Raw genomic sequence first — 288,358 nt, forward strand, 5'->3', positions numbered from 1 at the left:
GAATATGACCTAATAAAGTATTAAAGAAAATTAGCTCTTGTGTGGTTCTCTTTTAAAAATGAGCTGGAATGCTCAGTACGTAATTGAAAAATAGGGCTTAGTATGATTTCTGTGCGTTGGGGTGAATTTCAGCCTCAATGCTTAAATATGCAAATTTAAAATAATTTGTACTTCAATCACTACATCAGCATTAGGAGTTTCTATAGACTTTATTGTCATTTTCCTTTCAGTTCCAGAGTATAAAAGCATGCAAAAAATAGCCTCTCTCTTAATAGTACATATTTACACCGTAATGGCCACGTGCCATCACAATACAAAGCGCATATACATCATGCTTCAGTTATAGTAGAATACAGAGATTGCCATACCTCACACCAAATGACGCAACAGATGTGAATACCAATACAGAACGGGCATATAAATCAGGTACAGAGCAGCAAAATTACGGCACATGGTATTAGCATTGTTATCCTGAAAATTATAATTTATTTAGCTTTTATCATTCTTTTTGAAAACTGTAGTGTTGGAAACACTATTGAACGAAGGCGCATTACTCAGCTTGAGGAAACGCAAAGCTTAAGTGACTTTGATTCAGTGAATGAAGGTTATTCCTGCATAAAAAGCTAGGGATAAATTGCTACTTCCTCTCTTTCCCTCACTCCAGTACATCCAGAGTTCTGAACGAAGCAGATCTTTTGTGTTTTTGTACAGTGCTCTGGCCGAGGAAAGAAAATGCTTTCACTTTTTGTTCAATTCTGTAAACGTTTTTAGGTGAAAAGGAGAATCTCCAGTAACTCATAATGCACTATACAAAAATTCACTAGATGCCTCCCAGCCCCAAGATATGCTGTAAAAAATCTGAAATATTGTAAGAGCTGCTAATCTTTTTCCATTAAAACACAATAAAAGTGCACACAAGCTCTAGCAACTCCACTTTCCTAGTTTTCATTTAGATTAGTATCTAGATGCCCTCTATATGGGGATACTATTCTCTCTTTCCTTCTGTCTCCTCGTCTCAAATCACAAACATTTTGCATTAGCATCAAGGATCAGGAACTGCTAAATTACACCTGATCAGCATGCAGCAAGGATCTAGGGGTTTGATCATACACAGCGCAGGGCCGGTGCTACCATTAAGGCAAACTAGGTGGTTGCCTAGGGTGCCAAGATTTGGGGCGCCAAAAAGCAGTGCCCCCAGTTTTTTTTTTTTTTACACAGCAGTTCCTCCCCAAGCGCACGGTCGCTGCTCCACTTCTCCCACCTCCCAGGCTTGCAGCAATCAGCTGTTTGGCGCTGCAAGCCTGGGAGGAGAAGGAGAATTAGAGCACTGGCGGCATGCTTGGGGACGACACGGAGCAGAGGTGAGCTGGGGTGGGGAGGTGCCACACAGCTCCCCAAGGGCAGGGAGCTGCCACAGGGCTGGGGGGGGAGGGGCGCAAGGTGGAAGTTTCGCCTAGGGCACGAAACTTCCTTGCACCGGCCCTGACACAGTGTAGAGGACTCTGGCCCGGATCCTGGGAATAACTTAAGCTCATGCTTAACTTTAAGTATGTGAGTAGCCCAACTGGTGTCAATATACAAAGTGCTCAGTACCTTGCAGGATGGAACCTTAGTTGAATTGGAGAAGTAACATTCTTTGCTGTATAAGTCTTGAAAAGCTCTTGCTAGCCATGACACTGAAGTTTAATTTGCAATCATGCAACAAATGATCTGTTACATACACAACTTGCTGCTCTACACAGGAGATGTGTTATACTGAGAAGACCTTTTCTTTTTTGCACATTTTCCACACAGCTGTTTGACTTGCTGATGATGGGAGAAAGAAGGTATGTTGGGGTGTGTGTGGTTTTATTTGGGGGGGGGGGAAGGGTAATGGTGGCTTTTATGAGAGATGGGTATTTGTGAACAATGTGAATACAACTTTGTTTGATCCTCCTGGACTAATCATGAGAAGAGACGACACATATATTCCTAGACTTTAAAGGATCTCATGTTGCAATTTATCACAAAACACAAGAAAACAAATTTCAAGTCATACTTTAGGTAGTCATTTGAAGCCCCTGTGAGGTTTGCTTTTTTAAGGACTACTGAATGTCTAATCTTAACTGTGAGCTGGCTGGACAAGTAATGAATAGTAAAATCTGTTATGGGGACTTGCTTTCTTTCTTTCAGTTGCACTACAGTTCATTTTGTCTCTAAGAAAGAACTATACCATGCCCTCTCTCCTCATTTTAAGACTGTTATATGGTGCATTCCCTGATCTATAGGAAGTTTGCTTCCCACCTACAGTACCAATCTGCCTAAGTAAGGAATGCTGTTGTAACAGCATCCTCTTTGTTTTGCAGAGATTTAAAGGTGGAGTGCACCTTTAAAAAGCATTTGTCAGAAAATTTTCTACTCAATTCCCAATACAATTTAGATCTCATTTTATTTATGCTGTAAGGCTCTAGGACTAAGATACATACAGGATTATTTATCCTTGCATTGTTAAATTCTTTTGTAGCACTGGATCCTGCAATGTGCTGAGTTATGTGAATTCCCTCTGAAATCAAACGGTATTGAGGGCACACCATACCTCCCAGGAGATCCATGTGGAACAGAAATATCTCTTACATCCAAATGATATTAAAACTCATAGTAGACCATGTATAGACTCCTTTATAAACTAATATATAAATTTAAATGGTCTCTTCCATAAATTATAGTGCACATTCACATATGCATGTAACGCCTATACAAAAGTGACACACTTCACTTATACAAAAAACACATATTTAGTTTCCATGAGCACTCAGCACCTTACAAGATTGTGCTCATAAACAGGCCAAGTTATCATCTGAATTTGATTTATTTGTCAAAAGAGTTTAACTTAGAATTGGAATCATGCAGTGAAACTGCATAGTAAGTTAGAAACTCTTCAAAAGAAAGACATCTATGTTGATTTCATGTAACTCTCATATTTTCATATAAAATCAATTTGTGTCACTTGAACTTACACACTACCTCCAGCTGCTATAGCAGCATTACAAAGACCAAAATCTGGGCTTTAAAGGGTACATTCTCTACAGCCCTCATGCTTACTTTGTTGAATGTAATCTATTTCACACGACAGCACATCTCTGAACTTAACTTAGCCTCTGTTCAGTTGGTGCAGCTAAAGGCCTAGAAACTCTTACTATAAGGGGATTCCCCCCCATCCCCAATTTCTTGAATTTACACTTGACTCACAGTCCATGCTTTCCTGAAATAAATATTACAATTAAGATTGCACCTGCCCATCAGAGGTAGATTTATTTATAATTTTACTGCTTTGACATCAAGATCCCTGGAACAGTGACATTCCTTTATTGAAATCCATTGCAACCAACATGGCACAGGTTTATCATACACAGTAACTAAAGAAAAATCCTCGCATTCTCTCTTTGTCCTTGTTTCTGGAAATGTAAGCAGTTCAAGAGGTCTCATCTCATGGCTAGCATGTTCAGTTATGCTGTCTCCAAAGAGGAGTTGACATAAGAGCTTATGCTTTGCTATAAACACCTGCTTGGAAGACAGATATAACAGCTACAACAAACAGAACAAAATGAGTTATTTTCAAAGCTCTCTTTTCAAGATTATCAGAGCTACTTGTTAGTCACTTAGGACCCTGATCTCACTCCCACTAAGCCAGTGGCAAAACTTCCATTGTCTTCAATTTGAGCAGTATAAGACTTGAATCAGAATGTTTCAAATTGTACCCAATTTGCCAATAAAATCAATCAAGCTATCATCTGATCTCCTCTTAAAACAACAAAAATGACCTCTAAGTTGCCTAACATCTTTGAAACTCAATGACTGCCCTGACATGCAACCCACTGGCAATTTTAAGTAAAGTAAAAAAACAACAGACGAGAGTCTTGTCAGAAGCTACTCAAACAAGACACAAAACTGTTGTCACCAAAGGAGTGAAAGCCAAAGAAAATCTGTCAACATGTTATTAATGTTAGCCACTTTTCAAATTATGCTTTATATGTTATATATTATGATAAATAATATTATACATGGTAAATAAACAGGTGGGTCTTACAGAGATCTTTGTGGCATCTGATTCATTATCGTTTTAACCTACAAAAGAGAGGATTTTTGTTTATTTCATATATCTCAAGGCACTGAAAAGAACCATAGAAAAATCTAAAGTCATGATTAATGCTGCATGTGCACTAAATTCTCCTGTAGACAACAATTATAGGAGCTGATATGACTCAAACTGGAAAGGCTATACTGTAAACATCTGTTTCTTTACTTTGCACTGTCAAAGTCTCCAGCAGTCTGAAAGACAACTGGCAAAATCTAACATGGCTGATTACTTGGTGTTTTTATAGACCTTTGCTGCTCAAAGGTGGAATCATGCAGATATGACACAATTACTAGCAAACACACATTATTCTTTATCACAGACAAATGGCCAGGAAACCACGGCACAACAGCAGCTAGAGTACACGTGCACACTGGGGTGAGATGGTGTTATAAATATTAAGAGTCACTGCACATGCTTCACTCAGACTCTACAATGTAATGATAAGCATCTGAAAACAATGGGAATTTGGGTTATTTTTTTAAGTGTCATGTTCATATTGAAATACTCCCACCCAAAATGATAAAGATCTCTAATATGGTTGCCCTTGCTAACTGACTTGACAAACTTTACCAAGTGTTATCTCTCAAGCTAAGAACTTAGATCTATTAATAATTTTTTTTTAAATGTAGAAATTTCTTTGAAGACTTCTTGAATTAGACATAACTTAATTACAACTTGGACTAAATTAAAAGAAGTGACAAGTGCTTTACAAAAAAAACTGTTAGAGGTGTTTTCTCACAGATGTGGACTTGAGTACACACATTTTGATGAATTCAAGCACCCTCTTCTGCAGGTAGGGTGACCAGAGAGCAAGTGTAAAAAATCGGGACAGGGTGGGAGGTAATAGGAGCCTATATAAGAAAAAGACCCCAAAATTAGTACTGTCCCTATAAAAGCAGGACATCTGGTCACCCTATCTGCAGGATACTCTTACAGCAGAAACAGTGCTGTCTAGTATATAAATGGTGGAGAATTTTGAATACAAAATGTAGGGACTGCACAAAGACATCAGCGACTGACTATTCCAGCCCTCCCCTTGCTCTGCAGATCATCCCAATGCCCGATATTTATGTAAAGAGAATGATTTTCATCCATTCTGGATAGGGCTGGATTGTCAAAGATGAAAGGCTAATTTAAAAAAAAAAATTTAATCTGCTCCTGTCCCATAGCAGAAAGGCACTATTGCTCCAAGCTACACTAACACTGCTGCAAACATGTGGTGCGTTTCACTCTTACAGGATGACACAAGTGGAATGTCGTTTCACAGCATTCCCTCTAGACATGCAGAGAAATTATTAGACTTTTTGATGCTAGCATAATTTCCCCTTTTTGAACTGTGTGCAGATTTTAAGATTGCTTTGTGTGATGGAATTAGGATGATTTCTTGTCATCTAAAGGAAAAGAAATCTTGGGCTGAAAGCCAGAGATGACAAAGTCTCTGAAGCAGAATTCATTTTTGTCTGGATTGGAAGAAACAGGTCTATTATGGTTTTTTTTATATCTTTTTTAAAGGAACATTGAACATTTTCTAAAAACAATTTTGGGGAGAATTTAAGAGATTAAAAGACTATAAAAGCAGCACAGTGTCCTATAGCTAAAGCAATAGTACATAAAGCCTATTCTTCTCAAAAATATTAAGATTTTGATTTGTTTTATTAATTGAGGCTGGGATTTTCAAAGCAGTCCTAAAGGAGTCAGGCTCCCAAATCCCACTGGAAATTGAGTGCATAACTCCCCTGGAGTCCTTTGAAAAATCTTCTCCATAAATTTCAAAATGGAGAGTTATTGAACTATAAATCCATTAGTTTAAGAAATAACCTAAATTCTCCTCCCCCAAATCAGCTAACACCACCATGAAGCTGAACTGGAAGATTTCCTTAGTGTAGATAGATGTCAGGTGCTATATTCAAAGTTTAACTTCCTTATCAAGTTTATTGACATAAACTAAGTATAAAATTGAATTCAGAGTGTCCACTAAGGTTTTTGGCATCCGTATAATTACATGGTTTAAAGTCACACTTCAGTTAAAACCTGTGCAACTTTGACTATAGACAAGGCTAGAGCCCAAATAAACTCAAGAGAATACCTCTGCTGAGAAATAATGCTCCATAATACTGTAATTGGTAAGTTCTTCTTTGCAGACTTCTTGTCTGAGCTGAAGAAAAGAGTAAATGAGTTTTCCATCAGCACCATTCCTTTTACAAAAAAAGAAATGTAACAATAACTCCAAGACTAGGCTGATTTAAGACACCTGCTTTTATGGTGACTACTCTGTAGCATAAATATAATAAATTACAATATTTTGTTATCCGTAGATAGAAGGTGCTATTGAAGCACGATGCAAACTTTGATTAAAATTCACACACCCCTGTGAAGTGGGGAGTATTATTATCCCCCTTTTCCAGATGGATAAACTGAGGCACGGAGAAGTTAAGTGACTTGCCCAACTTTACACTCTGAGTCATTGTCAGAATTCAGATGAGAACTCCCATTTCCTCACTCCTAGTCCTGTGCTCTACAACTAGACCATAGACATAAAGGCTACTGGTCTGCCTCTCTCTTGCTACACTTAATCTGCATTTCTCAAAACAACACTTCTGTGCGATAAAAAATAACTATAAACCTGACACTGACAGAACGATGCTAGCAGAGATGCCTGTTAACATATGGAATCATAAGAGAGAGAGGGATGTGGTGAAGAAAGTGGATGACATTCTATGGCCTTTGTTCTTTAGGAGGTCAGACTAGGCGATCAAAATTGCCCCTTCGGGCCTTAAAAATTAATGATTCTTTGAAAAATGAGACGTGGAGGAGAATAGAGGGAATATAAGCTATAAGATATAAACAAGGGGTTTGTAACATTTTATCTCATTCACACCCTAAAAAAGGCCAAAAAACCTACCTTCTCATCCTGACCAGCCTTAATTTACCACTTTTCTCTCTGAAACAATGTATACTCTAGCTGCCTTCCTCACAGAAAAACTGCAGAACTTGCACTTAAATGCATAATAACGGAAAATACTTCTGCCTTTTGACTTTCTTTGCCCTTTTCATTGACATAGATAAACAGTGACAAGTAACAGTCAGGATGGATTTCTCAAGAACAAATTGTGTCAAACCAACTTGAGAGCTTTCTTTGACAGGGTAACAAGCCTTCTGGATGATGAGGAAGCGGTAGATGTGGTATATCTTGACTTTAGTAAAGCTTTTGATACTGTCTCGCATAATCTTCTCATAAACAAACTAGGGAAATGCAACCTAGATGGAGCTACTATAAGGTGAGTACAAAACTGGTTGGAAAACCATTCCCACAGAGTAGTTATCAGTGGTCCACAGTCATGCTGGAAGGGCATAACAAGTGCGGTCCACAGGGATCAGTTCTGGGTCTGGTGCTGTTCAATATCTTCATCAATGATTTAGATAATGCTATAGAGAGTACACTTATAAAGTTTGCATATGATAGCAATCTGGAAGGGGTTGCACGTGCTTTGGAGGATAGGATTAAAATTCAAAAGGATCTGGAAAAAATGGAGAATGCTCTGAAGTAAACAGGATAAAATTCAATAAGGACAAATGCAAAGTACTGCACTTAGGCAGGAACAAACAGTTGCACACATACAAAATGGGAAATGGCTGTCTAGGAAGGAGTACTGCGGAAAGGGATGTGGGGGTCATAGTGGACCATACGCTAAATAGGAGTCAACAGTGTAACACTGTCGCAAAAAAAAGTGAACATAATTGCGGGATGTATTAGGAAGAGTCTTGTAAGCAAGACATGAGAAGTAATTCTTCCACTCTACTCTGTGCTGATTAGATCACAACAGGAGTATTGTGTCCAGTTCTGGGTGCCAAAGGTCCAAAGATCTGGACAAACTGGACAAAGGCCAGAGAAGAGCAACAAAATGATTAAAGGTCTAAAAAACATGACCTATGAGGGAAGATATAAAAAAATTGGGTTTGTTTAGTCTGGAGAAGAGAAGACTGAGAAGGGGACATGATAACAGTTTTCAAGTACATACAAGGTTGTTACAAGGAGAAGGGAGAAAAATTGTTGTTCTTAATCTCTGAGGATAGGACAAGAAGCAATGAGCTTAAATTGCAGTAAGGGAGATTTAGGTTGGACATTAGGAAAAACTTCCTGTCAGGGTGGTTAAGCACTGGAATAAATTGCCTAGGGAGGTTATGGAATCTCCATCATGGGAGATTTTTAAGAGCAGGTTAGATAAACACCTGTGAGGGATGGTCTAGATAATACTTGGTCCTGCCTTGAGTGCAGGGCATTGGACTAGATGACCTCTTGAGGTCCCTTCCAGGCCTATGATTCTATAGAGGTGTGCACACACCTTTGTACTTGCCTGACTAAACACAGCAACCCTAATGTAAATCTGAAGTAACTCCACTGAAGTGAATGAATTACTCCAAATTTATAGCTGTGCAACATGACATTCTCATCTCAGAACTCAACCTAGCAGCTATTCTCTCTCTCCTGTGGAACTGCAGCAGAACATAACCTAGGACATGACATAACTATCTTTGTAGTGGTTTCAGCTTCCATTGCTGCTGACTTGGGATTCCAAACAAATCTCTGACCTCCTAATTTGACAACACTGAAGATTCATGCACATTATTAAAACCATATTGGGGGTGTTACAACAGCATGTCACAGCAAAGAATCAAGTGCATAAAACTTAAAGTATTGAAATGCTACACGAGTTTAATTTAACTCAACTTTTGTCCTGTAGCTTTTCTGGGTCTCTTGCTTAACCTCTAAGAATCATATACTAACATACTCTCTTATAGGAAAATGTCCTATTTCAGGGCATTCACCAGTAAACAACAGTTAGGTAAAAAACTCAAGCTATAATCAAACACACGTACTCTCTCTCTCTTATGGGGTGGACTGGGAGGTGAGTGGGAAAGGAGAATCAGATTGCCTTAAGTGACAAATCAAATCCATTGTCTCATGCTTTCAGATCTTAAATACAAATTCCTGTCCACACATTAGCACACAAATGGAATCAAATCCCAGCCCTCTGGGAACAGTACACTCTATAAGCAAGTACACTTAAGGTGACCAGATGTCCCGATTTTATAGAGACAGTCCCAATATTTGGGGCTTTTTTTTTTTATATGGGCTCCTATTACCCCTCACCCTCTGTCCTGATTTTTCACATTGCTATGTGGTCACACTAAGCACATTCCATAAGCAAATGCTCTTGGTGCACTAAACCATCATATTCAGATGAATATCAGGACCTTTAACTATTCTGGGACACTCAAAAGCTCAATGCAGATGGATGGCAATACCGTATATTTCCAATATTGTACTAAAATGACTCTAATGTGTCCCTATATGTTAAAAGGAGCTATATAATGCAAAAATAAGAAAAAATGAAAAGCACAAAGAATTACACAGTGGAAGATCTCATCCTACTGTAACAGAAGTCAACAGGAATTATGCCATTGACTTCAGCAGAAGTAAGACTGTGCCCCAGCAAATTTAAGTACTTGAGTAATAACTAAAAGTTAACTTAAGACAGGAGACCTGGCTACTGCATATCTTTTTTCTTAGTACTTTGAATGCAGAATGCAAAAAGCTGGAGAACATCTTGATGGCAAGTGCCCTATTAGACAAAGTTTGGTTCTTTGAATTATAAATAAAAATACAGTAATTGGTCAAGATGCCAGACTATAATGACCACACAACATAGGCTGAAGCACAAATGGAGAATGAGGCACATTTCAAATACAGAGAAACATCTTACATGTTGAATGAAGCCAATGAGTAATACAACGTAGCATTCCATGAGTAAACCATTTCCAAAGAACTTGCACTATTAGTTGTTGCTGTTTCCTCTTTTCAATTTCAGTTTTTCAGGTTACAAACTTTGGTTCACGAGAGCAGAATGTGTGTGACACAACACAATGGTTACAATAGCAGTAAATAACCAATCCGGGACATGCACGTGGCTTCATGAAGTAGCCTCATCTTCACAGACGTCAGGGAGATCAGGGTCCTTTATTCCTTCTCTGCTCCCTTGCTTTCTACATGAATAAATGAAGGGAAGTAAAGAATTAGAAATAGGCATTTAGAAAAATAGAGCAGGTGTAGTTTTCTCCAATAGGCAAGCCAAACCAATTTCATCATCAATAACTATATGAAGGATGACATTCAAACAAAACTGTATTTCCTTAAAAAGTATACCATGTAAACAGTTAAACTGGGATAAAGAAAAATGCATCAACACCAGTGCACTGATCACTCAAGTATTATAAAACTTTGTATCATGAGGCTACGGCTCCTTAGTTTGTCAAAATACATTCTCAACTAACTCCCTTTTATTGCACTAGTACAAGAGATTTAATTCTCAGAAACAGACATACAGAAAGGCAGCAATGTTTATAAGTTTATTTGGTTTATATTTTTAAAATCTACTTGTTTAACTGATTTTATGGTTTGACATCTGCAACCCTTTTTCCAAAGCTCAACTGCAAACGGCAGCTGATTAAAATGCCAATTATATAATTTTTTCCCCAAAATTTCCCACTTTTTTCAGCTTTTCCAAGAAAAACCCAAACTATAAAATTAGTTTTTAAAATGTTTTTAAGAAAAAAAATAGGTTTTCAATAAAAAAATTGATTTTGAAATCCCAAACCTGAAAATATTTACTGAAAACTACACTAAGAACTGAACATTTTTACAAAAACTCAAAATTGTTCCTGATAATTCAAAAGTTTTAGCAAAAAGTTTTCAATTTCTGATAATTCATTGAAAAAGTCTAAGCAAAACTTGCTCAGTATTAGCCACTAAACCAAAATGAAGGTAACTTACTTATATTTGTCTTACTTCACAAAGTCTTCAGCCTTTTCAGAATGCTCCTAAATTTCAACTTCCTCTCTTGCAGATTCAAGAGACTGTTGGTTGTCTCAGTTGCAAAGCCAACTTGAGTGTTGCCCCTATTTGAGTCCCATCCACACACAAAAACCCTTTACTCAAGTGTGGTGGTGCTTTTAAGGCCTTGTCTACACTAAAAAAGGTTTGCTGGTATAAGTACACTGGTATAGCTATACTAACACATTGGCCTTGGCTACACTGGCGCTTTACAGCGCTGCAATTTTCTCGCTCAGGGGTGTGAAAAACACCCCGCTGAGCGCAGCAAGTTACAGCGCTGTAAAGCGCCAGTGTAAACAGTGCCCCAGTGCTGGGAGCACAGCTCCCAGCGCTGCGAGCTAATCCCCACGGGGAGGTGGAGTACGTGCAGCGCTGGGAGAGTGCGGCAGCGCTTTGGGGTTTCGATTGTAGCCAAGCCCACTGTTCTATTGGAGATGCACCTTATACTGGAAGAACAGTTGGCAAGCCTGCCAAGTGGCAAAGACTCCAGCTCAAGTTAGTGCAACTTGTTAAGTGCTAACACAATCACTTTGCTGCTAATACAATCACACTGTGTGACTCGAGTGCTATTTCACAATATGTCTGCTCTCACTCGAGCTAGGCTAACTTGAGAGGAAGTAACCAGAGTGTAGGTAACTTGAGTTTACTCTGCAGCGAAGACAGCCTAGGAGAGGTAGGAAGGCTAGTCAACTCTTAAAACTGGTTAGGTGAAATTTTTTGGACATCACATCTTACCATTTAGTTTGAAGCCATATCACAGCTCACACATAAGCATTCCTTTATTTTAAAGAGTGAAACAGAAAAAAGAATGGTTGCCATTAAGCATAATTCCATTCCTAAGTGCACCATCACAGCCCAGGTGATAAACCTGATCTTGAATATAGACAATTGACCATTTCCCAATGCACTTTCAGGCCTGACACCAACATGCTGAGTAACAGATCCATCTTCAGTGGCTGATCCGAGTTAATTCAGGGGCTGTCATCACCCTCTTTAAATGATTTATTACCGTGAACAGGAAAGGAGGTTTCATTATCAGATATAATGCAAGCAGGTCTGTGCAGTGGGATAACGGCAAGCATAACTCAGCAGCAGATGGTGTCTCACTGGTTATTTAGAGCCTGCTGTCATTTTGTACTGTTTGCTACTGTCTGCAATGTGATGAATCAGATTAAATGTTTCCCTGTAATGCTCAGTAGCTGATACACCTTGTTTTAGTATTAAAGGCAATGTGATCCAGAGGATGTGGAATGGGTGCAATACAGCATAAATTGACAAAACATTCAATACAATACTGAATATCAACTAAATTCATTTTTCTACAGACAGCTGGGGTGATCTTGCAGTAAGTAGTCTGCGGTCTGTGCTGCCACCACAGGAGACATGAGTACATGCTGAGAGGACTGAGGCTAAATGCTAGTCTCCATTAAATAGCTTTTCTTAAGGTGTTATTTTGTATTTGTGTTACTTTTGTTAATAGCAGGCTAATGAATCTTGCTCTGTGTGGTTATCCAACATGCTGCACTGTTGAGAGCATTGTTAACAGTGGTGATAACACATGGCACTCATCTAGCAATTTTTGTACATTAATGATGCAAGCTTCACAACATAACAGATAGTAAAATTAGGATAGAGAGGCAAAGAGACTACAATCAGTATCTGAATCATGGCTCCTAGTCCCATGTTCAGTCATAGCTCGCTCACTCTCTGTCCTGTTAACTGATAAGAATTCTTTCCTAATGCCATCTATGCCTTCACTATGGGCCAATATCCGTCCTCATTTATGCACTTGGAACTCCCACTGACTTCTGTGGGAATGAAGGCAGAATGTTAATGAGAATGAAGCAGTCAAGAGTTATGCCTGGGTATCTGAGTAGAGAATTTGGTCTTAAGTATTTAAAGAAAAATTGCTTCAGAACAATGGCAGCATCTCTCTTGTGAAGAGTTTGTTGCACCTCTGATTCCTGATGAATAGACCTCAATCACAGGTTTCATTTGCACCAGGCTGTGTTATTCATTCCAAAACCCAAGCATTGTCTACACTGGCAGTTTGTCTTAGTTCCAGCAATCTCTGGCCAGCCACTGAAGTTTCTATATCAGAGCAAAATAACTGTTGACAAAATAACCCTCAATTTGCACAGATTGAGATTACTTGAAGCCAGTGTACGCTTCAATGGAGCCAACTGGCCACAGATGGCTGGAATCAGGGTGAATTTCAATGTAGACAAGCCTCAGTCATGCCCTTACTGGGAGACCATGCATATGCTGCTGTTAGGACTAAACAGGAGGCTGTGGCTGAAACCAAGAATCATGGGGTAAGTGATGAACTTTTGTATTTTATTACATCTCTCTAGCCTTACTGGATGCTGATACAGGGGATTTCTCCTGAGCTTGATTTTCTGAGCATAGTCTTTTAAGTCATCATAAGTGCAAAACTTCCTTTGACTTCAGTGAACCTGTCTATGAATTCCTGAACTGTACTTCCAAGTGGAAAAGACTATTACACTAAAACTTTCTCTTTTTTCACAATTGAAAACAGTCCTATGTATCACAATCCAAATGTCAATAAAAGTGCTACATCAGCCTTTATTCTGCTCAGTTCCTTCCCAGTACTTTGAGAATTTTTTCAAAATCCTTCATTCTTACAGCAGGAGGTGTCCCTAGTTTGATTCATCTATTTATTTTAAAGTGATAAATGTGGTCCTAAGCAAACAATTGTCTCCATAATAATGGAGCTGCTCAAATGGAATATCAAGAGACATGATTAATTTCCAAGCATTCATCTGAAACCATCTCTGTCAAACTCCAGGCAGAATAACTATGCTTTGAGCTGGCTGTGCACAGTGGGATTTTGTATTGAGATGTCTTTTTTTTTAATCACCTCCAATAGTTTCCATTAACTACATTTTTGTTGTTGTTGTTGTTTTAAATTGGACAGCATACTTTGTGGACAGATCTGTGGAATCTGTTGCAAAATATGCATGCTGTCTGCTTAAGTCCTGATGGATATGAGGAATGCTGAAATGTAGACTAAGAGGTTTTGTCCATATCAGTCATAGAATATCAGGGTTGGAAGGGACCTCAGGAAGTATCTAGTCCAACCGCCTGCTCAAAGCAGGACCAATCCCCAACTCATCACAGCAGAGTCCAACTCATCCCCCCCAATGATCACAGCAGAGTCCCAGAAACTTGAAGAGTAGAGGTAATGGTAGAATTACCTGCTGCATATTTGGTTGTAGACACATTTATTAATCTTTCATAAGTTCTAAATACTAGAGATGGGCCTGAGCTACAAGTTCAGATCCAGATTCCCAAATTTTGTGGGTACTGGACCTAGGGTTTTGGACTGAGCCCCATCTCTGCTAAAACTCACCAAGGCTCCCTCTCCCATCCTTCCCAAAAGAAAAAAAAGAAGAGTGAGGAAACATGACCAAGAAAAACCCCAAGTAACTTGGAGAATGAATGTTAGCATCACACACACATAACTACTGTAACAAACCACATAACTACTGTAACAAAACTGCTCCTATATGAAGGATGGAATTTTATGTTCTCAATAACACAGAAAGCATGACAACTGAGGAGAGGACTTATAATTCTACTACACCCAGGGGAAACACAAACACACAGTTACCTTAAAGATGGATGCAAATATACAGATGAGCTTAAGAGGAACCTGTCCCTAAGGGCAAACAATGAGATAAAGGAAAAAAATGGTAAAGAAGATGCTGGCAAAAGGCAAATGAGCACGTGTTTCTGAATATTAAGGGAATGAAATTAAATAGAGGATGGGGTATTAGTCAGCAATGTTTACTCAGGCTAAAGACCAAATAAAAAACATGACAGTTAATGCTGTCATCCATAGTGCTGTGCATACTGGAGTAATCACCTGTGCTAACAGTAACTGATCCTGCAGCATGCCAATTGCTTCCAGCAAGGTGTTCAGTGCCATCAACACCTACTCAGTGAGAGTTGAGGGTGTTCAGCAGCATATGAGTCTGTGTCCTTAGCATGTAGAGGTGTTATGAACATGTAGTGTTATTAATTGCCAAAGGACATAAGTTGAGCGGGAGTTAGGCACATAAACCATTGAGCAGATGATGGGTGCTTCTGCATGTGATGCTCCTAGATTAACAAGATGTTGTGAAATTCTGTGCCCAAGTTATTCTATAAACCATTAGTTAGACTATAATACTGCTTACCCTTGCCACAATATGAGCCATTGCTTTCAATAAAAGCACACATCCTTCCTTTGCAATGAAAAATATATTAGTGTGAAATTTACTTGGACAGGATTTGCCACTGACAACATGTACACATTTGGGCTCAGGCTGGTGCCTGGGCTCCAAGACCTTCCCCATCATTCTCAGAGCCCAGACTCCAGCCTGAGCCCAAACATCTACACTGCTGTTTTTAGCCCCAAGTCAATTGACCCAGATCCTGAGACTTACTGCAGGGGTGTTTTTTTGCTGTGTAGATGTACCCCTTAAACACATATTTTGTGAAATTAAGGGTTAAGGTAAACTTGTCATCCTTTCTGCAGCCCGTCTCCTGCCAATACCATCAACAATGAAGCCTTTAACCTGGCTACAAGTGTCAACAGGATATGTTTTAAAAGTGAATGTAATTTTGGGAACAGGTGCTGGACTGATAGCCCTGGGGGCTGGCATCCTCTCTCAGCACAATAGGCACAGCACTGGCAAGGAAAGTCTTGCACGTGCTGCCCCACCAATGTGCCTCAATTGAGTTTTGAGGAGAGTCATAGGCAGCGGGTATTGTAGGCAAGGGAGGTTTTGCCTCCCCAAACAGCCTACTGTGGCCCCACCCACAGGCCAACATGCCTCCTGCAGCAACTCGGGGCCGCTGGTGCTGGGCTGTGCTGCACTGCCTGCCCAGTGCTGGCCACCCAAGCACCGGGACTGGGGGCTGCCCGGAGCCCTGGGGCTGTGGGTGCAGTGACTGCGCCACACGGAGCGCTACGGCTGGGGGGCACAGCAATCGTGCTGCCTGGAGCCCTGGGACTGGGGGCACGGAGACCGTCCTGCCTGGCCACCCACAGCACTGGGACTGGGTGTGCTGTGGCCGCGCCACCCACGGGCTGGGGGTGCTCAGGCTGCAGTGCACCGGGGTTGGGGCCTCACCCGTCCCCCCATCTGTCCGGCGCTGGGGGGCTACGGTGGGGGTAGTTTGGGCATGCAGGATCTAAAAAACTAAAGGGTCAGATTCAGTGCAGATCTCCTGAGAGACGCTGCACAGACAGAACAGCCCAGAGGGGAGTTACAAATGGCTTTACACTACCTTTGAGCTGCTCAGATTCCAGGAAGCTGCTGCTGTAACCAAAATGACCCTCCCTCTCCCCCCAGCATAAGTCAGAACAGCCTTCAGGGCTACTCTATCTTATGGCAGCCTTTTCTCTGCTGCCTATGTACTGGAGCAGCATGTAGGGAGGGACCAAAGTGAGAGCCAGGAGATCAGCCTCACAGTTTTTTGTGACCTGTAGCAGCAGTTAAACACAGAAGCTATATAAATAGTGTTGCTAAAAACAGCCGTCTTCATTTTAGCTCCATTCACTTGTAATATATTGCCAAATACCTAAGCCTAGGTGCCTTTTAAACATTTCTAGACATCTAAGTAAAGAAATAAATAACAAACAGGAAAGGATTTTTCAAAATTTTACAAGTGGAGAATTTAAGCCCTTCCCATGAATTTAAAAACTATTTTTAAACAGGGCCATTTAAGGACCAAAATCTTTAACAGCTATGAAAGGCCTCCTGCTATTGCAAAGAACTTTGATCTGCATCTTCTTCCCTAAGCATTTCCCAGAATAGAGCTTGGCATATTGTGAGCAGGTAGTAGAAGGACTGTGAAGAAATTAATTAAGTCAGGCAGCTTCCAACCTAAGAAACCCAATAAGTAGGCTGTTAAATTGGCATCTTTCTCTCTTTTTCTAAAGGGCAGATCCCTTTTCAGAAATGTTAATTAGGCACCAGATATTGAAAAGCTAACTCAGCTGTCAAAAGGCTTATTGCAGGAAGATTCTTGACATTGGCGCAGATGCAAGTTGACTTCAGCAGCACCCAGTGCATATGGCTTAGAAAACCCCCAACTATTTTACAAGCAGCCTAATTACACAAATTGAACGTGAAATTGAGAAAGTTTTCTAATTGCTTTTCTTTTTTCCTATATAGGAAGATGAAAGTAATTTTCCTTCCTATAATTGGAACTAAATGCAACATTACAATCACTGATTTACCACATTTCAAAGACAGTACAGTCAGGTATGTGGAAAAACAGTGTTGTTGGGATTTTTAAAAAATTTGTTTGCTTCATTAACATGAGACATACCTTTAATATAATAAAGGTGACACAGGTTACACCTCAGTTTCCAGTGTCTTTTCAGCACACAGAGGCTCACTATTAGATCGTGCAAAGTGCTCTCAATTCCCATTGAGGAACATGAGCCAAATCCTGAAGTCTGCAATGTCGCTTTCATGGGAGTTTTGTTTGAGTGAGGACAGCAGAATTGAGTCCAGTGGGTACTGGTGTGCTCAGCAATACCTGGAGCTCCTAGGAACTGATGTGGGTAATTCAGCAGGAGGTATTGTTCCCTCTCAGTCACCACTGGACACACCCATAGTTGTAGGGGGAACTTTGACCCTGAGGATACTGCCTGCTCTATGAGATGTAAAGCCAAAATTCTGAACACCTGCATCTTTTACAATCCTATCACACTTTTCACAAGACTAGAAGATCAAGGGTGGGTCCTGTCAAAAGGATTTGTACTTTCAGCAAAGTTACTAACTGTGTTTCTGCAAACTAATTGGATTTGAACAGTTAAAATTCTTAAAATGAGAGCTATCCCCATATAACTAAGATGAATTTTACATAGGACTGAGTACAAATTACTTTAGATACATTAGAGGAAAGTGTCATGTTTTGTTTTTCTTATAAACCAAATGCTCAGATAGATATTGGCTCAGATGAGACATACAGAGCAGCTCACAGGCCATCTAGATAACAGAGCTGCATCATTGCCGATACTGTATGTACTGAAGACAGGTGGCAGATAGTGGCGGGCATATAACACATCAGCCACCCTATAGTATAACCTTCCCTCAGTCTAGTCCTTACTGTTCTGTATTATGTGTACTTGCTTTAAAGACTAAATGGACCAAATATTGAGCTGGTGTCAATGGCATAGGTGCATTAAAATTAATGGAACTACTCTGATTTATACCAGCTGAGAATCTATTCCACCATTCTGAAGTCACATACTGTCCCTGAACGTGAACTTCCGAAGCAGCATACACAATATTGCCTTTGGACTAATCCTGCAAGATGCTGAGCACTCTGGCCTTGCCCCAGCAAAGGATTAGAGCATACTGAGTATGACTATGACCTCAAATCAAATATATGACTTCAATGGGACTACTCATGTGCTTAAAGTTGTGCTTTGTGGGATCAGGGCCAGACTTTGCAATATCAAGCCCTTGTACTGTAACAATATCATTTAACATTGTTAGCTCCTAGAAGTTTGTTATCCTTTACACTTGTTCTAGATTTATTTCAATTAACTTGACATCCTTCATAACATGTACTTTGGAGATGATTTTATACAGAACAATCCATTGTAAATGGATGGCATGAAGCCTGGGTTTAATATCTAGCACAATTTCTCTTTGCAAATGTACTCAGTGTAATCAGGACATAATTCACCTAGTACAATGAACACTCCCACTTCATAGAAATAAAATAGCTTTGCCTCTTGTTTTCTGTATTTTCTTAAATGCAATGAAGCAAAACACAGGGAAAGATAAGAAGCTTACATCTCTTTCATTCAAGTGCACTAATCTAACTTTTACAATGTATAAAAAGAAAAATCCATATTATTGTAAATTATCTGTTTACAATGTTAAATACATCCTTGTATGTAAGAAATACTGTCTGAAGTATCAATGTCTCTTGATTTAATTAGAAACATTCCTAGTTGGTCCATAAGGTCCATTTTTGCAAGTCTTAGTTTAGGGTAATCAAACATTACTGGAAGGTGCCAGATATGCTGATTGCATGATAGCACATAAGCTGATTGGGTACAATTAAGTAAGAGGACAGCACAGTTGAGCATTTGCACACACAAAGGTTATAATAGATAGGATAAAGCTTTTTTTTAAAGAAGAGATATAAACTTCCCTGCTTTGGAGCAACCACAAATTGGCTTTGATTCAATCAGTGAACTGGCTCATTATTGTAAATCAAGTGCCTTGAGCAAGCCAACACAATAGTGGATAAATGAGAACTAGCTGACATAATTTATTTAAAAAAGCCTTTGACACAGTGCCACACAAGAGGCTATTAAGGAAACTAAGTCCAGACATGGTGGTTGAAAATGATTAGAAGCGTGGAAAAGCTTCCATACAAGAAGAGACTGAAAAGACTAGAATTGTTCAATTTAGAGAGGAGATAAATAAAAGGGACACAATAGAGGTATACAACCTGTCACTGAAGCTTAATAAGATTAAAAAAAATCAGACAGATTGGATAAAGATTTTTTTAGAAGGGATATAAACTCTCATGCTTCAGGGCATAAGAGGTCAGGAAGAAACATCTCCTACTGGTAGTTTATTCTATCATTGCCTACTGACGGGTTTCTTATGCTACCTTCCTCTTAAACATTTGGCACTGATTACTGTCAGACATAGACTAAATGGACCACTGGTCTAATCTAGTATGGCTGTTTCTATGTATCTTAGTAATATCTATGAGAACAAGAGAAAATCCTAATATACCAGTTAGGATAAGATTTGAAGAAAAAAAAGAAGCACCCATTGCTTCCCCCGAGTTAAATACTCTGGAGGGTGACAGCTATTTGGTATTTTTCTTTAGACTCAGTAATGTCTCAACATCATAGAGTGAAAAGGAACTATGTGTGGACATGGGTGACAGTAGCAGTGTCATAGCGTAACAGGAATGGAAGGTGATGGTCTGAGAGTTATATAAAGTGAAGATTAGCTCTTCCCGCTAAGCTGATGAAGTATCCACATTTGAAATGCTCTTCTGACATGTCCTTGAGACTGTATTTCATGCTCACAATCACATCGTATAGAGCAGTCTCTTGGATGACATCTCACTTGCCAGCCTAGATTGAAACTGTCAGTTTGTAGACTGAAAATCAATGAGCTTCAGGAAACCGGCAGCAAAAATCAGAGAGCATGGTACATCTCTGCACTCACTACAGGCCAAATCTCAATGGGATTTGAGCATGCTCAGAACCCTAAAAGGAAACACTCAGCACCTCGCAGAATTGGGTCCCTGGGAAAAAGATATGATGAACTTGTTCTAGGTAAGGTCATAAAGCTAGAAGTGTTTCTGTTGTTATCCAGGTTCAATTCAACATGACTGCAGTAACTCGTTCCTTTCTGGATTAGGAGTGCTGTTCATTATCCACAGTTGGTTAATCATGAAGTAGATTTACCGCAGGCTTTTGGTTCTGAAAAAAGTTAAGGCAATAAAATATAAAGAGCAAAAGTGCTTCTTTATGGTAATCAAGGTCCTTTAACTCTCCTACCTCTGAAAGAGTCTCCCATAGTAGATGGGAGAAGGGAGGCAGATACAAAGGAGAAAAGTATCTAACTGGATGTAGTCATTGTCTCTCTCTGTTGTAAGGATCTGGGCAGATAGCTAGAGCTATAGGACATTCAGCTAGATGGCACCAGACATCTAACTAGTACAGTGTATGGCAGGCCCTGTGTTACCATCTGTTGTGCAAAATCTAATTAAGGAAGCGTATGGGAGTTGGAACTTGGCCTGTGTGTCTCATACAGGGAACTGTGAGTTAAAATTAGGCTAAGGCCCTGGCTAATATCCCTGACCCAAGTAGCAAACAAAAATCCTTAGAGTTAAATGCCTTTTCCTCAAGATCAGTTCTTCCCAGCTTTATGGGAAGTTCTAATGAGGATTAGTCTTTAATCGCACAACATTGTCTGAACACTCTGAGGGTATGTCTTCACTACCAATGTTAAAAGTGTTGATATGTAGTTGCGACACCAGTGCTGGGAGACAGCTCTCCCAGCACTGTAAAAAAACCCACCCCCCCTGAGGGGAGTAACGGGTGCACTGTCTGCACTGCCACTTTACAGCGCTGAAACTTGCATCTCTCAGGGAGGTTGTTTTTTTACACCCCTGAGTGAGAAAGTTTCAGGGCTGTAAAGTGGCAGTGTAGACAAGGCCTAACTGATCTAGGCTCCACTACGTGCTGGGAATTTGCACATTACCTGGATCCTGCTCCAACTGAAGTCAGTGGCAAAATTACTTCTGACTTCATTAGTACAGGATTGGGCTCTAAAGTCCCCTCATCTTTAATGAGAGCAACTCGCTGAAATCCCTACACACTGGTGAGAGAAAAGACTACTTTTGCATTTCCAAAGATGTAGTTAAGTAGTTTCGTTAATATATATAAAAAGTTATCAGCATCTCTGGGAATCTGCTAAGAGTGGTGTTTGTTTAGCAGAGAAGATGTTGAGTTTTGGGCATGATGTATATATGCAGCGGCGGCTCCAGGCACCAGAGCTCCAAGCGTGTGCCTTCGGCAGCTTGCCTGCAGGAGGTCCGCCGGTCCTGCAGATTCGGCGGCAATTCGGTGGCAGGTACGCCAAAGCCGTGGGACTGGTGGACCTCTCGCAGGCCAGCTGCTGAATTTGCCGAACTGGGGACCTCCTGCAGGCAAGCTGCCAAAGGCAGCCTGCCTGCCATGCTTGGGGAGGCAAAAAAAGCTAGAGACGCCCCTGTATATATGCTATGTACTGTAACTTGGTTTATTACGTATGATGCATTTTGTTGGTTCCCACAATACTAATAACGTAATGTCAAAGGTGTCCCTCACTGGCTTCTAGTCCACGATGTGCATGTTTGTCAGTTTGCACAGACTACATGGGTCACTAATTTCCAGAGCAGAGCTGAAATACATCAGCAAGCTTCTAGCTGCACAGGTTTTTTATTTTTTAATGTCTAGATGACTCAACTGGCCTCTTTCTCCAAACCTCCTACTTCTGTTGTTTATGGACAGCAGAGCAGAGGTTACTTATGTATGAATTAAATAACCTAGCTGCATTTCATAAAAGGATACTTTACAAGCTTGATGTTTGAATACTGTTTAAACTACACACAGTATATAATAAACAAACTGGCTAAAAAGATAGATTCTGAGCTGCTCTAAATGGGTGCAACTTCTCTGAAGTCCACGGAGCTGCATTCATTTACATCAGCTCAGGATGTGGCCCTAAATATGGAAGTAGCTGCATCCTTACAAATAAATGTTTACTTTGTTCTAATGTGGATGTTTCACTATACTTCAACCCCAAATGATACTTGAGGTCTTTATTAAGTAACTCCACTGACTGATTTCCACATGAATTTTGCCTTTAACTTCTAAGGAAATTATTTGAAAACAGTTTCCATTATTCCTCCCACACTACTTTGTTCACTGAAGCGGACATATACAGCTCAGGCTGAGCACTAGAAGGGGAGATATACATACATTAATAGGTTTCCTGGAGCAGACATGGACCTCTCTTCCCTTCTGGCCTGAACCTCAAATGGGTTTCCAAATGAGCGTTTCCTTAGCATGGCCTTCACTAAAATCTTTGAAAAAGGAAAAACAGATCAGAGAAGATAGGTGGCACAGAGTTTTCATCATCTTTATAATGCAGCTCTAAGCACTAGATCAGAGGAATGTAATGATTACTTCGTTAATAATTTAATAAAATTGTAATACCATTTCACAGTTAAAAACTGAACTAGAGGGATATGTATAATAGCCCTTAGGTTTCTGTTTGGTACAAATGCTGACCCACTGCCTACTGAAGTTGCAAAGGATTGCTGGAAATAGTTACATGAACACTGTCAACACCTATTGACTAGAGGGAAGGGAACAGGCTGGTTGCCTGAGCACAGGACTGGGAGCCAAGAGCTCTTCAGACGTAGTTCCAGCTCTGACAATGACTCCCTCTCTGACTTGGGAAGCCACTTTAAACCTCTATGGCCAGACCTTCACCTGGCATAAATGAATTAGCTTCATTTACTTCAATGTAACTATGTTGATTTACACCAGCTGAGGATCTGGCCACTTTATATACCTTTTCCCATCTGTAAAATGGAAATAAAAATGTTCTCTTATCTACCTCATATGGAAGTTATGAGAGTCATTAGAAGTTAGAATGTGGTTTTATCACTAGTCCCAAATAAGGAGAGGTAAATAGCCACACCACCTCAGTGGCAGGGTGAAAGTACTGTCACAATCATCCCTCCCTAGAGGGATTAGCCACTAAATTTAGATTCAGATTCAAGTTCAGATTTTGTACGCCCCCAATCTTTAACTCCATTCAGGTATATGGTATTTAAGTTTGGGGCCATCTCTGTTACTAACAGACCTTATTATTTCTATTTCTAGGTATCAGGATTCCCTGAAGAATATCAGATACCATCACTATAAGCACAGTATAAGACCTTAGATATTGTGGAGATGCAGGAGGATAAACAGAGTATCTAAGTTTCCAGGGCTGTCAAATAGGCTGGCATTTTGACTTTCACTATTTAACAAATATTTTAGGAAAAGAGAAACCCTCTGCCTTTGGGGAAAAATCCACGAGCCACCTTAGAACAAGTTTTACAGTTCAATCTTATCTAAGAAACACAGGGTCGCTGGCTCACAGTGATGAGGTAGGCTCACAAATTCTGCAATATTTCAGTGATTGCATTCTAAAATCAGTAGAGAAACATGGGGCCACATTCTCAGCGGATGTAAATTGATGTAGCTCCATTGAAGCCAACCAATGGAGCTACACTGATTTACACCAGCTGCAGCTCTGGTCTATGGATTTTTTCCCAAATTATGGGATAGTATTAGTATTTTCCTTCCACATGTGTGGAAGTTCTTAAGCCATCAGGCTTTAGACCTCGCTTGCCTCCCTTTGCTTTTTAAACTAGTGAGGATACGTTAACAGTATTTTGTTTCAATAATTGAAAAGCAGGCATTTAGTTTTATGCCAGGAAAACTTTTCTGGACCATGGCCTATATTTGTCTGGAATACTGCACTTCATATGTCAGTTCCAGGACATCTGGTAACCACACGCACACTTAAGCATAACCTCAATCTGCAGTCAGTAACGTGTCCCCTTTTCATTACAACTTCATCTTTTCCTTTCAAAAACGGGAAATGAGTCTTGCAACTCCTGACACTGGAGCCCAGTGTTTAAATGCCTAAAGCAGAAAGGTTGAGTTCTTAACTACCAACTGTATTTATTTATTTTAAAACTGGAGGTCAATATTTTGTAGTGTGTTTATTATCCCATCACACAGAAGATTTTGTAGGAAAAAGTTTCATACATTTATTTCTAGAGGGAAAATGCCATATGATTAAATTGCCTTCAAAATGGGAAGAGAATAGGATATCCAGTTCTTAGGGCTCTCTCTCTAGAGGTGCCTAGTGCCTACTGAGTTGCTACAGGCACCTACAGCCTGGTACTAAGCCCACTGAAGTCAATGAAAAGACTCCCATTGATGTCATGGGCTTTTGATCACGCCTTTACTGCTGATTCAAAGAGAATATGCTCAACAACTACCAGAGTGTGTCCTATGCTGGATTTTCTGGGCTATTTGCAGGGCTCTGCTCTTACCTTGTCTGTATACGCGGGCAGCTGCACAGCAAACAATGCAAACAGCCCTTTACTCTCCCTCACTGCTCTTCCTTTTTCCAGTAGGAGTGGTGGTATTGGAGCTGGAGTTACTTATGTGTCTGGTAATAAGTCTTCCCAAATTTGAATTTCTTTTGTCATTCACTTCCTCTGGTGCTGGCCACCTGGGGAGCTTGGCCCTGCACTTATTATCTGAGTAGCCCCTTTTATGTCAATGGTCATAAGGATAATGGCTGCAGGATCAGATCCCCCGTGTGTTGCAGTACCAGTAAGCCTTTTGACCTAAACGCACAGCTCAAAGGCATGAACAATGCCTACTGACTTGAATGGCTAAATCACGCACATCATACACTGGAAATTTGTCTGCCCCTCACGTTGAGACTGCTTCACAGGCTGATGTCTCCCGGAACATAAAACCTTAGAAAGCTCCTGTTTACACTTACTACAGCTGGCAAGCTTGGGATTGTCTTGACGGAATTCTTCACCTCCTCCTCAGTCACCTCCACCACAGTGCAATGCTCTTCCTCCAGAGGCAGTGGATCCTCCCCAAACTTTGTTAGCCAGGGATGCAACTACATAGAAAAGGGACAAAAAGAAAGCTGTGAACAAGCCACTGCAGAGAATCCTAAATGTGTTTGTCCCTTGTACTTCACATAGTATGGATGTTAGTTAATATGGGGAAATAATGAATATAGGGCTGAATATCATTCCAAGCTGTGAGTCGGTATGGCTCCATTTTCCACATAGGTTGGAATGTGCTGAATCAAAAGGCTGAGAGCAAACTCAGAGTCTGCTGCACTCCAATGACTGTGCATAGTGTCTCTACAGAGACCATAAGACCATAACAGACCATCAGCACCAACCGTCATTGGCTGACATTTTCAAACGGGCTAAAAGAGTTAGGTACTCAATTTCCATTGAATTCAGTCAAAACCTATGAAAATCCCAGTCATCAACAGCAGCTCTTTCTCACATACATAGACACTTTAACAACACAGGCCCAGAAAAAGTGCAATAATCTGTTTGCAAACTTGGGTGCCTAAATTTAGGCACCTAAACAAGTGGCTTGATTTTCAGAAGTGCTGAGCACTCAGCAACTAGTGACTTCAGATGCTGCTGCAAATGCTTAATATCTCTGGAAATCAGGCCACTGAGGTAAACATATAATATGGTACCCAAGTCTGAGCATTTTGGCCTATCACTAATGTGATGTTTCAGGGTCACGGAGAGGCCCCTATACACGATGTGGTTAAATGGCTGTGCAATTACCCTCACTACTTACCTTTTTTGCCTACGTGCCACACAGACTGATGTTCATACTACATCAGTAAAAAAACATGGTCACCCTCCTACCACCTTTCAGCTGTTCAGCTTGTTTGCCAAACATATGGGGATCATCAGGGGAGGTGGATTACATTGCAAACAAGGGCATTGTTGGATAAGGATGCAGGCAGTGGAAGGAGGCACAGACAACTGCGAGGGAGCAGGAAGAAGCTTGTCGGAGGATGTGTCTTCTTTCCCATATAATTAAATGCCACAGGAGTGGCTCCTATGTGGTTTAGGAGCCTCAGATGTACCTGCATCTTCCAGCAGGCCTCCCACTTTCCCTCCCAACAGAACACTTCACCTTCTTGCGCTGCTCCCTGCTCCTCTAGTTTAGTAACCACATGGCTTATTAGATTATCTTGTAATTAATTAGCACTGTTCCACAATGCCATGTAAATCAGTTCAGGGCATGAGAGGCCTGTACATAATTTTTGTCTAATGTGCTGCATAATGCAAGGAATTTCAAGTATAAACAAACAGTACTAGAGTGGGGCTCTTTGATATCAATGTATTTGTCCAAGAGCTGGCCCTATGGATGTTAATCAGAACAGCAGCCAGTATCCTTTTAAAAAATACCTGCCTACCTCCTGGGGACTAGTCCACAGCATTCAGTAAGACTGATGTTCACTGCTTACAAACTTTAAAGGGAGTTTAGTGCAGGTGTCCAGAGCACTTTTCAAGAGCTCAGCAAAGAGCTTCTTTATGGCACTTAATTAAATTGTGTATTCCAAAAATGATTATTCATGCTTGTAACAGCCCGCTTCAGAGGCAAAACACCACAGTCAACCCTAAATGAAATCATTTTTATTAAAAGTATGGAATACCTGAGTCATGTGAGCATTTCAACTAGGAGACAAGTGTATTCCGTGCACCAACATGGTTCAGAAACAGCAATTTCCTTACGTATCCCCCATACAATTTCCTTGATTTTTTTTTTGGTGTTAACAGCAATTCCAAACTGAGTTTGCAAAACAATTAGACCTAAATAACTGTGAATAACAAGAGTGATACATCAGAGATGCAAATTAGGAGAGGGTAGATACAGTCAATCCACCCCCACTCCTGCTTTATTCAACTTCAGTTTCTCTGGGCTAGTCTACACTGGCAATGCTAAAATGCTGCCGTGGCAGCGCTTTAACATGGCTGTGTGGTCACAGTGCAGCGCTGGAAGAGTAAAAAAACCACCTCCACAAGGGGTGCGGCTCCCAGCGCTGGGGCACTGTCTATACTGGTGCTTTATGGTGCTGAAACTTGCTGCGCTCAGGATTTTTCTTTTTCACACACCGGAGCGAGAAAGTTGCAGTGCTGTAAAGTGCCAGTGTAGACAAGCCCTCTGACTCTTTTCAAATAGGTGAGACTTCTCGGTGACTAATGATAGCAGAACATGGTATCAGTCGTAAAACAAAATATACGAAGCAGCATGGAGTAGGGGGTGTTCAGTGCTCTAGATTCATGAGCTTTGCAGAACAATGACCAAGGTAATGTTGACAGAAATGGATGCTACACGCCTAGATCCCATTCCTGCATTTGTAACAACAGCCAGCATGCTATGAACAACAGGTATATACATGTATAGTATTCAGCTTCACAGTCACTGCAACACACATCTATGTCTGCTAGCGGAAACAGGTTTGATCACTGGAGTTGGCAATCTCAGTAAAAAAGCAAGTTTTCAATCTACACAAATGTTTGTGGGAAATGCTATCAGTGTTTTATCCAGATTTTGAACAATTTTAATTAAAAATCCCTTTTTATTAATATTATAAGAAATAAACAGCATCAGAGAGTGATTTTAAGTCATATAAATATGGAGCGAAGTGAATATACTCACCCTTTGAGCTATGCTGATTGATATAGCCCCAAAACAGAAATACTGGTAAGTTTTATCACATTACAAGTAATATAAGAAATATGAAACCAACTGAAACTATATGAAACAATTCTAAATAAATATAACTTTCATGACAAATTTACCTTAATCTCAGGAACTGTTATCCTCGTTTCTGGATTTTTATCCAGCATTCTTACAATCACTTCTTTGAGCTCTTCACTTATCTGTGGCCTGATTAAAGAAAATACCAGTATATGGTTAATAAGGTAACTACAAATGACAAGGTTATGTGTAAAGCTTCTCATAGTAATATTCTGTTAATTTGCTCAGTTTACAAGTACAGAATTCCACCACCAGCATCCCCCAACTGCCCGCAAATTCAGCCTGGGAAGTGAAAATCAGTTCTTCTTAGGCCTTATGATCACTAATAAGGATAATGTACACCAGATTCTGCCTACAGGCAAAGGGGTTGTACAACCGCAAATAAGGGCATATTTGAAGACTGGGGGTTTTACAGGTATTCTGAGGGCAGAATCTGAGAAAATGAGGTATAACTGACAGGCACAATTTACACGGGGTTGTACAGGTTATACTAAATACATCATTTAGCTTGCAGAAACATTATTATTAACAATGTGTTGGAAAGAAATGGCGCTGTTTGATATTCAAATCCCAGTTGAGTTTGCAGGTTGTATTAATTGAAATGTTCCCACAAATGCTGATGAAAACTGATTTCAAATTTAACATTGTCTGAAGCTTTTGCAACAAAATACTACAGAACTGTGCCAGAAAAGGGTCAAAGAAGGGAAACAGTTTCAATTTCCAAGATAAAGGGTCTTATAAAAAGTAAACAATCAACACAAATGGTAGCAAAAACATTTAATTTTTTTAAATAGTTTTTCCAGGGTTTAGTAGTTTAGACCCCAATCCTGTAAATTTCTATTCACACAAACAGTAGTTGCTCATGCAAGTTGTTCTCTTGAATGGATTACTCTAAAAAGCAAAGGTTTGCATGATCAGTAATATCATCAACACAGGTAAGGACTTTTAAAAACAAAAATAATTTTTATTATGACAGTGCTCTGAAATAAAATTACATTAGTGTGTGTTAGCACCATGATAGTCAGTTGATGGTCTCTGTCAGCATTTCTGTCATGAACAATTTTCAGTGGTGCATATATTTGTTCAAAGCTGGAACTTGGCAATATACAATTTCACGCCAGGAAAACACTTCCGTTCCATGAGAATGCATTTCATTGCTCAGGAATGTGACAGATTAAAAATGCTGCTGAGAACCAGGCACAATGCCTCCCTCTCTCTTCTCTTCAAAAGCAAAAGGAAATAAACCAACTATATACAAATAAATTACATTCAAATCATATTAAGGAACATACTAGTGTGATGGATTTGGACCTGTTCTGTAACAATTTATGAACACTTCGTTGACCTGGTTATTGGGACGTTTAGTGTATGAATATGTTGGTTTAACTTTAAAAGGGGACTGTCGGGAAAAACACAAGCGGGAAGGGACACAATGGCTTAAGATAAGCCACTTCTCAGAAAACACTTAACAACTCTTAAGAGACAATGCCAGAACTATTGGCCCTAAGGACTCTGGCTTGATCTCCTACTGAGCCTACAGGACTGGTCTGAACCAGAGGAGTAAATGCCTGGGAATTCACTGAGATTGGGGAGCAGCTGTTTTGGGGAACCAGATTCAGACACAGTAACATACTGGCCTGCCTAGGTTACCATCAGTGGATGGGAACCCTTTAGGTCAGAAAGACATGTTTTAAAAGACTTTTGCTTTAAATGCTTTGTTCCACTTTTAAAATAAACAAACACTTTTGTTTCAAGAAAGCTGTCCTATCCCTGTTCACCACTGATCATAGACTGAGAGGAACTGCAGATACCCTAGTTCAGCTACAGATTCTGTAGCTCAGGGCCTCGTGTTAGAACAGGAAAAACTGTAGCATTTCACTCCAGGAGAGATAAAGGTCTGAGCCCTGAAAGAGGACAGAAGTACAGCTAACCGTGTAACTGTGACAGCTACCAACAGCGAGAACAAAAGAGCCCGATTCTCACTTACACTGAGGCTCTTTAATACTGCTTTGGCTGTGTAAAGGGGTCATAAAGTAGTATTCTTTAAACACCACAGTGGTGCCAAGGGGTTTAAGTGTCAATGAGGATCAGGGCCAGATAATGGGAGGGACAGGAACAACCAGTTGAATACTGCCATTTTCTAGACTGCCACTCACATGAAATTTTAGGCAGAGGACAGGAAAAGGGAAAACCATGATGCTCTTATAACAAGATCTGGGCTATAAAAGATTCTAATACTGGCGCAGAAAGCAGTAATCATTAGGTCATAAATAAGCAGTCAGGGTTGCTAACACAGTAGGTAGCTGAGATAAAGGTAAGATGGTGCTTTCTAAAAGGCCTACTATCTGTCAGCGCAAAAGCAGTATTAATGTGATTTAAAAAAAAAAAGGACATCAGGTCTAGTCTGATATTTTTCTAGGAGCCAGGAAGACTTCTAGGCAGACACAGAAATAATAAAAAATCATAAGGAAGAACAAATGCATGGCTGTCTTTGTTGCAGACAAGCTCTGTGGGACATTCATGCAGTTCTGGGTAAATTACTGTTGAAACTAATTGAATTACCCAGTCAATAACAGAGAGAGGAAGGAAGGAAAAATGGCCATGCAATGGCTATTCACTATGTCAATGCTAAACAAAATGCCCACCACTTACACAAGCATGTCCATGCATCATGTCAGAGGAGATGTCAGTTCCAAGGGACAGTATGTGCACCAAAAAGGGGAAAATCTCTTCCATGTGTTTGGAACATGTGTACGAATGTGTTTGCTTGTCTCCCCTTAGAGACTCATGGAGTCTCGCTATTTCTCCCCTTCACTCTTCCATTCTAAAAAGAACTCATGTCGTACTTGACAATTTTTTCATTGGAAGATTTAACTATACTTTGGAGTTCATTAACACTGTTTCCCAATCAGCCAGAGGTATTGCTAAAGCATGGCACAGGGCTTCCTCATAATTCAAACATGCAGCAGTACTGCTAACCACAACCATTGAGACAAGCCCTCAAATAAATATGAACTGGCTTAAAAACCATGAGATGTTAAATATCAACTTTGGGGTCTTTTAAATTGCCTTCTGGTCTTGGAGCAATTAGGGTTCATGTTTTCCAGCTTTTTTCCCCCAACTAAGGGAGCTGGAAATGTCTATTTTTCTAAATGAAGATTGAAATTCTCGCATATTCCCAGAAGCTTGGAAGAACACCTAGTATAGTGAGACTCAGGACAAAATAGTGAGAATTGTTAACATTGCACTGTAAGTCAGAAAAAGAATGAGTCAACTTTAGATCCTTATTAGAATCACACACATAGTAGTTCTTATAATCTTAATAGATGTCTGGACACAAAGCCTTTACCAGTTTCCTGTTAGTCCTGAATAATTTTTACTTAGTGCTAATTGTAACTTAATCCAAGATGAAATTATGCCTAAATCTGTTTTCTTAAATATCTAGCACAATGCACAGGAGTTTAGATGCATGATTCTCATTTATACGAACAGAACTGCATATATACAGAAAATATTTACCCCACTGTCTCTGGCCTAAGGGAAGCTGAAATATCGGAGCACCGAAAGTTACATTTCTTAATTTAATCGTTCGTAGAGATTGAGTTTTCATGGACGCTCTATAAACAGAAAATTGTGTTTTTTGCAGCTATGGTAAAATAAATTGACCCCAAAATGCCCCTATATACAGCTAGGTGCTTATTCTGTGGGAGGTAGGGTGACCAGACAGAAAATGTGAAAAAGCAGGACAAATGGGGGGGAGGGGGGGTAATAAGAGCCTATATAAGAAAAAGACCCCAACATTGGGACTGTCCTTATAAAATCGGGACATCTGGTCACCCTAGTGGGAGGTCTGAGGTGGAATCAGTCCAGTGAGTTCTTGCTTAAAAAATGATAACAGAGAGATGCATATTATCAAATAAATGGATTTAGTTTAGACAGCAATCAACACACAGTAACTATGGGCTTGGCTACACTGGCGCTTTACAGCGCTGCAACTTTCTTGCTCAGAGGTGTGAAAAAAACACCCCCCTCAACGCTGCAAGATACAGCGCTGTAAAGCGCCAGCGTAAACAGTGCCGCAGTGCTGGGAGCCGTGCTCCCAGCGCTGTGAGCTAATCCCCAGGAGGGACTGGAGTACGTGCAGCGCTGGGAGAGCTTTCTCCCAGCGCTGGTGCTGCGACCACACTCACACTTCAAAGTGCTGCCGCGGAAACGCTTTGAAGTTCTGAGTGTAGCCATACCCAAACTCTCAACATCTTCATGTGCAGCAAGATTTTTTTTTAGACTGGGAGAATAGGTCAACGAGAAGTCAAAATAAATCAGGGAGCAAGAGTTATTCCTGAAGAAGATGGCTGAATGAAGAAAAGGTTTCTTAGCACAACCCAGTTAGCCCATTAAATGTTAATAACTTACTGTGGAGACAGATGGGAACAGTCACTCGTAAACTGACTGCTAACCCAAATATATGATGGCTGAGAGATGATGGGCAAATTGCCCAGGACCCGAGAGAGCAGAGACACGACTGCCTACATAAACAATTCTTTGCTGCAGCTCTGTTAAAACAAACATCCATCCAAAATCATGCAGCAATGGCAACACAGAATGAATTACCTTAGTGAGTTCTGTCCATATTTGCAATGCCTTGAGCCTGATTATCTGTAATGTGCTGACTGCCCTCAACTCTAAGGGCCAGATTTTCAGAAAGGCTCAGCACCTGCAATTGGAGCAAGATTTTCGAAAAAGAGTTCAGCTCCCTATTAGGCACTTAGACAAGTGAGCAGATTCTCAAAGGAGCTCACTTTGGGGTCTGATAAGTTTTGATACTCTGGACCTTATCTGAGTGCCTAAATGGGAGCCACTCTCTTCATCTGGCCCCTTCTTCATTTAAGTGGGAATTGAGGGTGTACAGCTCCTCACAGGAGAAGGTCCTTAGCATCTTAAAAATGATTCACACCACTGGATAATGAATATCTGGCTACAATTCGGGCTGTGTGACCCTGGTACTTTACCAGGAGCATGTTTCATTAGAGTTTTAATTTCCTCATGCACACTTCTAAATACTGAAGTAATTTTCTCTCTAGATTTTGACTAAAACGAAGGATTAATTAATGCAAGTAGGTCAGAAATTCTCTGTCTGGGTATTGGGCTGAGCTGGAAAAAATCCAGCTATGGGTACTCCATCCAAAAGCAAATGGAGAAATAAATGAATCATCATCCAAAAGCCAGAGGGATGGCCTGAAGTTGTGAAAGCGCAGAGAAGTGGCAGGTGTGATTACAGATAGTTCCTGGTGCCAGGGGTGGGGGTTAAAGTTGTTTTTCACATGGTGCATTGCACTTTTGATCTCTCCTCCTGCACAGACTTGGAGACTGATTTTTTATTGCCTTGAATGTGGTATAGTCATTTACAGCCTGTGTAAGGTGAGTGTGAAATACAACCAATATCAAAATGGAAACATTTTACACCACTTTGCACAGGTGTATGTGACTATGGAAGATGAAAGGCAGTGAATAATCAAGCCTGTGGGAGACAGCAGTACTGGTTAAACAGGTAACAGACAGAGTATTAGACCCCTGTTCATGTTTGAACTAAGGCAGAACACTATTCAAGTTCAGTGCTGCAATAAGGAACACCCACATGGTTAGGAATCATGTGTTTAACATGTTGCATGTGTGGGATCAACCTTGCTACATCCTAGTTACCAATTTAGTAAAAAATCCATTATAGTGTAGGGGAATATTCTGAAAGAGAGCTTTCTATACATATAGTCCTTCAGCAGCTTTGTTTCATCCTTTGCAAGGCCAACCATTATCCTCCAACACAATTCTCATTCCCAATTAATATTCTGCACAGGAAGAATCAAAGGACCTACTGTTACATTATTATCCAGTAGTGCAGTTCTACTGTGTCCCACATCAAACTAAGCCAGGGTCATGAAAGTATATCACTCAGGCCACGTCTACACTACGGGATAATATCGAATTAGCTAAAATCGGTTTTATAAAACTGATATTATAAATTCGATTTCATGCGGCCACACTAGGCACAGTAATGCGGCGTTGTGCGTCCATGGTCTGAGGCTAACGTCGATTTCTGAAGCGTTGCATTGTGGGTAGCTCTTCCATAGCTATCCCATAGTCCCGCAGCTCCCACCTCGAATCTGGTTAATACATTTGGGGTGGTCGGTATTCGTCATCATTCTTCTCCGAAAACATCACTGACAACCTCCGCGCCATTTCCCCGGACTTGCCACGGCAGACCGCCATAGCACGGCAACCATGGAGCCGTTCATTTTTTTGTTCCGCACGTAGTTACGGAGCGTGGAGAGAGAGCGAACTCCAGCCCTACACAGCAAGCATCACGTGCCTTGCAATGAACCGAGAGGTTCCGTCGTATCGTTACTACTGCCGAGAAAAACTGGCAAAGAGGACGTTCCTCCCCCTCTGTACGTCCGCTGCTAATAAGTGCCCCCATAGGCTGAAATCCGCCGAGGGCGCGAACCAAAAGCAAAATTGGGATGGCTCTACTGGGACTTGACAACCTCCTTAGGTTCCTAAAAAGAATCAGTCTGCTAGAATAAGGGGGCAGTTATAGAGGACCAGTGTATAAGCAACAGCTGCTCGTGTCATATCAACGGTCCCCTCAACAACCCCACCCGTGCTTCCTCTCCTCAACTTCGGGATACCGGCAGGGTCCCCCCCCATTGTCATTGAGTTAGAAAGAATGCAGGAATCAGAAACAAGACTGTAGTGAGAAAAATGAGGGCGGCAGCCGCCGGGCTATGGACAGTCCAGGCCGACACGAATCTTTTCTTACAAAACAGAAAGGGAGGACTGAGAAGCCAGCTCCCATTGCTAGATGAAGACGTACCAGCCGTTCTGTACCATACACTGGGAGTAACGGATCATCCCCATTACCGGCCCCAGCCAGCTCACCTGAGGCCACCAGGAGCATCACGGGGGCCCCTATGGGGCCGGAAAAACCGAAAGAATCATCATATTAAACCGTCACCACCGGGGAGGGAGAGGAACGAACTGCTCTTACTGCTGCAGCACGCGTCGACCAGCAGCATTCAGTAACAAGAGTGACATGGAAAGACGTCAAGAAATGATGCTTCCCTTTCTTCACAGTGTCGTGGAAACTGAAGAGCTATTCCTAACCACCCAACACTGGGAAAAACTCAGACATGGGAGCTCAGCAAGAATGCAAATATTTCAAGACTGCGGTGGACTGTGAAAGGGAGCCTCATACCCCCCATCATGACGTCATTTGAGTCTGATTCCGTTACGCTGGCACGCGCCGGGTACCTGAGATTTTTTAAACGCTTGGGCATCCGGTTCTTAAACGAAGCTCTGATAAACAATTGTCTCCCCATACAGCGATCAGATCTATACTCATACGGTCCCTACGGAGCTCTTTTGGAGAGATGCATCGCAACTGTTGACAAGCCCAACGGGCAACAGGAAATTAATCCAAATCTCGGGCTTCCTTACCCGCCCCTGCATCCGAGTTCAGATTGCGTATACGCTCAGTGGCACGGATACGCCGAGAGCCATAACTCGATTTCGGCACATCTAACGAACCGATATGTAAACGAATTTAGGCGCACCCTCCGTCAGGGTGAGTGCAAAACAGATTAAAGACTTAGATCATATAAAGGGCATTGCAGTGTGGACGGGTACAGCGTTAAATCGATTTAACGCTCTTTAAATCGATTTAAACACGTAATGTAGACCAGGCCTCAGACTTCTACTACCTCTGTTATCACAGGACTTTAGTAGAGGGCACTACTATTATGATTCTTAAGGGAGAGAGAGGGGGGAAAGTAACTTTTTTTTTGGTAGGGGGATTTGGTTCAGGGTCAGATATTGGAAAACTTACACTGGTGAGTGGTTACTAACACAAGTAATTCCACTGACTCAAATCACAATACTTGTGTGAAGAACTACCAGTGAGCACAAGAGGTTCACAATCTGGTTCATAAGTAACTTGATACAATTTGCAGTAATAAAGGTATTTCCTCAGTAAATATAGAGAAGCAGAAGACAATAGAGCCAATAGTGAAGTCATCATATTTACTTTTTGTTCTATATTTGTACAGCACCTAGCACAATGGGGTTCTGGTCCAAAACTAGGCACTACAGTATTACAAATAATAAAAATAATATTTATCTCAGATAAAACTGGCAATCATTTCAATTCCAACACTGCAGTACATGCAAAGGGAGAAGAAAAGGAAGAAATTATACTTTTTGTCCTTCGGCAGTAGCTCAGATAGGGTGCTGCTTCAACTAAGGGAGAATCAGAAGTTTTGATATTTTATTTTATTCTAGAAAGTTGAGATTTGATGATTCATTTGGATCGTCTCATGTCTGTCTCTGGAAACATCACTAGCACCAGGGCTGGCTCCAGGCACCAGCTTATCAAGCAGGTGCTTGGGGCAGCAACTCAGGAGAGGGGCGGCACTTTCATGTATTCGGCGGCAATCCGGCGGAGGGTCCCTCACTCCTGCTTGGAGCGAAGGACCTCCTGCTGAATTGTCTCAGATCGCGATCGCGGCTTTTTTATTTTATTTTTTTCCCCCCTGCTTGGGGCGGCAAAACCCCTGGAGCTGGCCCTGACTGGCACACATGCCCTAGTACAATAATATTGCTTTGGCTGATTTTATTACATCGTAATGGGGTAACTGACACAAGCCAGGAGTCTAATAAATCTGCAGACAGACTTTTCAGCTAGCTAGTTCAAGCTGACAGGAATAGAACAAATGATTTCTGTGGGTCAAGAGAACAGAGCCTTCACATGTATCCCCTGGGACTCATCCTTGTGAGCCTTCATGCTGCCTCTGCCCTTCCCCTAGAAACAAAATACCCAAACATCCTGCACTCATTGATACCAACATGACTCTCACAGGAGCTCTCCTGATAGCCCCCTCATATATTATTAACTATTTATTTTTTGAACTGACTCATTTGTACAGCAAGTTTTTGGATGGGCATCCATGAGGGGAGAAACCCAATCCCATAGTTACAAACGGCATGAAACGACTCTCATTATTACTACAGGACACAGGCAACAGGACAGCTGCAGATGTCACTATTTCACTGTACTATTGGGCATAACAGAACATTTGTGGCCCACCTACTATTGCAGGGTAAAATTCCCATTTTGGAAAACATTCCTCTAGACTGATGCTATTATCCTGCTGGATTTGCCTTCCCTGGGTTTCTCTGTTCTTCCAGCCTCTTGAACTATTGACTTCTTTAATATAGTCTTAAGTCAATTTATTTTCCCTTACTACTATTTAGTTGCATTAAGCGTTAGGTTCATTGGTCATAGAGTCTTAGATCTTAAGCTGTGATAAAAAAGGGACTATGAAAACCATTAGGGATGCCAGGTCTTGTGATACTTTCTGGGCACTGCCAAAGAGGCAGACTGCAGTTTCTAATCTCTGGTGGGTCTCTACTTATCCTGCCTTTTTAGCAGGCCGGGTTAGTAGAATATCTTAACCCTGCAGCGCTCCACTAGAATACAAGGATTGAGATGAAGAATTCTGCTATAATGGCAGGTTTCACAGATAGATTGCAGCCATATATGCTTCCTGCAGCTTCCTTCCGATTATCCCTCCATTTCTTCTAGAGTTTCCTTCTCTATACACAATCCTTATGGAAATCATGGCACCATGTACTGGTAGCCTCCATCACTGTATTACAGCTATTCACTAAAACCACTCACTTCATGCTAACGCTATTAGCTTATCATAAGTGATGAGGATACTGAACTGCTGGATTTGGACTTGAATAAATATCTTTCTTCAGCAAAATTTGTGAACATTGCACGTAGTACCACACTCTGGTTAGCGGAGGCACCTGAGCTGAAGCCCCTTGGCTATAACCGAGAGGGCAGATTCCAGAGCATTCTCCATTCACTCCAAACCTTTGGAATACGCTTCCTCCTAAGATTCATAACAGCTCGAGCTTTTCTGCATTCAGGACATGCTGCACAGCCCACCTTTCTTCTCTTGTCTATGACATGGGTGTTGGACAGGGCTGGTGCTCTGGGGAATTGTATTGGGGTTGGTTTGATTCTGTTATTAATATACATGTTGTCATTGGGTTATCTGAGTTGATCTTGGGTAATGGATGTGTGTGTTTTATAGTGCATTTTTTAAGATTAAGGGTGCTACGAGCATTGGAGGGGTATTCTTTTTTTAGACTTTGTAAAAACCCAAATAAATAAATAACTAAATAATTGTACACTATGCTGATACCTCGGGCACCACCAGCCCTTAGTCAAGTATCTTGTTTTGGTCAAGCATTGGAAAACCTTGTTTAGTCATTTAGGGCCAAAATTCTATTTTCACGTATGTTGCACCCAGGTTCAGCTGACTTCAGTGAAAATTGCACGTGTTCATTTATGGCCAGAATTTGGCCCATGGAATTTCTCACTTTTACAAACAATAGAGTGTAGACCAAGCAAAAGAAAAAAAGAACATAGACAACACAACTTGAACAACATCCCCAAAGCCTCCAGAGGGAGGCTAGCTCAGTTGGAAAGGAAAGATAGTTCAGTGGTTAGACAACTAGATTTCAGAGACCCAGGATTCAAGTTCACAAACTTCCTGTGTGACCTTGGACAAGTCATCTAGTCTCAGGCCTCAGTTTCCCCATCTATAAAACAGGGACTACAGCACTTCCCTGCCTCACAAGGGTGTGGAGATAAATACATTAAAGATTTATACAAATACATATTTATATTAAATACACGATACTACAATAATGGGGGCCATAGGATACACAGATAGGAAACCTCAAAACAAACAAATACACACATAAAACTCCACACAGAGTCAGCACAATGGCCACCTTTTATCATGTATGTTGCACAGTTAATAACATTGCAGATTGCACTTTATTGTACAATAGTGCAGTAAAGTTTACTCACTCTTCTGGGAACTCCACAGCCTTGTTCTTGATCTTGTTATGGAGAGACAGAATGTATTCATCTATAAAAGGGCACTACAAAACAAAGCAATGGTTTTCCAGCTGTTAGGCATCTCAAGTGTTTAGCACGTGCCATTCAGATATACTTTTGTTACATGCTTCTTCTGAATTTGACCCAGAAGATACATGCAGGGTAGGTTAGTAAAATATTCCCACTTCTCACAAGCAGAGTTATGGCTTACCTAAAAAGCTAAAGGCAGAGATTTTAAAAAAGCAGGGTTGCCCAGTGAATGCAGCACTGGAGTGAGACTCAAGAGATATGGGGTCTATTTGGGATTCTGCCACTGGCCTGCTGGGTGACCATGGGCAAGTCACTTTGTCTCTCAGTTTACCCATCTGTAAAAGGGAGTAACAATACTGGCCTTCTTTGTAAAGCACTTGAAGATCTGATGAAAAACTCTGTGTAAGTGCTAGGTATTATTGTTTACCATACAAAAGGTAATTAAGAAATTCATCTCCAAAATGAAAAGTGGAGATTCAGCTGTCTGAGAACAAAGATGAAGCAAGAAAATTACCCAAGGCCAGGAGATGGAATCTAATTCCACCCTGCACACATGCAACTTACACGAACGCTGCAGGTTACCACATAGCCCCTATTCCAGTCTATGGAATATGTCTGCTGCTGCTTTAGACTCCTAGACAATAGTTACTGGACTTGTATAAGCACAGATCCAAAGGTTCCATTCCTACCCCTCTCCCCTCAATGCTCTCCTATACACCAGTCTATCTGGAGCCGGTGGGAAACCCTCATTCACAGCACACACATGGGTGTAGTCCCCACGTGGTGTTGCTTTGTCAGCCAGTGCCATGCAGGGCTACCATGGGGATTTTTGGTCAGGAGGACCTTGTATGGCGCCTCCACAAGTAGGCGAATTCCACTCAACAGAATATATGGGTGTATTTTTATATGATACATGGAAAATAGCTTCCTTCTTTAGTTGCCTGCTGTGATGTCAGTTCATAGTTCTGGGGCCTTCTATGACAGCTAGTCAGATCACAGACTCCCCCTGACTGTACTGTCTGCTTGCAATGTCATTGACTTTTGCAGGTAAAACAGAATCTTGAGCTTCAAGTCTTCACAGGTAAGTGAAGCAGGACCCAGCTTTCAAATATATTAATTTTTAAGGATGACATTTACTTGGGAGACTCTGTTCACAATCTAGGATCTTAAACAGATTTAAAAATACTTCATAGAACAGCTTTACAGATCTTGGGCACTAACAACCTACATGATGCCTAAGATAGTCTTCTTCAATCACTTTTTAAATTTTCTATGCTAAATTCAGATACATGAGCTCAATGCACATTTGTTTCGAATGTAACTTTTTCCAGTTGATTGATACATGCCTAAATTCTGGCTCTTCCTATCTGAGCAACTTGGGCAGGAGCGGAGCTGTTGTGACAACTGGCCTTTACCTGAGACACTCTGCTTGCAGCATACCTCAAGGGCAGTGTGTGAGGCAGCACATTCAGCAGTGCTTCTTACAGCTGGTCCCAGGACAGTAGAGTGAGCACCTGCTTCTGGTGGGATAGGGGATGGTTTTCTGGCCTTGTCCCCTGAACTGCCCAGCCAAGGCGAGTTATAAAGTGAAGGGAAATGAGTGCACAGTATTTACTACAAGGCCAGCTGTAGGGGGGTTTCTTGGAACAGAACAGTTCATTGGTTTTATTTACCTTACCTCTTCCAGTCTTCTCCATGCCATAACACATGGGGAAATGATATCACCAGGGGATAAAATCCTGAGAGATTCCAATGTCTTCAGGATTTGGTGCAAATAATTTATTTTAGAAATAGCCCAGTGCGCAGTTATCATAACTAATAAAATATCCTGAATTAGTTAAACCATATCACGACCGTAACAAAATTACTTGTTCCTTTACATTTTACCCCTGTCAATTATAGTCACATCAGCTAAAAAGCCTTGGAACTGTGCTGTGTGATTTGTGGGGCCCTGCATGGCCTTGGGAGGATCCTACAAAACCATAATTTTTTTTTTGCTCATGCAGCAAGTTACCATAACCTGCACAGGTCTGCCGTGTTTATCAGCTGACGGACAGCACACTATCTGGATCATTTAAAGCACTTTAGAGCAGCTTTTGTATCAAACTCATGCTTCTCTCCACATGTTCCGCCTGATTTGTTTCTAAACCCAGGAAATATCTGGGGAAAAAAGAATGTCACTATTATTACCACTAGTGCCAATCTGGGCACTGATTTAAACTATGAGGCAGACCTGTGAATCTTTATGCATGGATGCCACCCTTATTCACCCACTGACTTCATTAGGACTATTTGGGAGAATTAGAGCTTGCAGATTCAAGCTCTCTGTTTATTATTTTTCCATCTATTTGTGGGAGAATCAGACTAATGCTAACCAAGCCACAGCTCCTATATAAAATTCAGTTGTTCTACAGTCACCTTACCTTCCCATATACAAAGCAATACAAAGTAATTCCCATGGCCCATACATCAAGTGCCTGAAAGAAAGCAATTGCACTTAGTAAATTAGATCCAACATCTAGAAACATTTTAGATCAGACAGTGATTTTCTCAAACATAAAAATAAACTCTTTTTCATTAGAAACCTAATTTTATAGCTACTGACCAATGTAATTAGATAGATACATTGCTATATGCACATAAAGAAGTCTGCAAACCACCTAGCACAGTTTGACCGATATTGGCCAGATTCTGCCAGCCTTAATCACATCCAGTAGTTCCTCACTGTACAAACAATCCCATTCATTTCAGTCAGACTACTTGTGGAGGAAGACACAACTTAACATGAGGAAGACTGGTAGAAATCTGACCTAGACAAATAATAATGGATCAAAAGCTGAAGCCTCATTCAGGCAAAACTCCCATTGGGGTCTACGGGAGTTTTGTCTTGAGTAAAACAGAGTTAGGACCTCAGGATTTTACTCAATAATAAAAGAAAAATTCTTCTTTATTTTACCTGGCCTGCAAACAGAGACACACCAATGAGGATGGTTTGGATACCACCCTTCTTTTCATGTTCCCCAGGTCCTAAAACTCAGACTAATTAGTGGTAATAGAAGACTTACCTTTCCACTGAAGCTTTTGCCAGAATCTGAAATTGCCTCTGGAGCCATGAAGGCTGGTGTTCCAGCAGTACTGGAAAGCTGGGCATCATTCCCTTCAAACTGATTACTGACTCCAAAATCAGCTATTTTGACATGCCCATCGTCTCCCAAGAGCAGGTTGGAAGGCTTGATGTCCCGGTGAATGATTTTCTGATAGTGCACTGTAAACAGATGGGAACATGCTCTTCAAAAGCTACCCAGCATATCCGGAAGAAGCCACAATATATAACAGCACTCTTCCTTCTCCAACAAAATGCTAGCTAATGCCCAGGCCTATACATCAGATTTTAGAAATATAATGGCTTCATCATACTTTCTAAAATAGTTGTTGACCCACTATTGTTTTGTAGTGAGCTTCGTTCAATCCTCATGGAGAGTTAGAAAATATTTCCTCCTTGCTGAGCTTAGTATTTTTGAAGCTCACTCTTAAATTTGAATGGCCATAAAATCAACATGGGTGGTTGTATTTAAAATGACAGCAACCTTAATTTATATGGTGTAAATTAGTCAGCCAAAGCATTTTTATGTATACATGTCACCACTTATACCAGCACACCCGTGGGACCAGTGATTGTCAGAGGACTACCGTTCTGTGCATAAAAGGAGGATTTTAGTCCCCACTGTGCTACGGTGAGTGGAAATGGAGGACAGTCACATTTCAAAAGAGACTGACTGGCAAGGGACCAGGGCTCAGGAATACAAGCCATGGCTGGGTTCCTGCTAGATGAGCAATAGAACCTCATCAAGTAACATTGGCCAGTCTAGGATTAATTGACCTGCTTTCTACAACTTTGCCTGCCTGTTGTGTCACTGAGGAGTAGAGGGCGCTGGGGTTCATGGGGGCTTCTGACGCAAGCTGGGCAGGGCTGGTGCAACCATTTAGGTGACCTAGGCGGTCACCTAGAGTGCTGGCATTTGGGGGGGGGCGCCATTTTCTTCAGCAGTGACCATGGCGGCTGGATCATCAGCCGCCCCGGTCGCCGCCGGCATTTAGGCAGAGGGAGCTGGGGCAGGGGAGCACGGGGAGGGCTGTCTGCAGCAAGTAAGGGCGGGGGGCAGCACGCAGGGGAACTCCCTGCCCCGCCTCCTCCCCGAGCACGCCGTGGCCGCGTCTCTTCTCCTGCCTCCCAGGCTTGCGGTGCCAATCAACTTAGGTACCACAAGCCTGGGAAGGCAGGAGAAGTGAAGCTACCACAGCATGCTTGACGTGCTTGTGCACAGAGCAGGGGTGAGCTGGGGCAGGGGGAGGGGTGCCTCAGAGCGGAGCATGGGGAGCTGCCACAAGGGGGGCAACTCAGGGTCGGGGTGTGTGGGGGGGGGAAGCGCGCAAGGTGGAAGTTTCGCCTAGGATGCAAAACATCCTTGCACCCTGATGCTGGGGGATCCTGGGGATAAGTGAGAGTGGTGAAACTCCTAAGTGGCTGGAGCAGCTGCCTGCAGAAACAGAGCCCAGGGCCCATATCAGGCCCTTCACCTTCTGCCACTGCTCCAGTCTCACTGCTGCCACTTCCTGGTGGCACATGGCTGCCTGCTCAGCAGATGCCACTGCAGCCTCCAGTGTCCAAAAGGTGCAATTGCTGGCAAATGCCCACAGCCTTCCAGCAGCTTGGCCAGACGCACAGCATCTCAATCAAGATGCAGCATTCTGTGGGAGGACTGTCAAATGCGTGTCACAGGGCTGTCAATCTGGCACTTTTCGCCAACACTGAACAAATATTAAGGGGAAAATCAAACTGATAAAGGCAATTAACAAAAGAGAGTGGGCATAACCCTAGAGATCTTAATACCCAGGAAGAGGGAGTTTTGCTGTTGAAGAAGGAAATACTGTAATTACAGTCAAGTCTTGCAGATGGTGCAAAGCTTTACTCCATCTACTAGCTCCAAATGAATCCACAGGACTGATCATGCGAGTAAAGGTTTGTGGGATGCAGCCCATGGGTTCCATTTTTTAGATGTTTATCTCAAAATTGCAATTCTACTTGGCTAATCTACATAACATTAGACTCACACACAGAAAGAAACATGCCCACATGAGAAGACTGGAAGATTGAGAGGGCTAAGATAGCATCCTTGTGCCAAGGGGAACTGACACATCAAAAAAAAAAAAATCAGTGAACATTTTCAGTTTGAAAGAGGCTGTTTTAAACTTGAGTGATAATCAGATCGTCGATGCCAGAACTCTAGAGAATACCACCATGCTCTAGTTGTGCCATAAACAGGAACCTTTGAAAGGACACAGAATGTTTTATTCTAAAAAAAGAGAATAAAAGGAAAGAAAAAAAACATTCCAACCTTGAAAATAATAACCACTCTCATGTTCAGAAATGTGGCCTTACAAGCGATTGTCCAGGAACCCTTTCATAGCAAAATCATGTTTCAAACCAACTTCCATTCTGAAATGTTACAACAGGAAAGATCGTAATTATGATTAGGTTGAATGAATGAACTGCTTCCTGGGCAAGTGAGAATGGACTCTAAGTCTTAACTGGTTTATAGCATTGCCAAATATCAGATCCAGTTGAATTATATAAGATTGAAAAGCTCGTCATTGCAGATCATGAGGTCAAGAGATAGCCTTACAACAAATTCACTACTTGGTTTGCAGTTTATCCTGGCGGCAATACTGTGGTGGTAAGACAAGGAATTTTTATGTCCTGGCGCGAAGGGGAAGAAGGAAGTTATAAAAAGAAAACCAGATTTATGGTACAGCAATATCGTGACAGCAGGATTCAGTTTAAACAAGAACTTTCAGAAAAGGTTATCTGAAATGTCACTGTCATCTAATGCAAAAAGTGTTATATAAGAACTTGAATAGGATACAACAATCTAACTGGTTTCTTTGTATGATACTATATGTTTACCCAGAATCACTATGCCTCTGAGTAGTGAACAGATTCTTTTAGCAAATGTTCTTCTTTAAGAGCTAATCTAGATGCATAATGGACCAATTCCCAGACAAATGCTCACAGGATAGTGCTAAGAAAAGTCAGTGGTCACTCTATTCCAGATTTGCTGTTGCCGTGCAATCATATCGTGATGTGAATCGGTTAACTCTGTGAGAGGCTGACTAGACAATCTGGGTAAACACTAAACACCTTATGACAACAGTCATTATTATCAGACATCTGCTGCAGAGCAAACCTATTGATGAGCTGACATTTCATCACGGTAATGTAAGAAAGAAAATGAGACTGCAGTTTCCCTTCAGGAAATGATTAGCTGCCTTTCATGCAGGTGTGAACTGTAAGATTCTTAAAGAATAAGCCAGAGACTGGGGGGCTCAGATTCCCAACACATTTTTGCAAGAAAATACAGGCCATGAAATATATGTCATTAATTCAGCTGTGGCTTAAAGTCTACTGAAATTGATGGAGTTTTACACAAGGGGAGAATTTAGTCCAGGATTTTTATTATTTCATCCATAAAACAAAGTAAAACATGATTCCAAGTCAAATAAATATTTATCTTCCAAAATATATTACTTGCCTTTGTGAAATCTAATAAAAAGACAGTAAACACAAGCTCTTTGGTGTAGAAACTGTTGTTGATATGTTTGTACAGCACTCGGAACAATTAGGCCCTGATCTGGGTAGGCTCTGGATGCAATCACAATATAAAATGTTAAATAATATGTACTACAAATAAACTCATAATAAATTGTAACCGGGATCAAGTTCATTACACTACAGGATTCATAAGTGTACATGGTTCAAAGTCATGATGTTCAAAGATTGCAAATGAGTATTATTTGTTTATTTGTATTTTAGTAATAGTTAGAGGACAACCACCAATATCGGGGCCCCATTGTGCTAGGCACTACACAAACATGGTGAGAGATAGTTCTTTCCTTGTAGAGTTTTCAAAAGCACCTAAATGGCATAGGATCCTTAGTCAAAATTTGACTTACAATCTAAATAGAGAAGACACTGAAATCAGGTGGGGAAACAAGCAGAAAGGTGAAGTGACTTGTCCAAGGTCAAATGGCTGGACAACAGCCAATCCAGGTCTCCTGAGCACCAACCCAGTGTCGTCTTCACTGCCTCTCTAATAGTAGTAACCAGAGGCACCGACTTTGGTATTTTCCTGCAGGTGCTGGACCCCTGCTCTGCCCCAGGCCCCGCCCCTACTAAACCCCTTTCCTCAAGCCTCACCCCTACCCCTTCCTGCCCCCACCCCATATGTTCCCACCCTCTCACCTTGCCTCTTCCTGCCCCTGCTCCCCCCCCCAGTGCCTCCTGCATGCCGCTGAACAGCTGACTGCGGTGACTGGGAGGCGCTGGGAGGAGCTGATCGGCAGGGCCGCCAGCGGGTGGGAGGCGCTGGAGGGGCGGGGAAGGATCCATGGGGCTGCTGGTGGGGCTGCCAGTGGGTGCTGAACACCCATTACTTTTTTTCCCCATGGGTGCTCCAATCCTGGAGCACTCGTGGAGTCAGTGCCTATGGTAATAACAGCATTATATCAGTTAACACCTTTACAGCAGAGAGGGATTGCTCAGTGGTTTGAGCATTGGCCTGCTAAACCCAGGATTGTGAGTTCAATCCTTGAGGGGGCCACTTAGGGATCTGGGGCAAAATCAGTGCTTGGTTCTGCTAGGGAAGGCAGGGGGCCGGACTCAGTGACCTTTCAGGGTCCCTTAGAGTTCTAGGAGATAGGTATATCTCCATTATTATTAACTCAAAGATATTTACACTACTACCCCCATCTTCTCCCCTACACAACCTCCTGTTACATATGCGAAAGCCATACTGATGAGAAAAAGAAATGAGAATAGAACCATTTCTAAACACTGCAGGCCAAAGTCCCTGCTGATGTAAATGGGAGGAGCTCTGTTGACTTCAGTTGTGTGTTGCTCATTTACAACAATGGATAACTTGGTACTGAACTGCTAGCCAGAACACCCCCTCTAATTATTTATATTAAGTAATAAAATGACCTAGAAGGGAGCTTAAAATCAAAGAAATCTGTCCTCAGTTCTAGTGTGGGCCATGTAGAGATTTTTCCATCCTGAAGAGTTTGCAACATTATTTCAAACACAGGGAGAGCTCTGCAAACCCATTCCCAGGTGGAGATAGTTATTCAAAGAAATCTCAATGGAGCGAACAGAGCTGTTAGTCCCAGGTCTCACATTACTGTGAAATGCATTTGGTACATATGGGGCTGTATACGGAATGATAAAATATAGTTGCATATGGACTTGACTGTAGTCAGTGAAAACAACTCCCAGTGATTTCTGGTCCTATGAAAAGAACCAAGAACTATTTATCCATACAACATAAACACCAGATTTCAAAAAAAATTCCCAGCCAACCAGCTTTGGAAATAAGAGAATTCCAGCTCTCTCATGAATGAAATAAAAGTAACTTGCTAATTCTAATTAGAAAGGGGACAAAACTTTGGATTCAGGTCCAAAATTCTATAAAGTATAGGGGCATTTAGCCTGGGCCAACTCCAGTTTTAAAAGAGACCATAATAAAACTGTAAAACTGATTGTGATTGCTGACTATATAATGCAAACAAATTGGAGGCAAATAATATGAGACAACAGCCATCTATTGTATCAGCTGCAAGGAAAACATAAGATGCTTGTTCTCTTAAAGTAATGAAGATCATAACAACCACTGGTGACATAGGTGCAAACCATGCTGAAGACCACATGAAAGTATGTTTTTTACAGTGTTACCTAATTTAGTTAATTACGCTGTAACTCCATGCTGTTTTACAGGAAGGTCATCTGAAGAATGACCAAGGGTCCTGTGACTTTTGCCCTTTAAGAGTGACTATTGCATGCACTGGAACCCTTAGGGATTAAACAGACTGCAGAGGGGTAGCTTTTTGTAACAGAAAATGACCCTAGATAACAGTTCTCTTGCATATCATTTTGCTTGCAGCAAAATTTCAGCAAATTGGTATGATTTGCATTTCCAGTACAAAAGACTGCTGCAGTGACAGGGCTGTGGGCTGCTGCAATGACAGGAAACACTGGAGTTGTCACCTCACAGTATGGAGAAATAAAGAGAAAGCTCAAGAGAAAAAGCTAAACATCCTGTCCCAACTGCCCTGAAAACAAAGGGCTTATCAGCATGAACAGCAGCATGAACAGCTCCTGATTATCATAGAGTGAGGACAACAGCACAAGCAGCATACATTTGTGCCACTGTTGGCTCCTGAAAACACACAGACAGATCACAACAAGGGAGTTGGTGACATTTATACACAGTAAAATTAAATTGCGTAGTTTACACTCGCACCATATTAACCCTCTATTTCAGTGCTCAGAGTGCTTGGGGTTAGGTTGTCTCCTGGATCCTGTTAACGCAAGTAATAGTGGTTGGAATTAAAGGCAATCAGGTTAAGCCTATTGTTCATTATCACTAGAACCATCAACCACAAGGTGAGGGAAATTAACAATACTACCTTTTCTTGGTTCTAAGTATTAAAAACTACGAACTAAACACACATAACAGGACAGCAGAGCTGTATGAACATAGTGTATAGAAAGACATACAGATCAACACTCATCAAAATAAACTTAACAAAAACAAATACTAGTTCTTATCTAAACCTATTCTAGGAAGTCCTTACCAGCACTCTCCCAGTTCCTCCAGAGACATATGTGGGGCGTCTAGCCAGGGAATCAGTTTGAGCCTCAACATTCACCCCATTTTGCTCATAGGCAGCACTGGTAGGGAGTTATTTCAGTTTGTGACTGCACGCTTTATAAAAGCTGTTCAGGGCATCTCAATCGTGTCCCAAACATGCATTCCCCCACCCACTAAGTTAGGGCACACTTTCAAGCCAGCATCACTGGTATGAATAAATAATGATTTTCTCCCTAACATATCTGACTGTTTGCTGTGCACTAGTATGAACTGAGGCTGGCTTTCCAAGCTGATACGAAGCAGTTACCATTTCAGTCCTATGTTGCGGATTGATATGGTTCACCTGGTCCAGCAGACAGGAATCCAACATTAACAGATGATCTTCAACTACTATAGAGACAAATGCTGTAATGAGACATTTGTTCTCTTCTCTCAGCAACTGAAGACATTGCTTGATTAGCCATAAACCAGATGGTCTTTTCTCTGGACCATACCATGACACTTGGCTTTGAGAAACCTTTCTGATTGATGTTTACCTACAGTAGAATGAGCAGAGCTGTAATCTGATCACACTCCTTCCAAACACCCAAGATCCTGAGTGCAAAAGCCACTCTAGGGAGTCTCAGAAGAGACAGCCAAATAATGCAGTCACTGTTACTCCAGTATAAAGATAATAGGTCTGATCCTAAAGTAGTGCAAATCAATATAGATCTGGCCCAATCAGAACATAGTTTTCTGGAAAAAAAAAATCCCAGAGCCGATGATTTGTCAAAGACTTCAAACAAATGGTTTAAGTTGTTCATTTTGGCTGGAAATTGTTTTGCTCTTTAGTGCTGAGATTGGCTGCTCACTATAACAAGCTCTCTGTGTACAAGTTGCTCTGCTGTCTCAATGCTAACTGACAGACCTGATTTAAAAAATAAATCAGTACTGCTTCATAATGAAAATGAAACATTGTACGATATTACAGTTAAAGCCCCCGGGGGAAAATCTGCTTCTGGAGCTCTCGCTTAAATTCAGTTTTATTAGAGTTATCCTTCATTTCTGTGGGAAAACAGCAGCAATTCAGGCACTATTTGGATCTTAATAATCATTCTTATCCTTCTTATAGCATCTTCCATCTAGGAATCTCTAAACATCTTACAAACATCCAATAATCGAGTTTCACAACAGCCCTTGTGAGAGAGGCAATTATTACTAATGGCGAAGGTGAGGCACAGAATTTTCAAGCATATCTACTAATTTCGAAGGCCCAACCTGATACACAAGGAGCTTGATTATCAGAGATGCTTAGTACCCACAACTCCAGCTGAAATCAGTGCAGCTGAATGCTCAGTAACTCTGAAAATCAGGTTGTAGGTGTCTAAATGTGGGCCCCATAAAATTGAATCACCCAAACTTTTGCAAACTTGGCTTATAATTTTTTTTTAAAAACCAATGCATTTTCACTTAATTGATGCTAGCAGTGAGGAAATATGGTTATGGATGTGTAGTACAAAACCGCTGAAAATCTAAGGCTATCATTTATTAGTATAAGAACATGAGCCCTGCCATATTGGATCAGACCAATGGTTCATCTACTGCAGGATGCTCTGACAGCGGCGAGTAACAGCTGCTTCAAAGGAAGGTGCAAATAACCACACAGCAGGCACTTATGGGATAACCTGCCCATGTGGAAAGTTTTTCCTAACCCATATCAGTCCCAGGTCGGCTTACATCCCTCCAAAACTCTTGATGTATTTGTTTCAACTTTGTCCTCCTCCACCTCCTTCACTGCCCACTTCACCAGCTTCTCAAGAGTGGTGTGTCTATGCTCCTGAACGACAGGCCTGAAGAGACACAGAGGGACTTCAATGCAGAAATGCTGGAAGGGTTTGGTGCTACATTTTGCTGTTCTTGACTCATATCAGCAAGACTCTGATTCTGCAAACATTCTAGACACAGAGTTCCATTGAGAAAGCTCCAGGAGATCAGCAGGACATCTGTGTTCTGAGGCCCTGATGAAGCAAAGCATCCACTGATGAAGCAATGCAATTAAGCATGAGTGATTAAAGTTAAGCAGATACTTAAATTCTTTTCTGAACTGGGGTCAGAGTGCTTGCAGACTCGTGCAAAGTTAGCTGAATCCAAACTACTTCAATGACATCAAAATGAGAAACCCTCAAGAACTACTATCACAAATGTCACCCTTGCTGTCAATCCTCCTCTGACCTCTGTAGGTGCTCCAGCCAGGTCAGCATCCAACAATACTCCATTCACCCAGTGTGACACACTAATGCGACTACTCCCAAGGAAAATACAACTGTAAATTGCATTGTGCTACACCATTATTGTAGAACACTGAAAAATTGGTGTCAGACGTACGGTGCCACAGGGAAGCCTCCCTAGGCTGCACTCTTTCAATTAACGCACTGTGGTATGATGAGTGGGACCGGAGACCATAAGAATGGCCATAGTGGGTCTGACCAATGGTCCATCTATCCCACTATCCTGTCCTCTGGCAGTGGCTAATGCCAGATACTTGAGAGGGAATATATAGAACAGGGCAACTATTGAGTGATCCATCCCTGGTCATCCAGCCCCAGCATCTGGCAGTCACAGGGTTAGGGACACCGAGAACATGGGGTTGCAACCCTGACCATTTTGGCTAATAGCCACTGATGGATCTAATTCTTTTCTGAACCCAGTTATACTTTTAGCCTTCACAACATCCCTGGCAATGAGTTTCACAGGTTGACTGTGTGAAAAAGAGGATCAGGTTTCAGGAGGAACCTAGTCTGGTAATCAGGCTGCTACTGGATAAACACAGTTTTCTCTCTCTGTGCATACTCAATCCAGATCTCTTTCCTACAACTCTGTCTGCTGCATTCCTTATTGCTAATGAAGCATGAAAAGACCACATTTGTTTGTTCTGGTCCTTTTACAGTACCCATCACCATGCCATCCTTCAGGGGTGATAATACAACACATTTCAGAATCACTAAGCTCACCTTTAAATGAGAACCCCTCTTCCCTCATTTCTAGACACATCCACTTTCAGACTCTAAAATAGGCTGTGCTTGTCATTCAAAAGCAGAAATTTAGGAATTGTTCATCTATACCAACCAGCAGAAAAAAGCAGGAGCGGGGAAATGGGAGATAATTCCCCACTGTCTTTTAAAACAGCTTCCTTCTCTGCTCCTCCTGCTGGAAATCCCAGGGCCTGGGCACTTCAAAAAAATTGCCACATATTAGCACATAATGCTATTTACTAAGGCTTAATTATATTTGATTAAAACAGAAGCCTGTTACTGTTCAAGGGCAAAAGCAATCCATATGGTGCTGCTGCAGAGTCTGCTTAGTATTACCCTCACATCAGCCCTGTAGTGGAGAAATGATTTAACACCCTACCAAGGAAGCTGCAGCAGCAGCCGATAAAGCTTAAAACAAAATGCTGTTCTTTGAAGCAAGGCTTCTATGCCAGTTTGCAGTGTTCCACAGACACCAAGAATTATCCAAAGCAAGTGGACATAAAGTGGCTACATTTAAGAGACAGCCTGCTTCCTGTGGCCATTTACACCTTGTATATTTAGCCTAGTGTTCAGTGCAGAGGACTGTAAATCAGGACTTCTGGGTTTCATTCACGAGTCTAACACTGAATTGCTTTATGACCTTGACCAAGCCACATGGGCCAGAATTTTCAGGAGGCATCAGCCCCTGGACCCACAGCCAGATTTTCAACAGAGTTTAGCACAGTGAGTGCATTTTGGCTACTCAGCTCCTTGGAAAATATGGCCACAAAACTTCATAATGGGAGCTTCTGGCAGCTGAGCTCTTTGGAAACTTTGAATTCATAGCATAAGCAACATCAGTTGTCACGGATTAGGCAGAAGTGCCAGAATCTCCTACACTAAAACCAACATTTTACAGGCATTTAGCAAGGTCGGGGAAGAACATTTAATAAGAGGCGGGAGAAACAGGACATAATAGATTTATTACAATACACACAAACACTGGCTATGTTCTTACTGTTTATATTTCAGCAGTGTCTAGAGGCCCAGTTGAAATCAGAGCCCCACTGTGCTAGGTGCTGTGTATATACATAGTAAAAGACAGTCCTTGCCTAGATGGGTCTTCAAATTAGACAGACAAGAAGTGGGAGAAAAGAAGGATTATCCTCCTTATTTCACAGATGAGAACTGATTCATAGAGAGATTAAGTGACTTACAAAGGTGTCATAAACAGATAGAAACATTAACCCTTAGCTTTTACCTGTAAAGGGTTTACAAAGGGAACCGAACACCTGACCAGAGGACCAATCAGGAAACCGAATTTTTCAAAGTGAGGGAGGGAACTCTGGTGTTCTTGGCTTTGGTTTCGCTCGTTTTTTTCTCTCGCTAATGAGGAAGAGTTTTTTTTCTACCTCCAGAGCTTCTTTCTATCCCTTCTGTTCCAAGCGTGAGTAACAAAAGGAAAGCAATGGGTTTATTTGTATTTACATGTGTGGAATTTGCTGGAATGTTTTAAAAATGGATATCTTTTGAATCAGACTGTTTATTCTATTTTCTTATAAGCAATAGCCCTGTATTGTCTCTGAATGCAGAGTTTATATTCTTATGTATTTCTTCTTTTTATATAAAGTTTTCTTTTAAGACTTGTTTGAGTTTTCTCTCTGGGTAGGTCAAGGAACAAGGGGAGGGATTCTCTTTTGTGTTAGATCACGGAGGTAAAGCTGCAGCACCAGGAGTTGTGAGGAGGGAAGAGATAGGATCATCTCTGTTCCTTGTATTGGGTTTGTTCTTGTGGAATCACAGGAACATGCTTCCTGGTATTGTGATGTAAAGAGATTGCATCAGCTCTCCCAGGTTAGCCCAGAGAGGAAAGTCTGGGTGAGAGAGGGAGGGGGAAGGGAAGTGGAGTATTTCCCTTGCCGGTAAGACTCAGAGCTTCTGGGTCTTGGGGGTCCCCCCAGGGAAAGGTTTGAGGGAGACCCAGGAGAGTTTATCAGGTACTCAGAATCCTGACTGGTGGCAGCGAGATAAGATCCAAGCTGGTAATTAAGCTTGGAGGTTCATGATAAGCACCCAGATTTTGGACGCTAAGGTCCAGATTTGGGACAGGAGGCTTATTACAAAAGGTCACATAGGGAGTCTATGGTAGAGCTAGGAACTGAACCCAAATCTCCTGAGTTCCATGCCAGTGTCTTAATTACAAGACCATCTTTCCTTCTCCATGCGCATTACGTGCTTACAGCCACATTTGCAAAAGCCCACACAACAGATGTGTCACACAGAATGTGCAGCTGACAAAATTCAAAACAAGACCCTGGGCACACCAGGGCTTTATTTGCCATGTCACCAGTGTTTGAATTTACCCATCTCTTGATAACAGTCCTGAGAACAGTCTTAAAACAAACACACTGCAATTGACTCTTCTGTTGATTTATTTACTTAATTCCCCTTTTAAGATAATGGGAATTAGATTCACGTATTGATGGTACAGAAGAAAGATTACGCCTTATCTTGGAAAAGCCAGCTTTTGATCAGCACAGCAGGCATTGATATTGTTCCGGGTTTAATATATGATGCAGGGCTCCAGAAGCTGGTGGGGGATTTGACTGAGAATTGTTTTGTATGACTATACTGCTGGAAAGGTAACTTCCCAATGGTTTTAGCTGTACTTCATTATCCTTTCCTCTTCCTGACCCACTAGTTCAACTAACAGATGACAGGCGTTCCCTTAAGCGGACAGTAGACCTGCCACATAGTAAGCAAAGCGGGTTTTCCTTAATACAATCAATAGAGAGACTTTACATTTCCTAGTGCAAAAGTGGTAGAAAGAATGGATTTTCTTCATTTCACTCACAGCTGTTCCAGTTTCTTGTGATCTAGGTAAAACTAATATCATGCTTGCAGATGAACTGCAGGATTTGTCCCTTTGCAGTTTATCTTTACTATGGCATAACTCCCACTGCAGCCAATGGGAGTTGAGCCTGTGTAAAGACCCCCGAGTCAGGCCCTTACAAAATGAAGCTAATTGACAATTAAAACTGTAGAGTTTGGGCCCAATCCAGGTATCTGAACCCAACCTAACCTAAAATTTTGAAGGGTTCAGGAGGTGGAGGGGGGTGTGTGTCACATTTGAGATTCTAGTTAAACCCATCTATAGTAAATACATACAGGCCAAAATCTCTAATTCTGTAGTGAGATGAGGAAGATGTTATAGAAATTGTTATGGCATGTCAGTGTTTACACTGGCCCTTTACTTACATACAGTAAGAGGGAATGGTCTCCTTTCAATTTCATGCTAAGAAAAATATTTTAACAATAAATTTTAAACTCTTACAATACTTAATAGTAACAAATTACAAAAACACTTTACATCAATACAATCCTCGTAAAGGATGCCACAAACATCTACTCTATATCCATTTGGTACTTCGAGGAGGCCGAGGGAGGGGGTGGGGGAGTTTAAACTCTCCAATTCCCAAAGCCACAAAATGAACATTTTGTCTACGGTTACAGAGAATTCAGGAATGGAGGGGTTAGTGTCCATGCAAAGCAAAAGGAGCCCCTTCCCCAAAGGTCTGCAACACTCACTCCACCCCCCACCCCGCTTGCTTTCCCCTACCCTCACTCACTTTCAATGAGCTGGGGTAGACGGTTGGGTTTCGGGAGGGGGTGCAGGCTCTGGACTAGGGCCAAGGGGTTTGCAGTGTGAGAGGGGCTCTGGGCTGAGCCTCGGGAAGAGGTTGCGGTGCAGGAAGGTGTGAGGGATGCAAGCACTGGGAGGGAGTTTGGGTGCAGGAGGGGGCTCTGGACTGGCGCAGAGTGTTGGGGTTTGGAGTGCTGGCTCCGGGAGTGGGCTCAGGGCTGGGGTGTGGCCTCCAGTGGCTCCTAGTTGGTGATGCATCGCGGCTCCTGGTAAGGCAGGTTCCCTGCCTACCCTGGCCCCACGCCGCTCCTGGAAGGGGCCAATGCAACCATGGCTGAGGGGCATGCGCCTCCACATGCTGCCTCTCTCTGCAACTACCACCCCCGCAGCTCCCATTGGCAATAGCTTCCTGTTCCCAGCCAATGGGAGCTGCGGGGGTGGTGGCTGCAGGCAGGAGCAGTGTGCAGAAGGAGATCCCTACCCCCTGCCCCCAGTGATGTGCTGGCCACTTCTGGAAGCCCCACTGCACTACTGGAGATGGCAATCGACTAGGGGATCCTCTAGGATTGACCAGTTGATTGTGATCGACCATTTGGTGACCACTGTCTTAAGGTATGATGCTTTCTACTCCATATCCAAGGAGACTGAACAAACAAACTGACATCATTGTGAAAGCATCATTCATTAAAGCAGGCCCTTGGAGAGTGAATCAGCATTCTGACTCACTAAGAATGTAGTTTAAACTATAATGTCTGTCTTGTGAGTGCAGTAACTGAATACCCAGACATGCACAGGCAGACAGGGCTGAATTCTGAAGTCCTAGAGCTTTGCCCGAATAAGGACTTCAGGAACATTCAGGCTTCAAAAGAGTATTGCAGTGACTGTGTGCTTGCCAAACCCCATACTGATAAATGGATTGCTTGGTGCAATTTTATATAACAACCCTTTTCTCTCTCACCCGCACCTCAAACGTGCACATGCGTGCACGCATGCACACACACTTACAGAGCCAATTTGGAAAGAGATGTAGTGTAGCCTCCACCTCCTTTTGTTAAACCAAAATGTCAACTCCCAGCAAGAGAGAGATTTCTCGTTAAGAGATGTCAGCCTGAGAGCTGTGGAAAAAACATCCTTCTTCTTTTACTTACTTTATCTGGTGCTGGTTTTCATGGTTCACCTGCCAAAGCAAATCTGCAGGACATCCAATTCATCATTATTCAGCAAACCAATTTAAAGCTTGGTTATTGACAAGAAAATTAGCATTAAGTCAAACTGGAAGAAACCTTACTAACTGTCAGAGGGGTAGCCGTGTAAGTCTAGATCTGTAAAAGCAGCAGAGAATCCTGTGACTAACAGACGTTTTGGAGCATGAGCTTTCGTGGATGAATACCCACTTACTGTATTCAAGATATCAAAAATAAAATACTCTAAGCAAATAAATGGGGTTTTCTTTTTATTCCAGCATATCTGTAGATTTGTCATGGGTTGTTTTAAACATTTCCACCCTAAACAAGGTTGAAAGGCAGTCTGATTCTGAAATGTTGTGCCACTCCTATTTACAGGGATTCCAGGTTCTAGAACTGTTAGCCAATATTAAAGAAAAACAATGATTTGTTCTCTGTATTGGGTAGGAAGTGTTGTCTAGGGATTAGGACTGGGGAACAGGAGTCAGGACTTGTGTATTCTATTCGTAGCTCTGCTACTGACTCATTACATAAGTCAAGGTAACTTTTGGACAACTCAGTTTCCCAGTCTGTAAAATGGGGATAACGCTTGCTTTCTCTCCAGTGGTATTGCGAACCTTAATTAATGTTTGTTAAGCTCTTTGAGTTGCTCAACTGAAATGCATTATCTAAGTGCACAATACATCATCATGGCCCTGTTTCAGAAGACACTTAAGTGCAGCACATGCTTAATTTTAAGCATGTGAAAATCTCCATCTCTGTTCAGCAAAGCACTTGAGCACGTGCTTAACTCCCATTGGCTTCAATGCTACTTAAGCACATGGCAGAGTGCTTTCACTCCCAGTTCAGGAAACGACTATACAATACTAAGAAAAGCACTTGAGCGTGTGGATATGGCGCTTTCCTGAATAGGGCTGCTTTCTTTGATCAGGGCCTTGTTGAATAAGGATGGGATTACTTATGTGCTTAAAAGTTATGCATGTGTTCAAGTGATTTGCTGAATTGAGATCTATCTGTGTGTGTACACACATACATCGACAACACAAACACACATGCATGTGCGCACCCTACTTAGAGTTTAGGCAGGCGCAACTGGAATTATATTTAAATAAAATGAAATTAATAAACTAAAAAACCCAATGGTTTGGGGACATTTGTCACCCATTGTAATGTCACTTTGGGTCAGCTAACCTTGTGCCATTCACTGTCACACTGGCAAGGAAAGGTAAATGCTGATGGCTTGTAGCATGGATTCAGGAAGGGCACTGTAACAGAATTTCATCTCATTTAGCATCAGATCCTGCCAATACCTCAGTTTTCTAAGGAAATGTCCCAGATTCCTGTGTATATCAGATACTCCAGAATCTAGTTTACTAAAACAACACAGATCAAGAAAACAAAAGCAGACATTTGGCAGCCTCATGCTAGGTCTTCCCCTGCTCAATCGGGGCACCTCACAGTGCTCTGCAGTCCACTATGACTCTCCTAAGGGTTTCTGTTCCTGCCTCTCACAGCACACAGCTCCAGCCAGGCCTTTGCCTCTGACTGGTAGGGAAAACTTCTGCTCCAGTCTTCTCTCTAACTCTATATCTCAGTAAGAATCTCCCTACAGGTGGCTCTCTCTCAACTGAGCAGGCTTCCTTTTATAAGAAGCACCAACCCCTGGCTACCACTGGGTGATGCATGGACACTTGACCCAATCACTGGCAACCGATAATTAGGCACAGGTGGGGCTGAGCCCAACTCTCCTAATGGAGCCAGCCTACTCTGTGACAGGCACCAATAATTAACTTAAGCCAATATTCTACAGTATTACATAGAGGCCTGTATTCAGCCAGCCATTTTCCATCTAAAACAAGATGGCTTATATACAACATGCAGCATATTGTTCTTGATTAATACATTCCAGTTAGTGACAAGAATCCAGTTTTTAACATCTAATTTAATAAAACAACTAGCAATGATGCAGTTACTGCTGTGAACATTGTGAGCTTAGAACAGCTGCATGGTGATTGAGTATAGCAAATTACATAACAATTATGTATGCCTACATTAAAATTACCTTGCAATCTTTGGATTGCTGGCAACACTTTCCCTCAGTATGCACGAATGGTACACTTTTCTCTAATTACATAGTAATTGCTATGCATTTACACAGCAGTTGCAATAGAGCACATTTCTTAACTTTTAGCAGCTAATAAAACAAATGGTTACCCAAAAGCTTAAAACAAAACATACTATTGTTTTTGCTATTATCACCACTAAAACATCTTATTTGTTTTTGTTACCCAGTCTCATCCCACCTCCCCCATCCACTTTTTTTGGATTATCTTTTAGACTTCAAATATTTTGGGGCCTGGGGCTGTCATTTACTACATGCACACCCAGTGCCAAGCAAGACAGGCCCCTGAACTCTGTGGAGGCATCTAGGCACTATCAGAATATAAACATTAACAACAAAAACTACAATTTTTCTAACCTATAAACTCTACTGGCAAAATGGTCTTGGACCCTGCAGCCTTAACTCATAGTACAATCGATTGACTGTAAGTATTTCATTTCCATTCAGTGGCTGGTACTGTCCCTTTAGTTTCAGGTGGAAGACAAAACTAATGTATTGCAGCGTGTGATATCAACATGGCCTTGTGAATGATCTTCCTTCATCTCAGCAAAGCCTGTGTGCTCGTTAGGGACATTCACATTCCAGTTACTCTTTCAGAGATGGCTCTTCTGTAAAATAGCCAAGCAATACCTAAAGCTTTGCTTAGCCTATAGGGAGAGCAGTAGCGCTCCCTGCGTCTTTCTGAGATCCAATTAACTGAAGACAGACAAGGCTCTAAGTACAGATTACAGGATAATACATTTCTTTTAGATTGACAAGGCTATGTCTTTGCTTTTTAAAAACATGGTCAGAGGAAGTGATTTAGAAATTATTCCCTCTGGTTCAGTAAAACAAACAGATTTTTCCTAAGGGTTGAAACAGCGGAAAATGTTGCATTTCAGACGATGGAAGCAAAACAGGTTAGGTTACGTATCTAGAAGTCTCCCTACGGTCTGATCCTTCAATTCTGACTTACTACTCACAGCTTGTGTTGGAAGGTGTGATTCAATATAAGTGAGGGTAATGCAAACTAGCCCAGAGATAGCTTTACTAAAGTTGTCAATGAAGGTACAGCTTTTATTTAGGTCAGTATGATGAGACCTCAAGTGAAATCCTGGATAATCAGGATAATACCTGTAAAATCAGGACAATACCTACCCCAGTGTGAAACACTGACAACCGTGGATGAAAAGTGTTATAGAAAGTGCAAAACTGTATTATTTATTATTGTATCACTTATTAAAGAAGCATGTCACAGCCATTACTATCAGTCTCATGGAAAGAAACTGCTGTTGGTCTATTGCCTTATGGCCTTTACACAGAAGTTAACAAGAGTTTTCACAGAATCACAGAATAGGAAGGGACCTCAGGAGTTCATCTAGTCCAATCCCCTGCTCAAAGCATGACCAATGCCCAACTAAATCAAATTTTGCCTTTAATGTCAATGGAGCCAGGATTTCATTCCTAGTCTCTGAGGCCCAGATTCTCCAAGGTATTTAAGTGCCTAACCCCCACTGAAGTCAATATGAGTTAGGTGCAGTGACAGACCCAGGCCAGTGTGGTACAGGAGTCTGGTAGAGGGCAAATACTGGCTGGAGTAGTATTCTTGTTCCCTGAGTGTACAGAGGCAGGGCTGCACTGAGTGAATCAGGAACCTGCGAGACAATTAAGGCAGACAGGCTGATTAGAACACCTGCAGCCAAATTCAAGGCACCTGGGTTTAAAAAGAGCTCACTCTAGTCAGGGGAGGAGGAGCTAGAGAGAGAGGACGTGTGTGTGAGGAGCTGGGAGTGAGAGGGTGGTGTCCTCGCGTGAAGACTATTCGCAGCTACAAGTTCATTATGCATGGACACCAGGGAGGAGAGTCCTTGGTGAGGATATAGTTATATGGATGTTTAGGTGTTTGGAGGAGGCCATGGGGAAGTAGCCCAGAGAGTTGTAGCTGTCATGCAGCTGTTACAAGAGGCACTATAGACAGCTGCAATCCACAGGGCCCTGGGCTGGAACCCGGAGTAGAGGGTGGGCCCAGGTTCCCCCTAAACCTCCCAACTTCTGATCAGACACAGGAGGAGTTGATCCAGACTGTGGGGAAGATCACTGAGGTGTGCAAATCTGCCAATAAGTGCAGGACCCACCAAGGTAGAGGAGGAACTTTGTCACAGTGCCTAAGTATCTTGGAGGACCTGGGAGCTCTCGAATGCTAGATCTCTGCTCAGTGCAGAAAAGGAAGGAGCATCAAGGAGTCCATAAATGGATCTTTGATCCTGATTCCTGAGGGCCAGTGTGCATTGGACCCAGTAAAAGCTAACCAGTCAAAGGCTGCTCTTATCCTACTAGCATAGGGTCCACCACACAACCACTCCCTTCCTCCCCCAACATTTCCCTACATGTGGTGTGAGGCAGCTGGCACAGGGGCTGTCTTATTATCTTTATGTCAGCAGTGATATGCCAGTTCCCTTATGCCAGGGAAATTCCCTGAATACCATTTAAGGATAAAATCTGGCCCTTTTGTAGCGCTCAAGCCTGGATCTTAGGTGAGAATCTAGCCCAAAATACTTGAGAACTCATCTGCCAGATTAGAGGGAGAAACACAATATTTGATTTATTAAAATAAATTGTGCAATAGCCTATTAAAAATATATAGATACTGAATGAGGCTTCTGTGAAAAACACAAGCCACCAGCTGTGATGGCAGGTGATGAGGTGGCATGGTCTCCCCATGTCACAGCCCTGAGTAATGATGAATCACTGAGATGCATTCCAAAGGGAGCAGACAAGGACAGATGCCCTCCAGCTGCCACTTGCAAGCTCATCCCCCACAGCTCAGCTGGAAGCAGCGCAAATTCACTTCAACTGAAGCTAATTGACTTTCTTTGCCTGTGTCTTTGCAAATGCTGTTTCCTGGCTTCAATGAAGCTTGGTACAGCTGTAAGGATTAAAGTCTACAATTTCTATCCAAGAGAGTTAAAAAAAAAAAATTACTAATTGTTTTCATAGTGCCCCTTTAAAGAACAGCTGCCACTGAATAACTGATACAGCCTATACAAAACCAGGCTGAGACGGGTCATATCCAATCTTGCAAATCCCCCCATATGATCAGAGAGCATCCTTTTACTCCTGACAGTTCACCAGTGACCAAAAGGTGGGCTTCAAACAAGAATGTAGGTCAATGCAATGCTTTGTAAAGGGCAACTGATCTTGGTACTCACAGTACTCTATGCCCAAGACAATGTCCTTAAAGTAGAGCCGAGCCTGCTCTTCAGTGAATGGCTGGTCAGTTGGCACCTCCATGACAGGTCTGAAAGGAAAAAGGCAGTCAGCTAGTAAACAGAGCTCTTGGGTTCTATTTCTGTCAGTGACTCTGCATGATCTTGGGCAAGTCATTTCAGACCAGATTTACAAATGAAGGGGGCCAGATTTTCAAAAGAGCTCAGCTCCCGTTCAGTTATCTACATAAGCGCTCATCATCTGGCATCTCCCATTCTGACATTTAGGGATAGATTTTCAAAAGACCCAGCATGCTCAGCTCATTGGAAAATCTGGCCATTTACTTTGGTGCCTAAATGGGAGCTGAGCTCTTCTGAAAATCTGACCCCCAGGACTTCATTTCAGAGGACTGAGCACTCACAACTCCAGCTCAAGGCAATGGGAACTGGGCATACTCCGCACTTCAAAAAAATCAGGCCCTAATTGTCTGTCTGTTTCATCTTCTGTAAAATCAGGATAATACCTACCCCAATGTGAAACACTGACAACCATGGATGAAAAGTGTTATAAAAAGTGCAAAACTGTCTTATTAAAGAAGCATGTCACAACCATTACTATCAGTCTCACAGAAAGAAACTGCTGTTGGTATATTGCTTTACGGTCTTCACAAGCACCGTACAGTTGGCATATGCCTTGCATATCAAAAGTAGTCTTCCAAAGGGCTGATTCTGATTTGACATTATGCTAGTTAGGATTTGCTCCTGAAGAAAAGGGCAATAAAACCAGTGTTGTCCAGGTTTCAATGAGACCAGACTAAGGGCTAAATATTCCCCTGTAGGATTTGACATTAACATGAAAACATTTCTGATTTATCATTTTAGCAGTTCTAAAAACCCTGTTTTCCTGTTCAAGGTTCAGTACAGCTGGGAAAGTCTCAGGAGTGAGCAGGTGGATTGAAAGCTCCCTTTTCCCCGCCCTAGTGGCCCCCTTTATGTCTTCGTTGTTAATGGACGTGCAGAATCTCTTAAGTGACCCTCCTCTCCCCTGCCCACAGGTAAGGCCCAAGCGTAAATGGCAATAGAGGGCCTAGACCCTACAAGCTGCTTAGCACTTTTGGAGAGATAAGGAGCACATTCAACTCTCAATGATAACAATGGGAGGTGTGGGTGCTTAACATCTTGCAGGATTCTGCAATGTATTTGGCACCGATGCAGCAAAGCACTTTAACTTAAAGCATGTGAGTATTCCCAGTGACTTCAAGAGACTTAAGCATGTGCTTAAATGCTGTGCTGGATCCGAGCTAGAGTTCTCAGTATCTTGCAGGATTGAGCCCTGGTTGAGAATCAACGCACAAAAGAATGACAGCAAAAAAGGTCTCCAGCAACTTATCAGCAGCTATCCTTTCTTTTAACCACTCTGTCCATCCCCCATCCTATAGTGCTCAAGGAAGCTGGCAGCACTGCATCTCTGTCAGAAAACTCCGTGATTTTTAGCCCCACCCTCCCCCACTTCTTTCACTAGATGTGCTTAATGCTCTGTTTCCATTTTTGTCACTGATTTCCAGCTTCCTCCCCCATCACATGGCAACATTTTCATGTCACTGAATCCTGGGAGAAGCAATGGGAGCGACAGGACTGCTAATGAAGTATAATTGCCATCTGCTAGAGGTAGAAGGGTTGCTTCAAGAGTGGCACAGACCCCCTCGTGGCTGCAGCTGCTTGCAATGGCTTTTCTGAGCTGTGCAGAGACTCAAGAGTTTTCTCCCTTCCCCAAATGGACAGCTGTTGTTCTGATCACCAGTAAGACCTTCTTTGCCTCTCATCCTGGCACCATTAACCTGCAAGAGATGGCAGCCCAGAAAAAAGTGGTAAAGGGAAATAAAATGTATGGAATCTCCCTGCAGATTTAGCTCTCCTAATCCTTCTTTTCTGGATTACAAGCCTATTCCAAGTGCAATTAAAATGAATGGAACGGCTCCCAGTGACTTCCTTGGGAGCTGAACCTGGCCCTAAATAAAGTATGGCAAGGGAGTTTGGAAAGAGGAGCTTCTGGATTTGTCTACACTGCAAAATGAAGGTCTGATTGTAGCATGCCTAAGCATATCTGCATTAGCATTAATCTGGTACAGGCTAGCAACCAGAGCACAAGCCCTCCAGGGATGCTGGGTATATGCTCTGGTTGCTGGCCCATGCTGCCACTACTGTGACCCGTGCTAGCTAGATTAAAGATAACATGGCTATGCCTTCCTGTGCCACAATCAGACCTTCGCTTTGTAGTGTGCACATAGCCTCAGTGGTTCAACTCTCCTTTCATGTCTTGTACCATTTCTTCTGTTTAGCTCCAAAACACAAGTAACAGGTCCTGGAGAGGCTTATGGCTCAATCCTGCCTTGAAATAAATGGTAACTGAGGGTGCTCAGTATCTTGTAATATTACACCCTTAGGACCCAAGCCAATGCCTACTGAAATCAATAAGGGTGTTTCTACTGACCCCTAATTAAGTGCCTGATCCAAAGCCAAATGAAGCCAATGGAAAGACTATCACTGTCTTCAGCGGTTGGTAAAGGTGGGATTTTCAGAAGTGCTCACCACTGTCTTGACTCTCATGCCACTGAAGTCAATGGGGTTTTAAAAGTGGCTTCAATCAGAGTAGAGTGAGGCCAGTGCCAAACGCCCTAAACTACCATAACATGCTGCACACCACAGTGGACTCTATTCAGGAAAAGGCTACCCTTCAATTGGCTTAGACAGTGAACAGCTTTTCATCCTCTACTAGATGAGGCCTAAAACCATCACCCACCACTATAATAACGTTAATAGCAACAACCCTGCCACACAGTGCAGTGACACATGAAGATGCTATGACATTTTAAAACCATATCACAACTCTGTATTGTTTGAGGCAGGATTCCAGCCCATGTTTCTACCTGGCAGTGGTACTCTGGAAGGCATTTTCAGCCATTACCTCTACTCATTTGGAGCAGAAAATTCTAATGATGATCTCATTTTACTCTGTGATGATCATCGTTTGCTGCAACAACAACTATCGTGTCACACTGAAAATTGTGCATCCAATGCACATCCGCCTGCATCTGTGCTACAGAATGCAGAGGTTCTCACTTGCATTGGCTACTGTCAGAAGACAGGATACTGAGCTAGACGGACTACTGGTCTGACTCAGCATGGACCTTCGTATGCTGGCAGTGTGACATTGCAGTCTATATAATTTTATAAAAATATGCTAATGAGTGAATATAATGTAACTGGAATATGCTTCATGCAAAAGGTCTCTTGTAAGGTATCATTACAAAGCTTATAATCTGAGTGTGATCATCCTATTTGTATAAATGTATCACTCTTGTATCTGAAACTAGAATTATGAAATATAACTGTGGGCCATTAATGGTGGTTTGGATCTTGATGACTCCCATTAACCAAGACAATTGTATGCAGATGGCTGTGTTTACCTGTAAGTCTTCCTGTATGTGTGTATGCTGGCAAGTGGGCAATCAAGTCTTGAAGTGACATGTGATCATGTCACCTGAACTGGAAGCCATCTTTAACCTGGTGTCTTTCCATTGAGAAGGAGGGAGTGGGAACTCAGAGAGGGACAAAGGATCCCCGCCTTATGCAAGAGATATAGAAAGGGGTGGAACAGAACAAAGGAAGCAGAGGAGCCATCATAAAGAATCCCATAGCTACCACCTGAGTTGAAACAAGAACTGTACCAGGGGAAAGGATTGTGCCCGGATCTGGAAGGTGTCTAGTCTGAGGGAGAAAAAACTTACTGAAGCATCTCTGAAGTTGAGATTATCTGTATTCAGTTTGATTAGACATAGATCTGCGCATTTTATTTTATTTTGCTTGGTGACTGACTTTGTTCCATCTGTTACTACTTGGAACCACTTAAATCCTACTTTCTGTATTTAATAAAATCACTTTTTACTTATTTAAGTCAGTATGTATTAATATCTGGGGGAGCAAACAACTGTGTATCTCTCTATCAGTGTTATAGAGGGCGAACAATTATGAGTTTACCCCTGTATAAGCTTTATACAGGGTAAAACGGATTTATTGGGGTTTAGACCCCATTGAGAGTTGGGCATCTGAGTGTTAAAGACAGGAACACTTCTGTTAGCTGCTTTCAGGTAAACCTGAAGCTTTGGGGCAAGTAATTCAGACACTGGGTCTTTGCTGGAGCAGATGGGAGTGTCTGGCTCAGCAAGACAGGGTGCTGGAGTCCTGAGCTGGCAGGGGAAGCAGGGACGAATTAGTCTTGGCACATCGGGTGGCAGCTCCCAACAGGGTTTCTGTGATCCAACCCGTCACAGGAGGACTCAGAAAAAAGAAAAGGAGAGCCCACATCAGAATCTAAAGAACTGAAATTGAGTGTTAGGACCCAAGAGAAACAAAAGCAAAGCAGCAAGTAAGGAAGGATGGTCTTGTGGCAAAGGCACTAGAGTATGCTACAGATTTGTGTTCAATTGCTCACTGCGATAGAGGCTCTCTGTCTGGCCTTGACTGCTTCATCTCTCTGAGGTAGGGGCATTCAAAAATGGGGTTAGTAATACTTCCCTTCTCCCTTCCTGGACCTGTCTTGCGTATTACGATTGTAAGCTCTTCAGGATCTGCTGTAAACTGTATCTATCCCAAAGATCTAGATATTGTAATGTGTGGAAGTGGAAAAGCTCCTGCATTTACAAAACGTTGTGTCTCAAATAATTCAGGGGAGGGAGAATTCAACAGTGACTAGTGTAAGGTTAGACACTGGTGAATAAACAAGTGAAAGGAAGTCTAAGGAAACTTACCCTATATGTAGGCACGACAGAAGAGGGTATAAGGTGGAAGTTACTTTAACTTACATTTAAAAATGTCTTCTGGCCACTTGACATGTAAGTTAATCAAGTCAGACTCCCTTCACCAGATTCTGAAAGCAGTTATGCCAGCGTAAATCTCAGTGACTACAAAATCTACAGAATATCTGATTTACAGTGGTGTAACTGCAAACAAAGTCTGTCTCCTTTGCACCCACTTAGTGACATACAACTGGCATCGTCTTACACATCGCCTCTGCATTTCACCCAGGGAGTTAGTGAATGAGTCCTCCTCCATTCAGAAGCTGGCTCTCTAGCTGATGAGAACTGCAAACACCTAAACATTCTATTCCCCAAAGTCCCCTGCGGGCTACTCACCCCTGGCGCAGAAGGTCAAACACTGAAAGGAAAAAAAGCAACCATGGGTATGAGGGAAGGAATCCAGTTTAGTGCAGACACACATTTCTAGCATATTTGCCTATAAAATAAACACAGTCCCAGAACCATTGTAATCAATTTATGCCACCCAACAAGGCTACATGGTGATGCAGAATTAAAAGAGCTTGTTGCTTTAGCAGAGACAAATATAACTACCCAGGCCAGCTCCAACTGGGAGACAACAGATGCCAATTTACTAACCCTACTTCCATTCTCCTGGCTTCCAGACCCTCTTGATTTGATTTTCCCTTCTTGCATAACAGCACTGTTTTTGTATGACTGCAATAATATCAATAGCAAAACATAATATGGTATTAATGTGTATCCTCACCAGTAATGTATTAAATTGGCAGGATAGCTATGTAACTATCAACAGATATAATTGCATCCATTTTATGAGTTTGAAACGTGCTCTAGTTTGTAGAACTCCGAGTGTTCTCATTTTTATTATGGGTGAAACTGTGGCTTTGCTGAGTAAGCAGCAGCCCATTGTTGCACTTCTCCAGAACCAGCCTGGGAACCAGCCTGTGACTCAGAGTCCCAATCTGCATCCCAGTTCCCCACCTTGCTATGGCTGAGCAGGAGAGACAGGGAATAACCTGTACCAGCCTTAGAGATTACTTCCCCCTCCCCACGAACAGTGGTGCACTTATGCTGTATGGCATATTGGGGAGGGGGGCGTTGGATTCCGGAGTTTGCTCTCTCCCCATCCCAGACACCTATGTTAGCCCTATTCCTAGTGCAGATTATTTCCTCTACTGGAAGGCACACTGGGGCCTTGTATCTGTCCCCCTGTGCAGAAGAAGGAACAGTAGCAGCCCTGCAGAGGCTGCTCCACCACACAGTGAAGCAGGTAGCTGGCACACAGGCGTAAGGGGTAAAGCAATCCTCACACTTCTGTGGGGGAGGGATAGATGGGCCACAGCCTGGTACCATCTGGTACTTGTTTTTTTCATAAAAAGAAACCTTTGAGGTTCAATAAATAAAATACAAATAAAATTAAAAAACCAGTTAACCTACCTTTCTGTAACTGCTGTTCTTCAAGATGAGTTGCACATATCTATTTCACTATAAGTATGTGTGCACCTCGCGCACAGTGGTCAGAGAACTTTTTCCCCTCACTGGTTCCAGTCAGGGTGGCTTGAGCACTCTCTGGCACCATGCTTAGAGCAGGACTCCTGGGCTCTATCTATGGCTCTGCCACTGCCTCACTGTGAACTTACATCAATCATTTAACTCTCTGCCTCAATTTATGCAGGTGTAAACAGGTGTAACACCAACTCACTGGGGTCTGCTGAGCAAAAACAGGGCTTAGGCTGGGAACTGGATTGTAGCCTAAAGTCCAAAGTGGCTATCACTGCTCCATAGTAGCATAGGGTTTCCCAGCAATGCAATTCCACGATTAGACACCTTTGTGTCAGATGCATAGTCTGAGCTAGGCAGTAGGGTCCTGTACTGTTAGGGGGTGATCTGCCAAAACCAAGGAGACCTTTCCCTCACAAGTAGTTAAACAAGATACTACAACACTAGCAAAATCCCAGTGCAAACTGTAACATGTAAAGCGAGACCATTCTATTTACAGCAAAGACCTATTTGCTACCATACAGCAGTGATGTTAAAACAGATCAAGATGCAACTATAACATGCTGCAATATACTAAGGCCAACTTATCTTTCTTTGCAGGCTTAGGAAGAAGCTGCTTTTGGCAGCATTTCATACTTCTACCATTTCCTCTATTTCAGCTTCTCAGTTTTCTTAGCACCAAGCTCTGCATGGTACACATGGATGCAAGAAATCCTACTTTTAAACTAAACTATAAACAAGCCAATGTGCTTACATCTCAATAGCTCGCTCTGTCCTGCACCTTGTTTTCTTTTGTACCTGATTGTCTACAGTACATTTTAGAAGGAAAGCCTGCCTGGTATTTCTGATCGTCCTGCTGGGAAGTGCTATCAATGGTGACCCCATTCAGCTGAAAGCCTAATGTCAGACAGCCTGTGCTCGAGACATGTTGAGCACTTACCACGTCCTCTGACTTCAACAACGGGAATTACAGATACACAGCCAGATTCTCAGCTTTGCCAAGCTTATTCATTGTAAAGCAGAGAGGCTCAGTTACAGCTCCCTAATTCTCTGCAAGCCCTTGTCCCAGGTTAGAGCAGCCTAATAGCTGCTCTGTGTTCCCTGAGCATTGCAAAGGAAGCAGTGTGTAGATGTAGGTCTAATCCTGAGTGGGGCTGACTTTCATCTTCATACAGCATCACTGAGACGTGTAGACGGAATAGTCAGGCTTGCACTCCCTGCAGAGTGCTGATATGCCTTGGCTTGGTTTTAACTGCACATGAAAGAATTGCTTTTTACAATGTTCTCCAATGTACCTACTAGTACTAATGAAGCAGCCCTTAATGTCCTACTCTAGTACTCCTGGCCCAATCTACAAACCCTTTCATCACACTGCTGAGCTACTGCTCACATAAGCTATTCCAGAGTTTAAAGAGAGGGTGACACTGGAGATAGTTATACAGGTGGTTTTGCCCCTAGTTTGCTCACCCATTCTCTGCTCAGACTCCAGTGGGTCTACTCATGTGAGTAACTGCTCTCCAGTATGAGTAAGGGGTTGACAAGCAGCCCCAGTATTATTACTGCTATCACCATTACTGTAACCCAGCAGCATCTCTTTTTCCTCTGCTGCTTTTTGAATTGCACTTTGCACTGACTTTCATTCAACCAAAAGGAATCTAACACACATGCCCCTCCAGGAGACCGGACCTCCAAAAAGCCACACTAGCTGGGCTCCCTGCTATACTTATGTTTCCATCTCAACCGCCACATCTTTGATGTCTCTCGAAAAACAAAGTGGGCTTTGGCTGAATCTGCTCTTGAAAGGGAAACTGGCCTTTCAAAGGAAAGCAGCTTCATTTGCTAGGCAGATCCTCCTTTCCCAGCAGCTTCAAAAGCCTCCTTTACTATTTCATGAGGCATATCCTTGTAGATACTGTGGCTGACTCTTCACAGGGGTGTTAGGGAAGACAGGACAGAGGAAAATTCCCTCCACCCCTTGTGCGCATGCATGAGGTAGACATGATCTCAGTCTTTGCATACCACAGTAGACTCCCCAGAGACAAGAGGAGCCATGCACTTCTCCCATCCTTTGACTCTGGTTGGATGAATTAAAGCCAGGCTGAGTGTGTGCAGGAAGCACAAAGTATACTCGTTCAGTGTCAGTGAATGCAGCAGCTCTTGCTCTGTGCAGTTCTCTTAAAGTGCAAGGCCATCTGAACCTGGGGGAGGGATAGCTCAGTGGTTTGAGCATTGGCTTGCTAAACCCAGGGTTGTGAGCTCAATCCCTGAGGGAGCTACTTAGGGGTCCGGGGATTGGTCCTGCTGGAGCAGGGGGTTGGACTAGATGACCTCCTGAGGACCCTTCTAACCCTGATATTCTAGGATTCTATGACACTGGTGCAATGCCTTTCTGCATTCTCTGGCCCCTTCGGAGACTTTAATGTACATATCCAGGAGAGATCATAACTATGAGACTTAAACAGACCACAACAGAGAGAGTTGGTACCTATGAAACATTGAACACCTCAGTGAGAACAAACAAGTATGGCTCTATTAACATAGAGGGAGATACATACCCATGTACAGATTGTCCTCTGCAGAATCATCCAGTACCTAAAATGGATATCACAGAGGCAAGGGACGGGAAACAGACAGGGAGACATCTTTAATCCAATAATACTCTAATTACCCATACTCATGTTGTGCTGGAGGGTGTTAAACTCAGAGCACCTGGAATTAAAATTTAATGGAGTAATATGCAATTTATGACTTTAAATATCTATCTCCCCTGCCTTCATCTCACATGTGCGTGCACACTTCTTCCCAGTTTTTAGTAGAGATAGACTCAAGCATCCCTAAACCTGGGAAATTTAACTACAGATCTGCACATAGCAACCTGACTCTTCTCTGATGCTCTGCAGACTAGACTTAAAATAGCAAGACTTGCACCCATGTTAAGCACAACCACTGTACACCCCAAGGGCCCTGCTCATGCATGACATAGTCACATAAGCCTGATTTTCAGACAAATTATATGCCAGAAAGGTTGCTATGCATCTGTCTCCCTGTAACCTACATGCAAAAATCTGGCTGGCCTTACAGTCTACGGATATCACACTAGTATGCTAGGAAGTTTCTCAGTTTGGTCCTGAACTCCTGGACTGTCAGCAGCTGGGAATATCACCCTGTCGCAATCTCCTCTGTCCACCTATGTACATTGTTTGCTAGCTCAGAAAGGAGTTGCATCCAGACCTCTCTAACTGCAGTGTGGGGCCACTGGACAGGCAAGCATAGGTCTCACTGGGGACGTGCTGCAATGTCATGACACCGACAGAGCTAAGCTATGGCCTTGCATAATTGTCATGACACTGGATTCAGGGTTCACCAAACTTTGCAGCTAAAACTTGATTTGAACCCATGTATCTCTGTGGTTGCTTAAGGATCTACTATTTATAAACTTGGACCTTGATCAAGCAAGCCCTCCACATACACAGCCCCACTGTCTGGAGCGTGGGCAGAATCGGGTCCTTAATTTGTAAAGATAGGCTGCGACTTTCAAAGCCATCTAGGGGATTTTACTTCCTGATCCCCATTAACTTAAAAAAGCCAAACTTGAATGTAACCATCCGCACAGTCTGACCTGAATAACAGCGCCCCTTCCCTCCCAACCCACTTTGGCATACACACCTCAATCAGTTTCACAATGTTGATATGGTCCAGTTTCTTTAAGATGGCTATTTCTTGATAAACTCTATCCAGCGGTGCCATTGGTTTCGGCTGCCCAGCAGAAGCTGCTTTGGATCCTCTAGGGGGAGGTCGACCTGTAACAGCAGCAACAAAAAAAACTGTGCTTTACCCCTGCTTGGCAGCACAATACAACACAGTGAATGGCTGTAGAACATGGGGCTTTGAATGGATGCAGGACCTAAAAATATACAACTAGCCAGACACAGATGTAAGAGAGCAGGGGTTGAATGACCTCTGAGAGATGACACACTGACCTACTGAATGTTCTCCACACAATTCAATGCCTTTTATTTTCTTGCATAAAGTCAACTTGAAATTTAGTGCCAGTGAAAATAGTCAGATTGGCTGCTCTGGGGATTGGAAATCAGTCAGCTGCATAACAAGTACAACATGCGTATCAGCACCGCCCCACCAACATTCCTACAGTCGGCTCTGGAAGGACATCCAGCAGGTCCCAAGCTCGGCTGGGTCAACTCACCCCATTATCTTTCTATGGCTGATGAATTGAGCTCTGTGTGCTTCAGTGTGTTCAGACCTCTCAGGTGAAGCCTTAAAACTAAAATTCTTCATGAACATTAAGGAGACCATGGGATGTTTTCATAGAGGGATTTACCCCATGTTACTAGCCACAACTTACCTGCCTCCAACTACTCTGATACATCTGGTTGATGCCTTCCACCCCAGAGATGGCTGCACTGTCTCTAAGGCCACAGTTTCAAGAGTGCTTATAACACCGTGTGAGAATCTGGCCATCGGTGTCGCAATTGGAGCTGCCAGGTGCTGAGATCTAGTGAAAATCTGTCTCCAACTGTGGATACTGAGTACTTGACAATCTGGCCCCAAGGCTAGAATTTTCAGAAGGGCTCAGTATCCAGTCAGGGCCAGGTTTTCAAACGCGCTCAGAATGTCAGGTGCCATGTGCTTTTGAAAATCTGGCCCTAGCTGTTCTGCACACTCTTTGAGAGCCTGTTTGAGCCTTTAGACTCCACCTTTACATTCTGTGGTAGACCACTGTGGGACATCCAAGAAGGAGAGTTAACGTCCCGATGGCTGGGACGCAACTAGGGGCGGCTTCGGATTACATCACAAATTCAAAATGGCTTTTCCTTACAGGTTGAGTATAAAGAACGAGGAGTACTTGTGGCACCTTAGAGACTGAAATTTATTTGGGCATAAGCTTTTGTGGGCTAAAACCCACTTCATCGGATGCATGCAATGGAAAATGCAGTAGAAAGAGTAGTGTGTCTTGTTTTTGTGCACACAAAAGAGTGTGCCTGAAAGCTTATTCAGATAATTTGCTGAAAGATACTGTAGAGGAACAACAAGAAAAAGGGCTTCTATATGCTACACAAGTACAGAGGCCATGTTTTACCATCAGGGAGCAAGACTGTCTGGGGACAGAGGGCATCAAGAAGCAGTGAGGTAGGAAATTGTGTTTTGGATGATAGCTCATGCCTGTCCTTAATCCTTATTACAGATGATCCAGTAGGGCTATCCTCACAAACCACCCAAGCAGCTTTGAAAGGAGGCCAGGTTCTCTATGCCTTACTCTGGCAAAATTTCCAGTGGATAGCAGGTAAGGCCTACAAGGCTTGTCTGTAACCTTTAAAAGCATGATACCTACGCGGAAATCCATACTGTTTCAGTAGCTTCTTTTTGGAGAGGACTTTCATAGCCTGAAGGAAGAAAAAAAAAAAAAAAGTGTTAAACAGAGCAAAGCCATGATACTAGGAGTTACATTCACTGCTCAGTCCTCGCACTGTTTGCTATATCTTTACAATTCAGTTCAGCTACTGGTGTAGGGCTCCAGTTTTCAGATCTTTATCCAAGGCAGAGAGAGATTAATTAGTGACAGACACTTTCAAAATACTTAAGATCTAAGAAAGAATGAATTATTTTCCTTTAGGTATATAAAAAGAAGGCCAATTTTACCCATCTTTTTACACAGCAAAAATAACTCTGATTCATTTATCTTAATCAGATAAGTAAGAAGGGGGCCCAAGTCTCAGTTACTCTGTGACACGGAGACCCCTTTGTAAACAGCATTCTGCTCTTTGCAAACATCTCTCATCTCACACCTGAGAAACTCACTACAACATACATGCCATGTAGGATAGCCATCCCTAAAAAGTAACATCTAAGGTAACTATAGAAAGCTTGTAACTTGTCCCAGTTCATAATCACAGAGAGACATATGTACAGATATTTACAGAATAATGTATTGTGACAAAATTCCTGCACTGCCTTGATGGGTCCTGAGCTTATTGGCAGATTTGCTCACCTCAGTGATCTTCCCCTCTGGTGGAACCCACAGTCTGGGTCAACTCCTCCTATGTTGGATCAGGAGTTGCAACATTTTGGGTGGAAACCCAAGCCCACCCTCTACTCTGGGTTCCAGCCCAGGGCCCTGTGGATTGCAGCTGTCTATAGTGCCTCTTGTAACAGCTGCATGACAGCTACAACTCCCTGGGCTACTTCTCCATGGCCTCCTCCAAACACCTTCTTTATCCTCACTCAGGACCTTCTTCCTGGTGTCTGATGATGCTTGATTGTCTGATAATTCCTCAATCCTCCAGTAGCACATCCTCTCAGCCTCAGCTCCTTGCGCCTCTTGCTCCCAGCTCTTCACATGCACTTCGTCTCCTCCCCACATGACTGGAGTGAGCTCCTTTTTAAACTCAGGTGCCCTGATTAGCCTGCCTTGATCGGCTGCAGGTGTTCTAATCAATGTAGCTATCTCCACTGCCTTCTAGAAAGATCTTAATTGGCCCCAGGTCCCTTGATTAACCTGGAGCAACTGCCATTTGGTTACCATGGGCCGAGGGATTTGTTTAGCCTGGGGCTAACATGCCTGTTCCTCAGTACTTTACTATAGCCATCTAGCCTTGCCCCATCACAGTATTTATATTGAAAATTTGTGTTATGGATTGAGAGTAGAAATTAGTCACCACGGGATTATGTGTCTCATTAGGGCAAAAGGGAGTTGTGACCCTGCCCTGGTTGGCTGGTGATGCCAGCAGGCTCAATTGTTTAGCGTGTCTGATACTACAACTTTCAACAGGAAACCATGAGAGGCAATGACAAACGATCAAAACCACTTAAAGATAGGTGTTCGCCCTATCTGTGAATAGACACCAAAGGCTGTTTTCAGTATAGCACAGAGGAGGAAGAAGCACTCTGTATCCAGAGAAAACCTTTGTGGAGTGAGGATTCTTGAGATCCTGGGTCCAGCCAACTCTTCAACAGACTGAGCTTTTGGGGGGTAGAAATCTAGTAACTCTTGATAAGTAGAGAACCAGGTTTGCATTTTATGTGCTTGTTTTGTGTTGTGACCATTTGTTTCCACTACTCTCTCTCATTTCCAGTTAAATATTTATTCTTTCTCAAATCACCCTTCTTTCGTTTTATTATAAATGCCCATTAAGTTCTGTGTGGCTTACAGAAGTGCTGGCTTAAGGTAAAACTGGTAAACTGGGGTACACGGCTCCTTTGGGGGCAAAAGATCTGGAATTCCTGTGAGTAGCCAATGTCAGGGTCTGGGTATCACTGGGGAACAATTCAGAGGGACTCAGAGGCTGAGTGCATCTGTTATTAAACTGCAAGGCAAAGTTAGAGTAGGCATAGTCCAGAGGAGAGTGCTTGAAGGGCTGGTGGTATCAGGGAGCCGACACCCAGTTCCCACAAGAAAGACTCCCTCTTGCTGGATGAAGGGGGTAACAAGGTGGCTCCCAGTGCTGGGTACCCCAAGAGCTGTCACATTCTGTTCCTGTGCTTTGAGCAGGGTCTGAGGAAAGAAGGTGACTTTAAGCTAGCTTTTTGCTCTCCATATTCAGGGGCCTACCCAGCCACTGGGGCAAGTGAGAGTAGCCTTGGAGTACTCTCACTTACATTTGGCTTCCTACAACTGCCACTGACTTTGGGAAGGCAAATTAACTGGGGTGCACTCTGGCCACACCTGTATATATTTGCCCTCACTCTATGCCAGGAGCTGGGAGCAAGAACAGCAGTGAGCCCTTTGGCTGGGGAAGCCGTTAGCACAGGCAGTATTCACACAAGGCCATTTCTGCCCCCTTTACGCTACCAGAGTTGCATGTAACTGAGAACCAGGCCCAAGAGCTCTAGGTTAGATGTTTCCAGGATGCCTGTCACTGTGGTACCACAGATTGAGGGGCACAGTGATCTGTGGGGTAGCATAGGAACTGCAGGGTACAATGGGTAAGAGAACACAAAGGGAATCATAGATTTAAATAAGCTGGACATTGGGTGACACTCTTCCATCCCTCTACAGTCTCATATTCCAGTATCCTACAGTTGTTTGGAACCAATATGTACTTGATGTGAGCTGGTGGACATAAGAGTAATTTTTCTGCAGACCAAATGGCATTAGGCATGATGGCAAAAGGCAACCTGAACGTAATAAATCAAATCTCTGAGACTCCATACATACTACTGTGTTAAATAACCTTCTAGCAGCCACTCCAATGATCCCTGAATACTTTACAGATAAATATTTCATGAGAAACCAGCTCATACGACAGTTTGCTCAGGGAAATATTCTGCTCTAGTGAGGCTTTTTCAAAACAAGTAGTTTACTTCCATTAATCAAACTTCCGTATCTGTAATACACAGTGGAGTGACCCCAGTGAAATGGGGCTTAATGGAAGGAGACTTTATTATACGTTACCTGATGCTAGTTATCTCTGCTGGTGAGGATACAGCTACCAACCAGAAACCCCATCCATCCTTTCAGTATCTCTTATATAGTTTAAGGGCCAGATTCAAATCTCAGTGGATAGCTGGACTAACTCCAATGAAATATGAATTTATGCTGGTGTAACTGAGAGGAGACTCTGGCATTCAATCTCATTTTATAAACACATTGAAAATAGTAGTACCAGGAGATGGAGACTAGACAGTTCTAGTCCTTCATCTATACATTGCCATGTCTAATCTTGGTTCCAACTGGTTGGCTGAATTATTCTGTGGTCTGTGTGAAATGAGTTTGTGATGTCCACAACCCAAAAACCACCTCCACAATCAGCACCTTGAAAGAAGGCCCAGGACAGGACAGTTCTCAGTGTACTATAAATGCACTCCACTTTTATTTCTCCCCTTGCACCCAAATTACAGTGACAAGTGAACTTCAGAAAACATTAATTTCTACCCACCAAAGAAATTAAAATACACGGTTACTATTTCACTCAGATTCAGCCAATAAAGAGAATGTTCCATTGTCATGATCCCATCCCTAAAATTGGAGTCTTTCCCCCATTTGATGAGTGGAAATGAACTTTAAAATAAAAATTCACCAAGTTTCGCTAGTTCATTGGCAAAAACTGGCAAACATCAACTTTACTAAACTAATGGGGCCTTGTTTTCAGCTAATGCCACTAGGCACTTCCATGATACAAATAATTTATAAGAATCATGATACCTACCCTACTGGGTCTAGAACTTGCAGGGAATGGAATGCCATAGAGGGAATGCCTGTTTTCAGCACTATCTTTCTGTCGAGCTTAGGTATCTATACAGCCCAAGTCACTATAATATCTGAGCACCTCACAGCCCTCACACCATTCCTGTGAGGCAGGGAAACGCTATTATCCATATTTTACAATTGGGAAACTGAGGCACAGAGAGGCTAAGGGACACATTTTTAAAGATATTTAGGCACCTCTTGGGATTCTCAAAAGCATCTAGATGCTTTTGAAGATTCCACTGGGCACCTAAATACCTTTAAAAATCCAGCCCTAAGTGACTTGCCCATGAGCACACAACATCTGTGTAGAGCAAGGAACTGAACCTGGATTTTCCAAGTCCTAAGGTAGTGTCCTAATCACTCTACCGTCCTTCCTCCCTGTCGCAGGATTAAGGATACAGCAACTTTTAGATGCTAGTAAAGCAGTGCTCTCACATTCAACGAGGGAAGCAAGTAGTAGTAACCCAGTCATCTCAACTGTTCATAACTCACCTGAAAGGAACTACATGGCAACTGTATGGATACTGTAATGTAGTTAAGGTTGTGGGACGCCTACGACAGCATTTGGACTTGCTTCCTATACTGCAGCTGCAGTTACACCAGCTCTGTCTACTGGTGACTCCCCAACCCTTGGGAACTCCTCATCTGCAGAACTCTGGTAGTTTTCTAGCCCCTTTTATGCCATCAGAGCAGTGCAAAGAGGTTGGACATAATACATTCCATTGTTTTCTAAATCCATATGTGGGATGGACAAGCAAAGTTTCTTGCGGAACAAGCAGGAGTCATTTAATTACCACAAAGAACAGAGGCATGATTAAACAGTATTATAGTCAAGTTTTCACTACAGTGAAAGTCGGAGAGGCAAATCACCACACTGCATCCTAGCTGTGCATAACAGCAGAGATACAATGGGGATTTAGCAAGTCTCTCTTCCTTCCAGGCTTAAGCAGAGCTGTCACCAAGGCAATGCATTCGTGAAAGAACCAACCCATTTCCGCTCTCAAGCAAAGCTAATTATCCAAACAGAGACGTTCAGACACAGAATTCTCTCAGAACCTTGGTGGTGGATTTTCCCTTAGTACTGACAAGTGCCTCAATAGCTTCTTCAGAAACAAATGGTCCCAGTAGTTTTCTCTATCTATGCCCCTGCGCTTAATTCCTGCCCCTTTCTGATTTCATGAAAACGTGGTTCATGGCGTGTGTTCTTGGGAGGCAGCATGGGGATCATGTTACAATTCTCTGATTAATGGAAACCTCTGTACAATATTTAAGACTACTACTTTCTTCATAGCATTACTGTAGTCTGAGTGTATTGAGGAGCATAATCAAAAGGGCTAAAGTACTTTAGGGGAATAACCCAACAAAAGAGGATCTTGGTATCTTTGAGATGAAAGGTTGAAGATCAGGAGTTCTGTAACGCCTGTTCTGGTGACCTGATCTGATGCTGACTCTATAGCTCAGATCCTGCTTTCAGTAAAGTCAGTAACAAAATTTCCATTATTTCACACGGGGGCAATAAGCAGTGTTGGGCCTTGAAATAAAATTTTTCTAAATTCAATGCATTGCAAAATTCATTGCAATGCATTGAAACAGCTGAGGACTTCAATTACTGTATACCCGAGCTCGCTCTGTGGAGGTTCAGCTGTACAGAAGCTAAATTGGATTGATGTTTGTCCAGCACTTTGGATATGGAAAGTGATATACATTCAAAACACTATTATTATCAATAATCTTATACCAATGTTGGATTAAATGTTCCATTGGGAATGAGGAAAAGTATCACTGTCTATTTCCAATAAGCCCCCCCCCCCATCTATTCTTTACCCTTATCTGCCTTGTTTCAGAATGACATCCCAATGAAAAGGGACTACAAACCTTCTTTTGCTGAATAAGGGAAAGCCATTAGTGCCAGCATATCATGCTATTCAGATGCTGACCATAAATTTGTCATCATTAATCCCAAGCACTGTTTATCATATCATCTAAACAGTTTACATCCGATCACTCCATCCATCTTGGTCACTGAACGAGTTGCATGCGTAGCATGTGACCGAGTGATGGCATCTGTGTCTGAGGAACCTGGATTGCTACCCATCCATCTCTATTTTTTGGTGTGATTTTTAATGGAGGATTTATGGCTGCATCTGGAAAGCTTTCATGAAGAAACACAATCATTATCATCTCCATCAAGAAACTGCAGAGGAAAAAATGGAATGGGATCATTTTTGTCCAGAATTGGAACAGCAATTGTCTTTCTCAATCACTTTGCGCTACAAGCTGTTTTAGAGATTGGGAATGGGAAAAATACATGGCCTGAGGCTTCTCAGACTCAAATTTCATCAGCAAAATTCCTCCAAACTACACTTCCACAGGGACATATGTTGTTTCTGCTTTGTATTTTTTGCCTTTTAAGGTGTTTGGCCTTTTTTTCTAATCACTGTTAATGCATCTACTGCAAACTGTAACACTGAAATATTTACAGCTGTACGGGTTCCAAGGCATAGTTTTGAAACTCTGGTGTAATGGCAGGTTATCAGCAGAGACTGAACTCAAATGTTAGAGGCCTGTGCTTTAGCAGGCTACGCCCAACAAAGTCAATGGGATTCTTTTCATTTTTCTACTTTTCCTTTAATAGAAGGTAAAAATCAGAAAAAAATAAAGTCCTGCTTGCACATGGGATGACCACTGATTTCTTATTAAAAGGGATATGCCTAATTTGAGACCAGATCCAAAATCCACTAACATTATATGAGTCTTTCTACTGACTTTCAAAAGAATTGAGTCAGGTTATTGGTACTTAAAAATTCTGCAGTAATCAACACAGAATCCACATTGGCCCATACTTCAGCAACAATCATGTAAAAGATCATACGCTGCGATTTTGCACTGTGCAGGATTTTGTAACATGACTAAAATACTGCGTCTTAAAAATAAGTTTTGTCCTGTTTATAGGTATATACTTTTTTTTGCACAATCATTCTCTGTTTCCTTTAAGCTAGGTGGCAACATTTCCTTGTACTGAAATAGAATATGTGAGGTTCGGCTACATACCATATACAATTCCAGGCCACTTACATGCTAATTTTCTCCAATTATTTGTTGTCACTTTTCAACATGAAGACAAAAAAAGAAATTGGCAATGTTGGTTTTGGAAAAAAAAGAATAAAAAAGCCCCTCCCCAATTGCCATAATCAGAATTGCTCCTGGTAATTGCTGGTGCTACACATTTGCATTAGATCTCCCCTTCGGCTGCCTGACAACTCTTGTCAAGTGTATTGTTGTAACATGGTTTTACACAGCAGCAATAAGTGGAACAACATGCAATTTATCTTCGTATTAAAAGCTACATGTCAGTCAAACACACAGGGAAATATGAGGTGCAATGCAATCATTAGCTAATTACACAATTCTCTACCATTTCTCTTAAGCTTTCTAAAAAAATCTGCCAAATTCCAGGGTATTTCAATGCCTCGGGAAACTGGAAGCCTCTCCATCAAAAGAAGGCTGAGGGGAGATCTGATCGCTCTCTATAAATACAATGGAGGGATAAACACCAGGAAGGGACAGGAGTTATTTAAGTTAAGTGCCAATGTTGAGACAAGAACAAACAGATATGAATTGGCCATCAACAAGTTTAGTCTTGGAATTAGATGAAGGTTTCTAACCATCAGAGGAGTGCAGTTCTGGAACAGCCTTTCAAGGGGAACAGTGAGGGGCAAAAGAGTTCATGGAGGATAGGTCCATCGATGGCTATTAGCCAGGATGAACAGGGATGGTGTCCCTAGCTTCTGTTTGCCAGAAGCTGGGAATGGGCGACAGGGGATGGATCACTTGGTGATTACTTGTTCTGTTCATTCTCTCTGGGACACCTGGCATTGGCCACTGTAGGAAGACAAGATACTGGGTCAAACCGAAGTTTGACCCAGTATGGCCGTTCTTATGTTTTTATTTAAAAACCTAACTGGCTTCAAGGCTGAGCTTGATAAGTTTTTGGAAGGGATAGTATGATACTGCCTACAATGGTAGATCGCCACTGTGAGACTGCAAGTAGCAAATATGCCCCATGATGGGACACTAGATGGGAAGGGCTCTGAATTACTACAGAGAATTCTTTTCTGGTGTCTGGCTGTTGGGTTTTGCTAAAAAGCTCAGGGTCTAACTAATTGCCATATTTGGGGGCAGGAAGGAATTTCCCCTGGGGTCAGATTGGCAGAGACCCTGAGTTGGTTGTTTTTTTTGCCTTCCTCCCCAGCATGGGTCATTTGTAGGTTTAAATTAATGTAAATGGTGGATTCTCTGTAACCTGAAGTCTTTAAATCATGATTTGGGGATTTCAGTAAGTCAGGCAGAGATTATGGGTCTATTACAGAAGTGGGTGGGAGAAGTTCTGTGGCCTGCAATGTGCAGGTGGTCAGACAGGATGATCATAATGGTCCTTTCTGGTCTTAAATCTATTGGGGATTTGGAGGGTGGATCATTGTGAACCTCTGCTCCTTCCTTGCACAAAGCCTTAGTAAATGGGTTTTGTGTATGAGGGTCTCTACTGAGGTACCAGGGCTGAAATGGAATCTTCCTGGCAGTAGGTGATACACTCTGGCTGCAGTAGGCTCTGAAGGTTTGTCTAGTTTAGAAAAAGAAACTGAGATTAAGCGGCGTTTAGCAAACCTGTGTTCACTAACCCAGACCTTTTCCCTAATGAAGACACAGGTTAGCACATTTTACCCCGAATTAGCTGTTCACCAGCTAAACCAACATAAAAGCTGTTAACCTGCATCTAACACAAGTGCAATGATCACAGAACCATTAGGGTTAGCTACTCCCAACCTACATTTGACCTTTTTTCCTAATCTACACAAATCCTCCCCCCCCCCCCCCCCCTCCCCCGTTCACTGAACCAGCCCTCTGTGTAGCACCGAGCACACTCACTAAATAAAGTCTTGCCCAGGAAATAAAATTAAAATCCCTGCATTAATAAAACTAAAATGTTCAGTGGTTTGCTTCCCTCCATGTTACAGAGGCATCCTCAGGTAGAAGTGGGAGGAGAGGATTCATAGAAATGACTGTATTAGCATGTCACTAGGTGCTGCATTGAGAACAATGTCTTGTGCAATATGCAGTTTCCATCCAAATCAGCATGATAGGGCAGAGTTTGTTAAGAGGCCAGAGCAGAGAGAGGAACTAATGGGAACAGCAAACATTTCAATTAACGGACTTAGTTGATTAGAAAGTGAAAGGCATGGAAACAATTGTGATTCCATCCAGTTGGATAGATTCAGGGTATCTTTTCCAGATTTTGCATCATTTCTTCCTTCTATCATTTCAATATATTTCCTATGCAGTCTCACATTAACTGGAAATATGACCGGCTAGGATAATCTTGGATAATGATGTTAACAGTCATGCTAAAAAAGCTCAGTAGCAAAATTGCAAGTCAGGAAGGAAAAATATCTGAGCAACAGGGTGGCTGTTTGTGAAAGTTTTTCCTTATTACCGTGGGAATGAGGAACCAATTTGGAGAGCTTATTCCTCATCCCTGTACCCTACTTGTGCTGGGGGCTTGAGCGGGCCATAGGCCTTGACCTGTAGATCACTACAGTTGTAGGGACAGTCAGACTTCCAGGTATTTCCTGGCTCTGGCACAGTTTATTCTGTTTTATATAGGTTCTTATGTCGTGCTCATCACTATGATATCTGAACACCTTCCAGAAATGCAGTAAGCAATGTGACTAATTTCAGTTGTAGTCTGCTATTTATGAGCTGTCCAATTTGACCCTTAAGGGGCTAATCCTCATTTCAGGGTGAAATTCACTCTTGTGCAGAAGGCCATCAGAGGCCTATGCACCACTTAAGTACTATGTAAGCTCTCAAAATTGGATTTAAGTGGGACTTAAGTGGTGTGCACAGCCAAAGTACTTGGGGCCCTCCACGGAGAGTGAGTACTGGGGAAGAAACCCTTCTTCCCAGATGATGAGCAGTGGAGCTGCTCTGTGGCTGCTACTCTAGTCTTGAAGCTTTCCTCACTCCATGGGGTGTGTTTTTCCCACACCACACTCAGACAAAGAAACTTCAGACCAGGAGGCCAGATTTATCTGGGGTTGCTCTTTAGTCTGTGCTTCAAATGTTGGCCAAGAAGCTGAGTGTGGATCTTCGATTTCAAAGAGATAGGGAGGTGTTCAGATCCCAATCCTCACTAAAATTAGACTGGAGTTAGAATCATCAGAAGGGACCATAGGGGTCACCTAGTCTAACCCCCCCACCAAGATGCAGGATTTGTTGTGTCTAAACCATCCAAGACAGATGGTTATCCAGTCTCCTTTTGCAAACTTTCAGTGAAGAAGCTTCCACAAACTCCCAAGGCAGTCTGTTCCATTGTACTGCTCTTACAGATAGGAGCAGTACAATCTAAATCTGCTATGCTGTAGTTTGAACCCATTGCCTCTTATTCTGCCCTCTGTGGCAAAAGAGAACAACTTTCCTCCATCTTTTTTGTGGCAAACCTTTCAAGTATCTGAATACCACTAATATATCCCCCCTTAACCTCCTCTTCTCCAACCTAAACATACACAGTTCCTTCAGCCTTTGTTTGTATGGCTTGCATTCCATCCCTTTGATCATCTTTGTCACTTGACTCTGGATCCTTTTGAGTTTCTCTACATACTTTCTATACATTGGTGACCAAAACTGGATACAGTATTCCAGCTGAGGCCTAACCAGCACTGAGTAGAGTGGTACTATCACTTCCCGTGACTTAACATGCTCTGCCTCTGTTAATGGAACCTAAAATTGTATTTGCTTTTTTTGTAACAGCATCGCATTGCTGACTCACGTTGAGGCTGAGCTACACCACAACTCCCAGATCATTCTCAGCAGTGCTGCTGCCAAACCAGTTTTCCCCCATTCTGTATCTATCCATTTGTTTTTTATTCCCTAAGTGTACCACCTTATATTTGTCTTTGTTGAATTTCATTTTATTGTCTATAGCCTCATTCTTCAATTTATCAAGATCCCTCTGAATTTCAGCTCTATCCTCCATAGTACTGGCAACACCCCCTAGCTTTGTGTCATCTGCAAACTTCATCAGTATGCTCTCTATTCCTACATCCAGGTCACTAATAAAGATGTTAAACACCACTGGAGCCAGAACATATTCCTGTGGAATTCCACTTGAGAAGTCCCTCCAATCTGACATCATTCCATTAATAGTTACTCTTTGTTTGTGGTTGTTTAACCAATTATATAGCCACTGAATGGTAGTTCTATCAAGCCTGCATTTCTCCAGCTTACTTATCAGAATGTCATGTGTCGAAGACCAGGTATATTATGTCCACTGCATTCCCCCTATCCACCAAATCAGTTACCCTGTCAAAAGTTTGGGTCCAAAGAGGGCTCATGTTTGGATTTGGACTTCTCATCAGATTTCAGGCCTGCAAAATGGTAGAAATCGCTCAAGATCAGCTGTTCTCACGAGATCTCAGATCCATCCAAATAAAAAAAAAACTGATGGCTTTGCGGTTTTTGATTCAATCGAGAACAAAAACTACAAGGGTAGGTATGGCACTATGGAGTCAAATCCACCCCTCACTAGAAAATTTGGAAGGGGTTCAGATTAGAGATTCCAGGTTTACCCTATCTGTGGGTTTGAAGTGACAGGTATTGGGATTTTTTGATTTAACAGCTATTTAGAAGTAGAAGTCTTAAACCTATGGCCTCAGTTCAGGAAAGGACTTAAGTACGTGCTTATGTGTGTTCTGAACTAAGGAGGCATTTTTGAGCCTCTAGGCCCAAACCCTACAATTAGCTATATGACGGACTGATTGGTTTTTACTTATTTGCAGGACTTGTTACAGAGTGCATCACCATAATATCTTGATTTTTCCATAGTCTTCATTATAATAATACCTACCTGTTATACAGCAATTTTCATCTGTAGATCTCAAAGCACTTTACAACAATGTGAGCATCATAACCCCCAATGGGGAAACTGAGGCTTGACGAGGGGAAGTGACTTGCTCAAGATCACCCAGTAATCCAGTGGTGGAGCTCAGAATAGAATCCAGGTCTCTTGAGTTCCAGTGTTCTATCCCCTAGGAAACACTCCCTACAGCTAAGTATTGACTTGCTTATTGAATAGTATAACATGCAGTGCTGTCACAAAGAAACTACACAGTGCTGTACTGTGTTGTCTTGCTAGGGTTATCCCAACATTCAGTTACGAAATGTGCCTGTTCCTTCCAGGAAAATTTTTTAGAAGCACAGTAGATCTCTCATTTCAGGTGGCCTCTCATATCTAGAAAATGTCAAGATAAGCAGGCAAACTTATTGCTGAGCTATTTCTGAAACATGTGTCCAACATCTCCACTCATTACATAACACTTCACACTAAGTTTTGCTCACATTACTCTGCTCTGTGTCATATACACTGAAAAGTGTAGCCTCATGCCCCATCAGGTTGATTTTCTACTCACAGGCCACGTGGCTCAGAAGGATTTAAGAGAAAAAAAAAAAAGCGCAGGAGAGAGCTAGTTCTCTGGGGTGTTTAAAAAGAACCAGAAACATCAACACCAGCCAGTAATATGGGGAAAGAGGCACTTACGTAATACTTGTCGTCACTTTCATTGTAGGCCAGTTTCACAACACCATAGGAGCCCTATAAATAAACACAAATTACACAGTCAGTTCAGCTGCCTGGCTTTGTTTGCCTCCTGCTCAAGGCTTATCATGTTTGGCCTTGCAGTGAAAAATAAGAAGTACCCTCAACAGCCTCAAGCAAAAGCTCCACGTGATGTCAGATTGCGTTATACAGTGCAGCTCTCTTCCCCCTACGAAATGCAACTCAGATGGACTAGGACACATATAGGGGCAAATGGAGTTTCTCTCCTCTTCACTGTCATGTTCAATGCCAGGGATAATGTCCGTCCTCTCCTGGCAGCTATTGCATTTGGGCAATAATGATGGAGGCACAGAGCATTTCCTGAGGATTAATGACTATCTGGAAGGAACTGCCTCAGGCCATTAACTCCAACCAGTTATTAATCTTCAGCAAATGCCCTGAGCCAAGGTTATATTTTTATTACAAGTTGAACATTGGGGAAAATTTTCTTTTTTAAAGTCTTTTTGTTTCTGTGTTAGTTTTTTATATTCCTTTCATACACCCCCTCACAACGGGAAGCCCCCATCATTTTCATGCAGGACTTTCCATGCACTGGGAGTGTATAGGAAATTAACACTTTGTAGATCATATCTTCAGCTGATATTAATTGGCACAGTGTGTGTGTGTTGCCTGGTCAGTTGCAGTTTATGGAAAGGTCAGTATTAGAGCATGTGGAACATGACAGCTCCAGTGGGAGCTCAAAGTAAAACCACTGAAATTTCGTCTAGTTTTCTGTCAACTCTATACATTTTCAAGGCCAAAATATTAAACTACAACTAGATTCCTCCTCCAATAGTTGCCCACTGAGTACATGTAAAAGAACTACACTAAGGGTGTCAAGTATCAGAGGGATATCTGTGTTAATCTGGATCTCTAAAAAGCAACAAAGAGGCCTGTGGCACCTTATAGACTAACAGAAGTATTGGAGCATAAGCTTGCATCTGATGAAGTGGGTATTCACTCACGAATATGCTCCAATACTTCTGTTAGTCTATAAGATGCCACAGGACTCTCTGTGGCTTTTTACACTAAGGGTGTGATCCAACTCCCACTGAAATCAGTAGGAGCATTTCCATTGACTTAAGAGTTGGAATGAGACGCTAAATCTCATGCAGGGCTGGTGAGCAAAGCTCTGGGCCTGACCCAAAACCCACTGGAGTCAATGGAAGTTTTTCCATTGACTTTACTGGGCTATGGATTAGGCCCATTGTGAATTATTTAACGTGGCAGATTAGAAAGTAAAGGTGAAATTCACTCCTCTGCAGAAGGCCCGCACAAGCTCTGTCTACTAAAGTCCCACTAAAACCACCAAAATAAGGTTTAAATGGGTCTTAAGCAGAGCATAGGGCTTGGTGAGCCCTCTGCACAAGAGTGAGGGCTTGACTGTGATACATTTACTCACCTTGAATAGTAATATACTCTTCACTGACCTCCATGGATCTAATGGAAGAGTAAGGTACTACACAAGGGAAGTAAGCGTATTGCAATGTGGCCCTAATTAAAGAAATACAATTTAAAAAAAAAAAGAAAAGGGCTTTCCTCATTCATTCTGATAAGATGTAATTTAGCGTTAAATGGAGGTGAGGCACCAACAGAATTCCCAGATCCAAACACCCTGGAACCATGGAAAAGTCTGGAGACAGATCTGAATTTGCAGCTGGTTCCTACCTCTATCATGTGCAAAGCCAAAGACTCAGGTCCAAACACCTTCAGAATTGCATCTCTCTGAGCTTCCTGACCTGGACCAATCTCTATTTTAATTTTTTATGGTAAACTTCCACTGATGAATGTGCTGTGGTAAACTGTATATGTGTCATAAAGTCTTGGTGATATGAGAACGGCCTAGAGTGCTCTCTCTGATAAGAAGACAGGAGACCCTTTGGAGAATATCTGTGAATGAGAATTGTCAAGTCTGGAGATGAGCACAATTGAGAATTAGCAAGAGTCTCCAATACTCTCTCCCTGATTCTGCTCTCTCCAGGTACTGTACCCGTACACAATTAATCTAGACAAGTACATTCAAAGCCTCCCAACAGAAACCACCCACTGCCCTTTCTCCCATTTCTGCATGCATATGAAGGACAAAAAGAAGGCAGCAACTGCGACTTTTTGTCACAGAAAACAGGTGCTAAAACTTGGAAAAGAGCCACACATACATTTTGATATACACAGTAATTACCACCACCCCAGGGACTGGCTGCACTGAAGAATCCCAGCATGCTTATGAAACACCTACTCTACTACAACCTGGTGCTTGCTAATCTGGACGCTTTAACTGATCCATACAGTCAGTCTGTAAGTAGGAAGACATCTCTCTGAGGTGGTCAGAGTCTGTGAGCCCTAGAGAAGTTTGAGCTAATAACCTTTTTGGTGAAACTACCTGCGGAAGCAGGCGTAGTCATTTCTAAATGGAATACATAGATAGCAATAGCAAGTACAGCCTCTAGGGAATGATCATTTACTGATCCATCTGCAGACACATGGCATGAGTCCAAATGTGCAGGTGTCTGAACTGTTCACCAATTCAGACCTTTAAATAACTTTCAGTGAATCTCTTCTGGAATCATTCGGAGACTTTTAAATTCAGAATAGAATTAAAGCAGCAATTTCTACATGGAAATAAGATTTAACCAGTCCTGACGGAGAACAAGTGCCTGCCTTTATCTTTCTTTTCTCACTAGTTGGGTTAATTCATTAAAGGACCTTGGTGTTACATTTGGTAAGAAACACCTTGGAAGAGATCCAGCTCAAAATCTTCAGTTGGAAGGAAAATACATGTAGACTTCAGAGAAAGTAGTTCAACACTGATCTTGAACAAAATTTGATAAGACAAATAAGAGGAAAGAAAAGAAAGGCTGAATATAGTCTTGGACTATATTGGTCTTCAGGGCAGGGATCATGTCTTCACGTGGGTGTGCGTTTAGCACAATGGGGCTGCTGGGTGGTACTGTAATAGAAACCTTAATTACGCTAACATACCTTGCCAATTTCACTTTGCAGCTTGTATTGGTTTAATTGCACACAGTCCTGCAGATCAAAAAGAGAAAAAAATAGGGTATTAGTAAAAGGGAATTACTGTGAGCTTCAATCAATACCAAGAGAAGAAAAAGTCCCCAAGACAGAAGCATTAAGGCTTATTTAAGCCATTATATGTTAAGTTATAGTTACTGCATTTTTATGTCAATAGAACAAAGTAATTATGGGCCAGATTCTGAGCTCAGTTAGATTGGCGTAAATCTGGAGTAACTCCACTCACTTCAGTCATGTTATTGGTATAAATCAGAGCAGAATCTGGCCCTTTTATGTTTAAAATTTGGGGGGTTGTATCTAACCACTGCAGTTAACAAGGAATAGAATTCAAACATCCCGAACACACATTTTAAAAGAAACCAGCATTCAGGTAAGCTCATTTAAAAGACTACCAAAAAAAATAATGAACTCTCAAATTGATCTGATGTTTATTAGAATCAATTATCTGTAAACTGCATTAACCTCTATTTGTGAGTTACCATGGAGTGAAATTCCAATAAGTTCAGATCATTGTAATTGTAATTAGGGTGGAATAAAAAAAGCCAGATGTGACAGAAGCCCACCCAACTGAGTTCATTACAACTGTCAAGGCAGGAGTACAACATGCTGCCTTTCTGGGACCTTCAATTCCTCCCACAGATCTGCTTGCCCTGGGGAACTCCATGGTGATCTGCACCGTTTTAGGAGTCATGTGCTCCATCTAGGGAGCTAAAGGTGTTCTTTTAATGCTCCATTAAGGACAGGATGCAATTCATTGCAAACTTAAAACTGCTACTCTGAAAAGTAACTATGGTATATAACTATGGAAGCTGCTTCTCCACCAGATCTGCTCCTGGTTTGCATCACAGTCAGAGCTGTGATTTAAGTGACTACAATATGTTTGTGTCAGAGTGGTCTGAAAAATTAAAAATTAAATATCACAAACAAAAATAAAAAATTCAAAGTGGTTTTCACTTTGCAGTTCAAAACAGATCCACCTACTTTTTGTGGGTTTTTTAAAATGTTTGTTTTCTCTACTGTTTTCACAATATTTGTTTTCATTTTTGTGTTTTTCTTCTTTTTTTCCTCTCTCTCATCCCTCCCATGCCCCAGCCCCAAAGTCTGGGGAAAAAATGTGTTTGAAAAATTTCAGCCAGCTCTAATTTATTTTCTATGCCTATTAATCCTTACTAATAAGGCAAAGAGGCACTGGGCAGGATTCTATTCCATTTTGTACAGCAACAGATTTGTTTGTCACATTCCAATTATTTACAAAGACACTTGATTATATAAGAAGATAATATCAGAACTCATAAAAGTAGCTAGCTCTGTTGCAAGAAGCACACCAGCTATCTGTCTCTCTTTTACTGATGAATGTCAGCTATATTCTTTTGTTCTGAAACATTACAAAAAAGACATGGGGCTGAATTCTGATATCTGTTACATCTGTGTAAATCCAAAGTAATTCCACATTCACACATCCAAGATTTTCTAATACCACTCCTCAACATGGAATCTGAGCACCATGCAAAGCAGTATACTAGATGAGACATGCCTGGTAGTGGGTCTCTCTTGATCCCTCTGAAAGAGCAGGGTTATTTTTACCTATTATTGTGTGGGAAAGCTAAGTGGATGAAGTGAGCTTTACATTTTGTCCTGAAGGTGGTAAGGTTCATAGCTGTTCTATGACTGTTCCACAGTCATGGATTAGCCTCTGTGAAAGCTCTATCACCTGCACATGAGTTTTACTCTTGAAGTGAACAGTTCCCTTGTTCCTGAAGCACCGAGCTTTCGTGTGAGGTTGTGGTCCTGAATTATGATGCAGTCCCTTAGGTATTCTGGACCCATCCCACCAAGGGCTTTGAATGTAAGTGAAATCAGAATCTGTCCCTTTGTTCCTAAATGACAATACTTTAATTGAGGCTCTTCTAGGAGTAGCCTGGTGTATCGTATGAGCAACTAAGGAGAACGCAGTCAGGATCAGCTCAGTCATCTGGGGTAACGGCAGAGCCAAATAACTAGGTGAAGCAGCCAGATAACACAAGGAGTGCATCCAACATACTGCCAACAATTATAACTTTTACATCTGGGCTATAATGCAAAAACCATTGAAATTAATAGAACGACTCCATTTGGATCAGACTCTTTAAGAGTCATGAAACAAGGGCCAATTTTTTCAAGGGTGTGTACCACCTTCAGAGCCCTAAGTACACATGGATCAGAGGCCTTTTTGAAAACTCTGGCATCAAAGGTTCAGTTCTCTGGGGTGAAATTTTACCTAGGCAATTCTATAAGCTAAGAAAAGAGCCAAACATGTTTCTGTCTCTAAACAAAGATATCATCACCAGACTATAAAGGCCCACATGAGCTCTATGGGCCTGATTTTTAAAGGCATTTAGGCACCTAAAGATAAGAACAGTCACCACTGCTATTTTCAAATGCATCTAGGTGCCTAACAGCCATTTAAAGCAAGTGCCTAAATACCTTTCAAAATAGGGTGACCAGACAGAAAATGTGAAAAATTGGGACAAGGGGTAGGGGGTAATAGAAGCCTATATAAGAAAAAGACCCAAAAATCGGGACTGTCCCTATAAAATCAGGACATCTGGTCATCCTATTTCAAAATCTGGCCCAATATCTCCATATGAGCAGGCCACTGATGAGTATTCAAGTTTTGGGCAATAGATACAATGCAATAAGTCAAAACCTTCCACAAGGTGCACCAAGTGCAGAAGACACATACAGTATGTGCATGCACAAAGAGAACTCTAGGAATATCTTGCACATTAAATACATGCTGGATACATAGCAACTATGGGAGAATTTTCAGTGTGTGGAGCACCACCAAATATTGACACAAATCCACTCCTGAGCCTAGCACATTTGGTGGTGGACTTTCATTTTGGAACTATGCTAAACAAAGGAGGCTACATGTGTATGGGGCCATTCTAACTCCTCGTGAAGTCAACAGCAAGATTTACATTGGGCCAGATTTACATAGGCACTTAGGCACACAATGATGCAGACAGGTGATTAGTGGGATTTACAAAAGTGCCTAAATGAGGTAGGTGCCTAATTCCCATTGAAATTCGAAGTTACACAATGTAAATAAAGAGACAATTTGTCCCAGAATTAGGTACTGAGGGCCTGATTTTCAGAGACTGTGAGCTTCCTCTGACTTCACTGGGAATTGCAGTTTCTCAGCACTTCTGAAAGAGAGATCCTGTATCATCAACAGCTTCAACCAAAAAGAAAATAAAAAGATGCGAGGAAGGATAAATTACCGAGTTCAAATATGTTCTTTTAGGTCTAAGAAGTCCTACTGAAATAAGAAAACAAACCTTGCAGTGTGTTTATTAGCCTGACAGCATGCCATAGGTTGCCTATCCCTGCTATAGTGACTGTTCCTTTTAATTTCCATTTAACTAGTCTGCTCATTTTTGTGCAGTTTCCCTTTTTTAAGTTAAATGCTTCCATAGTAAGTTTCTTTGCTATTTCCCCCCCTCTACAAGCATGTTAAATTTAGTTACATTATAGTCCCTATTACTGAGTGGTCTGGCTATATTCACCTCTTGGAGCAGATCCTGTGCTCCACTTAGGACCAAATCAAGAATTGCCTCTCCCTTGTAGGTTCCAAGACTAGAGGCTCCAAGAAGCAGTCATTAATGAGGTCTAGAAATTTTACCTCTACATCCCATCCTGAGGTGGTATGTACCAGAAAATATGGGGATAGTTGAAATCCCCCATTATTGTTGGGCTTTCTGTTTTTGTAGCCTCTCTAATATCCCTGCACATTTCACAATCAGACACCATCCTGGTAAAGTGGTCAGTAATATATTCCTACTGCTGTACTCTTATTATTCAAGCACGGAATTTCTATCTATAGAGATAATATTTACAAAAACAAACAAACAATGAGGAGTCCTTGTGGCATCTTAGAGACTAACAAATTTATTTAGGTATAAGCTTTCGTGGGCTAGAACCCACTTCATCAGATGCATGGAGTGGAAAATACAGGAGCAGGTATAAATACATGAAAATGTGAGTTGCCTTACCAAGTGTGAGGTCAGTCAATAACCAGTAGGAGAACACTTCAATCTACCTGGTCACTCAATAACAGACGTAAAAGTTCCAATTCTCCAACAAAAAAAACTTAAAAAACAGACTCCAACATGAAACTGCAGAACTAGAATTAATTTGCAAACTGGACACCATCAGATTAGGCCTGAATAAAAACTGGGAGTGGTTGGGTCATTACAAAAGCTAAACCTAATTTCCCCAATACTAATTTCCCCCTACTGTTACTCACAACTTCTTGTCAACTGTCTGAAATGGGACATTATCATTACCACTTCAAAAGTTATTTTTCCTCCCTTGGTATCCTGCTATCAATTGAACTGTCTCGTTAGACTGACCTCACACTTGGTAAGGCAACTCACATCTTTTCATATATTTATACCTGCTCCTGTATTTTCCATCTAACCCCTGCTTCCGTACATACATTGATTCTCAAGGTCACGGATGTAACGATGCCCTTGTACACTGTGTATCCTCTCAAACTAAGCACAAGTGCAGTTCATGCAGGCTTCCCTTGATGACTTGTTATGCTCCAGGACTGTGCACAATACAGCAGGTCCGATTCCTCAGCCAACAGTTAATCTGCAGTCCTAATTACTGTATCATAATTCAGTTTCACAGTATAATCACTGCCAGAGATCTCTGTGTTACCTAAATTCTATAACCAGTACATAGAAGGAACTGCCAAACTGGATCACACATGTGGTCTATCTAGTCTAATATTCTGTCTACGATAGCCAGCACCAGATGCTTCAGAGGAAGGTGCAAGAAAGCCCATAATGGAAAATTATGGAACAACCTGTGCATACTGGATGTTTCTTCCCTTCCTCTGGCAGCCAGCAGGAATATCCTTTATTACTATGGAGCAGCCTATAGTACTTTTGCCTGATTAAGGACGGATGGCTACAGCCCAGAGTCCCTTTTCTTTACATACAGAATTAGTGGGGCTTTTCTTCTAGCTCAGAGAGGAGGCTGAGAAAGAAATTACACTCACTGGGCCTAAGTGATTTAGGAGTACAAGGCCCATTGACTTTCAATGCGGTTTGTATTCTTAAATCACATAAATGTAATTTTTCAAAGGGGCACTTAGGTACCTAATTCCACTGGAAATAAATGAGAGTTAGGTGCCATGAAAATCAGTGAGTTAGGTACCTGAATGCTATTTGTCCTTTTGAAAAAAAATCTATCCCATAAGCACTTTTGAAAACTGCGTCCATTCTAAATATTTTACTTGTAACATCTAATTAAAATATGTACTCCTGTCCAAACAAGGCTGCAGGGGTGGGGAAACAGCCTCAGTATTCACAGATGCAAATCAAAAAGTCCTTCCAGACTTTAAGACATTTTTTAGGGTTGTAAAGCAATTAAAATTTTTTATCACAATTAAAAAAATTGATTGCAATTAATCCTACTGTTAAACAATAATACAATACCATTTATATAAATATTTACACTGTAGTGTACACTGCTCGCTTTATATTTATTTTTTATTAATAATATTTGCACTGTAAAAATAAAATAGTATTTTTCAATTCACTTAATACAACTACTGTAGTGCAATCTCTTAAGCATGAAAGTTGAACTTACAAATCTAAAGATATGTCCAAAAACACCTAAACCCCTGCATTCAAAAATAAAACAATGTAAAACTTTAGAGTCTACAAGTCCACTCAGTCTTGTTCAGCCAATCGCTCAGACGAACAAGTTTGTTTACATTTGCAGGAGATAATGCTGCCTGTTTCTCATTCATATCACCTGAGAGTGAGAAAAGGTGTTCTCATGGTAACGTTGTAGCCGGCATCTCAAGATATTTACATGCCAGATGCACTAAAGATTCATATGTCCCTTGATGCTTCAACCACCATTCCAGAGGACATGCGTCCATGCTAATCATGGGTTCTGCTTGATAACAATCCAAAGTACACATCTATCCCAATATAATGCGGTCTGATACAACAAAAATTTGGATATAACGTGGTAAAGCAGCGCTCCAGGGGACAGGGCTGCTTTACCATGTTATATCTGAATTTGTGTTACCGCAAGCAGTTCCTCTGCGCCCACTCATTACTTGCTGCGGAAAGAAGGTAAGCTGGGGCAGGAGAGCTGCAGCAAGTCGGGCAAGGTGCAAAGGAATTGCTCCCTGCCCCAGCTCACCTCTGCTCCGCCTCCTCCTCCTACAAGCACGCTGCTCAGCTCCGCTTCTCCTCCCTCCCAGGCTTGCCATGCCAAACAGCTGATTGGCGCGGCAAGCCTGGGAGGGAGGGAGAAGCGGCAGCAGCACGCTCAGGGAGGTGGCAGAGGCAGAGCGCAGGTGACTGGGGCGGGGAGCGGTTACTTTTTTTGAATTCATCGCATGAGTTAACTGCGATTAATCGACAGCCCTAACATTCTTCCATTTGCCATGTTGCTTCAGCTCTGGGGTATATGAACAAACAAGAACATCCAACCGGAATTTCTTTTTACTGGCTTCCAGGACAGCACTTGAAGCAGCGGGGGGGGAGGAGGCGGGGTAATATGGGACATCAATACAACAAGCTGGATAAAATAATAAATAAAACTCTTTAATAAACTAGTTTATTATTAACTGAATGGCTTTTGTCACTAAGCAGGCTAAGTGTAATTGCAGTCCTTAGCTTGCTTGCAGCAACCAGATTCTTCTCGATACTGACTTACTTGTGAGCCACATACATTATACCTCTCTAGATTCTAACAGAATTTAATACACAGCACTTTAGCTGACTAAACTTTAATAGATCCAATAATTTATTGCTGTTGCACTGCACCCTAGCACTGGATACTGCCTGCCACCTCTTGATTGCTCTCAGAAAGAGCTGGCGTTCGTGGTAGTCTGCCTCCCTTTTCCTTTTCTTTAAATCTTAACAGGAGGTGGAGCTTCTTTCATGAAACTGAAGTAAAAGCCTGAAATTTCACCCCTAGAGAGAAAGTCAGTTCAAGAAATGGGGCAGATACAGGGACAAGGCTTGCATCTTGATTTAAAAAAAAGAACGGAGTGGAGACAGGCTTGCCAATTTTGGTTGGACATATTCCTGGAGGCTTCATCACATGACAGTCTTTAATTAAAGATTAATCTTTAATTCCTGGAGACTCCAGGACAATCCTGGAGGGTTGAAAACCCTAAGTGGAGACTCAAGGTGATTTATTGAGCTGCAGTATCTTGGCAGGAATCCTCCTACTGAGGGGGAAAGCTAGATTACATATGGTAGAGGGAGGGGGGAATGTTTTTCGGCACTGAATGGACATATTTGGGGACATTACTGCTACTGACATTTTCATAATTTCAGGCACCCCTTCTGTGAAATATTATAAGCTCTGACATATCATTTGGCTTGCTCTTCTGGTTTGGCATAGAGTTATCTCCCTGGATAAAAACATTACAGTCTTCTTCAGCAATGGGCCACAGCAGCCTCCAATAATAACGCTGTAGTGGTAGTAATTGCATTGATATCGCATTGGACTGAAACTGATTTCCACAATGTGGATAAATATTATGATCCCCATTTTAGAGACTGGGTAACTATGGAAACAAGAGAAATAAAATGACTTGTCCAAGGACACATATGTCAATGGCAGAAGCAGGAATTTAACTCTGGTCTCCTGCCTCCTAGTTTCCTGTTCTATAAACCACGCTGCCTCCCACACAGTAAAATGGAGAGAAAATAAAAAGGTTTGCTAGAACCAGGTCTGCTAATAGCCCAAATGAGGCAGTGGCATTGATGGGAGAATGGGCACTCCAGTACCTACCAGAATGGCACTAATGTTGCTGAAAGTCATATGTCTATACTGAAATGAGTATCTCATGTGTTAGAAGCATTTGAGGCAGATTTAGTGGTTTGACATGAGGGAAAGGTGGATAAGAACTAACATCTCTGCAGCTCAGGGGGCCTGGGAGGGGCCATCTGACAGCAGAAGGGAAGACAAAAGGAGATATGCATGAGTCCATGCAAGGATAATATTGGATTTCTGGAACAACTTCTAGCTGCTATAATTATAGTTATCACATTCTGCTTACATTAATAAAGTTAATGCTTTTCTAAATAGACATCATTAGTTCTGCTCAACAGCAGCCAAAGTACAGCTAATGTACTGGGTGCTCACAGATGTCATGTACAGCACAGCACCAGGAGTGCAGGTGGCCAGAAGACAAACATGTTTTCTCCAAACTCAATGGCAGTTTCCCACTCCATATGTAACACTTTCCTTTAGCTGAGGCTGAGCCTCACAAATACTTTCGGATCAAGATTTAGACCAGCAAATGGTCTGCTGCAAAAAAGAACAAGCACATGGAAGAAATGCTGATGAGGCGTTACATTTTCAAAAGTGACTAGTGATTTTGGACGGCACAATTTTTATGCACCCAGCTTGCAACTCCTTAAAGGAGCCTGATTTTCAGAAGACTTGAGTGCTCAGAACTTTGGAAAAAACTCAGGCCCTTCAAAGGTGTCTCAGGAAGGGCATCCAGAATCACTAGACACTACTGAAAACTTAAGCCTGGAGTCCTCACAAAATGCCATCTAAAAGCTACAGCTTTGCAGAGGGCAACTAAAAGATATTCAAAGTAAGGCTTAAGAGGTGCATAGGACTCATGCTGACCCTCTGCACCGGGATGGATTCAGCCTCTCTGGTGGCTATGGAGCATCTGAAATGAAGACCAGGAAAACTTCAGTAATTCATGTCCATTTATATTATTCAATACTCATAATCTGGCGAGAGGAAGAGGGTTTAAGATAAAGGGGTCAGCTCTGAGGACCTGTTTCTGATCTCATTTATAAACTTCAGTAGGGCTACTTCTAATTTACACTCATGCAAGTGAGAACAGAATCAGAACTAAACATGCAAATCATGCTTGAAAATGTTTTGGACAATGGCCACTAATAAAAAGCCATAGTATAGCAGCAGTTACACACACTGAGATCTGAGACATTGCTGATTTTCCTAGCATTCAGGATGTCCAAAGAAAACTGATCATCAATCACTGCAGCATCTTTCAATTTCAAATGGTCCCAGTATGCTGCTCATATTAAGATTATAGGACAAAATACCTATTCTGCGTATAAAAGTGAAAATCTCTAAGTCTAAATCTCTAGCATTTACAAAATATTTTTAACCTTCTCTGATTCCAGCTATGAATGCTGAATCGACCATGGCCGATGTAGGTAAAGAAAAAACACTCTGGATCCTATTCTGATTTCAGAGGGATTAGAGAAAGAGAGTACAAACAAAGGAAAGAAAATTGTTATTCAAGGGAGGGTTTAAGGTGGCTGGCCTGGCAAATAACACAATGGGCTAGATCCTCAGCTAGTGCAAATCAGAGTGGCTCCATTCATGTCAAAGAACCTGAAGTCAAATCAACAGGGACCTAAATTTTCAGAAGTGCCCTAATAGTTTTGGGTATCTCAATTTGTGGGTGCCTTAGTCAATGGAGCTATCTGTGTCAATTAACACCAGCTGAGGCCATGTCAGGGTTACAAGTCCTTTATGATCTGTAGTTCAGTAACAAATAGCCTTGCCCTCTGAAAATCAGGGCCCATTAATGTGTCTAAGTAGGGCACACACACAAAAAAGGAGACACCCAATCACTGGTCACTTTAGAAAGTCCAGATACTTTGGCTCCAGAGGTCACAAATCCTTTGTGATCAAAGATGTTAGATGCCTACACACTTGTGTGCATCTTCAAGTGCCTTAATAAATCTGTCCATATGCCCCTAAATCAAATGCCTTTTTAAAACACTTTTTGGTATCCACTGATTGAGATAGATTTCACTAGTGTCTGGGATTCCAAGTTAACTGCAAAATGAATGTAAAAATAAAGGATTTCTCAGACAAATCTGACGAAGTTTTACATATGCAGAATGTTCAGTGAGCCTTATGAAAGGTCCTTCTATGATCAGAGCTTACACGTTCCCCTCCTTTCCCCCTAACATACACATTTTGCTGGCTGTGATTATTTATAGGAGAAAGACTTTATTCCAAGATAAATATTTTAAGCCTACAGTAGGTTGAGCTACTGTCAGAAGCATCGTCTATCTAAATGGCTACGCACTGTGCACTCTCAAACTCAGTACTGAATTAGATGCTTAATTTACTAGGCATGCTGGGGAACTGAATACCACAGCATGCTTGTCTCAGAGAGAGAAATTGCAGGGGGCAGTGAGAGGGCATAGAAACAGAACTTGCTTGGCTCTTCTAGACAAACTCTCTTACCACTGCAGATGTAGGGAATGGAACAGTTTCCTGAGGATCCCTGGGCTCTCACTAATGGAGTTTCACTCCATGTAATAAGGCAGGGTAGCTTTCATCTAAATTCTAATGATGGATGTGGGCGGGACTTCTGCTAATCCTGACCCCAAAGATTTCATTTTTGTGGAAGATAATTTCTCCAGCTGGATTAGATCCTTTTAGAAAGAATTTATATTTAAAGTAGCCTGGACTCAAGGGACTACGCCTATTCTGAGTGTTTGGGGCACTGAGAGCTTCAATTCTTTGACAGAACCACTGTCTGCCTGTAATGCTTTGCCATTATTCTAAAACTTCTTTCTCTCCTTTATTCAAACTTCACCACTTAGGAAGACTCTTGAGGGCTTTCTACCACTTCTGGTTCAGACCTCAACCTGCCCACTCACCCATGAGTGGACTGTGGAGAAGCGAGATTAGTTTGAAAGGCTGTATGACCCTTTGAAGGAATCTTCACACCTGTGGGAAATTTTAGACTGACTTTTTTTTGGAAAGTTTGCAGCAAATGCCCAACTAACAATGAAGCTTAACATTTATGACAGGATATTGCCAACAGCCTTCACTACTGAGAAAGTTAAAGATGACTTGGATTCAGGAATGCCAACTCTGGTCTTTTTAGCTTTTGCGGGAGGGCCTACTGGGTGTCTCAGATGTGGTATATTGTTAGCTCTCACTCCTTAACTGTGTGAGTGGGTTTAACTTCCTTTCTTTTAAAATATTTGTCACTGAAGCTAAATAGGTGTGAAGAAAATCAAAGAGAGATTTAATAGTCTGATTAAAAATCCTTTCCCCCCTCTCACTAGCTCAACTTTCCTGACTGGTTTGATGCCATTATTTAACAGTTTTTGGAAGTTTTTTTTACATTGTAAATTCAGGCCCTAATAAGCCAGAAGTCCAGTTATTACATCCCCATGTAAAAGATGGAGACACTGACAGGTTGTGTGACTTGCCTAAGTTGCACAGTGAGAATGAGAAAAGAACCCAGATTTCATGACTTCCAGTTCTCTGCACTAGCCACAGGAGCTGTCCATAAATTAAGAAGGAGGTGGAATGGTCCTTTAATTTTGCATGTTTGTTTCAGTGTTAAGACGTTACAAAGGGTGGGTGGAAGCTGAAAAATGTGCACCTTACTTCTAGTATAAATTTATCAGTGAGGGTAACTAACTATAGAAACAACTTCCCAAATGTCATGATGGACTCTACATCACAGGCAATTTTAGAATCAAGATTGGATGTTTTTCTAAAAGATATGCTCTAGTTTAATACAGTTGTTGAGACTTGAAGCAGGAATTAATTCGGGGAAGTTCTATGGCCTGTGTGTTATGCAGGAGGTCAGACTAAATGATAACAATGGTCACTTCTGGCCTTAAAAGGTACTAATCTCTGTTCTCAGAGTGATGCTCCAAAATAATAATAATATACAAAAATTCAGAGCTAATAAGTAGGTTAAATATTAGTTAAGCAGGGTAAATACAGAGGTAGCATATTATTGTGTTTGTTACATCAGTGTTTAAGGACCGACCACAAGTGGGCCCCATTGTGCGAGGCCAATCGTCCACCCAGTTCAGTATTCTAGCTCTCCTAGATCTCTGCACTAGATGCTTCAAAACATCTGAACAAATAATTAATGGCCTGATCTTGCAAGGTGATGAGTACCCTCTACTGTTGTTGCAAACTAAATGAAAGAGGATGAGGAATCTGTTAATTCCCAAAGCTGGACTTTGGAAACAGACAGTGGGAAAGCAGATAGCAGATCCTTAAAGGTTTCAGAGCGGCAGCCGTGTTAGTCTGTATCAGCAAAAAGAACAAGGAGTACTTGTGGCACCTTAGAGACTAACAAATTTGAGCAAGGGGTTGGACTAGATGATCTCCTGAGGTCCCTTCCAACCCTGATAATCTATGAATCTATGAAATTTATTTGGCCATAAGCTTTTGGGAGCTAAAACCCACTTCATCAGATGCATGGAGTGGAAAATACAGGAGCAGGTATACATATACAGAGAACATGAAAAGATGGGAGTTGCCATCATGTGCCAGCAATGCCTCTCTGCCATGTACATTGGCCAAACCAGACAGTCTTTACGCAAAAGAATAAATGGACACAAATCAGACGTCAAGAATTAACATTCAAAAATCAGTCGGAGAACACTTCAACTACACTGGACACTCAATTACAGACCTAAAAGTTGCAATTCTGCAGATCCTTAAAGACTCTTCTCAGCCTGAATACAGCAGCAGCAGCAAGAGCACTGAGAAGTAAGAAAGAGCAACCACTTACCTGGTTTCACGCTCTCTGCTTCTGCTAAGCATATGCTGCATGGCCTTCCACTTACACACACTATGCTGCCTGAGCAACACAGAGATAGGGACAACCGAATCAGTGATCCCAGGGGATGGATAGGACGGGCAGGCTCTGGGGATGGCGAATTCAAACAGGGAGAGGAGAGAGAAAGTGTGTAAGTGTGAGAATGTGAGACAGAGCAAGAGAGAAAAGGACAATTTAATCAGTCAGGAGAGTCTGGGGGAAAGAAAGGGTGATCCAATTATCCATACTAGGTAGTTGGGGGAAGAAAGAGTCAGATTAGCAAATGGAGAAAGGGGTCTTTCGCTTTCACAGGCTGGCCTTAATTTTTGTGGAGGGGGGGCAGGGGAGGAGAATGAGTGGGTGTATTATCGAATACAGGACTCCAGCATGGTATTTTAGAGTTCTTACATTTTCTTTTTCATTTGCAATATCTGTGTCGTTTTATGTAAGACAAGTCATATCAGATATGGTGATAAGGTGATTCAAAGTCAGTCTGTAATGAGATTTTTCAGAGAGGCAAGCTCCCATCTCCAATTTTTTGTAAATACAGACACCAGAGTCCCATTCTGACAATAAACCAGATTTCAGTTCTAACAGCGTAGCCAAAGGAGGAATCTGGCAAGTTCAGCATAAAAATCTATTGTGACAGAATGTACTCTTGGGTCCACACCCTACACACTGCTATAATAATATTTCTACGAGTATGCCTTGTGAGGTATCAGCTGAAAACTCATAATTTGCTCGTCAATGTTGTTCTGATAAAATATGTGTGGCAGCATTGTATGTGAAGTTATAAGATTTCCCTGTATAACGCTATTACCACATATTTCATACCATAGCAGAAGTTGGCAAACAGGACTGTTTCAAACAAAGGAATGTGCGCTCTGTTTAATTTGCATTTAAGCAGTAAACAGTCATCAAGCAGGAACGGTAGAAAAAGAAACTCAAACAGGTTAGGGAACATCCTTCTCCACTTTGTCTCCAGAATCTCAGCTGGACATGTTTTCCAAAAAGGGACTGACACTACAAAAAGGAGGGACAAATACCCCAACACACCCATCCTCTCTCTTTCTCTGTGTCCATTAATTCACTGCACCACAACAGACAAAGAAAGCAGCCATTGAACTTGAAAAGGGGCCTGACCTAAGAAGTTTGGTCAGTAAAACTGCTGAGAGCATGTGAAGAGAACAACTTTGCTTTGAATTTAACTTAGTTGGTTAATTTAGGAACCAGCTGCTTTTTATCTCGATTTTTTGTGTAACGATCTCTCACTTTTAGGCTTCATTACTTGTACTCACTTAAAATCTCTCTCTTTGTAGTTAATAAACTTGTTTTATCTAATCCAGTATGTTTAAATTGAAGTGTCTGTGAAACTTCATTTGGGGTAACAAAATGTGTGCATATTATTTCTATTAAACAAATACAAATGATAAAGTCTGTATTGTCCAGGAGAGGGCTAGGCAATATAAGACATACATTCTGGGGGGTGGGAAAGGGGGAATCTAAGACAGAGTGTGTTGAGGTCACCCTGCAGTATAACCAAGATTGGTAAAAGCCAAGGCTGGAGAGCAGCACACACACACTGACACAGCTGGGAGTGACTTTCAGACTGGAGGCAACAGCAGCAAAGCATTGTAAAGGGCAGCCCGGGTTAGAGGGCAGGGGTGACACAGCTAATCATTAGTCTGGATTGTACCCTGGGTATGTTATAGCTATCCCCTCATCATCTTGTATATAATGAAGAGGAAGCTGCAAGCTGTATATACAGACAGCTAATACTGAAGGACACAGTGCAGTCCAGTGGACAGAACACTGGACTCTGTGCCAGGAGACCTTTATTCTAATCCTAGCTCTGCAATGACTTGTTATGGACCTTAGTACTAAAACTCTTTGTGCTTCAGTTGAAGATCACGTTACTCCCCTTTTTAAGGGATTTTGAGACCTATGGATGAAAAGCAAGTAATTTCATTAGTAATATTAATCAATCTTAAAGGAATTACAGAGGAAGTATACTACAGAGTTAGCGCAAGAACTTATGCCACAGGTCCTCCTGGCCACAGTTCAAGAACTAGCCCCGCTCCTGAAAGGAGATTTCCGCTCAGCTTTCTAGGCAAGGAACAGCAACCCCAAAAGGACTAGCAGAATCTCTATAGGTGTATGGCAGGCTCTTTTATAATACATCAGATATCCACAGTAGATAGACCTGTCAGATCATCCCATCCATCTACCTGCAGCACATTCTTTAGTGTTTTTTTGAAATTAATTTAAGCATAGGAACTATGGTGGAAAGCACTGAACTGCTGCAACTCCTGGTATAATGACTGATGAAAGCATAGCCAATACCGGATCAGAAATTCTGATACATCCCAGGGTGTAGCTGGACAATCCATCTTGGTTTCTGATTGATGTAGACTATCCCTGCATATCTGACAAAGTGCAGTTGTTCATGGATTTAATCTTCATTTTTGCAAAAACTATAATTTACCTTGGGTAATGACTGCTAGCTCTGGATGATGGATGCACTGTCTCTAGAAAGACGTTGACTGATGATGCCAAACAGTCAGTGCAAGGAGAAAGGAGCAGTTTTAAAGGCGCTTTAACACATGCAGGTCACCAATGCCTTCAGTACAAATGTGTCCCACAGGACTCACCTGGAAAGGACTTGAAAGATCATCTGCGCTGAAACCTGGTGATTATTCAACTACTGGAAAGGCAAGTCTGTGAGCCTGCCCTATTGGCCTCTCAGCTCACAAAGGAACTGTTTACCAAAGCTTCCTTAGGGATCTGTATAAAAAGCAGCACAGCATGATCATAATTATCACCGCAGTCACACTTCATCTCTGGCAGGATAAAAGCCTCAATGTGGCATCAACCAAGACACTTGGAATGTCCCCTCTCCCCGCCCATAACTCCACTCTGCCAAGTGACTACTCTCTCTTCATTCAAATCCACTTCAATGACTCTCTTCTGCAGTGAAGCACACAAGAAGCAAGTGAATAGATAATAGTGTAAGCTTTAAACAAATTCCTATTTATCCTGGGGGCTTCCTCATACATCTTTGTCAACCATATCTATCTTGTTTTGACTGCAAGTACGCTGGAAGAGGAACTGTCTGTATTGTGTCCTGTACAGACCTGAGCTCACTGTCAATGCTTAACAAATGATAAACAACCTAGTGGTAGTTGTGCAAAAGATACCAGCTCATCACTCCATTTATTCATTCTCACCTCTCCTTGTGATACCAAATATCTCTGAGCTTCACTAGTCAGTGATTAGCCTCTGCTCTACATTCTCTGTAATTGCCCATATTTCCCCTCTGCCTGCCACCTCTTACAGGACAGCGTTATCAGTCCTGTTTTCTGTAATAAAAAGCAACCACCTTCACTGCTTACTTTTCAGTACCACTGTCCAATAGAGTTCTATTTTAGTTAGCCTCCAATTCTCTTTTTGGCCCATCTCCCTAGTTGGAAATAGCATGTATAACAACCCCACAGGATGGCTCATCAGTAGAGATAGGGCCCAAACTCCTCAGCACAGTTCTCCACTGAGTGAGCTAAAGGAGTTATTCCATTAGTCAGCAGCAGCCTCTTATCCTCTATCTTAATCAGTGCATGGGTTGGCCAGAGGGGAAGAATGATAGGACTTATTGGGGACTCAGGATATATGGTTCAATTTCTGGCTGTGGCTCTTCCCGTGTGACCTTTGGAAAGCCACTTCATCTCCCAGTGCCTCCGTTTCCCATCACACCCCTTTGTGTGACATGTCTGTTTAAACTACAAGCTCTCTGGGGCAGAGATGCTGTCCTATCTGTCTAAACAGCACTCCACACAATTGCATCCCACCGTTGGCTGGGACCTCTAGATGCTACTATAATACAACTGAGCAATAATAATAATGTGAGGTGGTATTTTAAAATCCCACATGAGTAAATAAAATGTTTGGTGTAAATATAGTACTGATGGCTTAAAATTCCTAGTGCCAAAATGGAGGCCAAGCTTTCAAAATCTGACCCAGAGCCTACTGTCCTGCATGTTTCCCTCTCATTTCCATCTGTAATGTCTTACAGAGAAACGCCGCACTGAAGCACAACTGTCCTGGACGCTTCCTAGAAGAGTACTAGCAGAAGGCGTCATTGCAGCGGTCGACTCATACAGATGCCATAGAAGATTAGCCTCCATGGGGAAAAGAAGTATTTTCTGGACAGATAACAGCGCTGACCTTAAACATACAGACACACTCTGACGCACTAAGGAAATGTGTATTCCACAAACATAACCACCACCTACAGTTTGCTCCCAGGAAACCAAGTATCTGTGAGCATGTGGACGTGAGCCCTCAAACTGTCTCTGAATTTACCCCTAAATGCCTATCACAATCAAAGCTCAGGGCCAGGGGAAAAATAAACAAACCCATAGCAACTTTTCTCCCCAAGGTAACTCTGCCCCACCCTCACAAAGACTGCAGATTCCTATCCAAGAGCCTATAGCACCTTCTCATCTCAGTTCACACAGATTGGCATGCCCAGCTCCCCAGGTACAACTAAATACCTAGGTACACAGACAAGAACAAACCCTGCTTGTGTGGCACAATCAACTACAGAAAGTTTTGTTCATCCTTGCTTTTTGAAAATGATTGTCTGAAGCAAGTGGGGTTATATTGGATATAAATCAGGGCAGAAGTTGCCTGGAAAGCAAATGATACCATTATTTGAATTATAGTAGTGCCTGGGGGGCCCTGATCACGGCTGGGGCCCGTTATGCTAGGTACTGTACAAATACAGAAAGAAACAGATGAAAACCTCTGGGCGCACATACCCATACCCATACTCTATATTGAACAAATGAAGGATTCTAGAGGAGTGCTGGAGGGGAAAAGCCTGTACTGCAAAATATACAGATAATAAAAACCATAACCAAAGTCTGCAAGATTGGGCCTATAGATATCTAGGCTACCCTGAAAACCTGAACCATAATATTGTTGTCTTTAAAAATATCACAAGGTCCCTCTGACTTAGACTCCCTGCCCATGTATCCCTTCACCTCTTCCTGTTGCAGTGATGCTCCATTAATACGTATGATGCTTTCCATAGAATGCAGCTTTGTTAAGTATTTCAGTCACGGTGTAGCAGGGCTCTTAATAGCTACCTTAAACTGACCATTAAAAATGCAGCACTGCACAATAAAAACTGCTACTGGAGAAGAGAAATGAAGGTCTCTGCATTTGCATTTCAAACCAAGCTTCTTTTCGAAAGCAACATCTATTGACTAAGATATTGATTTTATATATGAGGGTTTTGATTCTTTTGAATTTCCCTGCAGATTGGAACTTGCTGTATATTCCACTGCAGTTACCTTGAAACAAATTTCATTCCCAGCACAATAGAAATCACTGCAGAATTACAGTGCTGACATTCAGAAGTCAAGTAAGTTTTCTGAAATTTGTTCTGAACCTCCATTAAAGCATACTACTGGGGCTAATGAATACTGCAGACACCTATAGTTTGTTATATTCATATATTTATTCTCTTTTATTAGCGCTAGAGTGCAATGAATTCCTATTAGTGCTCACTGACTCACAAAGGTCCACCGCTTCAAAAAATACAACAGAACAATAGTTGAAAAGTAATAATAATTTGTGCTTTTACAGTATCTTTCACCGGAGGATCAAAATGAGATTTATAAAGGAAGTAAGCAGAATTATATCCATTCTTCAGAAGGGGAACATTAAATCATAGGAAGGCTAAGTGACTTTGCCCAAGGTCATTCAGTAACTAAGTAGTAGAGTTTGGATTAGAACCCAGAGTTTTGACTTCCAGGCTCATGCTCTAGCTATTAAAGGATGTAGCCTCCATAATACAGAGCTATCCTCTGCCCTCAGCTATACCTCACTGACTGCAGCAGGGTGGCATCGGTATAAGAGGTTAGGAGTTAGCCCATAAGGATAAGCTGTGGGCAGTACCTTAAAACCTTTAGTTAAGCATCCAATAGTTTAGATGTTCCTTTAGGCAGGCCTCAGCTCTGCCTTCCAACAGACCCTGAATCTCCCTATCTTTACTGAGTGACTCATCTTCCCATCCTCACCTTCACTGTCAAGTCATTCCTGTGGACAGGCCATGCAGCCTCTCTCATCTCTGATGACCATCACTGAAACCCTTCCTCTGGAGCAAACAATTCAGACACCACGAAATGCACCTCGCCCCACTGAACCCCCCAACCTATTAAAATCTCCCACATTAAGGGAGGCAAGTACATGAGAAGACTATGAAACTGGAGAACTGGGACCCACCTGAAAGGCTACTGTGGTTCCTCTATCTAGCTGCTGTCTCCAGAGGGAAAGGAGATTTGGCGGCAATAATGGTGTGGAAACTGCCACGGAACTCTCTCTTCCAGCAATCTCCAGACTGCGCTGAGGGTTCTCAATACAGGTGATGGAAGAGGGAAAAGATTCCCCATCCCAGCTGTTCTATGCCTCCTACTGCAACTTCAGGGCTAGATCAGCAACCCCTCTATGTAGGACAAGGCTATCAGATATTGTGTAGTCACAGACTCCCCACTCCATCACCACTTGCACCTACTCCTATCCACCTTCAACTTCATCCTCCTTCCCCCTGCCACAGCATTACACTGTGATGAGCTGGGGATCCTCACCCCCCATGTACACTCCCCAAATCCTGTTTCCACTCTACTACATGCAGAGGGACAGTTCTGGTCTTTGCAGTCAGGGACCTTCAACTCCCATGCAGGGGAAGGGCAGGAGGTGCCACTAAATGCTTACTATCTAATGATGAAAGATGAAACCTCAGCATTAAACCACTGGTCACTGAACTGAAGTGGCTTGGCAGCTATCTTTCTGTAAAGAGTAGAGAAAGGAGGAAGGAAAGAAAGAGGAAGACGAAGGGGTTCTAGAAACAGGAAGCAAAAGAGGAAGAGAAAGATGGGGAAACAGGCATGCGGCTCAAATTCATGGAGGTGCCAGATTCTTGAGTGCTCAGCATCTACACATAGCGATAGATGTTCAAAAAAGCTCAGCTCCCATTTAGGCACCAAAATAAGCGACCAAATGGGAGCTGCATAGGGCTAGCCAGAAAACAAGGATTCTGTTTTGCAAAAATATTTGAGATTTCAGAATTTGTTTTTGTTCTGCATCAGAACAAAATGAAGCCCTTTCACAAAGGGTATTCACCAGAGATGAGGAAGACCCAGATTCAACCTCATTAAAGCAAGGACTTGAACTTTGGTCTCCCCAGCTCCTGAGCTATTGGCTACTTTAGCCTGGTGTCTCTCTCTCTCTCTCTCTAAATTTTATCCTGGATCTAAGACACTTTCCTGACAAAAGCTTTGTCAAAACCAATATATTTCCCCCAAAGGTTTTGGTTTTGTTGAATCAGCATTTTCCAGTGAAAAAAATCCTCACCAGCTCTAGAGCTGACTCTTTGGAAATCTAGTCTTAAGAAAACTACCAATGGTCTTGTGTATCCTGGAATCTCACACATTAGGGAAGGAAAAGATCAGTACCTCTTTACCTCCTTCCAGTCAGGATTGTTTTCCAGTACTCTGTCCAGAATAGCTTTCGATGGTCTGAGTGAAGTTGTAAGTGCTATTCTGAGAGCGGGTTACACAGCTTACAAAAGGAATACAGGCCTTTCATTATGCAGAGCTTTCAAAGAAAACCCTATCAAAGTTTCAACGTTGTCTGTGAGCACTTCCTGTATTATTCAAGCGCTATACAGCTTGCTTTATCACCGTGGACTGCTGCATGCCTTATTTTATTCAGTGAGCTCTGAGGTGTGAAATAGGACTGTGTAATCTGCACATTCACAATGCTGTTTGGTGGGGCTCTTGGGGAAACACTGTGTGAGGAACTTGTTTCTACCTGAGGAATTATTTCTGAAAGTCAATAAAAATGTAAAAAAATCAGGAGAGGGAGATCACAATATATTTACACTTCACGTGAAATTAAATCATGTCTCCAATAACCACAACCTCATTCACGTGGCATGATGGGAAATGCCTGATCTCCACGTGCATAAACCCATAAAATAATCATGACAAAGCTGCCACAGCAGATAAACTTCTTGAGAGCACATGCGGTAAAAAAATCCAAGGAAATTCATTTGAAACCAGCCTTACTGCTACTCATTAAAAAAAAGAATGGGATACCAGATTTAGCCTGCTGAGCTGCTGCTTTTACTATTCAACTGGAATAGTTATAAGGAAGGCATTAACTTCAATGGGACAACTCATGTGCTGAGCACATGCTTACGTAGCTTACTGAATCATGACCTAGATGATCAGATGGTCCATTTACAATAGAAGTAAAGACTGCTTGAAGGCACAGACATATACAAGTTGCTTACCTATGTTACAACCTATGCTACAAGTTGCTTATAATAGCTTATTATTGTTTTTAGGCATTTCTGCATAAGTTAAATTTACTGCCTCTGAAACTATTGGCTTTGGACGCTAAAGTTTCCTATCAGCAGGCAGAAAAGACAGCATAATACCTTGGCATCATCATTACAGCAGAAAAGAAACCTACCTCAGAATCTGAGACGGCGATCCGGTTGGACTCTATCGTTGGTCTCCTCACTATATGCGGCGAGATATGTGTTAAAGGTCCTGTTGCATAAGGACCATAGCCTGGAGCATTGGTAGAAGCCAGGTAGCTTCCTGTAGGTCTTTCTTGAAGAGACAACTTTCGGCTGGATAGAACAGGCCTAGTGGGACCTTTCTTTGGAACATTCATCTGATGAACATCCTCTGGGTCTTGTGAAGGTAAAGATTCATTTGTTACCATGTCACTATGGTCCCCATTCCTCTGCATGTCCGCTACACTGTCAGAAAAGACTGTGTCATTCTCTTCTATTGCTTCCTGAACATTTTGGTCATCTATATTAGGCCCAACAGCAACATCTATGGCTGCTACTCTCTCTGCCAGGTCAGTTTGAGTGTCTTTGCAGCATGTGTCTGCACCTTCATCAGTGGTGTCGGCTGGAGAATCTCCCATAACTGGGTGTGGTTCTCAAGATCTCAGATGACACTGCAGACAGCTGTGGTCTTAGAGCTCATGGAAAACATGTGACATGAAGGACGTTCTCCACATGGATCTCTAGAAGGAAACACAATGAAAGATTACTGAGTGATGGCATCAGCTAAGCAAGGATGTAGCCAAAACCTCCAGTAGCAGGCATGTGAAAAAGACTCGAAGAAAATGAAGGCAGAATGTCAGCAGGGAGCCATAAGTTAAAGCAAAACCAATCAACAAACTAGTTACAAAACATTTACAAGTGATAAAGGCAGAATTTCATCAGTTAATCTGGAAGTCAGCTAAAAGATACTTCTGTTTTTCATATCTAGATCAACAGATAGTGTTAGTTTCTAATACTGGAAGGAGGAAATTAGTACAGCCTCTTAAAAGAATAATGACGGGGATGAAAAGCCAAATATCTGATCTTGTTTTAAATCACATTTATAGGTATAGCATGTCACAATTTCAGGGCAACTGCACCACTATTTCCTCCTGTGTGGTCTGTGAGAGCACCCCTTTAAAGATTTCTGGCTCCCAGCCTTCGCCTCTCCTAGAGGGAGATCCACATCTCTCTTCTGACAGAGATTTTCAAGGCAGCAGTGCTCTCAGATCTACACTCTGATATCCCCCACAGGCCAGTCTGCCTAAAGGCCAGCATCTGTGCTTTGCTTTCTCTCCATGGACTTTGCCAGCGGTTACAAGTTACCACATAGTTCCTTCTAAGCAAGCACATTTATTATTAAAGTAGCAGCATTTAAAAAAAAGAATATAAAAAAAATAAAAGAACCTACACACATGCTAAATAGCTTATCAGTGATCATCTCCAATTCCAACATATGGCTCAACTTGGTTTTCCATGTGATTACAAGAAAAGCCTCAAGTCAGTTTAAACTCAGGTTATTTATCCAAGCACCCTTTCCTTGTTTGCTGGTCTCTGGAGACTTTAGTCTGAACCAGAATATTAGAGCCTCCCCGAGAGGTGATACCTTCTGGAGATGTTAAAGCTGAATGATTTGCTCTAATTGTCCCCTACTGTTTTCACTTCCTGGAGGACCTGTGTTCATCCTCCCCTGATGGACTGCATGCGACATCTGACCCACAATGATACATAAACCATTCATAAACTTAATACAATATGGTCTCCCAAAGATATTGCAAGAGGTTGCCCTATCTATCACACAGCATGGAACATGGAAAAACACACATTGTGAACCAACCATTCTTACAGAGTACATCAAATCCATAGCCACATAGGACTTCACGACAATCACTACACTGTCCATCTTAGTGCCTGAGAAGTTAGATCTCACAACCTCCTGCTGGGAAAAAGCCTACCCACCTGCACTAAAGGGAACTCTCTGTGACATTCCCATCTGGTGTTATCTGGACCGGTGAACTGCTAGATCACTCCAATCCTTGATTCTGGGAGCCAGCCTGACCCTGCTCTGCTGTGAGAACCCCCCCACTCCTGGGCTGTTCACACACAGCCTCTGTCATGTCAGCTGCTCCCAGCTACTTGCAGCTGAATGACACTAGCCAATATCTGTGGTCCCAGACACAACCCTAGGAACCTCCATCTTCCAGTGTCCATTTATGCCCACTGGACGTTTCAAGATTATATAAATTCATCAATTTAACAAAGGAATTGATATGTACCAGGCTTGTTATCACATGCTTTAAACCAAACACACTGCTTCAGGTAGAATAAACAAACAGATTTATTAACTACAAAGATTGACTTCTAATCACTTAAAATCTAAGCATAACAAGTCAGAGTTGGTCAAATGAAATAAAAGCAAAAAGCATTCTAAGCTGATCTTAACACTTTCAATGCCCTTTCAAACTTAGATGCTTCTCACCACAGGCTGGCTGGTTGCTCTTCAGCCAGGTTCTCCCCTTTGATCAGCACTTCAGTCGCTTGGTGTGGTGTCTGTAGATGTAGGTGGAAGAGAGAGGAAGAGCATGGCAAACCTCTCTCCTTCTTATCATGTCCTTTCTCCCCTCTTGATTTTACCTTCCCTTCAGAGTCAGGTGAGCATTACCTCATCGCAGTCCTAAACTGACCAAAGGAAGGGGAGTGACTCACTCCAGAGTCCAACAGATCCTTTTTTGTTGCCTAGGCCAGCGTCCTTTGTTCCTGTGAGGCTGGGCTGGTTTTGTCCCATGCATGCCCTGATGAGATGTGAACTGCCCCTCTGCTTCTGCAGAGTTTTTGCATGGGCTTGCTTTAAGCCATGAGGACGCATTTTCAACCTCATAACTATATACATGAAATTACAACCTATAACATAACACTACTATAACAACGATTACTATGATATTACCATAACAACAATGCTCAGTACATCACGAACCTTCCGATGACACCCATCATGACAAACTTTGCATTAGATACCGCACAATCATATTATAAGGATGAACATGGGGGTGTAAGGTGTTCCCACGAGGTACAGAACGTCACACTCTCCTTTTGCTGTTAGCAGTACAGGGACAACGATACACAGTTAAACCTTGCTGATTCCAGTCACTAAGAGGCAGTCACACATACATGTCCAATTCATTACAATAGAATCAACATAAAAGTTTTTTAAAATGTACAAAAGGACTAATACATGAGCTGCAGTGTAAATATGTGACAGAGTTGCTCTCTAATACATTCTGAAAGGGTGATGAAAAAGGGTGAAATTAGCTATCTGATGGATACATTAACTTAACCACCAACTATCTAAGACTATAAAAAAAGCTGATTGGTCCAGGAAAGCAAATGATCATATATAATATACAGCTGTCACCTACTAATCATCTCTGACAACACAGTGCTGCAGGACATATACATCTGAATCCCTTAACTGGATTTTTTGTCTAGTTAGTCCTAGCATTTCTCTCTTACCCTGGATTATGTTTAGAGAAGTACAAAAATGCAAGAATAATACTAGCCTGCTTGAGTCTTTTACGCATATGTTGAGTTATTAATTATTGTCATACACTGGTTCTGATGTCACCTACGCCAGTCTGACTCCAGCTCAAATGGAATTACTTGTGATTCACACCAGTTTGTAAATCAAGATCAGAAGCAGTCTACTGCCTTCAGTCCAGGCAGACACAGGACTTTGCTGTAGATCATGGGGATTCTGTGCACAGATCAAAGGAAGGTCCTGGCCCTAAGCATTCAATAAATGCACAATTAAAAATAATGAAGCTGAACCCTGCTGCAAAGAGGCTGTGAAGAGGGTTTAAGAGAAAAACTGCATGAGCAGGTAAGGATATGGGGTCTAGTTTTGCCCTTATTTACATCTACGAAACCTCATGGACTTCAACAAGGTTTTATGGGTGTAAGCAAGGGAAGAATTTGGCCTACAATCTTAACTCCAGATCACATCTGATCACATGCCAACAGGTAAGAATTTTCATGCTTTGTTAGCACACTAAATGTCACAGAATGGAACGAAGCAAAACTGAACAATTTTCCCCTTGCAGTAACACTGTTCTCCCTCCCATGCATAATCATTCCCTGCTCTCTCTGCAGTTTAACTAAGTGACAAAAATGTCACAGTCATTAGAAGCTGCAGTCAAATGGCAGATCAGTTTTAAAATCTTATATTAAAACTATATTGAACTATCTAGCCCCAAAGCATGAATTCCCTTCAGAGAATAGGGATGCTCACAGAGTAAGGAGCGAGAGAGAAATTTCTGATACTCCCACCAAGAACCCATTAATGCTCCATCAACTGTAAGTGTACAATCTGGATGAGCTTTCCAGAGAGGAATGCTGCCTTCACACTAAACATAAATGTTTACATACAGATTTGGCTAATTCCTGTTCACGTAGAGCATAGGGCTGTGGACCCTGCCGCCCTGTGACTGCACCAGTAATTCTGAAGCAGCTCTGTTAGTGCTCTGTGGCCTGGAGATGGGAAGCCTGTGAAGAACTCCTGTCCAAAGCTTGTATGCTTAGGCTTTGCACTGGAGTCAAGAGTTTTGGCCCCTAGAGTGTAGAAACTGGCCTTTATCACAGCATAGGAAGGAGATGGATTCCCATGAATTAGTGAAGTCATTAAGTCAAGGAAGAGACAGATCCATCCCACACACAATTTGTTACCAGGTTGTCTCTGACAGGCTCAGTGTTAAGATGCAGCAGCAACAGATGCAGCTCTGGACAGAGACGCATACCATGCAAACTGATCTACTCACACTGTTTGTGCACGCTCCAGCTTCAGCATTTACTTCAGATCAGAACAAAAGAAGCCTCAAACCATTTAATCTGATGTACAAAAGGGTTATCTGAAAGCATAATTAATCACCATTCCAGAATTCCAACCGATTTCATCCTCCACTGAGGATTAGCTTGACAATTTAAACATGGCTTTGATTTTTTTGTTAAAAAGAAATCAGGTTGTTCCAAAACACAAGCCATTTCCTTCAGAGGCAATAGCCCATGGTCACTTACAATTCACCTTGCTCCCTAAAGAGTATCAGTTAAAAAGAAACAAACCCAGAACAGCAGTAAATGCTCCAAAGCTTTTTGCTGCTGCTGCTTATTGTAGGTTTTGGGGGCATTTGCTTTTGGGGCATTTCTCAGGCTGGCAGTTAAAATACACGGACTGTCTGGCAGAAGTGATAGCTCAGTCTATTGCACAAATTCCCCACCCCCCGCTGCCGTGCAGCTGGGGTGTCTAACCCTTCCCCCACTACCTGGAAAGACCCTAGTGCACTTGGACTGGCTGTATGAAACATATTAAATAGTAATAGCTGGGTTACACTGTGGTTACTCTTTCATACCCTCAGGCCAAGTGCCTCAGTATCTCAGTCTTTCAGAAAGAAACTCCCTGCATGCTCTCTGTATACAAAACAGACACGTCTTATTATTTTAGACTAAGAAAACAACAAAACAAGAAAGAACAAATGGAAAATTTCCATGAAAGAGGGCAGTGTGCGCATCTCCTCTGTAGCAATCTGTGCTGGACTGAATACAAAATGGCTGTCAGTTTCTGCTGGCAACATGCTTCTTAAGAGATTTAAAGATCTAGTACATAGACATTGACTTCTAAGAATTGTAAAATAAAACTAAGTGTTTTTTGGGGGGGAGAGGGGGGTTAAATTTATCCTTCCAGTGTATTAAATGACTTCTTTACAAAAAAATAAAACCCCACAAGTTTGTCACACAGGGGCTAATACAGAGATCATTCGGTGTTCCAGAGCCAATCACTGGGACAATCTAGGAAAGAACCTTGCCAGGAACCCCATATCCCACCTTGCACACTAACATAGTCACTTCTGCAGCAGGTCTCTGCAAGAATTTAGGACTAAGGAGTGTAGGTGTGTTGACCATGAACAGAATTATGGCCAGAGGGCCCCAGGCACAATGTGGAAATGCATGGCCCAAACCACATATATCCAGGGGTTTGTGTGTGCTAGTCCTCCCTGCATCCAACAGGAGCAGAAAACAGTGGGCTTACTGTGCACATGGCTCAGCATTAAGGCACATACATTGCAAATGAGGATTTCTTCCTTCTTTCCCACTGTTTTAGTGTGCAAGCCCTTTTGCTTAAACCTGGCTCACAATCTCAGAGCTGAGCTCCAAGGCATTTTTAGAGATATTGCCACTCTATACAGAATAATGATTAATAAAATGTTACATTCATACAGTCCGTCATGCCAAAAGATCCCAAAGCGCTTTACATATTATACAAACACTACTGTCAGTAGCCTACTGACTTCAATGGGACTCTACTCACAGTACTGGAAGCCCCAGACTGTAAGCACTTGGGGCAGGTACTGTCTATTATGTGTTTATACAGTTCCTAGCACAACCTTGATCTGATCTTGGTTGCAGCCTCTAGGCGCTAGTGTAATGCAAATAGTAATAAGCCATACGAGGCTTTACATACACAGAACACCAAGGTAAACAATCAGATTCTGTAGATATCACTCTATAAGTGGGCAGAATTCAATGGAAAATGAGTTTGTCTCTACATTAGGGTTTGTTTGTTTTGATTTTTGATATGATATTTATATCTCTGCCACAGAATTCTAACAATTCTTAAGAGGTTGGTTCAACAACAACCTTATAGAAAGGTTCTTATTCGCTATTCAATTCTCCAAAAATAGGAAGTATCAAAACAACTGATTTCAGGATAAGCAAACAAAATACCCATCCACTCTCATTTTACACTTTGTAATTATACAAGACCCAGCACCAAAGAGCAAGTATTTCCCTGAAGCACAATCTACAGTGGACAGAGCCCCAAGTCTGGAAAACTTGTCAGGCATAACATTACTGCCTCTTATAAGGAAGATTCTGAATAGCAACCCAGAGCCAGCACCTCAAGTGAAACAAAGCTGAATCACACAGTCACTATCTATAAACCATATCCTGCATCTGTGGGCAGGGTGCTTTAGACATGGTCATCTGTCTGATGCCAACCAAAGTGAAACATCTGTCTTAGATCAAAGGATTATGCTGCAGACATGAACCAAAGATACAAATAAGTTAATATGAGCCGAATTAATTTACTTACTGATATCTTATTTTTTATTTTTCACTTTAAACGGAGCTATTCCCCTGCAGCACGTAGACCATCACTTTCAAGTTGATGTTTTTGTGCAGCTTTGCCATTTATTTTTCAAATGGTTGCACGTTTTCCAGATATGCTCTGCACAGAGCACAGTATGAAATATACATTTATAAATAATGTGTATCTGAAAAAGGTCTCTCTGTACTGTATGTGGAAGCCAGAGGAGGATGAATTTAGTTTTGCTGCTCTATAAAGTACTTGCAAACACTGGTTGAAATGAAAATCACAAAATTTGCTTCAATGTTTGGTTCATTCCCTTGGTTCATTTGGTTCATTTTCTTATTTAGATGATGGATGGATAAATTTGTGATTAGGACACTTGGAACTCCAGAGATCTGGGTTCATTTCCTAGCTCTGCTATAGACTACCCAAGCGACCTTGGGTAAGTCACTTAGTATCTTTTTGTGTCTCTGATCCCCAATGTTTGTCTTTTCTATTTAGGTTGTAAGCTCTCTGGAGGAGAGACTGTCTCTTAGTAAGTAAAAGCAGCAGAGAATCCTGTGGCACCTTATAGACTAACAGACGTTTTGGATCATGAGCTTTCGTGGGTGAACACCCACTTCATCAGATGAAGTGGGTATTCACCCACGAAAGCTCATGAAGAATTTTACAGATTCAGACTAACACGGCTACCCCTCTGATTCTTAGTAAGTATTTATACAGTGCCTAGCATTTTGACACCTGATGTACATTGTCAAACAAATAATGATTAATAACAATAACAAGTGCAAATATTTGCTCTCTCCGAGTTTGGGGGCTGATTTTCATGATGCATTAAGCACTCACTCTCTGGAAATCAGGCCCTATTAAGAGATCTCAAGTTGAGCAATCAAAATCTCTAGCTACTTTTGAAAATAATGGCCTTCAATGCTATCTGGTACATGGCAGTACCTCCTTGCTTCTAAAACCACCTGCTAATATAGGGCAGCAATAAGAGATGCCATTACTGGGCTTCAAAAATATACCCAGGGTATGCTATTCTGAAACATGCCCCATAACATCTATCTAGCCACATACGATTCTTATCACTGTAGTATCTAAGCACAGCAGCCATAGAGTTAAACCGTCTTTTCTGCAAAGAATTCTAAGCTCCAAAGCTATTATTTGTTTCCTCATGTCTAGCTGCTTCCCAAGCAACACAGTGCCTGAACAAAAGGTCGCCTACCATCTCCTTCTTCACCAGAGATATTGCAGGAGGATGCATGAAGGAATCCGTCTTTGTAGAAGTTAATTTGCTTCTGAGCATCTGCAAAAAGAGCCCCACAGCAACTCTTAGCCTCAGGGCAGCCAAAGCTGAATGAATACAAACGACCAGAGGCTATAGCAAGGAATGGCCAAAAGAGAAAGAATGCTGGCAACGCTTGCAGAGATGACCAAGACAGACATACACTATAATCTCTCTGGGTTTTGCTTAATGTTTGGATAATACCGAGTAGAGAGGCCTGGATCCCTGGGTGGAGTCCCGAGGTATTACCACATAACAAATACATAATAATAACGTATTGTTTGGATCATCAGTATATGTCAGCCTCCTCCTCCCTCGGGTTTGTTTAATACTCTGTTTTATAGAACACTCTCTTGTTATTTGAGCAGATAACTTGCCTTCCTGTGCAGTCACATGATCTTGCTATTGTAACACTTGTCTGTCTTCTTCCCTTAATCCCCCCCCCCTTTTTTTTTTTTAACTGTTTATGATCCTCGCTTATCATGCCATGGTTGAATATTAGATTGTAAGAGGAAAAATCTTCATCTATTTCAGAATGCTCTAAATATTAACTAGTGAATGGAGGAGACCAGAAGGATGGTCTGTGGTTATGACCCTGCACTGGAACTCAAAATATGTGGGTTCAGTTCCTCATTCTGCCACAGACTCCTTGTGAGATCTTGGGAAAATCACCTAATCACTCTGTGTGACAACTGTCCATTTGTAAAATGGCAATACTACTACCTCCTTTTTCTGCCTTGACTATTAGACTGTAGGCTCTTTGGGGGCAGAGACCATCTCTTACTATGTGCTTGTATAACATCTAGCACAATGGGGGCAGATCTCAGTTGTGGTCACTAGATGGTACTGTATCACAAGTAAGAATAAATAATATTAAGAATAATATGAATATTAAGAATAATTAATAACAAATTAATAAGCTCTCTTTTGTAGCAAGCCAGGATGCTGAACTTAACACTCAAATGCACCACAGCCAAAACAAAAGAAAATAAACATCTTTTGCTTAGTATATGTCAGGGATAGGCAACCTGCAGTATGCAAGCTGATTTTCAGTGGCACTCACACTGCCCGGGTACTGGCCATTGATTCAGGGGGCTCTGCATTTTAATTGAATTTCAAATGAAGCTTCTTAAACTTTTTAAAAACCTTATTTACTTTACATACAACAATAGTTTAGTTATATATTATAGACTTATAGAAAGAGACCTTCTAAAAACATTAAAATGTATTACTGGCACGCGAAACCTTAAATTAGAGTGAATAAATGAAGACTNAGAAGATTATGGAAAGAGTCTTATTTGTAGCTTGAAAGGAAAGGAGAGAGAAATGCACAGCAATGAAAGTCGTTTCATGTGCATATATTTGCATGAATAAACAGTGCACAAGGAGTCTGCTTCCTGTTTTTAACAAGGGCTTTGTTACAATTCTAGATAGTCCCTGTTGTTTGCATTGTGGCTCAAGTGGGACCTATTGTGGGATCTCATCAAAGGTTTCCTGAAAGTCAGGAAAAGCTGCTAAAGGAGCAATAGTTACTATCAGACTAAACTGTGACCCTGACCAAAGGAAAACAAATGTAACAAACAACATTTGGGTTTTCTTCTGAGACAATAGAAGAAATTAATGACCTGATTATCAGAAGTGCTGAGCACCCTTACATCCCCCTGAAGTCAACAAAAGTGCTCAGCACCTCTGAAAATCAGGCAATAAGTAACTTACCCAAAGTCACTCAGAAGGATTTGGTATGAGATGTGAGTCGTCCTTTGTTCTGAACACTAGGCCATCCATGTCTCTCTCCTAAACACCCTATCCGGTAGAGATGACCAACACAGACATACAGCCGGGACTTTATGTATATGCCAACCTGCTCCATTACAAATACATTTAGCATTTTTGTAATAATCCTTTTTTTTTTTTTTTCTGAGAATGACAAAATTTGCAGCAGGCCATAGGACAAGCTAAAGGGAACTAGCACAATAACCATGTGCGGGTTGTTTTTGTTGTTGTTGGGGGGGGAGGTTTGCTTTAAAATAATAGAAGAGATCAGAGTCAATAAACTATAATGATTAAAGTATTTTTAAGTCTTAATAGTGAAGTATCTTGACCCACCTAATTCAACAGCAAAGTAACAAGTGAAGACACTACACTCTATTCGGGATTCAAAATACTGAGCAAGTTTCCTTTAACTATGGCTTTTCAAACATCTGTGCCAATAGGAAGCTAAACAGCAAACAAAAATAAAAAATACTTGGATTGTTTCCAGGTAAATAAATAAATGGATTAGTGTCAGGCATGATATTTTCTTGTGTTCTCTGTAATGATGTCTTGAAATTGCCCTAAAAAGGGCATGCAAGGACAAATGAACGGAAAAAGGGCAACCACTGGAATTGGAACTTAAGAAGTAGTTTCCAAAAATTGGGCCTGATGATCCCACAGAGTGGAAAAATTGCCTTTGACTTCAACTGGAGCAGGATCAGGCCCATAGGACACTCAACAAATTATCTCTGAAACACTGCAAAAACATCATGGCCTTTCAGTAACAGTGTGGTAATCAGGGTGCACCCTCTCGGAATCAGCACAGGGCAGAAGATTATGGAAAGAGTCTTATTTGTAGCTTGAAAGGAAAGGAGAGAGAAATGCACAGCAATGAAAGTCGTTTCATGTGCATATATTTGCATGAATAAACAGTGCACAAGGAGTCTGCTTCCTGTTTTTAACAAGGGCTTTGTTACAATTCTAGATAGTCCCTGTTGTTTGCATTGTGGCTCAAGTGGGACCTATTGTGGGATCTCATCAAAGGTTTCCTGAAAGTCAGGAAAAGCTGCTAAAGGAGCAATAGTTACTATCAGACTAAACTGTGACCCTGACCAAAGGAAAACAAATGTAACAAACAACATTTGGGTTTTCTTCTGAGACAATAGAAGAAATTAATGACCTGATTATCAGAAGTGCTGAGCACCCTTACATCCCCCTGAAGTCAACAAAAGTGCTCAGCACCTCTGAAAATCAGGCAATAAGTAACTTACCCAAAGTCACTCAGAAGGATTTGGTACGAGATGTGAGTCTTATTGCTGGCTGTATCCCCACTCTCACATACTGGACAATATGTACAGTAGTTTGCATTAATGGCTATGTCATAGGCCAGAGGTCGGCAACCTTTCAGAAGTGCTGTGCCGAGTCTTCATTTATTCACTCTAAATTAAGGTTTCGCGTGCCAGTAATACATTTTAACATTTTTAGAAGGTCTCTTTCTATAAGTCTATAATATATAACTAAACTATTGTTGTATGATATGTAATTAAGTTTTTAAAAAGTTTAAGAAGCTTCATTTGAAATTAAAATAAAATGCAGAGCCCCCTGGACCAGTGGCCAGGAACCGAGCAGTATAAGTGCCACTGAAAATCAGCTCTCATGCTGCCTTTGGCACACATGCCATAGGTTGCCTATCCCTGTTTTAGGCATTAAACCAGATTCATGAAACCACAGGATTATCCACTTAATTACAGATGCACTGTTTTTCTACATACTAATCATAACAGAGCCCCCACGGCCCCCATGTGGGATACTCCCACACAAGGAACAAGAAGTTTCACTAAGTTGCCTGTGTGGAGTTTCTTGCACATTCTTCATGGCAAAATGTGGACAAATTCTCTGTCTCCTCCAGCCCCATCAGGGAAGCACTTTTGGGGCCCAATCTTGACATCACTGGGCCACTCATCAGGCCGTAAAAGAGAGGGACTTCAACATAGCAAGCTGACCTTTCCAGCGAAGCCGTTCTCTGAAGCACTTCTCAAAGCTCAGCCGCTCTTTTAAAATAAGAATTTTAGTAATCTGTTGCCATAGCAATGCTTCCTTACCCTTGATAACAAATACTCCAGCACGTAGCTTCTATAAACTCTGCCTACCACCCCCTTCTCCCAGTCTAGCATTATCCTCTCTCTCTCTCCACTTTTTGTTCTTCTTACTTATCTGTCATTTAAAACAATTAACACAATAAGTTGCTAGGAAGCAGCGCTTTTCAGTCATTTCACACGCAACTGCCTAACTTGCAGCAGTGCCTAGTACCTGCAGCTCTTCGCTGACTTCAACTGCAGTTGCAGGCACTGGTCACCTCTGAAAAGCCAAGTGATTTCAATTCCCAAAACTGCAGTGATGAAGCTGTATATTCCCCTCAGAGTACAGACAGCTTCTCACCTCTCAACTTTCACATCTAGAGTGGATTTTATAAAGTTGTCATTGTTTCTTTCTACTACCCAATCTGTCTGTCTGACTTCCCCTGTTGTCTTTTGTCTTATACTTAAAATGTAAACTCTTTGGGCCAGGGTTTTGTACAGCACCTAGCACAATGGTGTCCTGGTCCATGACTAGGGCTTCTAGGTGCTATGGTAATAATAAACAAATAAAGAAAGAAAGAACTAAAATAAGCAAGAGTGCATTCAGCCACAAGTTATTGGGCTCAGTAGTGTTCATTTACGAGTAGAGAAGAATAATTCCCTCTCAAAGAAATTACTGTGTGACATTCTCTAATCTGTGCTATACAGGAGGTCAGACATGATGTTGATCATAATGGACTTAAAATCTATAACTCTGAATTATTTTCCAGTAGCTGATTAAGATTAATGACACTCTTAAGAAAACTATTTATGGCTTTCCTTTCACCAGTTTGGTTCAACAATATAGCCCTATTTTGTGGCTTCCTGTTTTTGAAGTTATGGGCCATTGCATTTCAGTGGGAATTCTCATTTACATAACCATCATTCTCAAATGACCTAACAGTGTTTTACAGATGTTAACCCTGAAGACCTCTAGGCTGGACAGTGGGCAAGAACAATCATTTTACCGAATGGGAAATAGGGCAGAGAGTCTTACTAAAGTCCTGGTACAGCCAGGTCCAGAACACAAAAATTTCTGACTCTCAGTCAGAACACCCCAGCCTATTGTAGAATTGTTGGTTACAACTGTCTTCACTGGAGGGGAATGGACAAATGGGACACCTGCACTTACATTGTCCCCTGGACCATCCGCCACTCTCAAGACTGCAGGAGGAACTTAGACCAGGCTGTCCAGATGGTGTCTGCTTAATTGGTAAACTAATCTTAACCATGCCTGTAGAGGGCAAAGATGCAATCTTGCATACAAGGTTACATAAGCCAATGCTGCTCTCTGACCCTGCAATCTGAGGCTCATTTTGGCCTGAGGGGGAGACACAGATTATAAATAGTTCAGAACCTCTCTTGAGGAAGAAAGACCTTCGCTACCAGTAGTGCTGGAACTAAGAGTGTTACCACACCCCCTGGCTTGAAGTAGTAATAACAAACACCAAATACGTGGTTTTCATGGTTTCCATCAGCACCCACACTGTAAAAATTCTTTTAGCACCCATCTTTGCTATTGTAGAACAGAGCAAGGCCCTGATAAATTCCAGTCGCTGTGTGAGAACCAGTGTTGACTTGTCTTTGTTCAGCGTAAGTCCTAGAGCGTCAAAAAGAGAGAGAATGAACTGGAAATGTGCAACGACCTGATGATGGGATGTGCCACAACATGTGATGGTGGCAGACCAGGTGCCAGATCTTGCCAGGGCTTAGGCCTCAGCCAAACACTGACAATTTCATTGCTGGAAACCAGTCTGTTTCACCTGTGTGTTAGTACAGCTAAGGTGGCTTTTGAACATATAACAATGTGTTTAGTATGTAGACATTATGAAGTGCTTGTAAGTTGCTGAATGCTTTAGTCTTACTTATAATATTTTCATTACATGCTATAATATTTAAGTTTTTGCATATGACTGTAAAAAATAAAACTGTGAATTCAGTCAGGAGTGATCATCTTCAAGCCACCAAGGTCTATTATAACTAACTGGGCCATTGTGGGACATCACAACACAAAGACTTTGTTAATTATCCCTTCACACCCAGAAAGAGGCTACCTGCAAAAGGGCTCATCCCATCAACCTGAATTCTGGAAGAAGGAAATAAAAACAGCAGACAAGAAAATGTGTCATCTCTCTTCTGGTGTTTGGACTCTCATGGGGCTGGAACTATGAAATAGAAGAGAGATTCCCCAAGGTCAACTTGGGTTAGCCATGAAAGACATTCAGAGCTGCCAGATTAGTACAAATTTGTCACCTTTTAAAACCACAGATTTCAACTCATCTGTGGATATGTGCTTGCCTGCTTTAAACCTTGTAATAACTCTCTAATTTCTTTGTCCTAGTTGATAAATCTTTAGTTAATTTAATGATTGGCTACAAACCTTATCTTTGGTGAGATATTTAAGGTACAGATTGACACGGGGTGAGTCTCTTGGGACTGGGACCGGGACCGGGACCAACCTGAATATTATGTGATCTTTGGTGTCTTGCCACCAATTATCACTAAATCCTGCTTGCCTGGGTAGTAAAAGAGACTGGAATGCCCAAGGGAACTGTCTGTAACTCCACAGTAAGACTGTTATAGTGTTTCAGAAGTTCACATTTGTTACTGAGTTGATGAAGTCTAATTATAGTCTACCAGTTTGGGATCATTGCCCTATTTCTTGGCACTCACAGTCGTGAGCCACTCCAGGCAGTGTGACACCCCACGCTAGCCAGTCATCTAGGTGAAGGACGATGTGTATATTTGTCCTCCTGAAGAATGGCACCTCTACTGCCACACATTTTGGGAGGACATGTGGGTCTGATGCTAGGCCAAAAGGGAAGAACAGTATACTGATATTGCCTGCCCACTGCCATGAATCTGGGAAACTTCCTGTGATTTGGTAGAACTGTGATTTGGAAGTAAGCATTGCAAAGATTGAGGGCAGCAAATCTGTGATCCAGAAAGGGAAGTTTAGATGATATGGAGGCTATGCAGAAGCTAACATACTTGATTAACACGTTGAGACTGCAAAGGTCCAAAATGGACCTTAGACCACACTTAGACTTGAGGAGTAGAAAATATTTCGAATAAAATCCCTTTCTTTGAAACTGAAGGGAGACTTCTTCCACAGGTCCTTCAGCTTTTAACGCAAGCTGAACCTGAATCTTTTGAGCAAGCAGATACTTAGTGATGCATACCTGAAAAGGGATGGGGACGGTGAGTGGGAAGGGGAGATGGAGAGAAACTGGACTGGATATTCCAGTCTCTGGATACTTAGGGCCCACTTGTCCATGGTTATGGACTCCCACACATCCAAAAAGTGCGACAGTCTTTTCCCAAATGGAGAGATGATAGTGAATGGATTGTGAATCACTGGTTTGCTGTCATCACAGGAATAGTCAAAAATTGGATTTCCCTACAGATACCTGAAAATGGGCCTGCTGGTTGGAGACAAAGCTGGAGCTCTGAGGTCTGTGCCTTCTTTTCAGTAATTCCACTTGACTGGGTGGGTAGAAAGGTTGTCTATAGCAATGCTGGGAATGAAGAGTCTTGTGTTCTCTCTTCTTGGTTATAGGGCCATAAAGCTTTAAGAAGTAAAGAAAGGGTCACTCCAAATTTTTTGAACAAATGCCATGTTTCATTAGTCTCATCTGAAAATAGAAAACCACCACCAAAGGGAAGGACCGCTATAGTCTGTTGTATGTTGGGCATGTGATTGGGTCCACTACTCACCGCTAGGATGATGCCTCCTCCTGGTCACTCAGGGATATAGCTCATGAGGTCAATGCCGCTTCCTATGGTTGCACGCCATCTCTACGACTCTCCCTCTGGGTCTTTAGATTCTTTCTCGCTCTTCAGGCTGCTGCGGCCTCTTCGTGACTCATCCCTCCAGCCAGGTAACCAAATGATTTCCCCTTCTGGGGTTGGAAAGTCTTTTCCTACAGACAAGCTCAGGCAGTCTTCCTATTCACTGCCTTGTAGTGCAACTCCCTCAGTAGCTAGCAGGGGAACCCGAGCCTGCTCTCTACTCCAGTTCTGGCTCAGGGATCTTCTAGATGTTCCCTCTTAGACCTTATTGCCTTTCCCTGAGCCCTGTCCTACCTTCCTGGCTTTGCCCCCATCTGTGTTTGCCAGCCCAAATGCATCTCCCCTCTCTCAGGGAGTGATTGCAGACTTTCCCAGCAACTTCCTCAGCTTCTAATTTCCTGTCTTTATAAATCCCAGCCCAAATCTTGGGTTAATTAGCCCTCTTCTCAGTCTGCATTAACCCTTTCAGGACAAGTGTGGTGGAAGATAAGCCTCTTTTACAGCTTGAATGGCTCCTATCAGTCTTATGGGTCCTTTTGCAAGGAACTCCAGGAGAGGAAGACCAACCTTTCCTCATTCCTGGAGGGTAGATGGAGTCCAAAAGTCTGTCTGAAGCCTGCACCATGGTAGATGACTGCATGTAGGCAGAGCAATCCAGGGCCGGTGTCAGTACCGAGGCAGGCCTCACTGCCTGCTCCAGGAGGTGCTGTTTGAGACACAGATATGTGGAGATCAGAATGCGCTTCCTGAAGGACCAGCAGATACTACACATCTCTGGGACACAATAAACAACAAGTGTGCAGTCACTATTAGGAATGGACACCCCACACAAAGGCCGGAGAGTGCTGAATGCCCCCCACTGCTCAGCACTGCCACTAACCACACTAACCCAACAAAAGCAGAAAAGAGAAAACTAAAACAGTAAATAAAACCCAACTATTTACAGGATTATCAGCTAACTGTGGCACAGAAGAGACCATAAGAAAACCACATGGGGAGTTCAGATTCAGGTCATGAGTGGTAAGAAGGAACTGAGTGGGTACAGGGCAGCGCCGCCCTTATACAGCCTCAAGAAGGGCCATAGGAGGCATAGGGGATGTGTGCGCCCCTTCCCACGTGGTACTGCTGTGGAAAGTTTTTCTAGCTCTTGCACACTGGGCACACATACACCTGAGTGGAATACACATTTGCATCCCTTCGAAGAATATATTTCTTTGCTCTATTTTTTCCAGCTTCATTTCTATAAAAACATAGTTGGCAGCAATTTTTGTATAATCATTTTTTATTGTTTCCCGTCTAGTCAGTTATGCTACTCACATGTTTAAAGTTAAGCATGTGTGTTCATCTTCTCAGGATCATGGCCTTAAGGCCAGATTTTCAAAGGTATTTAGATGTTGCAGTGCTCAGTGCTGCAGATTAAGGCACCTAACTTCAGTTTTCTAAAGGGATTTAGGCACTAAAAACCAGTGGAATTTAGGGTCCTAAGTGTTTAAACCCCTTTTGAAAATGAGACTTAGATTCCTACATAAGGCATTACAATGCTGAGCATCATAACGCCTAATACCTTTAAAAACCTGGGCCCTACTCACTTCCCTTGTTGTTCTTATGCATCTTTCACAGAGCAGCAAGGTAAAGAAAAAACATTTTTCAAACAGAAAAACATGATTTTAGAAACCATAAAAATCAGCAGAACTACACCTGCAGAGCAATCCCTGACCTCTGCACTCCATCACTTTTAGCAGGAGCAGTATTACAGTAGCACCTAGTGGCCTCAATCAAAATTGTGCTAGCTGCTGTACAAATACATAGTGAGAGACTGTCCCCGTGCCAAAGAACTAATAGTCTAAATAGATAATAATGGAGAGGGAAGCAGAAGCAGAGAGAGGGGAAGTGACTTCCCCAAGGTCACGTAGTCTTTAGAAGAGAACTCAGGTATTCATATCCTGAGTCCCAGTCAAATGTCTTATCCACAATGCCTATTTAGGAAGCAAGAGCACCCAAGATGTATTAGTGTCTCCTAATGGGTATAAAGTTCAGGCTAATTTCTTTGGACAGACACTGATGTTGCCAGGATAAGTTATTTCATCTCCCATTCTATATAACATCTTATCACATTCTTATCTGCAGGTCTTGATTTAACTGTTATCATCCCTCCCACATTCCCTCTTTCTTAGCCTATTTTAATTTTGTTCTTTTATACAAGATTTTTTAATAGCTCATCCCTGCATATAAGATTCTGGGAGTGTCAAGAAATGGAAGTATTATTTCTAAAAATGAATGAGATGTGAGTCATCTGATGAATAAGCACATTGGAGCTGATAGTCTCATTCAGTCTATGTGCAAGCCCAGATCATTGCATTATCTAAATCACTTGTCCATTTTATATGCTAATGCACCAGCGCTCTGGGGCTGGGAACAGGCTCCCATTTCACAGACCCTAGGGTAATTGCTGCTGATCTCATTAGGCTGAGATAGGCAGCACACTCCTTGAAATCTATATTACAGAAGATGTGGACATTTATATAAATGGCTGTATTTATTAGGTCCAAAAGTCAACTTCAGAGACACATCAGATGTCATCCAATATTTGGTTTAAGAGCCACATCAGCACATGGTCCTGAAAGTCACCTCTATTATCACCAAACCATTTCAGACTCAGAAAACAGAGGCCTTCATCCTGCAAACAAATCTGCCCAGGCAGACCCTCATCCCCTCAGAGCACCCCACTTAAAGTCAGTGGGATATACGCAGTTGTAAGATCGAGGCCAAAGCACTTAGAGGCCACATAAAACATGGGAGTTCAACTTCTAAGCACTAACATTTAAAAATTAAGCTTGGACATGCTGTGCATCACACAGTAAACAAAGAAGGGTACATGGGGTCTGATGGGGAGAATTAGCCTGTATGACATGGTTCACTGTGCAGTGCACAATAAGTAGGTGGGGTGGTTAATTTCTCCAGTTTAGTTTAGTGTTGCAGCAAAAATGCATTTAAAAAAAAGAAAACATTGTGAAATAAAGTTAGAGTCAGATGATTCTGGGGCAACTGTCATAGTAGGTTAATATTAAGGCAGGATTCTTTGGACCAGATTTTCAGAAAAGCTCAGCACCTCAATTTGCTGAGCTCTTCTGAAAATCTGGCCTTTGAAACTGACCAGGCCTTTAAGTTTCTGTCTTGATCCAGAAAAAGAATGGAAATTTCTGATTAGGGAGTAAGCTTCCAATGTGCCAGTGTCAGGCTGGTTACATTAACAGACAATAATAATACTTGACTCTTTTCCTCCAAAGTTCTGAAATCACTTTACAAAAGGCGCAAATGTCTCTATCCGTCCCATTTTAGAGAGGAGGGAAACCGATTCACGGTGAGAGCCAGTGACTTGTCTACCGTCACACAGCGACTCGGTGACTAGAGCATTAGTTAGCACTCTCATGCTCTTGGATCAGGATGTTGCAAGTCTCAGCCCTGCACTGGAACTTGGGCTCAAGCCCATTGCCAACACTGGAGTACTAAGGGGCCGCTTTATTGCGATAGTGCCTTTCTTTGGATAAAATGTCAAACCAAAGGTCTTTTTTTGTCCTTCTCTTCTGGCCATCCACATGGAAGTAAAAGATCCTAAGCACTTTTTACCCCATCAAAAGCCATATCTTCATTACAAAAATTAGCTGTTACTTATATGTGCAGCTGCAAGCAAAGTGAAGGATAAATGAGGTTCGGCACCATTTTCAGTAATCATTGTTAAACGGGCAGGTGTCACAACCCCCACAATGTACCAACAACATGGTCTGAATTTAGGCTCTTCAGCACAGTGCTCTACTACTTGAGCTAAGTTTAGTAGATGGGAGCAGGAATAAACACCTATCATCTGAGGATCAGCCACTGAGGCGGGACATGTAACACACTGTTCAGTGCGTTACACAAGATTTAGCGGACAGGTCAAAGTCACCAGCATATTATTGATATTTTCTTCAACGTTAATCATGTCTGATGTGCTATAAAAGTCCCAGTGAAGAAGGAAAAACAAAACATTTATTGTTATCACAAGGCATTTGGGCTGTAATTAATTTAACACAGCTGCAAACCACTTCCTCCTCTCTCATTCACACTAAAGAGACCTTTTAACATAACCTCAATGAAAGGGCAATTATCATCTCTCTTGATACAGTCATAATGCCATAAGATCTGTCAAGTTCCCCACTGGGATAACCCCTTTACGTTTCTATCTCCTTCCAAGTCATTCTTGCTCAAGTGCCAAGTCAATACTATACGAACACTGGCAGCGTCAAAGTTTCCTTGCCATTGCATAAGGGAGTTAACGACTTCCAGTAGGATTACATAACTAGCAGAATTCCACTGTACTTTGAATTGGTGCTTCTGGCAATAGTGAAATATGAACCCAACAGACAAGAAGCTGCACCTTGAGAAGAGAGGCTCGCGGAAAGGAGCTTAATTCTTTCTGGTTTTGTTAATTCCGCAGTCTTCTAGACTGTTGCTAATGTCAAGGAGAGTCTAAAACCATGAAAGGGCAGAAGAGGAATCACACAAGCAGTTAAGAGAAATATCATAAAGGAGGCAATAGACTTCTGGTTTCAGAATAAATGATCATACCCCAATGCAACCTTCCTTTCCAGGTTGGGAAATCAATGGAAAAATACTTCTAAAAAGAGAGCAAGTATTTTGGGTCTGTAGTTGGAGCCCTCAGCCTGTTCCCACTTGAAATCAATGGCAAAACTCCCAGTGAGGCTATAACACAGGTACATACTTAGCATCCAAAAGAGAAGAGAAAACAACCACATTTAAGAGAGATTCACTGATCACCAGGAAAACTTCAAATCCCTGAACCTGTCATCACCATTAGGGCCAGCTCTGTTCCTGATTTAGAGTCCTCTGGCTTTAAGGGGTATGTCTGGCCCTTTGTCTTGAGGTAATCAGCAGCAATTCAAGGGAGACCTCTGCAGTCACTCACATAAAAAATATCTAATATTGGTAAAGTGAAATCATCCTGTTCTGTTACTGTTGGTCTTAGCACACAGGAGTTGGTTGTATAGCGTGGCCTCTTGCATCTCTGATGACCACAGCATAAAGGAAACATTGGCTTTGTCCATGCTGGCCAAAAACAATAGGTTGGGAGAGAGTGAATTATAACAGAAGCCAAACTATGTCAAACTTTTGTTCAAGTCCAGGTTACTTCTAGTCAGTGAGCCAGATTCTCAGCAGGTGTACACTGACATGGCTCTACTGAAGTCAGCTGAGCAATGCCATAGTAATGCATGAATTTAACAAGATTTGAACTCCATCAATATAGGACACACTATATTTTACCTCAAACGTGTGGATTGTGCTTCATGGTTTTCGGCCACACTTCCATGGTCGGTGTGATGGGATCTTTGCAGGTAAGTGTCACTCTCATGATGGTTTTTCACTCCCTTCTCCCATGCTTCCTTTTAAATAACTTCAGGTCATGGCTCCAGTTTAATTTAAGGCCTGGTCTACACTACAAATTTACATCAACCTAAATCAACTTGTTTCAGCATAGTTTTGCACACATCGATGCCTAAATCTGTCTCCTGCTGACATACACACCCCGCTTCATTGACACAATAATACCACCACCCCAAACAATGCAGAGCTGAAGTTAACCTGCCTCTGTGGACACAGTGCAAGTGTAGACACTGAATTACCTTTGTCAACCCTAACAGTCCTCCAGCAGTTGTCACACAATGCCCCATCTATGTGACAGCAGTTGCTCTAATCAAAAGTTTGAACTCCACTGATCACAAATACTGGAAGCCCCCTCTCCCTTTTCAAACCATAGCATACTTCTGAAATGGTTTATCCTGGCTGCCCACCTTGGCAAGCACAGCTACTAGCCCATCTTTGCAAGCATCCACGCAGAGAGCTACCAAACATGCTCCTGCCTGCTGCAGGTCAGACGAAATGGATTTCCTCGCTCTGTGGGAAGAAGAGGCATACAGACATCTACATGCAGATTGCACTGGGGATGCCAACCTAAGGTACAGTAGGATGAGACTCAATGCCTGGTGAAAGCCAAGAAACTCTGGCAGGAATATCAAAAGATGTGGGTTGACAACAAAGGTCATAATAACTTCAAGACATCAAAAGTAGTGTTACAACACATCTCTGCTATGATGCATACAGAAAAGTGCAATCTAATTATGGCTTGGGAGGCAGAGAGTTGTGATTACTGTTCCTAATTCCTGCAGTTAACACAAAGGAGCCCCAACCCAGCTGGCCTCTAGGAGCTACCAATAAAAATGTTAAATTGAAAAAAAACAAAAAAACTTTGCCCCTAAATGGCCTGATCCTAAGCTCAATGAAGTCAGTGGAAAAATGTCCTTAACTTCAATGGGCTTTGGACCAGACCCATAACATCATCACAAGCAGAGAAGAGCTATTTGCAAAGATAATCATTTGTAAAAGTAGCCATTTAAAAAATATTTCCAATAGCAGAATGCCAAGGCATTTTCACCAGCCAGAAAAATTTAATATTTTTTAACCAGGGAAGTGCTCACTCAGATAGTATGGTAAACTCTAAAATACCCTAAAATAAAGAGAGACGGACAGAGAAGATATATACTGAAGCCAATCTTTGGAGCAATACCACTTTTGCTTAGATGGGAAACTATAAACTCAGAGTAAACTTAACTCTTGTGGGAATGGGCACAACAAACATTTATCAATTGTTAAAACAAACCTAATCAGGTTCTCACCCTGCAAAAGAGCATTAGGTTTCTAATATATACATTGTCCATCAGCAGAGAAATAATTGGCAGGAGTTCCACATTTGCAGTAAGATACTGTTTACAGTCTCAGTGTTTAAAGTGCAAACAAAGAGACAGTGTCACTGTCAAGAAAAGAGTTTGGCAAAAATTTAAGTTTTAGAAAAACAAATCTTTTAGTAGTATTATTTACTGACTATCACTCATAGAAATGTTTGCATGGGGGACACATGGGCTGCATGCATCACTATTCTGAGTATGGGAAGAGAAAAGGCTTCCATCCCTTTGCAGCCTTAACTCCATTCATGTGCAGCCTTGACTCTATCTCCTATAGATAACAGCAGTGCTGGTTCTCCTGTTGCATTATCAACAAATGTTTGGACCCATTGTGCTGGGCAGTATGAGATGGCACCTACTCAAAGAGCTTTCACTTAAATAAACAAATCTAGCAAAGACTGGGAGAAAGGAAGGATTATTATCTCCTTTTTACAGATGAGAGAATTGAGGCACAGAGAAATTAAGTGACTTGATTAAGATCACACAGGAATCCTATGATAGAACTAACAATTGAATCCAGATCTACAGAGTCCCAATTTAGTGCCATAATCACAAGACCATCCTTCCTCTCTTCTGGTACATTATACATTTCTGAGGATTACCAAAGAGATATAGTTTGGTCTCTCCTGTGATCAAGGAGAAGAATATCTGTTTATTACCACCATTTCGGATCTATTTTTCCAAGTTATTAACACAGACATGACAATCCATAAAGTATAAATCTGACCGTCAATGTTTTTCTGCTTCTAGTTCACAATCACCGTTCATGTTTTGCACCATAGTCTGTAAAAGAACAGAGACTGCTTAAATTGCAAGTTTCAACCGGAAAAAAATGAACCATGTTTCAATTTAAGGAAACCAGTACCACTCGGGTCCAGTTTTGGGGACTAGATTCTATTCTTGGTTAAACTCGTGTAAGTCTGAAGTAACTCCAAATAAGTTGATTGTCCAAATTCTCCGTGGACTTAGACCAGTGAAAGTCAGGACAGAATCAGTCTGTTTTCTACTACAGACAAAGGCAGCTCTATGTATTTTGCCACCCCAAGCACAGCAGGCAGGCGGCTTTTGGTGGCATGCCTCCAAGAGGTCCGCTGGTAACGCGGATTCGGCGACGTGCCTGTGGGAGGTCCGGTGGTAACGCGAATTCGGCAGCTTGCCTGAGGGAGGTCTGCCAGTCTGCGCCTTCAGTGTACCCGTCGCCGAATTGCCACCGAAGCCACAGGTCCAGCAGACCTCCCGCAGCCATGCCACCGAAGGCTGCCTGACTGCCGCCCTCACGGTGACCAGCAGGTGGCCCCCCGCGGCTTGCCGCCCTAGGTACGCGCTTGGTGCGCTGGAGCCTGGAGTCACCCCTGACTACAGAACAGAATACAGTAAAGAGTCTGTATAGACACTAAGTTAAAATAAGTGTATAGTAGTTTTCCGTGAAACTGGGTTAATGGCATTCAAAGACAAGCTTTCTTGTAAACCGCTGACAGGTAAATGGATAGCAGGAATGACAATCTGATGAGAAACAACATAATGCACTCCTCACTTTCTGTCAATCATGAGTTCCCAAAAAATCTCTAAATTAGAATTAAATGCTATATTGCCACCTCCGCATTCAGAATAATTTTGTTCAATATGAAGCTTTTTTCCTATGTAATCATCATTTTTTAATTAGCTTATCTCCAGCGTTACCAGGTCTTATTTATTTCAGTTTATTTGGCCAGGGTGAAATTCACCCTCTGCACAGAGAGTTAGCAAAAGGCCTAGGCACCTCTTAAGTGTCAGATTCCCCAACACTTAAAGGGTGAAATCCTGCCCCTACTGAAGATGGGAGGAGTTTTACCATTCAATGGGACTTAAATAGGATTCTTAGGCTAGGTCTACACTCGGGGGTAAGGGGGCGTCGACCTAAGATACGCAACTTCAGCTACGCGAATAGAGAATAGCATAGCTGAAGTTGGTGTATCTTAGGTAGATTTACCTGACCGCTGCCACTCCCCCATTGACTCCGCTTCTGCCTCTCGCCACGGTGGAGTTCCAGAGTTGACTGCAGTGCGATTGGGGATCAATTCGATCGCGTCTACACTAGACGCGATAAATCAATCCCCAATAGATCAATCACTACCCACCGATCCGGCAGGTAGTGTAGACGTACTCTTATAGTTTTCCAGCTGCACTTTAAAAAGAAAAATCATCAAGGATTAGATCTTTAACAGCTGTCTTTTAGTTCCGACTCCATAAACCATTTAAGCACACTGGATATAAAACGTATGTCTGTCAAGTGACCTTTCCTTTGTATTTTACTTGACTGTTTTGTAGATAGATAGAAGAAGGAAAAAAAACTTGTCTGAGATTCGATGGAAACTAGTGAATTGGGGAGGGTGGGTTTGTTTCTTGTATTGTTTCAACACTTAAGGTGGTTGTTCACTTGATACCTTTACTTATATAGAACAGTACCGTACCAAAGTCTTACCCATGGGGCTACTTGTGAGGTAAAGTGCTACTAAGCATGAGTAACGATATCAGAACCTGGCCCTTACTCAGCAGTGCTTCTAGCACAGAGCATGACACCTGTACTGAACATCAGTTCATTTCCAGGAGTAGTTTTAAAGTGCTTAATAGGGTGGGATCTGCCTATTGAGAGACCATGTCGCCCTCTACATTTTATACCCAGGACACGGAGATCAGCTCTGCTGCTTGAGTTAACAGTCCTCTGAGTTAAACATCAAGGAGATGCCAGTGAAAGGGTCACTTTCCCCACTGCTCCAACACTCAGGGACTGTGTTTGTTGATACTGAGGGAGCACAGTGGTACTGGCAACAAGCAGCGTTCAAACAATCAGGACTCAGGTCCCCCAAAATCATGAGATTGGCTTAAAAAGTGTAAGATACAATAAATCTGCAAGAGTTGGCAACACTGACACAGCAAGGTGCTTTTATTTGCTTAGGCTTTTGCTGGGGAGGCAAGAATCAGGGAATTTTGGGTCTTGCTGAGGCTTTAAAAATTGGGATGTGTCTTTTAACTGCTGGTTGATAGTTTGTCAGTTGTTAATATAATATAGCAAGCTCAGCATATGCCCAGAGTGAATTTCGCTCCAGGGCAGAAGACCTGCACGAGACCTATACATCACTTAAATCCTCAAAATAGGGTGTAAGTGGGTCTCAAGCATTGCATAGGCCTTGTGTTGACCCTCTCCACTACAGTGAATCTCCTCCTTAGAGTGACAGAATTAGTGCATATTTACTAATAAATACTGAGCACATTACTGATCTAGATTTTATATCTATATTGGGTCAGGAAATCCACCTCAATATTCCACCTGGTACTTAATCCCTTAACAACTTCTTGACAGATTCTTCTCATTTCCAAATAAAAAGTGAATTAATGTTCTTGCCAGTGCTGTTAATCAAAGCAGCAAAGCCTCTGTTCATCCTGCAAGACCAAAGTGACTGCTCTGAGAGATTAGTTGTTACTGCATTTAGTTCTGTAAAGCGTTTATCTCAGCTGTGTTCACAAAGGCTGCCTATGAAGGCAGAATGCCTCCAACAACACTGATGTGTGACTGTGGCCATCAGGCTCTGAGAGCACCACTGGGGTGGAGATGAAATGATAATTGCACAGGCCAGGTAGATATGCAAGTATACCTCAACCACAGAGCTCTTCTGGGACACAGAGCTAGTCAAAGGACAGCCAGGAGGTAATTTGGCACACACCGCTTCTATTACTGAGTTCCAGCAGATGCAGATACTAAGGACTTCAGAAGGGATCAGCACCTGCAATTGGGGCCAGCTTTTCAAAAGAGCTCAGCATGTTAGGTGCACATTGGATGCCAAGCTCTTTTGAAAAGCTGGCCACAGGTATCATAATTGGAGTGGCTGAAAAATCTGACCCCAAATGTGGGTGCTGAGCACTTGAACAACCTCCCCCCCCATGCACTCTTTAGGGGGGGAAATGGTCCAAATAAAAAGTCACTGCCATCTGTCCACAGGCTTTAATACAAGTTGGACTGGGCCCTAGATAACAAAATTCTTCGTCTGAGTGTTTAACACAGAGATAAGACCACAAGAAGCTATCTATTAATGTAAGAGATGTTATTGGAACTAAAAACCACAAAACAGTCATCAGCAGCTACTACAGTCTTTCTAAGGATGCTATCAGTTGCAAATCAAACATTCTCTTCCCAGAGTTACCATAGCATCATTTTATTATAAGCTAACATTTTTAAACTCCAATTTTTCAACATGGATGTTCTGTTTGTTTTTGTTACTGCTCCGGTGTACTGATTCCCCAGATGAATTTCACTCCCTGGCTGCCTTGTCTTCTTGAGCAGGACTTCACATATTCATTGGTGCAGGCAGAAGAAATTCAAGTTTAGGATTTGCTTGTAAATGTCTCAACTGCAGGAGAAACTAACATTTTCCCTTTTACTCATCAAGAAACTTCGCTTGGGTGGGGTTGGAAATACTTGCAAAGCCTTGAACACATAAGGCTCAGAAATTCCAGACCTGTGGGTTTTTTCCAGGCTTCTAGATTGTACCACTGGCATCTCTCAACAATTGGCTCAGTGTGAATGGAAAAGATCACTGAAGTGTCAGGCCTGCCCAGCTGCCTACAACCACGGAGTGTGCTAGTAAGACAGCAACTCAGCTCGATGTGACAATCTGTGAAGCATCAAAAAGAAAAACAAGAATCTAAAGTGAGCACCTCAATTTCTAAAAGGGAGTGGAATTTGATCAGAAAATCTTCACAGGGATGGGAGACACAAAGCTATAAAGAAGGGTGGGGTGAAACAATGGAAATTAGTCTATCTGGAGATGAAAATAATGTACAAGTGCTCTGCATGCTTTTAAAATTAGTGCAGGACTGGGTATATAAGCCAGCACTTCCCTTCCATTCTTGCAAACAAGTTATAAATAAGAGACATGCTGGGTTAGCTAAACAGCTAGACTCAAGATCGAGCAGCTAGGTGGCACAGTGAGTTCTGTAGATCAGTTTTTCCTTTCTGGAACCTCCAGTTCAAAATCTTCTTACAAGTGTTCGCTAGTTTGGTGAACTTATTCTGATCGCCACTTGTGCATATCACAAAAACCACCAGAGGGACATGACCAGCAGTCTCTGCTCAAGAGGTGCATTGGACTCAAACAGCAAGGGTGTTGCAGACTAAACTGTCTGAGTTGTGTGGTGGAAGTTTGCACACCACCTGTTTGCATTAGTGTGTAGCGCAAGAAAGTGTTGCTGGTCCTTCCTCTTGCATATCCAACATATTCACTGACCAAGTTTAAAAGAAATAAAAGTCCTTCACCGCTGCTGTATTTTATTTTAAATCATGCTCAACTGTGCTCCAGTGATGGGCTAGGTTATGGGAGACCCTGAAAGGAGTCTGCAGCATGAGAAGATTTCTCTGAAAGACATCAGACAATACTATGGCCTAATCCCATTTGCACTGAACTCAATGGGAGTTTTATTTTGACTTAAACTGGAGTAAGATCAGGCCCTAAATCTGATTGGACTGCCTTAGTTACTAGTTCATGCCGAGGAGACCAGCCAAACTATTAAACTGATGTAGATTGGTCTTGCACAGAACTACTGTTAGAGTCATGCTTGGAACTAAGCCATGTACATGTGAACAGCACTAACATTTGTGAGCTAAAACAGAGGGCCATTCTGCATACCAGAATTCAGTGCACATGAAAGAACATCTAGAGGTATTCACTTTGACATTAAGAAGAGACGAGAGCATCAGCTGGTGTAAACTGGTATAGCTCTATTGACATCAGTGGAGTTATGCTGATTTACAACAGCTGACAATTTGGCCCTTAAGATTTATGCCCAAGTTTTCACAGTAAGTGGATGTTGCATTTTTTAATTTTTTTATAAAAGGCATGTTTCTACAGGACAAGAACCAGGCTGTGTTTTTTTAATTGAGTGGCCATTATCATTCTCTCTCCCCATCCCCCAACACACACCCCTTTCCTCTGCCCTGCAATGCACTTAAATAATGGCCAAGATAATGGAGAATTTGGGACAACCACGTACACCTCTTTTGGAGATGGCTACAGACAATTGCTTGTGGCATATAAATCATTTTAATGAAGACCATTGGGCTTGATAGTATTGAAGAATAAGAGCTGATGTGATGCATCCGCTGCTCTCTCAAAGTTTCGGAACAAGTCCCCAGTGATGGAAAGTGACTGGGGGGAGGAAAATTGGCAGCTTTACTTGGACTATGAGACAGCAGGGATATTTCAGGCAGCAAGAGATTTCCATGTGGAAGCCCAGAAAGAATCACTGTCACTCCCCCAACTCATTAACTTTGCACCATTGCAAGCACGCCATGTCACTCACTGGAATTAGGTTTACATTAAACTCACAAAACAGATTGTTTGGCTGTTATATAACTCAAGTAAATGTTAAAATACTAGAATGCATCAGTCAAGACGCTGGAGGAGCCTGCTTTCCAGATAAAGCTTGGCAACGTAAAAGCCAGGGGGACACGGTAATGTATTGTGGACTATCTGCTGTATTTCACAGAGAGGAAGGATGCCTCTGAGATTAAGGCACAGAACTGGGACTCAAGAGATCTGGGTTCAATTGCAGGCTCTGCCAGAGACTCCCTGTGTGACCTTGGGCATGTCACTTAATTTTTTTGGTCTCAGATTCTAATCTGCAAAATAAGAAAAAAATAATACTTCCTTTGTCTGTCTTTTCTATGCACAATGTACTCTTCAAGGTAAGGACTGTGTCTTTACACTGACTAGTATTATGGGGCTATAATTTCAGTTAGGGACAACTGTAATAATAAATGAGGAGGAGTTTAGATGTAAATTATTCATACGATTCTTAAAAATTAAATGGAAAAACAAATAGACAAGAAGGTGCTGCTCCCACTATGGCCTTTGAGAATGAAATTCTCTCATAGCCACAGAATAACCTTCTAGCTATTATTGGTGTTCATTGTGGGGAAGAAGGGGGAAAGAGGGAGATGGCTGGAAGAAAATGAAGTAGTAAACAAGACGCCAGACAGCAATGTGACCTCAGCTAGACAGCTCATACTAATTAATGCTCACTAGCCAGTCAGAATCCAACAAACTAAGCCAAATGGTGTAAAAAATAGAAATGAAGGGACAAAACTTCAGATAGCATCAATTAGCATAGATTTATCATGGAGTACAATCACTTTTCACTCTGCCTCCATCTTGGTTATACCCCGTCAGCAAATACCTCTCCCTCAGCACTTCCAAGCTTTCCAACACAGTGGCACAGGCTTGCAGAAGAAACTGACAGGATTGTGTGCTTTCATGAGCACCATCACCTATCTCAAGTGGTCAATAACAACATGCAGAAATATTGTGAGTGAGGGGAACTGTGATGGTAACAACTGACTTCACCTGCACTTCCTGGGCCAACAAGAGGACTCTGAAAACAACCAAGATTCGAAAGTGTCTTTGCTTGTGAAAGAGGACTGAAGTCACTCTGCTTATTTTGCTGAATCTGTCTAATGATTGATTGCCTGCTATTCTAGTGTCCAGCCATCCAAGCAGCTGCTGATTAATCTTGTAATTAATTGATTAATCAGCAGCTTGCAATAGGATCTCATTCCCATTACAAGAATTTTCTTAGCCAAGATTAGATCCACAATTACACAGAGTGTAATGTTTTGCACCTTGTTTAGACACACAGTAAAAAACACTCTGCTATTAGCCCATCTGCTGTATTCCTCTAACTTCATAAGTGCCATTAATACTAATATATATGGCCCAACTCACTCCTCTCTTGATTAACTATGGGGAGGTTACAAGACTGAGGGAGTTGCATGATAACAATGAAATTAAGGAAACATTAGAGAATAGTCATATAAAGCACATTTTAAAATTTGCAAACACGAGTATTCGTACTGGAAATCTGTCTCTAAGGCTATGTCTGCACTAGAGACTTTACAGCAGCACAGCTGCGTTGATGCATCTGCGCTGCTGTAAGATCTCTAGTGTAACTGCTCTATGCCAATGGGCGAGAGCTCTCTCGTCAACATAATTAAACCACCTCCAACGAGCAGCGGTAGCTACGTCGGCAGGAGAAGCTCTCCCACTGACATAGCGCTGTGAACACTACCACTTATACCAGTGAAATTTATGTAGCTTGAGGGGGTGTTTTTTCACACTTCTGAGTGCCATAAGTTTTGCCAACATAAGTGGTAGTTAGACATGACCTAAGACTTTAATAAAGCAACAGGCCAAAAAATTATCCAAATAAGTTATTTGGCAAATCATTTCTAAATCAGAAAAAATCCCTACCCACTCACAGACAACTCTATCAGCTTTAGGGAATATTCAGTAAAATTTATTACAAATTATTTGCCCTGTTATAGCCACAGATAACCAAGCTACTGTATCCCAAATGCTTTTCATTTATTATACCACACATGTAAAAGGAAGGGGACAAAAACTGTAGAATCTAGGGTCCCAGTACAGCTAAAGAAATAAACAGAGTAAGGTTAACTTAAACGCTGCAATACAGCACTATCTTCAATGGGGTCTACTTACTTATGTGGTTCAAGTTAAACATGAGATTCCATGGACTGAAATAAACTGGAGGATATCATAACTAATTCAAATACAAAACTAAAGAAGGGATTCTTCTAGACTGTAAGAAGTAGACGTACAAAGAACAAAGAACAGAGTATTGAGGAAAACGTACTGGAAGCACTCTTTTGCTACAAGGTATTAATTAATTATTATAATTATATACTTGGTGCTCTTTAAATATAAAAATATTTTGTTCAGCCCTGTAAAGCAGGGCTGAGCAGAAATCCCATGAGCTGGCAAACCTCAAATAAATGTTGGAAGACTACATACAAACCTGGAGCCCTAACATTTCAACTGAGTCGTTGGATATTTCCTGCTCTGTAGGGCAATGTCATTCATTAACACCAAGTTCCTGTAATGAAGGTAAGCAGTGTAAATAGCAACACTCAGAGGCTATACTATAAACTCACAGTAGTAAATGTAAATACGTGGTGGTATAAATAGTCCTCATGTAAAGTAAAATTCTACAGTATTCTAAAGCAACAATCCTAATTCCTTCAATATAGCTACTATAAACTGTAGTGTTTTGGACCACTATTTCAAGATATTGTAGTAAGCTATAAAACAGGGGTCAGGAACCTTTCAGAAGTGGTGTGCCAAGTCTTCATTTATTCATTCTAATTTAAGATTTGGTGTGCCAGTAAAACATTTTAACATTTTTAGAAGGTCTCTTTCTATAAGTCTATAATATATAACTAAACTATTGTTGTATATAAATTAAATAAGGTTTTTAAAATGTTTAAGAAGCTTCATTTAAAATTAAATTAAAATGCAGAGCCAGGACCTGGGCAGTGTGAGTGACACTGAAAATCAGCTTGCGTGCCGCAGGTTGCCTACCCCTGTTATAAAATAAGGATGTTTTCCCCAATGCTGTGATATTCCCCAGTCCATGCAGCAAATGTTTGTATCTAATGTACTGGTCAATACTTGGGATTCAGCCATGGTGGCCAATTACTAGTGTAACTGCACCAGTCCAAACCCCAAGTGTAGACAAGGAAAGCTCCAATTTGCACCAATGGAGTTTATTGAAACTTTTGTAAACTCAGCGGGTGTAAAGGATAGATTTTGTAATCTGCACTTCAGGTTTGCACCTGTTCAGCTCCATTGGTTGCTGGCTACCAATGGCTGAGTCAGGGCTAATCCCAAATACTAGGGTGACCAGATGTCCCGTTTTTATAGGGACAGTCCTGATATTTGGCCTTTGTCTTATATAGGCCCCCCTATTTCCCCCACCCCATCCCGATTTTCATACTTGCTATCTGGCCACCCTACCAAGTACAAACAACGGCCTGAGAAGCACTGAATTTGTTGTGATCAAATTTATGTTTTGTTAATTATTCAGTGTGCTTGGAGAATGAGATAGGTGCAATGAAAGGGAGAATTAATTTAAAAAATGGCAAATGCAGCTTGGCCTCACTTGGCACATAGAGATGAAGGCAAACACAGAGCCTTTCATCAATGAAAATGAGATTTACTTTCACTTTCCCACTCCTACCTCAGGCCTAGATAAATTCCCTATCTTTCAGCTTTGTTGATCTGCGCTTTTGGCTGGAGATTAAATACAGGTACTTGCTGTATTTACTTTGCTTCTCCCCTCACACACACTGGCCACTTTAATGATCTGAAGCCCGTAGATGGGTTTAATCATTCTGCCCTGTGTCAATGCTTTTCCCCTGGGATCCATCCAGTGACATTCTCAGATTGTACCTAATAAAGGGGTTTCTCATGGTCCCCTTCTGCAGGCCCCTCTTTGTGGGGACAAGAGCAAAACAATAAAAAACTGGGTGTCTCCACCACACAAGTCTTTTGATTTTGGCAAAGGTGAGATTATCTATATCCTATTTTAATGACTGCCAACAGGAAAGAGATTTGAGGCTGGCCCTGCAGCAAGGCCTGCAGGAAGGCCGAAGAGCTACATGTTATCTACCGGGTATAGCTGGCTTGGGAAAATCCCCGATGGAATGGGGAAATCCTCAGGATGCACCCAATTCAAATTGGACACGGAATGACAGACAACAAAAAGGAAAAGCACCTTCATGTAAGAAGTTCAATATGATAGCAGCAATAACTAGTTTCAGTGCGAAATCTGGCTTTCCAAGCTTTCAAGTGGCATAAACCATTAATTTGTAACATTAGGAATTGGTAAAGTATCAGCTACTATAAACCATTCCTGAACTGATCTGGAAAACAAGCAAAATGGTAATTAGAAAGGGTTTTACAACAGGATTCTTAGCAACCTGCAAAGATAGAACCATCTTGACAAGCAATACAAGTGCTCTAGAACCCTCAATTGCCCATACCTCCCAGGAGTACGTAGATCAAAATCACATCTCACAAAAAAAAGCTCGAGTAGAAACATATTGTATAGATGTGGTTCATAACACTAGGAGATAAGCTAATTTAATAAGGCGTGATTCAAGGGATATGGCATTGGACTATGGAGAGTATTCCTTATTACCGATTTACTCAGATGAGTCACTGCCTCAGTTTTCCCATCTATAAAATAGAAATTATATGTAATCCATAGATCCTAGTACGTTTCACAAAAGTGGCTAAGAGCACTGTATGTGTGCTAAATTTTACTATCAGCAACAATTTTTGTCCTTGAGAAATTCAACACAATACAAAGGAGTCCACTGGTCACAGCTTCCCTCACATTCCTTCGGCCATTCAGACATCACTAACCAAACAAGCTTTCCTTGTATTGTGTCAGATATCCTGGTAACTTCAGACATGGATCCAACATTTGTGCCAAAACACTCAGAAATCATTAAAATAGTAATAATCTGGATTTAAGGAAAATAATATTTGAGACTCTCTGAATGTACAATGTAGAAAAATGCTTTAGTTCACTCCTTAAGTTTAAAAACTAACTCTCTTGTCTTTTTCAGTAATTAAATGCATTCATTGTATTCAGATCTCATTTTTGTTAATAATCTTTTACCCATCCGTTTGATTAAGAAAACCACAGTGACCCACTTCATTATATTAAGTAAATGCATTCATCCATTAGTTTAAATTCTAAAATACTTCAAAATTATTCATCCCAGTTACTAAATCTGTTCCAGTGTTTTGATTTTTTCTGTAATTTCCCTTTTTATTATCCATTAGTCAAAACTTGCAGTAATTACCTGGTCTTTACACATTCAAAATTTGCAATGACCTCTGCGGATAATGTACACCACAACTGGGTTCTTTCCCCTGTTCTGACACTCACTAGCTGTATGGCAATGGCCAAATCATATTAACCTCTTAACATGTCCATTTTCTCCACCTGTAAAATGAAGATGACATTACTTGCCTGCTTTGAGATCTATTGATGATGATAAGATGTTATATAAATGCTGCACGCTACTTTCAAATTATCTGGCTCTGGGTGCATGATGCACATGGGTAACCCAAAGTGGAATACAAAAGGGACCATCATTCCAATAAGAAGCTGCAAGTTATTTATTACTCAATGGGAGTTCTGCATGGTTGAAAATTGCAAGATTTTATCTCATTTTTTCCCCTTGAGAGAGCAAGGGGAGAGAGAGACTCAATCTTTTCACTTCCTCCTATATTAACAACGCTTTGAAGGGGGAGAATAGTCTTGTGGTTAAGGCACTGGACTGAAACTTAGGAGATCTAGGGTAAATTCCCAACTCTGCCACAGCCTTCGTGTATGACTTTGGGCAAGTTACTTAATCTCTTTGTGCCTCTGTACTCCATCTATAAAACGGGGATAACACGCTCTCTCACACTCTTCACCTGTACTGTCTTGACATTGTAAGTTCTTTGGGGCATGGATTCTCTTTTACCTGACGAGTGTACAGCACCCAGCACAATGGGGCCAAAGCTCAACTGAAGCCTCCAGATATTACTAGAATATATACGATAACAATGATGGAAACCCATCTGACCTCTGTGCCTTCATCGCCACTAGCCACACACATAAAAGTCTCAATCATCTTTTTAGGGTTAAGATTTCCTGTGGAAGATACAGTCATGCAATCTGTTGTGTATTCTGGCACTGATCCTGCAAGATGCCAAGTTCCTTCTAAGAGTGGCTAGGCTTTCTCAACTGCAGTATTGAGAACACTCAGCACTTCTTAGGATCAGCCCCAGTGTTTGTTATTTTCCACTGCACCCTCACCCTTCTCCTCAGTATGGACAAAGCCTCCCACAGGAACATCACTGCAACAAGAGCTGTCTCTCTCCAACTGCTGGCACATTTCAGTGGCAGAGATTCCTTGGGACCAAGCTTCTTTGGCAGCATTTGGTGAATGAGAGAGAGAAAAACAAGGGGAAAGGAAGAAAAGAATGGAAGGAAAGAACAAAAGCAAAGATGAGAGTACAAGGGAAGAGAGCATTAAAAATTTCATAGCAATGAATAACATCAAATGAGAGTTTATTTTTTAAAAAGATAGGAGAGCTCTAAATTAGGGGGCTCTAATCCAATCTTCTAGGTCTGGATCACACCAGCTTCAGCCTGGTGGTTATATATCACTGGGAGAAAATGTGATTGAACACAGCCATGTATTTCTGAGATGCTGATTACTTATTCCATCTATGATAACATTATGGGATTCTGTTGCTGCACTAAATTATGAAAGCCATTTATAGCATGATCACAACTTGGAGCTGGAAGCAGGATTGTAATCCCTCCTTGCCAGGGCCGGCGCTTCCATTGAGGCGAACTAGGCAATCGACTAGGGCGCCAGGATTTTCGAGGGGCGGCATTTTGCCGGTGGGGGCAGGGGGGACGGCAGGCGGCTCCGGTGGACCTGCCGCAGTCGTGCCTGCGGAGGGTCCATTGGTCTGCGGCTCTCGTGGAGCTGCCGCAGGCATGCCTGCGGACGGTCCGCTGGTCCCGCATGGTTCTGGTGGACCTCCTGCAGGCACGGCTGCGGCAGCTCCACCGGAGCCACGGACCAACGGACCCTCTGCAGAAATGGCTGCAGCAGCAGCACCGGACCCGCGCGAGCAGCGCGGTAAAATGGCCGTGTGCCTAGGGAGCGAAAAACTTTAGTGCCGGTCCTGCTCCTTGCCTATGAATTGTTAAAGCTGATATATAGGGCTCCTGTGTCCTCTGATACACTGCAAATGTGGTAGCACAATTTGCACTGGATGTCTAAAAATTATGTATTTTTCTCAGACATTTGAAAATGGGGAAGAGAGGGGTTATTTGACAGCCTGAATGGTGAAGTTTGCTGGTAGTGGGCTATACTTAGCACTCTTGATTTTCAGTTTTTATTTTATTTAATTTTTCCCAGGAATTTATCAGTGTTTATTCCACAACAACAAAAACAGGTGAATATCAGTGCAAAAAACTATTAATAATTTTTCTGGGTAAACATTAGGGTTTATTTTGGTGGACAGAAAGACAGAGGGAAAACGTATTCAGTAGATTAATGCTTTGAATTCCATTCATTAATTTTGTTTGCTGCAGGACTAAAACCAAACTGAAAACAGAATGGCGCCTCTGAGTTTAAGAAAACAATACATCGCTAATCCCCAAATAAAACTTTTCATTTGAAAAAAACAGTTGACTATTGTAAACGTAGAACTATTAGCCTATAAATATTTACCTTTAATAATTGGGCCACACCATTTGCAGCGCACACACTCAATTTCATCCTCTTCTGCTTTTGTTTTTTTAAAACTTTGAAATGCTTCCTTGTGTTCTGTAACATATTCTGATACAGGATTTTCATTTTTTCCCCCATTTTAGTGTGTCAAATCTTTAAACAGTTATCTGCTAACAGCTTGAAACGTGTACGTGGCGGGCATGAGATTCATTAGTATGTTCAGATGCGCACGCTGAAGCGTGTATACACTCCTGTTTGTTTATTATGTGTATCTTCTAGACTAATACATAGCCTTCCTTCAACAGGCAGCTTTGTATATACACACAGACTAATGTATACCTCATGCAATGTACTGTATTTTCCTAATAAAACAAGTAATTTTTTATATTAAAATGATACAAAAGTAGGGTGAAAATCAGAAAAAAAATGAATAATACTTTTTGTAAAACCCAGGATTTTTTTTGGTAAAAATCGGTTTAAACTGAAAATGAAGGGGCTTAGCTATACTGAATTGCACTGCTACTGTTTAGTTAAGTTTGGTGTTAGTTCTGCTGTATTTTTAAAGTTATGTCAAGGGCTTCTACAGGTTATGAAGAGGTGCTGTTTTAGTGGGCGTGCCAATCAAAACAACAAATACATACATAAATAAAGAACATGATTTTAAAACCCATGTCCATTCATACCCTACAAATTGGTCCAATAAATTATCTCATGTTAATCAGAAACGGACACGATGAGTAGTAAAGGTTTGTATTAGGCTTTGAAGATGAAAATTGCTCTATGAAGTGCTGTTCAATCATCCTTTTCTCTCCTATTACTCCTTTTATCCAGGAACTCAAAGCCCTTTACAAGCATTATGTTGTCCCTGGGAAGCAGCTATCATTATTCTGATTTCACAGATGAGGAAACTGAGGCACAGAGAGATTCCTGGCCTGAGTTTCAGAGGTGCTGATGAACCCCAGCTCACACTGAGGTTAATGGAAAATGTAGGTGATTTGCACCCTTGAAAATCAGGCCATACGGTCACACAACAACAGGGAATAGAAAGGAAGGAGTTGTGACTACCAGTCCTCAGGTATACTTTTGAGACCCCACAGCTCCACATGCTAACTGAACATGCTAATAGATAGGGATGGGGAGTGAAATTTAAGGTAGAGTGGTAATTTGCACCATATATTTTGTAGACCCAGTCTTTCAGTTTGTAAGCAATAGAGGAATGGAAAACTGGAATTAACACCAGGATGCTTGCATCGAGTCAGTCTATAGATGCCATCTATATCAGAAACCCAAGAGATGAGTCTTCCGAATAAAGGACCCCTCCTGCCTTTTATACCTAAATGTAGAACGTCTGTGATGCAGCTGATCTTTGCACTGAAATCAAGATTAAAACTCTCCATTGGTATCAGTGGGAGCATGAGGTTATGTTCCTTCTCTATAGGAAAAACGCGCATTTCTTCAAACTTCAGAACAGCTAAGTAAATCCAGTCCTTGTTAGAGGCAACAAGGGGGTTTATCGCCTATCACATGTTTCCTAACAAAATCCCAGTAACCTGTGACCTGATCCTGCTGCTACTGAAGTCCATGAGCTTTTTGCCATTGACTTCAACAGGACAAGGATCTGGCCCATATTTACTAGACACTATTTCTCACTTCTCCAACCATTTTACTTTTCTTATTCATGCTCCTCATCCAGCTAGTTTAGCAGATAATTTCAGGCACCCTCAGCAAATATATGTGGGCAATTTACTGCCCACACATCTACTTCCAGGATCTCTCCATGAATCTACTTAGTTCTGATAATCATATATTTCTGGAAATACTGTATCAAAGGGGATAGAAAATGACTATTCATTTTGCCGCTCTATGCGCCAGCAGATGCTGAAAGGAGCAATTAATGTGAAGCTGCAAGAAACATTACCTGTTCACTAAAATAGCAAGACAGGAGGAGAAAAAAGAAATCGCCCTTTTCAATTTGCTCATGCAGCACCAGCTTAGACTATATCATCAGGATTTAGAGAAATCAATCACTCTGTTCTGTTTGTGGCTGTAACTGATGGTTACAGTGGCAACAAATTACTAAGAGAGTAATGCTGCTGTGATTTGACAGGGTCAGACCTGAAGCTCCAACAGAACTTTGTTGATAGTTTCCATTTCATTTGGTGCTTCTCTCCCCTTCTTTTGTTCATATCACAGTCAGGCTTCCTAATTTTCTTGGTGATAGCAGAGTCTGGCCCAGGATTTCAAAGTTTATTATTATTTATATTACAACTACGCCTAAAGGCCCCAAACTAACATTGTGCTAGGGGCTGTACAACCACATAGTAAGAGACTATCTCTGCCCCAAAGAGCCTCTGCACCTGTCCTCTTGCCAAAGGGAGAGAAGGTACAAAAGTGGGCATTCAGCTTGAAAGCAGCAGCACTGTAAATTCCTATGGCCATGTCACAGTTTTACACAGAGACAAGACCACACAGTTGCTGTCATCCTGTTCCGCTTCTCCCAGACTGACTAGAAACATGCTTGGTTTTATTCCAAGAGTATCCTGCACATCCAATGACTGACGTCATGGGTAATTATTAGGAACCAAGCTTGGGACCTCCAGCACTAAAACATGAGCTTCTCTCACCAGAGCTAAAAGAGTAAGGCCCAGATCCACAGAGGAATTCAGTGGAAGTTAGGAGCCTAAATACCTTTGTGGCTCTGGGCCCAACGTCTTTAGAGCTTGATTGCATCTTTGCCATAAACCCCAAATAAGGGGCAGCACATTGTTGCACCGTCCCCAGAGCAGACCAGGAGCAGGACTGCAACTCAGAGTCACATTCTGCTTCCTAGTTTCCCCATTGCTTTGATGTGATATGGGGAAGAGGGTGGAATGCAGTGTGCACCAACCCTGTAATTGGTTCAGATTATTTTCCTTGGTATGCCAGCTCAGCTGCATTAACCAACATCATGGGGAGGGACAGAGCCAAGTCTCCACCCACTCACATGCTTCAAAAAGGGGAGAAGCAGCCTAACAGTAGTTTCTTTCCCCAGTGCTGCTACCCAAAATAACTCTAGCCTGCACAGGGTAATAAGGGGGCTCCTTACATTCCCTTACTGCCCTGCACAACACTGTAGCCAGGCTCACAATCTAGCTCTCTGCTGGTGTCAGCAACAATAATAAATAATAATAATAATAATAATATGTAGCTCTTATATAGCACTTCTCAAAGTGCTTTACAAAGGAGGCTTATCATCTTCTCCATTTTACAGACGGAGAAACAGACGCAGAGAGATAAAGTGTCACCCAGCAATAGAGCCAGGAACAGAACCCTGACTCCCAGCGTGGTGCTTTATCCTCTAAGCTACACTGCCTCTCCTACTGTAGTAGGCTCTACGGACCAGCCACAGGAGGGTGCAGGGGGGATGAACAGCAGGTAAAACAGCCTCGGGGTACAGAGATGAGACTTGCTCTGCTCAGGACTCTTGGACAGTTTTGGAGCACTGTTTTCACGCATAATACAGGGGATGATCTACCGTGCCATTTGCTCACCTAACTCCCAAATTTATATTTATCATTCCCTTTAAGATGACGTTGGCTGATAAATTAACACATTAAAAGGGATTTTTGTTTTTAATTTGCCCTTGTGGAGTTTACTGGTCCCATTAAGAACTATATTTAAATGTTTAATTTCTTGACAAGACTTGTTTCCACTCTCTCTCCACTGGTGCCTACACAGATCTAGCCTGAAATCCAATTAGCTACTACCATCGCTTAAATCAAAGTAATTAAAAAACTCTCATCAAATGCAAAAGAAAAAAATAAAATTAAGGAATTTAATTGTATCATTCTAATTATGCCTAAACACTTAAGACTCCCATATTCCCCCTCAGGAAGGCAGTCTTTAAAGGCTAGAAAAAGTACAGGCTTCCAGCAGAGATGGAAGATTGTAGTTAGAATTAGCAGTTCCACAGGAGAAAAATTCTGTCTGTCCTAATTATCAAAAGATTATTTGGCTTGACATGTTTCAGTGAGCCTGAATACATTATGTTATTGACTGCCACTTGAAGAAATAATGGCCCTATCCAACTCACACTGACTTCAATGGGAACTGGATCAGACTATAAAGTGCCCTGATTTTGGCTGCAACATTCCATGCTTCCCGCTTCCTCAGGTAATTGTAGTTGCTTTGCAGAGACAAGTGGACTGAGTTACAGTCTTCTTTCATATGCATTTCCTTGTTATCATTTATTATTATTAAGATTTATAAGGGGGCTTAAGTGAATTAGACACCCAAATCAGGGATCAGGGCTCTATTGCATTAGGCGCTGCACCCAACAGGATTCTGGCATCCCTTGCAATTGAGACAGTAGTTTGGAGTAAAGGATAGTTTAAAACTGTTTTTACTTCAGTCAGAAAACCTCCCAGAGGCAACACCTTAATTTAAGAGACTACCCTGTGATCAGAACTTTGGTCAAGTGACTGGTTTTTATTGTGTGATCGTTGTTAATCGCTGACTAATTTCATCTAGCCGATTACATGGTCACTCAGTGTGGATTCCACTCTATACACAATGGTGCAAACATCTCATGAGGACAACATTATCACATCAAATACATACCTGACAGAGAAACAAACAAGACAGAGGCTATAGATCTAAGAGGCAAAACACACGGGTCTTTCTATAACCTCTTTCTATGCTACATAATATTAGAAAAGTGAAGCAAGTCTTCCTTCATCAGAATCGTCCAACCTGGGACATGTCTGTCTCAATACTGAACTTCTGACTTTCTATCCTGAACTCTAACCATTACACAACACTGTCTTCCTTATTCACAGTCCCAAGGAAAATGGATTTGATGGGTTTAGAATAGGTAACCTGCCTCCTGTCAAGAATGTAAAGCGAATCCACAAAAGCATAAGAACTACATAATTCATGAAAGTTTGACAAAATTGTAACTTTCCAAACAGAAACTCAGACAGAAGACACAATGCCAGGGAGAAGAATGCCTTCATGATTTGGACAGGGAGTCTCTGGAGATGTGGCACCAATATGAACATTAACTAACTCTGGTTAAATCTCTCCCTACGCTGATTTTATACTTTATGATGGAGCTGTCCACACATGTTCACGGACTTGCAGTAAAGCACTTTTGCAGAGAAACATCTCTGAAGGAAAACCAAATTCCTCTGGAGACAAACACGTTTGTGGAGTAGCTATCTCTTCTCTCACAGGTGATTATGCTGCCGATTTGCAAAAGAGTCTCAGCACAGCTCCCATATTTGCTAGGAGTCATTCTCATGTAGAAATGTCAGTGCATTTCTAGGTTAATAAAAGCTGTGTCTTCGAAAAAGGTCACTGTATCAGCAAAAAGAGGGAGAGGATCTAATAGAAGGGAAATGCTTGGGCCAAGTAAGTATTCATTCTGATTTTATTTTAAGAATACTCAGATTCTTGGAATACACTTGCTTTGCTCATGTATTTACCAACAGCCACCCTTCAATGGAACTAGAGATCCAAAATAATTCAAATTTCCTGGCCATAAAAGAACCTCAGATAATCCTAATGCTCTGCAATTCATAAAAGCTAAGAGAATAGTGTTCTCCCCACACGACAGAAAAGTTTTACAGCCTGATCCTGTGACCACACCACATAGAGAATTACCACCACAAGCAGGAGTTTGGTGCACAGCATGTCAATGGCAGCTGCAGGAACAGACTTTAAAAGCGGGAATGCTATAGCAAAGTCTCTGATATACTCTCTTGTGGCTAATAAATCAGATTTGGCCTTGGAATCCCTGAGTCTATGCAGTTCTTAAAGCTCTGAGGTTCAATTTACTATTATTTATTATTTTGTACTGTGGTAGCACCTGGGCGCCCTAGTCTTGGACCAGGGCTCCCTTGTACTACATGCTGTACAAACACAGAACAAGTTGATGCTCGTGTCCCAAAGAGATTACTATCTAAGCCTAAAAAAAGAAATGGGTGGAGACAGATAGATGGGGGAGCACAAAGAAACAATGAAACAATATCGACAATGCAATCAATAAAACAATACAGATGTCACAGTCTCATGTTACTCAGACTCAATTAGTTTTGTTAAAACATCAAGCAAAACACATTTACTTGTACCATGCATTTGGTAATGGACCAGCTTTATTTTCTTATCATTTGTTGACTTATTCATTTGGTAATTCCCAATGGAAATCCCAGTGATGAGTGGAAATCAGCTACGTCCTACTGTAAAATATAAGCACATATTAAAGTCACACCCTGCCATGTCTTAAGGCTTTAATGAATCCACCCAACATCAGGGAATGAACTCCTACATGACATGAATAAGTCATACCTTTATTCTATCACTTCAAGCCAAATTACAAGCACCGCCTGCATCAATATTTTATGAGACAGAAAGGAGGCAACTTGATTGGACTATGGAAACATGTTGGAGCAGATGCACTCTAATGTTTATGTATAAAAATCAGGTTGAGTTACTACTAGGCATTATATTAACTCAAAGCACTTGAACATCACTACATGATAATGGCTGGTAAAAACCAGATAGCACCTTTAAGTGGTTTTGGCTGACTTGAGGGAGCAAAACACTTTTAAAGGCTGCAGGAAAATAATGATCTACCAAAGCAATAAAATAATCTTGTTTCTGAGCATAGAGCAGTTAGCACAGAGAAGACTAAAAGGATTTGTTAGAAATGCTACTCAAAATCCTGCTCTAATCCTGACATGGAGCAGGGAGGGAACAGTCCCATTCTATATAGCACTTGTGGGGACTCCATCACCTGTAATACTCCATTGGAAATCCATTCATTTCCAAGCTCACAGGGCAAGACTTCAGCTTTGGCCAAACAGCAGCAGTCTTGAGAAATGGGTTTCCCACACAACAATCTCAGATTAGGAAAGACAGCACCTCTTCTGTCTGCCTGTCTGTCCTCCCCTCACTAACACAGTACTTCCATCCCCTGGGCTTCACTCTGTCACAGTCGGACTATATACATGAATAAGGGCTGCAGGACTGGGCACATTAGTCACACAATAAATTGAGTCAATTGGGAATTAATTTTCTCATTTCCAACAGATAAAATAAAATTACATATCTCAGCATGTTGTCGAGCACTATTCAGCCTCTGACCATGAGAACACAGCACTCACTCCTGTTAGTTCCATCCCATTTGGTAAAAGTTCACATTACAAACCACAATCTGGCATAACCCCAGATTGACAGAAAGGCGCCCAGAGGAAGAGAGAACTGGGATGATAAGGGAAGTGATTAGGGGGTGTGGGAGGAGAGGCGTGGAAGCTTTGTGGGAAGAGGCAATGATAAAAATGCATGGTATCTGTTCAAGTCTGAGATCATCATATCAAAAAACTCTCTCTCAGAACTGCTGTTTTGTAATATACCGAATCTTGCAGAATTTAGGGGTGTTGTTTTTAACCTCTACCAATGTAGTTACCTGCAGAAAGCCACAGAATGGGGCTTTAGAAGTTTCAACACTATACAACCATCCATCATCAGCCATAGGTCACTAATAGAGGATCACTAATTGGATTTAAAGTTCTAATATGTTATATATTCTCCTCTTGGCAAATTCATGATTTTGTTTACAATTAGCCAATGCCTATCACAATGGGACCCTAATCTGCACTTACAATATAAATATTAACTTACACACAAATAAACTATGCTAAAAGGGGATTAAGGTTGCAAAGTCAAGCATTCAAAAGTTAGTAAATGCCAGAAATAAGATTGCCTGTGCAACCTTAATTCTGCTCCCTTGTGCATGTACATTAAGATGTAGTTTTTAATTACCTTATCGCATACTATTTTTTCCACAACTCCTGCCTCATTTACTTCACAGAATGGATGGTGCTTACTTAATGAGCAGCTATTCAATATTTTGTTTTCTCCTCACTGTTTAATGTATGGTCCCACATGCCTTGTTTACTGCACACTATTCAAATCCTACTCTATAGAATAATTTCCTCATAGGCTTTTCTATGATGCTCATCAATATAGAACCTGCATGCTTCACAAATATTTATTTATTTTCACAACACCTCTGTAAAATGACAGAGCGCATAATTATCCCCAATTTACAAATGGGGAATTATGGCACAGAGAGATTATGGTCAAAAGTATCTACTAATTCTGGATGCCCAGTTTTAGCACCTGTGACCTAATATTTCAGTGTGCATAACATTATACACCACTTCATACACTCAAGTCACAGCTCCCAAGCCTCCTATTGACCCCAGTTGCACCTGTGAGCACTCATCACTTCTGCAAATCAGATTGCAAGCCCTCAGATCAAGTACCCAAAATATGAGGAACACACAATTACTGATCATCAATGAGAAGTCTGGCATAAGTGACTTGCCCAGCATCACACAGGAACTCTGTGGCAGAGACAGGAATAGAATCAAAAACGAAAATAAGAATGGCCATACTAGGTCATACCAACAGTCCATCTTGCCCAGTATCTTGTCTTCTGACAGTGGCCAATGCCAAATGCTTCAAAGGGATGAACAGGGCAACCATCAAGTGATCCATCCCCTTGTCGTCCATTCCCAGCATTTGGCAGTCAGAGACTTAAATGCAGAATGCTGCCCTAGGGCACTGAACTGCTTTATCCACAAGAACATAAGAATGATCATACTGGGTCAGACCAAAGGTCCATCTAGCCCAGTACCCTGTTTTCTGACAGTGGCCAATGCCAGGTGCCCCAGAGGGAATGAACACAAAAGGTAATCCATTCCCTGTCACTCATTCCCGACTTCTGGCAAACACAGGCTAGAGACATCATCCCTGCCCATCCTGGCTAATAGCCACTGATGGACCTATCCTCCGTGAATGTATCTAGCTGTTTGTTTTTTTTTTAACCCTGTTTTAGTCTTGGCCTTCACAACCTCCTTTGGCAAAGAGTTCCACAGGTTGACTGTGCATTGTGAGAAAATCGTCCTCTCTCTTTTTGCAATCTCCTGCATCATTTACTACACACTTTCCAACTTCTGCAACAAATGAGTCAGGGATCCTACAGACAACAGTTTCCTTCACTACACAATCATGATTCATGTCCAGAGCAGGTCCCTTCTGTGCACTGAATGAATTAGTATATTGAACCTGTATCTTCCCATGCCATCAAACATTGCTTAGGGCATGAACAAGCCTCCACCATCCCTGTCTATCCTAGGCCACTCGTTGCATGTCTTGTATGTTGTTAAGTCCCATGAGCTTTCCCTCTTTTATGTACTTTTAGAGGGATGGATTCTTTCGGTTGGCTTAAGTATTCTCCTGAATTGCGGTCAATATGCTTCAGTGGTAGCAGAAGCAAAATAGTGTTAAGTTGTGGTATTTTTACTACATATAATGTACATCTAGACAAATTTATCTCTATATAAGAGTGATTTAAATATTTAACGTAGCACACTGTGAGGGGGTTAATGCAAACTGTAAATGGACATAGTTACCTCTGATAGCTAAACGCAAACCAGAGTACTACTCAGTGTGATGTGAATACAAAGCTCAGCTCTGACTTCTTTAGTTTCATCCTTAACAGGCCTAGAAAATAATGTTGCTTTCCTAAGTATGATACAGATATATGCCTACATAAGCATGAGTGTCTGCAGTTGTTTATTTACATGCTAATAAGTCTTTGCAAGGTATATTTAACCTGGGCTTGCTCAGCAAATGAACACATGGTACTCATTGACTCAAAAATGACATGGTCAGCTCAAAGCACAGAACCCCACACCACTTTGTTAGGAGGTGGAAAGTATGCGCTTAATCCATTTTACAAGGTGAGCACTGCAGCATGTGAGCACTTCACAATCTAACGTACTTATTTTGACAGAACCTCACAAGTTAGGGCAGTGCTATTATCCCCATTTTGCAGGTTGAGAATCAAGGCAGAGAGAGACTAAGTGACTTAATCAAATCACACAGGACATCTGTGGAAGAGCTAGGAATTGAACCTAGGGCTTCCATGTCCTGGGCTAGTGCCCTAACTACTGGACCACCCTTTCTTTAAATTCTGATTCTCACAAATCTGTAGGCCTGGCTTCTGATCAGCGTGATCTGAATCTGCCTGCCATCTCAGACTTCATCTTAAAAAAAAAAAAAAAAAAAAAAGCAAATCCTGGAACTTTTTCTCTGCAGTTACAGAGAAAATTTATTGTATATATACAGCCTGCAAGGAAACTGATGATCTGAGATGTACAATCAGTGCTTTGGTCTCCAATGGGTCTATAAGAGAGTGCAGTGACATGCAGGCTCTGCTCTTAACACGTACATGAATTATGGTGCTAATAATAAAAAGGGCTTCTACGGGCCCTCGCTTAAGCGTTGGGGGTCCCAGAGAGTAGCCCTCATCTTCTTCCCCTCAGCTTGGGGGATGCACAGGATCCCAGGACTGTGTGTTCCTTATGTGTCTATGAGGACCTGTTCAGCTTATGCCTCCACTCTGTGAAAGTGACTCCCATTCAAGATGAGCAGTGAACGCTACAAGATGAAACTAACAGGACCTGATCCTCCTCTCTCTTATAATGATGTCAATCAGGAGGGACTTTTAAAGCCAGTGAGCTACAAAGGTGTATAAACAAGGGAAGTGTAAGACACAGTGAGCTTGACTGTTACCTCACTTACGCAGATTTTGCATTGGTTTAACTCCACTCACTTCAGTGGGATTATTACCAATTTACACCATTGTCATTGAGAGGAGAATCAGGCCATGGATTTTCCTGCATAGGGAATAATTTGTCCCCAGTAATAAATATAGTAGCTCTGCTGACAGCATAACAAGGGCTCTAACAGAGGAGCCAGAGAAGAGAAAACAATAAGCCAAATCTCAGAAAACAACACGGAATATAAATACTTCTCCAGCAAGCAGTGGAACATCTCTCACACAGCATCGCAGCATTAATTTCTGTTTATGCTCACACCAATATAATTAGCACAGTCACTGCTAACTAGCTAACAACTTTACTATAAACTTACTTGAACAATACATGCTGGAGAATTTATCACTCTCAACACTTCACAGCTTTGTCTGAGCACAGATACAGATTCATATGAAATACTAAAAAGTTACACCAGAGACGAATGAGCTAAACTAATCCAGCACACTTTTTGGCACAAAGAACATCAACTCCAAGAGAAGCATAGATTTAAATTGTGGTTGGCTATAAAATAATCGGATGGACATATTGCTCTATATCAATAGACAGCAACCTGTGACACAGCTGAACAGATTAGTCCTGTCCAGAGAAACTGTGGCCCTCAGCGCGTTTTGGATTAAGACTGAGACTGAGAATTCCCCAGATATGGAAGACCTTGGGTGGGAAACAGTGGTTAAGGGCTCTGTGTGCTAGAACAGTGCTCCATGGCAAAGCAGAATGGGTTTGGGACAACAAGGAGCAGGTCAGTGGATCCTCATTATACGAATCCAATGGCCAAAACTGCATATCTCAGGGAAGCAACCATTACTGTAACCCATGGACTTTCTTTTGTCCTGTTGCTAAACTAGGGCGCAGGCAGGGGGGGAGGGTTGCTCAGGGATGGATTCTGCTTCTCATCCAAAACTTCTCAAAGAATCCCTGCAGTATAGGTCCTGTTACCAAGCTGCTACACAGTGAAAAATGGCAAGTAAATAAACCTTATAAGATTCTAGGCAGAAGAGATTTTATAAACATATGGAAACAACAGAACTTGAAAACATGGTTTTAAAAAGCTGCTGATCTATCTTCCCATATCACATGCTTGACATTTATTATTTCTTCTTCTGTACTTTTTCTGTATTGCTAGTGCCAAAAATAAAACTAAAGAAAAACTGCAATGGAATAGAAAAAATTTCCTATCACATGATCCAGTGAGAAATGTGACAAAGAACCCAAACCTGCAAACATACAAGTATGTTAATAAGTTACACAGACCCAGCTATTCAAAGGTATTTGGCTGCCTAACCCCTATTGAAATCAATGGAAGTTAGGTGCCTAAATACCTTTGAGGATTTGGGCCACAGTATCTGCAGGATCATGCACACAATCACTAATAATTATTTCCTTAAAATTCCCATATCTATATCACACATTTCCTGTCTTGATAAATCCCAGCAAAGTTGAGTCAAGACAAAGAGAACAGGAAATTTCCATAGGAATTTTCTAATAGCCTGAAGCTTTGCAACTGGCAACAAATATAAACACTTATTAACGTAAAACAATGCCAGAAACTAAAATGCAAACTTTCCCTAAAAAGAACTTTGGGAAATCTCCTGTAGTAATATTCCATGTCTGTAGCTCCTGCTCGGAACTTCCAGTCTCAGTGAATGTCAGACTGCATTTCTTGTTGAAACCATCATTAAGGGCTCCATCCTGGAAGGTACTGACTTGGGAGCTGAGGGCACTCCACATCATGCACAATCAGGCCCTAAAACGACAGCCCCTGAGGATTACATAGCAACCTAGTTCACTGGAGATTTTGGAAAAACATATATATGTTGTAATTTCCTTGTTTAAATTTACATACTCTAATTAAGCATTTTTTTCTACAGGGCCCAGTCCTGAAAACACTTTCACACGGGATTAAAACACACACATGGTACATTTCTCCTTTTAAAAAAGTCATCTTTATCCTTCAGGATAACATTATGCTAACATATCAATTAGCATCAGCATATTTTTATTTTCAAAGTACTTAAAAATTTCTTTTTTCAAACAGGGTTTGTTTAATTAAAACAGCATGCTTGTGCACACAGCATCTATTTAGTATAATGCCTTATCAAAACTCAATAGTGATGCTTGTGACGAATATCTTTGGGATGAATGAGCTATGTCAACAATAACTTCCAACCACTTCTACAATATACTTTGTTTTTATGGCCGAACATGTATAATAGTTATGTTTAACTGTCTCTCTTTGCTGAAGGTTAGGTCACTTTCCAAAGGACAGTGTTTAAGATGTTCACGCTCCAGAGCTAAATCAGGCGGATGAATTTGTGTTTCTCTCTCAAAACAGAGTGCCAGAGCAGAAAAGAAAAGGGGAAGGTCAGGAAGGAGGAAAGAAGACATAAGAAATGAAAAGCAATAGAGAAAGAAGAGAGATCAAACAAAGAGAAAAGAAAAACTAAGTATGCTGCCATAAGAGGCAGTGCAGCCCACTGGACAGGGCAGCAGCCTGGGATGACACTAACCTCCCATGCGGTCTTCTCTATTTAGACTACAAGTTCTTTGTGGGCAGGGACCATCTCTATCTATATGCGTAACACCTAGGAGAATGGAGCCCTGATCTCATTTGAGACCCTCAGGAGTGACCACAATATAAAGAATAATGTTGGAAAAAACAGTCCTGCTACACAGTTTTCAATATTTGTTTGAAGTTGTGAATACAAATCCAACTATCCTTTGTTCAGCTGGTATTTATCTTTATTCTTTGGATGTATAGCAATAATTGGTACCCTCCATCCACCTTTACAATCCACAGCAAACACAGTCAACAAATGTAATCAAGTAGACTATCTAATGTATTTATATGGTCTCCATTACCACAATAAGCCAAACAACCCCAAGTCTTGGCTGACAAATGAGAAGAAGCAACTTCCACAGCGAAGGACTTCACCACACAGGCTCTGACAGTAGCCCCTTGATTTGGACTGAGGGGACTCCAGCTCAAGAGCCCCCAAAGATCTTAACTGTGGCAGTATTACATGGGGAGACACAGTGTCTCCAGTGAACAGGCACAAGCCACTTAGAGCGTTAATGGTTACAGCTAACAGCTTTGACTCTGTTTATACGCATCAGTTCCAAAACAAATACATTTCTTGTCACAGAAACCAGAATCTTTCCATAGTGGATTTTTTTTTTAAAGAAACCAAAACCAGTCATTCATTATTACTACAGTCACTGCAGTGCAACCACTTGCCAAAGGGTGGTGACACTACCGGGGGAGAGTCTGCTCCTGCAATTTGTCTCCTGGTCAGGTGGGTGATGGAGGGCTGCCAGCAAGGAAAGGTTTTGTAGCAACAAGGAGGGCAGTGGAGAGGAGGGGTGGATCACAGAAGTGGGGACTGGGCAAAGATTCCATGGCATTTGGAAGGTCACAGCAATGGGGGAAAGTTCCATGGCAGTTGGGATGAGGAGGGGGTCACAGAGGCAGGGGGAGGTTCTGAAGCAATTGGGGGGAGGAAGGTTCTGTGGCAGTTGGCGGGGAGGAGGTCACAGAGGCAGGGATGGGGTGTTCTGTGGCAGTTGGGATGGGGGTTCACAGAAACAGGGGAGAGGTTCTGTGGCAGTTGGCAGGGAGAAGGTCACAGAGGCAGGGACGGGGTGTTTTGTGGCAGTTGGGATGGGGGTTCACAGAGACAGGGGAGAGCTTCTGTGGCAGTTGGCGGGGAGAAGGTCACAGAGGCAGAGATGGGGTGTTCTGTGGCAGTTGGATGGGGGTTCACAGAGACGGGGAGAGGTTCTGTGGCAGTTGTTGGGAGGGTCACAGAGGCAGTGGGGAAGACTCCCTGACAGTTGGGAGAAGGGAGGCCCGAAGGTTCTGTGGAAGTTGGAAGAAATGGGTCACAGATGTATCCGGAGCCCAGGGTGGAGCATGGTATGGAAGTCAGTTAGGAGCTAGGGTTGCCAGCACTGTATTTCAAAAACAACAGACTGTTTTCTTAGCAGCCCTGCCCCATCCCTCTTCCCAATATTAATCATGAAGAAGAACTCACGTTCGTCAGGAGTATTTCTTGCTGCTTTTTGCAGCACTCAGCAACTCCCAATCTTGTACAGAGATGAAAAAATAAGGGATGTCCCTTGTAATACAGGACTGTTGGCCACCCTAGGACTCACAAGGTGTTAGAGCCCATATGAACTAGCAGATGAAATGCCTGCTGCATTTGCCTCAGTTGGCCCTTTGTCAGTGATTGTTTCAACATTAGGCTTGGTGACCACAGCACTCTTCGACCTCCTGAGAGAACACAGTTTCCAAAAGTCTGGGTGGGACCAAGAGTGAAAATGCACGAGCGTACTGGACATCACTCATCAACAGGTAAATAAAATATAAGGAGAACCAGCAGGAACATATCCTCATGTTCCCCATGGTTGTGCCGATTCTGCAGCATATGTACAAATGGTGCTTCCAAACATTTGAAAGGACAAATGTCCATCATCCATGTACATGAGACTGGATTTAGGGCCAAATTCTCATCCTTAATTAAACAGGACTCTTACACTGGGATTTTCAAAGGCGCTTAAGGGAGAACTCAATGAATTTCAGTAGGATTTGGATGCTTAACACCTCTGAGAATCCCAACCCCACTGATTTCCAGTGAAAGTCTCTGTACCCTATTAACAATCCCTTGGGTCACCCCGGGCCGCAATTCTTTACTCTTGACTTTTCTGATGTAAAATCATAAGCTACTGCCTTCCTCTGTCCAGAGTCAAAAAGCGAGTTTGCACTGGTAGGTCAACTTTAAACCATCCCTTCACATTAGATTCTGCCTTTCAAGTTTCAACCTCAAGAATAGTTGTCCTAACTGACTAGGAGCACACTGGCATTTACTTGACTAGAGCTATGGATTTACACAAGGCCAAATCCATGTTTGGTTTTTAATGGAGATCAGTCCCTCACCTTAATTGCAAATCAGTGACTGAAGCCTTTAGGCTTCCCTTACATCCAAAGTAGTTTTCAGGACACTTCCATTTATGCACCATTAAGCATCTCCTATACTGCAGCATTACAGAAAGCAGACTAACAACAACGTGGCTAGCATTTGATGTAGGCATTCCTTGATGAAAGTACAATGCCTGTCTTCTCTGATGTTGCAGTAGAAGAAGGGATCTTTTTAACAGCATCCGTTTTGTGGCTTCTCTAATACTGCTTTCCACATTGGTATATTTCAGGCAATTAAATAAGCTTATGCTTATACACAGTCTTTATAGAGAGTGCTTGGGGGCAGGTTTGTTGGATTGTGTTCTCCATAAGACCCGGTTCCGGGAACAACTTCAAGGATCCCATTTATCTCTTATCCAGTCCCATGAGCAGAAATGTGAAGGAAATTAAAATCATGTTCACAAAGGATTCAGTTATTGCTGTGTCATGGTGATCAAGACAGTTAACTTTTCTGTCTCCATTGCCCCATCTGTAACCTCCTACCCCTTTTCACAGCGGGATTATGAAGATTAGTCAGTCAGTGTTTGTACAGAACTGTGAAGCTATCAGTGTTAAGATTTCTTACTGGGTTATCTCTGACACATCTTACAGTGCAGAAGTACTTGTGTTACTCTCAGTATACGATTCAGTATTTTCTAAGGGACAAACACCCCAGGACTTTGTCAGGACAACTCAGGCATGGCTCATTTATCACCTTGTTGTCCACTTTGTCCCTAAATTCCTCTCACTGTAGCTTGTTCCCAGGTAATCTGTCTGTCTCACATGGTATTACATATTCATAGTCTAACACATACAAAATTGCTCCTATCGGAAACCTGGGTGTAGCTGGGTTTTTTAAATCTTGCTCCTATATATGCCTGCCACTGTAGCTGCAGCCAGCTCTGACAATAACCATTACAGGGCACTGCACAGTCCCCCCATTCTGTTATCATCTAACTATGGCCACTGTAACAAAAAGAACCACAGACTGGTCCTTTGAGCTCCACAAGAGAATTTAATTTGGAGAGCTATGGGGACAGTGAGAACACAATAAAGTTTTATTTCAGACTGACAAAGAAACTAACACTGGAAGGAAAATGCTACTAGTCAGTGGATGCTGCTTCCAGGACCCAACCACTGCACTGTAAATTGATAGAGCTGATGCCTTGCTTTAGCACTCTCCTCCTACCCTCCCACCCCCAAACACACTCAAGACAGATGTCTTGTTTAATACCTCACTGGCTAAAACTCCAAGATTATACTGCCGTCACAGGGGAAACCACATGGGTTCTGCCTATTATTAACCACTTATTCCCATCCAAAGAAAGTTAGTCCTCTAAAGCCGATTAATGCATCATATCTGATGGAGAACATTCAGAGTGAGGTCCTCTACAAAGCAAAGGCAGAGAATCACACATACACATGTAAGTGCTGTATTAGTGAGATCCTGATACACGGACACTGCATTACAATCTCTTAGCAGGAGGGCACCTAAGAGGCGACTGGGAGAGGCAATGTTGTCCTGAGCATAGAGCATGGCACTGGGACTTGGGTGACCTGAGTTCTATTTATAGTTCTACTCCATGACATGCTGTATGACCTTGGGGAAGGCATCTCTCTGTGCTTCTATTTCCCTTCCCATCCTTTGTGTTGATTATTTAGATTGTAAGCTCTTTGGGCAGGGATTTCTCTTGTATGTGCGCAAGACCTATTACAGTGGGCGCCTAGTCTCAGTTGAACCCTAGGAACTACTTTAATACAAATAAATAATAATGTACCTGAGCTCCTAATTGGAACAAAAGAAGCTGTAGCTTAAACCCATGTTTCCTAAGACATATCCATTTGCCACCCATACATTGCACACTTGTGAGCAAAGAAGTCAGCATGCCTTGTGATTAAGTTCACTCATTCCTGTGCACACTCCAACCTCATACACATGCTGCAGTACAACAACCTGCTGCACCGTGCACAAATACTTGTGGGATCACAGCATCAATGTACATTTTTTCATCTTTTTAAGTGACAGACTTAAAGGCTCCTTGCCTGCCTTATGCTACTTCAGAAGCACCATTTGAAAGTGATCCTATGCCAAAAGCCAAACAAGTCAAAACTGCTGTGGTGACTTACAAGGGAAAAATAAACACATTAACAGAAGTTGCATTATATGTTTAGCTTGATATCATGGAAAAGGGAAAGGTAAATGAAATAGTCATGATTACTGTTAAACTAAACCATTCCACTGAGTTATAACCACAATAGAATCATATACTTTGTTTTGATAGCACAGCTGCAGAAACTGCTATCACTGCAACACAAGCAGCTTTCCTTACCAACAATGTACAAGCAATTATGAGGGAAAAAAAGAGAATTATTCAGAAGAAACAGTAAGACAGAGATAACAATAAAAGTGCTATCACTGTACATGCATGACTGCAAGGTGGACACCAGATACTGGTAGGGGAAGAAACTTTCAACTGGCACTACATACAAATCGAGTAATAACACAGTCTAATCTCAAAATCAATACTGGTGATTGCAAAGGCTGATACTGTGCACTGCCACAACAGAAAATCCAAGCTACCAAGACGGATCAAAACTAACTTCCCAGGACTTTGGCACAGCAAGGGGGATAGTCTTCCAGTTAGTAGATATCATTATAGAGCTAGCCACAATAAAAAAAAATTAATGGCCTTCTCTATCAGGATAGGTCAAAATTTTTCAAAACTTAGATGAAAATTTTTTTTGCAAACATTTCTCAAAAAAGTTTGCTTTTTTTTGCTGTTTTTTAACCAACTCATGGTGGAATTTTTTTGAGATTTTCATGATAAATTGTAAAAATGGTTCTTTTTTTTTTAATAGCTCTGTTCTCTAGGACTCCTATCACTGTAGCATCTGAGCAGTACACTGACATGGATTAATTTATCTTCACAACACTCTACGTGCAGTAGGGAAGCATTACTCTCCACATTTTACAGATAGAGAACTAAGCCACAGAGCAACTAAGTGACTTGCCCAAGGTCACACAGGAAAGCCTGTGACAGAGCCAAGAATGTACCCTAGACCGCTGGAATTCTGGTGCACTGTCTGCTGCAGAGCTGAGAATAGAGCCCAGGCCTTCTGTATCTAAAACCTATGATTTAACTGCATACCATCCTTCCTTAAAGTGACTCGGGTATATTTCCCTGCTCTGAAATTAATATATAAGTACTTTCTATATATTAATTTCTCAAGCTATTCAAATCAGTTTGTTTATTTTTAAGACTATGTCTCTGAGTTTCAAACAATACTACAAAGCTATACATTAAAACAAAACATTCCATGGATACACAAACAAACACTTTTCAAAAGCAATGTCCTGCATACTACACAACATCCCAGCCACACACAACATCTCCTTAGCCATCTAATACACCTTTCACTTAAAGATCTGGGTTTTCCCATGCCTCTCTTATCACAGGAAAGTCTACTGTTTCATCATACCTCTTATAACATGCTCACATTAAACCACTGCTACCATGTCAAGATATCAATGTGTTGAAGATGGAAACAACAGTTTCACCATCTCAAAAAAACAAAACAAAACAAAACAAAACAAAAAACCCACTCACTTTCTAATGCTAAAATATTGGTAAATAATTAATCACATTACTATCCAGATTTCTATACTGTCAGCACACACCAGTGTCAAACAGATCTATCTGAACACGGACACAGGACTCCAATACAATTTTTCCATGATTTTCTCTTGTTGCAGTTCTATTTTAGACTCATTAGCAGATTTTAGTTAACCAACTAGTATCTCTCATCACAGCTCACGCTAAACACATATACCTGAGAGACTGAAATGCAAAAGAAACTTCTGCTGTTACCAAGACCTAAGGATCACATTTTCAAAGGAGCTCAGAGTCAGAATCACAAATGCTGAGCACCCATAAGGGAGGCCAGATTTTCAGAAGAACTCAGTAACCATTCTAACACCTATATAAGAGCCAGATTTTCAAAACTGCATAGCACCCAACATGCTGTGCTGAGTTGAGCTGCTGTGAAAATCTGGGCACTTATTCTGGTACCTAAATAGAAGCTGAGCTCTTTTGAAAATCCTTTTTAGTTTAAACTCTGACTTAGCAAAGAAAAATTGAGGTGGAGTTTTAAAAAAAACAACCTCAAAACTCCAGATTTGTGGATGTTTTATAAATAAATATCACAAATTATTTTGCATCTCTGCTACTAAAAAAAGGGGGATTGAAAATAATTTAAAAGAATAGGTCAAATCCTGCTTACCTTGATCATGAGAATCCAGTTCTTACTTGAGTGCGAGAAGCCAGTGGGACTACTCACGTGAATAAAATGAGTGTGATTTGACTTTTAGGTAGGGGAAAAACAAAACAAAACAAAAAACAAAGCACACATTCCCTCCCAGACTGATGACTTCTATAAATTTCAACCTTCAGTGCAGTAGAGTGTTTAGCTTGGAAATTCTCTGACAGTCTATATATTCATAGCAGTGCAACAGCAGCACTACAATCACCACCAACCAGGGTTTACTCAGAACATTCTGTATAACCAGCATAGCAGTGAATGACTAGATCTGACCTTGGCACCTCTTGCGTTATACCCACACATAGATGTGCTTAGACTTGCCTCCTACCCAATCTCCAGAACAACAGTAGCTCCCACCTACCTGCTGATTTATAGCTTGATTGCGGTAACCGGCCTCCCTCACTACAGAACTCAAAAAACAAGCTCTTCAAGGCTTCAGCCGGTTTTCCTGCTATACAGCCAACAAGCTAGATTTTTTTTTAAAATTCAGGTTTTGCATGGTAATTTTTTTCAGTCTAAAGTCAAATTTGAGGTGTACAGAGGACAAAATTTGCAATACTATTATATACTGCACTGCAAATTTATAGCCAGAGCGACAAATTCTGCTCAGAGTTACACTAGTTAGAATCAGGAGTAACTCCACTGAAGTCAATGGACTTAGCATAGGTTTTCATGTGTACACAGCAGAATCTGGCACATCAGTAAAGACCTGGGATCAAGTTCCATTTACACAATCTATAGAGTTGCTCTGGATTTACATTGGTGTAACACAGCAGAATTTGGCCCACATTCCCTGCCCTCAAAGGTCTACAAAAGGCATTTATAGCAAACATTTAAATTTAAAAAAAAAGGCATCAGCTCAGAATTAATCATACATAAGCAGTGTTATAATCAGTGCACGATAATTAGCATCAACTTTAAAATAAAAAAAAAATAATCCAAATCACTTGCCAGTGTTTGCAGCATCTTTCCATTTTTATGCAGTTGTGAATACATACCACGCAGATTTTTATAGATATGCTTATACAACTGGAATATTATCTGGCTACTCCACTAGATCCACTGTCAATATGGTTCTAGAAAGAATACAGCACAAGAAGCAGATTCCCCCCAAGGCATCACCCCTAAAAAGCATCACAGGAGTTCGAAATGGAGTGACCAACTGAGGTTGTTTTATTCCAGTTTTCCTTTTTCAGACTAAAGATATTTTAGCAAAATAGAAAATGGGATAGAAAGAGAATTCTGCATCTGCTTCCAGAGCAAAGCGATCTCATTGTTATTATGATTTGTCCAAATGCTCTGCTGGATGTAATGATCAAATGAGAACAAAAGGTATGTAATGAATATTGCACCAATATAAATATGCATTACACAAACACAGGGATGAATAGTGTGCAGGATGCAGATGATTCAAATCTTCCTCCTTTATTCGCTAACGATTCCCTCCCAATTAAATGATTTAAAGCCAGAAAGTCGCTTCCAAATCCTCCGCTTCTGTTCCATCAGCGCTGAACATTCATCTGCTTCGATGAAAGGGGCACACCGGGGTGCAGCCACAAGCGAAGTCACTGGCAGTTGCTTACCATTGGTCATGGACCCCTCAGGTTTGGGGAGGAGAGCAAGTGGAAACGCACCCAGCAATGTGAAAAGGGCAGATTCAGCAGGGCAGCAGCCCCGTAGGACCCTAGGATCTGCACAAAGACTATGAGGAAGTCCCTTCCACCAGCACAGCCGGAGCGTGGGGATCCCAGACAGCTGCAGCAATGGGGCATTTTAGTCAGTACAAGGAAGCAGGAAGGCTGCCAGGCATTAGATCCTTAACCGACCAGCCAAGTTTCTCCAGCCCAGCCTGGCTGCTGTATGCACTTTCCTCCCCTCCTAGTGCTGATGGGCTGCACCTACCTTCCCAGCAAAGTCCTCTGCAGCTTTGCCCCTGCAGGCATATAAGCACTAGGTGGTTTCAGCCCAGCACTCTCTGTTTCCCCCTCCTATCGAATGCTGCTGCCCCCAGCATGTAACCCTCTGGCACTCGCTCACCTGGCCAGGTTGCTGGAAGGTCTAGAGAGTCAGCGCCTCTAGGTCTCTCCCTGGGCTGCTTGCAACGTGCCTCTGTTTGCAGAGACTATACAAAGTATCAAGTGATCCTCCTATCAGGAATTCTGTACCATGAGCAGCATCCTCGGCTCTCTTCCTATTGGCAATTTCTGATGTCCAGTGCGATTGGTGGACGGTATACCATAACTCTGGTTTCTGATTGGAAGCACAGAGGACTATGTAAATGACTATATGACGTTGGCTTCCCGTTGGTTCATTGCTTCTGAGCTTTCCATAGGCTTTTCTCCCCGAACTTGCTGTAAATTGCAGGTTGATTGGAACGTTTTGATTAAAAAACTTCACAAAGAAATTGCAACGTATTTCTTCCATGTGGAGTTATATCACTGTTGTCCTGAGTGTTGGGAGAATTCTGTGAATGTTTCGCAGATCACCAGCCTTGATGAGGTTTTTGATCTGACTGTGTATCCAGAAAAAAGGTATCTTTACATGCATTTAAAAAGGGGACAGTGTATGGGTAAATACACCTAGTATCTCTACTGGAATCTCCATTGTTTTGTTAAGCAGTGGTAGCAATTTACTTTTTAATGACTAATATTTTTAAAGTCACTAGAAATTAGTCTTAGCCAATGTTTTTCAATGGCAGATTACTACAGCCCTTTGTATCTGATGGAGTGGGTGATCAGCGATTTTTCACCCCACACTTCAAGTGCTGCCAACTCACGCCATTTTATAGTGAAACTTGCAATAGTTGTTGTTTCTTTTAATGCCTTAGCTTCTGGAGGCACGTGATTGTAAGAGTCTCGTAGCTTTCATTTATAAGTGTGGGGGGGGGAGTAGTTTTCTAGCATTCACTGTTGCAGAAAAAAGCTTGAAAATGTAATCCAAGTGCACCCTGGAGGCTCAGAAACCAGAAGGCAAATAAAAAGAACTCAGAATTTATTTGTTTTAAAAATCATGGGATTAAAAAATTTTCTCATTATGGGATGGGGGGTGGGAGAAGGAGCTGAATCATGGCACTTTCTAAAAGGTAATCTTCACAATACCAGATTAGGATAGAGATTGACAGGAAAATGATTTTGGTAGCATAAATTCAGCCTTCTGACTTCAAGTAGAAAACGACGCTGAGCTGGGAAGAAGCAGCTGTTTGTATAAATCTAAATTATTAATTATTATTGAACATTTATACCAGAAGTAACTCCAGTAATTGTGGTAGCCGTTAAACACCAGAACCAGGCTGGGTCCCACTGTGCTAAGTGCGGTACAATAAAAAGAATGTAGAGAAGGAAAAGATGTAGTTGATTATCCAGTCCACCTTTCTGCCAGTGCAAAATCTTTCCCTACTGTATCCGTGGGGTCAAAATACAAAGTGAGGAGCTCTCTGTGATTTTTTGGAGCTGAAGCAGTCTAGAACACTGTTCTCCTCTTGTTATTTCAACTGAAGAGTGTGAAGCCTTAAGATTTCAGCAGTTTTTACCTCTAATCACTAAAGGAGTCATAACAGCAATAACTTAAATACAACTGCGACCGTGCCACACGTCCAAATGTGTGTGTTGTGAATGCAGGCCAAGGGCTCTCAGACGCTGAGTTTTTGAGAGGGACTGTGTTGTATGATTGTCATAGCTTCCTACTCAGATTTGAACCTTAGCGTTCATAAACTGAGAAGCTAGCATGAACCCTCTAAGCTTAATTTCCAGCTTAGATCTGATATCGCTGCCACCAGCCAGGAATTTCCAGGGCGACTCCCTCTCTGGTCTCAAAGCCTTCTCTGGGGGACCCCAAACTCAGAGGCCCTGAGTCTCACACCAAAGGGAAACAAGCCCTGCCCCTTGTCTCCTCTTTATCCATCCCCACCCCTCCCTGGGTTATCCTGGGCGAATACTTGTAACTTAAACTCCTTAGAATGCAAAGCAGAGAGGGTGCAATAGTACCTTCCCCCCTCCTTCTTTCCCTGAGGACTAGCAGATTCAACTTAGTCCAAGCTAACAAAAGAGATTTCCCTCCTTCGTCCTAGCCTTAACCAGAAGAAAACTCAAACAGGTTTAAAAAAGAAAGCTTTATATAATAAGAAAGCAAAGACATGAAAAACATATTCTCTGTATCAGGTTGGACACTGACAGGGTCAATACTTAAAAGAAAAATATGAATAACAGCCTTATTCAATAAAAAGAATATCCAATTTAAAAACATTTCCAGCCAACTACACACATGGTAATACAAAAAATAAAACCTAAACAGCGCTATTTTTTTCTAACCTTTGTACTTAGCAACTGGGAACAACAGAAGAATAGAAGGGCGGAAATAGATCCTCTCATAGATGAGAGAGCAGCAGAAACAGCCCAAGACCAAAGAAACACCCACAAATTCCCTCCCTTAAGCTTTGAAAAATCCAGTTTCCTGATTGGTCCTCTTGTCAGGTGTTTGGTTCCCTTTGTTAACCCTTTACAGGTGAAAGAAACATTAACCCTTAGCTATCTATTTATGACAATGATAGTCTAGGAGACCTCACAAATTAGAGTGAGACCAAAATATTTAGTAAAAACGATGCTTTGCTTTGTCCCCACTAATAATAAATTAAAAATCTGAAGTTTACAGGTCATGAATAAAGAAATATTTCAGTTCCGTATTTGGAGAAAAAACATTATGTCATATCATATAATAAAACTCTTCATTCCACTAGTATCTCAGGAGGATATTAAACAGCACCTATTTACGTGACACACGTTCAAATCAGGTCCATATAAATTGCATCCAAGAGTTTTAAAAGAGCTGGGTGAGGCGTTTACTTGACTGTTAATGTTGCTTTTCAGAAGACTGGAAGAAAACTGATGTTGTGCCAATATTTAAAAAAAGTAACAGGGATGACCCAAGTAATTGTAGGTCTGTCAGTCTGACATTAATCCCAGGCAAAATAACAGGGCGACTGATACGGGATTCAATTAATAGAGTGTTACAGCAGGGTCATATAATTAATGCAAATCAGCATAGAATTATGGAAAATAGATCTGTCAAACTAACATGAATACTTTTTTTTATGAGATTACAAGTTTGGCTGGTAAAGGTAATAATGTTGATGTAATACAATTAGACTTCTATAAGGCATTTGATTTGGTACCACATGACGTTTTGATTAAAAAACTGGAAAGATACATTTAATGGCACTAGGGATGTAAAAGTTTAATCGATTTAACCGATAAGCATCAGTCTTATTGGTTTCAGTTAACGATCAAACTCTGCTGCTGCCCAGCCTCCTGGCTGCCAGCCCCAGCTGGAACTCCAGGCGTGGGGCCAGCAGCGGAGCCCCACGTAAAACATGGGAGTGCTGCAGTGCACACTCCTCCCAGTTACCCGCCTATGTGAACTCCTTAACAGTTAACTGTTTAACCAATAGAATTTTAACAGGTTAAAAGGTTACTATTTTTAAACCCTGTTTACATCCCTAAATGGCACATATTAAGTGGATTAAAAGCTAGCTAACTGATAGGTCTCAGAATGTAATTGTAAATAGGGACTCATCAACAGACAGGACTGTTTCTAGTGGGATCCCTCAAGAGTCAGTTCTTGGCCCTATGCTATTTAACCTTTTTTGTTAATGATCTGGAAGAAAACTTAAAATCATCACTAATAAAGTTTGCAGATGATACAAATTGGGGGAATAATGAAGACAGGTCACTGATACAGAGTGATCTGGATTGCTTGGTAAACGGCTCAAGCAAATAACATGAATTTTAATGTAGCTAAATGTAAATGTATACATCTATAAAAAATGTTGTTCTTACACACTGGGGGACTCTATTCTGGGAAGCAGTGATTTTGAAAAAGATTTGGAGATTGTGATGGATTATCAGATGAATTTGATCCTGCAGTGAGAGACTGTGGCCAAAAGGATGAATGCAATTCTTGGATGCTTAAATAGGACAATCTCGAGTAGGAGTAGAGAGGTTATATCTTACCTCTGTATTTGGCACTGATCCAACCAATGGACAGAATAGCATCCTGTTTTGATGTCCACAATTCAAGAAGGATGTTGATAAATTCAAAAGGTTTCATAGAAGAGCCACGAGAATGATTAAAGGATTAGAAAACATGCCCTATTGTGGTAGACTCCAGGAGCTCACTCTGTTTAGCTTAATGAAGGTTAAGGGATCACTTGATTACAATTTATAAGTACGTACATGGGTAACAAATATTTAATGTATTCTTCAGTCATGCAAAGAAAGGTATAACATTCCAATAGCTGGAAGTTGAAGCTAGATAAATTCAGTTTGGAAATAAGGCATACATTTGAGAGAGAGAGAGAATTAACAATCGGAACAACTTGCCAAGGGTCATGGTGGATTCTCCATTATTGACAATTTTAAAATCAGGATTGGATATTTTCTAAAAGATCTGTTCTAGGAATTATTTGGGGGAAGTTCTGTGGCCTGTGTTATATATAGGATGTCAGACTAGATGATCACAATGGGCCCTTCTGGACTTGGAATCTACGAATCTATGCACGAATGACTCTTCTGTGCCATGATGACAACAAAAATAATTACCGAAGCTTAGCTGGTGTATTGTAACCACTGCTTATCATGTTGATCATCTAATCTCCTTGTTCTTGTGCTCCTAGTCTCTCTGTTATATCAGCCAATTTATTATCTCATCTTATACTTGGATCATAAGGTCTTTGGGACGTGACCTTCTCTTTGTCATATGTTTGTATTGCACTGAGCACACTGGGACTGGGGTCTCTGGGCAATACCAAAATACAAATAATCAAAATAACAACCCCCAATACAATTCAAGTGCTTTTAAAATTAGAATTTGCCTGATAGAAATATGCCTCATTCTCAAGGGTCCTGATGCAGAGAGGTCCAGCCCCACTTAATCTTTCAAGGATCTTCTGCTTCAGCCCCATCAGTGCTACAGAAGGTTCCTTAATCCAAAGGCTCAGTTTCAGAAGCTACTAACAGAATTTAATTGTGACTGCAAATACAAGCATTTACTGAAATTATAAGGAAAGGTGGATAAGTGATGCATTTGACTAACACAATTTGAATTCAGTCTGTTGAGCCTATAAGCAGGTACACTAAATTATTTGATGATTTTTTCCTGATCCATTTTGCCTACTTTTCCCTAGAATTTAATACAGCCCTTTGATTAATAGTAGGTTACATCTGAATGATACCCTAACTGATCAAAGCTGCAGGTATCCTTTACTCCCTGACCCAACTTGCCATCAGTGTTGCTGTCATTGCCACCACTGGCAGTGCTATCCTGTGCTGTAACAAATGCAGATAGTTCATTGGAGCAGGGACAGAGATCAGTTTGCTAGCTAATCTCCATGGTTTGGGAGTGCTCTCCCATGAGTCTCCAATCAGGATTTGCTTTGTAATTGAATGAGTTTAAGAGAGAGCCTGAGAGGCTCCACACAAATCTATTAACATGTCTGAACACTGGCAGCAGAGCCCTTTCCATTCTGTGGAGAGGGTTAACCCAAGAGTGAACTATTGTAGGGAAGAGAATTCATCCCTCCTTCCCTCCCTCCAACCCCCACCCTCCACACACTTCTCAAAGGGATCAGAAATTTTCCTCACTGATGCTTCTGTAGACATTGAAGCAGCTCAATATTCTCCATTGCTCCATTATTTTAATTTTAGTGTGGGCTTCAAATCTCAAAATAACTGACACAGTATTACTGCAGCTTGTGGCTTACAATAAACTTTTGTTTCCCATCCAACAGAGTCTTGCTCATTTGCATTTGGTCTCTGCGCACAGAAGTGTCAAAAGATAATTATTAAGAGGACACTAGTTATTAAAATATCAATGTTTCCACTAAGCCTTGCAAGGACTTTATTTTATTTAGTCTAAACTGCAGTCATTAATCGGACCTCCTATATTGCATTAGCTGTATGTATCCAAGCCCCAGCACTCTTAGCAAAGCTTGCTTTATCAGCCAAGTATCAAATGGTATGGAATTGTTAAATTCTGAGAAAATGGCTTACAAGTGGGAGACTCAAAACTCAATGTATTTAGCTTATCAAAAACAAAATCACGAGGTGACTTGATTACAGTGTATAAGTATCCACATGAGGAGAAAATGCCAGGTATTAAAGGGTCTTTCATCTAGCAGAGAAAAGCGTAACAAGAACCAATGGCTGGGAGTTCAAGTCAGACAAATTTTAGACTTACCATCTAGTTTTAAAATTTAATCGGCAACCTGGCAGTTATATCCTTGCAATGTCCTTTATTTATAGTCGTGCTGTAGTTTCCATGGTATCATATCTTCAAATACTATTCAATCCAATTCTGTCATTAGATACATGAACACAACTCTCACTGCCTGAGAGAGAAATCCAAATTAAAATATCAACACAGTGTACCTCATTCTGTGAGTCTGTTTTTTGGGAAGGGAAGTTTGGAGTGGAGGCTCTCTATCCCTAATACAGACTGCTTTTATTTTTTTTTTAATTGAAAAATCCTCATGAGTTTAAGTTACAGGGTAGGAAAGAACTTGTGCTGGCTTTGGGAACCCAAAATCTAGTAAGAGAGGTTTGTGAAAGCTCAAACACCATGAGGTTTCCCCAGGCCTAATTATTACTGGTCAGATTTTGTGCTTGTCACTCACACAAAACTCCCACTAGGCTGCAGCCTGCCATCCTTACACAGGCAAAACTCCCTCTGGACACAATAGGTATTGCAGTGAGTAAAAACTAAACATCTCCATGAGATTCTTGAATGGAAAGAACTAATGTACCCAGGTCTTGCCCTTTTCCTGTGGAAAAGACAGAAAGCGGCAGTCTTTGCATCACTGTTCTCAGATGCTCACAGGTATCCACAAAGGGGAAGGGACTCCCCCCCATCCTATGGAGAATCTGTTTAGCAGTTAATATAGACATCCCCCAACAAACCTTCTCCACAATGAGCTCTCCTATTAAAAAAAGGTCCCTGGGGTTTGCTGCCTGTAGGAGATGTCCTGTCAACGTGGCTCGAACTAGGTCAATGAAGCAGTGCAGACAGCTCTGGCAGATCCTCCCAAGATCTGGGCATGTTTCAGTGACCAGTGGCACTTGAGGGGCAAACCTCATCCCCCACTTTTCTTTGTCAAGGCAGGAACAATCCCCAACAACCCCTCCACTGAGGAAGGATTCAGAGGAATCTGAGGGGAACCTAGTAATTTTCCCACCCACCGTTCCTGTCCATGTAGGGGGTTATTTGGACCTAAGTAAGGGCCCATTGACTTCAGTAGGAGTTTTGCCTGAGTAATTCCAATAGGATTAGGCCCTTTCTGAAGACTGCTCACCCTCTGCTATCACTTTCTCTTTACAGCTTGAGTTCCTATTGAAAGGAACCTGCACATACAAGCTAGTCATGATTCTCTGTCTTCTGAGGTTTGGAAATCAGCCAACAGTGCAGTTTTGGGGGTCCAACACTGCCACCCAAACTCCCACAGCCTAAGAAACCCAACTATCTGATGGATCATTTCATACCAATGCTGAGCCTGCAGCTGGAGCTCCATAGTCTGCAAGAGGTTGATATTAATACTGGAAAATGCACACCACTGATTGCATTTTTAAAAACGATTGGCAGGAATCCTATAAAATATTAATAAGAACCACTTCCTGCCTGTATTTCCCTGGGAGATTCATAAACCAAAACCAAACGAAAGGAGAAATGGTGCCGAGAGCCTGACGCTTTCTTTACTATTCCTGTTCCACCGTCATTGTGCTGAGTCTGTAAATGCAAAAGGAAAAACAAAACAATTTAATTAGTTTCTTTGATGTTCCATAAAGAGATTTTAAGCATGCTCTGGTTTAAATTTACCAGCACCATTCTCTAATATGGTTATGTTACAAAATGCACATGGAGGGCTGCATTATGCACCCAGTGTGATATTTGGATGCAAAAATATCCATAAAATTTAGTCATACATGGCCCAATTTTCAGACATATGTACTTATGATAGGCACCCAAATTCCATATACAAGTTTGAAAAACAGGCTTCCCTACATATATACACTAATTTGTCTCCTCATATCCTTTACTAGTGGTTCTGAATAAACAGTGAGATAAGAAGAAACCAATATTAAAACCAAGGAAACAAGATGTAACTAGCTCAACAAGTCTAACATGTATAAGAAAGTTGGTAACGTTTATTCTATAGAATACAAGGCACAGTTTAAAAGATTGCATGAGTTTTTAACTATCATCATATTTGTATTACAGGAGGGTCTACAGACCCTGATTAAGGTAGACCCTGAAAGAGCTTACAATCTAATTAGAGTAGAAACAGGAAAGGTATTCTTGGTGTATCTCCTTTTGAAGCATTTCAAAGAAAGCCAGTAAGGAAGCTCTCTAGAACCTGTGTCTATCCCTAGCAGTCTAGCTGATTGAACATATGAAGATGGTCCAATTCTAATGCTGGCTTTGACACTAGCATATGCTTTGGCCTTTAGCAAGTCATTGCCCCTCCCTGTGCCTCAGTTTACCCATCTGTAAAATAGAGATAAATGATACTTATTTGTGAGGGTTAATTGCTGGTGCTTAAGAGCTTTGAAGATGTTGAGTGCTGGGTATAATTATATTCCTTGATTTAAAAGAAGGAGAGGACTATTGCCCTTCAGGGCACATTGCAAGACACATCTACTTACACGGACTGCTGAGGAGGAGGACCTTAGGGAGAAATCAGATGTGTGTGGGGGAGGAAGGAGTTGGTGTTTGATGCATGATCTAATTTTGTTTTCATAATTTATAGTAGGGTAGCACAGGGCAGCTGTCCCTGAGGTATGTCTACACTGCAATTAAAAACCTGGGCCATGTCAGCCGACTTGGGCTTGCAGGGCTCAAGCTAAGGGGCTGTTTAGTTGTGGTGCAGATGCTCAGGCTTGGCTGGGACTTTCCCACCTCACAAGGCCCTAGGGCACAAACATCTACACCACAGTTAAACAGCCCCTTAGCTCGAGTCCTGTGAGCCTGAGTCAGCGTGGGCCACTGGTGTCTAACTGAAGTGTAGACGCATACTCTTGGGGGACAGGTCAGGCACCCTGCCTACTTGTGACAAGCTCTGCTAAGGAGAGTGAGCCAACCCAGATGTACTGTGAGTAGTTAATCATCTAGGTGACTGGGCAGCAGTTAATTAGTTAAGGAACACCTGGACATAATAAAGTTTTAGGAGGTCCCAGCTCACTCAGGAAGCCAGAACAGAAGAAGCTCCTGAGGAAAGGGACTCCTCAGGGGAGCTGGGTAGGAAGCTACTCCCAGCGGTGTCTCCCTGGTGAGAGGATGTTCAGGGAGAGGAACAGGCCCAGAGAGAAAGTGCTCCCCGGCAAGGGACCAGAGCAGCCCAGGAGAACTGGGCACGCAACCTCCTGAGGAGCAAATAGGGAGTTGCTTAGCATCATGGTGTCACAGGGTCTGGTCTATGCCTAGCTGGTAAGTGACCCCTTTAGTGTGCCATGTCCCAAGAACCCACACAGTTCCCCAGGGCAGGCCTGTGGCCTCCAAGACTGGGCCTTTGGCACCAGCAAATCCAGCTAAGCTAGATTCCTGCAGGGAGGCTTGTACTGTGCCCTTCCAGGTACAATGCTCCTAGTCAGTATTTCCAGCAACACCGGCAGCCTTTTCAAAGCAAGGGGACTGTTTATTAGTCACCGAGCACACAGATTTTTACAGTCCTTTGATTAGTGCAGAGAGGCAGAAATTAAGACAGTGGTCCACAAACCTTTCTTCTCACCTGCCCTTATCAATGACAAAATGTGTCTCGGGCCCCTCAGCTGGGAGTGGAGTTGCAGCCAGGCTGGAGGCCATGGCCAGCAGCTGTCAGCCAGGGCCTGGGGCTTGAGAGGGGGGCTGGAGCAGAGCTGGGGGCTGAGTGGTGCTCCCTCCTTTCCCTCTTGTGGGAGCTGGCCCAGCCCCCCCGCCCCAGATGTTCCTTCATGCCTGCTAGGGGGACACACACTGAGTTAAGCCATAGACCTCCCTGGTCAGCCAGTGCCATGAGGAGCCAGCTAAGCTGTGATGAATTCCCCACCTTGTCCTCCAGCTCCTGAGTTCCTCCAAAAAGCAGCTGTCTTCCACTCACCTGACACCCTGTTCTCCAGCTCAGTTCACAAGTCCCACCTGCTGGGGTTTCCCTGCTGTTAGATGTTGATGGTTCAGTCCCTGGGCATCTCTTTGTCTTGCTGGATGGTCTGTTGATTCAGGGAAAGTTTGAGCCAGTTTTTTTAATGACCCAGCCCTCCCCCTCCCGCCCCACCCCCAGACAGGCAGGTGGCCCCCCACTTCATGCTTCCTGCACTGGTTTAGCAGGAGACCTTTTTTTTTTTTTTACAATGTAAAGTAGAGAGGGAAGCTGAGGCACTTATGGGATTCATAAGTGTTTTAGAAAAGTCCGACTTTCTCATACTCAGCAAAGAGCGATGCACTGTTGGGGAAAGGGCAGCATCCAACTGCCCGCCCAGCAGGCAGGTAATTCAGTCCCCGTAAGAGCTCTGTGGCTTCAGGGGGAAGACATTTGATTGATTTAATCCAGAGGCAGAGTGTTTCTGGTGGAGTAGCTGACTGATGCTTTCATTTATGTTTTCGTGTTGTCCTTTTCTGTTAAATAAATGAGACCCTCCACACAGGGCACTCTGATATAAGAAAGATCTGCTTGGACTTGCTTATGCCCTGCATGAGGGGAAATTTAGGTAGGGGCTAACACTTTACCTTTGGGGGAAGACTGGGGTGACCTCCACACCATTACACAGGGTGTCTAGAGCCTTGGATTGGTGTCCCTTTATGTATATACTTAGTTAATATAATTCATATAATTAGCATTCCCTTAACTCGTGGCTTTGTTCTACCAGTTTAACCTAACACGTAAAACATAACCCAATATCCTATTTATCTAGAATCTTTCATCAGATAGGTCTTAACTTGTTTATGCACAGGAATGACTTTGCCAGTTATTAGGCAGGATGGAATGTGGTAGATATTGAACAGTGCACACATTTCAGAGCAAGGAGTGAAAATGTGCAAATGTGTGGTTTATTCTGTTCAGGTTCTTATGCTGCATTCATCTGGGGCAGAATGCATCTCCTCAGGTAATTGGACCAAATACCAGTATTTACAAAATAGTTGAGCCTGAGCTGCAAAGTCTGGATACAGATCCAAACTTTACCCCAAACTCAAGAGTGTTAAGAGCCAGGGTGTTTTAATTCAGGACAATCTCTAGGTAACTCCTGTACCCTGGCAGAAAATGCAGTGGGGCTTTTTAATTGACCTCAGTTTTACATTGAATCCAAAAGACTGTACCCTCCTACAACTGAATGGTGCCCCTTAACAGTACCCTGGAGCATTGGTTCAATACTGAAAACTGCCACTTAACTGAATCTTCAACACTGCCTCCTGCATCACCTGAGTTCTCCTTAGATGTCTCTCTTCAAGTCTAGACAAGACTTTACTCTGCTTAGTTTACAAGATACAATGAGATCACAAGGCTGCCATAGTATTGTGTCAGCAGCCTTTGATTTAGGGAGCTCAAACTGATAGAGCTAATTGTATATCAGCTTTAAGAGAACTCTTGCAGGAAGTATAAACACACCAAGACAAAACGTCTCCCAGTTCAGAACCATGAGAGCCATAGAAACCTTTTCTTATACACATCTAGATATGTAAACATTGCTGTGCCTTAGCACCATAGGATTCGTAGAATGTGCTCATACTTAGTGTGTTTTGGAGCATAAAATAGTTCAAGATAAAGATGTCAATATGGAAGACTAAACACTGGACAGTTTCACTAACAGTTTCAGTACCTCTCAAACTAGTTTGTATAATGATCATTAATGCCAACGAAGCGTTGCTCGCATGCTTTGAGGGGAGAACAAAATCTTTTGATCTGAGGAATGAGATTTTTTTCCCTACTGATCCTGTTTTATAAAATATTAATAAAGTCAGTCCCAGATTTTCAAAAGTGACTAATAATTTTGACAGCCTCCATTTTTGAGTGTTCAACTTAAGTTGCATTAAAGGAGCTTCATTTTTAGAAAGGGTTGAGGACTACTCAGAGAAACTCAGATCCCTTTAACATGACTCAGGTTGGGCCCTAGAATCACTGGTCACTTCTAAAACTCTTGGCTTAGTTATGTACCAGCATCCTACAAGGGATATTAGCAGAATCTGAACCTATTTCCTTTAGTACTGCAGTACAGACCTCTACCACCTGAGCTTAAGCAGTGGTTTTCAAACTGGGGTATGCGTACCCCTATGGATACTCAAGCTCTTATCAGGGGGTATGTGAGAAAAATCCTGTAATGGTGAACTATATATTATGTTATCCCTTACAGATTTTTTTTCCTGTTTTCATGGGTATATTATGACCCTATCTCAGTTAGGGGTACGTGGCAGGCAATGTTATTCGGCCAGGGATACACAGCTTAAAAAGTTTGAAAACCACAGAGCTAAAGGAATAACTTCATTAGCTAATAGCATTGGTAGGTTGTTGTTCTTTTTCGGGCCAGCCACCAGAGGGTGTCATGACATGCATTCTGCCATTGTGTAACAAGTACAGTTTGTTTAAGAAGAAGTCAGAGTTGTTACCATTTCGTTTTTGAAACAGTGGGACAGATCTATATCATGGAACTGGATCTGCAGCTACTGTAAATTGGAATAGCTCTGTTGACGTTAGTGGAGCTGTGCTGATTTACACTAGATGAAGATCTGGTCCAGGGTCTTCACTATCATTGCATCAGGAATAGATTTGGCCCTGGCTGCCTGTCACTCACTCTAAAATAAAGTGAGCAATTAAAAAAAAAAAGACAAAAGGAAATAGTTTCCCATAGAAAATATCGTGGAATAATTACGATAATTAAGTTTACAGCCAAGGAAATGAGCTATATAACAACCACATTGTTGCTGGGGTTATGACTTGAGGCACAACAGAGGATGTCTAGTATGACAGTACTACAGAAGGTACCTTTCTCCATCTATCACGGACTTGTCTCAGAATGAATTTCCTGGGGGGTAAGGGATGGGAAGCATTGCTGAAGAGCGGGTGGAAGCAGCAAGTGTTCCTGCCTGCTCTTCATTGAGTATCCTCTGGAGAATTTGTCAAGATAATTGAAACCAGAGGAGCAGCAGCTTTGTTTTGGAGAAATCCAAGAGTGTTTTAACTTAAGGACTGGATCCTGCACTGGAGAAAGAATGAACATATTAGAATGAGGAGAGATTGTGTAGAATGGGAAATATATATTTTATCATGTTGTTATTGTCTATTATTATTTGGATTGCTGTAACACCTAAAGGTCCTAGTCAGGGATCAGCTTCGCTGGGCGCTGGGCACTGTGCACATGCAGAATGATAAGATAGTCCCTGCCACCAAGAATTTACAATCTGAGGCCTTGTCTACATGGAAAAAAAATTCTGTCATTGTTATTGCGGAATAAGCTGCTCTGCAAAGCTATTGAGAAATAGAATATTCCACATGGTCAATTTTCCTATATAGACAAGGCCGAAGTATATGAATATGAATGTGTTTGTATATTTATTTAGAGCCTGATTGTATAACCCTCACTCATGAAAGTACATCTGGGGCTACTGACATAAGTAAATGCTCAGACCGTTATTTGTTAGGGTTACATTTGGATCCAGATTTTAAACTCCTCAAAGTTCAGGAGTGCTCTGATCTAGGCTATTGTGTTGAACTGATTCCAAAGACACGGCAATAAAACTGTTCACATACTCAAAGGCCAGCTGCAGTACTTAAATTCTCTTATATCTTAGTTTCCTCATCTGTAGAGCAGGGCTAATGATACTGACCTCTGTTATAAAGTGTTCTGAGATCTACTGATGACAAGAGCTACATAAGCGGTAATAGTATTATTATTTTATTAATAACACTAATGTCTATTTGGTCACTGAGACATTAATTCCTGTGTGATCTCTGGCTGAAAGGATTGGAGAGTGCATTTAATTAATCAGGGACTACATTGTATTTTTTTCTATTAATTAAATAATCATTTACAAGGCCAAAGCCCAATTAAACAGGAGAAGGAGCTGTAAAAAACCACTCCTGCACAAATAAGGTTGCACATACAGCAAACTGAGGAGATTCTTAACAAAAATTCTACAGCACTTGAAAATAAGGAATAAAACCCCTTGGGCTAATGCTATGGTAAACAGATGTGGTTTGGCCCCTTCTGAGGAATATAGAAGGAGACCAGCTCAGGCGCCACAGGGAATTACAGTCTCATATGCACTCTCTTCAGGGGAATTATGCATAATACACCAAATAGACAGAAATAGTTCCTGACCTCTGCAGTGATAGCAGGTCAATGCTGAGATACAAATGAGTCAGAAGGAGAGACTGAAAGGTTCAATCTGGTACCCCTGTCCCACAATATACACACTGGCACTGCCCACCCACCGTCCAAAATAATCTTCCATTGACTCATATTATAAACATTCAGGAACTGTAGGGGGCAGCATAGCGCTACCCAGATCCCCCATGATAACACTTGTACCTTTCTCTCTCCAGTTTACTTTTGGCACAAGAGAGAACTAGCTACTAGGCACAATCAAAAGGCAATTTTCATTTTCTTCTCGAATGTTTATCAGTCATTTCAGAGGCCATTTCCCCAGGCCCCTGACTCTCAGACTCACTGTCACATCCAAATGAATACCTGGAAGACAAAGAGGCTCCAGCCAGACAGAAGAACATGAGTCAGGGAGACTCTTTACTTGGATGAGCTATTTTTGCATCAAACATAATTTAAAAGCAGCAGGATAGAGGGAAGGGTTTATGAGTGGACAACACTGAAGCATAGAAATTATACCTAAGAAGGAATGACCAGCCTAGACTGAATGAATGAAAGAGCTGGTGCACCTCTGTCTGCTCATTTGGCCTTATTTCACATGCTGTATACCCAGATACAGCATACCTTCCACCAGGCCTAGCCTTAGAGGTGTTACAGGGTTTTCTACATTTCAGTGGAGCAAAAGGGGAAGATCTGTATTAAAACAAAACAGTTGCCAACTCTTGCGATGTTATCAAGAGTCTCGTGATATTTGGTATTTACTTAAAGCTTCCAGCCTTGAGACAAGTAATTATGTGAGAATCTGAGCTCTCTTTTTATTAAGCCCTCATGGTTTCAGAAAGCTTGAAAATATGCCCTAAATTCTCAAAAACCAGAAGGCAAATAAAAAGAACTCACTGTATATATATATATATTAAAATATCATTATTTTAATGACAAAGTCATGATTGGGGAGGGGAGGGAAGCTGACTCTTGAATGTTTAGGGTTGGCAGTACTGAGAAAGTGGCATTTTCCCAAATGCTTTATTCCTCCTTCTTAAAAAACAAAATACAAAGCCTGCCTCCCAATTCAGTTATCAAAGCCCAAAAGTTAAAATACCAAGAAGCCAAGGACTATCCGTTTCTCTGCACGCAGCGTACACTGGTTTACCATAAGGATTGATTTAGTTAAACTGTCACAAAAGGTTGTGCGAACACATTTCAGTGTTTGTGATCTCTGACAATTCAAATTTTCCTATGCTGCCTTTTAATTCAAAGGCCATCAATGGTCTGTTAGTTCCATCTGCTGGTTGTAGTCTGTCACTGTAAGGGGAACAATGCAGCCACACTAGACAATTATTGCTGCAGCATATTCATAGACTCTAGGACTGGAAGGGACCTTGAGAGGTCATTGAGTCCAGTCCCCTGCCCTCATGGCAGGACCAAATACTGTCTAGACCATTCCTGATAGACATTTATCTAACCTACTCTTAAATATCTCCAGAGATGGAGATTCCACAGCCTCCCTAGGCAATTTATTCCAGTGTTTAACCACCCTACTTATTACTTGAAGATTCACCCATAATGCATGTGTTGCACTCGCGTTTTTCTTGAGCAGCTCTGGGATGTGACTGATAGTCAGTTTTCTATGATTATGGCATGGATGTGCACAGTGACTGCTGCAGAAATGCTCTGTTATTCCAGAGCATGTGCACAATGCTGTAGCTGTTGAAACTCCTGGTATTGGTGTGACACAGTGATGCAAGGTATCTAGGAAGTGATAGTTCACTTAGGACCAGGTACATCTAATACTGTATTAAATCACTAAACGCATGCAGCAGTGGCAGGATTTTTGTAAACTGTGGAATGAGGTGTGTCTAAAGTAAGAATGCGGTATCATGTACTGTCCTGATGATCTAATTCCTGGCAAAGGCATTCCTGCAGAGTGTATCCTAACACAAGAGCCTGTGAGTGCATCTGCTCACCTCAGAAGCAGGGAGTTATTCTCTCTCTCTGTGGCTCTTAACCTTAATTGAGTCCAGTTGATAGAGTATATGGAGTTTCTTGTCATTAGCTCTCTTAAAGTGCTATAATGTATAATATCAAGGTCATTACAAAGGGTAGAAAAGATTAGTTAAACTGATCACTCAGTATAGATTAGTGGGAAAGCTAAAGTACCTTTTTAAGGGTAAACGGGAGGAATAGACCCTTGTTAATGAATGATTTGCAATGCAATTAGGTGACCTGCTAACTAAATTCCTCCTGCAGTTACAAATGTTACAAGATTCTCCTTCATTTCCTGCCCTACACTGTGGTGAAATATTGCTGTGTGCTGTCAAACAGCTCTTGTGTCCCACACCAGAGATGGCTGGATTTCTGTGGCAGATGAAGTGATCTCTATAAATCCTTTACTACCCACACAGTGTTGTAAAGCTTAACTAGTTGATTTGTGGAAAATGTTCTGAGCTCCTTAGATGAAAGAATTGCAAAATATGTCATTTGAGCAAAAATAGGTTATCTATGGGTGAAGCTGGGATACAGAGGGAAACTAACAATTAAGCAATTCAGATAGAATTTCCCCAGAAGAGTGCAGAGCAAACTGGCCATAGAAATAGAATTAAACAGGGTACGACAATTTAAGGGGTCCCCAGGCATGTGCAGCATGAGGAAAAAGTGAGCAGAGAGATGCAGTCTAGATTTTACAGAGTCAAGATGATGGATTGGCATATCCTCACTGTCTACATGCAGCTCTGGTTGTTGCACTGTTTGCTTATGGTCACATTCTTCGTTAGGCTAGACAAGAAGAGCTGTAGACTTATATATATGACCTTTCTGAGATGCTGAATTCTTCAGTGCCTGCCAGCACACTGTATCCCAATAAGAACACTCTCCTGACACCCTCTGGCCTGACCCTGTTACACTACATTTACACTAAAAACTGGATTAACAGTAAGAGTCAATTTCCTTATATATTCCCAGAGAAGAACTACATTAAAATGTAGATAAGGTTGAGACTACTACCACATATCAGTAATTTAGGTTCAAATACTGTCATGAGCTAGGTGAAACCATGTTATGGGTTGAGTTAAAACCTTGTTAAAACTGATGTGTGAAGGCACCCTTCACTTAAGATAGTTGTAAGAAACACTGTATCTATCTACACCCTCCAAGGACAAGCACTGGCACAAGAGGTGAATTAGTAGAAAAACTAGAAGTTTATTTTAATACAATACATTATGTACATTATTATAAAATAACCATTTCCCCACCACATATTATCAAGTGTTGTAATTGACCAAGAGGAACAGTGCGGTCCTCATCCGGAGGAGGCACTTCCTCTACTGGGCAGTGGCTTAGCCAGGGCTCACAAAGTCCCTACAAATCAGGCAGAGCCTAGGCTAATTCAGAGCATAGCTCCAAACAGCCTCTGTGCATTTCATAGTCAGACCACAGAAGGTTAGGTGGAACTAGAACTGTCTGCTGTGATCTCATTAAACTGTATGGGTGTGCGCCTTATCACATGTGATGCCAATACCCAACTAGGGATCAGGAGAGTGATGTAATCAGTACTGTTTGGGTCTGCCCATGTTTGTTTTTGAGACTCAGTATTTAGTCTGGCCTAACCTCTCTCCCTCTCTGTCTATTGTATTTGGACCAAGGATGGTAGCACTTCAGAGAGGCTGACCATCTAGCAAGTGTGAAAAATCAGGAAGGAGGTAGGGGATAATAGGCACCTATATAAGACCAAGCCCTGAATATCGGGACTGTCCCTATAAAATCGGGACAGCGGTCACCCTAACTTCAGAGAGCCTTTAAAAAAAGAGCAACAAGGAACAAGTCCCTCTGTGCTTTAATTAAATGGGGCTCCATGCTTCTCTTTTCATGGGGTGAAGTCAGTGGGGATCCCCATGCCAGAATAGTTTAGTCGCTGCTAGTCAGTGCCTAAAGCTGTGACTAAATCAGAACTATCTGCTATCTTGCAGCCCATCCGCCTTCCACTCACATTTTGGCTGTGCTCATAAAGGTGTGCGCTCCTATCTTGACAAGTATAGTCTGCTGAAACGCAGACCAGATGTATCAGCCTAGGAAGACTCAGTCTAAGGTATAAAATGGTGAGTTCAGCTGGCATTTGGTCTGTGATGGCCTGATGAAGTGGGGGCAATTATAACATATCAGAAGAGGAAGAGGATGCAGGTTCTTCTTTCAGTGCAGACCCTGCCAAGAAAGAGACAGGTTTAGTAAAAGTCATCACCACCTTCTCCTGGATGGGTCTTCCTGCCCAGCACCTCCCCAGGAGGCACAGCTCTGAGCTAAGCTGTACTTCAGCTGACTTTGCCATAGTCACACCCAGAACTTTAGGGAGTAACCCAGGACATTCACCCCAGATCTTATCTCCATGATGAGGGCATCCACCCAGCCCATACAATGAAACATTAACACCTGTTAAGATTTTATGGCTCCCATCTGTTGATCTAACCAACCATAAGCCACATCTGCAACCCCCTTTCAACTCTCTCTTGTTGCTCTCCGTGGGTATTCACCCACGAAAGCTCATGATCCAAAACGACTGTTAGTCTATAAGGTGCCACAGGATTCTCTGCTGCTTTTACAGATTCAGACTAACACGGCTACCCCTCTGATACTCCCCAGCTCTGTTATCTTAACAGCATCTTTCTCATGCCTTGTGTGAAATAGGGAGGGCCAAATTCACCACTGGGTCAAATGGTGTGACTTCATCAACTTCCAATGGTTCATCTAACTTAGATAGGGGAGGCCACTTACGTTTCACTGAGAGCCCATCACATTGTTCTGCAGATTGCTCATGGAGGAAGGGGAAGCCTCTTCTTTTTCCTGTGATATTATCCAGTCCAAACCAGATGAAACAATTATTCCTTCTGGGATTACCCCATAATGGCATCAGTGATAAAGACTAATCTCTGTTTGTACAACAGTAACCATGATCCAATTGGTCTCAATATGTTTCACACCATGCTTAGTGAAGTTTGTGTTAAAAGTAGGACTGTCAATTAATCACAGTTAATTCACAAAAATTAATTGTGATTAATCGCAGTTTTAATTGCACTGTTAAACAAGAGAATACCAATTGAAATTTATTAAACATTTTGGATGTTCTTCTACATTTTCGTATATATTCTGTGCTGTAATTGAAATCAAAGTGTATGATATATTTTATTATAAATATTTGCATGTAAAAATGATAAACAGAAGAAATAGTATTTTTCAGGTCACCTCAAAGTACTGTAGTGAAATCTCTTTGTCGTGAAAGTACAATTTATAAATGTAGATTTTTTTTTTGTTACATAACTGCACTCAAAAACAAAACAATAAAACTTCAGAGCCTACAAGTCCACTCAGTCCTACTTCTTGTTCAGCTAATTGCTAAGACAAACAAGTTTATTCACATTTACAGGAGATAATGCTGTCCTCTTCTTATTTACAGTGTTACCAGAAAGTGAGAACAGGCATTTGCATGGCACTTTTGTAGCCAGCATTGCAAGGTATTTACATGCCAGATATGCTAAACATTCATATGCCCCTTCATGCTTTGGCCACCATTCCAGAGGACATGCTTCCATGCTGATGATGCTGTTAAAAAAATAATGCATTAATAAATTTGTGACTGAACTCCTTGGGGGAGAATTGTATGTCTCCTGCTCTGTTTTACCTGCATTCTGCCATATATTTCATGTTATAGCAGTCTTGGATGATGACCCAGCACATGTTGTTCATTTTAAGAACACTTTCACTGCAGATTTGACAAAAACGCAAAGAAGGTACCAATGTGAGATTTCTAAAGATAGCTACAGCACTTGACCCAAGGTTTAAGAATCTGAAGTGCCTTCCAAAATCTGAGAGGGATGAGGTGTGGAGCATGCTTTCAGAAGTCTTAAAAGAGCAACACTCTGATGTGGAAACTACAGAACCCAAACCACCAAAAAAGAAAATCAACCTTCTGCTGGTGGCATCTGACTCAGATGATGAAAATGAACATGTGTCAGTCTGCACTGCTTTGGATGTTATCGAGCAGAACCCATCATCAGCATGGATGCATGTCCTCTGGAATGGTGGTTGAAGCATGAAGGGACATATGATGAATCTTTAGTGCATCTGGCATGTAAATATCTTTGACATGCCAGCTACAACAGTGCCATGTGAATGCCTGTTCTCACTTTCAGGTGACAATGTAAACAAAAAGCAAGCAGCATTATCTCCTGCAAATGTAAACAAACTTGTTTGTCTGAGCAATTGGCTGAACGAGAAGTAGGACTGAGTGGACTTGCAGACTCTAAAATTTTACATTGGTTTATTTTTGAATGCATGTTTTTTGTACATGTAATTCTACATGTGTAAGTTCAACTTTCATGATAAAGAGATTGCATTACAGTACTTGTATTAGGTAAATTGAAAAATACTATTTTTTTTTTACAGTGCAAATACTTGTAATAAAAAAATGTAAAGTGAACACTGTACACTTTTTATTCTGTGTTGTAATTGAAATCAATATATTTGAAAATGTAGAAAACATCCAAAAATATTTAAATAAATGGTATTCTATTATTGTTTAGTGGTTTGATTAATCATGCAATTAGTTTGATTAATCACGATTAATTTTTTTAATGGCTTGACAGCACTAGTTAAAAGGTATCCTAGAAAGATCAGTAAGTGTATGGCCAGTGACTCATGAATTATCCCAGATTTCAATGGGTATTCTTTTAAAACATCCAAGAATAAATTCTTTCTGCAAGTCACCTCTTGGCCTGTAGGATGCATGGTAGATGGAGCAAAGGATTTAACCCCCACTCAATCTCACGACTCAGAATGGATCATTAGACATAAGGTCTGAGATTTGCAAATCCATCTAGGAGGTCTGGGTGCTCAATACCCATTAAAATTTAATTTCTGGAATAGCTGTTAATTTGAATGGAAATTGACAGTCCAGATCCATTAGGCAGCTGTGAAAAACAACCTGGATTTGCAATGTTGCAATGTTGTTCTAAGGTGACATGGGTGGGGGTTTTAAAAGCACTCAGTGCTGGCTTAGCTCTGCTCCCACTGAAGCCAATGAGAGTTTTGCCATTGACTCTGGTCGTTGCAGAGTTAGTGCAAACACTGACTGCTTTTGAAAACCTCACCCTAAAGGCACATGACTGTCGCTCTTAAGTGATTGGACCACTGAGGGAATAAGCAAAGAGCTAATGGAAATTCTTCATATCAAAGGGCTTTCTAACTTCAGAGCTGAAAGTCCTAGGTTCTAGTCTCTGTTTAGTGTTATATAGATTTGACAATCACTAGATCCAACCGATCCAAAGAAGGAAGTGTTTAGCTGCTCTCCAATATATTTTTACACACACACACACAGATTTGTTGTATAATCTCTAAAAATGAACACACATACATATGTACAAATACCTCCTGCCCTCTGCAGTCTCAGGTAAAAGAGGAATGAATTGTTACTTACAGACATGGGAGTCCTCATTTCCGCATATTTGAATTTCCTCTGTTTGTAATAATCCCGTCGTGGGAGAAAGTGCAGCAGGAGCAGATCACACACTACAGAAGCCTTAAATTAGACAAAGTATGACACAGAAACCAAACCATGGTTAGGGCAGAACCTAAAGTATTAGATCCTCTAAACCAGGAATCTGCACCAATCTGCCGAGTGTACATCATTCATTCCAAAGTATCCCAAAGCACCTTGCAAACAGGAGTCACTTCATCAACTTTGGACGTGGAACATGGCAGCTGTTTAATAGTGCACAGTCAGGCCGCACCTTAGTTTAGAACAGAAGTGATACATGCAGGATTCAAGCCAGGGGACTTAAGTAGGCAGAAAGTAATTACTTAAACTGTAATTTGGCAAACACCCTAAGTTTAACACCCTTCCTGTTGCAAGAGGTGCCATGCAATCTTTAATGGCCACAAGCAGCAGGATCCCAATGTGGTATCTCACCTCAAAGACAGAATCTCACCGCTGAAAACCATGCTGGGGTATTGGTTTGGTACATATGCAGAAGGAAGACCTCTACCTATCAGCCAGAATATTTGCTCCAGCGTTTCTTTTGGAGGTCTCCCATGAAAATATTGACCAGGCCTGATTTTCCTTAGCTTGACTGGGTCCAGCAAGATGGCAGCCCAAGCTGATAAGCAGACTGTAACATCAAACCCCATTGCACCGTGGTTTGTTCATATCTAGGGGATCTGGAGATATATGAGCTCTGCAAGGAAATATCTTCTCTATTCATTTTGCATTTTCCAGATTTACAGGGCCAGGCAGATGCCTGTGTGGAGCTGGTATTTTGCTATAGCTCAGAGTCACTTTCACTTCAGTGCCACATGCAAGCAGAATAATTTGTATGTTCACATGCAGGCTGGACACAGCAATACTCACCACTCCAAATATACCAATTCCAGAACCTATCGTGGTCATCGTTGGGATGATGTCAAATTTACCTGCCTGAATAAAATCAGAGAAAATAGGCAGGATCTCTTCATAAAGCAGAGGAATCCTGCAGGGGGAAGGAACTGGTAGGGCTAGAGATGACCCTGCTCAGGAACCTTGTGTGGCTACCACTAAAAGAGTTCACTCCCTCTCAAAGTTCTGCAGGAGCTGTGGACACCCTTCTAGAGAAGGAGATGGGGTGACTGGTCATTTTAGATATCAAGCCATTACTTTCTTTTTCTTTTGTGAACTGAATATTCCTGAAGACACTGGGATTTCCATCCATGCAACTGGAGTTCTCTATTAGGCAAAGAACAGGAAAAGGATGGGCAGTTCCAATGACTTTCCTTATGCTCCTCCCGCAATGCTCCTCAACTGCTCATGACCCAAAGAGACCAGTTTCTAGTGACAAGAGGCAAGTCTATCTCCACACCCATGCTTGATGTCTGTGCTGAGACTGCCAACCATAGTGCCATCTGTACTAATGTAGGGGTGATTCTGGGATGTGGGCACCAGGAAAAGACAGAGACCATCAGCTCACAATGGTTACTTTCTCACTGACCAAACCATTAGATTTGATGATTGTGACCTATTACCTTTAAACTCCATCTTTTGAAGATGGCTTGCAGTGCTTAATGGCCATTGTGGAAAGTGTAAAGAGCTGGTGTAAATAGCTGTACAGAGAGAACCATTTGCAAAACCAAGAACTATGCTACATATTCCCGAGTGCCATCTACTGGCAGTTTATCTATTAACTTGCATTGAGAGAGCGAGAGTGCTCTGTCACAGCAGGAAGCACCCAGGACTCTAGCAGAAATCATATCCATCCCTACAAAGTTTGCTGAAACAATTCAACCCCTCTGCTTCAGTAAATGAACTTCAGGGATATATGGAAATGGCATACGCACCATCCTGACTCTCATTCAACCTTCATTCTAAGACCCTGAGATGCATTAGGTTCAGATACTGAAGTGGATTATATAACAACACATGAACTGGCAATGAAATTAAAAGCTAGGCTCGTGAGAAATCTGTGAACTAAATTTAAAATGAATTCACATAGGATGTTACCTTTCCATTCACCAGGATATCGAATCGGATTCCAAACACCTTGTACAACGTCCTGTAGTCAGTTCCGTTCTCTCTGTAGTATTTGGCATACCTTTCCAATCAGACAGATAATATGTTAAATGGCCTTTCACAGTCTTTAGAAAACAAAAATAAACCAAACGAATATAAACCACTTAGAAAACTGAGAAACTAGAACTTTTGTGACTGAGTGGACAGAGGAAGGGACTGGGACTTGGGAGACTCTTGCCCTGCTGGATGACCTAGGACAAGTCACTTCCCTGCTTGGTGCCTCAGTTTCCCCATCTGGAAAATGGGGCTAATAATAGTGACATCCTTTGTAAACTGCTTTGAGGATAAGAGCTGAGGAAAAGTGCTAGATAACAGCTTGTTAATATTATTTTTACCCTGAAGCTGACCTCTTCCAAATCAAAGTCAGTGAATGAACTGAAAATATTCAACTGAAAATTTCACGACTGGCTAAGTTGAGATGAATTCATTTGCTCCTGTTTGAACATTTGTTGTTTATTGCTACTGGGTGTATTATGTTATTACAAGAAGAATAAGTATTACAGTGCACAGGGCTCTCATTTTGTTACTATTACGTAAACCTAAAGAAGTGAATAACAAACAAATACAAAAGAACGGATGGGTATTTCAATATCTATAGGTAGGCAACCTATGATGAGGCATTCGACTGAGAATCCTGTGCCACTAATGGGTGAATGAATGTAGGGTGTGAATTTCTGTGGTCACTGCGGTACCAGTTTAGAGAGTATCTGGCTGGTTTTAGGAAAGTTTGGCCTAACTCACAAATACCTTGTTCTTGACAATATGTGTAGTGAATATACTCATGCTCTTACTACATTTGGAACATATTAATAAGGTGACCCACCAACTGCATTTTATCTTTTTTTGCAGCCCAGCCAGCAAAAAAGTTTGATGGGGGGAACCCCAAAATCATCGACTCGGGTACTTCTGCTCCTCCTCACCCCACTGAGGGAGCATGGACCATTCTCAGCAGCACCTGCTGGCATGGCACCGCCAACTCTGAGGGGTTGGTAGGGTCAGAGAGCAAGCCGACTCTGCACTCACCCTGCAGGAGTGGCTCTTGTCCCAGGGGTTTGGCCCTGCTCTTGGCATTGGAACCCAGCACGGAGGGTCACAGTGCCGCTCAGGTTTGGCCTGGCTGCCTCCCTCTTCCCCCTCTCCCCGTTATGACAGCAGGGGAGCCAGATCAAATCCTTGACCCCATGCACTAAGTCACAATGTCACTCACTCAGATTTGGCCCAGCCGCCATGCCTGTCATCACAGAGAGACAGTAATGATCCTGATCGCCTGTGTTTTGAGATCTAAGAATGCAAAGTGCTATATACGCTACATGTTACTATTAAGTGCAGTGCCAGGTGTGGCACTACACAACTATAATGACAATTATGGGATCTGCTAACCCATTTCAGCAAAGGAAATATATCGTGTTATGATTATGATGGTGTTTTAATTTGGGGCATATGGGTGACCCTGGGAGGGTTTTGCAATAGCTCAGAGCTAGGAGTGTAGAGTGAGTGCCTGGATGTGTGAGAACAGGAAGAGAGAGGAAGGACAACTGAATAAAAGGAGGTGGAGCATTTTCACTTCCTGGTCTAAAGCAAACGGCTGCTCTTTGCACATGCAACATGACACTTATTTTGGTAACCGGGAGAATAATCCCTGTTTTTATAGCATCTGTAATGTGCTTTGAGATCCTTCAGGATGAAAGAAACTATGTATGAAGGCTGAACAGAAGATAATAGGGCCATCTTACCTGAAGTTGAAGCCTGATGAAACATTATTGTCATCATTGTAAAGTCCATGAAACTGGTAAACAGGTTTACAGTATGTCACAGGCCAGTCGAGATCACAGTCCCAGTCTATGGTGATACCGACAACCCCACCCTATGAGGGACACGACAAAAGGACAGGAAATATTCACATCATTATCATGCAGAAATTTGTGCTCAGGATGCTCTGCTGCATCCTGGTTTTGTTAGCTTTTTAATTTGGAAAGGGATGCTTTTTCCTTCTCCATAAACTCACTCTCCGCAGCTGACTCCAAAGATGCTACTAAGGGACCAGAGATTCAGCCATGATACATAGTCCTGCCGATTTATTTCCCTTTCTTCACCCAGGACTCTCAGTGTCATAGGATTCCTCCTTGCAATCATCTGGTTCTTTGTATGACACACTTGCCATGCTAGCCTCACCCTCACTTACTAGTAGAGCCTCCAGTGCCTCTTCTACTATCATGCTGCTCCATTCGGAAAGAGCAGATCAAGAGCTTCATTGGGAAGTCCTCATGTTGGATACAGGAGCCTAGTAATGCTGGCTGTGATGACTGTTGCTGTTTACATGGTATCACTGTAGTGCTCACAAGGTTGCCTCCTCTTTGTTCAGTAACCTGTGTCTAGAAGCATGACCCTGAGCAGCTATGACCCCTGCCACTAAGTACTGGGGCAGCAGGGTTGATGTCACAGCCCAAGCTGGTGGATAGAATGATTGCATCCTGTGTTTGTGAGAGAAGGGACTTTCATTTTGTGATTATTAGAGACAAGCCCAAGCCAAAAGCCTGCATCTGAAAATCCCTAAAATTTGAAGTGTGGGCTGGGCATGGATCCAAATTTTGCAGCTCATGCCCATCTGTAGGAATGCTCTTCCTTGGATTAGAGAAAGATAAACTTGTAACCCCTTAAACAGACAGATCTGGCCAATCATGCTGAAAAGATTAATCTCTCAACCAGTTACAATGGGCTACCACTGGAAATACAACAACAAATAAAAAGAATGGAAACAGGGAGGTACAGTGTCTTCATGTATGGGCCCCATTTCTGCGCATACAGTAAGTAGCATGGATTCCGTGTTTTACTAGCTTTTATAGCCAGTTCAGTGGATCAATAGCTAGTACACAACTGCTGTGGGCTTGGAACTGTCACTCATGAGGCTGGGCCAGTGATGGAGAGAACATATCAGATTCTTGTGGTTAGGAAGGAGAGAGGAAGAGGAGGGGGCACAGATTAGATAGTTCTGGATTCAGGAGGTCATTTTCCATCTAATCAACTGAACAACATCGACACAGCTCCATAGTAACATGTTTCACCTCTTCCTCTTCCCTGGTGTAAGATGCTAACATGTAGACAGGTGGCTTGTGTGTGAGCCATGCATGTGCACTTGTGGAGGTGGAGAGGGAAATGTTAACAAAAAGCAATAAGGAAGCAAAAAAGCCTGAACCAAAGCAGTGGTGAGTTTCTCAATACAAAGGCCAAACAGGATAAGGGTGGAGACAGAAAAAAAAAACCCTCTTTATTTGTTCTAAAACAAACAACATTGTAGCACCTTGTGATCAGCAACGTGGCAAATACACACAATCCTTGTTAAAATGAGCACGAAATGCTCTGCCTTTCCTGATCTCTTTTTGCAGATTAGACCATATTTCTCTGTAGTCTAAGGGCTTGGCTACACTTGCAAGTTAGAGCGCATTACAGGAGCCCCAGGCGCACTAGCTCACTACCTGTCCACACTGGCAAGACATGTAGAGCGCTTTGACTCCATGGCTGGAGCGCTCCTCGTACTCCACCTCGGCGAGTAGAATAATGTTTGATGCACCCCCTGTGGAGTGCCCCAGCATCAGTGTGAACGAGGTGTTGAATTACTGCACTCTGATCAGCCTCCGGAAACGTCCCATTATCCCCTTAAATCAAGTGGCCACTCTTGTCATTGTTTTGGAATCACTGCAGGCATGCCGTGCCCTTTGAAAGCTCCGTTTCTGACAGCCGGCATGCTTATCTGTTCTGAGACAAAGCAACCATTACTGTGGAATGCTGTGTGTGTGAGAGAGAGAGGCGAGGGGGGAGGGGAAGGGGAGGTCTGCTGCTGTCTGAACTTACAAGACAGCATGCTGACATGCTCTCAGTCCCCCAAAAGGACACCTTGTTGACTCCTATTTGCCAAGTTTGGATTTTGCTGCAAACAAAATATATAAAGTCATTGGTCAGAACTATAGATCAAGGTACAGAGCTGTGCTAATGACGATTTTTCACTTCAGTGGCCAAAAAAAGCAAAAAACAAAACAAAAAAAATTTCAGGTCAACCTCATATGCCCCCTCGTTCTCATGACCAAAGTAAAGATCAGTTGAAATCTGTGTACCTGAAGGGCCAGGGCATGAAAATTTTGTCCCGATTCCTTCACAATGTATCCCAGCTCAAACACAGGGCAAAAGGGATCTTTGTTTTTGTGGTAGGTGCATTTTTTCAGATAGCTTGTGGTAATGTCCTCCACCAGGTTGCGTCTGTGAATAAAAAAGAATCTTCATGTCAACTGAATGAAATGTGATAGTTGATGATTAGTTGTGGTATAAAAAGCCAGATTTTCAAATGAGCTCATTAGTCACCACCCAGCAGCTGATGTCCAGAGTCTCATAAGAGTTCTGCACCCAACATGCCAAGTTCTTTTGAAAATCTGGACACTTGTCTCCATGCCTGAGCGGGTACTGAGCTCTTTCGAAAAGCTAGGCCATAATGAGCATCGTGCTTTAAAATCAGCAACAGGAGAGCAAAGAACTTACATTGTTTCACAAAACTTATAATTTAGAGACACAGAGACAGAAATAAGGATTGAGACAAGACTGTTGAAAGCAGTGGAAGAGCGGGTTTTAGCTATAAACCATTATTGGCACAGTGCTCCAGATTGTTTCTGTTGTTTGTTTGTTTATATTGCAGTACAGTCAGGACAGGTCCCATTGTGCTAGGTGATGTACTAACACAGATTTAAACATTTATTAGAAAATATTTAAATAAAGATGATACAAAGAGTTTGATGCCTTAGTTATTGGTAACATACAGAGTATAGGGGGACGCTGGTATTCGGGTCTTGGTTAGCATATAATACATACAGTCTGCAATGTCCCCAATGTGGAGTGTACAGTGGGTGGGATCGAGATATAGTAAGGAAGCAGTGAGGGTACATCGCTCATACAATGGGTTGCACGCAGTCATGAGTATGAGGAAGCGGGCCAGGTAATGGGGACAAGATGACCCTCACACGGTGGAATCCAGTTCGGTGGGTTCAAGGCTCAGGGGATATAGTCCAGTAGGGGGGGTTTAAAGGTCTCTTCCCCCTGCGGGCGCACGAAGCCACACCGGCTCACTCCTGGTATTGGCGGTGGCCGGTGATGTGCTCAGTGTAAATACTAAGAGAGTTCCTGGCCAAAAGGGCATAACGCTCACTTATACTATTGTAAACCAGAGTAACTTCATTCAAGTCAGTTGGAGTTCATCTGGATTTACATCAGTGTAACTGGTCCCATTTTAACTTTGTAACATGGTTTTCTCATGCAGAAATTAAGATAGTGAAGGCAAAATATGATAGAGGGATTTGTTTAGCTGGGCTCTGTGCATTTCACCTTATTACAACTGTCTCTTTCTCCTCTCCTGGGAGTCTTGGGTGAACTGGCAGTCCATGGCACCGAGTAATGGTCGGCTGGACAGACTACTGAATACATGCTGCTTCAGAGAGCAGCATGGATTAATGTCAGGTTACTGTGTATTTAACCTCATAAATAGTACAGGGACAGTACAAATCTATAGAAGGGAAATCTGTCATGCCCAGCACAAATGACTTTTGTTCATTTGTTCTGGATCAAATTTATAATCAGACTAGCAACAAATCCTCTTACACTTGTTCATTTGGTCAGAGAGACAGTTTACAGAGAGGCACTGAGGGAATTATTTCCTAAATCAATTACTATAATAGAAGCAGAAATTGTAATGATGTGAAAGGCCTTTGACAATTTCTAGACAATCTAGATTGTCCTCGTGCGTTAGCTGCTCCCACAGTAGTACTTCATTTTATATTTCTGCCTTCAGAAGAATAAAAAGACAGAGAAAGAGGAGAGGTGTGTGTACTGTGACAACTGAGCTCTCCAGTAAATTTAATTGCAATCTCTGCTTCTCTGATTTTAAGACTAAAATTAGACACCATTTACAGCCAAATACAGCTGAATGCTAGCACCAACGCAGCAGGTTTTACATAGCTGAAGTGTTCCTTATAATACTACCTAGTTCCTATGTAAGCATTTTTCATCAGTAGATCTCAAAGTGCTTTACAAAGGAGGTCAGCATGATTACTCCCATTTTACAGATGGGTAAAGTGAGGCATATAGAAGGCAAAGTCACTTGTCCAAGGTCAGTGGCACAGTTGAGAATAGAATAGGTCTCCTGAGTCCCAATCCAGTGCTCTAGCCACTAGGGGTATGGCTACACTGCAGCTGCATGTGAGCTACCCAGTCTGGGTAGATAGACTCATGCTAGCTGGGCTTGAGCTATAACGGCAAAAAGAGCAGTGTGGACGTTGCTGCAGAGGCTCGGGCTAGCCACCCAATCTCCTCTATCTCAGTTCAGGTGGCCTAACTTTATAACGTATGGTTCAGTGTAGCTGGGAGTGAGTCTCTGCCAGTACAGCAACGTCTACGCCACTATTTTTAGTGTGCTGGTGTAACACCAGCAGACCCTGGTTGTCAGTGGGTGGGATTGAATGTGGGCCTCTGGATCTTAGAGCATGAGCCTCTACTGCATGAGCTAAAAGCCAACTGGCTCTTAGCTAAGGCTGTAGAGCAGACTCATTTTAACTCTCTCTCTCTCTCTAAGTGGTCCCGGTGCCACTAGATGGGACAGAACACCATACCCAGAAGGTGTGTGAGTTAGGGCTAGTCTACACTGGCAGTGCTTTAACGGGGCTTGTGTGGTCACGGCAGAGCACTGGGGGAGAGTTCTCCCAGCACTCTAAAAAAAGCCACCCCCACGAGGGGCGTGGCTCCCAGTGCTGTTGCACTGTTTACACTGGTGCTTTACAGTGCTGAAACTTGCTGCACTCTGTGGGGTGTTTTTTCATACCCCTAACGAGAAAGTTGTGGCTCTGTAAAATTGCCAGTGTAGACAAGCCCTTACACTAGTGCAAATCTGTCTGCCCAGGCTGAGACTCACTCCCAGCTACACTAAACCCTGTGTTATAAAGTTAGGCCATGCTCTTGCGAATAAGTTCAGAACTTTACTCACATGAGCGGTCTTATTGTTTGGAGGGTCAGAGTTTTCAGCTCCATATTGGTTAGTGACTCGTTTAAGGACCAGTCCTGATTCCTGCTAACTGATTTGTTATTGAATGCTGCAGTCAACCAAATACTGGACTCAGGGACAAAAGGTGGTGTTTTCTGCACCAAATGAGCCAAAAGCTATAAGTACAATACTACATGGCTTTACACAGTGGCAGGGATCAAACTCGTGAGCGATCAGAATAAAGAAAGTCATACAGATTTGACATTTGATCTCTTTTAAAAAACAATTTACTCACCTGGAGACTTTAAACGTGGGAAAGGTGATGCTGTTCTTAATAAATAAGGTAAAATTTTCAGCTTCTAAGAGCAATGGGGGGCTGAAAAATACATGTGTTAACAAGTGCTTGTCTTTCAGTTTGCAAACGTCTAAAGTAATTACAATAAAGGGAAGAACAATAGATGCAAAGAAATTATATGGGATAGCATCCAAACGATCACATTCAGGACCCAATGAGAGATTTGGTCTGGTCCTTGCACTTTCTAGATAAAAAGATGAATTCCAAAGTATCCTAGGTAGAAACATTATAGAGAAGGGGGAATATTTGCTATGCAGACAACCCTTTTCTTGTGCCTGATGAAGGAGCTGCCTTTCATTATATGCTGTGTTGACTTTACTGTGAAGAAGCAATAATGCAGAAGCCAAATGTCCTGCTCATCCCCACCCACTGACCAATTGGCTAATACAGAAACTAGGCTTTGGTTTTGCAGCTGGCTACTGTACAGCACCTGACGTTTTACAGTTAGAACAGAGGAATTTCAGTTACTTTTCTGCTGGACATGTTGGCCAAATTCTGAAGTCTTTATCCTCAAGCAAAACTCCCACTAAAGGCAACAAGCTCAAATCCATGGCTCATGAGAGGCTCTCACTCCCAATGATGGAGCTCCTGACTTTCTATGGTAAGATTCTGTGCAGCCTCAGAAAGGGGCAGGTAGCGCCCTACCCATACCCAGGACTCAAGGCTCCTGGCTTTTCATGCCACCATTGCTAGGGAGGAGACGAGGCTACTAAAACCCTGGCATAACAATACACCGTAAAGCCTGGAAGCACCCATAGAGGAAGGGGAGAGGGGATCCTGGTGATCGGCTTGTCAGAGCACCCATAACATGATCTGGTGGCTGGGATGACTGAGAAGGACCCCAGAGCCATTATTGTTGCCCATCTCTTGAATGCATGCAGGGTATGTGTTTGATAGGCTCCTGCTTCTCCCCAGTTCTGGTGACTCGGGGAAGTGAGAGAAGCAGCATGGGGACTACTCAGCTACCTCACTGGGTTGGAGCAACACTCCTCCCAGTGAGGGATATAAGGGGGAAAAATTAATTTCCCCTTTGCTAAGATCTGCTCAATCAAGAAGCCATTTGCAGTGCACAATGGCAACTTTTTTAAACTACTAACTTATGAAAATGCTATGTGTTCATATGTACCCAACCCGGTGCTCTATTAGCTAGCTGCATTCCTGTGTAACAGGGCAGTCTGTCCTCTCTTTAAGAGTAGTTGTGGCATGGGTCCAGCCAGCCGTGTTCCAAGGCTTGGCTCCTTTAAGGACAGATATTCTGGGACTTGTAGGTCTTCTAAACATCACATGACCAAACAGAGAGTAAGTCCTGATTGGGGGTCAGGTTAAGTGACAGTCATGTGACAGGCTACAGTATATAAGGCAAGCCTGTGGCTCAGGAGAAAGACTGGCAGAAGGTTCTTCATGGTGGGCTAGAGTGGGGGTTCTCAACATTTTTCTGACTCTCCTCCCCCCTCCCCCAACATACTATAAAAACTGCATAGTCCATCTAGGCCACAACTGTTTTTCTGCATGTAAAAGCCAGAGCCGACATTAGGGGGCAGCAAGCAGGGCAATTGCCCAGGGCCCCATGCCACAAGGAGTCCCGTGACACTAAGCTGCTCAGGCTTCAGCTTCAGCTCTCAGTGGCAGGGCTTTGGCTTTCTGCCCCAGGTCCCAGTGAATTTAATGTTGGCCCTGCTTGGCAGACCCCCTGAAACCTGCTCACAGCCCCTTAGGGGGCCTCAGACCCCTGGTTGAGAATTGCTGGGCTAGAGAATGCTGGGGAGCAGACAGCTGGGAGGAGTTGAGGAGGTAAGATTTAGAAGAAGCTGGGAAGGGTACATAGAAGAAGGAAGAGGCTTGGGCAATACAGCACTAGTGGGGTATATTGAGGTTGCTGGGGAGGGAACCCCTGAATAAACGGGGTAAGGATTCTGAGCCTCAGAGAAGAGCTGCAGCACTGCTTGACCCTGGGAGAGTTGCTGGAAGCCTATCTTTGGAACTTTGACTTACCCTGAAAGGGGAAGGACCTTTGCCATAGTGCCTGGAAGACTCTGTGATGGATTTGGAGCGTCTCTGTAATTTATTAATACAGTATGTTGAAATGGTTATTGGGATGTTTACTGTATGACTATATTGGTTTAGATTAATAGGTGGCTGTCAGGAAAAACAAGCAGGAAGGGAAAGGCTGCAGTCAAGGCACTTCTCAGCAAACTCTTGAGAGTTGTTAAGAGACGATGCCAAGATAGGAAAAGGCCTGGGAATGCAGGTGATTAAAAGAACTGTGGAAGGTTTAAAAAGGAACATTCTCTCAAGATAGGGGAGTAGTGGTTCAAGGGAACTGACACACGATACCTCATTCAGTGTGTCTGGAGATGTTATGCCTGCCAATATTCAGGGGATGGGAAGCCTTTAGCTAAGAGAGATGGTTGTTTTAAAATCCTTTTTCTCTAAGTGATTTGTTCCACTATTTAAAATACAACTTTTGTTTCAGGGAAGCTGTCTGATCCCTGTAAACCATCAATCACAGACTCCTGCAGGGAAGAACAACAAGTACCTGAGTTCAGTTGAACCTGCTGGATAGGAATGGTTGATCCACAGGGTACTGTAGCCCAGGGATGGTCTAAATGTGGAAGAATTGTGGTAAAGGCAAAAAACCTCAAATGATGCACTCAGAGAACTGGGAAGAGGACAAACTTACAGCTAGCCCTGTAACCATGACAGCCCCAACCACTCAAACACACCAGAATCCAAATGGGAAGATTATGACTCCCAGCTTGAGGATGGGGGAATGGAGGCGGTGAAGGCACCTGCTGCTGGATCAGGTAAGCTGTTCTGGCATGTACATTATAGAGCACTTCTGCAAGACACGTCACAGAATTTCCCAGCCATATACACATTGTGAGAATGTGATGGAAGTTCCTTGGTTGCTGATAAGGAGTGAGACAAATGTGAGATCTGGGAAATTTAAGGAGTTCAATAAAGCTTAAGGACTTAAGGAACCCCACTAGATCATCTAGTCTGAACCCCTGTATGTCACAGGCTGCCACACGACCCAGCACCCGCACACTAAACCAACAATAAATTGTATTGAAATGTGTCAGGCAGGCATGGACTTTGGGGACAATAAGTGTTACATTGATTTCCTGGGGAGCGATTAATGCAAATTCTACGACCACGGTTATCTGGCCTTTTGAAGCTGTGCCCTGAGGGGAGGGCCATTGATTGGTGATCGCTTGGTCCAGGATACTGGAGAGCAAAGCCCTGTGGGGTATAAAGACACAGCTAAATTGTCCAGTTGGGAGGTCTAGTTCCTGACTGAGAAATTGACATGAACTTGTAACCAAGGGGGCAAACCCAGTTGTGCGGTTTGAATGATAGACAAGTATTCTAAGCTGGAGTTGGGGGTGACTTCTGGGAAGTTTTTAGCATGCATGTAGGGTCTTTTAATGGTTTTTTAATATATTTTCTCTGTAATGCTTTTTCCCTAAGAATACATGTGCTTGCTTAAAAAGAGCTGTGGGATAACTTGTAATGGCTGGCAGTATGGTGTTCAGACCTCTTGAAGACAGAAAGCAATGCATGGGGGCTGGCTTTTAGGTAGACTGGCTTGCCAGGGATATCAGACTGGCTGGCATGGGGCTGTGCAGCCTTAAGATCTGAAGGGAGAGTGATGGGTCTCTGCCAAAGACAGGTAACAGTTGGGACCCAGAAACCTTAAATGTGCCCTCATGGGACCATGGAGGGCGAATACAAGTACATTTACCCTGAAATTGCAACATATGGCACCTGCCACTCCACCTGATCACCAAGCATGTATTTACTGCTAGGCAAAACTGTGGCCATGTTCCAAAGTTATGGAGCAGCAGGGTTGGCATTTGGCCCCATTAGAGTTTTGCCTGAGTAGGGGCTTCAGGATTTGGCTCATGAGCAGCAGTTAGGCAGTGGTCTTGTTCCCAGTCCAATCCTAACCTTACATGCAATACTAGCAATACCCCTCACAACCAAGAAGGGAAATCTGACTGAAAATAGGACCATTTCTTACTCAGGAATCTGATTGTCCTCTTCTACAGGGCACCAGCCAAAAATCTCACAAGTCTTGTTATTGCCGTTGAAATCTACACACTTCCCAGTCATGATACCTGAAGAAGACAGGGTTTAAAGTTCACACTTGCAGTTGAATTATGGGAGTGTCTAACAGTTGTAGATCTCACTGTCAAATCTCACATTATTGAGACAAAGGGCAGCCTTGTGCTCCTAGGACTTGGAAGACTGTTCAAATCACAACTCTGCACGGACTCCCTGTGTGACCTTGAACAAGTCATGTAGTCTCTTTGTGTCTCAGTTCCCCATCTGTGAAACGGCGATAACTATCGTTCCTTTGTTTCTTTTGTCTGTTTGGTTTGTAAGCTTTTTGGGACACAGACTGTCTCTTACACTGTGTGTTTCCAGTACACACCACAACGGGACCCTGATCTTGCTTGTGAGTAAACAGTAACTAACTAATTAATTAGTTTTTATAGTAGGCCTGTTTGCAAATATCACACACCCCACAAGGAAGGCAATAATGTGGAAGCAGAGCATCTATGAGGCTTTGCAATTTGTCTATGGTTAACTCACTCAGTTTTAAAACTTTGGGGGAACAATAACACTATCTGCATACGTAGGTCAGATTCACCCCTGTGCAGAGGGTCAGCACAGGGTCTATGCAACACTTTAAACCAGCAAAATAGGACTTGTGCTGGCCTTCTGCACAGGAGTGATTTCACCCGGCAGACTGAGGCTAAGGGAGTTGGGTATGGCCAAAGAATGTGAGTCCATGGCAAAGCCACAAACAGATGCCAGGAGTTCTGACTCCTCCTGACCACTCCAGCAAATAGTTCACTTTGATTGTTAGGAAACAATAAGGCTTTGAGGATCAGGAGATCCTGTTCCTTGTGAGTTCAGATAGCTGCTCAGTTTTTAGCAGCACCTGTTGTCACAGATCTACTTGAATGGTTTCTTCTAGACATTCACCACACTGCTGTGAAGGACCCAACCACTGAATCCTGTGAGCTAAAATGCTCTGGAATCTGAACAGGCTCTGTGTCTGGCTTGGAGTCTCTAGGTACATTCTCAGTAGGGGGTGTGAGACAGAGGATTTGTTTGAGATCCCATAGTCCAACTGCCTGGCCTGGAAACTAATATTGACCCTTCAGACTTCCCATCCTTAACCACACCCTTTCCTAAAATTCCAGCTGTATGGATGCTCTGGGTTCACAGGTTAACTTTTCAAGGGCATGTGACAGGTGTAGCACATACAACACAGATAGACTCTCCGCAAGTTTATAACACACTATTGCACTTTACATTTAATAGCATGAGAAATACCCAGATCTATACAAAAACAATAAAACCTACAGGCATTTCCCTGCCTCAGTTTCCTCATCCCTCCAGAGTATTCTCTGAGCTGGGATGAGAGTACTCTGGGGGTATCCAGGTCTCTCTCATGCTGTGCATTGTCTGTCTGCACCAGTCTGCCATGTCAGCTTCCTGTTTTCTGATGTTGATTGATCCTGCAGCTAAACCACCACCGCTACTCACCTCCCCCATGAGGGGATGCCCATCTCCTCCCCTTTCCTGCCTAAAACTTCCTGTGTGGGTTTCTCTGTATATCTGAGTGTATCTTTCCCCTATTCACTCAACCTCTGTAGTTGTTAAAGATCAGCATGAACACCTGGGGGGGTAGTTTGTCCTGCATTTGGGGATTTTCTACTCTCCCACCCTTTCTGCAGAGGGGTAGGAGAAAGCTCAAGACCAGAAGAACCAGTTAACATATTGTCCGAGGAGCTTCCATCTGAATGGTCAGTGGTTGTGCTCTAATGACCCCCCCTTATCCCTGGGAGGGATATAGCCCTTGTCAGCAAGGGTGGGGTCTACGTACACATAGAGGTATTCAATGATACTCTGAACTTGTCACTATGAAAATTGCTGTATCAGGCAGAATTCAGATGTTGTACAGTGTCCTCACATTATCACCCCTGTAGCTCTCCCCTACAAGTTTCCAGGTTTACCCAAGTAACCTTTAAAAATGCACAGACTGCAGGTATGGAATAGTGACCCCCAAAAGTAACCAGTTAATGGTCACTCTCTGGTAGATTCTGATCACTCCAGCATGGAATATGGGAGTTGTCTGGAGAGACCTTACTAGGGTCACTCAGATCCCCTTGTCAGCTTCTCCATGTTTATAAGCTTAAAAAAAACCTTGGAAGTCAAAGTATATAATTAAATAGGGTCCAAGAGCATGTTGGAGGGATATATATTAGGAGATAGAATGATCAGAATGCCCCGTTACAATCCTGTTTCTACCTTAGTAAGCCATTTTCTGACCACCCTCCTTCATGAAATTATCTTCATGTCCTTAAGATTGGAAGAAAACCACCTGACAAGGAAGTTAGGAATACTGGCATTGAACCTGAGCTTCAGCTGCCAATGAGGCACTGCTGTGGAGTGCACAGGCAGGTGTGGATGGAATAGTGGGAGTGGTTGACCCTTTTTCCAAAGAGTGGGAACAAGAGAGAATCTTCTCATGTTCAGATGTATCTGACCTTTTCCAAATGGGTTCAACCCATCTCTGCTGACAGGCTGAAATACTACCACCTTCCTTGAACTGTGAGAAAGTAACAAAACAACCTGTCTAATCCAATCTCTGCATTTCCAATATGCCTTTCATTGTACGGTCCAGACTAAGAATTGAGGGCAGCTTGTTATTCATATAGCATCAAAAGCACATTAGGGGCTTCAGAGACAATGAAAGACAAAGTCCCTGCCCTGAAGAGCTCACAGTCTTAATGCCTCCCTTCTTACCTTGCCCCTGGCGACTGTACTTCCCTTGGATACAATCACTGTCATTATTGCATTGTCCTGCATCTGGCAGCTATGATGAGAAAAAAAGCAGACATCGCTCAGTGGCTGGAAGTCAGGTGTCTAGCAATCCCTCTCTATCCTGTGCATGGGAAAGCCCTCTTCAATTCCAGTTGTCTTTAGAACAAGGGCTTGTCTGCATGGGGATATTTCTGCACAGCAAGCGAAACTACAGCATATCGCTTGCTGCACATAATATTCCTCATAGACAAGCCTTCAAGCTGGGGCTTTGCTGCAGAGTAACTCGAGTTATCACTGCTCAAACTAGCCTAGTTCTAGTGAGACCAGCTACATTGCAAAATAGCACTGGAGCCGCATTGAGTGATTGGATTAGCAGCTGGCAAACTGTGCTCATTTGAGCTGTACCCTAACTACCTGCTGGGCCAGTCAACTCAAGTTAAAAGCACCATCACGCTCAAGGGACATGAATTGGGGCAACACTGGATTTATAATGCAAGACAACTCTGCAGTGAAGAGAAACCCTAAACTGGACTGAGAATTGTGCCCTATGGGAGGCAGATTTTCTAGGTGGCCATTCCCAGAAAAGGAGACCGGAAAATCCTTAGGGAATCTGATTGTCTTCAATGTTGGGCCTAAGAAGATACTGCAGTCCCATCCCCTGCCTCACTAGAGATAGCATCTTGTGAATACAAGTACTGCTCCTGGGGGAATTCTGTGTCATTGTGGATGCATAGAATTTATGTCCCCCACAGATTTCTTTGCTTCCCCACAGAAAAATGACTTTCTGACAGGGAAGCAAAGGGAAGCCTCAAGAGTGGTCATGTGACCTTCCTCAGCAATATGTTTCGAGTGCCCAGGGCAGCCGGCAGAGTGGTAAATCACTGTGGGGCAGGGAGTGAGGCTGGAGAAGACCCAGCTGGTGGTTTCTACCCTATGCTGAGCTCAGCTCCTAGTCCCAGCTGGGCTGGAGAGGCTGGGACTTCCTCTTCCCCTGTAAGGCATCCAGGGCCAGGTCAGACCCACCCCCAGATTTCTCCCCAAGCTGTGGGAAGCTCTGCAAACTCCTCCAGCCCCCGCATGCTTCCTACACCCATTGCTCCTCAGCCACAGGGGGAGGGATCCCTGCACAGGGAGCTGCTCCCCTATCCGCCCAACCCCCATGCACCCAGACCCCCTCATACCCAGACCCTCCTGCTGGCCTCACCCCCTCCTCTGCACCCAGAACCCCCTCCCAACACGTCCCACTTCCCTGCACCAGCCCAACGAGCCACTCACACATGGATCGCCACCCTACCAAGCCCCAACCAACTGCACATGGATCCCCACCCTAGAGCCCCACTCCCCCCGAATCTGGACCCCGCACTAAGCGCCCCAGACCCCCCTGCTGAGCTCTATTGCCCCCACACCCAGACTCCCGCGCTGAGCCCCAACCTCCTTCCCCTGGATCCCCCCTGCAGAGTCCCATTACCGTTGCACCCAGAACCCCCCAACAAGCCCCTGTGCATCCAGATGCCCTCCACACCCAGGTCCCCCACACAGAACCCTCTCAACCCACACCTTAATCACCTGACACTAAGCTCTTCCACATTTGGATCCTGCCTTGCTGAACCTACCTGCCCACACCTGGTGCACATGGCACAAAGGGGCAGGGCCCTGGGGTGTTTCTGGGGCAGGCCTGGTCCTTGGACCAGGGTTGGGTGCAGCCTCACTGCTGAGTCTGTGTCCCAGGGAGAGCTGTACAGTGATCTCCCACCTCTGTGCAGCCAGTGGCCTGTGCTCTCCAGTGCCATGCTGGAGGCTCCATATTTATTTGTCAAATATGATTTGCAGAATTTTAAAATATTGTGCGCAGAATTTTTAATTTTTTGACACAGAATGCCCTCAGGAGTAAAGTACAAAGGAGGCAGGGGGTAAACTCCAGCAAGCTAATCAACTGTAGTAGATAATCCAATCTGTACTGGTCCTGGTTATATATGTTGGCTGGATTCTCAATGGTGTTCAAGAGAACTGCATGCTCAAATTTCCATTTAAAAATTAATGGGGACCTGAGCATCCAAATCCTTCAAATGGCATTAGAAATCTCAGCAGACTGCAGAGATTGAGTGCAGGTGACTGAGTGCAGGTAGCTTCAGAAGACCATGTACTGCAACACAAGGTTTCTTTGCAATCCTTTTGGATTTCTGAAATGTGGCAAATCCTGTGGGGAGGATGGGGGAGGCTGAAAAAGATTTGCTAATGAGTTTGTCAGTACTAGGGATGTTTTATTATGGAAGGCAACTGTAGTACAGTGCATTCAACACATTAACTGTAGCTTTCCCTTGCATTATAAACAGCAAATTTATTGGCCAAGAATCTTAATATCTATAAAGCTAAAGATCAGAAGCTTGCTACTAGCAAATTGGTGGGAAAATAGTGGGCTGTGTTACCCCCGAAGAGAAGGGACTTTGCTACTACAGGGAACAATTCTACCCTGGCGTGCTCTAGTTTAGAGACTGTCTCTTATCCATTAGAGAGGAATTCTTTGTGAACTGACTTGCCTATCACTAGGCATAGAGGAAACTTGTGACTCCAGATTTCTTATTGAAATAACTAGCCAAAGCAAGACAGTTCCAAAGTCTCATCATTGGTTCAGTGGATGGGCCAGCAGACTGGGAGTCAGTAGAGCAGCTATACCCAGTTATGCAACCTTGAGCAAGTCTCTTCCCCCTCTGTATCTCAGTTTGCCATGCTGATACATGATGGATTAATACAGTGTGGTACAATAAGAACTGACCTGAAGCTTCCACAAAACTTGGACTCAAACACTGAGTTGTGATTGAGTTTGGGTAAATTCTCTACAAGTTCTTTTATTTGGGGGATTGGCTGGAATTTTAGGCAAATATTTGGGATGTGGGGAGAGGCCTGATTTTTTTCCCCTGAATTTATTCACCCATCCCTAATTAAAAAAGAAAAAAAAAAAAGAAAAAAAGAAAATCCCTGCAAATATAAAACAATTCTATTTACCTCAGGGCAAATATCCTGCTTCTGTCCGCGGGTGATAATGACGTTTGTCATTACCACAAATGAACTGTCCCCCTACAAAGAGGAATGCGATCAAGTCAAAAGTGGAAACGTATTTTCAAGTGAGTCATCATGGTGTAGGATGAATTACTGGGTGCACGATGTTATTGTTATGCAAAAACCTTCTATCTGACCATGGCCCGGGCGGTAAACAACCCCACCTAGAACACGTACTGCCCATCCTTCCTCCCTTAGACAGACTCATCGTTAACCCTCTTACCAACACCACTACTTTAAAGACTTAACCAGATGGTTGCTCATGAGAGGCAGGCAGTCTCTCCCATGGAGAGTAGAGATGCTACAAGGGGGAGCAGTAGGAGGAAATAGAGATGAAATATCACCCAGCCAGATAAGGAGATGAGGGACAATGACTCTCTGTGATGTTTTGTCTTCTGGGGATACATCATTTTGGACTGCTGATGGGTGTTGCACCTCCCCAGAGCCTCATCAGCAGTTTGGAACCCCTGGTTTGGAGAGGAGTCAAGGAGCCCCCAATAAACAGTAACTAGTCATGAGCTGATTGTAACCTGTAGTCTGATTTTTTTTTTTTAAGAGGTGCTTCACCTTCAGTTCCTATTGACCTTAAGGGAAGTGGCAGATGCTCAGGACCTCTAGAAATAAGGCCTTTAGTGTGTTGCAGAACGGATGCCCTTTCAGACAGTGGTAGCCCAGCACATGCTGCCAATTCACAGAGAAGGCTGTAGAGCTGAAGAGTCATTTGCTGGTTCCCTCTCCTCCGCAAGGTGCCAAAAAAGGACAGTGATTAGAAAAAAGCCCTCCCTCCTCCTTACCTGAGGTGGGAAAACATAGTCAGCCACGTCCCAGATGTGTGGGCCTATCCCGCTAATGTTAGTAACGGTTAAACCTTTGAGCTTCACCGAGACCGAGCTGATGATGCCGTCCTGTGACTGATAACCCTTCTTATAGAGGAAAACCCACCTAGGCAAACAAAGTCATTCAGATGAGTTACAGAACATCACTTTCATTAGTAGTACAGTGGGGTATCTGTTTTTTGTCTAGTTACCAGGATGGAGTAGACATAGAATGGGCTCCATTTGCAGAATGGGAAAAGCACAGATATTTCAGAAGGAGGAAGCACAGTGCAGTGGTTGAAGAACAGTACTGTATTTGGGGACCTGGTTCTGTTCCTCATTTTGCCACTGACTCCTTGTGTGACCTTGGGCTTAACCGAGTTGCCTAAGTTTTCAAGCATGGTCTGGTTTCTTTGGGTCTCCCACTTCAGAAGCCAAAGGCCTGACTTCCAGAGGTGCTGAGCATCCCCAGCACTAGGTCTGTGATGGCGCTAGCCCTTCTGAAAATCAGACTCACGTCGCTTCTGAAGTTGGACACTTTCTGAGGCACTCAGAAGTAGAGGCCAAGCTAGAAAATTTGATCTTTAACTGAGTCTACAGGTTTCAATTTCCCCATTTACAAAATGAGGGTAACAAAACTTACCCATCACAGCAGCGTTGTGAGTCTTAACTCAGCCATATTGGTAAGTACTTGAAATTGTAGATGGAAGGCGCTATAGGTAGATTTGAAAAGCATTATTACTGAGTTATTTCTGTGCAAAATATCTTGGAATATATTTTGAAATTTCTGGTGGGGAACAGGAATTGGTTCAGTTCAAACAGAAACCACACCGAAACCCACCCAAAATTTGAACCTAATCCAAACCAAACTTTGGTGATTTAAAAAAAAACTACCATTCCTTTTTGCACGACCCTGCAAGTCCTGGTTAGAGCTTGGACCAGACCACGAACACCTAAAATACCTTCAAAGAAGGTTGTTTTGAGAGACTTTTCAGCCAAGTCTCTCACACTTGCAGGTGCTATATTAACGTGTTGCAGATCTTGCAAGTCTAGCTCACATAACAAGTCTACTGATTCCACCAAGGATACTTGTATGAAGAAGGGTTGCAGGAATAGACCTAAGCCAGAACCTGTATCTTGAAGGCCTTTCAATCTCTTCTGTAGCCTCTTTCATCTATAGGCCTCAAAGTGCTCTACACAAACAACTCGTTCAGCCTTACTCCACCACCACAAAGTGGGGAAATATCTCCTCTCCCTTTTCAAAGATTATAAAATTAGGAATTGAAAAATCTAAGGCAGCCAGTGTTAAAGTCAGCAATAGAACCCACAGTCCTGAAAGTCCTAATTTACAGTTCTCTTTTCTAACCACTTCCTAACATGACCCCCCTGCGCCTTAAATTAATGTCAGTGTCTCCAGATTTCAACAACGGCACAAAATGTGTGATAGTTCCATAAAGAAAGAGATTTTCAAACTAAAATGCATGTTCTTTACCTATGTGAATTCAGCAGCTTTTGTGGATGGCATGGGTTGATTTTGCAGGAAGTTAGCCACAATGTAGTCTATGCTGGGGGTGGGGGATCTGCTTGAATTTCCCTGCTCTTAATCTGAATTTGACCTCATGATCAAGTGTGTGATGGAACCCTCTGTCAGATGAAATTAAATCAGAGCAACATTGAATGATCTAAACATCACCCTGTCCCAGAGTGCAATGTATGGCTGGTGTAACTCAGGTTAATGATTAGCCAACACGTGGTCTCAGCTGACAACTGGCAAGCTGAGGACAGCGGCAGTAAGTTATGTTAGTTAGTTGTCTAAATATTAGTTTACAGATTACTTTATGAATGGTTCATCACATTTATATGGCCATTAATACTTTCAATATGGCCAGATTTTAACATTAATTAGCATATTACATGAACAAACTGTCTTTTAATTAACTCTGAGAAATTGTAAACAAGGCCGGATGACCATTTTGAGTTGAAATCCAACACTTCATGGAATCATCCACATAAGAGTCAGTCAGACTAAAAAAGGAGCGATCTGGTTTTCATCCGCTGCAGAATGTGGGCATGGATCCCACTAGCTCTGGCATGCAAAGTGAGGGCTCTGCTGGGGGCATTTTCTAGGAGAGCACAGAGGCAACAGTGATGAACATTGGTCATTAGCTGTGTCGGGTGCCTATAATTGTCCTCTGCTGCCTTCACCATATGGCTATGTCAGAGGCTGTGCTCAGCTGATTAGCATATGGTGTTAATAATGGATTAATTTCATCACTTCCATTTTTGGGCACTCTGAGCATTTCTCTTGCTGAGGGAAGAACTGCATGGTAGTTTAGGGGAGTGGAAATGAACTATAAAGCCCCTAGGATGCCACTTCAAATCCAACCCTAATCCATTAACCTACACCAAGTGTGGTGCTGTGTCCCCCTGTAGTGGCGGCAGGACTGTATATAGAGGTTGATGAGCCCACTACAAACATGAATCTTCTATCTCAGGAAAGAGAGATTCATGGTTTTCGATCCAGAGATCCCAGGTTCAATCCCTGCTGCTGATGACCCATCCAGCAGTGACTAAAAGGCTGTTGGGTGACCTCCACCAAACAAGACACTGGTCTCAGTCTAGCTCCTTGCAGACAGATGCCGAAGCAAAAATTCACATGCATCACCAGTGTTTCCCTTTTCCCATCTTAAAACTACAGCTGTAGCAGGCTGAAGAGCACCAAGTTTTTAGCAGAGAAGCCAAGAACAAAAGGGCCTGCTTCCATGAAAGCCTCCAGCAAGGTGTTGTGCACCTTCAACTCCCGTTGACTTCACTGAGAGTTGAGGGCACCCGGGGCCTTAATGAGCACAGAGACTGAACTGCCCTCTTAGCCATGCAGCTGGCTCCTCCATTGCCGGATGCTGCAGGGAGCAACGTGGCTGAGGGATTTCAGCAGTTTCCAGTGCTGTCACATGTAACGTATTCCCTATTGAAATAAAAAACAAATGCATTTAACAAAAGAAGAGATGGCCCTGGCGCCTAGAGAGACATTGCAATACCCATAGCCCCAGAGCATTAGGCAGGTCTGCAATACTTGCCCTTCGTTAACAGAAAGGTAACATTCCCACAGTGACAAAGGACATTCCCCAGACCGGAAGAAGAGCTCTGTGTGGCTCACAAGCTTGTCTCTCTCACCAACAGAAGTAGGTCCAATAAATAAGATATTACCTCACCCACGCTGTCTCTCCAATAGGGCTAAAATGAGCTCTCTGCCTACTGAGTCACAGGAAGCAACACTTCTACAGGGCCAGCTCTTCCAGATTTAGTAATCACCTGTGCAGCAACAGCTTTAGTGCCTGTCTGCTGCCTAGACCCACTGCAGCATGTTTCTGGGGGCTAGATGAGAAAGTGACTGTGGGCCTGTCTTGCAATTTTTCTAGGGCAGTAGATGCTCAAAGCCAGCGTAGACCTGCTTCAGTAGAAGGTGTTGTACACTTGGACTAGGAACCTAACGCCATCTGTAGCCAAACGGAAGGGGAACAAGAAGAATGCCTTGGTTGTGCTAAAATCTCCAGCCCAGGTTTCCTAAACTTTGCCAGGGCCGGCTCTCGGTTTTTTGCTGACCCAAGCAAAAAATTTGTTGGCTGCCCCCACCCCAGCCCTGGGCTCTCATGCCCCCCACCACTGCCCTCCCCCACCTGCACCCCCTGCCACCCCAGCCCTGGGCTCCCTGCCAACAGTGCTGACTCCTCCCTTGCCTCCAGCCAGTCTGGCGCTGGCAGGATTGGAGTAAGCAATGGGGGTCCCGGGCCCAGCTTCAGCCCAGGGTCCCTCCAGCCAGGGCTCCTGCCTCCAGGACTGGCCGGGACCCGGGATGGCAGAGCTGGGGACCACCCCAACAGGGGGCTAAGGAGCCGGGGCAGGGCAGCCCTAGAGGGATTGGAGCTGTGGAGAGCAGGATGTGGGCCCTGCACAGCAGCACCCGCTCTCTGTGGTCCCGCTGCTTCTGGCCGCCCTGCTGCAGTCCCTGGGCAGTTTGGGTCATTTCAGTCAGCCTTGGCTGCAGCGCTGAGGGGCAGCTGCCCTGCGGGACCTTCAGGCAGCTCCGTGTGCCCCACAGGGCAGCCCTCAGCCTGAGTGTCCCCTGCTCGGAGCCTGCCCGGTCCAGCCACAAGGTGCGGGCGCTGCTCCCCCATGGCATGAACCGCAGTGGCCCCAGGTGCCCCAGACACATGCTGCTGCTGCCAGGGCTGGCTCTAGGCTTTTGCCGCCCGAAGCGCAAAAAAGAAACAAAAAAAAAAAGGATGGCCGGAATGCTGCCCCTGAAAATGTGCCACCCCAAGCACATGCTTGGTTTGCTGGTGCCTAGAGTCGGCTCTGAACCTTGCCACCATAGCTGGGGTTCTCAGGCAAATAACTGATGGATCCTAGGCAAATGAGTGAGCCCCCCAGTTCTTGTTGCCTGTAGAACAACTTGTGGAAAGTCATTTAAAAGACCTTTTTCTAAGTGTGTATATCGGGGGGGGGGGGGCAAGGGGTTGGTTTTGAAAATGAGCCTTCCTGGCAGAGGCAGCAGCTGAGAATCCAGAGGGAATTGAGACTTGTGGCTCTTGCATATTTTACTGGTAAATATATATATTCCAAGATTCTCCCAGCAGTACAAGAACTGTATATCACTCTCTAGCATGGCTGGGACCCACTGGCAGTGTGGGAAGAAGAGTCTTATTGGTAACCAGACTTGCGTTTTAGTTTCTGGCATAGGATTAGACAGTTAGAGATCTGAAGCTGATACTTTTTCTTGTGTGTTCCCACACTAGACCAGGGGATAGAACATTGTCTGCATCTTTCCCTCAGCATCCCTGTTGCTTGTTAATTTCATTGGGTGACCCCTAGTTCTTGTTAAGTGAAGAGGTAAATAACACATCCTTATTCACCTTCTCCATACCAATCATGATTTTATAGACCTCTATCATATCTGCCTTTAGTCATCTCTTTTCCAAACTGCACAGTCTCAGACTTTTCAATCTCTCTTCATATGGAAGCTGTTGTATACCCCTAATCATCGTTGTCGTTTTTCCTGAAAGCTTCGTGGGGCAGGAACTGTCTTACTAGGCGTGTACAGTACCCAGAACAAAGGGTCCCTGATCCTGGGGCCTCCTACTGCTACTGTACTATAACAACTTCCTCAATATTTGGAGATGCTCAGATTAAGGATTTGGGTTCAGATCCAGCTGGCTAAGCCTCACTGTTGCTGGGGCTGGCTGGAACAGGATGCATTGTATCTGCTACCTGCATTCTGTACACAGCACACACCAAGACAAACAAATGATCATTTTTTCACATGGTGTAAGCTGAACCCTCTCCTTGGTAAAAGAAACCCAGTAGGACAACGGGAGGGAAAATACAAATGAAATAGCATTACAGTCTCACCATAGTTGGAAAAGTCTCTGTATGTAAACTTGACTGCATGTGCTTGGGAAGCATTGATAACTCTATCTTAGGATGCACATAGATAAATATAGGGTATAGAGGAAGAGGAAGCTACAGAGATATAAAGCTGCCTCTGTTTTTGTCAGTGGGCTAACCCCAACTTTGCTTCTAGCATGAGCACGTCCAAGTCCTGTTGCTACTGAAAACTAATAGACTCAAAGACTCGGCGACTTTAAGGCCAGATGGGACCACCATGATCATCTAGTCTGACCTCCTGCACACTACAGGCCACAGAACCTCAACCGCACACTCCTGTAACAGAACCATAACCTCTGGCTGAGTTACTGAAGTCCTCAACTTAAAAACTTCAAGTTAGAGAGAATTCAGCATGTACACTACTTTAAACTTGCAAGTGACTCATGCCCCGTGCTGCAGAGGAAAGCAAAAACTCCCTGGTCTCTGCCAATCTGACCTGGGGGAAATTTCTTCCTGACCTCAATATGGCAATCAGTTAGACCTTCAGCATTTCAGTAAGACCAACAGCCAGACACCTGGGAAAGAACTCTATGTAGTAACTCAGAGCCCTCCCCATCTAGTGTCCCATCACTGGCCATTGGGAATATTTGCTGCTAACAGTTGCACATCAGCTACATGCCACCATAGGCAGTCCCATCATACCACCCCCTCCATAAACTTATCAAGTTCAGTCTTCAAGCCCGTTAAGTTTTTTGTGCCCACTGCTCCCTTTGGAAGGCTGTTCCAGAACTTCACTCCTCTGATGGTTAGAAATCTTTGGTCTAATTTCAAGTCTAATCTCCTTTACGTCAAGTGGAAACTAAACGTTCTATCTTTGCTATCAATGACTACTATGGCTGAATACGCAGCAGTTGGTGTCATTGCAATATCATTTCTTCCCAGAGGCAGGCAGGTTACCCAATGCCATAATAATTGCCCAACAAACTGTTCTTCAAGAGAACTGGGCTTATTTACATATGAAATGTAAAAATAAGCCTGCCTGGCAAACTTGCTTTCAAAGATAAAAGAAGTCTAACTTCCTCAGGCTTGTTCATTAAGGGAGAATATAGTTATGATCTGCAGAAAGTTGGGGAAACAGGAAGAAACTCCTTCAGACAGATGGTGCAGCTGAGATGCTGAGCACTTGTGGCCATTAGAGGCTACAGTACATGTAATCTGGCATGGCAGAGATGGCTAACACAGTCCATAAGCAAAAGTCTCCCACACAGAGAAGGAGCTTTTCTCCCAGGCCTGATGTTGGAGTTATCAAGTTTCACCCTTCTCAAAAAAGGGTAGGGGGAAGGGGGGTTAGAATTACCCTTCTACCCACCTGGCAGCCATTTTTATTGCCTATGCTGCCAGCATATCATGGTTTGTGCCTTTATTGCACCTACCTGCTAAGGTTTAAAAAAAAAAAAAAAAGACTGGATTCTGGCTTTGGAGCCATGGCATAGGCTGTCCTGCTTGTTTCTCTCCAATGTTTTGCAGGCCATATTCCCCTTTTCGGCTCCTCTGGTTTGTGTTCACCCTTGATTTCTACATGGAGGCTGAAGCTATCCCGTTCTGCAATAGCCCTACAGCTCAGATTTGAAGATGGGGCTGGTCAGAAAAGAGGGGGGCATTGAAAGACTAAACATCATTTCTGTTCTTTCATAGAAAGTAGGTTTTTTCAGCCACTTTCCAGACAGCAAATTTGGCAATCCAGGGCCTGCAGGGTCCCAATGGCAGCAATTACTGTTCTCATCACGATCATCCCCCCATTGTGAGGCTGCTGCCCTGCCTCTAAGCAATGATTATTTGGGGATAAAGGGTATGCACTCGCTGCTCCTCATGCAAATGCTACTAATTGCACATCCACAAGAGTTAAACAAAGCCAAGCATCGCTCACAGTCCTACCTCACGCCATTAGACATGCAAGGTAACAAGCCTTCTGCTGTGGGAAGCTAGAAGCCCTCTGGCAAGTATTTCCTAAGAGGGATTGAGGTCCATCTTTAGGGCTCTGCCTATCTTCAGCGTTCGTGGGAGAAATCAGTATTATTCCATCAGTGAATACACCTCAGCAGATGCATCCCCACTGGCATCGAGAGGTGCAAATAGCTATGGGAGCAGGAGCCGATCTTCTACTCCCATTCCACCACTGTAGCCCTCCTTCAAGGCTGCCATCCTGGAAGGGCAGTTTAAGTTCCTCTGGATGCTCCACAGCAGCCTCACCAGGAGAGGCTGCAGCAGATGTGCTGAATCTGCCATGCTCCTTATCTGGCCTGCCCGAGATGGAGGCTGGTGCAGGGACTTTACCGCCTACATTAGTGTATTTCAGCGACTGCAGTGGCCCACATGCACTCTGAATCACGTGCATGCTCTGTGGTGAGATGGTTCAATATGTGGCTAGCTCACTGGGCAAACGGTGCAGAGATTCTGACATCTTTTTGAAAAACACCCAGTGCCACACTACAGAGTTTGATGGCTGCCTGGGGGCGGCCAGTTCAGTAGCAGTTTTTAGAAACAAACTTGTGGTGAAAACTTCCCAGGCAATTCAGGGGACGTGAACTCTTGCTGCAATATCCTTCTGCAGCTCTAAACACCCAGGGTCAGGACATGCCTTTCAGTTTGTGAGGAGCTTTCGACACGTTTGCTTTATTTATTCTCTGCTTAAAACAGTTTCTGCTGAGCTCTAGCTGCCTTCAGGTCCGGCCTTAAGCACAAACAAAGCAAAGCAGACATTTGCGCCTTGCTCTTTTGGAAGCACTTCATCCCCTACTCATTCTTTAACCCATAGGCTGACCTTATCTTCCTCTTAGGAAGCAGGACCAGAGAGGGATGAATGTATGGCCTTATTCCCCTCCACTCCTCCTCCTCCCTCTTTCAGCTGCTTGGGTCTCACAAATTACAAAGCTTAGGGTTAGGGTTAATATGATGAAAACAGTAACAGCAGCAGGCATTGAGGGCCTGAACCAATGACTTAATTGGCTTTGGATCAGGCCCTTATACAAGGCCTTTCCTCCAGTGAGCTTACTATGATTTACGACGTTTACATACTGGGATTGTTACACTCATCTCCGACATACAGCCACCTCTGGGGTTTAACACAGCACCCATTTAACAGTGCAGTGCAACACTGCTCAACAAACTGCTCAGGGCAAAGTGAATACTGTTTGCAGGTGAAACTGTTGGGAGACTGTAAGGAGACAAAAAATAATTACCCACAACATTAGAATCTATCTAATGCCCCTGCTCAGGGTGTCTAAGGATCATAAGCGGCAAGGTCTCAGCATTACTTCTCATCCAGAAGGGGGCCGAACAGAAATTCCAGTAGCCAAGCCAACCTAGAACTGAATGTGTGGCAACACTAGCATTGACTTAATGGCTAGTCAGCAGGTATAGTATCTGGAAAGTTCAGAAGAGCTGCCATTTGGAATTTCTCACTGAAATGAAAGGCTATGAATGAGCTAGAAAATCCTTACCCTATGATGTATCCAAGAACCACAAGCTGGGTCAGCCGGAAGACGAGTCCCACTTTCTTGTTTTTCACCAGCACCATTCGAGGGGTGTCATATTCAAAGAAGAAGGAAGAGACTTTCTCCCCGAGTTTGAGCCCCATGGCTGATGCAGCAGGACTAAAGCTTTTCTATGCAAATGCCTAATCCCAAACCAAACACAGGCTCTGTCGCTTCTGACTGTAGTGGGTGGAGCTCCTCGATACAAGAGGTCAAATCTTCTGTTTGCACAAAAATTTACCAGTGTTTCCCTCTGCACATCTGGTTCCTTCTCAGCAAGCAGATGGAAGCTTGCTCTTCCTATATGCTCACCTCTGCGTGCACAGTGCACTCAGTGTCTCCTTAGATGGTCTGGGGGTGGGGATATGTGAACATGTAACGGAAGCATACAACCCAGGCTATCTGGCAGCACAGTAACTGCAGCACAACACAGGCAGGATGGGTTAACACTTACAAAGTGTTTGGACAATGCAAAGTAATGTGCTAAGAGTTACTATTCTGATTGCTCTGACTGGGGCAGACCTGCTGGTAGGATCAGCACATTGCCATATATAATTTCTCAGAAAGCTGAAATCATCCCCGGGTAACAGAAATTGCCTGTTAGCAAAAAATGCAAGTTGTGAAATCAAGATGCATGGTCTAAGTCAGTTTGTAGATTGCTGTGGGTTACTGAAAGTGCATGGGACCCTTTCCTGTTGTACGCTGCTCCTCCAAGCAACTGTATACTGGGAAATGTTTTTTCCTGTGGGTTTTTGGGTGGGTTTTTTTTGGTCTTTATGATTACATCAGGTGGTGCAACTCTCTGGTAACTCACTTGCCTTCCAGAGCCCAATAATTCACTCTCCTCTACAGTTCTGTTCCTTCTTGGCATTAGCATTGCACTGGGAGGTCAAAGAGTGAGTCACGAACTCAAAACAACAGCTCGAGGAAAGGAGTTTGGATCTGAATGTTCGGTGGGGTTTGCATCTAGGGGTTTCTCTTGGGCCATCATAGAGATAAGGGCTAGTCACAACGTTTGGGTGTGGGGCCGATCAGATTTGGGATTTAGGTTTGGGCTTATCTCTAGCAAATACGGTCATTTCAGTAAGATTATAAAGGGATTGGCTATGTCCAGGAATAGGACTAGCAACAGCTAGAGAGCTTCGTAAATGTTAATTAACCATCTCATAATACACCTGGGATGTGGGTAGCTTCCTCATATCATAGATGGGCAGGGACCATCTTTGTCTTGTGTTTGTACAGCACCTAGCACAGTGGGAGTGCTAGGCCATGACTGGAGCATCTAAGTGCTATGGTAATACAACCATGGTAAATGGGGAAACAGACACTGAAAGACCATGGAATTTGCCAAGGATACAGAGGGAGGGAATGCATTAAAGATAAACTAAAAACATAAGAGCACTTGGTTCCCAGACCTGGGATCAGGTGAATATCTTGCCTAGCTTATTGATTGCCATGTGCAACAACCCTAGCTACTAGAAATAGATGCAATCCAACCTCTCACTCCTCCAGCCTAATTCAAACACTCCTGAACTTTGGGAGAGGTTAGATCCATAGCTAAACTGTATGACTCAGGTGTGTCTCTAAAGAGATGGATTTGGAATGTACAAGAGTATCAGTTAAGACTATGTAATCTAGGGAAGGTACACCTAAGAAATCCCCATGAGTTTCTGATTTGATTCCACTCCACCTGGCTTCACAGCACTTTTCACTCTGAATTTCTGGTTCAGATGCATCACAAAGCAGAACCCAGGCAAAATTGCCATAGTTCACATCAGAAGTTTGCACAACCGGGAATTTCACTTGTTTTCAACTCAAATCCCATAAAATCAGCCCAGTTTAGCTCAGTAGTGGGAAAATTTTAGTGAAACATTGTGCAAACTTCAACTATGTTCCAAGCCTGTAAATTTAACCCAAATCCAGACAAAGATTTTAGGGTTCACTGAATGCATTTGGAACAATTCTGATAGTCATCCTCATGCTTCAGGGAACATTCTGGGGGAGTCAGGAAGCTTTCCTAGTACTAAGATAACTCAGATACTAACAGGGCCAGATTCTTGCACCAGTTGTATAATGAGGCATCTGGGGATTCTCTCTGTTTGGGAATCCTTAGATGGAGTAAACCTGGTATAGCCAGATCTATGGTACCTGGTCCTGACTCCCTTAGCACAGGTGCTGTTCTGGAGTTGTACCAGGGAGAGAAAGGGACATAGCCAAGCCTTCACTCTGGCTCTTCTTGCCTGGTGGAAGCACAGCGGGATTGTGGAGAGAATTCCAGGAGGAAAAAGATAGAGCAGCATCTCTGTGATGCTGCTGTCTTCTGCTAAGACACAAACTGGTCTGCAGCGGCCTTCCAGGTTCAGGGCTGAGGATCTGAAAGGTGGTGGAAAGCCCCTTGTGCTCATGCTGAGCAGAGCTGGGTGGCCTTGAGGATTTGGGGCATAATAATAACTCGCATCCATGGGAGAGTTTCACTGGTATCGATGCACTTTAGAAAGATAATGCTATTGACTCCTCTCCACTTATGGGTGGGCAAGCTGGGTCAGAGGTGAAGGGACTTGCCCAAGGTGGTGCAAGATAGGACTACCCTCTTGCCATGTGATCTATGTAATGAATCTCAGGAGGAAGGGAGCAAAGAGCTACAGCCACAGTGCTCTAGCAGGCTGGGGAAGGTTTCTCAATGTGACGTTTACTACATGTAAATGAGCGCCAATAAATGGGCCTGGGCCTGTTAGCCTCAGACTGAGACTTGGATCAGGACGTGAGGGAGGGTTGGAAGTAGGGTTTTGGCTAAGACTCCTCTCTAGTGCGAAAGCTGTAAGTACAATGTAAGAAATCCCACTGCAGGAGACCCAGCTAGGTTACCTTGCAACTTTTCAAATGGTTTCCAGTATGGCAGCTTTGAAAGTGTGATTCTGCCATCACATGTGTATGTACAGGGAGGGGGGAGACATAGCTTCAAGAGGCTCCATAATTATTGCTTCAAAGATTTCTGCACTACAAGTGCTTAGTTGACAAGGGTTTTTCCCCCCAACCTCAGCCAGCCAGCCAGCTCTGCAAATACAGCCTGGCCTCTGAGATTCAAGGTGGGCTCTTCCTAATGTATGCAACATCCCCAGTAACCAAGGAGATATTCACAACAATTGTGTTGAATGATATAGGAACCAGGCTAGACTCCAATTCACGTTTCCTCTGGCTATTGTGACTATACCAGGCTAAGGAGAGTAAAACATACTTTTAAAAATATACTTGTACTGTGAGGAGTTAGGGCTCTGCATAAAAGCAGGGAGCAGACAAGTTGAGACATGACAATATTTTCACCTAGTCACTTTTCACTTTCTACGGGCTTTAGCCTGGCAACACTTTGGCATACAGGCTCAATAATTTGAAGGCTTGACAAACAAGAAAAGAGCTGAACAAATTGATTATAACAAGATCCTTTCACAAGACTACAAGGAGCCACTTGGTGCATTTAAAATAGACTGCATGGAAACACAGATGAACTTCCATAGTAACCTTTTGGGCATACCATGCAGCTTAAAAATCTAAATCAGATGGCACCCCTTTGCTTACTTCTAAGTGACATGATGTACTCCAGGCTCCTAAGCCCTAGAGGACGCAGAAAACCTTCAGATGGGAAGCCAAGAGCAAACATGAATTGCTGATGATAACCATTTAAGAGTGAAGCCTGATATTGCTACTGAGAAGAACAGACAGACCTTATAAGCTTAGACGTGTGTGTGTGGTGGGGGGGAATAAATCATAACCTATTGTACGAAAGAAGGCCTTTTAGGGAAGGCTGCACACCCTTGCCAGAGAAATGGGAATAAGGAAAATAGGACATCTAAATTTAACAGCAAACTCTCTTGTAAAAGAGGAACCTGTAACTCTCTCCAGGACTTGGATTCAATAGAATGGCTAATCTTTCAGCTAAAGTAGTTTCCTTGGGAGACCATATTCATCTCTGATTTTAAAATTTCTTCAGACAACTGTTGGATTGGCTGCCCTGAGCGACTGAACTCCTCTAGTCAGAGGGTCTAATAGTGACTCATGATTTTTATTTTTGAGTGCCAAACTTGAGACAACTTAAAGGGTTAAACTTAACTTAAACTTAAAAGGGTTGAGCACCTGCTCTCAGAATTGAGCTTCATTAAGGTGGAGGAGCTGGAAACCCAAAAAGCTTATGAAAGCTTAGGCCTACACTCTTCTCCCACATTCTGGGATGTATCTTCAGCCTTGCTATAGGCCTTCCGCTCATTCACTCCCCAGAGAGGCTTTGCCCACAGGCTTGTACATCACTTGTACCTTTGCTCCCCAGTCAAGTCCCAAATAAACCTACTCCAACCCCACCCCATCCTTGCTCAACCCCATGCACCCATTAAAGCAGGTACCCTACTGTCTTAATTACTTTATTACCAGTAACCAACTAGCCTTGAAAGTATATTGCTAAGCTACCTGGCACCAAAACAGCAGAGCAAGTACAGCTGGATAATGCACTGTGTTATTTATCTTGGGCAGGGAGAATAAACTCTGCCCCTAGATCTTTAGCAAAGATGATTGTGGTAGTTTGTATCCCTTCCTAAATGGCAACATTTACAACACTTCCCTAATTAAAGCTTTGGTTCCCTGTTCATAAAATGCATGAGTTTATAATAGAGATCCTCTCATCTACCATCTGGTGATGGTATAAAAATGCTTAGTTTGGGGAGTTTAAAATTAAGTCCTGTTTGCCAGTACTATGCTAAGCTGCTGCCTTGCAGGTGAAATACTCAGTTAAGGGACCCCCTAGGCCAGATTCTCAGCTGGTGTAAACCATCATAGCTCCATTGCAGCTCAAATTGGGAGAAGGTGCCTTAGGTGACGGCACTGGGGCTCTGCTGATCTACACCAGCCAGAACTCTGATTCTGTGTGGCAGCTTTAATCCTAAATGTAGACTTTGCTTAGTATATATTGATTTTATAAACTCTGATATGAACATAAATGTTTTTATGAAATATCTAAACTAATATTTCAGTTCAAACAGGATTTTAAAAACTAATTGATGCAGCATATGCAGCTGAAACAGTGTGTAAGGCTTGGTCTATACCCTGTTTTCATCCCAGGATAACTGTTGGTCAGGGGATGATTTTTATTTATTTATTTATTTTAAGGGTATAAGTCCTAGCATGGATGCAGTTATTCTGGTCAAAGGTGCCTTATACCAGTATAGTTTATTCCCCTTCCCGAATGGGAATAAGCTATACCATTATCAGCACCTTTATGTCAATACTAAGGGGAGGTTTACACTTTAACTATACAGATATCAAATGGCAGAATTTTACAGTGTAGCCTAGCCCTAAGAACCAAAAAGTGAAACCAACTACAAACAAAAGAAGCATGAAGTTGAAAACAGCAGCATCAGTGAACAGCATATGAGCATGTAAACATTAAATACACTCAGGTGGTATTAGTAACACAGGGTAGGGAATGAGTCCTTTCAAAATGCTATCTTTAACTGGCCTGAAGTGCCAGTACAAAATGCTCCTGCAGCGTGCAGTTCCCTCCATTATCTTTGCCCTACCTCCACCTGGGGCTAGCCTTCAATAGTGACTCTTTATAGCGTGTGAACTGGAGGTTTCAAACCTGAAGTCAGTGGGCCTATTTGCATGCTTAAGTGCTTTTCTGGATCAGAGCCGGAGGGGTCGGCCCATAAGAGGATCGAGCCCCATGCTGCTGAACATTACTTGTCATAGTCTACCAGTCACTCATGCTCAACATCATCACAACTTCTCGCACTCCTATTTAGTCACACTAAGATTTCAAAAGGACAGAGGAGTCCTGTGGACTTCCACACTGCAGAGTGATGGTCTGGGTGATCAGAGAGGATATCGGAAATGCTGCACTACCACCACACTTAGAAAACAAAACAGAACTCAAACACCCTTAATAAACACTCCAAACTCAGCTTAATATTGTTATAGAATATTGTTGGCTTCTTTTAATGCCAACCTACAGATTTTTAAAGCAAACAACACTGATAACCATAAGCCCTAAGTATATTTACATTTTAAAGACAGAAGAGACTGAAACCTCTCATGCAGGGGCTGGCTCTCTCTTATGGAAAATTAACTTGTGGTTAATGCAAAATAAGATGTGTTTGCATTTAAACTTGTATTTGTTTGGTCACAAATAAGGGCAGGACCCTGCAAACACTGCGGGATGAGTCTTACTTCCACATGTCAGGCCATAAAAGTTATTACCATCGGTTAATGACTGACTCATGATAAGTACTGAAAGCCTGATCCTATTTACACTGAAGTCAGTGGTAAAACTCACATTCCTTTCAATGGTTCAGAACTAGGCACATAATCAGTGTTTGCTGGATTGAGCCAACATTACTTAAAAGCTTGAGATAGACAAAGACAGGAGAGGAACTCTGAAGTCATCACAAAAGAGAGGAGCAGGATATGGCTGGAAGGTTTCCCCATGTGTACTGGCAGATGCTGCATTTATGATTTGTGATATCAGGGTTGTTTGTTTTTTGAAAGATTAGTCACCAATTGTTCTGCAGTAATGAAAGGGCCAAGTAGCAGTCTGACAATCGAATGGCACATCTTCACTGCCGAGTTAAATCATCCGAGCTGCACCTGAGCAGCCCCACTGCAAAGCCCGGCCTTGGTTACTGTGTCCTTGCTGATGCTGCGCTCACCCTTTCGTGTTGCTGGGACTTCTGGGGGCACATCTCATGGTTCTTAGTGCTGCAGCGGGCTGAGCTGCTCTGATGGTTTCCCAGTGAAATGTGGGAGAACTCGTCTGTCCTGCAGAGTACATGGAGGGTTGTGGGAAAACAGTGGAGGACTATCAGCACTTGTGGTTTAGCCTGTGTCCTTATTGCAGGTTACCTGAGGAAAAACTTCACTCAGGTTTTAGTCTATAGCCCCAGCTGGGCCAACTAGGCCAGGCTGAATGCACCACTGAACTCAGGTGAAAGGGTTTTGTGTGGGAACATGAGAGGGATTAGGGGCATCACACAAGCAAGCATCCAAGTTATCAATGAAAGGATGACATACCTTTAGGGTCTGACTACATTGCAGTGAAAGTGCAGAGTTCAAGCCTAGCCTCCCTTCCACCTACACACAAGGCGCAACAACCCAGGGCTCAGATCCAGGGTCCCAGGCCCCCATGGGGGTGCAGGGTCCAGCCTGAGTCAAGCCAGGACCCAGAGTTCAAGCTCTATTGCTTTGCAGTGTCACTGGACTCATGCTCTGGGAATCTGCCAAAAGTATCCCCAAATCCCACAGGCCAACTTTCTTTGTCTTCTGGACAGTCAAGTCTGGTGGACACCCAGGTTTTCCCAAACAGCACCATGAACAAAGGGCTAGAGCAGCCACATTTTGGGAGGGCACTGTGGGATATGGATGGTTGGACTCAGGTCTGCATAAACAACGTAGATGCTGGAGCCCCACGGTGAGACCCAGGTTCAACAGTTCCTAACATGGGATTACAAATGAGTGTAGACACTCAAGCCGTAGGTTAACAAACCCAGGGTCTGCTAACTCAAGTTCTCCTCATCTTGGGCTTACATTGGAGTGTAGACAGACCAGTAGAGTATTGCATAAGGACTAGAGCAGGGGAGGAAGAGTTAATTTCTGGTTGCTATTCAACATCTTCCCTGCTGATTGAATAGGTGAATTGAACTGCTCTCTCTTTTTCCATGTGTAAAATATAGACAATATATTTTTTAAAATAGCAGCTGTCTCTTGTGGCTGTGGAGATGACCTTCAGAATAAACTGAATGGCAGTGGTGCTGAAGTCCGTAGGGTCTGTTTATCTTGTCTAGGAAATATAGCCTAAATAAACCTACTGAAAGTTGCATGCACAACTAGTTGGAAAACCATATAGTTATCATAGATCACAATCAAGCTGGAAAGGGGTCCCTCAATACCTTCATAAATGATTTGGATAGTTGCACAGAAAGAACACTTACAAAGTTTGTGGACAATACCAAGCTGGGAGGGATTGCAAGTGCTTTGCAGGACAGGATTAGAATTCAAAATTATCTGGATAAATTGGAGAAATGGTCTGAAATAAATAGGATGAAATTCAATAAGGAGAAATGCAAAGTACTCCACTTAGGAAGGAATATTCAATTGCACAAGTACAATATGGGAAGTGATTGCCCAGGAAGGGGTAGGCTGTGGGGGAGTAGAGTGAATCACAAACTAAATACGAGTCAACATTTTAATATTGTTGCCAAAAAAAGGGAACATCATTCTGGGATATATTAGCAGGAGTGTTGTGAAGCAAGACCTAACTAATTGTTCCACTCAACTCAGTGCTGATAAGGCCTCAGCTGGAGTATTGTGTCCAGTTCTGAACATCACACTTTGGGACAAGCTGGAGAAAATCCAGACGAGAGCAACAAAAATAATTAGAGGTCTAGAAAACATGGCCTACAAGGAAAGATTGAAAAAACTGGGTGTGTTTAGTCTGCAGAAGAGAAGACTGAGGGGAGATCTAAGTCTTCTAGGACATAAAAGGTTGTTATAAAAAGGAGGGTGATAAATTGTTCTCCTTGACCACTGAGGAGAGGACAAGAAGTAATGGGCTTAAATTGCAGCAAGGGAAACCTTAAATTAATTATTAGGCAAAGTTTCCTACTCTCAAGGTAGTTAAGCACTGGAACAAATTGCCTAGTGAAGTTGTGGAATCATTTTGACCGGAGGTTTTTAAGAACAGGTTAGACAAACAGCTGTAAGGGAAAATCTAGATCAGGGGTCTCAAACTCAAAATGACCACGAGGGCCACATGAGGGCTAGTTCATTGGCCCAAGGGCTGCATCACTGACAGCCCCCTCCTGCTGCCCCTGGCCCTGCCTCCACTCCACCCCTTCCTGCCCTCATTCCAACCCCTTCCCTGAAGTCCCCACCCTAACTCCGCCCCCTCCCTGTCCTCAGAGGGTGCATGGAGGGTGTGGCAGGGAGTCAGGGCAGAGAGGTGAAGCAAGGGGGTTGGGGTGCAGGCAGGGGGCTCAGGATGCAGGAGGGGTGTGGGATGCAGCAGGGGGCTCAGGGCAGGGAGTTGGGGTGCAGGGGGTTGGGGTGCAGTAGGGGCTGGGGTACAGGCAGGGGGCTCAGGGCAGGGGATTGGGGTGCAGAAGTGGTGTGGGATGCAGCAGGGGGCTCAGGGCATGGGGTTAGGGGGCAGCAGGAGGCTCAGGGCAGGGAGTTGGGGTGCAGGAAGGCTTCAAGGTGGCTGGTCTAGATAATTCAGTGGAACTGGGCTAGATGGCATCTCAAGGTTCCTGCCAGTCCTGCCTTTCTGTGAGTCAGGCTGGGATTTTCAGTAGAACCAAAGGGAGTCTGTCACCCAACTCCCTTTAAAGTTCAGTCTCCCTTTGGTTCTGTTGAAAATCCCAGGCTCAGATTGTAAGCCCTTTGAGTAAAAAACATCTCACTGTGTGTGTACAGCGCCTAACACAATGGGACCTGATCCCAGCCAGAGCTTGGGTCATGGATATGCAATTGTGAGAGCAATAGGGGGAAAACATTTGCAGATAAGTTTACAAAATGTTCTATGCAAAACAGCATGTTCAGTTTTATTTCCAATTTTAACTTGTCTTTTACCTCCCTAAGCTTCTTCCCTGTAGTTTCAGTTTTATTCTGTGTATATGCTTTCCTGTCCTACAGTGTGCACTCTGACAAATAGTTCTGATGGCATTAACTAAACTATGTGGGGAAGAGGGAAAATAAATGGCATTGCAATCCTTAGCTGCCATGACAACACATCCAACCTTACAAATAACTTGGCAATGACTTAGCCAACTCTAAAATAAACACTTAGGAATCCTGAAAATTTCACCCTAAGGGAGTCAGATGTACAATTCCCATTAAAACTAATAGGAAATCAGTTTGCGCAGCTATGAAAAAAAATCTCAGTCTTAGCATCCAGCAGGGAGGCCAGCTGTAAATGCACCCTGATGTTTCTTAACCCCAAAGAGATGTCTTATGAATTGTGCAGAGAGAGGAAATTTACCAATGATACAGACAGGATAAAGCTTCATTGGAAAATTCAGCTGGAGGCTGGATAAAGCACTAGGACGAGGATGTTGTACTTATCACCAGCACAACCAGCTACCCATGCAGCCTTAGGGCATTGTCCAAAGTGACACTTCTCTTGTATAGCACCATGAAACCAATCAGGCAGACACAGCCCCAAGCTAAACTTTACTTCTGAATAGAAGTGTTAGTGTCCTTCTGATCAGCCATTGGATAGGTGAGGAGAGTTAGGGGCGGGGTAGGGCAAGGCAGGTGGCTTCACTTTGCTCAAACATCAGGTAGAGGCAGGATTTGAGATTTTGGTCTAAATTTAGGAAGATCATGAAGAGGATACTCAGGCAATTCCCCCCTCCTTTTCAGCCCTACCCCCTTCACTTTGCTATCCCCTTTTCTCCCCCAGCAAATCCCCCCTTGCTCTCCTGATTTAATCCCAGGCAGAAACATCTCCCAGTGGTTGGCCTGCAGCATGCATTGGTCAGGCTGATCATTGATTCTGGTGTACTCAAGGTTATACAGACTCAGGATTATTCTGCAATGGATAATGAGGGAATGAAGTGTCCTTTTCTGCAACAGTTGCAGGCCAGCTCTTCCAGCACTGGTCTGCACTTGTGCTCTATTTCCAGAAGAAAGCCTATATATTTTATTAGAGCATGATTCTTATTAGAAAGGTGCTGAGTGTGTTCCTCTGGCCAGTGCCCAACCATGTTAAACAGGCTGTTTATAAAGCCTGCCTAGGGTCCAACTCTCAGAGTCAGCATGAGCTCTCTAGAAAGGGAGGACAACACAAGCTTGGGCCGGACCCTCAGCTGGTGTATAGGTCAGTGGAGTCCGATCTCAGTGGACCATTGATTTATACTAAGCTGTGAATGTAGCTCTTTAAAGTACAGCCCTCAATCATTTCACATTCCTAAATGGCAGTGAAAACACAAAGCATTTTTGGTGACATCTACACATGCAGAACACATTCAAAACACACATGCTGAGGGTTGGGGAACTACTTTGAATACATTAGGAAATAATTTTTGTATTGCTATACCCTCAAGTTGAATTTGCACTCTCTAAAACTTCTCCACAACCATCCATAGCCACATATCTCTAATTCCCAGTTTCAACCAGAATTGGAAGCAGACATTCCACCTGCAGCCAGGGACTGTAGTCATGTTATATTTCTGTCGTGGCTGCTACCAGAATCCATAGGAAATTGTGATCTAGTGACATTAAGACCCCTTATTTTCTTTTTAAACCCCTCAATTATATAAACGGTATGCAGTGAAATCAATGATTCAAGATTTTGGAACAACCACCTCCTTTGGGACATGCTGTTAATATGCTCCCCCAAAAATCCTCAAGTTAAGAATCTGAACAAATTTTAAGGAACTGTTACTATTTAGAAACAAATCCTGTTTGGCCTAAAAAGTTGAGTCCACATTCCATGATCTTTTATGCCACAGATTAAGGGCTAAATAATGGCCGCAGGCACTGTGTGTGGCTCTCACTAGTTTCTTTAGTTGCCTCAAAGTGAATAACAAATAGGATAGAAAAGCAGAATCAGAGCCATCCAGTAAAATTGCTTTTATTTCTGTAATTTCATAAGTATAAAACAAATCAGCTCAATATTGTGCGAACAGAGTGGATCATACATATGTGACTACAATGACCCTTAAGTCTTCACGATACACCTGGCTATTTACATCAGACAAAAGTACACTATTTAGGAATCAGTAATTTAGTGGAAAAATATCTCTCATAATAAAATAGGAAACCTTGTTTAATTCTACCCCCAAACAACTCTTTTTAAAAAGATGTAAATTTATCTTTCACTAAGTGCAAACTCAACAAGGTTTCTAGATTCGTCTGCTCAGGCATCGTAGCAAAATTGCTAGGTTGAGATTCAAGCCATTATACTAATGACACCTGTAAACAAGTCAGTGTTTTCTCTCTTCATGGTCTTGAGTACACTGACAAAACACAGCACAGATTCCACATAGCATGGGCATGAGTCCGATATACAACTATCCCTAAGGTAGGGTACACCTACCTGTCTAGGCTCTTGTATATACAGAGCACAGAGATCTATTCTAGACTCATTTAGTTTTCCATTCTTACATTACCAAAAGCTGAATGGCACCAAAAGGAGAGGATGCAAGGGACACTTATATCTCCCCCATATCTGTCTTTTCACTAATTTTGTTCCTGCATACCCTAAACCCAGGATCATCCCAATCTATGCCTGGCAGAAACCATAGTTAACAGCCTCATGGGGTCTAGAGGTCTTTATTTTGGCACTTAAAACCACCTCCACTGCTCTTCTCTTGCTAAGCTGAACGGACAGGCTGACATGCAATTCAAGGTAGCACTGGAGGATTGGTAGGATAATCAGAAGCTGGTGGGAGAAGTGGCAGTGAAAATCTGAGTATTAAGAATACCTTAGGAATCAGTGGGTAGGAGATTGCTGAGACAGGCAGATTGATGGTAGGAGGGGATAAGTGAAGATAAAACCTTTGAAAACATGTAGATTGTTATAAAAATACATTTCACAGCATAGAGAAAACACAAGTTACATGTATGCAACTCTTTAGAGAAGCATTATACGGGTCTGAAGTGTTTTTCATCCATGCCAGGAATATGCTCAACCTAGAAAATTAAGTGGGCGTGGCAAAAAAAGGGAGGAGACTCCTAAGGATGATGGATAAATTGCCAAATGGTCCATAAAGATATTAAATCCCAGTGCAGACCCTTTGTATGCATTGTAAGGCCTTTCAATCAATGCTTGGCTTCTTTTCTTTAGTCAGGACCATGGCCAGTGCCCATGGCAACCCACTTGGAAGATACTCCCTACAAGGTTTTCCCCATTGGATATTTGTTTGGTGGGTCTTACCTGGTCTGTGTCTACAGTGGTTCAGAATGTGAAGAATTAATAGTGGGATGGGACGATCCTGTGATTTTCTGCAATACTAAGCTCTTCCACCCATTAATTTTTCAGTCAAGAATCTCATGCAGTTATTCTTCTATTTAAGACAGTGGCTATTCCATGATATGAAAAACAAATCTAGGCCTTAATCTTGCAAACATTTGTCTGTTAAAATTTAATGGGATGGACTCACTAGTCTGACCCAAAGCTCATTGAAGTCAATGAAACAACAATACCCATTGACTACCATGGTGGTTAGATTGAGCTCTGCATGCATAAAGCTACACCCAAGTGTTGGCAGGACCAGGGCTTTAAGTTCTAAGCAGCTTAGTAAATGTGAAGTGTGTAACAGTAACTGAAACTTGCCACCTCAGGATCCTTCTGTTGATCTGGTTTTCACACTCCATTCATCTACTGTACTGTGTACCTAGATAGGATGGGACTTCCCAAAAGCTCCATTTACAAACCCTTTTCTCCAGCCCCACATTTGTTGCATGAATTAAGGGTCCCTTTAAAGTTACCCACCAATTCTTCTCATAAAGGCCAAACCTCCAATTTCTCACTATTATGACACCTTATGGTACCACCCTGGTCTTGGATTGGCCAAGTGTTAGAAACATGTAAATAAGACAATGTCATCATGACAATGCCAGATTCTTGTGAAAGGCACCATGCAAGTCAAAGAGACAATGTATGGAATCAGAATCAAGATCTTTAGCCATATTTTGGCCAATACAGGAATTAAGGGAGAATATAAATTTCAGATGTGATACTAGTAATTTCTTCCTCCGCCCCCACCCCCCCAATACCCTGCTGTTTCAAGCAACAGCAGTCTTTTCACATACATAATGCACCCTTCTCAGAGGATGGATGTTCCATAGGAGAGTTCGTGGTAGGAGAGAATTTATCCCGTCATCGGCCACAAGGATATTCAAGTCCTCAAACAGCATAATGTGGACTTCATAGCCATTGCCCAGTGCTCACACTTGGTGCTCTCCCAAGAGAGGAGAGCCTTTTCCTTACCGTCCACATTTATTTTACAGGTGTGATCCAACATGTTGAATGGCCCCTGAGAAATTAATTTAAAGTGCTCATGGACAACCACACAGGCTACTTTTCTGGTGCTCAGGTTGTGATGCATGATGAATGATTTGCTTAGGAGGATCTATTGTAATGGCCCAGGCTGGCTGGAAGTATTGATGGAAAGAGACTAAACTATTATAAGGAATCTGAATACACCAGAAGGCAATGATTGTGATTCCTAGATCCTGGTTTCCAACAGAAGTGAGACTAGACAGCTTTTCGTCACAGGCCTCCTTTTGCAACATGCAATCAGGGGGGAAAAAAGCCACTCCAGTGCACATCTCCATTCTATTGCACACAATCAAATGTTTCCGTAAGATGCAATTCAGACCTGATCCAAACCATATTGAAATCGATGGGATTAGGTTTTAACCACCTTCAAGTTTGCAGAAGAACACTACAGGATGTTAAAGCAGCCAGCACACTGCTGGTGACATACAAATAATAAATAACTTCTATGCAATTTATCCTGACCCTTCACCAAAGCATAAAGGAAGAATAATTTTGATCTAAGGATATTTTTCTACTTCATTAAAATATTTGAACTATAACCCTCCACAACCCCAAAATGTCTAGCGGGAAACCAGTCTTAAAGCAGCCAGCCAAATGACAAGCAACAAAAGAAAAAATGAGACACGGTCCTTCAATGAGGGATCATACTAGAAAATGGGGATACTTTAAAGGAGGTCACCCTTAGTAGAGTGAATACCTGTTGAAGGTGTCCTTAGTGCAGGTTCCACTGATTTGACCCAGAAGCTTACAGTGAAAAGGGCAAACAGAATTTTAAGACAAAACCTGCTGCTACTGGGAAGAGTAAGCCTTTGGCATGGAACATGGCTGAGAGTTGTTGCACTCTACTTGCTGAATTTCATATCCTGTAATTTCACAATTTCAATCCAACATCATCAGGCACAGTGAACCACCTCAGTGCATTTTAGCTGTGTTGAGCATAAATTAAAACCAATCCAATAAAAACTAATATTTCCCCTGCCTCTTTCTCACAATGACTTAACATAATTGTCTCCACCTTCTTGGCATCAGATGAGACAAAGCAAAATGACCAAAAGGAATTTAACAGAGGACTTAAAAGTTACTGACGTCATATCTTTGCCTGTCCCATGCTTGCCCAAGACACGTTTTGTAAATATTTTAAACCCTCTTTGTTACAGATTTTAAAATAATATCAAAAGCTTTAGAAAAAACACACATTTGGGTACCAAAAAAGTCACAAGTGAGATCTTCAGCTGGTGTAAATCAATGTAATTCCAGTAGAGCAACACAGATTCACAGGAGCTGCAGATCTGGCCATGACTCCCCATAATCCAATATGGATCTCTGATGGATATGAACATGTACCAACAGGGACAACTTACAGACCAGGTACTCGGCAGCTCTGGTTGCACTACATTCCGTGGACACCCTCCACCCCCAATAGGGTGGGCAGGATGTTGAGGATCAATCTCAACCCTGGAATAAGCAGAAACAGTTCTCCTAAAGGCAATGGAGTTGCTCTGGTTACATGAGGGCTGAATGTGGCCCTTAAATATTTGATTAAATTCCCACCATTTATTTCCAAAGGCTGTTCAGAAAGCCATGGAGTGGTGGGGATCTTTGTAATAAAACAAGGTGGAATTCACCTCTGTACAGAAGCATGGATGGCCCAAACACCACTTAAGTCCCACTTAAACCCTCTTTAGAGAGCTTAAGAGGTGTATGGATCATCTACTGACCCTCTGCTCAAGGATAAGTTCCACCCACATTGAAAATGGTCTCTAAAAAGAATCAGTCAGCCTGTGTAATCAGCTCAATTAAATCAGCTCTATAAACTGAAACATACAAAACATGTTGGAAAAAGAAAAATTCTCAAAGAAAGCAAATAGTGATTTTTCGGTGAACAATTTTCCTGTAATCACACAGTATTTATAAAGATGTTTGTTTTTTAAAAGCTCCATATTAAAATTTCTTGAGTACATTCTATATTAAATACAGTAACAACATTTCATGCAAGGTTTTCTGTACAATTAAATCAGATCAGTAGTATAACAAGTCTGTACATTCCCATTGGTCTGGGGGCGCGACCCATCTTTTTCAATGCTGGTGATGGAGAGAAAGGAAAGGATGGTGTTTGGCACGTACTGTACCTATGGTAGCCAGCGTGTCAAGGTTCAGCCAGCTGGCCTGGACGGAAGAGAGACAAAAAAGCACTGGGGGTTTTAAGAGACTTAAAAAATAAAATAGAAACTGATCCAGATAGGAATGGAGCAAAATAATAGCAAAGCAAAGCAATAACTGACCCCGGTGCTCCGGCACACACCCGGGTGAAGTTTAGAAGGAAGGAAAACTGTAGGCATCTTTTTCCTCTCATCAAGAACGTTGGATCCTACCACATCTAGTGCCCATTCCTGGTCAAATGTTCTATGTGAGTTTCAAAAATAAGATTATATAGGTGGTAGAATAAGTCTTAATGTCAATTTCTGGGAGACAACTTTTGCTCCCATGTGATCACCTCTCCCTTGTTCAACATCATATTGGGAGCACAGATTGTCTCCCAAAACTGACATTAACTAATGGACAACTCCCTTTTAAGCCTTTTATTCTACCTTCTATGTAGTCATATTTTAAAAACTAGGTAATCTAGATTTACCTAGTCAGAAAATTTGATCAGGAATAAGCACTAGATGAGGTGGGATCCAGAGTTCTCCATTTCCATGTTTTGTTTTAAGCTGTCTAGGTGGAGATGCTTAGCACAGGAAGGGAGCTAACAAGGTGTTGTGTTATACAGAAGAGAAAGGACAAGAGGACTGGGTCATGCTTTGGTGTCAGATGAGCCTGAGAAGGTGCAAGATTTTCACAAGAGGAAAATAGAATAGAGAATAATATGATAAATAGAGGAAGTTTCAACTTCCACCACAAAAATCTTTGCAAGTAAATACATGTCCACAAGATCTACAACACTGGTAATTATACCAGGATACAGGTACATTGAAACCACCAAAGCTGGACATCTAGGCAATGTGGCTTCCAGAGCACTAGCATTGCCACCTAGGTATTATACTTTAATGGATATCACTCTACTAAATTGGAAGTCAATTGGAACACACTTGTTGCATCTCATGCACCTTCCTTTGCTTACCTCCCCTGCCCATACACACAGATAAGCTTTTCCTTGGTACTGAGATGCTGTCTGTTTTGCCACATCACAGCTCTGGAATGCACCTCTGTCATCATTGCTCATGCACAGATACTGTGCACCACTGTGAAAGCACGATGTCCCACCTACCACATTTTTACAAAACAATAGATGCCTTACTGAGCTCACACATTGGGGCTATTTTTAAGGGGTCTCAAACTTTTCAGGAGTGGACCCCCAAGAAGCTGTGTTACAATGATCAGTTACATATAGTTTCATCCCCAAACTATAATTTAGCTGTCCAGTAATTGCACCATTACGTACAGGGGAAAAAAAGCTACAAAACAAAAACAAAATCAGTATTTTTCTTTTCAACGATTCACCCGCATTAGTCTGATAGTCGGACACATGCATGTCCTGCTGGCTTCTAGTGATGGTCAAACATGCAAGACTTCAGTCCGAGTTACAGCTCAGGGTTTCTTTACTTAGAAAGTGAGTTTCCTTTATGTCATTCATTTCTTGCCCTCTTCTCCTGCAAAACAAAGGAAATTGGCTATGGTTAAAAAGCAAGCCAAGCACCTATAATGTTATTGAGACAGACATTTCACTGAGTCATAGAGCTGGATAGGACCCTGTATAACCTGATGGCTTACAAAAAGGCCAATCTAGGGTGAGTATGGAGTAGTAGAATCTGCTGCTTTTGCTCTTAATGCTTGGCTTCACTTTTGAAACGGCTACCTCACAATACATCACACGGGGATACATGAACCCCAGTACAACCAACATGGAACAGTGCTACTACATGGGAATTGCACAGCGCTTGTCAACTGAGCATTCCCAAATGCTGTATAGACATGAAAGAATTTAGCCTTACAGCATCACTGTGAGGTAGGTACTAACTTCATTTTACCAATTGGGAAACTGAGGCACAGAGCATAAATTGACTTGCCCAGGGTCTCTCAGTAAGTCATGGCCAAGTGGGAAACAGAACACAGGTTTCCTGATGCCCAGTCCTGTGCTTGAGCCACAAGACCAGCCTTTTCCTCCAATTTCTTCACCCTGTCAATGGCAGAACCAGACACTTGCTGGGATGCATTAGGTGATCTATGGCTTAAAGGAAAGCTAGAGTATTTAGAAACAGTGCCTTACAGAGCTAAAATTATTTTTAAATGTGAACGGGTGTCCAAATTCCCTAGACAGCTTTGAAAAAAATCTCATCATAACTATGTAGGTCCAGATTCTGCCACATTTGGAATCCGCAAGCAGTTGTAGTGACTTCTAGAAGCAAGGTACTAAAAAACACAAAGGAGGGTGGCAGAATGTAGCCTGTAGGCAATAAGAATGTGCGCTGAAAAAAGTTAATTACAAATACTTGACGGTATTTCAGTTTCTTTATTCATTGAGCGGGACTGCTGCATCTCTCTTAGGTGGCTATTGTTTTAATGCTCCTGAGTCACAAGGACCCCATTTGATGACACAAAGCAGCAGGGCCGGCTCCAGGCACCAGCAAAGGAAGCAGGTGCTTGCGGCGGCCAATGGAAAGGAGTGGCATGTCCGGGTTTTCAGCAGCAATTTGGCAGTGGGTCCGTCAGTCCCTCTTGGAGGGAAGGACCTGCCGCCAAAGAATGAAGCGGTGTGGTAGAGCTGCCACTGATCGCGGCTTTATCTTCCCCCCCAAGCTGGAGCCAGACCTGCAAAGCAGTGTGGAATGACAGAGATCCGCTTCACTCCTGGAAAATCAAGTTACTCGAAGGTACATTTTATTTTGAAGAGAGAACTTTTATTTCACAAAATGTTTATGTTCACTGCTTACTGATGGGAAAGCCATCTCTTTCAGGGCCACTTTAGACTGAATTGTTAAGATGGCAGTTTCTCATGAGGCTAATTATTCATATTATATTTAAGAAATTTTTAATTTGTTCACTTTTCTTTGCATTAGCTGGATTTTCGAGAACCTATAGGAGGGAGGTGTCCAAATCCCACCGAGATGCAACCAGAGTTGGGCACTTTACTCCTTTGTGCTCCTTTGAAATTTCCAGCCATAATGTCTGGAATACCTAAATTACACTATCATTGGCCATCATTTCTAGTTCCTCTGGAAATTAAATACAAGTACACCCACTTCCTCAGTTTACACAGCACATTTTCACCAGTGTGCAAAGGGAAGTTTCATCCACTGCGTAGCCATAAACCTCAAACTCTCAGGCCAAATGAGTAATGCCTCCTAAAGTGATATGGAAAGTGCACAGTCAGGGCGCTGTGTATTTATATTGCATTCATAACTTTATCATCTGAGCACCCAAGTGGTGCTTAGCAGTACAAATGGGTAAAAAAACCTGAGTTTTAAGGATCTTTGTAAAGTTCAGAGCTTACATGTCAGAGTTTGGTAACAAGTGTCAATTTTTTTTAAAAAGATAGTATAATATTTTCAAAAGCACCCTAGTTACTTAGGAGTCCAAGTCCTAGGTTTTAGCCTCTTAAACTCTTTAGAGGCTTTTGAAAAGTTTATCTAGAAGCTTTTAATAGAATCACCTTAGATGTGAAGAGTTGTCATATCCTGCACTAAGCCTGGCATTTTCAAAGGAGCCCAAAGGAGTCAGATGCCAAGCTCCACCAAATTTTAATGAGACTTGGGCATCTAATTGCATTATGTTGCTTTGAAAATCCCAGCCTAACATTTCTGAACATCAGGCAAATAAGTACAGCAGAAACAGCCAGCTGAGAGGCAGGGCCACTTCACTAGCTCCAATTTCATTCCTGCCTCACAGTGCAGAAGCCTTTGATATAGTCATTGCTTTGAATGTGTGTAAATTTTGGCCAAAGGATGTGTACTGGGCTCACACAACATCATGGATACCTGCCTTTTCAGTGTGTTTTATTGCCACTCTCCAAGCAACATAAGACACTGGAGGAATTCAGATGTTTGGACATAGCACTCTCTCCCCCAACCCATATGGCAGCAAACAAAAAGCAATATAATCTGTGCCTCTGGAAATAAACGCCAAATACTCCTGGCACCCTTGCTGGCAGCATTAGCTGAGATCGAGAGCCTGAAAAGGGACAGAAACTAAAATAACCTCTTGTGCCTTGAGATGCTCCCTCTGGAACAGCTGAGGCACATTGCTGGGGAAGTTTGTGCTGCCCCTGTTCTTTGGCTAAATACAGGACTTCAGTTTCTAAGGGTCTCAGACTACAGTAGCCCCTGCATTCCCCAAAGCATGACAAGAGAACCTTCAAAAAGCCAGCAGGGCATTAAGGTGGATGTTGACATATTCCAAAGGAGCAGCAATACTCTCCTTAGTAACACCTCTCAGCTCAAACAACCTGACATACATCTGGAAACATTCTTTTCCCTTCCACATGACAGTTTGGCTAAGGTAACAAGAGAGAGAAATTAACATACAAGGACACTCAATAGACTTTGAAACATAATACCATTTTCCCTGCTGCTCTCAGACTCCATTAGAGACAATAACTGTTTAGTCCACATTGTTAATGCATCGCTATGGAGATTCACATGTGCTTTTGAATGCTTTTTATGGTTGGTTATTGTCTCAATGTGAAGATATTTTTATGAGATATTGGGGGGAGGGGTGTTTCCTAAATGTTGTGACTTATTTACGATCAGTAGAATTTATATCCCCACTGTTTAGCAAAATCTTCTCCTTATGTCGGGTTTAAGGACCTGTAGCCCCAATGCTGATCTCACACAGATGTAATTTCATTGACAGAGTTATTCCTGATCTACAGCAGCGTAAGCAAGATCTGAATCAGGCCCTACATATGTCCATTATCTCCACACCCATTTGTCATAGCACTAGAACAGTCAGAGGGTTTTAAAGTGTGGAGGTGAAGTAGAACTGACCTCATGTGCATATAATGGGCCAAATCATTCTCAGAGGCTGAGCTGCTAACATAAATATGCAACCTTTAGTTAAAATCAACTGTTGCAGCACAGGACTGGAGGACAGCAAGAGCACCTACACAAAGGCACTAGAGCTGTTCTTGGGAATTGCACACCGGTTAGGGCTTATACTTCACTCTGAAGTGAAACTGGTTGAAATTATAATTAAAGATAATTATTTTAAAAAAAACTAAATAAAGGTGATATAAGGATAAACCAGCCCAGTTCTTGTAAAGGGAAATCATGCATCTCCAATCTACTAGAACTATTTGAGAGTGTCAACAGATTAGGAGATAAAGGAGAGATGATTGACAACGTATTTGGTGTTTCCAAAAGCCTCGTTGTCATAGGGAATAAAATTCAGACATGGGTTCTAAATTGACCCAAAAGACAGAACAAGAAGGTGGGGAATTGGCCAATTTTCAACAAGGCAAAAGATCATCAGTGTGGTGGCTCAAAGTTCATTCTAGGAGTAGTGTCCAATATAGCGGTTAATGATCTGGAAGAGGCATTGAACACAACAAGGTGACAACATTTCAGATAAGAAAAGATTATTTAAAGATAGTCAAGAGAAAGATGTGAGAAACGAGACTGAGTTCGATAAGTTTATGGAGGGACTGGTGTGATGACACATCCTACAATGACATGTAGCCAATCTGCGACTGCTAGCAGCAAATATCTCCTATTGCTAGTGATGGGACACTAGATAGGGAGAGCTCTGAGTTACTACAGAGATTTCTTTCCCAGGTGTTTGGCTTGGGGGGTTATGACCACATGCTCAGGGTCTAAAGGATTGCTGTATTTGGGGTCAGGAGGGAATTTTCCCCCAGCTCAGAATGGCAGAAACTCTGAGGGTTTTTCGCCTTCCTCTGCAGGGGCCATGGATCACTTGCAGGTTTAAACTACTGTAAATGGTGGGTTCTCTGCCACTTGAAATCTTTAAAGCATGATTTGAGGACTTCAGCAACTAGGTTAGGGGTCTATTTCAGGTGGGTGAGGTTCTGTGCCCTGCAATGTGCGGCAGGTCAGACTAGTTCAGTGGCTCCAAACTACTGTACCCCTTTCAGGAGTCTGATTTGTCTTGTGTATCCCCAAGTTTCACCTCACTTAAAAACTATTTGCTTCCAAAAGCAGATATAAAAATACAAACGTGTCACAGCACACTTGTGATGCATGGCTAGAAAGGGTTAAACGTCCTGCAAAATAAATAACCCTCAAAAGACATGTGAGGAGATAAGGTTTGTGTTTTTGTGTATTTACATATGTATGAGTAGGGTCAATGATGTAACCAACAGTCTCTGTCTATGCTGTATTCTGATAATTCAGAGGTCAAAAGAACATCATTTAAATGAACTGTAAACGAGGGATATCTTGGTATTCATCTCTCTTTGAAATGTACTGTGAATGGTGGAGGAACAAGCAAATGGCCTTACGTTAATTCATATAGCTAAGTAACAGTGATAGACCTCCTTCAAAGTCATCCTAATGATCTTTTGTTCCCTGACGAACTCCAACTTGTCAAAAGACATGAAACTGTATAAAAGATCATTGGGTCCTGATTCTATCATCTCAGAACTGCTTCGGCTTCATCAGGAGAAGTTTGAGTCACAAGACTGAGGTCCCAGTTATGCTGGTACGTCCTGAATAGGAGATTTGGACATTGGACTATAACCTATGAACTATTTCTGGAAGAACTCTGCAACTACAAAACTCACCATCTCTGCTATGAATCTGAACCTCAATGAACTGAACTCATGTCTGTATGTATATTGATCTGGCCTCTGGACTAGATGATCATTATGGTCCCATCTGGCCTTAAAGTCTGAGTCTAAACTAGGCAAGAAAATAGAGCTGGGTGAAAGGCAGCATGAAGGCAGATGGAATTTCGAGATGACAAATGAAAGGTAAAGAGCATTGGAAGGATTAATTTCAACTACTCCTCCAAACTTTAAATTAACTGAAATGACTCAGGAAAAAGATTTGGGCATTGTTTTGGGCAGTTCTGTGCAATATAAATCCAACAATGGACTCTTACTGGTCATACCAGGCTAAGTTCTGGTCACCCTACCTCAAATAAAAGAAGATAGAACAGAAATATAGAAGGGGTCCAGAGACAGATGATGATAATTATTCTAGGCATGAAAAAACTGCCATGTGAAGAGAATCTGAAAAGATCAGGACTGCTTAGTTTAGAGGGGACATGATAGAGATATATAAAATAATGAGGGTTAGAGAGACGACAGGGTAAATTGGAATGTCCAAGTCATCTCCCAGTACGAGAATGAGACGACATTCAAACAAACAGAAAGGCAACAAATGTAAAACTGATAAAAGGAAGCACTTTTTTTCACACAAAGCATAGATCAGTGGAACTCATTGTGACAAGATATGATTAGTTCCTGAGTTTAGCAGGATTCAAAACAAGGACTGGACATTTATGTGGATAATGAGAGGAGCCTCACATTATATAGACTGAAAAATATGAGTGGGATTTTCAAAATTTCTTAACTCCCATTGATCTTCCATGGGAACTGGGGGCCCAACTCTTGTCAGTGCTTTTGAAAATCCCACCTTATAAAAAAAGAGATAAAAACTCTTATGCCTGAAACCATACATTAACCACAACCTCACAGAGGTTAAAAAGCAGCTTCCCCTATAGGCCAATGATTCCATAGTTGTCCACTCCTTCTGAAGCATCTGGGGCTGGCCATGTCAGAGAATGGGTATTGGACTAGATGGACCATTGCACCGATCTGGTCTATCGGTTCCTACATTCTCAGAAGTGATTTTCTAGCTGCAAAGCATGAGGGTGAGCCTTTGGGATAACACTTTTTCACCCTCCAGAGTTTGCATCAATGTATTTTTTCCAACCTGATACCTGCACTTTTTTTTTTTTTTTTTTTTTTTTTTAAAGCAGAGAAAGCCTCTTAAGAGACTTATGGACACTTGAAAAAGGGAAAATATGGTCACATATTCAACAAGTAGTATGAGTGCAATCTCCTTTTTATGAGAGCATTATCAGAAGTAAAGCCTTATGGAGCAAAGTCCAGTAAGGCCCCTCCTTGTGCAGCTATGGCTGGAAGTGCCTCCTCCTTCCCGAGCGCTAAGCCTCCTTTGGCAAGCCAGCACTTGCTAGTCACCGCTCTACTCAGCAGAATTTCAGTTGTGCAGCACCCACAACTGGGGCCACTTGAACTAGAGAGCTCAGCTCTCATGGTACCAAAATAATGACCAGATTACTAGAAGAGCTCAGCACCCAGTATGTTGACGTCATCTGAAAAAGTGCCCCTGGTTGTGGGTGCTGAGTCCTTCTGAAAATTCTGACCTTGAGGTCAGATCATGAACTGATGTAAACTGATGTCAGTGGAGCTAGGCCATTGCATAACATCTGACCGTCCGGGGATATGTAATAATAATATATTTTAGTTGTGAGAGCATCTCTGATAACACACCACCCCTCCTACACAAACATACATGCTTCTCTTATTTAGAACACAGTGTAGTTCTGTGATTCACAAAGGAACTGGAGATGCTGTTTGATCCTGTTGTCCTACTACTGAACAATAATCACAGACTAAACAATTGCGGGACATTTTCCAGAGTGGAGCCTGTGCTGTTCGGCAGTTCCACCGAGATGCTGTAAAACCAGGTCACCACAGCACATGAGTGTGTCTGGCACAGGTGCAGGAACATGATGGACAAGGACAATACACACAACAGAGCCAACCCTGTTTGATCTGGACTCCTGAAGGTTTTCAGCTGGTGCTCCCCACTCCACGTGTGTCTGACTGTCCTGAGAATTCCTGGTGAAAAATGACAATGCTAGATTTTAGGACTGGTTTTTAAAATGTATTCAGAGGAATTAGGTGGAGTAAATACAGGAGTTTGGGTTTTTTTGAATGTGACAATTGAAGCACAGGCTGGTATGATTTTGTTCTCTTGCTGCGATTAAATAGTGGCAAGAAATTGTGATGCAGTGTTCAGACAAAGGCCATTCACAGAAATCAGCATTAGCATGATGCAGCTGCATGGCAAACAGTGCGGACGAACGGGTGGGTTGGCAGCATGGCAGATGGGACCCAGCAGCTAGAATCATCAATAGCTGGTGCAATCACTTCTGGGAATTGTTGTTTGTATTACAGTAGCAGCCCTTGGGAGATGGTGTTCATAGAAGGAGTTTGTGCGAGAGCCTGGGAAATGAACCCAGGTCTCCCAAGCCCTTAACCACAAGACTATCATTACACTTGGTTATTGGGAGTTGAGGGTAAGGTAGGGAGAAGCAAGAGTCTGACTAACTTTCTGAAAGATCTTACAGTTAAATCAATAGAGAGGCAACACCCAAAGAAGCCCATTAGGAGGGCTGGAGAGAGGTGTGAGAGGCTGTTGTAGAAGGACACACAACTAGAGTACACCAATGAAATTGTAACACCATGATCCTCTCGGTCAATACAGCAGTGCCAGAGGAGAGTCTCACTCCAGTCACCAGACTGCGCATCTCTGTGAACAAGAGAGGAAGAGACTGTGGCAGCTTTCTGCCCACAAAAGATCGGAAGCATTTGCCTGGAACAAGGCCAAGTGCTGAACAGGCAACCATAGGGCCTGATCCAATCCAAAGCTAGTGCTAAATTATCTTTTGTAACGGCTCCAGATGGCTTCATAGTTCTCGTTATACCATATGTGATGACCTCCCAGAGACTATGTGGTGATATCTGGAGAGAACTTTTGCTCAGAAAGCACACGGCTTTAACACGCTAGCTGAATCTCCTTAGCTGTGGCAGGTCTTACTAATGATGTATCCTTGAGCAAATCTGACATGCCGTTGGCATATACACCCTCTCCACTGAATTAAATCACCTTTCACCTTCTGACACAGTCCAGCTGGAGGAGGATCTAATTCTTGGCAAGAAAGCAAGGGCACCTTTGAAAACACCAGCACATTTCAGGAAGCGAGGCAATGCAGTGATACTCATGCTTTGGGTGGCAGAGAGCACCAACCTTCGTCTTCAGATTTGCCATTGCACCTACACAGGACCGGTGTCACTTTACAATGGCTGCACAACTGTCCAAGAGTCACAGAGAGATTGTGTATTCAGTACTTGTGGCCCTTGGCAATTTTAAAGGGTGGTTCTGCCCTAAAAAGTAACTCTAAAAATAGCACAGTGGGGTTTCCCTATTCAATATTTCCATATAAAAATATACACAGTTTGTAAGTCAAGAAGATTGTTTATGAAACAAAGCTCAGAGCTCAGCTGAGTTTGCAGGCTGAAGAGAGACAAGCTGAGGTCTGACTGTCTTGCAGATCATCTCTAGTAATGGAAGAGTTTGTGGGCCAAAGTAGGGCCTCGAGGACATCTGTGCAGCCTCACTGATCAGCTGTTAGTGTATGATATGAAAGCAATGGGGCTGCACAGGTGTTCTTGAAGAAGCCATGCAAACTATATGGTAGCAAAGCGTTTGAAAAGATAGCTTGTCCTTGCCAGTGATCAAGTTGTCCCCTAATGATTACAATCCCAAGGAATCCCTCCGCAACAGGGCAGAAGAGACCTGTCTTCAGAAGTGAAAAGGAAGAAATACTAAGAAAGGCATCCTGGACACATGCTGCTGTAATGGAATGATTATTAATATGGTCAAAGTATCTACCCAAGGTGAAGAAATAACACAGTTAAAGTGCTCTGCCAGGTCATCCACCACTTACCCGTGATAAGAAGAGCAACATTCAGGCAAGCTAAATATGAGGCAGAGCAACAAAAGTAACCTGGGATTGGCCACCTAGGCTCCCTTCTTTTGCAAGGTGACAGCCAGAACCCCTTAAGCCTTCTTCCTGCCATGGGAATTCCGAAAAGAAGGATCGGCGGGACATCTTCCCATCTTGATGTCTATGTTCTTTCTGGCAACATTGCTGGGTTGGGTAAACTCCCTTTAAAAAGCAGTCTCCATTCATCTACTACAATCCCAGTCACTTTAAATGTCAGAGCCCAGATTCTGATATATTCTCCAGAACTTGGCACTAACAATTAACTAATTAAGGAACGAATACCAGAGGTCTGCTTAGGATGGTGGCAGGAAAGTAGTGGAGCAGAGTTCTGAAGGCCACTGGCTGAATTATTGAAAGACTACAATGTTTGTCAAAAAAAGAAAAGAAAGGAAAAATTTAATTAGGATGTTGAGATTGCTCACTGCAATATTTCATTACAACAAGAAGAAAATATTAGCATATTAAATATAATTCACAGAGCTCTGTAAATATCCACTGTACTTTAGAGCACCAGGCTCAAACTCACTGCCATTGAAGACGTTGGTAAACTTTCAATTGATGTAAACGGTGCAGGACTAGACCTATACAGTATTTCCTGTTTACTACATGAGGGCCATATTCGGAGAGGTGAGGAGCATCTGCAACTCCCACTGAAGTTAATCAAAGTTTCAGGTGCTCAGCACCTTTTAGTCATACAGTAGAGAGAGCAAACAGGACAGAACCATCATTTGGAGGAAAAAGAGTCAAAAGAACAAGGCAAGAAGAATTCTTGGCAGAAACAGATTTTTAAAGAGGGCTGATCCGATTCCTAATGAAGTCAATGGAAACATTCAGTGGGAGTTGCATCAGGCCTTAAGTAGGAGACAGGAGGGCGGTTTGGCTAGACAATGGAGGAGGCTGTTCCAATGTATTGTGGTCAAATCCATAATGCACAACAAGATTTTAGTATCAGCCACTGTAAGTGATTACAAAAAAATAGGGAAGGACAGATCCTTTGCAATACACCACACTGGGGGAAAAGTAACTATGACTGCGTGTGCATGGACCAATCTTTACATCAGCAGAGATGCTAAATGACATATGCCTGAAAGCACAAAGCAGCACAAAGCAAGTGCCATGGTACAGAAATCAGTCAGCAGTTACTTTGCAGAGTGTGCTCACCCTCTAGGTGGTTGCGGGAAAGGTACTTGAGTCCTTCATCGAGCAGGATAACAGGCAGGGAAATTTTCAGCACGATCACCCACTGTGGCCAGCTCAGAGGGGTCACCTGGAAGATCAGCTGCAAGGCAGGAAGAACTCAATATATTTATTAACAGGGAAGGGGGGAGAGACACAAAAATCAGACCCATTTTTGTTCATATAGATGTGGACTGAGGTAAGAGGTGTGCAAGGGACCAAGGCCTTCCGGATCATATCATATGTGCAAAGAGAGGGACTTCATTAAGGCTTGAACAGATAATGACAAGGAACTTGGCAAGGGACGGTAAGTATCATTACATTCACTTTACAGATGGAGAAAGTGAGGCACAAACAGGGGAAGTAACTGCTGAAGGTCGCAATGCAATTCCATTGCCGACCTGAGACTAGAACCCAAGACTCCTAATTCCCAGTTCTGTATCCTTCTGAATCACAAGGCTCGATAGTGGAAACCCTTTGGGCAGGGAAGTCCCACTGAAAATCAGCAGACTTGGGAAGTAAAACGTACAATGGAGTTTTCTTGTCAAACGAACAGCCCTACAAGCTGCGTGTTGTGCTAGCTGCATCACTTACAGGCATAGGCTTCACATGGAGAATCACGAAGTGCAGCGCCATAGACATGACAATTGTCCCCAGCAGCCAGATGTTGAGCCATGGTGGCATTCTCAGCAGTGACTGGTTTTCAGACACACTGCAAGAACGAGAGAGCAGAGGTTAGATCAAATTATCTACTAAATACCCCATCCTCAAGTATAATTTGGATCAATCAATATATTCCTAAGCCCTCTTAATCAGTAGAAATATGTTGCTAGATCTCTGCATAAAAGCCTCCTCCAAGAAAAAGGCTTACTTAACCATTATCATACATTATTCTCCTTCCAAGCTTGTTAGGCTCTGGAAATAAATATTCTGAAGTGCAATATATCACTATTCAGATGGAGAGACAAGGTGGGTGAGGTAATATCTTTTATTGGACCAACTACTGTTGGTGAGGGGGACGAGCTTTCAAGCTTATGCAGAGCTCTTCTTCGGGTCAGCCTGAGAATAGCTGATGTCATGCTATTCCTTCAGTACCAGATTCCCGAACTCATTGGACAGGTACACATACAGCATCAAAATATTACTCATTCTGACAGCCAATACCAGAATCTCCAGCGTGAAGCCCTGATCCATCCATGGGTCAGAGCCATAATTGCAAAGGGAACTATTTGCCAGTTCCGGCTCCAGATTTTACCAGAAGAGTTAGGGAGATTTCAGCATTGTCAGATCCAAGCGTGACCCTTAAAGCCCGGAGTGGTTTTGAATCTGAACACCAAACCCAAAATGGATCTGGATCCAGATACTACTGGCTTGCTAATATGGCCAAAATGTCCACTAAGAGATCCAAATGTATTTACATTGCCATCTCTAATGACAGTAACATGTTTGCTTGGTTCAGATGTTATTCAGGGCAGAATGCTTTATCTGATATTCTCATACGTACTGTACCTGTTGAGAGCATTGCACATCTCAATCGTCACTAGCACCGACAGAGCCATAGTGGTTGGGTAACGAGACTCGAAGATTTCACAGTCAATGCCTTCAAAGATGGGGTTGTCCTCTGTGCATCTCATGAAGTTCCTCTGGCAGAAGGAAGAGTAACAGGCATGAAGCAGGCAGAAGTGGCAGGTTGCTGGTGGGATCTGAGCCCAGTTATCAGTGGTTCTATTAAATATTTCTTGGCTCGGGGGGACTGATAGGAGGATATGAAGCCATTCATCTTCAGGTTTGAATCCAGCCATCTAGTAGGTCAATAGTGATCATATGACAGCTTCTAGGTAGTCTATGTGAACTTGATTCATTAGTTGTTTCAGTTTATTTCCAAGTGAACAAGTGTCTCCGTAAAAAAAAATAAAAAATTAAAAAAAAAAAAAAATCTACCTCTGCAACTGGCATTAATCATACCTGAAGTCAGGAAACATGGCTTCTATTCCTTCCTCTACACCAGTTATCACACACTTGGCAAGGCCATTTCCCTCCCAGTGCCTCTGCTTTCCTTCCCACTCTTTGCATGTCTTGTCTGCACAGAATGAAAGATCTTTCGGGCAAGGAATGACTCTTTCTGTTTGTACTGCACCTAGCACAATGAGGTCCTAACCTTGGTTGAGCTCTTACGAGTTACGGCAATGCAAACAACAATAATCAGTCTCCAGGGTAGCCAATCTGGCACTAGATGCATTAGAAACATACCGAGTAATAAGAGATTTGCTTATTTAAGGGGTTTAAAACAGATGCCTTAAAGCAGCAATGGGGAAGTTTCGCCTTCACCCCCCCAATCAGAGTGGCAGCGATCAAGTGGAATAACTGCAATTCCTGCTGTACCCCCTACGAATGTCTCTCTGACTCCTCACAATGACATGGGTGGAGTGCACACCTACGGGCCATCAGGGCTGGGGACACACAAGGGATGTTTCTTTAGGTAAAGTCACCACCATGCTGACCAGCTGATGGGAGGTGGGATCTCACCTGGGAGGGAGCTTTTGCAGTGGTTTCAGCTGACATTTTGTTTTAATGACTTGGGAACTTTTCAAAATTTAATTTTTAAAAGAGGGGGACAGGCAAGAAAACAAATCCTCTGGTGATCCTGCTGGGGAGCCTAGATACTAGGGTTTGCAGTGGTGTTCAAGTGAAACAGTCTTCCCTTCTCCCTCCCTGCCACAACTTACCAACTGGTAGAAGGTAACTTGCGGCCCTTCAGCATCATACAAGAACCACCAGGTAGCTGCCCCCACCGTTGCCAATCCAACGTACACTGCAACCAAAGAGACAGCAGGTTGTGTAGCCCTGTAAGCACTGGATTCATTGCTTGGTTCTTGCTAGCTATGTTATTCGTTAGCACAGGGACCTCCGGCCCTCAGGGTTACACTGCCTTGTGCTGGACAGCGAACCTGCAGATTCCACCCCATGCTATGGCTCTTGCTGCTCATTCAGGTAAAGGAAGAACAGCAAATTGGGAAAAGAGACCTGAACTGTTCTGACCCTCTAAACCCACACTACGCACACAGGGGGACTCCTCATATTCCATCCCAGATGATTAGGAGCCCGGAGCAACAATTCTGAAAACACTTGCACCTGAACCTGTCTCCCTCCTCTCTCCCCACCTTGCATTGCCACAGCTTCACCTCGCACTCTGCTAAGGTCTCTCCCCCTGCCCTTTCTTAAATAAGAACCCTTCTACCCAGTCAGTGTAGGTACATCACTATAGTATACCAGAGTACCTCACGGTCATTAAGAGGCAGAGAAGCGATAGCCCCATTTTACAGATGGAGAACCGTGGCACAGGGTAGAATAAGTGACTTGTCCAAGGTCATATAGGAGTTCTGTAGCTGAGCCAGGAATTGAACCTAGGTATCTTGAATCCCAATCCTGCACCTTATCCACTAGACCAACATTCCTATTTGCTTCCTTTGTCCTGACATTCACTACAAAAATCCACCTCACCCCAGAAAGTGGAGACCCTCCTGCTCCCTGCCCATTCCCTTCTGCACTCTGGCCTTCTGTCTGATCCCAAAGCTGCTATGGGCAATCTGTCACAATGCCTTCTCATGCTGCTACCTGAGCTGGACAGAACCGTAGATAATGAGCGGATGGGGACTGAGGTAGCTCACACTAGGAGCCTGACCAGAAGAAAAGATGGCTCCTAGCAAAGGCAGTCAAGTGCAGACACTGCAAGAATCCCAAGCTGGCCCTGTCATCAGACCAGAAAGTTCCCTTGCTCCCACCACAGCAACCCTAGCACTACTGAAGGTAAAATATCTCTCAGCTATTGTCTGATGTCTGACTGAGCTGATTAAACTCTTCCAATGCACTGGATCTTAGCAGAGACGGATTCTTGAGGGGTTGCCTTCTTTTGGTTGTATGGAAGTCCTGGTCCGTTATGAGGAATATATTTTCCCTGGATATTGTGCATCTCTACACTGTGAATAAGCCTCTCCTCATTACTGGAGATCACAATGGACCCACCCCTCCTGACACATGCTAGTCAGCAATTGTTTTAAGCCAAGGTAATACACGGCACTTTGTCCATTCATGGCACTACATCTCTAGCCAGAGCCTCTCACCTCCAATGGCAAGGTAGCGGAAGAAAAGCCAGCCACTGATGAGGGGCTCTCTTGGGTTGCGGGGAAGTTTGTCCATGATGTCTAGGTCAGGGGGGTTGAATCCAAGAGCAGTGGCAGGTAGCCCATCTGTCACTAGGTTCACCCAGAGCAGCTGGACTGGGATCAGAGCTTCAGGCAAGCCCAGGATTGCAGTCAGGAAAATACTTCAGGTGAAAAAGACACAACCTCACTAGGTTAGATACACATCAGGGAGAGAGAGGATTGCTCTTGTACAGTTGGAATGTGATCCAAAACCCTGGGTCCAAATGCCCTCTAAACATGGGTGCTGTTCAAAATCCACACATGGATTTGGATTTTGCAGTTCACCCCAAAGCCCCGGATTCAAACACCTCCAAACTTTAGGGAATTTGAAACTCAGATGTGAACGTTGCAGTTTCAACCCATCTCACCACTGGGGACCAGACTCGTAAATTTGCATAAGGAGCCCATCACATGGCATCTCAACTGTTCAATGTGTTTTTTGTCACCAGCACAGATGTACCTGCTGAATTTCTGACATAAGGGGTTCCAAAGATAACTGCAAGCAATCAGTACATGGCCAGGATTGCTGCAGAACACACTGATTTGTTCTGAAAGCCGTTTTCAGGAAACTGTTCACAGTGAAAGAAGCTGTGAGCATTGTAATGGAGTCTCATTCACTCCGTCAGACACAAATACCCTCACAGCAATCTATCAGCACCACACTGGGGTTGCATAATGATGCACTTATAGCAAGCTGCAGCACTTGTGACAAATATGCTGATCCTTAAGTGACACCATGGTATTTGATCATACTGCAGTGATTCATGGTGTTTATTTTATTGTGCTGAAAATTGGAAATGCTGTAAAATAGCCAGAGGTTCTCACATCACATCAAGGGAAAGGCTGGCTTTAGTAGCAGCTGCTGAATGTGTAGAAATATGAAAGAAAGTATCCATGCCACTTTTAACTGAGGCAGAGTGCACAGGACCTAAAGTGGTGCTGCTATCTAGGCCCACATCCTCAGCGGATGTAAATCAACATAGCGCCACTGCTATCTGATTTACACCAACTGGGATATAGCTCCAAGTATATATTTAAGTATCAGAAAGGACACTTCTGTCCTGGTGATATTTCTCATCCCTCCTACTATCCTAGCATGAGGTGTGAACTGGAAGCCCTTACCAGACGACCTCTCCAACGTTAGAAGAGATGAGGTAGCGGATGAACTGCTTCATGTTGTTGTAGATGGCTCTGCCCTCCTCAACGGCAGACACGATGGTGGAGAAGTTGTCATCAGACAGCACCATCTCAGCTGCTGATTTTGCTACAGCTGTGCCAGAGCCCATGGCAATGCCAATCTCAGCCTTTTTCAGGGCAGGGGCATCATTCACTCCGTCTCCCGTCTGGACAAAGCATGGGTGTTTTATTAAAGGTCATTTTATAGAAGGAAACAGCCTAGGCATGAGACTGAGGCTATGAGCTAGGGGTGAAAATCCCAGCTTGCGTAGATGTAGTCAATGAGAGCTAACATGCTGAAAATAGTGTAGTCATGGGAGCACAGGGTAGCCGTGCCGAGTATGTACTCGCAGGGCTCAAGCGGGTTTGTACTTGGCATGGCTAGTCTGTGCTGCCACTCGCCACTGCCCATGCTACCATGGCTACACTACTGTTTTTAGCTCTGTAATGTAGGCAAGTAGTATGATGGCCCATTGTCTAGATAGGAAAACTTAACTGTGTTCCTCAAGGCTATACAGAGTAAGTAGAAGAGCTGGGAACAGAATCCAGAAGTCCTGACTCCCAGACCTTTACTCCAAACCAACGGACAACACTAGAGCCCTGCAAATCTGTGGATATCCGAGAATGGAGCTCAGCTGGTCTCAGTGGTACCAGCTGACAGAACAAGGAGCAATGATCTCATGTTGCAGTGGGGGAGGCCTAGGCTGGATATTACGAAACACTATTTCACTAGGAGGGTGGTGAAGCACTGGAATGGGTTCCCTAGAGAGGCGGTGGAATCTCCATTCTTAGCGGTTTTTAAGGCCCGGCTTGACAAAGCCCTCGCTGGGATGATTTAGTTGGGTTTGGTCCTGCTTTGAGCAGGGGGTTGGACTAGATGACCTCCTGAGGTCTCTTCCAACCCTAATCTTCTATGATTCTATGATATCTGCAGACCATACTTGCGGATCGGATAAAGATAAAAATTTTGTATTCGCGCAGCGCAACACTCCTACTCTACAGCTCAGACTGGAACCTTGAAGTACTGACTCCCATCCCCTGCTCTTGACAGCAGCAGTGACATTTACAAAATTATTAATATGAGTAAACCCACATGCAGGGCCTTGTGTACGACTCACCATAGCTGTAATCTCATGAAAAGACTGTAGATATTCAACTATCTTGGACTTGTGAGCAGGTTCGACTCGGGCGAAGCAACGGGCTGAACGGCAGGCCTCCCGCTGTGTCTCCGGGGTGAGATCATCAAACTCCCTGCCAGTGTAGGCCTTGTCCGTCACATCCTCATTCTCTGAGAAGATCCCAATCCTCCGGCAGATGGCCACGGCTGTGCCTTTGTTGTCCCCAGTGATCATGATGACCCGGATGCCGGCTTTCTTGCACATCTTAATGGACGACATCACTTCTTTCCGGGGAGGGTCCAGCATCCCCACGCAGCCCACAAAGGTTAGGTTAGTCTGAGGGCAAGAGAAGAAGAAACACATTAACACTTACTATGCCCCTCCCTCCAGGGAAAGGGGCACGTTGTTCTCCCTGCCTTTAATTCACCCCACATAGGGAAAAATCTAAAGATGCCGGCAAATTTTCCTCTCTAAAGGCCTGATCATGTTCCCATTACAGCCAATGGCAAAACTCTCACTAACTCTAATGGGAGCATAATACGGCCCGAAAGAATATCACCCTCCATTTAAAATAATGCAGCTGTAATCCTGATTTGTTCTGCTTTGGGGAGGTTCTAGTTGACAGACTGTAGTGGGTTGCTATTGACTGTATTCTGTTCAGGTTCTTATGCCATGCCCATCACCTTGGTATTTGAATGCTTCCTAGGATTGCATAAAGGCCCAGATTTAGCAAAGCACATACTCAATAGGCTGCAGGTTTAAAATAAACATACAAAGTGCTTCTTCACACAACACACAGTCAACAGGTGGAACTCATTGCCAGGGGATGTTGTGAAGGCCAAAAGTATAACTGGGTTCAAAAAATAATTAGATAAGTTCATAGAGGATAGATCCATCAGTGTCTATTAGCCAAGATTGTCAGGGATGCAACCCCATGCTCTGGGTGTCCCTAAACCTCTGATTGCCAGAAGCTACAACTGGACAACAGGGGATGGATCACTCAATAAATTGCACTGTCCTGTTCAACCTCTTTGAAGCATCTGGTAGTGGCCACTAGCAGAGACAGGATACTCGTCTGTATGGACCGTTGGTCTGACTCAGTATGGCCATTCTTACGTACTTGAGTCAATGGATTCAAGTCAATGGGACTTCAACATGTTTAAGTGTTTTGCTGAATTGGGGCCTATGCATCATGACTAGTATCCGTCACATGGTTCTTAGCAGCTATGGTTTGCAACAGACCAGCAGGACTACTAGGCTACTTGGCTCTCCAGTAGAAACTCTCAGAGACCAGTCGGAACCACTGAGTCTGTTAGAACTTCCAATGAGACACCTGTAAATTGGTGGGAAAACTCAGCAGAAGGAGGAAATGGATTTGCAGCCAGCACGGCGTGTTCCTGGAGAGGCAGTGATCAGGATTAGGAAGCAAAATAAGTTACATGAGCAGAAAGGAGACAGAAGACTCCCCAGCTTGGAGTTTCACCACACCCCTGGCACATGGAGCCAGGTATTTCCAATGCATCCTCTCCACTCTGCTTCCCAAGCAGCTGCTTTTAGAGTCCTTCCCGTCAGCATCTGTGCCAGGGGAAGGAGAGCTGGAGCAAACCCTTTGTTTCCCAAAAAATGGCCCCCATGTTCTGTCCCAGGGGTCACTTTTAAAACTTCCTCACCTCATAGTTAATGAACTTGGTCGAGTCTTCCAGCTGCATGTCCTCTTTCTTGCAGGGAGTGTCCCGGGTGGCCAGAGCGAGGCAGCGCAGGGTGTCAATGCCAGTCCCCCATTCCCGGATCTTGGACAAGATCTTCTCCTTAGTGGAGAGCGTGAGGGGGATCCGGTTAGTGCCAATACGGACGTAGTTGCAGCGTTCGACCACACTTTCTGGGGCGCCCTTTGGAAACAAAAGGAAAAAGAATCACTCATACATGCCTCCTCACAACCTAACTTCTGAGCAAAGCACAACTGAGTGAAGACTTCCCTAACCATCAACAAAAGCCAATTTTAACCCCTGGGGTATTCAGTGTGTACTGCAATCACTGAGGACAGCACGTCATGGAGTGCGGAATGTCTCAGAAAAGGAGATAATATGTTCAAGGGACAAAAGCCATCCTGAGACTGAGGCTATGTACACACTATAGCTTACATCGGGATAAGTGATGTTGTTCAGGGGTGTGAATAAGCCACCCCCCTGAGCGACATAAGCACTGGTGTGGACAGTGCTATGTTGGTGGGAGAGCTTCTCCTAACGACATAGTTACCGCTGCTTGTGGGGGCTGGAGTAATTCCCTCCAGTCAGCACAGAGCGGCTGCACTAGCAGCGCTACAGTGGCATCAATGCAGCTGCACCGCTGTAAGTTCTGTAGTGTAGCCATAGTCTGATGAGCCCACTGCACAGGTTCTTCCTCAATATCTTTAGCTACCTCTAGGTGGCACTATCTCATCAGAGTTTAAAGACTGTGATGCCCACAGAAAGCTTCGGTCTTCCAGCACCAAAGGTTACATGCCGGGAAAGGGGGTGGCTGGTAAGATGGACTCGGTTCAAGTCACTAGAAAGAAGAATCCAGACTGAGGGAGAAATCAGTCTAGTCTTTAAGGGACAATCTCCACAGCCTGTGGCAGCAAGTCTCAGAGCTTGGGTCAACAGCCTTGGACCCATGGAGCTCAGACTACTGTGCTAAAAATAGCCACATCCAGGCTCTGAAGCCTAAGAATGGGGTGGGCTTCGGCTCCTGAGCTGCAGCGTCTACATGACTGTTTTGAGTGTGGCAGCTCGAGCCCTGCATGCCCAAGTGTGCTGACGCAGGCTGCTGCTTGCTGTGAAGACTTCCCTAAATGACCTGCATATTTCCCTAAATTACCTGACCTGGTACCATAATACTGAACTCAGATTTGGATGGAGGCAAGGTCAAGAGGGCTTGACTGAGAGTCCACCATTGTTATAAATAATGTGTCCCCCCTACTGGACACATAAGGGTAGGGGAGAATGTTCACAAGGACCTAACTGGTTTAGGAGCAGAAGCACTTCTGAAAATCCCAGCTCAGATTCTCTCTCCTTTTAAGCATTGCAAGATGGACTATAATTCCTCATAAATTTTTGACAGTGAAGACACTTGTAACAAGCTACCCCAAAACTTCAGCTGTATTATTGCTTCAATGAGCCAATTATCCCTCCCTCCTGACCATATCATCTTGTCTACTAACTGAAATCCCTCCAGGCCATTAGGAAAATAGCTGAGAGGTGACAAGTGACATTTACTTTTCCATAAGGTTGGGACTGGAAGGAAAAACAACTTGGATAACCCAAAACGCTGGGTAACTGATCACAAGCCACCATGAGGGAAGTGCAGAGGTTTTCCTGCATTGAAATAAAGCTTTCCAAGCTGTGTCTTCCTCTCGAGCTATCCAATTACCCTGCACTTTCAGGAGCTCTGCTGCCTAGGACATCCTGAAGCCCACAATGATATCCAGAACTTTTAACTTAGTGTGTTCACTCTTCAGAGACTGAACACACATAGCTTCCATCAGAGCAGCCATCTAGGAAATGCCAGCATTCTAGGCACTGAAGTTCCACCTTTATTAAAGAGGATTATGATGGCTTCCAGTATTAAAGCCTAATCCTGCTCTGAACTGCACAGGTGGACATGGGAAGAAGGTGATTATTGCTATTCATATTACAATAGCACGTAGAGGCTCCCAAAGTGAGACCAGGAACAATTCCTGCAGCATCCCAGAGATACGCTAGGTCCTTCCCACCCTCACTCAGCATGTGGAATGATCACAAGCTCTCCCACACTGAGCCCCCTGCACCAAGCAATGCACATGTGTCTGTTACCTTGACAAACATCTTGCTGCCAACAGAGTTGTGGCTGGAACCGATAGGAGTGCAGTAGACAGACATTGACTTGCGGTCACGGGAGAACTCCAGGGTGCATTCTTTCTTCATCAGCTGCTTGATTACCTGTGACGGGACAGATGTGCCAAATTCAATAGTGTGCAATTATAGAGTTGTGAACTTTCTAATGGCACAAAACCAAACACCCCTTCCCTAGGCCCCGTCCCTGCTCACTCCATCCTCCCGCCATTGCTCGCTCTCCCCCATCCACCCTCACTCACTTTCACCAGGCTGGGGCAGGAGGTTGGGATGCGGGGGGGCATGAGGGCTCCAGCTGGGGGTGCAGACTCTGGGCTGGGCCAGGGGGTTGGGGTGCGGGGGCATTGGCTCTGGGCCGGGGATGCAGGCTCGGGATGAGGGGTTTGGGGTGCAGGAGGTGATTCAGAGCTGGGGCAGGAGGTTGAGGGATGCATGATGTGAAAACCAGACACCTGGCAACCCTAGGCAATTAGCTCTGTCAAATGCAGGCAAAGAGACTGGCAATGGCCAGGCACTACTTGATTTTATGTAATGGGCCTGATGAGTCAACACTGTGCAAGTCTAAAATAAATGCACAAACTCGTCAGGGTGGCAAGGCGGCTTCTGTATTTAAGCAACAATAAGAAAAGCATCAGAGGGGACTTTCTGCCCTACAGCTTTCCCAAGGTAATTTAGCCGACTGGAAGTTCAACTGCATCCAGGTGCTTTAACCTCCTTTGCTCCTTCAATCTGAGCTCAAGTGGCACCATGAATTCATTCAATATTTGGAAGTGAAATGGACAGACCATCAAACTCACTTCCTTTGCAGCCACTTTGTACTGGGATAGACTCAGTCCCATGCTAGACAAGCATTGCACTCAACATTTTACCGCACTGGGTGCTAATCAACAGATACAAAAATATTTTCACTTCAAATCAAACGCTCTTGTTATCAGAAAGGCTCTGTTTTTCCTCTTCCATTACTACGGTGACAGAAGCTGTGTGTACATACACACACACACACATGTATATTATGCGCTAGAAGATCAGCTCTTACATATTATTGCCGATGGCTTCATATTTAGGATTTGGTTCTATATGCCTATCAGTCCTGAAGCCAAAACAGGTCATTTTAAGTTCTGGCTTGAGGTCATGCAGTTGTAAGATTGGGCCTTTTTTTGGGGTGGGGGAAGACAGTGGTATTTAAGTCTTTCCCAAAAATGACTGCCTAATTTGATTTCAGTTGCAGCTACTGTAATATAGAGAGGGGGAAATACATAGCATTCTCCTCCAGTTTTAACCTTATGATAAAGATCAAGACATTTAAAGTCTGATCCAAAGTCCACTGGAGTCCCCAGGAACCTTTCCATTGACTTGAAAAGTTCTGGATCAGGCCCTTGCCAAATTAACTTTTCTTCCCCAGTCTTCTCTGTGCATGCTTTGAGCTATGCATTTTCCAGTTAGGCTTCTTTGGGGACAGGTTTTGCACCAGACAGTCTTGACAGGCAGCATGTTGCAGCTTAGCATTAAAATTAATTTGCACAGAAAGCATCTTGCACAATTTTTTCTTCCAAGTTTCAAAATGGAAAGACAAAGATCTGCGATATTAGTGTGTGTTCATGCCTTTTTATACACTCAGGCTGTGTTTATAAGAAGGTTTTGCATTTAATGTATTGTGGCTTTGTATGTTAGGGATATTATTTTACACACACACACACACACACACTCTCTCTCTCTCTCTCTCTCTCTCTACCTGTTTAGGCCATAACTGATAGCATTTGCTATTTTAAATAATGTATACAGCTAAGATTCCAGCAAGATAGTTGCTGGGCCTCATTAGATCCAGTCCTGTCTGAGCTTCAAAGATTTATGAACACTTCCTCTTGCATGACCACTTTAGTATTATGCCAGACAAATCTGGCAGGTGCTTGGCCTTCGGAGAACAAAGATTTTATCCCATAAAAAGCCATGTATTTGACAGGACTTTGGGGGAATCCCGAAAGTGGATTTCTGGGAGACTAGTGAGGGGATGTTAAATAATTGTCTTGCTACTTGATTTTTTTTTGCTTGGCGGAATTCATTCATTATTTGTCTATGATTTGTTTTTTCTATTGGATGGTCATCATTTGCAACTGTAAGTCTAATCATGAGGGCATCTATCATGGTGATTTATTATTTAAATCTAAATAAGTAAATAAAAAGAGGAACAGTTTTCCTGCCAAAAACCCATTCTCCAATCCATGCATAAATTTGTAGGTTTATAGCAAAAATTGGTCCAACTCCAATAAATGGAAGCTAGATGCAAAAGAAGCTTCCCAGTTTCATCATGACTTTCACACCACCTCTTAAAACACAGAAACCCTGTCTACATTTGGTTTAGTCCTCCAAATCACCCACCGCTGTCACCACTGGTTCAGCTCCATTGGCAATAGATAGCATCAGTGGGAGCGCTAGCATGGACAGTGCTCCAACAGATGTATGATACAGACCTGCTCTGAGCAGGGTAAAACATGGTACTTAGAAAACCAGCAGGTGGTGGGTGCTCTGCCTCGGCCAGCGCACCCACTATAGCTACCATGGTTCAGCTCCATCATGAGTGCAAAGGGAGGAATTTTTTTTTAAATTTATTTGTTTATTATTTTTTCTTTTTTGCAAAAGCATAGGGTAGACATGGTCTAAAGGAGCACAGTGCATCCTACTGGTCTAGATGGACACTCCTGGCTCCATACAGTGCATCTAAAGGAGCACTCTGTTCAGGTGCCTTTAAACATGAAGTTCTGAAACAGCCTTCCAAGGGGAGTAGTGGGGGCAGAAGACATATCTGGCTTCAAGACTAAGCTTGATAAGTTTATGGAGGGGATGGTATGATGAGATAGCCTAATTTTGGCAAATAATTGATCTTTGATTATTAGCAGGTAAATATGCCCGCCCAATGGTCTGTGATGGGATGTTAGATGAGGTGGGATCTGAGTTACTACAGAGAATTCTTTCCTGGGTGCTGGCTGGTGAGTCTTGCCCACATGCTCAGGGTTTAACTGATCACCATATTTGGAGTAGGGAAGGAATTTTCCTCCAGGGCAGAATGGCAGAGGACCTGGAGGTTTTTCGCCTTCCTCTGCAGCATGGGGCATGGGTCACTTGCTGGAGGATTCTCTGCACCTTGAGGTCTTTAAACCACAATTTGAGGACTTCAGTAACTCAGACATAGGTTAGGGCGTTGATACAGGAGTGGGTGGGTGAGATTCTGTGGCCTGCGTTGTACAGGAGGTCAGACTAGATGATCATAATGGTCCCTTCTGACTTTAAGTCTTTGAGTCTATGAACATCTAGGCTGATGATCGTCAAAGCTAAGGGATCTGGATGCTCAGTTCCCATTATAATTAATGGGAAGTGGCCAGCTAAACACTCTAGCTTTGCAAATCTCAGCCCTGTAGCATAGCCAAAGGGTATTTTTACACAGGAAATGCTGTGTCTGGGCTAGCCTACGTGAGCTAGTTTGAATCAAGCTACTGCAGGTAACAGTAGTAGTGAAAACAGTGCAGGCTTTGGAGCTAGTGAGCTGAATGCGTACACAGATCCGAGCTGGGCTTGTACTACTGGTGGCTAAAGCTGTCCCTGCTACCATTGTTATCCTAGAGTCTAGCTAGCTCAGGTAGGCTAGCCAGTGCACAGCTTTCGATGTGTAGACACTCTGTGACACGAAGGCCAAGATTTTCAGGTGGGGCTAGTGGCTTTGGGTGCCCAGTTTCAACCACTTTAATAAATAGTGTCTTATTTTCAGAGGAAGGGTGGCTCAGCACTTCCTGAAAACCAGGCACCTTTATGGAGTCTCCAATCACTAGTTACTTCTGGAAATCCTGGCCTGGGTGGTGAGATGTTGTCTTAGGGTGCAGATATCCCATTTCCTTTGAGAACTCAGGAAGTTTAGAATCAGATATAGGTTAGTCCACTCCAACCCCATCACATCTTATCCTGGTAACTCGGGGAGAATTCTTGCACAAACAGCCATGCCATCTCCCTCCATCCCTTCCCTCACTCCCCGGCGAAAGGGACCACATAGGTTTTGTCCCTTCATCCTACTCACAGAGTTGCAGGCGTTGGCTCTCTCCACCTTCGAGAGGTTGCTTGTATCAGTGTTGAAGACATTCATCTTTTCTACCAGGCAGGTCAGGGCTGTTTCGGTTGCTTCTCCCACCTTCTCATAGGCTTTTTTTGACTGGCCGGCAGGAAGAAAGGAACACAAACATCAAGTGTAAAAGAAAAGCATGAGCTGTATGATCTCTGTCTCCTAACCTGCACGATTAAGTCCAGGATGATTTTATTTACTGCACTGTTCTTGAGATTCCAACAGCATTGTGCTCACTCTAGGGCCGTCGGAGTCAACTCAGACCGTGCATTAAATGCTGAAGATTGCAATATAAGCTGACTTGCTGCTCAAGTCAGAATAATCCTGCTTTGTGTTGGCGTAACAATCTTGCTGTAAGTATGATGCACACAGTTATGGGGAATACTTTTAAGCCCAGCAAGGCCCAGCTTCCTTTGGTACATGCTCACTTAGTGCCTGAAAGGTTTGTTCCCACAAATACATTGCAGGGGGTGGGGAGTGCAAGCCTTGTATCTGTGCCTCTGGCCATCTGTTTTGCACCCACAAAAGGTGCAAGGATCATAAAATGAATGCAGGTGCAATTTGTACTTTCAAAAAGCAGCCGCTCGTCTGAAAATCCAGCCATGCATAGTTCAGTTCCGCTCAACTGAAGGGACAGAGCAGCTACTGTCCCCATTACACAAAGATAAAGGCTACAAGTCCATTGAGAAGCTAAAAGGACTCGCTGCAGAGCGACAAAGCACAGAAATCTGCGTGTCCTCTGTATCGAACACAATACACATTTGACACAACAGAGTGGGGCACTCTATAGGAACGTCAACCTCTGCATGCAAAGTAGGCCACAGGAACAAATTTCATATGGACACAAAACTGACTACTTGACTCCATTACTTTATAATCTCTCCTCATGTGCATGGGGGAGGGAGGGAGGGTCTTTAGTTATTTCCGGCAGGAATAGCTTTAAAAAAATCCTCTGTGCGGCTGGTTTGGCGAATGTGGTAAGGATCCAGCACACTCACCTCGTTATAATCCAGAGAGGAGTCATTGCAGAGAGCACAGATAGTGGCTAGTTCCACCAGGCCATCATATTGTCCACACTGAATGGGCTTGTCATCCTTCAGGCTGCAATTAAATGGAATATGTGCTGCATAAGAGGCCCAGTGAGCCAACTGCATCCCTGGTATAGCCCATTATCAGAGAAAAGTCATTTTTAACTTGTTCTTTCCCTATTTTAGCCTCTGATCCTACCTCATTTTCATGGGCAGTCACGCTATTTTAGACGTCCAATCACTACTAACCTTTTTGGTGAAAACTGAAACAAAAAAGTGTCATTTAGCACTTCTGCCATTTCCACATTTTCTGTTATTGTTTCTTTCCCTCCTCTCCCTCCATAATTGAGTAACAGGCCTACCCCATCCTTCCTCGTGCTTCTAATGTATTTGGAGAATGTTTTCTTGTTATCCTTTTTGTCTCTAGCTAGTTTAATCTCGTTTTGTTACTTGACCTTTCTAATTTTGTCCCTACATACTTGCTTATATTTATCCTTGGTAATTTGACCTAGTTTCTACTTTTCGTAGGACTCTTTGAGTGGAAAGAAAAGATCACAATAGGTCATCGTCATCCAGGTTTGAACAGCGGAGTTAGTAAACATCCGAAGAGAAAGACTCTGCCATTCCAGCAGCATAGGAGATCTGGATTCAAAAGCAACCCTACTTTTTCTCCAGAGGCAGCTGGAATATAGCTGTGTTTAAGAGACAGTTTTTTTGGTCTCAAAGGAAGGTACCAGCACTGGTCTCTCAAGAGTCCATAGCGAGTCAGGGCACAGATTAATAACCTCACATGTGCAGGGGCAATGAAGGGGGCTGCAAACCTTGCCCTTGTTGTTGAAGACAAAGTACAGCAATGATGTTCCACACACAAACATGTTCTGACCCAAAGCTTTAGTGGACATTAGTTCAGGGAATATTAGAAAGAGGCAAAGAGGTGGAATAAAGAAGGGGTAAAGGAGATAGATGGCAGGATATGGAACAGCATGAAGGCTGAATGTCTCAAGGAGATCAAGATTTCTGCATGTATCCAACAGAGCCCAGGACTGGTGGGAAAAACTTGCAGTCCACCCCAAGCAATTTCTTAGAGTTGCGCAGAGCAGAACAGTGCACACAAGGATGTTTAAGGAGGATGAGTGCAGCAACTGCTCTCGATTAGCTGTTCCCAAGCTAGAGAGACAAACTGTACCCTTTGATGAGACATTCATAAACATCTCTGCCTAAGTACAGCTGCAATGTACTAGCACTTCGCTAATAAAAGGGGAGCCAATGTCTCCAAAACCATTGGGGGAGGGGGAAGGAGTTTATATAACCAGCAAGTCCAGAGAGTTAAAGACTTTTACATTCAGTCCATCCTCGTTACAACACAACACATGTGGCTACATCTCTCCTCCCAAAGGAGCCTTGAGTGCTTTACAAACTCCACCTGTTGGAATCACCCTGCCCACACCAGAAGTTCAGCCACGGAAGGCTGCACATGGCAACCACAGCACAGCACTTTGTGACAGGAAGTGGGAAGTGAAGGAGACTTGCTTAATCAGGGCAGGTTAAGGTGGGCAGAATGCAGTTATCCAAATCAGAACATAATCAGTACACACATGCTAAAGACTCTGGAGGCTTTTTTTTTTTTAATTTAAAATGAGAATCGGAATGGTCTCATGGATAGGGCACCTGGAGATCTCAATTCTATTTTCACCGCTGCCACTCACACACTGCATCATCAGGGACAATTCATTTCCCCTCCTGCCCTTTGTCTGCCATGTCTACCTAGACTAGGAGTAGTTTAGGGCAGGACTGTCCCTTGCTATGTTTGTACCGCACCCAGCACAATAGGGCCCTGAGCTCAGCTGCAGCCTCTAGGTATTACTGTAATACAGACAATAAATCCTAAACAGGCAGAGGTGCTATGAAATCGTAAGAACAAGCGAATGATCACATTCTGGGATGCTCAAAGACTGAAAGGTCTACAACAAGGAAAATAATTAAACACTTCTTCAGTTTCCTTCATCTGACCAATAATCGTAGAAACGCCAGCTTGGTCAAAGTAAGGACGGGTCCTCTGATGATCTTAACTCCATCAGAAAGAGACTGGAAAACTCCTTGCTGGCTTCAGAGAACCTATGGTGAAGGGTCCATCTCTTTCCTAGTAGTATGTGGCGATAACATTCTTGATCTCATTTGCTTCTCTCCTAAGGTTTATCACCAGTGTGGAGTTACATAGCTCTTACACCCTATTCTGGCTGTGAGAACTTGGACATGTCACTTGTTTGTGCCTCAGTTTTCCGACCTGTAGAATGGGGTTAACATCGCTGTGAGGCAATGATCAAAGTATTCCAGCATCCATGGTTGAAAGGCTCTGCGTTAGGAAAGGCTAGTTCCATTAGACCCCATACTAATCCAGTTACAAAATTCTTTCTTTTCTCAGACTGCCAGCAAGGATCCCAATTGCTGGGGATAATGCTACTGACCTCTTTTGTGAAGTGCTTTTGAGATCTACTGATAAAAAGCACTAAATAAGAGCTAGGTATTATTAATTCTGGTGGTGAGCTGCTAGAAAACCCCCAACTCATTTCACATAGCGCAGCAAACATGCATCCAATGGTAACAGCTTTCAAACACTCTCTAATGAAGAACAGAGTGACTGCTAGACCCCTTAACTTCTTATGGCCTGCGACCATGCACGAGAGTCAAAGCCAACAGAGGAAAGGCATCAGTCACGGCTCTGCACAATCACCATTTAAGGAACCAAATGCCATTTCTTGTTTGTTGAAAAGGCAGCTGCATTATGGTTAAAAGACAGCAGCCGTCTTCAGGGGAAACAGGAAAATTATCCTAATTCAAGCAAAGGTAACTGCAGTTTAGGGCTGTATAAACTCAGCTGGTCATTCTTTAGCTGGAAAAATAATTTGTCAGACATTCATTATTATCAGTTTATTCCATTGTAAGTTCCTAATGGAAAGAACATTCTGGAGCCCTTGTTACAGCTTGAGAGTGGAAAGCCGGCAGGGGCCAAGAAAGTTGGAAAACCCTGTTTTCATAGTGACAAGTTTAAATAAAGGACGCAGAGAGGGCAGAGACAGCAATTCTCCTGGTCAGCAAAGACACGGGATTACCCTGAGTTCAAAAGGCTACGGGGAAGGGAATTTAAAAAAGAAAGGGAGTTTGTTGATATTTAGGATTTTTAAAAAGCTTTAAGAAAACTTCAAATATAAATTGGAGCTGGAAATGCTAGTATCTCTTTTGAGACAGTGCGGCTGGGGAGCAGGGGTGGGAGAACTCTGGACTAAGAGTTAGCACACTTGTGTTCTATTCTCACCTCTGCCACAGACTTCCTGCAACACCTAGGACAAGTCACTTTCCCTGTCTATAAAATGGGGATCAGGATCCAAGCTCTCCTTTGTAAAATGCTTTGAGATCTATGAGTGACAACAGCTAAAGGAATTAAATACATGAAATGATTTCCCCACCTCAACAAGTCTACAAGTCCCATCACACATCTGAAATTTATTAAAAAAAAAAATATATCCTCAGACAGAAAATAAACTTCTCCCCAAATTACTGCACCTTTGTTTTCATTTTTCATTGAACTTACACACACCATGGAGGTCCATAGTATGAAACCACATTCTTAGCATGATTGTTTGCTAGTTTGTTTGACAGGGAGGCTGGATAAGACACTACACTGGGACTCAGGAGATCTGGTTCTGATCCTGGCTCTGCCACAGATTCCTTGTGGGCTTTGGACTAGTCAATTATTCTGTGTCCTTACATTCCCCCATCTGTCAATGGAGGTATTAACACTTCCTTAGTCCCATCTCATGACAACTGCTTGAAAATTTATTTAACAAAAACCTTCAGGTGGATTCATCTACATTTATCTCACCAGAAATAGGTAAAATACAAGGAATCCCACAGTTCCAAATCTGTGAGATGTTTCTAAGCCCCCCAGAGTCTGTATGCCAAATTGGATCTCTTCAGACTGATTTTCTTCACTCTCATTCTGGCGTAAACCACATATAACTCTTTTGGGGTCCGTAGAATTACATCAATGCAAGATTCTTGTGATTGAAATAAGAGTCAGGTGGGCCTAGACAATGGAAGGACATTTATTACAGATATGGCCGTTAGAGTCGTTTTTTGAATGGAACCAGGAGTATTTTAAAGAGCTGCAGAAGGGAACTGAATGCTCCCTATGGACAAGACAGCCACAAAGACAACTAATCAGAACTGAACACAGGGCTCCAGAGAACCTCGCAGCACCTATCCTGTGAGTTCTTGGTTGGAAAGTTGTTCCTCAAAGTATTTCATTCCAGACAGCCTAAGGAGGACGGGGTGGATTTTGTGCATTTATTTACTAATATATTATTAACTGAATAGGAGTGATTTTAGTCCTGTTCCAATACACAGAAGGAGCTGGGAGGAAGGTGCTAAAAAAGACAAGACCACAAAAATCATCCAGTTCCAAGTGCAGTTTCTCATTAGATGCTTTGGTGTAGATCAGTCCTTGAAAAGACAAACAGGTGTTGCAATTTAAGGCATGCATAGCTGCACAGGATCCTCAGTGGGTGTAAATCAGCAGAGCTCCTTGAAGTTAGTGGAGTTACATTGATTTACACCAGCTGAGGACTTGGCTCATAATTTTTTATTGAACCTTCTTATCCAAGGATCTCAATGGCTTTACAAACATTAATTATTAAGCCTTGGGATGTGTTATACTCAGTTAACACATGGAGGAAGAGACACACAGAGAGGCTGAGTGACTTTTCAGTAGTCAAAAAGCAAATGATCTGGAACAGATCTACTGACTCCCAGTCCTGTATTTCAGCCACCAGGCCATCCACTCTGAGCTTCCCACCCTCTTCTAGTTTAAATTTAGTGTGGGCCCTGAGTACACCATCTCCTGCGGATTGCTTTTCCTAAGCCATGATTAGTTTCCTAGTAACATTCCGGGGAGACCCGCTCCATATTCCTGATCAGGGCTGGTGAGCAGCAGCTCAAAGTGATTTGGCCCCAGAAAATCCTTCCCTGGTTTTACAATGAACATAGTGCATAGCAGGGAGGGAGTACTGGGAGTCTAATAAATGCCACGTGACTCTCACAAGATGGGGACAGAGTAGTAGAAGCTCAGAGTTATGTACCTTACCACTGAATCTTAATTAAAGGAGCCCCCAAGTGACATGGAACATACCACTCTTCAGCTGAAACTAAGCTACCAGTATGATCATGTTTTTATATGGCATTATCCCACAGGCAGCTTATTATACACACATCAGGATGAAAGCAAAGAGTTTGCTCAAATCTATTTAACACCTCTTAACATGATGTTAGGTCCACCTTGGTAGGGAAGTCTGTATTATGCATATTTCTCAGCTCAGAGAAAGGGAGGGCGGGACAGTCAGTCAAACCCCATTAGGTTGCCTGAGGTGATGAGTGCTAGATGACTCACTCCCCACAGTGGGATGTGCTGTGTGCACAGGATGTTGATGTAAACAAGAACACTGATCGATCAGCTTTTGATGTCTACTTGCTTGCGTTTCCATGTTGCACTCCCATGGCCCCTTAGAACAAACTGTATCCCATGTGGAACCTTAATAAAATTCATCCATATGGGTGAATATTACATCTTACAGGTGAAATTCACACCATCTAGAGGGCCTGCACAATGTCCTATGTACAAGCTAAGCCCTTAATATGGAACTTAAGTGATTGCAGATGGTCTCATATGGCCTAATGCAGGTTCACTGCCCTGGGGTGGATTTCGCCCTGAATACAGGATCTATTGGTATCAACACAGGAACTGGAAGACTAGAGCATTCTTATGCAACACTGGAACCTTTCCAGCACTGGAGAAAATAAAAAGGAGTCTCACTAAAGTGCTGGGACATGGAAGGAGGTGTCAGAACATCTAGCCTGTCTCAATGAGCATGGCTCTAAATAGGCTACAAAATCTCACTGCCGAAGGACACAAGTACTTCTAAAAGCAGCAGCTAGAAACCTTTGTGGCACAAACACATCAAGCTCTGGCAGTTGTCATTTCAAGACAAGTGGAATTAGCAAAAAGTTACTCTATCAACAACATATAACAACGATAGATCAGAATGGTGAAGACTCATTGGCTCTCACAAGCTCCAGTCTTGGGGCCTCATGTTCAGCCAAGTCCAGCTGTATCCTGCAGCATATCACTGGAATTACTCATGTGCTTGGCTGAACTGGCACCTTGACAAGAAAGCTCATGCAGTGCCCTCTTGACTGTCCCTTGCTGAGATCCCAATCCATTTGCCAAGCCTCAGGACACATTTGTGAAGTATTTATTATCCCTGATTTACAGGTGAGGACTTCGAGGGATGGAGGCAGAAAGTGACGGTCAATGGCAGAACCAGGAACAGAACCCAGGCTACTGATTCTCAGTCTGCTGCATAAGCCATTCAACCATGCTGTCTCCTGAAACAAACAGCCCCACATTATGCTTCTAGCCTTGTCCCACATGCAAAGGGAAGCGGTCGTGACCAATTGTTACTATAACTGCTTAAACTCAGAAATTTGAAATAAAAAACCCACACACTGTGAAAAACCCCATTCATCAAGAAATAGTTCCATACCACTTGAGTTTTCTGCCGTACTAACCTCTCTGGATCATCACGAGAGTCATTAGATGATTATTATGATTATTTACTAAGGTAGAATATGGGGCCCTGACTGAGATCAGAGCCCCGCTGTGTGGGGTGTTGCACATACACATTGTAAGAAACAGCTCTTGCTCGGAAGAGTTTACAGTCTAAATAGGCAAGAGACAAGGGATCACAGAAAGGAAATAGTATTACTCTTATTTTATAGATGGGGAACTGAGGCTCAGAAAGACTACATGACTTGACTAAGCTCATAGAGAGTCTGTGACAGAGCTGGGAACTGAACCCGGGAACTGGTCCCAAGTTCTGGGCCAACAAGTTAGCCAACAGATCATCCTTCCCATTTACTCTGCATCCAGGGCCAGGTTTATGGGCACAGAGTGTCTCATTTCTCACTTTGCTGTACTACATGGAAAACTTTTTCCATTAATAAGAATAATAATGCCTAGCTCATATTTATGGCTCTTCCTCAGCAGATCACAAAGTGTTTTACCAAGGTCAGTACCATTATCTTTATTTTACAGATGGGGAAACTGAGGCATGGATAGGTGAAGTGACTTGCCCAAGGTCACCTAGCATGCCAATGGCAAAGATGGGAAAAGAACCTAGTTCTCCTGAATCCCAGTCCAGTCCTCTATCCACTAGGCCACACTGTAGAAAATGAGTTCTGCACAGACTACCAGTTGCTCAGCACCAGGGAATTGCTAAAAACTCTGCATAGGTCAACCCCGGTCTGCCCCAGGCATCAGTACTCACATCTCTCCCTCCGGGGTATAGGTGGATCCTGTGATACTGAACTCATGCAGGCTGCAGTGGATCCCCTCAATCTTCTCAATAATAAACATCTGCAGGAATCAGAGAGACACACACAATATTAGGAACTTTATGCACCAGAGCCATAGCCTTTAAGCAGCCATGTGATCATTTTTATTCACTAGCCAGCTCTGCTAAAGGGTACAAGCAACCCTGTCCTCTCTAGCCAGCATCTCACCAATACCACGCATACATCAGTGCTCTCTTCAGGGGGCTTAGAAATGCCCACTCAGTTTCTGGCAGCTTCCAAGACCTTCCAGCCATACCCTGCCTTTTTCATGTTCATCTCCTCTAGTTCGCTCTCTCCCCTCCCTCCCCCTGATCCGAGGGCAACTACAGAGCCAGCTTCTAAGGAGCTATCCATATTTTTCTTGGAGTGGGGAAAGAGAGGGTTATGGCTTCTGGTCTGGCAGCAAGCTGCTCTGGAAAACACACAGCCCTGGGGAAGCCGCTCAGAGCGGCCAGCTCAGATGGGGTAAGAGCCACAGCACGAAACAGCTGTGGTAAAGAGCCCTCTGTGCTGCCCCTTTCCAAGGGGGCCACTGGCCATCAGCTCGTGCTGCTAATGGGTAGGGATTACAGCCCACCGCTATGCTGTGTAAATGTGACAGCTCAGTTAATAAAACCCTAGGAAGTTGTGAGAGGCCCACACATTCTATTTCTACTAACTTTTGTCTTTCAAACTCCTTCCAACTTCTCCATCCCTGATGTAGCAACAGCAAAAAACCCTAACCTCTCAAAATTTCCTCTGCTCTCCCTACCTGCTCCAGCGAATGCTTTTCAGTGGCAGCTGCTGACTTTAAGATCAGTGACACCCTTTTCTCCTTGCACTGATTGCTAGAGGATTTGTTGATGGTCGATTTGTCTTGATCGTTATTTATGATTTGCATTAGAGAAAAAAAATAACCATGTAACTAAATGGGTTCCCTTGATCTCAGCATCACTGGGGAGCAGCACCACCTCCTGGTAACCACCACCAAGACGTCAAACAGGAAAATGCTTCATTTAAAAAAAAAAAGTGGGGGAGGAAGCCCGGAGAGGAGGTCTTAAGGAAATCACTGTTTATTTGGACTGTGTCTGAGACTCACTTGTAAGACAGGGGAAAGCGGAAATCAGTAAGACAGGGATAGCTCCTGCCACCAACACTGGCAGAGGCAGGAGCCTGAATTTCCAAACCACTTATAAAACTTTCTATTCTCAAAGCACTCCCTAGACATTAAACAAACAAACACGGGTTGTTCCATTCCTGCTTCTTGTATGACTCTACCCTTTAAATTATTAGTCTAAACAGTTCTACTGCAGTAGCATCTAGAGGTCAATAAGGCCACAGCCCCATTGTGCTAAAGACCATCGAAACATATAGCAAATGACATTCCCTGGCCCAGAGGGAACTGACAGTCTAACTGACAAGACAAAGCAGATAAATAAGACCAACAAGTAGGTGAGGTAAGACCCCCTACCCTTGGTCACAATGAGCCAGGCGAAGGCTTCTTCAACACCCAATACATGCAATGGTTGGACTACAGTAGTGGTGCTCAGATGCTTTCATAGTATGAAGCACAGCTTAATACGTAGCTCGTCTTGTGGATCTATCACTCCTGTTGATAGACTACACAGGCTCTGCACTCCTCTCGTTCACACTCCCATGACATCACCATTAGCACTACAGCAATTGCTTGCTTGCACGAACAGCATTATCAGAAAGTGAGGAGAGGCAGAATGGTCTAGTGGACAGGGAGTTAGGAGACCTGGTTTCTATTCCTAGCTGGGTCACTGACTTCCTAGGGGACTGGGCAAGTCACTGTGCCTCTATCTACACACACACACCCCCCTCTCATGCAACTGTCCTTTGTCTATTTAGATTAAAATCTCTGCTGGGCAGGGAGATGGTCTCTTAATATGTGTCTGCACAGCACTTAGCACAATGGGAGCCTCGATTGCTGGTGGGGCCTCTGCATGCTACTGTAATACAGCTAATAGCAATAATGTTTTTTTAGCTGTCTTTTTATGCGATTTAGCACTGGAAACAAGGAGATACTACAGCTTTGTGACTGGCCCTGTACAATAGGTAAGTGCTCTGTGGACCACAGTGGAAGACCTAATGAATCTATATTACTTCATGTAAAACGACTTTGCACTTACACCATTTTTTCATCCAAGATTCTCGAAGTGCACTGAAAAGGGGGCAAACACATTTTTACAGATGAAGCAAACTAAGGCAAAGAGTTTAGATGACAATGGTCACGCAGTGCATCAACGGCAGAGTTGAGACCAGAACCCAGGGTCTTCTGACTCCCAGCCTGGGGCTTCGCTGGCCAGATCACAGGTGACCCTTGAGGGCATGCTGAATGGGCATGCAGGCTAAAGCTCTCTGGAGCCTCTGCTCACGGCCAAACACTTGCTGGCTTTGTAACCAGAGTAGAGTCAACAAGGCCACCATATCATAGAATCATAGAATATCAGGGTTGGAAGGATCTCAGGAGGTCATCTAGTCCAACCCCCAACTAAATCAAATATGCAACATAAAAGAATGATAACACACATATGGCAAGTACTGTTTTCACCTCCCAGTCAGCAAATTATTAAGAACTAGGGCCGGATCCATGAAAAAATATCAGCTCTATAACAGAATTCATGTGAAGAAGAGATGCTGAGAATGAATGAGCAACTGTTTTCTTCCCCCATCCTACTAAGCAAACCACTATAACCCTACAGGCTGTATGACAGGACTGCAAACTTAAACAGGCTATTCTCTATGGGCCTGACCAAAGCTACTGAAGTTAATGGAGAGACTCCAATTTCAAGCCCTGCACAGACAGACTGGGACGGCTGAATAGAAGGATTATTATACCAGGATGGTGGAAGCAGGGCCACCCGGGAGAGGGGGCAAGTGGGGGAATTTGCCCTGGGCCCCAAAGAGGTCCCCACGAGAGTTTTTTGGGGCCCCTGGAGCAGCGTCCTTCACTTGCTCCAGGGGCCCCAGAAATATCTTGTGGGGCCCAGGCCCCCACAGCTTCTTCCATTCCGCGTCTTTGGCGGTAATTCGGCAGCCGGGGATCCTTCCGCTCTGGGGCGGAAGAACCCCCCCACCTCCAAATTACCGCTGAAGTGGGACCTGCCACCGAAGTACCGGGTCTTCAGTGGCAATCTGGCAGCGGGAGGCCCCTGCCGCAGGTCTTTGGGGGACTTCGGCGGCGGGTCCCGGAGCAAGACCCTCCACTGCCAAATTACCGCTGAAGCGGGCCCCCCACCACCACCGCCGAAGACCCAGGCCCCCTGAATCCTCTGGGCGGCCCTGGGTGGAAGTTAGCTATTGGGGCAATGAGGTACTTCTGTCACCACAGAAAAGGGGTAGAGGGAGATAGCGCAATGTTGTGTAGGAAGCCCAGAGAAACCTTGTGGTCAAATTACTAAGAGCTGCTTTAGCAAAGTTACACAACAACATTTCATCAGAGGATACAGAGGCATTTACAGCTAAATTAGAACTAGATTATCTGTTCAGGGCACTTATCAAGCCTGCAGTCCACGTTGCGAGGCAGCCAAAATAACTTCACAACTGTCACTATCCTACACACCATCCTGGCCCCACTGAACTTCAGTGAGAAAGGACAGAACTCAGGTCCTCCACTCAGCAGCAAAATAATTAACAATATTGCACTGTCATTAGGTTTCAGCATTAGCATCACGTTTAAATAAAATGCTCATTGTTTCAGGCTTTCTGCAGACTCTGAAGACAGCACTTCATCATAAGGTCTCCTTTGTAAACTTTTCTTCAGGGCTGGAAACTATTTTAAATGAAAGTTTAAATACACCATAAATTGATGGAGATACCTGAGATATTCTGGTCCAGCCATACCATCTAACATCAGGTCAATCTATCCCTTCAGCACTATAACAGAGCCTGCACTATCGCTATGGGGCACACCTCTTATGAGATAGAGGACATCAGACTTCAGGGCTGTCAATCCAGTACCATTCATGCCAATGTAAGTGACAAGTTAGTTTCTAATGGCCAAAGCCCATTGTAAACATGTGCAGAAGATTCTGCCTCCAGAGTGAAATTGCTCTGATCAGAGTGATAGATTCCTGTCTCTCTCACCACCCCATCAGCAGCAACTTGCCCATTAGAGGCACTGTCAATTTACATTAGCTTTACAAGTCTGTTTACTGTGGTATCCACACACACACACACACACACACACACACAACTGAAGTTACCTTGACAACTGTCCTATCACATGTTTCTCCAGTTGGCTTTGCCAGTGGGTGTCTACCTGCATTAGAGACATCACTATGCACTGTGATCACACATGCTTCCAAAATTAGGGTGCTCCCCACCCACCCCTATGCACTGCAGATTAATTTCTCTGTTTCTAGTGATTTTCTGTGTTAATTTTAACAAATTATTAAGTAGGGAAACTTGGCAAAGTAAAGGAACATTTGACAAAGGAATATGGTTCCTGAATGGGAAGCGGTGGAGGTCACTGGAGCCATCATACAGTGCTCAAGTACGCTGGCTGCTACAGGTAGAACCTGTTTCTCATGATCTAAACTGTTGGCCATGCACAGTTAGAAGTTTGTTTATTTTAAGGCTGCGTTTTAAAATGGCATTTCTGTTTAGAAATGGGCCAGGAAGTTCTGATCCGGATCTGGACTTCCACAGAGTTGAAAGTAGAGGTGGTTCAGGGTCCAATGCCACAAAATCAGCTCTGTCAGGACCCAAACCTACAGAACTATTGATTTCACTGGGATTTCTGCACACCTTAAAGCGCAGTTCTGCTCTCAAAAGTTAGTGGCCAATAGCACAGAGGAGCTTCCATGATCATAGTGACGTTGTTTGCTTATTAACCATGAATGAGTGCATCTAGACGATTGCTGCCAGCCCTGCAAACTCATCCTGGGATTCAAGAGTCAAGCTGGGCTCTCCTTCAGGTGGAAGGAGAAAGGTCTACAGGAGTGGCTGCTGCCTGAAACTGGGATTGGGATGGCTTTGAGCAGGCGGAGCACCAATCCCAGGGTGACAGGAATGATCTGAAGCCCAGTCTGGGGAGTTTTCATTAATTTCTGCTCATTTAAATGATTTGATTTTGCTAGAAACACTGTCTTTCGAGGAATAGACCTTGTTAGCTACAACTGATTTTTCCCTAGGGCAATTCCACCAGCTTACATGAGGCTCAGGACTCGAGTGGGAAGACCTACAGTTTATTTCCTGCACAGGCCCAGTTTAGCTGGCTTTCATAATGCCTGTTACGTATGGGTACATTAGAGAGAGGTTGGAATAGGAACCTTATGATTAAAACACTATTGACTTTTTTGTCTGAGAACCCTAATGTGCCAAAGGATGGTAACAACTGACTGACTTCCTAAACAGGGACCTGTATTTACAGTTCATCTTTGGTTCCTCTCCATCAATCAGGCTATTTGCTTTCTGTGACACATTATTCTGAGGAGTTAAGTTGAACATATGAGTAGCCTGAGAGCTCCAGGCTCAAAATAGCAAATTTATGGCTCAGTGGCCTTAACACATTATCAGGAAAAGAGAACAGGAAAAGTCCAGCCCTGGGCAAAGTGGAAACAAACACTTTAACAGCACATTTTCCCACCTATGCACTAACTGGTTAGGGGGTATTGAGGCAATTGTCACTTCTCCAGTGTACCTTATCCTGCTTAACCATCCCTTCAGAGACATCACCAGTCAAGTCCCATAGTCTGGTACTGTCATTTTGACATGTGGACTAGCGTCCAGTAAGGATTAACCCTACATAACTACACAGCTCGTTTTCACTTCTGCCCCAGCTGGTTGCTCACCTTGCTAAGGCATAACCCTGACATCTGGCAGCTGTTAGTTGAACTTTAAAAGCTCGTTAACATTACAGTACAATTTTTCCTTCCCCCTGTTTTTAAGCCACTTGTTCATGAACTGATGAGGGGAGATAGTGACCCCAAGCATTCATAGCTTAGCGGTTAGTGCAAAATCTGCCCATAGGGATGGAGTTCTGCATCATAACCAGGGGCTGGTCTCAGTTTGCTTCCCCAGAAGAAAGGAATTCAGACTAGCAATTGGCCTCTAGGCTCCTACAGGTGACAGATATTCGCTTATTACATAAGCACAACCCCGTTCCAACTCCACCATGGTAGTTCTGCTCATCAGAAGAAACCATCTGCAGCTTTTTACCTCTTTACAATGGCATTAATCCTACTGCAAACCATCCTGCCTCATGTAGCCAGCTGTGATGCTCTCATGAGTTTCTCAACACTCCTTATCCCAAAATAGTCCAGGCCTGCTCACAGAGCCAACATTGTTCCTAAGCTGTCCTATTTCAGTGCCCTGTCCTATAAGACTCTTACCATAGTCACTGAAGTGTTCCTAGCCCCTATAGAAACTAAAGCGTTCTTCAGACATCAGGAAGCAAAATCAAACATCAACAGGCCAGTGTTTATAAACTTGGCATATGTGCCCATCATTCTCTCCCACAAATCCCAAGCTACTTCCTCTTGGATTTCATTCTGTATAGACTGCCTGTCAGCACTGGTTAAGCCTGGTTTATGTTCTCCCAGAGCACGTGGGGGAGGGTGTTGATAAATGGAGAAAGCCAAATGATCATTTGCACATGGGTTGAAAAAACAGCTTGTGAAACCTTTCAGCAGCTGATGACGGAAAGGAATAACGACCCTGTGGTCTTAATGTTCTGGTGTAGGGAAGGTGGAGTCATGACCATAGCTCAATGCTGCACTGACAACACACACACACACGCTTTTTATCCAGTACATGCTTCCCCCAGAACATATGCAAACAGCACTGAATGAGTAGGGCTGTATTCTGCTTGCCTTAGTATGTGGCTGATTTGATTGGCTTCCATGGACCATTTGGGTGGGCAAGGAAGGCAGGATTCAACACCACAGTCTCCCAGGCCAGGTTTCTACTTACCCATTTAAGCAATGACCTCCCCACCCCAACGGGTCACCTCTCACTCTCCTTTTTTATACCCCTCCTGAAAAATCCACTTCTCCCAGGAGGGTTCATCAACCCACACTGATACAGTGCCATCAACGATCCTACTGTTTTAGGTAAAAAAAACCCCTAAGTTATCACCATCAGCCTGGTCTCCCATTGAGTTCCTGGCTGTTCAGACTGTAAACTCCTTGGTTCAGCTGCTGGCTGTTAGACAGGAAGAGTGGCTCTGTTAAGTTGCTATCCAATGACTCAGGAAACCCAGTTTTAATTCTTTGCTCTGCCACAGATTTGCTCTGTGACCTTAGGCAAGTCATTTAAGCTACCTGTGCCTTCATCTTCCCATGCATGATACAGGCAATAAGAATACTTCCCTACCTCACAGGGATGCTGTAAGGAAAGGTTTGTTACGCTTTCTGAGGTGCTTGGATAATGCAGGGATGGGAGACATTCAAGCATCTGAATAGTTAGATGGACAGCCCGGTGTACAGTATCAGCACTCCCATACTAAGTAGCAAGAGCATGGGAGGAGTATTTTCAGTTTCTGTGAATTGTGTATTGCTTTCAAACAGAGTATGGTACCCAGGCACGGGGATCAGTTTTAAACCTTTAAACTAGTAAATAATTACAATGGACATTCTGAAGGCTCCTACAATGCAAAGAGGAGAAATACTTTCAGTGCCCCCATCCCACTAAAGAGACACAAGCTACAAAATGTTTAATATTGCTCATCAGATCTTCCTCCCTCTCTCTTTTTGGGTTGCTCTTGAAGACAACCTGACCAAGATGGTGACAGTGACTGTGAAATGCTCAGGGAGATTAGAGAGGCTATCAACATAAAAAAACTCAGTAACCGGGGATTTCAACTATTCCCATATTGACTGGGTACATATCACCTCAGGATGGGACGCAAAGATACAGTTTCTTGATATCTTAAATTATTGCCTCTTGGAGCAGCTAGTCCTGGAACCCACAAAAGGAGAGGCAATTTCTTGATTTAGTGTTAAGTGGTGCACAGGATCTGGTCCAAGAGGTGAATATAGCTGAACTCCTTGGTAACAGTGACCATAATATAATAAAATTTAACATCTCTGTGGGGTGGAAAACACCAAAGCAGCTCACAATGGTCGCATTTAATTTACGCAAAAATGAGAAAGTTAGTGAAGCAGAAATTAAAAAGGCACAATGCCAAAAGTGAAATCCCTGCAAGCTGCATGGAAACTTTTTAAAGACACCACAATAGAGGCTCAATTTAAATGTGTACCCCAAATTAAAGTATAGTAAGAGACCAAAGAAGTGCCACCGTGGCTAAACAACAAAGTAAAAGCAGCAGTTAGAAGCAAAAAGGCATCCTTTAAAAAGTGGAAGTTAAATCCTATGGAAGAAAATAGAAAGGAGCAAAAACTCTGGAAAGTGAAGTGTAAAAATATAACTAGGAAGGCCAAAAAAGAATTTGAAGAACAGCTAACCAAAGACACAAAAAGTAACAGCAATTTTTTTTTAAAAAGTACATCAGAAGCAGGAAGCCTGTTAAACACCCAGTGGGGCCACTGACTGATCGAGATGCTAAAGGAGCACTCAAGGACAACAAGGCCATTGCAGAGAAACTAAATGAATTCTTTGCATCAGTCTTCATGGCTGAGGACGTGAGGAAGAGTCCCAAACCTGAGCCATTCTTTTTAGGTGACAAATCTGAGGAACTATCCCAGACTGAGGAGTCAGAGGAGGTTTTGAAACAAATTGATTAGTTGAACAGTAACAAGTCAGCAGGACCAGATGGTATTCTCCCAAGAGTTCTGAAGGAACTCAAATGTGAAATTGCAGAACTACTAACTGTGGTATGTAACCTATTATTTAAATCAGCTTCTGTACCAGATGACTTGAGGATAGCTAATGTGACACCAATTTTTTAAAAAGACTCCAGAGGCAATCCCAGCAATTACAGGCTGGTAAGCCTAAGTTCAGTACCAGGAAAATTGGTTGAAATGATAGTAAAGAACAGAATTATCAAACACATAGATGAACACGATTTGTTGGGGAAGAGTCAATATGGGTTTTGTAAAGGGAAATCATGCCTCAATCTACTAGAATTCTTTGAGGGGGTCAACAACCATGTGGACAAGGCAGATCCAGTGGATACAGAGTACTTAGATTTTCAGAAAGCCTTTGACAAAGTCCCTCACCAAAGGCTCCTAAGCATAGAAAGGTGTCCTAGGATAAGAGGGAAGGTCTTCTCATGGATCAGTAACTGGTTAAAAGATAGGAAACAAAGGGTAAAAATAAACGGTCAGTTTTCAGAATGGAGAGGGGTAAATAGTGTGTTCCCCTGGGACCTCTACTGGGACCAATATTGCTCAACATATTCATAAATGATCTGAAACAGTGAGGCGGCAAAATGATACAAAACTACTGAAGATAGTTAAGTCCAAAGCAGACTGCAAAGAGTTGCAAAGCGATCTCATAAAACTGGGTGACTGAGCAACAAAACAGCAGATGAAATTCAATGTTGATAATTGCAAAGGAATGCACATTGGAAAACATAATTCCAACTATACGTATAAAATGATGGGGTCTAAATTAGCTGTTACCACTCAAAAAAGATCTTGGAGTCATTGTGGATAGTTCTCTGAAAACTTTCACTCAACGTGCGGTGGCAAAAAAACCTAACAATGTTGGGAATCATTAGGAAAGGAATAGATAATAAGACTGAGACTTTTCATCTTGGAAACGAGATGACTAAGAGAGGATATGATAGAAGTCTATAAAATAATGACTGGTGTGGAGAAAGTAAATAAGGAAGTGTTATTTACTCCTCCTCATAACATAAAAACTAGAGGTCACTGAATGAAATTAATAAGCAGCCAGTTTAAAACAAACAAAAGGAAGTATTTCTTCACACAATACAGTCAACCTGTGGCACTCTTTGCCAGTGGATGTCGTGAAGGCCAAGACTAAAACAGGATTCAAAAAAGAACTAGATATGTTCATGGAGGATAGGTCCATCAATGGCTATTAGCCAGGATGGGCTGGGATGGGGTCCCTAGTCTCAGTTTGCCAGAAGCTGGGAATGGGCAACAGGGGATGGATCACTTGATGATTACCTGTTCTGTTCATTCCCTCTGAAGCCCTTGGCATTGGCCACCGTCCGAAGACAGGATACTGCGTTAGATGGACCTTTGGTCTAATCCAGTGTGGCCATTCTTATGAATTTGTTCTGGTTCTTATTCTCAGACCATCATCATGTTATCTCAGCACCACTGAAGGATATCTGAGAGAACCGTTGACCAGGAGATTGTGAAGAGCCAAGTTTGCTCCTCTGCAGAATTTTTTTTAGTCCTTCCTCAAGTCAGAAGGTAGCCCACTTCGCCTAGCATGGCATTCAAGAACCAGTGCAATAAGGACTTTGCTAAGAGAGCTGACTTATGTGTCCTACGACTGGCAAAACTCAAACACAGCCGTATCTAGAATAGCACAAGAACACTGCCTGGCCTGTTATATCTAAGGTGGTAAGTGCTCAAACATGACAGCGAGGAGAGCTATATAAATGTCTAGGCAGATAAACAAAGGAGCTACAGGAACTTAGGGCAAGACGTATGCATGCATGCCTGAAATTTTCAGACGTGACTATTGATTCTGGAAGCCTCAAGCTTTTGGTGCCCATCTTAAACTCTGATTGTTGGAGGGTGGATGCTCAGCTTCTCCTGAAACTTAGGCCCCTTTTTAAGGTGCTTCAAGTTGAGTACCCTCCCACAAAACAGGCACCAAAAATTATTGGTCTCTTCTGAAAGCTGAGTGCCATGTATTGAACCCATATTATGGGCTGTTCACGTTCACATCAGATGCACTTGCTATTGGTCTGCAAACTGGAGCATGCAACTACCCACAACCTCCTACCCAGTTCTTGCTCCCTGCTTGGTATGGGGTCTTCTCTCTCAAACACGCTAGGTTGTAGAACAATTAACACTTTCACAACACTAAGTCCGTCAATTTTTTTATTGGTCACAACCTCTATTTTTCTAATGTAAACCTATTTTAAAATGGTGTTCTGTAACCCACGGCAACCAAGCGCTACATTAAATTTCCTACCCTAGAATGTGCTCAGTGACTAATACAACGGCGTTAAATCAAGATGGGTTGGTGGAAAGGGGGTGGGATTTTGATTGTGGGATTAGCAGGTTTTCGCTATTACATTATGGCGTATTTCCTGAAGGAACAGAGAGGTATGTTTGCAGTAACTGTAAATAGTGAAGAGGAAATAGCTGCAGGTTAATCCATAAACAGGATAGGTAACATTTTTTTTAAATGAAGGTATAAAAACCCAAACTTATCTGCACCAGAAGTTTAAATGGCACTTTCTGTGAAAAGCTGCTGGAGCTGAGCCAGCCAAAGAAATCTTCTATGTAAACCGCTGCACTGTTTACCTTATAAGGCTGGAGGGTGCATATTAACTCCTGTGTCACACAAAGAAGGAAACTCAGTTGGCCCCAGCTCAAGTTCTCGCTCCAATGCGTACCTCTGCGTTTAACCCTTTTAAAGCCACATGTGTGTCAAAAATGTAATATTAGAGATCTAAAAAGAAAATAACCTAGGAACTTGCCACCCACACATGTACGCATACTGGTCCTTCTGGAGCTCAATTCTCATTTCTTCCCTCGGGGTAACAGCACTAATCTAGACACATTTAGGAAAGCAACTGGATCATAAAAATACTTACCTCTAAGTAATGCTGGGCACTTTTTCTGCAGGCTCATTTGAGAGGAGACACACAAGATGAGGAAAGTTCGTTTTGGGGGGTGTATGTTATTTAAACGTGAGTATTTTTTGCTCTACACGAAAAGAAATTCATAAAAATGCTGCCAAAATGAGACAGTGGTTTGGGATGTCAGGGGCTCATCAATAACGGTGACAAGGTTCCTAATGATAAATGTTTACTTTGCAAGAAGAAAGAAAAAACAATTGGGATTAATACAAAAACTATTCACACCTTCCTGGGATCCTGAACTGTGGACAAGTGTCTGTGATGCCATAGGAGGAAGGATGAACTTGGGGTCACAGGACTAAGAGGAGACCTGGGTTTGCATCCCAGTTCTGTTTTTGAGATTCATTGGGCACATAACTTTCCCTCTCTACACCCCAGTCTGCCCATCTGCAAAATACAGATAAGAACTTTTACACTGCTTTTAGATCTTCAGATGGATACATGCAGTAGAAAAGTGCAAAGTATCATAATGTAATAAACGGCTATGATTTAAAACACTCCTAGTCATCTATTTATGCTTTCATTTTCACGTTTATTGGGAAGCTGATCAAGATCCCCAAGTATCTGTCTAGTCCCTTTGTCACTACCAACTTGGGCTGGATTCAAACTGGCAACCTAGAAAAATGGTCATAGGTCCTATAGATCCAAAAGGGGAAGAGGTGGAAACCCTGAGCAAGAGAATCTAACGAAAAGCAGCTTGTATTTGTTTTAGATAGAAGCTGCTGAATCAAACTGCAGTGTCCTGTAGATTGGCCCTAACAAAGGGGCATTCAAGCAAAAACCACATGACTCTAGGGAAGCTGTTCTGCCTACAGTATTTTCCAGGATACTCATGTGAGTGTTTGCATGTTAGCCAGAGTCCATCAGAACTGCTGAAACAACTCATTCAAAAGACCCCAAAACTAGGATATTTAAAGGAGAGAGAACCTGGGATTGATCTGAAGTCAGCTTGCAGAACAGATTGCCATAGAAACACAAATTCACCTGTCTCCTCTATCCAATGGATGATTCACATAGTTGCAATACACTGCACCTCTCTCTTACTCAGCTGTTTAAGGAGTCACTCTTCTCCCCTTCCTGCATTCACAGTGCACAATCTATGTAAAAGTCCACATGGAGCTCTCCACAATGTCTCCCCCTCACTAGGAAAGCTGACAGTTGGCTATCAGCACAGCAATGGCAGAGTTATGGGACTGGTCCAACCAAGTGCAGAGCACCTACAAGAAACTGTTGAGCTCTCTCGGCGCCCGACGATATTAAAAGCTGGGAGGACACGCAGCATCTCAACAGGATCAGGTCCAGTAACAGCATTCTGTTTGCCTAGCCCAGTGCCAATTGCCCTTATTTAGAAGGGACGAGCCAGGCAGTAGGTTTTAAAATAAGAACGCATTCTTTGTCCCTTCAGGAAGTTCAGCTCATCCAACGTTGTTTCAATGGGTTACGAGGCACGTACTTATCTTTCCAAACGCGCCCATCAGATCATAACTTCCAAATGTCATCCTCTGCGCTTGCTGGTGTATTAAGTAATAGAGCATAAAAGGGTGCCATATGCCAAGTTTTAAGAGATGTAATTTGAGCTGAATGTCAATTTCAATAACTGTTGTTCAAAGGCTCCATGATGAGCTTAATTCAGAGTTATTAACTTATTACACAGATCCTGCAATCTTCTTCTATAAAAAGGAAGCAATCTGCGAGGACAGAGGTAAAACATTTCTCTCCCCCTCCCCCTATGCTAAATAATGCTTGCAGTTAACATAATTACATAATAGCTTCCTCCCATATCATCTCCCCTGTCAAAGCAGCCATACAGGAGAGACAATAACCCAGACAGACAGTGGGAATCTTCTAAAATTATTCTCTCCAAGGTCTGGTTTCAATGCAAACTTGGACTAGAGCTAGTATTCAGACTGCTTTGACCATCATGGGCTAGGGAGCATTGATAAGCACTTACTGTGCATACCCCCAACCAATTCATTTATTATATAAACAGGGAAAGTCGGAAATGCCAACCATTCTGTTGATCAGCTCATGGGGGAGGAAGAGGGAAGGTTTAGCTGTATTCCATATAAGGACCCTACTCATCTTGGCAGAATTTTTTTGTCTCGTTCCTTTCATTTAGCGAATGTCAAGCTTATAAAAAGTTCCAGGGCTGACTGATTGGAAGGCCGAGTCCTCTCTGCACAGAACAGTGCAGGCTTCCCTCATGCAGGCCTAGAGCAATTAGACACTGGATTCGAGTCACAAGACCTTGGGTGCTATTCTCAGCTCTTCCAGTGACCTGATGTGTGACTCTGGAAAAGTCACTCCCCCTTGCACCCCGCCTGCCCACCTATTAACCCTCCCACCCATTGTCTGACTTGTCTATTCAGATTGTAAGCTTGTTTTTGTTTTTCGGGGTTTTTTTTGTTTTTCACAGCGTCTGCTTTTTTATATGCATTTGCACAGTGCCTGTCACAATGGGACTCCGCTCTCGAATGCAGCCTCTAGGCGCTACTGTACTACAAATGGGCCTCAGTGAAGTGAAGTCAATGGTATTTCAGCACCTACTAAGTGCTTTGCTGATTAGAGAGGGACTTACGCACTCCTCAAGTGCTGTGCTGAATGAGAGCTCTAAGGTTATGCTACAGCTCCTAAATAGACTGATTTTCAAAGGTGAATTAGGGATTATAAGAGGTTGGTAAAAATCAGCTATCAGGACTTGAACTGAAAGCCTTGAAGCAAAAGCAAGAAATTTAGGCCGGCAAAGCTAGCTGGGGTTGTTGCATGTCATTCATTAATTATCATTAAGGGAAAAGGAAGAATATCTAGAGGAAGTTATGGGACAGAAATAAATCACAATCTCAAGGATTGGATCTGAACAGAAAAAAACAGAGGGAAGTTAATTAGCTACTATCTGTGTCTTGCTGATCACAAGAAAGCTTCTAGCCTAGTCTCTGGGTGGAGAGCAGGGATTAATCTGAATTATCTAGCTCCAATTAAATTGCTTCAGAACAAGGAACGGTGAGACTGAACGGGTCTATTTGGAGATTACATAACTTCTGTTGAAGATGCTCAAATCACTTAGGGAACTTCTGTCGCCTTTATTATGCAGGTCAGATGGATTATATTTGTCCCTTATGGCCTTAAAACCTCTGACTCTAACAAGGTGTTGTACCCTAACTCTCTACACCAGAGGTTCTCAACCTTTTTCTTTCTGAGCTCCCCTCCCCCGCAACATGCTATAAAAACTCCACGGCCCACCTGTGCCACCACAACTGGTTTTCTGCATATGAAAGCCAGAGCCGGTATTAGGGGATAGCAAGCTGGGCAACTGCCTGGGGCTCCATGCCACAGGTGCCCCCACAAACCTATGTTTGGCTTCAGCCTTGGGTGGTGGGATTCAGGCAGGACCCCGGACTTCATTCAGCCCCATGCAGTGGAGCTTCGGCTTTCTGCCCTGGGCCCCAGCAAGTCTAATACTGGCCCTGCTTGGCGGATCCCCTGAAACCTACTCGCAGTCCCCCAAGGGGGCCCTGGGCCCCTGGCTGAGAACCACTGCTCTACAGCAAAAGAACATGAAGACAAAACTTAAGAGGTGAGGCAGCTCTATATGCTACTCAGTGCTGAGCACAACCTATGGGATTATGTAAAAATTTCAACAAACACCCACAGCAGCATGTATCAAGCTGAGAAAAGAGACACTCTCAGCAATTATCTAGACCAAGGGTAGGCAACCTATGGCACGTGTGCCAAAGGCGGCACGTGAGCTGATTTTCAGTGGCACTCACACTGCCCGGATCCTGGCCACTGGTCCAGGGGGCTCTGCATTTTAATTTAATTTTAAATGAAGCTTCTTAAACATTTTTAAAACCTTATTTACTTTACATACAACAATAGTTTAGTTATATATTATAGACTTATAAAAAGGGACCTTTTAAAAACATTAACATGTATTACTGGCACACGAAACCTTAAATTAGAGTGAACAAATGAAGACTCGGCACACCACTTCTGAAAGGTTGCCAACCCCTGATCTAGACTCTCAAGAATGAAACTGAAAGTAGGCAACAGATCTGTGAACTCACCAAGAAAGCCAGCTCCCAGGCTACCATGACCACCCGATTCTGGAATTATCATACCAAACAATGGCAGAGAAAGCTTGGTGGTGAAAGAAGAAGAATGATAAAGATCGGAAGCTGGTATACTGCATATAATCCATGTCACGAAGGAGGACCAGTGTCATGCTCGTTGCAAAGCTCTACTGAGCATTCGGCTCTCATTAAAGTGCATACCTTTAAACATGTGATTTAAATTATGCATATGCTTCAAGCCATTTCACACACTTTTAGTTAGGCACGAACTTAAGTGCTTTGATGGATCAAGGCCCAAATACTGAAGTCCTTAATTATGCAATGGCATTAGTAAGAAGTTTTGTTTCCCCCCTGAGAAAGGGCTGAGTAAAAAAGGAGTAAGAATTTCAGGACCTGGCCTCAGGTAGACATGGAGTATCATGAATGGTGGGATTCAACTGGAGAAAATTTGCAAAGTTTGGTCAGCTGTATTTCATGGAGAATCCAGAAAAGGTTTTTACCAGGAAGGTGTTCAGAAGATGCTGCACAAATGATTTATTTGCCCAACACTATGGGGAAGAAAAGTCAGGGAGCTACATGACAGAAACACTGAATATTACCATTGGTTTGTTAGTTTGTTTTAAGGTTTTGCCGAAATCTGAATTTGTAAACAAAAAATGTTAAGACAAATTTTTTTCTCCATTTTTGCCCATAAAGTGCTGGTTGGATTTCAAACTGTTTGAATTCCAAAGCTATAAAAGGGGGAAAAAATCCAAACATCATAGAAGTTTTTTCCCCATCCAGCCCCAGGTGAAGGAGTTAAGCAAACCTGGGGGAGATGGGAAAAAGCAGACAGCCTTCAGACTGGGCAGGATTCGCAAACAGGGATGCAGTTTCTTGCCACGGTATCTGTTAGCAAAGGAGCTCTCTTATTTGTAAAACCTCTTGACGCAGGTCTGAAAGAGTCCTTTGGACAACAGCTTTCTTTGGACCATTACAGAAGCCCCAATTCTTCCTAATAAAAGGCTGCATGCCCCAGCTAACCTTAAATTAATGCCTAACCTCTGTCCAGGATATTGACAAGCTTTATACAGTTCCCACTCAAGACAGAGCCCGTCTGTTTAATGAAGTGAACACCTACAAGATAAGTAAGTGCTCAATAGCAGTCATGACCACCCAGCGTAAATATTTGCCTTTTTAACAGTCTGCAAATCTGTGAACAATATCCATATTCCTTCCATTAAGCAGTCACCTTATTTAACCAGGGAACTCCCGAAGGTTAAACATTAACACAAAATTTCTGTCTCTCCTCAAGCTGATTGGGCCTGGAATAATGTTATCCAAGAGATCCCTGTCTCTGCTGACTGATTAAATTGATACTGAAAAAGGAGTGAATTAATATAGCAACTGATTTTACGTTATAAACTCAAGCTAGGTTTGCTGAGAGTTTGGGCTGAGTTTTGAAAGAACTGTGATTATTGCAGATATTAAATATTGTTATTGTTGCTCTGTGTCGTTGTCCCCTGTCCCATGCACATGAATACAGACTTTGACTTGTTTGTTTCACTCCCCTTTTCTGTCTTGCCTTTTATGGTTTGAATCCTGTAAAATTAAAATCAATGGGACTCTTGCATTGACTTCAGTAGGAGCAGATGACTGACATTTTGACATTTACTATATATGTTTGAACATTACCTAGCACAGTGGGGACCAAACCTGGATGAAGTTTTTAGGTGCTACCACTACACAAGGGGTGGCCAAACCATGGCTCAT

The 288,358-nt window shown here is 42.6% G+C and overlaps 3 protein-coding genes across 7 annotated transcripts in view; all 3 read right to left on the reverse strand.

Annotated features, from left to right (window-relative positions):
• Positions 1 to 9,655: 9,655 nt before the first annotated feature.
• On the reverse strand, positions 9,656 to 169,098 carry CAMKK1 (calcium/calmodulin dependent protein kinase kinase 1). 2 transcript variants are annotated; one of them, XM_032786975.2, is made up of 16 exons: positions 169,021 to 169,098; positions 110,156 to 110,725; positions 88,954 to 89,001; positions 85,918 to 85,971; positions 73,470 to 73,521; positions 71,786 to 71,919; positions 70,675 to 70,711; positions 66,977 to 66,998; positions 61,788 to 61,876; positions 42,022 to 42,221; positions 41,380 to 41,433; positions 38,897 to 38,970; positions 27,999 to 28,086; positions 25,142 to 25,270; positions 22,543 to 22,646; positions 9,656 to 10,162 (listed from the first exon to the last, which is right to left on the reverse strand). In XM_032786975.2, exons 2-16 carry the CDS (start codon positions 110,621 to 110,623, stop codon positions 10,090 to 10,092), a joined length of 1,626 nt encoding a protein of 541 aa, XP_032642866.1. In that variant the 5' UTR covers positions 110,624 to 110,725; positions 169,021 to 169,098; the 3' UTR covers positions 9,656 to 10,089. The 2 variants fall into 2 exon arrangements, with proteins under 2 accessions (XP_032642866.1, XP_032642868.1); XM_032786977.2 differs by lacking the exon at positions 169,021 to 169,098 and adding an exon at positions 112,504 to 112,593.
• A 17,387-nt stretch (positions 169,099 to 186,485) lies between these two features.
• On the reverse strand, positions 186,486 to 220,249 carry P2RX1 (purinergic receptor P2X 1). Of its 3 annotated transcripts, XM_032786972.2 has the most exons (13): positions 219,862 to 220,231; positions 210,956 to 211,103; positions 210,108 to 210,179; positions 207,087 to 207,156; positions 204,286 to 204,382; positions 200,202 to 200,282; positions 197,004 to 197,145; positions 194,628 to 194,758; positions 192,826 to 192,916; positions 191,704 to 191,769; positions 190,774 to 190,875; positions 188,076 to 188,144; positions 186,486 to 187,508 (listed from the first exon to the last, which is right to left on the reverse strand). In XM_032786972.2, exons 1-12 carry the CDS (start codon positions 219,996 to 219,998, stop codon positions 188,079 to 188,081), a joined length of 1,203 nt encoding a protein of 400 aa, XP_032642863.1. In that variant the 5' UTR covers positions 219,999 to 220,231; the 3' UTR covers positions 186,486 to 187,508; positions 188,076 to 188,078. The 3 variants fall into 3 exon arrangements, with proteins under 3 accessions (XP_032642863.1, XP_032642864.1, XP_032642865.1); XM_032786973.2 differs by lacking the exon at positions 200,202 to 200,282 and having other exon boundaries at positions 219,862 to 220,249; XM_032786974.2 differs by lacking the exons at positions 186,486 to 187,508; positions 188,076 to 188,144; positions 190,774 to 190,875 and having other exon boundaries at positions 191,734 to 191,821; positions 219,862 to 220,249.
• Positions 220,250 to 231,489: 11,240 nt separating this feature from the next.
• The window catches only part of ATP2A3 (ATPase sarcoplasmic/endoplasmic reticulum Ca2+ transporting 3), a 90,729-nt gene continuing 33,860 nt past the window's right edge, over positions 231,490 to 288,358 (reverse strand). Inside the window, exons 8-21 of one of the 2 annotated variants that reach the window (XM_032786971.2) lie at positions 270,769 to 270,857; positions 263,360 to 263,462; positions 262,320 to 262,451; positions 258,218 to 258,343; positions 256,058 to 256,276; positions 254,388 to 254,723; positions 253,216 to 253,436; positions 252,013 to 252,215; positions 250,618 to 250,703; positions 249,401 to 249,534; positions 248,486 to 248,603; positions 247,877 to 247,994; positions 244,688 to 244,763; positions 231,490 to 237,588 (exon numbers count right to left, since the gene is read on the reverse strand). In XM_032786971.2, the coding sequence (XP_032642862.1) occupies positions 237,510 to 237,588; positions 244,688 to 244,763; positions 247,877 to 247,994; positions 248,486 to 248,603; positions 249,401 to 249,534; positions 250,618 to 250,703; positions 252,013 to 252,215; positions 253,216 to 253,436; positions 254,388 to 254,723; positions 256,058 to 256,276; positions 258,218 to 258,343; positions 262,320 to 262,451; positions 263,360 to 263,462; positions 270,769 to 270,857 (2,040 nt within the window). In that variant the 3' untranslated portion in view covers positions 231,490 to 237,509. The remainder of the gene's footprint in view (positions 237,589 to 244,687; positions 244,764 to 247,876; positions 247,995 to 248,485; positions 248,604 to 249,400; positions 249,535 to 250,617; positions 250,704 to 252,012; positions 252,216 to 253,215; positions 253,437 to 254,387; positions 254,724 to 256,057; positions 256,277 to 258,217; positions 258,344 to 262,319; positions 262,452 to 263,359; positions 263,463 to 270,768; positions 270,858 to 288,358) is intronic. The other variant, XM_075074052.1, reaches the window with a different exon arrangement.

This window comes from Chelonoidis abingdonii, chromosome 20 (genome assembly GCF_003597395.2).
Source record: "Chelonoidis abingdonii isolate Lonesome George chromosome 20, CheloAbing_2.0, whole genome shotgun sequence".
NCBI classification, from domain to species: Eukaryota; Metazoa; Chordata; order Testudines; family Testudinidae; genus Chelonoidis; species Chelonoidis abingdonii.

Coding starts and splice junctions, on each gene's coding strand:
- P2RX1 (XM_032786972.2), bottom strand. CDS start 219,998: ATGGGGCTCAAACTCGGGGAGAAAGTCTCTTCCTTCTTCTTTGAATAT. Junction 194,759..197,003: donor TTCATGCCCTGGCCCTTCAG/GTACACAGATTT, acceptor TGTCCCTCATAG/GGTGGGGTTGTCGGTATCAC. Junction 192,917..194,627: donor TCATCAGGCTTCAACTTCAG/GTAAGATGGCCC, acceptor CTGATTGGAAAG/GTATGCCAAATACTACAGAG.
- CAMKK1 (XM_032786975.2), bottom strand. CDS start 110,623: ATGGGAGATTCTCCAGCCGACACCACTGATGAAGGTGCAGACACATGC. Junction 73,522..85,917: donor AAAGTGACGACAAGTATTAC/GTAAGTGCCTCT, acceptor TTCTTCCTTCAG/GCTATGAAAGTCCTCTCCAA. Junction 61,877..66,976: donor TTTGACCTTCTGCGCCAGGG/GTGAGTAGCCCG, acceptor TTTTCCTTTCAG/ACCTGTCATGGAGGTGCCAA.